Source organism: Plectropomus leopardus, chromosome 23 (genome assembly GCF_026936395.1).
Source record: "Plectropomus leopardus strain MGB_pleo_1.0 chromosome 23, ASM2693639v1, whole genome shotgun sequence".
Classification (NCBI taxonomy): domain Eukaryota; kingdom Metazoa; phylum Chordata; class Actinopteri; order Perciformes; family Serranidae; genus Plectropomus; species Plectropomus leopardus.
The window spans coordinates 23,038,618-23,310,000 of record NC_142198.1 but is presented as its reverse complement, the minus strand read 5'-3'; the positions used below and the strand labels follow the sequence as shown (position 1 = coordinate 23,310,000).

The 271,383-nt window shown below is 38.5% G+C and overlaps 7 protein-coding genes and 2 long non-coding RNA genes across 19 annotated transcripts in view; 6 read left to right on the top strand and 3 right to left on the bottom strand.

Annotated features, from left to right (window-relative positions):
* The window catches only part of rbm46 (RNA binding motif protein 46), a 38,573-nt gene extending 15,519 nt beyond the window's left edge, over positions 1 to 23,054 (top strand). The window contains exons 10-12 of the mRNA XM_088073426.1: positions 1,654 to 1,942; positions 14,680 to 14,776; positions 22,894 to 23,054. Coding sequence (XP_087929552.1) covers positions 1,654 to 1,940 — 287 coding nt within the window. The 3' untranslated portion in view covers positions 1,941 to 1,942; positions 14,680 to 14,776; positions 22,894 to 23,054. The remainder of the gene's footprint in view (positions 1 to 1,653; positions 1,943 to 14,679; positions 14,777 to 22,893) is intronic.
* Positions 23,055 to 27,974: 4,920 nt separating this feature from the next.
* Positions 27,975 to 50,642, top strand: LOC148185786 (uncharacterized). The gene is made up of 4 exons (XR_015775691.1): positions 27,975 to 28,120; positions 29,570 to 29,626; positions 29,782 to 29,941; positions 50,536 to 50,642. It is a non-coding gene; the product is annotated as an uncharacterized LOC148185786 (long non-coding RNA).
* Positions 50,643 to 66,271: 15,629 nt separating this feature from the next.
* Positions 66,272 to 144,256, top strand: npy2rl (neuropeptide Y receptor Y2, like). 8 transcript variants are annotated; one of them, XM_088073467.1, is made up of 10 exons: positions 66,272 to 66,781; positions 66,874 to 66,925; positions 67,028 to 67,156; positions 73,912 to 74,010; positions 88,780 to 88,885; positions 124,823 to 125,075; positions 125,649 to 125,781; positions 135,650 to 135,815; positions 140,099 to 140,252; positions 141,925 to 144,256. In XM_088073467.1, exons 6-10 carry the CDS (start codon positions 124,881 to 124,883, stop codon positions 142,522 to 142,524), a joined length of 1,248 nt encoding a protein of 415 aa, XP_087929593.1. In that variant the 5' UTR covers positions 66,272 to 66,781; positions 66,874 to 66,925; positions 67,028 to 67,156; positions 73,912 to 74,010; positions 88,780 to 88,885; positions 124,823 to 124,880; the 3' UTR covers positions 142,525 to 144,256. The 8 variants fall into 8 exon arrangements, with proteins under 8 accessions (XP_087929593.1, XP_087929595.1, XP_087929592.1 ...); XM_088073469.1 differs by having other exon boundaries at positions 66,874 to 66,937; XM_088073466.1 differs by having other exon boundaries at positions 66,853 to 66,925.
* Positions 144,257 to 187,328: 43,072 nt separating this feature from the next.
* Positions 187,329 to 189,786, top strand: LOC121961916 (uncharacterized). 2 transcript variants are annotated; one of them, XR_006107093.2, is made up of 3 exons: positions 187,329 to 187,584; positions 188,315 to 188,447; positions 189,349 to 189,786. It is a non-coding gene; the product is annotated as an uncharacterized LOC121961916 (long non-coding RNA). The 2 variants fall into 2 exon arrangements; XR_015775685.1 differs by lacking the exon at positions 189,349 to 189,786 and adding an exon at positions 188,514 to 188,863.
* A 3,192-nt stretch (positions 189,787 to 192,978) lies between these two features.
* Positions 192,979 to 205,299, top strand: LOC121962085 (fibrinogen alpha chain). 2 transcript variants are annotated; one of them, XM_088073412.1, is made up of 11 exons: positions 192,979 to 193,139; positions 194,617 to 194,721; positions 194,895 to 195,078; positions 195,563 to 195,708; positions 195,971 to 196,069; positions 196,847 to 196,972; positions 198,163 to 198,763; positions 202,389 to 202,510; positions 203,015 to 203,198; positions 203,270 to 203,415; positions 204,204 to 205,299. In XM_088073412.1, exons 1-11 carry the CDS (start codon positions 193,011 to 193,013, stop codon positions 204,507 to 204,509), a joined length of 2,148 nt encoding a protein of 715 aa, XP_087929538.1. In that variant the 5' UTR covers positions 192,979 to 193,010; the 3' UTR covers positions 204,510 to 205,299. The 2 variants fall into 2 exon arrangements, with proteins under 2 accessions (XP_087929538.1, XP_042368213.2); XM_042512279.2 differs by lacking the exons at positions 202,389 to 202,510; positions 203,015 to 203,198; positions 203,270 to 203,415; positions 204,204 to 205,299 and adding an exon at positions 199,799 to 200,858 and having other exon boundaries at positions 192,981 to 193,139.
* A 714-nt stretch (positions 205,300 to 206,013) lies between these two features.
* On the bottom strand, positions 206,014 to 247,172 carry fgb (fibrinogen beta chain). The gene is made up of 13 exons (XM_088073440.1): positions 247,016 to 247,172; positions 245,988 to 246,020; positions 245,796 to 245,896; positions 245,098 to 245,197; positions 244,520 to 244,588; positions 244,056 to 244,170; positions 243,264 to 243,370; positions 242,350 to 242,464; positions 241,638 to 241,757; positions 241,386 to 241,508; positions 241,190 to 241,284; positions 206,906 to 207,096; positions 206,014 to 206,670 (listed from the first exon to the last, which is right to left on the bottom strand). Exons 1-13 carry the CDS (start codon positions 247,094 to 247,096, stop codon positions 206,439 to 206,441), a joined length of 1,482 nt encoding a protein of 493 aa, XP_087929566.1. The 5' UTR covers positions 247,097 to 247,172; the 3' UTR covers positions 206,014 to 206,438.
* A 2,259-nt stretch (positions 247,173 to 249,431) lies between these two features.
* Positions 249,432 to 257,216, bottom strand: eslec (eosinophil lineage-specific marker). 2 transcript variants are annotated; one of them, XM_042512320.2, is made up of 7 exons: positions 255,982 to 257,203; positions 254,506 to 254,717; positions 253,158 to 253,502; positions 252,769 to 252,860; positions 252,547 to 252,681; positions 251,683 to 251,788; positions 249,432 to 250,340 (listed from the first exon to the last, which is right to left on the bottom strand). In XM_042512320.2, the coding sequence occupies exons 3-7, from the start codon at positions 253,492 to 253,494 to the stop codon at positions 250,273 to 250,275; spliced, it is 738 nt and encodes a 245-aa protein (XP_042368254.2). In that variant the 5' UTR covers positions 253,495 to 253,502; positions 254,506 to 254,717; positions 255,982 to 257,203; the 3' UTR covers positions 249,432 to 250,272. The 2 variants fall into 2 exon arrangements, with proteins under 2 accessions (XP_042368254.2, XP_087929667.1); XM_088073541.1 differs by lacking the exon at positions 254,506 to 254,717 and having other exon boundaries at positions 255,982 to 257,216.
* Positions 257,217 to 264,634: 7,418 nt separating this feature from the next.
* LOC148185784 (uncharacterized) overlaps positions 264,635 to 271,383 on the bottom strand; it is a 9,730-nt gene continuing 2,981 nt past the window's right edge. The window contains exon 2 of the mRNA XM_088073505.1: positions 264,635 to 266,823. Coding sequence (XP_087929631.1) covers positions 265,905 to 266,823 — 919 coding nt within the window. The 3' untranslated portion in view covers positions 264,635 to 265,904. The remainder of the gene's footprint in view (positions 266,824 to 271,383) is intronic.
* Positions 268,389 to 271,232, top strand: LOC148185785 (uncharacterized). Its single transcript, XM_088073514.1, has one exon. It carries the CDS (start codon positions 269,981 to 269,983, stop codon positions 270,863 to 270,865), a length of 885 nt encoding a protein of 294 aa, XP_087929640.1. The 5' UTR covers positions 268,389 to 269,980; the 3' UTR covers positions 270,866 to 271,232.

Genomic DNA, 271,383 nt, shown 5'->3' with positions numbered 1-271,383 from the left:
GGTGGAGGCCACTGAGGTTCATTTTTCAGTGGATGATAAAGTCATATTTTGTAGTTTTTCCAGAGTCTTTGGCCAGAGGCAATATATTTTAACGTTGTCCATCTATTCTTGTGACTATGATATCAAAAGAAAGCCTTCAGGGAATTTCTTCATAACTGGCACAAACGTTCACCTGAAATAACAGATAAATTGATCAGATTTTGGTGGTCAAAGGTCAAGGTGACTCTGAGCTCTTTCCTCATTCTTGTAAATACAATATCTCAGTCATATCTTGTCGCAAACATCCATTTGAACTCAACATTGAACTGTTTAGATTTTGGCGGTCTAAGGTCACTGTGACCCTGCATTCATCTACTTCTCATGAATGTGTTATCTAAAGAACACCTTTAGGGAATTTCTCAAAATTTGGCACTAACGTCCACTATGAGTCTCACATGAACTGATTAGAATTTGATGGCTAAAGGTCATTGTGACCTTGCATTTGTCTCATTTTGTAAATGTGATATCTCAACAACTACTCAAGGGAAATTTCCTCAACTTTGGCACAAATGTCCACTTTGACTCGAAAATAAAGTGATAAGATTTTGGTGGTCATAGGTCAAAGACCACGGCCACTGTGACCTCTTCCGTCTCTTTCTTGTGAATAGGATATTTCAAAAAACCTGTCGAGGGAATTTCTTCAAATTTGGCACAAATGTCCACTTTGACACAACAAGGATTTGACTAGATTTTGTTGGTCAAAGGTGAAGGTCACTGTGAGTTCCTCTGTCTCATTCTCGTTTACATGATATCTTAAAAAAACCCTTTAGGGTATTGATTTCTATTTGGCATAAACGTCCACCTGGACTCAACAATGACCTGACTAGATTTTGATGTTTAAAGGTCACAGGTCACTGTCACCTTGCATCTCATTCATTCTCATCAACGTGATATCTCAAGTGGAAATTTCCTCAAGTTTGGCACAAACATCCACGTGGACTTAATAATGAACTGATCAGAATTTGGTATTCAAAGGTCACTGTGGCATCACAGTTCTAGTTCTTTGTAATTTTCATTATTTTTGAGGAAAATATTGATCGCCTCACTTTTTTTTCCTCCGTCTTCGTCCTGTGTCGTTACTTGGTGTTGTTTGTTGTTTGGATTTTAAAAACCTCTTTTGGCAGATTTGTCATTTGTGATGTTTTATATAACAGGCTTTATAATTAAACGTAGTCACGGTTGGTATTCTTTCTATAGACGATGCAGGAATTGAAGATCTGTAAAAGACAAGACGCCCTTGACCTTAAGAATGTAAAGTTATTTAAAATAAGAAACTCTTTTCACGTTGGAGTTTTAATCTAAAAAAGATGAATCGTTCAGCCTTCACTTGCAGCTGCGTTTGCAAAGAAAAAGAGTCTAAAGTTCAGCCTTTTGCGGTGTTATTTAGTGATTTATTGCAGTGATATTTAAAGTGACCCTGCGGAGTTTTCTGTTTAGAGTCGTGTTTGTGTTCACTTGGTCTCCGTGTGACCTCGAGGCTGAACGAAGGTTGGATGCAGTTTTTCAACACTTTAAACCTGCATTCTTTACGTCAGCTCACTGTTTATTTAGACGAATATTTAGCTACTTTTCTGAAGGGACTGTTTCATTTTTCACTTCCTGTCTCTCCTCCAGACTCGTCCTCGCTGAGCGCAGCTTCCTGTGATTCTCCCAGCAGCGCGTCTCCTCCGCTCCCCGTCCCCCCGGCCGTCTCCAGTCCCGGGTTGCTGACCTGCGGCGGCAGAGCCTTCGCCTCCTGCGTCCCCCCTCCTCCTCCTCCTCCCCCTCCTCCTCCGCCTCGTCCTCCTCCCCTGCCGTCCCCCTTCAGTCTCCCGACTCCCCTCCGATCGCTGTCCACGCTCAGCCCCGCCGCGTCCCAAACGCAGAGGCTCTACATCAGCTCGCCGTCGCCTTTCTACTGACGGTGAGACGCACACATAACACATAACATAAAAAACACCAAACTTTTTACCTCTAACAGCATCAATCACATCTTCACGCTCCGAAAATGTAGGAATTATTTGCTGAACACCCAGAGAGATGATTATGAAGTACGAAAAACAGCTGAAGTGTCGATAAATAAGTAAAACTCTGACCAAAAAATGAATTGTATGAATAAATAAATACATAACTAAATACATTTGATAATAAATTTCGTGTTTAAAAAAAAAATAAAGAAAAAGGAAATAAAGAAAAGTAGGAATAAATATAGGAATAAATATAAATATACAATAAATCAATAAATGTATGAATAAATGCAGGAATAAATAAATAAATATGGGAATTAATAAATAAAGGTATTAAAACGAATATGGAAATAAATAAATGTAAAAATGAATAAATACTTTAGTATATAAATATGAAGTGAAATATGATGTAATCGATTACGTGAATACATCGATTCACGTAATGTGCGTTGACGCGTCACACCGATTCACACAGCGCGCGTCATGAGAGCGCGAGCAGCGGCGATCGTGTTGTTTTCTGTTTCGGTGCTCGTGTATCCGGTTAGAGCGTGCATACTGCTCCCCTGAGCAGCGCCTGTCAGGCGCGTCTGAGCCGCAGAACATCTACAGAAACGGTGGCTCGCCGTTTTTTCACACGTGACGCTCGCGTTTGATGACTCTTTACCACTTTATACTGCAGTTTAAAGTCTCTGTCACAGAGATGAGGAAATACTAAGATGTTTGTTTTACCTCAACTTCTTTGCTTCCCTTTCAAAACAAAAGCCCTCTGACTGTGTCTCTGTGGACAGAATGCCATCAGCTGCTGATACAATGCATTTTATTTTGAAACATCAACAGGATGTGGTTGTCAGCCTTGCAGGAGCTTGTATACCTGCATAAATGAGGAATATGTACTTTATAAATATGAAAATCCAGCGCTCACATCAGCAGGCAGCGGTGTGCCTTAAGGCCCAGTTCAGGCTGGACTGTTGTGATGCAGAAATGATGGACGAGTTATGATTATTTCTGTCAGAGAAAAGTTTTAGTGTTATTCAAACTGCAGTCATTTCACTGTCAGATGATTTGGCTGCTAGATTTGACGTTTGTTACTGTCACAAAGAGGAACTGTTTTGTTACTCCTCCTAAGAGTGAAACAAACTGTTGCATTCATTTTATTTTGGAGAGACTTTACATCAGACTGTCAGACACAGATTAGCAGTGAAGACTGGGCTGTTTTTGGTTGGGGAATAATGCGCTGCAGAGTATGACAAATTTAAAATGTTATGTTCAGTAAATTCGTTGTTATATTTATTGAGTAATAAAAAATAACAGATCGATAAAATAATAATCGATAGATTAATCGAAAACATAATCGATAGATTAATAGATAAAAAAATAATCGTTAGGTGCAGCCCTATAAATAAGTAACTGTATAAATAAATAGATGCGTAAAAAAGTAAAAGTTTGTGACAGAGTAGGAAATTAATGAATATCTAAAAGCCTCGTCTACATTTTTGGGCAACTTCATTTATTTATTTGTGTGTCTGTGTGTTAATGAGATAGGAGGTCATAAACGGCATTTTTTCTGTATTTATTTATTTATTATTTGGTAAATTATTCATTAATTTATTTTTATTAATATTGACGCATCATTTTTTGTCCTCCATAGTGAGCACTTTAAACCGTACAGTGTATATTGTTTGAGTGTGAATTATTCCTTTTATATAATCCAGAAATAATTGATGCAGAAGTCCAATATTTGTTCGTTATCTCAAACTGTGACCCTCGATGTTCAGTTAGCTGGATTTCAGCCGCCTGTGTTTAATATTTTCGGGTTTTAATGCTGCGTATTAACAACAAAAAATCACTTCTGTCCGTGAAACAAACTGTTCGGGGGCGTCGCTACACGCAGCTTTACATTTCTGTCATGTCTGTTTTATGTTTTTTAGATTGGGAGCAGATTTCAGACGGTTTTTTGTCCGTGTGTTTGGATCTCAGCTGTTATCTCGTTTTATTCTGACGTGAGCCGTTTGATCTCAGAGAGGTGAAGCTGTGCCGTGTTGTTTCAGGAGGACTCAGCGGTGAGGATCTGAGGACGAGAAGCAGGAGAGGCAGGACTGTTTTTACTCTGATTACACCTCCACACACACACACACACACACACACACACACACACACACACACACACACACTCACAGAGGGACAGCTCGTGTGTTTGTCTCGGTCTGTTTTAAATGTAATCTCACTTCTCAGACACGAGGGAGGGACACAATCAGCCGCTCGGCGTCTTCTGTCCGTCTCCTCTGATTCACAAACTAAACTCGAACAGAAAAGGACAAATCCAGCTGATAAAACGCGTTTTCTCCACCTCTGTTAAATGTCAGTGTCGGCCTCCTCTCCTCCTCCGGCTCCGTTTTACCTCAAAGAACCACGAGATCACGTGTACATCGAACCTGCCCTCGAATCAAAAACCGAATCTACTTGAACTCTTCCTCAAAATCTGCCGTCAAATCTGCCGTCAAATATGATCAAATCGACATGAAATCTGCCTCCAAATTTACCGCTAAATTTGCCGTTAGATCTACCGTCAAACCAAATTCAGCGTCAAATCTTCCATCAAATCTACCTGCAAATGTTTCAGTTAGTTTTTTATTTTTCCGACAAATTAACCTACGTCCTTAAAATTTACATGAAAGAGACAGAAGAGGAAAGACGGAGAGAGGAAGTAAGGAAGGGAAGGAAAAAAGATGGAAACAAAAAAGACAAAGAAGAAGCAGGTAAGGAAAAGTTCAAAATCATTAAATATGTTGAAATAAGAGTTAAAACAAATTATTGCAGAGGAGTTAATGAGATGTGTCAGTTTTAATAAAAAGAGTGAGATCCTGGGAGTTTTATCAAATGTATCTTCATTAAAAAGCAAATTAATCAAAATACAGTTGACAGAATATACGAAATAAATAGAAAAATAAAATGAATAAATTAAAATACCCTGGGACTTTTATCAACTTTAATTCAATTAGAAAAAATAATTCATTTAAACAAATTTAAAAGAAACCCTTAATCAGGCAGACATGAGTTAATAAATTAAAAATCCTCGGACTTCTGTCAACTTTTTAAACAAAGTGGGTAAAACATACTTAAACAATGAGAAGATCCTGAGAGATTTATTAACTTCCAAATTCAACACTCAAAAATATAAATTCATTATAAAAAATGGAAAAAAAAATCCATAAAACGGAATACCCCAAACATTCATGAATAAATGAAAAATAAATTAATTAAAAGATCCTGGGACTTTTATCAACTTTCCATTTGTTTAAATATTACAGTTAAAAAGTTTAAATTTTACAGTTAAAAATGAATACGTGAAAACATCAACAATCAAAAGAAACATAAAAAACTAAAATAATTTAATCAGAAAATCCTGGGACTTTAGTCAATTTTAAATTCTCAAATAAATTACAAATAACAATAAATCAAACACATTAATAGATAAAAAATAAATTAAAAAAGGAAAGATCCTGGGGCTTACCCATTTTACTTTCAACATGTTTGATTTTATAATTAGAAAATGAATAAATTAAACAAACATGAATAAATAAAAAGATTTTGGCACTTTCATCAGTTTTTCAGAATTTAACAAGTTTAAATCCTTCAATCCACCCAAAAAAGCATAACGAGTGATAAAGATATGAAAAATTCACGCAGGTTAAATCGTTTTGTAGTTTTCTTTGTGTGTTTGAGAGCTGGAGAGGAGGAGGAGGATTTTTTTCTTCATCAGGAGAAAAGACGAGACGCCGAGCGGACGCACTGATGTCGTGTTTATTCTTTTATTTAAACAAACAAACAAACATTATATTCGCAGTCGAGTTGATTTGGACGAAAGTTTGAGGTTCAAGAGAAAAGCGTGTTTGTGTTTGAGCCGTTTCTATCGTCGTGTTTTTTTCGTCGTGTTTGAACTGCGACCGGCGGACGCTTTGATGGTTAACTCCTCGTCTCGTTTATCGATGATTTCGGGCCGACGGCGTTCAGATGTTTGTGTCGGTTCAGAAGCTTTTTAATGTTTCTGCAGATTTTTGTTTGTCGGACTGAAAGTTTGATGATCTTTTGGTTCTGTTTCAGTGCTGATCGACAGTTTCTCAGGTTTGATTTTTTTGACTTTAGAGGAGAAAAAGTTCAAATGTTGTTCAGAAAAAAAAAGATTTTTGTTTGTCGAGTTATTTTTAAGAGTGTAAAAGTGCAACATTTGTCCCTGTTTTTATTCAGTGAACCGTCGAGACTCCGAACCACTCTGATGTATTTGAATCTGTTTTTAATTTAACTCGGTTTACTGATGCAAATTAATCAAAAAAAACACCAAAAAGACCTATTTACTAAAAAAACTTCACCGCGAAATCCAATCAGGAAATCTGCACTAAAAAAATAAATCTGTAAATAAATTTCACCCTATTTATTTTAACGTTAATTTAAAAAAAAACAAGAATGAAGAGTTTGATTTCAAAATAAGAGCTCCGCCGTGTGATAAAAAAAGTTTGTTAAATTTTGTGTCAGTGATGAAATCTGAGGACGATTTTGTTTAAAAGACTCAGAGATTTAGAAATAAATTTAAACTGCCTGAGAGTGTTTGTTTTATTGTTGAGGGAGGGAGGAAACAAGGAGGGAGGGAAGGAAGGATGGAAGGAAGGAAGAGAGAATGGGAGGGAGGAAAGAAACGCGGAGGGAAGGGAGGAAGGAAGGAAGGAAGGAAGCAAGCAAAGGGAGGATGGAAGGAGAGGAGTAAGGAAGGAAGGAAGGAAGGAAAGAAAGAATGGGGGAAGGAATAATTATGTAAAGGAAGGACAGAAGGACGGAGGAAGTCAACTAAAGAGGAAAGGAGGAAGGGAACAAGTAAAGTCAGGTAGGAAGGAGGGGACTAAGGAAGCTTAAGAGGAAAAAAGGAAGGAGTTAAGGAAGGAAAGAAGAAAGAAAAAGAAAAGAAGTAAAATAGGCTGAATAAAGAAAGGATGGAAGAAAAAAATGGACAGAGGAAAGAAAGGACGGAAAAAGAAAGAAAAGAAAGAATAAGAAGAAGAGGCCAAAGAGGTGAAGAAGAAGGAAGAAAATAGAGAAAAGGAGGACAGGAAGGAAAAAGAAAAGGAAAAGAAGATGAAGAGGCAGAATAGGTAGGAAGAGGAAAGAACGGAAGAAACAAAGAGGAGGAAAGAATGAGAGAGGGAAAAAAGAGAAGAGGGAAGAAGAATGTAGGAAAGATGAAAGAATAGAAAAGGAAAGAAGGAGCTAGGAGACAGAAAGGAAGAAGAAGGATGCAAGGAAGATGGAAAAAAGAAAGAAAGGAAGGAAGAAGAGAGGAGGAAGGAATGAGAGAAGGAAAAAGAAAGAAAGATGGAAGAGAGAAGAGGGAGGATGAAAGATGGAAGAGGAAAAGAAGAACTTAGGAGACAATAAGAAAGAGAGGAAGGAAGGAAAGAAGGAAGACAGGTAACTGACTGTGTGTGTGTGTGTCCTTCCTCCTTGTCTCCTTTCCTCTCTGCGCTTCACCTCCTTTTACTTCTCACTTCATTTCCTCTTCTCTGTCTTTTTCATCTCCTCCCATTTCTCCTTTCTCCTCTTTTTTCTCCTCTTTCTCCTTTTTTCTCCTTTCTCCTCTTTTTTCTTCTTTCTCCTCCTCTTTCTCCTCTTTCTCCTCCATCTCCTCCTCTCTCTCCTCATCTCCTCTTTCTCCTCCATCTCCTCTTTTCTCCTCTCTCCTCTTTTTTCTCCTCTTTTTCCTTTGTTTTCTCTCTTTCTCCTCCATCTCCTCCTCTCTCGCCTCCATCTCCTCCTTCCACTTAGTCGTCTCGAGGGTAAAAAACGAGAGAACATAAAATAATAAACGGAGAGAAGAGAAAAGAGGAGGAACTGGAGGGAGGAGAAAGAAAGAAGAGGAGGAGGAGGAGATAAGTTAAATAGACAGATTATGAGAAGGAGACGCAGCGGGAGAGAAGAAGAAGTCTAATATTGATGAAGTGTGTGTGTGTGTGTGTGTGTGTGTGTGTTTTTCTCAGCAGGAGTCGACACACTTCATGTTTAATTTCTCCGTTAGCACCAAAACGGCTCGTTTTTCTTTCCTTTTCTTCTTCTACTCATTTGTTATTTTTTCTCAGCAGAAACAAAAATTCTCAGTTTTTTTTCGGTTTTTTTTCCCTCACTTAGCTCGTCTTCCTCGGTGGTGTTTGTTGCGTCTCGCAGCGCTGGGAGTTCATCCTGCAGTCAGGCTTCTCCCCCGACGCCTCGCCGCCAACTGCCGTTCGCCTCGCTCCCGAAATAAGACAGATTAAAAAATGGAGGAAAATGAAGGAGTTTGATTTTTTTGTTAAAAAAAAAAGTGCTCAGAAACGGGTTAAAAAGACAAAAATGAGCTAATATAACAGGAAAATATGACTTTATAATGTCACATTATTATTATAATATTTAAATACGTTTGAAACGCATTTTCACTTTCAGATGTTTTGGTGATTTTTTTTCAGATTTTGGCTATTGGCTAATTCTTTATTTTATAGAAAAATCGGGGGCATTTTTAAAATTATTTATTTTATTTTTGATAATGTTTTTATTTTTCGAAATTCTTGGCTATTTTTTTCCTTTAATTTTTTTTGCTGATTTTTAAAGAAAAGTTTAACCTCTGGGTTTTTTTTTGTTTAATTATTGAGAGACGTGTTTTCTTTTCAGAGTTTTGCCTTTTTTTTTCTTAATTTTTTTCTCTTTCACTGTTTTTGTGATTTTTATAGAAAAACTTAAAACTTGGGGGATTATTATTATTATTATTATTTTTATTTTTCATTTATTTTAAATTATTCACAGGCATGTTTTCTTTTAAAATAATACCACTTATCAGAGCCTAACAGATGGACACGGACGTGTTTGGCCTTTTGTTCTGTCCAGATTTTTTGTCCTCACTGTTGAAGACATTTTTTCACCTCAGTCAGCTGTAAAGCTAAATACTCGACTCTGTCTCCTGCTGAATCCTCCTCGTGTTTTAGTCCCCGTGGAGCCGATAAATCTCCTCTCTTCCTCTCCGGCTCTTATTTTTTAATTCTTCCTTCTCCGACTCTGAAGGCGGACTTAATAAACGAGTCTGACCTGGAAATAAAAAAGCGGGTTTCTCAGCGCGTTAAGCCGCGCTGCTCTCAGGTCGGCTGTTTTACGGGGACTCGCTGTAATTGCGGCGTATCGTGTCCACATGAGACGTTTAATGAGCCCCGCCGGTACACTGCTCTCATTTCTCTTTAAAGGTCCGAGAAGATTCACAAAAAGTAGGTGAGGCGGAACAAAAAGATCACACGCCAGAGGAGGAAAAGTTACGCCACACGGGGATTAGCGAGCCGTCACGGGAGCGCCGTCTTTCACCAATCTGTGCTTGAGTCCTCGCTGTCTGAGTCAGATGTGGCAGGTCTGCGCGGGATTTAAAATCACGTCCTCTAATTATTCCGAATCCCGCGTGTTCCCGTGAGACGGCGGCCCCGCGGGAGCGAAGCTTCACTCTGATGTTCGGATCGAACTCGAGGCTTTGAAGTGGAGCCGTCTCTTCCTCCGAGCGTTTGTCTCCGAGAGCACGAAGTTTAGCAAAATGTCCTTCAAAGACACATCGATGGACGCATGTCGTCTTAGAGCAGGGACACTCGGCCTGCTTTGCTTTGGGGGACACTTTTATGAGAAACCACATACATGGATAAGATTTTAGGACATTTGTAGGACTGAAGGACGTTTGTAGGACTTGAGGACGTTCATATAATTTTAGAGCTAGAGTAGAGCTAGAGTAGGATTTTAGTATGTTTCTTGGATTTTAGGACATTTTCAGAAGTTTAGGTTGTTTCGAGTATTTTAGGACTTTCAGACATCTATAGAATGTTAGGGCATTTCTTGAATTTTAGGACATTTCTAGGACTTTAGGACATTCATGGAATTTCAGAGCATTTCTCAGATTTTAACACATTTTGGGGATTTTCGGACATTTCTACATTTTTCACATTTCAAGGATTGTAGGATATTTCTTAGAATTTTAGGACACTTCTTGGATTTTAGGATGTTAGTATGTCAATGGTTTTTTGGATATTTTGAGCATTTTAAGACATTTGTATGAACTTTATATAATTTTAGGACATTTCTCTGATGTTAGGACATCAGTGTCTCAGCTGTGTCCTCTGTCGGGGGTGTGGGGGATCCTCCTCTGGCTCTTTTTTGATCAACAAGCTCTATGTTGATGCTGTTTTATGTCTCTGACACTTTATGGAGACTAAAAGGACAAAAACTATTCACAGAGTCAATCACTTTATGTTGACTGTGAATCAGTAAAGTTTTGGGGGCCACCGGGGCCCTGTCAGGGGCCAGATTTGTCCCAGGAGCCGTGAGTTGAGCATCATTGATTAGAGTAGTTGGGGCTGTTTGCGGCTCAGCGGTTCGTGCTCCGTTCGTCTTCGCCGTGAGGCTCACAGTCAGCAGCAGCAGCTTTTCCGTCGTGTGAAACTGATGTGCTCATTATCGGATCCTTTTCTTCCATTTCACGGCCGCCGTTATTCTGTCTGCACAGAAACTCAAAGTAATGTCGCTCCTCGCGCTCATCGTTCAGCTCCAACACGAAAAACAAAACAGCAGCGACCTTCACGAGCTTCGGGAGATATCTCGTCCCCGCCCTGTCCCTGTGGACGGACATAGAGACATTTATATCCCGGAGAGGACGAATCCCCGTGACTTTGCTGATGCCTGAAAAACTGAACTGCTTTAACACTTTTATCGATTATTCTGCTTATTGACTTATTGAACCTGAAAGTTTAGGTTGTAGAGATTTTATGGATGTAAAGTATTTAAATATAAAACACCACTGTAGGCGGTGGAGGACCGTGGCTGTCCCAGGGTTTAAAGGGTTAAAAATGAACCTGCGTCACAGATCGTTCGGACGCAGGCTCTCTGGTTTTACTTCCTGCTGAAAGCACACTTTATTTTGAAGTGGCAGCAGGACGCTGTGTTTCCTGCAGCGGGTGAAACATCGCAGCGGCGCGGCGAATAAATCAAAAATACAAACGACTCTGACAAGAACCGGAGTGCAGCAATATTTCGTGTTTTCAGAGGGCGTTCGTGCGGAGGGACGAGAGCGGGCGACCTCTGCGGAGAGCGAGCGAGGGCGAGCGAGCCCTTCTGTCTGTGTCCCCGACGCATCAACCAGATTCAGAAAGACTGAGACGTCTGTCTGTCTCCTACAGAGACAAAACACAAAGTGAAGACAAAGACGGCCTCCAGGGCCAGAGGACAGCTGCTGACTGCACGAGACAGAGAGACAGAGAGAGAGACATAGTCAGAGAGAGAGAGACAGAGACAGACAGAGAGAGACACAGATCATTGAATATATTTATCAGGGACGGATGACTTTGTCTTTAAAATTTTTAATTATTTTTTTTTTCAGTCTCTAGCTATGGCAATTGGTTGGATTTTAAGACGAGAGGTTTCCAAAAATGTTTTAAGAAAAAAGCAAAACGAAATTAATTTATTTTAATGAAAACAAATCTCCAAAATATTTATCTATTTTCAGCAATGTGTTCTCTTAATTTAAAAAAAAAAAGCCAATGTTTTCCTTGAAAATCACAATCCCCTATTTTTTCTCTTAAAATTGTCAAAAATTTTAAATGGGAAATTAAAAGAATTCACCAGAATGATTTCTTTTTAATTAAAACTTTTTAAATGCAACTTAAAAATCACCAAAATGATTTCTTTGTATCGCACCATTACTGTAAAGAATAAAAAATAAAAAGAAAAAAGTTTAAGGGGGAAAAAAAGCCAAAAAAATTATAAAGAAAAAAAATACCAAAAAATATTTTTTTTAAGAAATCTAAATTTTTGGAGAAAAATAAAAATGTCCAAAATGTTTGCAGCTATTTGATCATAAACCAAAGTCTTGAAGTGTTTGATAAAGCTAAATTTATCAGCACTTATCCTGAACATCTAAAATAAATCTGTCTTTGACTCCAGTGAAGAGACGCTCAGAGTTTGTCCTCAGAAAGTGTCCTCGTCGACCAATCAGCAGCCTCGCCTCGTCTGTCTGTTGTCAGTCTGCCGCTGAGGCTTTTTTCTGACAGAAATCATCAGCAGGGCGAGGCGTCCTCAGCGGGGCCGCGGGGTGGAAACGGCTGCCGGTCGGGGGTCTGACAGAAATCTTGAATGAAATGGGGCCCTCGGGCGTGTTGCCATGGAAACCCCGAGGCTGCCTTGACTCCCTGCCATGATGCTGTGACGGTTATCTGCCGCTGAGCCGGACTCGAGCCCCGCGGGCCGCTCCGCTCATTCGCTTCACTTCCTGCAAGTTTTTCTGCTCAGAGTTTGAAGTTTCAGATAAACCTTATTTTAAATGTCACTATAATTAAAACGGATTAGAAAGTTAGAAAGAGAAAGTTATGTGATAATTGATAAAAGTATTTAAATTGTCATAAAAACAAAAAAAATATACAAAAATCAGAGAAGTTTTTCATTAGATTTTACAAAATATACAAAAAATATCATTATATTTTAGAAGATGTAGAAAGTCAGTCAGTTGTAATAATTGCCTAAATGTATTAAGAAATTTTTTTAAAAAAAATTGTCTTTAAAAACCACCATTTTTTTCCTTCAAAAATCTGTAGTATAATACCAACCATTTAATGCCCCCCCCCAAAGCCAAAGTCAAAACATCGCCCCCATAGTTATTATCCTATCTGTTATCTATAAGACTATCCTATTATCCTATCTGTAAATAACTATTTATGTAAATAATATATATTTTAAAAAGCCAAAGAGTTAATGTATGGTCTTCAAAAGCTGGCTCAAGGTCCTGGAAAAGTCCTGGAAATGTATTTTTAAAATATGTTTAAACCCTGAGCCTTCGCTTTCTGAAAAAGTGGCCTCCCACGGCCGTCCATTAAAGGGTTAAAACTTCATTCAGTTCAGTTCTCTTTGTGTGCGAAGCCCCAAAAACAAGCTGCACAAGTAATCATTTAATCCACCCGTGATTAGATTTTATTTTCCTTTTTTGTGCAGTTTTATCAGATAAAAAAGATAAAAAAAAACAAAACAGGACGACTCAGACTCAGTCAACAGCAATAAAAAACACGCACGTTAAACCACAGCGACGGCTCGGATTATTTTATTAATGCTGCAGATTTATTACGTTTTACAGTCTGTGTACAGAGATGCACACACACACACACACACACACCAAGACAACAAAGTACACACTGACGCAGACAAAGAGAAGCCTTTTATAATGATTGCATGTCACCGAACACAAAAACGTCCCCGTGTCTCCAGAGGACAAAGACTCGCTCTGTTGTTCTGCTCTGAACTCACAGCAGAGACGTTAAACTTTGCTTTTAGATGATCTGCAGAGCGAGACGTCCGTGCGACCTCAGTCGTGACGCTGCCTGACGTTTTTTTTAATCTAAATTGCGTTCGTTTCTTTTCTTCGTGGTCTCGAAACAGATCACACCTCCGTCCGTCAGCTGCGTATATTCAGGACACATTCCTTTTTTTGCAACGATTTGTTTTGTATTAACAGATGCTCGAATTATACTGCAACTAAAGTTCCAAAAATACATCAGATTTACATTTGTGCATTTGAAAAAAAAAAACAACTGAAACAAACCAAAAAAACACAAAATTATAAAAAAATATTACATGGAAATTAGCACAAAAAAACAAAAAGATAAGGAACAGTGCCAAATATATAATTGTAATTGTAATTAAATAACTGTTTAAATGACTATTTAAAAAATATTTAAAATAAATATTTTATGATATTTTTCTCTCTCTTTTCAGTCTATTTTTCTTATTATTTTAAGTTCATTTTCTTGTCACCTACTCCTAATTTCTTGCACTTTTAACGACATTTCTTGCCAAATTAATCAAACCAATAATCTCAGGTTTTAAAAGGGTTCAATCACCAATAAGGAGCGGGATGTTGGTGTAGATTTTCGGGGTCGTCTTGTAAAAACGTGAAATGAGTCAGATGAGGGACGATCAGAGCTGCAGTCCTGAGGCTTTTTCTAAAAATCCATTTATGATAATCTGTGAACTGCAGCGTCACCAGGCCGCCGTCTGCGTTCCTGAACAGCAGCAGGAAGCAGCCGCCACGCTGCATTAAAACTAAAAAAACCATGACGAGTTCATGATGAGTGTTAATGCAGGTTTAACGTCGCAGGATCAGTTCAGCCGAGACGTGACCTCGATACTCTCGGTCCTTTCTCTCAACGCAGAGACAAAATAAATCTTTAATAAACAGACTTCGGCCCGAATCGCATGAGCTGACCCGAGCCCTTCCTCTCTGTCTGTGTCTCTGCTGGCTGTCGTCGGTTTATTCCCTCGCTCCGCTCTGTTTATCAGCTGCAGTTTAAAGTCTGAGTCATCCTGACGCACAACAGCCACACTCTTCAACGTAAAGGAGCATCCTGCAGAGATTTACACCTCCATCCCTCTTCTTTAAAACCAAAATAGGAAAGTCCCCCCAATGCTTAAAAAATATTTAATATGCTTCTCCTTTTTGCACCCCCCCCCACTTTCATAAATAATGAACCGTCCCTGAGTTGTTTTTAAATATTCAGGTCTAATCCTGTTTGGAATTATTTATTTTTTAATTAATACATATTCGTTGAGCTGTTTGAGTTGGTGAATCCAGGCGACTTCGGGACTGTTAGTGATTCTCGCTCTGCCCTGACAGGAAACGGAGAACAACGGCCACAAAACCGGCCGTCTGTCGATGAGTCGAGGTCGTGGAGGAGGCGAAGTGAAACCTCCAGGATTTCCTGAGAGAACAGGTACGTTGATGTATTTGCTTTCAGTTAATTAACCTAATTAAACTCCTTCAGTGTGGCATTACATTATGAATTCATAACGAGCAGAATATTTAATTAAAGACAACACAAACACAAGACCCCCCCCCCAACACACACACACACACACACACACACACACACACACACTTTTTTTTTCCTTTAAAAAAATCAGCCAATTTCTCTAAAGGGATAAAAAGGCGACAAAAAATTCAAAAACTTCAAGTTGAAAAGGACAAAAACATTTAAAAAAAAAATAAAAAAAATTTAATATGAAAACATGCCTTATGTTAAAGGCATTACTTTATAAAAAAGAATAAAACTTTTAAAGAAAATAAAATCAGTAAAAGTCTTCACGTCACTGAGAAGAAGTCAGCGGTTAGCGTTGGTGTTGTAGAGACGTTGTTCTCATGGATCATTGTGGAAGAGTCTCGACTGAAATGATGTATTTGCTTTCCGTTAGTGTTTGATATAAATATATATTTACGGAGGATTACATTAACAGCCGCTCTGCAGGCCATCAGAGTGTGAAAGTGTTTTTGTTTGGCTGATTTTCAGCCCGCTCCTGTTGGGAGAACATAAAGAGACAGATAATGATTCATCGATGAAAAGGTCAGAGATAACGTCTCTTTGACTGAGACAAAAAACATAATTAAACTCCATCGGTGCAACATTACCATCTAAATTCATAACCGGCGGGTTATTTAATTAAATGTAACGCAAAAACAAGACGACGAGCCGTTTATCACACGCACCAGTTTCTAACCAGGTCTGAAACACGAGACACACAGGAAAACGTCCCCTCTGGGAGACAAATGAGGGGTTAAGGAGGACGGACGTGGAGGTGATGATGATATTTATGAAGGTTCGGTTCAGCGAGACGACCTCAACACGTTCATTTATTCCCCAGACGCTCCGTCACAGGAAGATTATGGCCTCAAAAATCAATTGGTTTCCTCGTAGATCTGTGGACTCTGGTGTCCGCTGAGCGTCTCGCTGTCCTTGGATCTCTTTCACATCATCGGTCTCATTGATCAGCAGAGTTCGTACGGTCATGAAAACCCTGGAATATGCAAATAGCAATTTCAGGCCTGAAAAGGTTTTGGAAAATGAAATACATCCGGATCATTTTGGAGAAAATAATTTAACTTTGTTTTATCAACCTGTGTGATAACGGCGATGTGTTCAAGGACACGTTTGAAAATCCAACGATAATTTCTGCTTTTGCAGTTTCTTGCTGTGTCATTTTTGGTGATTTTTATAGCAAACATGCCTTTAAAAATCACAGAAAAGTTTTGGAGAAGAAAAACAACATTTGAAGAAGAAAATATCAATTTTTATCACAATATTTTTAAAAAGAAAAACAAACTTTTAAAGAAAAATTTGTTTTCTGTGAAAATCACTATAACCTAAAAAAAAGCCAAATTGTTGTTTTCATCCACAGACATTTTAAAGAAAAACATTTTTAAAAGAAAATAACCAATAAAAAACAACCAAAAATGGTGGTTTCATAGAATGTGTAAATTTGCCTAAAAATCCTGGAAATTATCGGTAAAACCGTGTATGAACAAAACATTTTTAATTGATTTAAGCACAAACAGTAAATGAGAACGGCTCCTCGTTGCCTGTTTCTGTTCATTGCCCAAAAACATCCGAAAAGTCTCAAAGTAACACAGAAATCTTTATTATCGTGACGCCGGCGATGTTCCTGCTGTGACCTTTAATAAAACACATTATTGCTGCAGCGCCGAGCGTCATCAATCACCCGCCGACAGACCAGATAAAACTCAACAAGTTAGCGTCTCTGTTAATAAAAACACTCACACAGACGCCGCTACTTCCTGTTATGTCTCTTTCAAGTGAGCGTCCGTGTCCACGCTGCAGGGAGACACGGTCTGCGTGTCCTCTGCAGGGACACGACTCACCCCGACACTCGACTAGATGGAGTTTCCGCTCCATTTGCCAAAAGTCACAGTGCCGCCACAATCAGAGCGTTTATGGTGGCATATTCGCCCGTCCGTCCCAAACTCCTCCTCCGGCTGTCCCTGAGATCCACCTGAGCGTCCCCCACATGTCCCCACCTGCAGTCAGTGTCCTCGCCTCACCTCGTCCCTCTTGGGTGTTATTTTGTGTCTCTGCAGACTTGATGCTGAGATGTGACACTCACAGATAACAGGGTGAAGACGTCTTTTGTCTCTGCTCGGGACACTGCTGACATCCTCTGATTGTCTCCGCTGGCGCTGATAAACACCACGACTGAGCAGAGAAAGACAGAAACTTTCACTTCTTTCAGTGCAGAAAAAGTAGCCTCATACCTGGAAATAAAAATACTCCGTCATTTGAAAAAAGAAGAAAAAAGATCACTGATGTTTTTAAGAAAAAAACTAACAAACCAAGAAAACAATATTCGCCAAAACCTTTTCTTTAAAAATCCCCAACGAAATTTTAAAGACAAAAATCTACCAAAATTGTTAATGGAAGAAAATCACCAAAAAATAAAAAAAAGATTTTCTTTTAAAATAGCTGAAAGAAGGGAATAAAAAGAAACACAACTAAACCATAAAATGACCCAAGAAAAGTGCTAAATTAAAATACAAGTAACAAATATTGATAATAATAGTAATAATAGTTAGTAAGTAGTTAGTAGTAGTAGTTAGCAATGCTAAGAGTATTTTTGCTGCAGTCTACTTTCAAGTAAATAATTATTGATACAGTTTTTTTGCCATTTATCTATTAACTATTAGTTATAATTTACACTAATATTTGATGGCTGTTTTTTCTGCGATGCTGGTTTTGAAAACTTGTATTTCTCTCAAATGTTATTCATGAATATAAAGATACGAGGAAAAACAAAAAGCACTGCTGTATATGGCATCAGAGTCGCAACGAATATCACATTTTTCATGGTAGAGCTAAACTGAGATTCTTAATCAGAGAGCTTGTTTTGGTCCAAACTGTAACCTGTGAAGCTCATAAACCGAACGTGACGGGAGAAAGAAAGAAAACGTGAAGATGTCGAGGATATTTTTAGAGCTCTGTGGTTCTTCAGCGTGTTTCCTGCAGCAGAGATTTATCTCACAAATAGACTCTGAAAACCACCCAGAGTCGCTCCGCCGAAAATGAAAATGAACGCTGCGCCAGCTGCTTAACCGCCTCGATAATTTCCGCCGCGCCGCGAGGGACCCGAACCTCCGGATCTGCCGAGTTTGTTCCCCCGCTGGGATCTCCCGGCCCCCCCCGCTGCGTCTCTGCGGCTCCGAGGATTAACTGTCGGTCCTCACGAGACTGTCAGCCAGTCAGTATCCAGTACATCTACTGGTTCATACTGGGGACCAGCGTGAACCACTGCAGGGAGACGCTCATGGAGGTTATAATGTCCAGTTCACCCTCTGATTTTCACAGTACTGCTCCTCTTCAGATCGCACCATCCAGAAAATGTAAAATATTTCATTCAGGATGAAAAGATTTCATCTCACTTTTATGCCTCCGCAGAAAGGTCACGTTTCTCGAAGGTTTACATCCATCGTCTGTAAAACATGAACACTTCACACACAGAAGATCTCTACAATTTTACAGATTAAATCCACAAACATCCTAAATTCCTAAAAATGTCCTAAAATCTGAGATAAGGCCGAATCCCGAGAAACGTCCAAAGATCCTAGAAATGTTTTATAATACTTGAAATGTCTTAAAATCGTAGAAATATCCTAAAATCCTGCAAATTTTCTAAAATACTAGAAATGTCGGAAATTCTAGAAATGTCCTAAAAATCCTAAAGAAGTTCCTAAAATCCTAGAAATGCCACAGCGACCTTTGACGGGATTTCTCAGACTTTAGGACATTTATGTGATTTTAGGGTATTTCTAAGATTTTTGGACTTTTCTGGGATTTTAGGATGGTTTTAGGATTTCAGGTCATTTGACCATGATGTTTGATTGACTGTGATTTTTGGGTCCTCTTCTGTACGTTATAAGTTTCACGGTCAGATGTTTCATATGTTTCCGTGTCACAGTTCAAAGTCTGGGTCCTCAGGTTTATTTTTCTGTCTGAAACAGAAGACGTTTTAGATTTTTGAGTATGAAAATCAGCAGCTCAGCAGAGCAGAAACTGGTGACACAGTATCTGGTCAGTTCAACCCGACTGTTGAAGTATTGATAAATATTCAGGCCTTAACTTCACCTGCAGACCTCCGGGATCAGATTCTCTGAGCCGCAGAGAAACTTTAAGTGGGTTAGTGGTGAGTTTAATCAAAGTGTTACAGCAGTGAATCTCCTGCGACCGCTCTGCTTCAGCTCGAACTAAAAATAACCCGTTAACATCGCCAAACTTCCCTAAAGAGCACCGTCAGGTCGTCTCTGCAGAAAAAAACCCAAAATACAAAAAAACACTGTTCGTGCCTCCGCTCTTTGCTTTTTTGTGTTTTAAAATTCATGATTTAACCTGATCAAACCTGCTGCGCGGCAGATTAACGCTGCAGAAGGCTCTCATTTCACGCCCTGTTTGCTGCTTGGCTGATTTTGCATTTCGAGACTCCTGAAGGCTGATTTAAACTCCCACCAATAAAACCATCGGGCTCCGCCGCTCAACGGCTGCTCATCATAACTGCAATTTAACACCGACGATAAAGTCTGATTTCCTAAATAAACTGAGCGGAATAACAAACGTGATTTGACTTTTTCTCTCAGTCAAACGAGGCGTTAAAGACTTTCCAGTTAAAGCAGAAAATCAGCTTTGATCAGCAGAAATGTGCGAATCAAACAGCGATTAGAGTCAAACATTCGGGCTGAGGTGAGGAGCGTAAAGCAGCTCTTCAGCCCTGAAGTGAGCGGAGTCCGAAAACGGAGAAAATATGAGGTCCTCTCTTAACGTCACTCAGCGTCGTGTCTCAGAGACAGAAGAGCATGTCTCCAGCATTTTAAGACACAAACAGGATTTTAGGACGTTTTTTGGTTTTTAGAACATTTCTGGGATTTAAGGATGTTTTTAAGATTTCAGGACGTTTCTCTGATTTGAGATATTTCTGAAATTTTAGAACATTTCTAGGATTTAAGGAGATTTCTCAGATTTTTCAAAATATTTCTTAGATTTGACATTTCTTTGATTTTAGGACATTTCTAGTATTTTAGGACATTTCTAGTATTTTTGGACATTTCTCGAATATTAGGATGCTTTAAGTGTTTTAGAACATTTCTTGGATTTAGAGACATTTCTTGGATTTAGGGACATTTCTTGGATTTAGGGACATTGCTAGAATTTGAGAACATTTCTCAGATTTTTGGACGTTTTTATGATTTTAGGACATCAGTGTCTCGGCTGTGTCCTCTGTCGGGGGTGTGGGGGATCCTCCTCTGGCTCTTTTTTTCATCAACAAGCTCTATTTTGATGCTGTTTTATGACATGTCTATGTCCTGTGACACTTTATGGAGACTAAAAGGACAAAAACATCCACTCTTTATTTTTATTGTCAATTATAAAATGTTTTGGGGCCACTCGGGGCCCTATCGGGGGCCAGATTTGTGAGTTTAGTATCGGGGTATGTAAAGATCTTCTGTGCTCCGGTGCTAAAGATGTGCGTGAAGCGTCCGTATTTTCAGATGAACTCTGGACACTGGCACACGTCGTGTGCTGTTTCCCCCGTTTGGATGATTTATGGTGTCTCCTGCTCGCGATGACAGCAGGCTTTTCATCACGCGGTCGAGCGTTCGCTGTGAAAACGCAGAAACAAAGCTTGGTCGTTTGTGGTTGGGACGCTGACGATGTGGAGGATGAAACTAAGTCTTTTCCCTCTTGAACTCCATCATGTCACACAGGAGAGTCTGTTAGAGGACGTAAGAGCTGAGCAGCGAGGCGGGAATCATCTTTTAAGATAGCGGAGAGGCTCCGCTTTGTGGCGGCGATAAACGCCTCTGCGGCAGAGACGAGCTCAGACGGCAGAAGAAGAAGATGGAGAGCGTGAGGCGGAGACTCGGGTGGCTGAGCTTTTACAGCTGCTGCTGCCAAAATAACAGATTCCTCCTGACTCCCTTTATGTCCTGAATACATCACCGCCGCCGCTAAAATACAGCGAGGCGGCGCTCCTCAGGGTGACTGTGACCCGCTCTGCCAAAACAACAGACATCAATAAACAGACAAAAACACAACCTGAGATGTTTCGGAGCCGACTGGAACTCCTCGGCACGACTTTACGAGCGCTGACTGACAGGAAGGAAAACTGTTTAGCTTCTAACGTTCACTCGTTGACCCGAATACCTCACACGCCGTCTCTGTGCCGCCGCTTCCCCTGAGTCACTATCGGATGTTCCCAAACCAAACGTCAGTCTCTGCGAATGTTTAGCTTTCATATCGATTTATCAAGCAGGTTTTTAGCCGCATACCTGCTGTATCAGCGCGGCTAAAATAGATCCGCTTTGTCTGTAATCCCGTCGCCGTCTTATCTCCTGTGTGATGTAAATATCTGTCAGGCGCAGATAAAAGTGAGGGTTTGGTACATTTACAGGATTTGAAGCGTGCCAGTGGACAGCAGGGAGTTTACATTCACGAGTGTTTCTGCACTCGGTGGTAAAAACATTCACGTCAGACTCCGGTTTTGTTGTGCGGCCCATAAATACAGCGAAGGCCGAGCTCCTCAGGACCAACGAAACCCAACGAAATCTGAGCAAATCGGCTTGATTTCTTTCAAAAACATGGGAAGAAGGCAAAAAAGAAAGAAGAAAAAAAGCAATAAAATTAGTAAAAAAGTTACAAAGAAGTTGCATGACAATGAGCCCAAAATAAAGAAATGTAAAAAAAAGAATAAAATAAAAGAAACAAAAGTATGAATTTGATAAAGTGCAAAAAAGAAATTAAATGAATTTCCTGTAATGCCATTTTAAATACATCTTTATGGGAATAATAAATAGGTTTGTTTTTGGTTTTTTTTTGCATTTTTCCTTTTTGTTTATTTATTTTTTGTAAAATCTAAAAATCTCCCCACGGCTAATTTTCACGTTATTTTCTCGCCAACTTTTACATAGTTTTTGAGAATAATGAATATGTTTTTCTGGACATTTTTCCTTTGTTTTTTTCAGGTGTAATAATCTCCCCACAGCTCATTTTCCAGTAAAACTCTCGGGACCAGTTGGCTCACAGTGACTTGTTCTTAAATTTGGAGGGTGCGTGCTGTGCAACAAGAGACTGTATGTTACTGGCTTAGCTGCTAACAAGAGTCTGTTGGCTCGCAGCAGTTCCAGAAAGTTTTTGCTGTCCTCTTTCTCTAAAAAAATTAAATTCAGAAACTTGCTCTCGGTGAAGGTGTCCTCGACCGTCAGGTAAACAAGATTCGGCAGCTCCCAGGAGAGAATCTGTCCACCGAAGTTTGGTCGCCTTTTCTCCGATAAATGAAAGTAAACAGAGAGTTTGAATTCCTCTGCAGGTGATAAACTTTCACTGAGTGTTCGGAGGATTCGGTGAAGCCGAATCCTCCACCGTCGCAAAAATAGATCCGGAAAAGACTAATAAGGCGTCGGCGGAAACCTCCCTGACAAGACAACACATCAGTGACAACCATCTCAATTACTGCCGCTATCTTTTTGTTCCTCAAAGTGACACACACACACACACACACACACACACACACACACACACACAAACAAACACAAACAGACTCTTGCTGTGACAAAACAGCTTCTCATTCAATCCCAGGATAGATATAAGCTCTTTATCTTCACCACAAACACACGCCCACACACACACACACACACACACACACACGCACACACACACACCACAAACACACCACAAACAGCCGCCGGTTGAATCTCAAAAAAGTCTGACACTGAACTTCACAAGTACAAAATAATGGGCAGACCTCCCGCTGCAGCCGCTCACATCGCGCGGGCAGAGCGCCAGGAAGCTTTCAAAATAAAGGCATCAAACACTCGTAAATTGAGGGAACGCAGCGTGAAGTTCTCTCACAACAGAGCGGGTCAGTCTGATAATGAGGCGCTTAATCTCCCATCATGCTCTTGTTCTTAGTCAAACATGATCATGTGGAATAACGAGCGATATGTAACTCCTTTATTAGCCATAAAAAATCCCCATTATTCGCCTTTTCTGTGTTTCAGGTGATCTGGAGACTTTGAAGAAAACCAAAACATGACCGATGATATGATGTCATCGCCACATGACGCTCCGGCAGCTGAGGATTTGCAAAAAAAAAAAAGGTGAAATTAAGGTGCATGTAATTTCTTTCTTGTAAAGCATGTTGATCTGCATTTCTTGTGTAAAAGGTGCTACACAAATAAATATTATAAATCATATTTAAAACAGGAGGGAAGGATTAGGGGAAAATAGGAAAATGTCCATAAACTAACTTTATAATTCCAATAATTTTATATTTAAAATTATGTTACAGAAAAAAATACAATAAAATATGCACAATTTTTCAGCACTAATTTTAGGTTGTTTTCTAGGTGTTTTTTTTAATTGTATGTATTTTTTGGGCTTATTTTCAGTTAATTTTTTAAAAAATGTTGCTAATTTTTGGGTGTTTTTTTTTTACTAAAAGTTTTTGGTGAATTTTAAAAACAATGAATTATGTAAATATTAATATTACAGTAATACTTTTAGATCATGTATTTATTGTTACAGCTCTTAGAGTTTATTAAATTAGTTGAGTCAGTAAAAGTGACTTTGGGAAAAGTAACCAGCTCCCTCCAGTTTCTCTTGTTTAACTCAGTTCAGCTCGGGTCAAATACAGCCGGACAATCCTCGAGATCCCAATCAGATAATGACTGATTCCTGCAGCTGAAAATGGGATGTGTATCTGCATGTCTCATCTAGATAACAGGAAGTAAAAACTGCCAGCGAGTCAGAAAGGTGGAAATGTAACCTGGACAGCAGAGTGGGTTAAAGCGTCGTCAGCAGAGGCACAAAAATGGTGATACATCACTGCTGGAGGGAGAAACGACAGTGGAGCATGAACAGTTTCCCCGGCGTGCTTATAAAAGTTATCACTGATGATGGAGTCCGGAAAAAGGCGGCGCTCCAGAGGCCTAAAACAGCAAAATAAATCCCCTCATGTATCAGTCGTTTGGGGCTTTTAGTATCGATGTGCTGACAAATCGGTCAGACTGCAGCTGGGCAGACAGTTTTGTAAAATTTTAAAGCAAAAGGTGTCTGAACCGCTTTGCATCCACTTTTTATGTCCCACAGCCGGGTGTCGTTTAAATAATCATAACACCAGTATCAATAGCACGACCTTTAACCTTTTACGTGCTTTTCATCCCTCCTGTTGTGATAACTGTGTGTGTGTTGATGCACAAACTACGACTTTACTCTCATAGTATTACTTCTTTTTTTCTCAAAATATTATGACTTTGTTCTTGAAGTCTCAGAAAAACCCTCGATGTGGCCCCAAACCTGTGTTGTAAAAAAACAGTCTTTCTGGAGGCTCTTCGTTGACTTGAGTCTCTCCGCTGAGGCGATGCCGTTATAACTGGACGCAGACCGAGTAACTGCGGCGTCATCAGTGTGGACCGATCGTACGGAGACGCGTTCGGTCCGACTAAGCGGCGGTGATCGTTTGCGGCACATGAAATTACTGAGCTCTGCGTGAAGAGCAGTCAGGGACCCCTAAATGCTGATGACCCTCTGTGACAGGAAGTGGTTCTCCCTGCACTCCATTAGAAACGAGTGTGTGAGAATTACCGTAGAAACGGGTGATTTCTGTGATTTGCCACTCAGGAACGCAGTAAGCTGTGTGTGTGGGGGGGTCACGCTGAGCATCCTTCGCCGGCGCCGCAGACTGATGGGACTGAAGGCTGCAGAGAGGCGACGAGGCGGCCGCTGAGAGATGGGATACTGTGCCGTTATTTCACTGTCGTTTTAGACGACGGCAGGCGGAGAGTCAGAAAAAACTCCCACAGACAGAAGAGAAAGCATGATGGGAGCTTTTTCTTCTGTAAACACACTAAGGAGTCACACGTAGAGTGCCGGCACATTTTAGACTTCCCCACCGGAGATTGAAAAAGACTTTTGATCATCATTTGACACAAAAACACAACCACAATAAGCGTTCTTAACGCAGCGAATAATGGGAGCTAAAATGAAAACGCTGTTTTCAGAAAACTGCAGTCAAAGAGACAACTTCTTAAAAAACGAGGGACTGATGGGCTTACAGAGCAGAACTGGAGAAACTTTAAAGCCTCCTTTAAAATTACTGCTCAAGGTGGAAAATTTGCACCGTTATTTCAACACATTTACCTGTTTAAAATTCAAGAGTTTGTTCATTTATTGACATTTTAGCTGTTTTATCATCTCCTTTATTATCTGCTCATATATATTGTTCTTCTTTTACGCCTAATTTTTTAACTAACAAAAAAATGACCCGTTATTGTTTCCAGGGCGTCTGAAAAAAAAATCCACACCATCACAAACTACAAAACTCTCAGGTTCAGTCTCATATTTTTTGTGAAGATTTTGGAGCACTCATTAATGTATCTGAATATTTAACACGGAGATTTTACCGCGGGCAAAAATCCTTGAATTCGTCCTTGACAGGAGAGATTTAAGGCTATATTAGACATGGCAGCAGGAGTCCTTCATAATCTCGACATGGTGGATGTACGGGTGTAATTAAAGGTGTTCTCTCTGGATCCCCCGGAGGTGTAATTTAAAGATGAATAAAGAATCCAAATTAGGACAAAGACGGTCCCTCCCTCCCTCCCCCGCCCACTGAGATCTCCTGGTTTTATCTTTAGACGGATCTGACAACAGTAATTTATCTAATGACTTGTTATACGTATGCCTGAAAACTACACAAATCCGGGGCTCGTATTTTATTTGCTCTGGCGGATGCGTCTGGTCCACGCTGTGTCAGACAGATAGTGGCCTGAGATGTGCAGAGCCAATCACAACACTCACACAAGAAAACAGCCTGTGAAATCCTAAAGGGACTATATAATACTACTGCTACTACTACTATTATTTTTGGTACCTCAAGTGTATTTGATGCCAATACTTTTGTATTCTCAGTTACAGGCTTTCCAAAAAATGTGTTTAATTGTGGCGGCCCGCCACGATAAAAAAATGTACCACCACATAGTGATTTTATATTTTCGGAGCTCATTAGGAGCAATGTTGGAATATGAAAAATGTTCTGTTATTCATTGCACCGCACTCTCGCAGTGCAGAGCGTACTCTGGGCACAGACGGAGCAGCAGAATGCCGGGCGCCATCGCCTTTGCTTTGCTTTTGCTTTTCTAAAATTTGCTTTCACTCGTTTCTGCTGTAGCCGCTCCGTTTTTTTGTACATTGTGGTATTACTACTTTTACTGAAATGAAAGATTTAAGTACCTCTTCAACTGCTGAGAGAAACAATCATCGATTTTATTACAGTTTTAAAACTCGACCTTCAGGATCAACAGAATGTGTTTGTTCAGTTTCCATTTAAAGTTTCTGAGTGTGAACAGAAACAAATGGTGATAAACGGAGAGCGTAACTCCAGGTGAGAGCTTAGTTTGACTCAGCAGTGTGCCAGCACAAGTTCGGCTAACAGTTTGAGGCAGCAGGAGAAATCTGTGGGCCGTGGCGTGTAGAAACAGCAGCGGAGAATAAAGTGGAGTCGAGTAAAACAGCAGCAGGCAGAGAACTTGTGTTAACCCTTCGACCGAACAACATCCTGTCGACTCCGACAAACAGCCGACCTGCAGCTTCAGTTTAATGCCAACAGTCAGCTGCTGCAGATACGACACTTTTGTTGTGAAATATGCAAATCATTCTGCAAAATCACTCACAAAAGGCTCCTCACAATCTCCACAACTTCACAGTCATGAAAACCCTGGAAAAGTCATTGAATTTGCAAATAGCTAAATGTAAGGTCTGAAAAAGTTTTGGAAAATTAAATACACCCTGAAATTTTGGAAAAGTCATGGAATTGTGTTTCACAAACCTCTATAATAACACATGATGTGTTCAAGGACCATTAGAAATGTGAAAATTCAATGTTGATTTCTGTTTTTACAGTTTTTGGTTGTGATAAAAGCTCTTGTTTTTGCTCTCATTTTAAACAAGAAAAACAAAAAGATACAGCCTTTTATATTTATATGCCCCTCCTCTAAATAAAAAAAAGTCCCTCTCTAGGGCTTAAAAAATGATTTGACACGCCTCCCCCTTCTTGCACCCCGCCCTCATAGATATCAACATTCCCTAAATTGTATTAAAATATTTATTTCTAATCCTGAATTCATTATCTTTCAAAATAATACATATTTTATATAGTTGTTATATAGTCATGAAAAAGTGATAAGGAGTATTGATAGTCATTTCAGAGAATGTATAGTCTTTAAAATATGCCTCAAAATCCTGGAAAATCTTGGAAATTTCTTGGTAAAAATGCGTGTGAACCCTGACTTCAGCAAATGAGGGTGAAAAGGAGCCACAAGGTGGAAAAGTTAGAGAGATCTGTGGGCTTAAAAAGACAGAAAAAGGGAAACATAAAGCAATGTCGCATTTTTGGCTCAAGCAGCTTCGGCGCCCCTCGACATAAATTCTTAAAACGTCTTGATGAAAAAAAAACATGCAAGTTCAAATGAGAAATGTCAACTAGTATGAGTGACTGCTTGTGATTAAACAGAAAAACCTCTTTTTCTTTACGTCCCTCAGAGGGTTTTTTAATATTTGATTATAAGTTTGTAAAAGCTTGAAGTCTCACACATCAAACATTGTGTGATTCTGAGATGCGTCAGAAGTGAAGGAGATAAAACGACGTTAAAAAGGCCATAGATTAAACGGCAGAGCTCGCTCTGCGCCGTGCAGCGGGTCACAGACGGGGACACAACCGGGATGTCCTGCATCGGCCGCATTTAAAGACGGGGTAAGCAGCGTAAATCTGGTGTAATTGGGTACAAAATCTCACAGAAATCTTTGATCATATTGTGATTCAAGAGGGAAAACTAGACTTCAGCTTCTCCTCTTGGGTGTTTTCAGAGACTTTGGCCTTTGGAAAAAATGCACGCCTGTACGGCAGCTTAGAGCTCTCGAGCAAAAAAGAGTTAAATTGTGCACACCAAATATTGTTTCCTCCCAGACTCCATAAAACACGTGCAGAAGATTTGAAAACCAAAATAAGTTGATAAGAAACTGCTGACGACCCGGGAACCTTTATCTGACATTACCTTAATGGCATTTCTTCGTTACTAGGCAGAAGATCAACGAGGAGCCCGATGGCAGACTGATGAGGGACGACACATGACAAAGGTTACGTGTCGGACTCGGACCTGTGACTCCGAAGCCGTGGCGGTCCGTCCCTCCGAGTGACCTGACTGCCTGTAAAACACGTGAAGAAGAGAAGTATGTATCACCATTTGTTTTTCTTCTTTCTTCCCTCATCTCCGTGGCAACCCTTTTCGGGTTAACCTTTGTTGGTTAAACCCTCCTGTGATTGGCTGAGGAGATAGCGCTGAAGGAAAATGTCACGGTGTGATAGAGCGATTCAGGGCTCAGCTGTTTGGTATGGATGTGTTTTTGTGTATGTTTTCTTTATGTTTGTCCTTGAGTATTGTTCGCTCCCTCGCCTCCTGCGTGTGTCTTCTGACTATCTGCAGGTCACATCGTCACATTAAACCGTGTTCGCTCAGGAGGAAGCTTTTCTGAGCTCACACACTTACTGTAAGAGGACGATATGTCTTTGGTCTGCTTGAGATCTATTTTTATTCCACGTGTCTCTGCGTAAATATCAGATTTGTTCTGAAGTTGAATCTACGGATGGTCCAAAATAAAAATAACTTTTTTTATTCAGATTGCTTTAATTCCTTCATCCAAACGAATGTGGAGTTTAACCCTTTGAAACCAAAGCAATCTTAATCTGGCTTAATCTTTCCGAAAACATGGTAAGAAGGCAATGGGCATCAAAAGGAGGACCGGTGTAACCTTACATCTGTCTCATTCTGCTGAACGCAATATCTAAAGAAGGCCTTAATGAAATATCTCAAAGTTACCACAAACATCCACATGATGTGACGGATTAACTGATTAGAATTTGGTACTCAAAGGTCAAGGTCATGGTGACCTTGCATTGGCCTCATGCTTGTGAAAGCGAAATCTCAAGAACACCTTGATGGCATTTCTTCAAATTTGGCACAAACATCCACTTAGACTCAGTCGTGAACTGATTACATTTTGGTGGTCAGAAAAGGTCAGTGTGGCCTCTTCTGTCTCATGCTCGTGAATGAGATATTGTCAAGAAAAATTCGAGGGACTTTAATCAAATTTGGCACAAACATCCACTTGGACTGAATGATTAACTGATTAGATTTTGGTGATTACAGATCAAAGGTGTTTGTCACTTTCTCGTCACCATGATATATCAAGAACATATTAAAGAAATTTCCTCAAATGTGGCACAAACGTCCACAGTCGAGAGTTTACTGATAAGAATTTGGTGGTGAAAAGTCAGTTACACTGTGGCTTCCTTTGTCCCGTATTTGTGAAGAGGAAAATTCCTCAAATCTGGCACAAACATCTTGAACAAGCCTTCACTTACAATAAAACGCTGTACAGATTCGGCTGATAGTTCTCCACCAGATCACATGACACAATGTCATTTAAAGCATCACTTTTTACTCACTTTTCATACTTTTTCTTCACTGTGGCGACACTGAAGGCGAACTTCAGCTGTTATTGGTCAAAGTGAATCTACATGATAAATAACGTTTCTTAATAACTGCTGCTGTCTTCCTGCGTCTTATGTCACAAGAATAATGACATCATCAATGATTCAGATGTCCTTGTTTATTTCAGTCATGACGCCTCGTTGCTCTGTGATGGACACAACCGACCAATTAACATCAGTTCCAGGTCAGTGCGTGTGATCGTCCTTCCCTCTTCAAACACTTCATAATAACTTTCCTGTGTGTGTGTGTGTGTGTGTGTGTGTGTGTGTGTGTGTGTGTTTGTGTGTTAATCTGCTGTTTGGTTTGAGTCCTAACGTGTGATCATTGTGTGTGTATCAGGATGTAAATACCCCATCAACCAAAGGTCATCTTAAACCCAACAGCAATTAGCGACGGATTGACGCCAGGGACGACGCTCGAGTGCGGTGGCGACCATGTGTGAGTGAGAGACGTGAACAGACTGTACAACAACGCACACACTCAAAGCTGCTGTGATCAGGTCAGTGTTTGTTTTCCTCTTTGGTTACGTGTTTTGATGCATATTCATTAAAAGCGACATGCTCATGAATATTAATGAAGATGTTTACGATCATGCATATTCATGAAGGTAAGCAGTCGTGCGTAATAGGGTTGAAAATCTTGCTGTGTTACAAGACTGCGATGCACTCGTGTGTGGATTTAAATTTGTGAGGACATGCTGAGGGTTAACTAATCTCTTGTGGGTTAGACAAAAAAAGGAACAACTAACAAAGGTGATGAAATCCAGAGCAACCATCCTGCAGCGTTCCCTACCTGTGTGAAGTTCTCAGCTTTCAGGCTCTGAGTCAAATCTGTTTTTTTAACAGGATCATTTTTATTTATTTTTTATTCATTTCTTTTTTGGATCATTCTCGTGATATCTCAAGAACGGCTTGAGGGAATTTCCTCAGATTTGGCACAAATGTTCACTTAGAATCAAAGATAAATTTATTTGAATTTGCTCATCAGAGGTTAAGGTCACTGTCCCCTTGTGTCCATCCCATTCTTGTGAATGCAGTGTCTCAAAAACGCATGGAGGGAATTTCTTTATATTTGACAAACAGCCACTTAAACTTGAAAGATGAACTGGACAGATTTTAGTTGTCAAAGGTCAAAGGCATCCATCTCTGTCTCATGAACATGGTATATCAAGCACACATTAAGGACATTTCTTCAAACTTGGCACAAACGTCCACTTGAACTTGACTGACGATTAAATATTGACAAAAAAAGGTCAAGCTCACTGTGACTTTGCCTTTGAGTCATTCTCGTGAACACAATATCTCAAGAAGGGCTTGAAAGAATGTCCTCAAATTTAGCACAAATGTCAACTTGGATTCAACAATGAACTGACTGGATTTCGCGGTCACAGGTCAAGGTCACTGTGATCTTGCATTCATCTAATTCTCGTGACTGCAATCCTCCCGGAAAAAAAGAATAAAGAAGCAAAATAGTTCATCTTGTTCAAAGAAATGCAAAATATATGCATGTACATTTAGATTAAGAGTAGACGTAAAATGCTGTTACACCTTGTGTGTTGGTGAGCAGCTGCCTCACTTAGCCAGCGGACACACACGCAGATGGCAGCTGCAAGCTCTGAATTACAATGCAGCTGCATTAATAAAGTATGCTGATACAAGGACAAGATGCTTTCCTTATGGCAAAACACTGAATTACGCCCGGCTGAAACGGTCACACCATGCTGTTCATGCCACTGTACTGCTGCCACAGTAGGAATACAGTACGTCAGCATGCTTTACCACCTGCTGCAAACCTGCTCCATTGTGGTTGTATTTTTTCTTTAAAAGCAATCTTAAGTAGAAAAGTCCTTGCAATAACCTGTACAAATAATGGTTGTAGCATTTGTCAGCACCTGTTGGTGTTTGTTTTTTATGTTAAGAAAACGAAAAGCCAAAAAAGACAACATTTTCACCTTAAAAATCACTGAAAACTTTTAAAAAAAGGCCAAAACATTATCTTTAAAAATCGCCCTAAATTTTTAAAGAATAAAAAGAAGACGTATCCTTCCAGACCCCTTTTTTCTCTTTAAAATACAGTCATTTAAAGTTGCATGCACCTCACCTACAGTCAAAATAATTTTAAAAAATGATGACGTCTTCCCTTTTTTGCACCACCCCCTCCCCTCTCATAAATAACTAACAGTCCCTGAGTTATATTAATATTCAGTTCTTATCCTGTTCTGAATTTTTAATATTGATATTATTATATAGTCACGAAGAAAACACATTGTTTTCATGAATGTATGGACCTTAAAATGTGCCTTTAAAGTCCTGGAAAACTGTTGTTAAAAAATTCTGTGATCTCTGCTCTGCTTTGCTCTTGTGTTGATTGTTGATGAGTTACCGTTAATTAAACTCCTGCACTACACTTCCCGCACAAATGTTTCACATTAAAAGCCCTCCAGTGGCTCAAAAAACACCACAGTTCCTGCACAAGCCTTCCAGCTTAACACTTATCACAAAAAACCTCAGGATCAACTGATTAATGACCGATGGAAACAGCATTAAAATAGAGTTTGAGCCGGGAGGTTACATTTAAAACCCATAAATCTCGGCAGCTGATCACTGCGCTGACACTAAATACCTTCTTGTAGCTTTCAAACGAGGATCAGTGACGGGTTGGTTGATTTTACTGCCAATTCTCAGCCATCAATAACCACCTCACCATATGTAATCAATACTTAAAGCCTGTCATCAGGTGACAAAGGACAGGAATGTCAATGAGACTCGTTGTGTGCCAGCACCCCCACATTTCCCCGTATTGATCGGTAGAAGCTTAGTGAGTATCGGCGCTGTTGAGGAGCAGGAGAGGTTTCCTGATCTGGATTTAAACTTCGTGAAGCATCGACTGAACGTGTGGCAATCTTGGTTTTGTTACTGAGACTTCTCGCTGCTGACCGATGAGATAAAATTGTCCAAAAACGGGATGAAACAAGATAATACTTATTGACCCGGACCTGGAAAATATGTTTCAGTGTAATTGTAGCTGCGGTGCAGTAATGGGTCGGGGCATTTTTAGCGGCAAGCAGTAGACGATTTGGAGGACAATAAACTATTCTGCATCAAAATGTACTTTCTGCATCACATGAGGCTCGAACTCATAACCTCAGACACCAGGTCAGTATCCCAGTGAGCTCCAAGAGAGAAACCAGAGACGCTTCACACTCTGACAGAGCCGACCAGCAGGGGGCAGGATATCAGCTGTCTGTGCATGGAAAGGCAGATTTCAAACTGCCACCAAAAATTCACTCAAGACTAAACTCTGAGAGTTTATAGAAGTCATCCTAACAGCATCGAGATGTCGATAATTTGGTTTTACAAAGATTGATTTGCTCCAGAAGTGAAAAACTGATATTTAAAGATGCCATTTTCCAACAGACTGCAATAGTTCACATGAAGGCAGAATTCAAATGCTACCAAAAATTCAGTACGAGATAAATTCTGAAATTTTACACACAGAAAATCATATTTTTTAGATTTATAATTCTCTTAATTATATATTTAAAATTACATTGCCGATAAAAAAGAGTTTAAGCGCTTTCTTGGCGTCATTTACTTGTATTTTTATATTTGTTTTAGTCTTACTTTTTTTTTTATTTTCAAGTAATTTTATTGTAACTTTATACCAATGTCTTGCTCATTTTTGGGCCGTTTGTGTATTTAGTTAATTGTTGCCAGCGGTTGATGAGGTGCTTTGTACTTGTTGGTCGGTTCGGTCTGTAAACGTCCAGACGGGCGGGTGTTGGCGCTTGGTGCCAGACTTTTGAAACGTCACTGAATCCGCTGTGACGGGCAGTTTGCGGCGGTCCTGATGAGTCCTCTCTCCGTAATGGTATTGGATCGGCTCTGTTTGAGTGAGGATGATGGGACTAAAGACCTCGGCTCCTCCCTGAAGGTTTGCGTTGTGCTGATGGGAAGCCATCTTTATGAGCGGATTTATTGGCTTTTAACCTACAAATTGCCTCTGCTGTTTTTTCAGCATTAATGGCTGATGGGAGGGTTTCTCTCAGTCTGTGGCCCGCTGATGGCAGCTCTAATGAACTCAAATACTCCATTTCACCCACGAGCGGCGGGCGAATATACGGCTCTCTGTAATGTTCCTGAGAAACGCTCTTACCGGTGTCTGCTGCAGTCTGAGCGGCAGTTTCTGTCGGCGGTGTCAGATGTTTGTTTGGATGTAATTGTGCCGTCAGAGGTCTTGCCGCCTGAAGCCTGAATCATTTCAGGTCTGTCTGGAAAACACACTTCATTAAGCTGAAGGCTGCATATCCTCCTCCTCATTTGTTGTTACAGCGTCGCTCCCAGTGTTCTCACGTCTAATTATCTGCAGATATCCACCCGAGGTGACTTTCTGTTTCGGTGAGATCCTGTCTGCTCAACTCTGTCTGCTGATACTAATAATGTTGAGCTTTCACCCCTCGGGGACCAGATCTCAACCTCCTTTTCTTTACAAATGTGATTTCCTCCATCAGCTTCCATTCAAACAATGATTAGTGGGCTTTTAGAAAGCTAAGTTCAATTTCCTTCAACATCACCAGAAGTTCAAGGAAATATTTGAGCCCATTAGCTGAAAACACCAGCAGTTTAAATGGTTTGTGCATCTGTAAAACCTGGTGTTAATGGACTGAAGGTGGAGATGATTAGAAATAATGAGCTCTGTTGCAGCCAAATAATCTGCTGATATCATGTAGACTCACTGAATGAGACGAACAGTCAACAGCTCTGTGAGGCTGATTAGTCACAACAAAGCTTTAAACATAATGCTAACGACAATGACAATATTAGGATCCGCCAGACAGAGTTCTTAGCTAAGCCCATTTGTCCTAAAATCCTAAAATTCAACAAATCTCCTAGAACCCCAAAAACATCCTAAAATCTTAGAAACATCCTAAAATTCAACAAATCTCCTAAAATCCCAGAAATGTCCTAAGATCCAAGATATGTCCTAAAATCTTGGATCTCAGATTTCTCAAATCCCAAACCTCCTCTCAGGTTTTAGGACATTTTTTGGATTTTCATATGTGTCTATGACTTTTGACATTTCTCAAATTTTAGGAATTTAGGGCTTAGCTAGGGAGCTAAGGGGTTGAGAAATCTGTACTAATTTTCCAAGAAAAAAAACTAACAAAAAATGAGCAGAAGCAGAGCATTTGTGACCTTAAATTACAGTAGAAACTTGTAAAAATGAGTGTTGGACTTTGGCAGCTGGTCTGGATCTGCGAAGCAGGGCTGCTGCGATGAACACTGTTCACGCTCGGTCACCTCTCTCGTATAAATAAAGGTGTGATTCGAACGTCCAGCCTGCTGTGGACAGCGGCTCGGCTCTCCGCTCTGATATCAGGCTCCTGCAGCGGGATTAATTTCCAGACTTTGTCCCTGAAGAAATACGAACATGTTCAGACTGCAAATCATGTGGAGGGAGATACGGCGCGTAGAGAAAGTGTGCAGTGACAGAGTGTAAACAGAGACGAGGTGCAGTTTGAATTTTGATGCCAGCAATCTCTCCGAGGAGGCACCTTGGAGTTTTTCAGGGAGATTGATGTTTGTTGACACACAGATCCATATACGACTCCATTTTACATAAAATTCAACCACACCTCCGCTAGCTAATCCCCTGGTTAACGTTATTCCTTTGAAAGGCTCGACTTGGGTGAGAATTGTTGCTTTTTCGTGCGTAGTGAGTGCAGGTATTTCATATAGTGTCATGTTTCAACACAATGCACCGACGCTTGCATCCAAAACCAAACGGAAAGTCGAGTCATTCTTAGTTCAGTCATCGTGCTCGGATAATACAGATCAATATTCATCATGAGTCATCAAATCGCAATTTGGGTAACTAATTATATTTCCTCCATTGATTGCATGATCAATTAAAAAACCAATACAGGACTTTAAACATTTCTTCTTAATAAGCAATTGAAATAAAAAAGGCACTTATTTTAATTCGTCAGTCAACACAAGGCAGTCTTCACACATTCCAGTGATACTCAACTGAAGGCCCGCAGGACAAATCCGGCCCCTGACAGGGCCCCTGACCCCAACCATTTTCTAATTCACAGTAAAAATAAGGTAATGGACACCGTGAATAGTTTTTGTCCTTTTAGTCTCCATAAGGTGCCAGAGGGCATAAAACAGCATCAAAATAGAGCCTGTTGATCAAAATAGAGCCAGAGGAGGATCCCCCACACCCCCGACAGAGGACACAGCTGAGACACTGATGTCCTTAAATCATAAAAACGTCCAAAAACCTGAGAAATGTTCTCACATTTTAGCAATGTACTAGAAATGTCCTAAAATCTGAGAAATGTCCATTAAATCCTGAAAATGTCCTAAAGTCTTGGAAATGTCCTAAAATCGTAAAGCCTTCCTAAATCCTAGTAACGTCCTAAAATCCAAGAAACATCCTTAAAGCCTGAAAATGTCCCAAAATCCGAGTGACTTTCTAAAAGCCTAGAAATGTCCCCAAATCCTACAAACGTCCTGAAATCCTATAAACATCCAAAAATTGCAGAATCGTCCTAAAATCGTAGAAACAGCAAAAAATCATAGAATCGTCCTAAGATCTGAGAAATGTCCCAAAATCCTGTGGGGCTGCTGTGACCGGGCCCTGGCCTTTTCTTTGTCTGTTTCTCTTTTGCTCTATTTTTCTTTTTCTTTTTTCTCGTTCATTTTCAGGTAATTTTTTGTACTTTTGACCGTTATTTTTCACATCTTTGTGACGTTTCTCCTCATTGCCTTTTGAATATATTTTTGAAAGACATCAATTCGCTCAGGTCTCAAAGGGTTAATGACAGTAACTACCATAAATTCAAGGCGTGAAGTGAAAAACAACATTCACACGGACTCTGACACGTAATGTTGGATTTCAGAGAGGAAGTGATGCTGTGCGTGTGCAGATGGACGTCTCAAAGAATTTAAATATTATTCCAAAGATTAATCGTCGGATTTAACGGTTTCATTTTGTTTTCAAAGTTCTCCCTCGAGCAGTCAGACCGAGCCGAGCTTCCCTGTTTTCCCTCTGTGCATTGCATTGTGGGTCTGCAAACAGAGCAAAAGCCGGCTCTGAATGTGTTCGGGAGCTGGAGCTGAGCCAGCACCCGCAGGATAAACCAGACCAGAGTACACAGATCTAAAGCAGGATTTGAATAATCCAGACCCTTCAGCCTCAGACCTCCAACCCTGCGGGACTCCCAGGCCTCCACAACGCCTTGAAAGTTTGTGAATCTGAAAAAAAAGGCCTTGAAGGGTTGTTGCAAGGTGGAGCAGCTTAAATATAGCCGAGTTTTTTTTTCTGAGAGCACTTTCCAGCCTGTGATCTGTTTGATGAGGTCATTTCCATCCCCGCGGGTCGAGGAGCGCGGAGGAGAATCAGAGCCGTTGTCGTGGGAACGAGCGCCAAACTGCATCTGCAGAGAAAAGATGAGCAAACTGACGTCTGCAAACAAGAGCATCTGAACAGCTTCATCTCCTTTCACGTTTAACCACACGTAGTCTTTGCTGCTTTGTCACATTCATATTTGACATTAACCCTTTGAAATATGGAGCGAAAAGGCAATGAACAACTTGCTAAGAAACGTACGAGGAACTACAAAGAGTTAGTAGATTTAAAAAAAAAAAAGCCACGGAAATAAAAGAAAAAAATTAGGGAAAAGCAATAAAATAGTTATGATTATAAATGACATTTTTCTTTTGGCAAATTTTGATTATTATTTTTAATTCATTTGTCATTTAAAAAAAGAATACTAAAATTCAGATTTCAGGTATATTTCTTGTACTTTTTTTCTAATTTCTTGCTAAATTAAGTAATTTCTTTTCAAAGGGTTAACCCTTTGGAACCTGGAGCAACATCACATTTCTAGTCCTTTCAGATGCTTTTCACAAGTATTTAAACCTTTAAAATGTGAGCAAATTGGTGCAATTTCTTTAAAAATATGGGGAAATAGGTGATTAGCAACTTTGTACGAAATATTCCACAAATGGAAAAAAAAATAAAGATTCATTTAAAAAAATTTAAAGTCAGGTGGAGGGAAAACAGAAAAAGCTAGAGAAAAAACTATTTAGAGTTAATTTATTTATTTATGATACAGAATTATTTTATTTAAAGCATTTTTTTGGTTTGTTTGGTTGTTTTTTTTTCTCTTTTTGTCTTTTTTTTTTAATTTACAAGTTTTCAGCTAATTGTCTTCTACTTTTTACTCATTTCTAACATTATTAACATTTAGACTTAAGACTAAAAGTTCACCTCTGACTGAACTCAAGTTAGCCGGCAGAATCTGCATTGATGTTTCTAAAATATAGATATCTGTAAGCCGGCGTTAAAATGTGAGCTCATGGGCGTTTGATAGAGCCGATCACACATTTGTTAGTTTGATCAAACAGAATGACATTTCTGTCAGACCGAGCTTGTTTCGTCTGATCAGAGGTGCTCTTATTCGACTGATCTTTTTTTTCCCGTAATTAGTGAAATTTAAGGCGGCGGCTGTAACTGGAGCGCCATGTTCCCGTGCCGAATGTCCAGCTGCGTTTCAGAGTGGAGGTGCCCCGCCTCGCCCGAAATCAAGAGCGCCTCTGCTGACATCAGAAGAAAATATTCGACTTTTATGACACGTAGTGTTTCGCTGATTAAGCACCACCGCAACCAACATGTTTCCTGTGGGAGAAACCCCGCAGAGCACCGCGGCACACCGTGCACTTTCACATTTATTTACTCCAGACCACGGATCGTGATGCGAGCTACAAACACAGAGCAAGACGGCAATACAAATCGAAAATTAAATTAAATTTTAAAAAAAATTAAAGAGAGGCAGAACATTTGTGCACCTCATTTATCCGTCTGTAGTGATAATAAAATCAGAATTAGCAACGTTTAAATAAACTCTGGAGGCACTGGAAGATAATCACTAAAAAATACAAAACAATGTCATCATGTATTTATTTATTTATTTATTTGCACAGAAACAGAAAATGAATCAAACAGAATACATAAAAAACAGGCGATTCTGGCGACTGGGTTTTATCTTCTTATTAACTGGAGGATAATTTTATCTTCATTTTATTGAAATGAAAAAAGGGTGCTGTGAAATTGCAGAAAAAAAAGATAATGGAAAATCACAAAGCTTAAATGTAAATGCTTATTGACGCGTCTCTTCAAAGACAAATTAAATTGTGAATTGGAAAAACTGGGAGATAAAAAGAATGAAAAGGTAAAAGCAATTATGAGATTTTATTACAAATGTTTCTTTTTAATTTTTTTTCCTTGCACATTTAATTTCGCATCGATTTTTAAATATTTGTCATTTCTATTTTTATGTCCTTGTCCACTTTACTTTTTAAAAAAAAAATTAATTGCGGCCTAGTCATTCTGATATTTTTCCCCCATTTTTTTTACTCTTTTAATTTTCTATTTCCCTTTTAAATTTGAATTCTGGGTCACATTACCATCCGTAGCTCTTTAAAATAATGTTTAATATTTTGAGTTTCCTCTGTCAAGGCTAATTCGCTCGTCTGCTGCATCTTAATTACTCGTCCTCTTTATCCCACCCGCCTCGGCCCTAATTGGCCGATGTACTTCAGCGTCGATAGTTACGATCATTCTCTCCGCCTCGTCGTGGTTTCAGAGCGTCAGCGGGATCGATCGGCTGATCTATGGGATGATCAATACTTGAGCTCGTTGCGGAGGAGCGGACGGGAGGACGGCCGTGTGTCCTTTAATGTCAGAGAGGGACGGACGAACACGCAGCTGTAATTACATATGAGCTGATTCAGAGAGATGAAAGAGGGAGGGACGGACACAGGAAGAGAGGAAGATGAGACGCTCTGCCGGTGGATCTTATAGATCCTGAAACTGGTGCCGATGCATTAAAAAAAAAATCTAGATTTTTAAAATCTATATTCTACATTTGTGCTCCACTTAAAGTCCCTCCAGCCAGTTTACCTCCTTTTCAACAATTAATGTTCTTTCTTAAACAGAGAACGCGGTGTTTAATAGTCAGACGCAACGTTAAATCTGTAACCATAGCAACAAGACTGTAGCTAGGGTAGTTTGGAAAACAGCAAAATAAAACATAATTTAATAAATATACTTTTTTTTTTTATCAGACCACAAATGAGACAACAATGCCGGGACTGGTACGGTCATGAAAGCCTTTTGTCTGTAAAAATTGTCCAAAATGTTTTCTTTAAAAATCACAAAAAATAAAAGAAAAATAAATACTTAAAAAAAATAAATAAATAAGTAAGCCAAAATGTTTCTTTAAAAATTGAAAGAGAAAAAAAATTCCCAAAACTTTTCCTCATAAAATCACCAAAGAAATTCAAAAGAAAAAAACAACACTAAACTGTGGGTCTACGGGTTTTTATTTGAAAATGAGCAGTGAAGTAAAAACAAACAAAATATAAAACAAAATGTGCACAAGACAGGAGACCAGTGGGCTCATACAAAGTCAATCAGTTTGTGCTGCTGAATTAAAATGAACCCACTTTAAGAATTTAATTATTTCTAACATAAAAAAAACATTTTGAGACATAGTCAATGACTTTTAAAAATGTATCTAATTTCTCAAGAGTAGAGTGCATTTTAAGAAATCATAATTTCGTAGTTGTAAATTATTTTATTTAATTGATATTGAATAACAAACTTTAAATGAGCTTGAATTTAAACGTTTATTCTGAGCAGAAGATGAAATGAAATGTGAATTTGAATATGAATATTGAGACACGTCCACACGCAGTCGATATGAGATGGAGCTGATGAGTACACAGCGGGAGGATAATTATGTAATATGATGTATTATGGTGTGTGTGTGTGTGTGTGTGTGTGTGAGATTTAAAGATGAGAAGATGACCTACAGTGTTGGGGAGGTTAGACCGGATTATAATCAGACTCCATTTAATAGGTTTTTAGTTTTCATCTACACACACACACACACACACACACACACACACACACACACACATTACTAAAACTCCCTCACATCTTGTTCATTTGATTTCAGCACAACATCCTCGACTGGAAGCTAAAGCATCGTTAACGTATTCATGATTTAGTTTCCTTTAAAAACACATTGAAGTTAAATTTATAACTCTGGTAAATTCTGTATTTTTTCTTTATTTTCAGACTCAAACCAACAGCAGAAATGTCTTTTGAAAAAGGGGACTTTTTTAGAAAGTGTGGACATTTCGGGTTGTTCCAGTGGGGTTCTTCTTGACTCTGACAACATCTTTTTTTATTTTTAAATTTTCTTATGAAAAGGGATTTAAACAGAAAGTGGAACATTTTAAGAAAGTGTGATTTTTATTTTTACTTTTTTTAAGAAAGTGAGCAGCTTTATGTAAATTTAAGACATTTTTTCTCACTCTTTCAAGAGACATCTGTGAGTGTTGGTGTGTTTTGGGGTTAATGTTGCATTGGTTTTACATTGAGGTTAGAAGCTCTGGAATTCATTATATCTGTCATGGTCCTCACAGACACACAAGTCCCCTCAGTGTGTGTGTGTGTGTGCGTGTGTGTGTGTGTGTGTGTGTGTGTGTGTGTGTGTGTGTGTGTGTGTGTGTGTGTGTGTGTGTGTGTGAGTGAGAGACATTTTTCACCTCCTACAGGCTGAGATACAGTTTGGCTGAATAAATGATTTCTCCAAATGGTCAGAATACATGAATGTTAATGAAGCCGACACACACTATCGCTCTGTGTGTGCTTGTGTGTGTGTGTGTGTGTGTGTGTGTGGAAATAAGTCACAACAATCTGACAGTTCCCAAGATGTTATATCATAATTGATGTTTATTTTACTTCTTCTGTTTGTGGTGCTGCTGCATCAGTCTTCTCTTATATATCTTTATTTTAAATCTCTTTTTTTTAAAAAAAATATCTTTATTTCCATCCCCCACACTCCCGACAGAGGTCCTAGATAAGACACTAATGTATTAAAATCATAGAAAGGTCAAAAAAATCCTAAAAATGTCCTAAAATCCTGGACAGGTCCCAAAGTCCTAGAAATGTCCTAAAATCCGAGAACTGTTTTGAAATTCTAAAAATGTCCTACAACCTGAGGATCTTTGAAAAATCCATGAAATATCTTAATATTGAGAAATTTTAACTAAAATCAAAGATATGTCCTAAAATCTTAGAAATGTCCTAAAATCTTAGAAATGTCCAAAAATCATAGAAATGTCCAAAAATTCTAGAAATGTCCTAAACTCCTTGAAACATTTTAAAATAGTCTTAAAAGTTTTTTTAAAAGTCCTTAAATCAAAGAAAAGTCCTTAAATCCTGTATGTGGCTGCTGTGATTGGCCCCCGTCCCCGTCCCCGTCCCCGTCCCCGTCCCGTCCGCAGCTCTTTTTACTCACATCTGAGGTTGTTTGTGTGTCGATGTCTTCTGTCGATTCAGCCGAGGAATCTTCATAAAGAATATTTACTCAGGGATGGATGACTTTTTACTGCAGTAACGGGAGTAATACTACAGTGCAGAAATATTTGTCTACAAGTTAAGAACGTAAAATCAGACTTATGTTAACCCTTTTAAACCTGAGCGAATGGGCTTGATTTCTTGGCAATGAGCAACTTCAGAAGATAGGACCCACAAATGAGCAAAAAATTATTAAAAAGTCCAAGAAAGTAAAATTTAATAAATGCATTAATAAATAAACAAGGAAATTACCTGAACAAAACCTTTAACATTATAATAATTGCACAAAATAATTTAAAATGTAAAATTATGATACTGATAAAAATATTCTTTTGGACATATTCACTGAACTTTTTTTAAAAAAAAAAAACAGTTTTCTAGAAATTTGGTTTATTTATTTATTTTTTGAAGTGAGAAGAATGCAAGGAGGAACCTGTGCAAAAAATGAGCCCCAAATTAGGAAAAAGCCCACAACCACAAAGAAAGGGAAAATTTAAAACAAACACATAAATAAGCAAATAATATTATAAATATGTATATTTTTAAAAATGACTTTATATATATATATATATATATATATATTTATTGTTAGGACAGATATTGGTTAAAAAAATAAATAAACTCAATGAAAGTAGAAAATAATATTGATGTATAATATTGAGTGATACAAGTATGTGTAATATTGAAGTGGACCCGAAGGGTTAAAGAAACTGTAAATGTAGCATCGAAATATGCAGATATATGTGCAGATTTTAATAGAAAAGGTCACAATAATCCCTCCAACAAGCTGGAAGTGGCTTCTTTCTTCACACGTGTGAACAGGCGCAGGAGGTTAGCCTCATTCATAACTTTATAACAGTCGCGTTTTGGGATGAGAAGTCGTGTCGGAGTACTTTTTTTATTTTTTTGGAAGTGTTGGACGGAGACGAGTCGGGACAACAAGCTGTTTGATGTGAGTTTGAAAGGCAGCGAGCATGTTTTATTCCAGGTGTCTCCTCCGTCTCTCATCCTGCTTTGATGCTCATTCTGTTTCATTTCTGCTGCCGCTCGTTTTTTATTTACCGTCTCGCAGCCTCCAATCCGCAAACTTTAAGTCTTACCAAATTCACAGTCGGCCTGAGAAAACCTCGCTTCTTTAAACTGACAAAAAATAAAGTAGAAAAGTGTGTGAATGTGTATATTTACACTCATATACAGTATATATATTAATAAACCTAATAAATACAGTAAATATAAATATAAATACAATAAAAACTGCAACAAAATAATTAGAAAAACGCCTACATCTCTGGAATATAATAAACTCACCTTTTACCACAATCATGTGACATATTTTCTGTATTTCATTTTTTGCCTTTATTTTGAAAAAGACCACATTCCCGCTGAGCTGTTCACACGACTAATGAAAATAATTATCACACTAATTATAATTCACCAAATTATCTCAACCATCCAAAGCAGCTCTGAACCGGCTCTGCGTGACGTCATCATTTAAATTATGTGATCGAGCTTTTCTTTTTTTTCAAACTTTTTCTAACATTGAAAAGTTTTGTTTTAAAAATCTGTGGTTTGTGAAGTTTTTTTGATCTTGTCAAAGTGCTCTCAGTCGCCCCTAAAATGTTCTCGTTCAACAGAAAAAGTTGCCTTTTCTCTCCAAAAAAAAAAAAGTCACCAAAAAATTACCTTGTTTTTTCTTTAAAAAGTCACCCAAAATTTTTACAGAAAACAAAATCGACATTGTTTGGGCCCAAAATTTGCAGATATTTTTTATCTGCAAATTTTTATTATTATTATGTCTATTTTATATTTTTAAATTAATTTGATTTTTTTTTTTTTTTTATACCTGCGGGTTTGGATGGAATATTTTCTTAAAGGAAAAAGCAGGAAAAATACACAAAATACATCTATTTAAAGTTGTATTTTAAATGAAGCTCATGTAGAGAATTAATTGACTCGAAGTTTCTTCAATTTGGATTTTGGCAGCTGGACAGAAAAAAAAGGAAACTTTTTATAGAGCAATTAAATCCCTTCACCAAAGTAAAAGCGTCCTGAGAGACAGTTAAAGTTGTAGTTTCGTCCAGCTGGACGCCGCGTCACTCCGCGGCTCATCAGAGTCGTTCTGCACAAAGAAATTAACTTTTACAACAGTTCTTCCTTTTTCGCTTTTAATGAGCTTTTTATGGACGCTCAGGTCCTTTTGTTTCTCTGTTTTATTGAGTCGTGAAATAACTCGAGCTCCGCGCCCGTCGGAGAACAAAAAGACACTTTGTACTAATGAGGTTTTATTTTCATCGTAAAAATAATAATCATAATCCGCTTTTGTGTTTCTGCAGCTTCAGGCCATAAAACAGAAGCAGCAGAAAGTGACTTCAGAAAAATAAATATTATTATTTTAATATTTTCTTCCAGAGTTATTTCCTGCTTTTATTTTTGTTTTTTATTCTGGAAATGGAGAATGGCATAACTTCCTGTCATAAAGTAGATGTTTTGGTGCATATTTACTTTCTGGAGAAGTTTGTTTTATTGTTTACCTGCCAGGTCCGAACCTGAGGCATCATTAAGACACGACACACACACACACACACACACACACACACACACACACACACACACACACACACACACACACACACACACACACACACTGCGGTACGTCTGTCTGTCTGAGTGCTTTCGTTAATGACACAGCTGAGTGTCTCCATTTACTGTGTGCTGGTTCACACCAGCACTGAACTGAAAACAGTGCTGAGTCATCTCTCACACACACACACACACACACACACACACACACACACACACACACACACACACACTCTGTTCTCTTTTTAATCTCTGCTGCTCTTGATTGATTTTTTTTCTCTTTTATTGAAGCATCGCGGCTGAAAATACCATTTTCCTGCTCCGAAATAGAAAAAGTGCTGCCCTACATTACGTAATGATGAGTAAGACGATTAAAGATGGTAAATTCTGTCCCAACTTATCGCACTTCGCTCTGTATTACACAGACAGCCGATGATTCATTTAAGGACATCAGAGTAAACAGAGCTGACCTTTTCAGATGCTAATTTTCGGGGGAAGCGGAAGATAAGGAGCAGAAAGGTTGGGTTGCGGAAACAGTGTTGTAATTGTGATAATTATCAGAGTCTTTTCCAAATCGTCATAAAAAATGTCTAACAATGAATATTCTACATCAGCACTCGTACGACAGAAGGCCTTTAATAATTAGTTTTTAATTAGATGTCAAATGCATTTAAACAAGCAGGATGTAATCTGTGGAGAGTCCAGAGCTTCACGCGCCGCCGCAGCACATAATTATTTAAGAGACCACGGAAGAGAAACGAAATAACAACTGAAAAAGACGAAGTAACCATTAAGAGGCACCAAATGACGACATCAAGACGAAAAAACAACCAAAACAGATACAAGTTTTCCTCAAAGATACAAAATGAGCAGAAACCTCAGATATGCAAAATGGCCAAAAAAGACACAAAATTTAAAAAAAAAAGAAAATTATATTAAAAGAGAAAAAAAAAGTCCTCAAAGAGATTTTAAAGACCTGCGTGACACAAAAAGACACAAAAATGACAAAATTATCTCACAGAGAAATAAAATAGACAACTAAACAGGGCTCAACAATCACAGAGACAAAATTACCAAAAAAGACACAAAATAATCTCAAAAGAGAAAAAAATGCCTCAAAGAGATAAAAAATAACTACAAGATATAAAAACCCCAAAAAAGAGACATAAAATTACCTCAAAGAGAAATAAAACTGACAAGGGCTGAAGGAGGAGGAGATCCAAAATGACCAAAAAGACACGAAATTATACTGCGACGTCGAAGACGACACACAAGAAAAAACCAAAAAACCAAAAAACCAAATCGTGTTAATCTGCTTCAGAGCCGCGTTCGCATCACGTCACCCGCCAGTCAGAGTGTTTAGTGGTCTGATACAGTGCAGTGCATTCTGGGAGTCTGTGTGTAAGTATATATTGTGTGTGTGTGTGTGTGTGTGTGTGTGTGTGTGTGTGTGTGTGTGTGTGGTTATATTTCATCCAAAGCCGCCCTGAAGGGGAGGTCAATCCTGCTTTTATTTGTAAGGTCACACACCTATGTAATGAAGCCACACACACACACACACACACACACACACACACACACACACACACACCCCAGTGGGAGGTGTGACATTAAGACAGTAGTGAAGAATGACTTTACCCTCATGAATGCTAACGACTCTTAATCCTGCCTCACGAGAATCAGCTGCTAGCTATACTGTCTGTGTGTGTGTGTGTGTGTGTGTGTGTGTGTGTGTGTGTGTGTGTGTGCTCGAGCACATTTGTCTGTCTTCATGCCAAAGCTACAAAATGAAATGTCTCTTTCTGATGTGATTTTCTCTTAAATGAATGAATGAAACCGACACAGTTTGAGCTAAGTAGAATTTCCCGTGTTTACCGCGTGCACCGCAGCCGAGCAGCGCGCCGCTAACGTTCACGTGTTACGCTGTCACCGACACGTGTCGCTTTATTTGGGTGATCAGGATAAAGTTGCAGTGTTTATTGATGCACTACAAAGTATTTATTTATCATTTAACAGGAAGTATTCATCAGTTGCAGCTGTAACATCCAGTGATTCCCATTCATCGCCCTCAGAGACCGTGTGCTTCGTTTTATGTGCTGTTTTCGGTAATTTTCTAAAAAAAAAAAATTCCAACTAGTTTCTTGCTGATTTGTTTTGGTATTATTTGTGCAGCCCTTTAATCTGCTGACAGACTGACACATGGACGGAGGCAGCGAGCGGCTCCCTCAGCTGATGGAAAGCATCAGAGGTCTCTGCGCCGTCGTTACCTCTCGTGTTTCACCGCCAGTAATCCTGTTACACAATGACGAGAAACCCTAATTTACTCTCCGGTCTCTGTCTCCTCCCCTTTCATTTCTCCTCCACCGCTCATTTCATGCAAAACGAACAGAATCAAACAAAAAGAAAAATGCAGCAATCCTTTACAATCATCTTCCCTCGACCGCGTTTATCTGAAGCTATTTGAGGCGTAATGGAGGAGAAATGATCCCTCGGATACTCTGCGAGCCGCAGTTTACACCACTTATTGATGTTCTTCGGTGATTGTGCTCCTTTTGTGTGAAATTGCCCTGAAATTGTTGCTTCTGGGCTCAAGTGTTCGTTTGGTCGCACGAGCTTCAAAGTGATCTTTGAACAGCCGCTGAACCAGCCGAGCGATGTTCTGAAGCGACGACCTCATTCTCCGAAATACGGGTTAAAAAAGGTTCTCGTCGAGCTATCTCGAAAGGGTTCTCCGTACGACCGAGAGTTTTCTTTGGCGTTCACTTTTGGAAGAAAGAGTTCTTCAGGTTTACAGAGAGCATGGTGGAAACCTAGCAAGCAATTTTTGGTTTTAAAAATGTTCTGAAATCAGTACAATGCAAAGTTTTTAGTAGCATTTTAAGTTTTTATGATTTCTTTTACTTCCCAGAATATTCTTAAAGTTCAGGCAACTCTCTATAAACACAAAAAAGAGCTTTAAAAATGTTTTTTCTTGAAAACCTTGAGCGTCATCACTTTTCTTGTGCTGCTTTCAGACGCGTCTCATGCGTGAATCAACCTTTGAACTCCAGATTTGGGTAGTGTCCTGCAAAATTGCAATTAAAAAAATTAAAATTAGAACTTTTTTTTTAAATCAGGAAAATGTCCAGAAATAATTGTCAGAAATATATATTTTAAAGAATTATTCTATATTTTTAAGCAGTTTTTTAAGTCATTGTCTTGTTTGTTTGATTTTATTTTATCTTTTACTTCCTCCTCTTTTTTTGTCTTGTTTTGTCTTGTGGTCAGTCACCAAAGAGCATCGATAAAAGGTCTCTGCAGTTATTATCCCGAGGAGTCAAAATGATATATGGAAGAACAACCAAAGTAACTCCGGAAAACAAAATGCTGTGTGTCTAAGGAAGTTTCTCTGCTCGGAGGAAAAGTAGAAAAGTCGTCTGTGTTTGTCTGCTTTAAAGCACTAAATTAAAAATATATTCAATGAATAAAACACAGGCAGAACGATAAATATGCAAACAGAGGAGGACAGGATGTAGTCAGCAGGATTTAATATCAGCTTTTCCTTCTGGATGTTACTTGTTGCTGTTTTGTTTATTTTAATCTCATTTTTGTGAAAGACGCTGGTGCACGGGGAATTAAACTTAAACTTGGTCTTTGATTCTGTTTTGTTTTATTTCTGAAAAAAAAAACTTTTCAGTGAGAGAATAAGGGACGTGCAGAACTTTTAGTGTCTCTTATCTGTTTGTATTTTTCTCTATTTTCTTTTTTATCTTTGCATAACTTTGCATTTGTCTCGTTGTTTGGGCTCTTTCTTTATGACGTTAATGCGCTTTGGTCCTGTTGTTTGTGCATCGCTGTGACTGCAATTAACATTTTAGTATTTTGATTTCTGTCAAGCCGTCAGACGTGATACTTGGATTCAGGTCAGACAAGTTTAAGCAATTACGACTTTAGACTTGGACTTGAAGATTAACACAAGTGTAAAGTTTACAGTAGTGATGCTGATCAGGCCTGTGGGACAAATCTGCCCCCTGATAGGCTGCCAGCTGGACCCCCAACCACGCTCATATTCACAATAAAAATAAACTGATCAAACATCCGAAAATCCTAGAAATGTCCTAAATCTCTGGAAACATCCAAAAATTCATTACAGGTCCTAAAATCCTAGAAATGTCCTAATATTTTAAGAAACATCCTTACTTTCTAGAAATGTGCAATTATGAAAAAAAAAAAGTCCTAAAATCCAAGAAACATCCTCAAATCCAAAAAAATGTCTCAGCATCCTTGAAATGTCCAAAATTCCTAGAAATGTCCCAAAAATCCTCAATAGGACCTAAAATCTTAGAACTTTCCTAAATTCCAAAAAACGTCCTAAATTCCTAGAAATGTCTCAAAATCCTGGAAATGTCCCAAAATATTAATAATGACTCAAATCCTGGAAATGTCCTAAAACACTGGAAACATCCTGAAATCCAAGAAACATTCTCAAATTAAATAAATAAATTATATATTTTGTTAAATAAAACTCCTAAATTTTAAAATCCTTGAAATATCGTACAATTGTAGGAACATGCCTGGAGCTGCTGCCGCTGGCCCCTGACCTCTGGTCATTTGGAAAAAGTGGCCCCTGACCAAAGCGTAGGACTCAAGTCAGACTTGAGTCACAAATTGCATGACTTAAAACTCAATTTGACGAAATCCAAAAAAGACTGGAAGACTTTGCATTTGTGCGCTGAGATCTGGTGGAAATAAAATCACCTTGTTTTTGTAAAAAAAAAAATGGATGTGTTCAGGTTTTTTTCTGCATAAACGATGCGCACATCTTCATCTGCTACAGGTCTAATTTATTCATCAAAAAACCCAAAGCCTCATTAAAAACCTGCCGTGGCGATCCTCGGTGGAACAGACGTCATCACTGGACGCCGCCGCCTCCGGCATATTAATGTCTCTAATTAAGAGCCGCAGTCTTTATGGGCGGATCTATGAAGGCGCTCGGCGCTCGGCTCGGCGCCAGTGGTCACGGTGTCATTTATTCATCAGGCGGAGCGACCTGGAGGCTCAGTTCGAGAGCCTCTCCTCACCCCGTATGTATTTAAGGGAGGATAGCGGCAAATAATGTGAGGAGACGCTAATGAGAGTGACCGAGCATTTTGTGCAGTTCACCTTCAGAGTGAGCGCTCGGCGTGCATCGAAATCTGTCCGAATCTGAAGAGCAGCTTCACGAATAAAAGTACTTATTGAAAGTTTAGTGAGTTAAGAGGAAAGTTGAAGTTGGCCAGTAAACTACAATGATTCGATCTTTAACTAGAAGAAGAGAATAAAATAAAAAAAACATAACCAAAACTATATTTCTAAATCTTATAATCAAGATAATTTTAAAGAAAATACATCTTTTAATTCTTTTTTATTTATTTTTTTGTGGTGAAAAACGAGCACCGTGACCTTATTAGACGCTGCGACTGAATTAAAGAAGCTCGATTCCATTAAAGACGTCTTAATCATACTTTGATTAACGTTGTTTAATCACACCTCTGCACCAGATGGCGTTTCACTGCGGCGTGCAAAGTCGCCACACTCGTTACTCTCCATCCAGCTTTATTTACAACCACTTACATCGCAAAACACACGGCTGAAAGAAAGCGAGCGTGTGAGTCCTTTCTCTCCAAGAAAGAGAAAGTGGGGACGTTATTAGGAGTTTGGACATTTTCAGAAAGTGAGAACAATGTGAGACAGTGAGGACAGATTTAAAATGTGAGGACATCGGTGAAAGATTTCAGAGCGAGCGAGAACGTTTTTACAAAAAGAAAGTGGTGACATTTTTAATAAAAAATTGGATATTTTTTATTGTAAGCACGTTTTTTTAGAAGTGTGGTCATTTTTGGAAAGATGGGACATTTAAAAAAACCCAGACTTTTTTAGAAAAATTTGTAGAGTTTCAATTTGAGGACGGCCGACGGTCTTCGTTCTCTCCAAAGACGAAACTATAAAGCTGAGAAACGTGTAGAGGAAGAGAGCAGCGGGTTCAAACAGGCGGCGAAAGTAAACGCGGTCACAACAGCACAAATAGATTTCTCTTTTCTTTTCTCTCTTCAGAGCGGAGGCGAGGAAGCCGGACGACCTGCAGCGGATCCTCGTCCAGACTTTGAGTGAAACTGAGCGGATGATAAACTTCAGACTGAACGTGGACTTCAGGAAGCAGAAAGCAGCAGCTTTCCAGGTAAGCACAAGTTTGGCCTTTTACAGCACAAAAGACGTTCATTAAGCCTCAGCGAGTGTTTGGTGCATTTAAGGCACACAAACAAAAACTCCACAAACAACAACAAAAATAAATAAAAATATAAATATAAAAACAAGAAAATTACCTGGAAAAAAGTGCTAAAAATCGATAGATAGAATTTATAAAATTATTTTAGCTTTATTTTTTAAAATTATTTAATTACATTTATTTATTTTTAAATTATGCAATTATGCTGGAGTATCATTACCCAAAAAATTAAAAAAAGAAAAAAATTAATTTAAATTTAAGAATGTTTGTTGTAAACTCCACATTCAAACGTAAAAAGGAAGAGCTTATCTTATTAATCCCCTCACCCATCACCTGCTGTCATCTGCTTTAAAACACACTTTATCATTTGGATGCAGCTGACAAAACTCACGTCAAACATGTTGCTCAACCATTAAATAAGCATTTTTTTTTCTTATTTCCCTTCAAAACATCTCTGCTATCTAAATGAGCGAGACGCTTATCGTGTAGTCGAGTTAAAAGCGAACATGACAGCAGAAGATCACAGGATGGAGATTTCCTCCTCCAGTCTTTCTCTGATGACATGATAACAGTTTTACACGTTTTTTAATAAAACATGTAACACTAGAAAGCCGGAGGAGGAGGAGAGGCTGTTTTCTGCCAAAGATGAGGCAATAAAAGATGAACAGAGCGAAACTCTGCTGCCGGACCGACGTCTCCGCACGCCGTTTTTTTATTATTCACGTTCTTATGTGGTTCAGGTAATGATTTTTTTCTCTGGGAAACTGATGCATGGCGGTCTGAACACAAAGTTCATCACAATTTGGAGACGTGACGTTGTTTCCGAAACCACACGGATGTTTGTGATTGACGGCGGCGGGTGTGACGGCGCGATCAGCATGCAGGAGACGCTCCGACAGAGAAAAGACGTTCACACTGATGGAGACGCTGGACACTGAACGCTGTCTTTTACATGTAAAAGGCTTCTGTGTGTGTGTGTGTGTGTGTGTGTGTGTGTGAATCTATAAGCTGCTGTTAGAAAACAAGAGGTCATCTATATGATGATGAGACGCCGTCTCTCGGTTTGACATCCGTGGTGAAGGTGGAGTAACGATGGATTTAATATAAAGTTAAGGTTGATTATTAAATCTGCCCAAAAACCTGAAATTACATGACTGTCATGACGTGTTAGATTCCTAGTATTTTAGGAAGTTTTCAGATTTTAGGATATTTCATGGAATTTTGGACATTTTTAGGATGGATTATAGTACATTTCTAGTGTTTTAGGACATTTCTCAGATTTTAGCAGGTTTGTAGGATTTTCGTTCCTCAGATTTTAAGACATTTCTAGAGTTTTGGGTAATTTCTAGGATTTTAAGACGCTTTTAGGATTTTTCATGGATTTTAGTAGGTTTCTAGAAGTTAAGGACATTTCTATGATTTTGGACATTTTTTGAATTCTAGGACATTTCTAGTATTTTAGGACATCAGTGTCTCAGCTGTGTCCTCTGTCGGGGGTGTGGGGGATCCTCCTCTGGCTCTTTTTTTGATCAACAAGCTCTATTTTGATGCTGTTTTATGTCTCTGACACCTGATGGAGAGTAAAAGTGCAAAAACAATTCACAGTGTGAATCACTTTATTTTTAATGTGGATTAAAAAATGGTTTGGGGCCCACCAGGGGCCCCGTCAGGGGCCACATTAGCTCTCATTGACCTGCTGATGCTTGGATGTCTCTTTCTATGGAAGCAGTGCTCAGATTAGTTGATTAATTTCATATTTATCAATTCTACAACCTTTCCTGGATGAAGTCGTGAAGTCTTTTCTAATCAAACACGTTCGAACACACTCTTGAATTTAGAGTCCCGTTGAGGTTGCACACCTTTAAACCATCGTCACAGCAACGCGACTCATCCGATGGTGTCTCTTCCACATTTAAAGACCAGCAGTCTTCCACAAAGCGTTCATCTGGAGACATTGTTGCCCCTCCGACGCTCATTTTCAGTAATCTTTTCACATCCAACGCAAGTGCTGGGAATGGATTTTCTGCCGCATGCACCTGTTAACGTATAAAGAAAATGCAAATGGAAGCAGTGCCACTTTTCTAAAGGCATTTTAGAGGCTGCAGACTGTGTAACACATTGATCCTTATGAGCACAGTAATGTTCGGGGACAACATATTTTTAATATATGTTTGAGGATTGTGTGTGTCTCCGTTCTCTGCCCACGCAGCCGTCTCTGCCCTCGTGTCAGTTTTTGAACTGAATAAACCCAATTTTCTCTCTATAATTGAAATCCGCCCTGTTTAACGCTCCTTCCCTTTCTGCCCTGTTGGCTCTTTATTCCGTCTTATCCTCCTTTTCTCAGCTGTCCTACTTGGTGAGCGTTTTCCCGGGCATGTTTTCTTCATTATTTAACCCTTCAATGCCTGGATCAACATCACTTTTCTCGTGCTGCGCTTACACGGCTATCCCGAGCATTTACACGTCTGAAATTGGAGAAAATTTGTTTGATTTGTCTTAAAAAGAGTATGAAGATCATATAATTCTTTTAATATTTATTTAAAATTATATTACAGGATAAAAGAATATATATATATGTATATACTTTATTTTAAGCACTTTCTTGAGGTCATTGTTTTTTTTTTTAAGTTTTTTTTTACTTGCTTTCTCCTTTTTTTGCTTATTTTTGGGTAATTTATCAGTTTAGTTTTCTTGTGCTGCTTTAAGATGCATTTCTGAAGCATTTACAAAATAAATCTATTTATAATTCTCTTAGTACTACATTTAAATTACGTGACAGAAAAAAAGAAAATTTATATATATATTATATTTTAGCACTTTCTTGAGGCCATTTTCTTGTCTTGTTTTAAAGTCTTTTTTTTCGTTTTGCTTATTTTCAGATAATTTATCACTTTTCTTTTTTAAGTTTTCTTTTTATTCCTCAAAAAATGATGTCATTTTTTTCTCATTTTTTCTTTTCTTTTTCTTTCTTTTTTTATGTGCCTATTTTCAGGTATTTTTCTTGTAACTTTTTTTTTTTTACTAATTTCTTGCTAAATTTGGGGCCATTTCTCTTCACATTTTTGAAAGAAATCAAGCTATTTTGCAGGTTTCAGAGGGTAATTAAATATTGTCAATCCGAACTTCTTTCTGACCATCTCTACTCCTCACCACATTTTTAGCATCTTTTTTGCCAGATTTTTTACCGTTTGTTTCCAGTCTCCCATCGCTCTTCACCTCCTCGTTCTGATCTCACTCTTTTCTCAAAAAGCTTAATGTCTTATCTTTTTTTGTCCTCTTCCTCCGCTTTTTCTTTTTTCCTTCCGCGTCCAACTTTGTCGCCATCCTCCTCCTCATGTTGTTTTATCTTTCTCATCAGAAAAGATCATGTTCATCTCAGAGATAATTCCATTTTCATCTCTGAAAAACATGTTTGTGTGTTCGAGAAATCGTAATAATTTCACTAAAAAAAAAGTGGAGACCTCAATCACCTCAGTCTTTGAGAACTGCTTCACTATCGCAGATTGCAAAATAATTGAGAGGCAAAGATTACACCAAAAATTAATCAGAGGTTTTGTTTTCAGCGGTCATGTCATTTTTGTGAGTCCCTGAGGGAGATTTAGATTCAGTTTTGGAGGAGACTAATGTGACGCAGACGGAAAATGTCCTTTTTAAAAAGCCTCCTCGGTGTTTGTGCGTGTTCCCAGAGGACGGCCGATCCAGCTCATTAACAGGCAGAAACGTACAGTCGCCCAAAATCTGCACAGCCGTATCTCCATTTCGCTGCCCCCCGTGTCACACAGATAATTAACTTGGTTTTGCCACGTCTAATTGAAATGTTAAAAGTCACAATAGTTTCAAAGAGTTAATCAACTCTGAAATGTCTTAACTCTCTCGGAGGGAAAATGTTCCGTGGCCGTTTTCATTTCGAAACATTTTTAGATAACCGTTACACTGAAAAAAATGTCTGTAAAATTAACAGCAAAATGCTGTAAAGTCATGACATTATACATCGAAGAACAACAAAAAAGAGTTAAAAAATGTTACAGTTTAAAAGTTTTGTAATAACAACAGTTTTAAAATGTAACATTGATGGTTGGTTCTTTAATTTGTAGTCAAGACCAAGACAGACTCCTCTGTCCTCTATCTGTCTATCTGTGCTTTTTTAAAACAATTTTTGGATATTATTAGGTGGTATATGGTTTTTGGCTCTGTACATTATTTGATTGATGGTTGGTGTCTTTGTCTCGTGCTCTCCACTTTTAAAAATACCTCCTTCAAACCTCTGAAGATTCGAATAAATCAGTGCAGCAACATTAGAAATGCAGATGCTTCCCTTCAGAGCACACAGGCTCTGAATATTTAACCGAATTTCAAAATAATGTGAATCATGAGCCGTGGCCTTCGCAGTCCACAGATTTCAACCCGACTTAACACCTACGGGAGAGTTTGAAGTGCGGCGTTGGACAGGGCGCCGTGTGCCGCTGCTTTCAAAACACTAAATGAGAGAATATCTTGTTGAAAAATGTTTTTTTATTACGCCTGTTGAGTCCCAGTGACCTTTACGATCACTAATGCAGGAGCACTGCAGCTTTCATGCAGGCTCTCAGGGGACCAATTATTTTAGTAAAGCCAACTCTAAAGTCACTGTAACTTTTTTTTTTTAAATGTTACACATGAAAAATTTTCCATTTAACCCTTTGAAACCTGGACGAGCACCACTTTCAGGTGCCTTTTACATATATTTATACCTTTGAAACCTGGAAATTTTATTTTTTTTTCCAAAACATGGGAAAAAAGCATTTAGTGAATTTCAAGAAATCAATAGATTGCTTTGATAAATTGGTTTTGTTTTTTTCAGAAATATGGTGAAAAGGCAATAAGCAAATGACTAAAAATGAGTAGATTTAGAAAACTATTTTTGAACTATATTTTTTATAATTATCCTAATTATATATTTCAAATGATTCCACAAAATTATTATTATATTTTTTAGCATATCAAGCATTTTTCCTGTTTTTGTTGTTTTGTTGTTGTTGCCTTGTTTTTTTGTGTTGCTTTTTTTCGGGTGATTTTCTTGCATTTTTTCATTATTAAACTATTATTCGTTAGTGTTATTTTTCAGTTGTCATTTCCTTGTATGTAATTCCTTAATCAGCCGATAAGCAGTTATGATCCATAGAAATAATGTGCACAATGAGGCTGCAGCTTAATGTGCAGATCTTTACCGGTGTTGGCCCGACGCTCCGTGTGCCGTCACTGACCCTCGCCTCTGTGTTGATGGCTCTCGGTTGAAGAGGCCGTTAATAACGCTTCAGACGGCGTTGATGTTGTTTTGAGTCCATAAAAAAAGGGCAACTTTCATAACTTTTTTTTTTTTTACGTATGTGGCAAATTTGGTTAATTATACTTTGACACGAATGTTGCTAATTAAGTTTCAACAACACTGAAAAATTACGGCACTTCAGTGTGTGTGTTAATGTGTGTGTGTGTGTGTGTGTGTGTGTGTGTGTGTGTGTGTGTGTGTGTGTGTGTGTGTGTGTGTGTGTGTGTGTGTGTGTGTGTGGTCATGGTACTTAGCTGTGAGTGTAGGATGGGATTATGCGCCTGCAGATAATTGGTCCATCATTGTCAGGGCTTAAAGAGATGGCAGACAGCAGCTGTGCCGTCCTCTCTCCATTATCTCTTTTTTTCATCCCTTCATTATTCATCCTCCTCTGTTTTATTTCTCTTTCCTAACAATCTACACTCACATTTTCACCTGTTGCTATCGTCACCTCTCTTTCTTCCCTCGCCTCTCTCTGTATGTCGGCCTCGTTATGTCCAGTGATTGCGCTCTGCCCACCTCTCTCTCTATCCTCCTTTGTGTCTTCAATTAACCCCACATTTCAGTGCTCCTCCTCGCGTTATTTTCTCCCACTCGTTTCTTCCTCCTCTTTGACATTTCCTTCTTGTTCTTCCATCCTCCCACTCCTCTTCTGTATCTTCTCCTGTTTTCTCTCCTTCCACTTGACCATCTTTTTTCTTCTTTGCTGCATCTGCCGATCAGCTCATCTGTCACACTGAATTTCAGTCTCATGTCCAAGAGAGTTCACTTTTCTCGAGGTTTATGGTTACCAGGCGACGGCGTCATCGGGTGGCCTGATGGAAGTCCAGCAGAGAATCGGCCGTGCGTGAATAAACTGCAAGACAAAAAGCTTTTTAGTGTCTTTAGACGTCTTTAGTAACGCGCCAATGGCATCAGTTATGATGCATTCTTGCAATGTTGGAAGGTCAGAGTTTTTTCACGTTGGGAAGTTGCTCCTTCTGTGTCAAGATCTCCTGATCCATCTATGTCAGGTCCGTTGTCCCCCTTTGTGTCAAGATCTACTGACCCTTTCTGCATCAAGATCCCCTGACCCATCCTTCGTCAAGAACTGCTGTCCCCCTCTGCTTCACAAACCGCCTGCGGCTTCTGTGTAAAGTTTCACCGACCCCCTGTGCGTCCGAATCCACTTAAACCTTGTACGTCCCCTTTGAATCAAGATCCCTGGACCTCTTTCCAGGTAAGACGTGCTGACTCCTCCTGCGTCAAGATCCAGCCGGCCTCACTGCGAAGTTGTCACATGGTTAACGTCGCTCAGTGACCCTCAACGTCAGCCTGTGACGTTTTAGGTATCGTTGCCGTGTCACCGATTAGCGAGTTCAGAGTGAGAATTTGCTGCAACATCCACCGACCGCTTTTACGTCAGTTTCCAATAAACGCTTCTTCATCAAGAACTGTTGTCCCCTAATGCGTCTGGAAGAGGGCTTCTGCCCCGGGGTCAAAGTTTGACGAGTAGAAAGTTTCGTCTTTCTGTTGCTCAAAGGCAGATCAGGACAAACGACCACAGAAATTCCTCTAAACCTGGTGACGGGAAGACAGTGAAACATTTAGCTCCTGGTCTCAGTCTTCGCGGGCTAATTGACTCCTTCAGAGCGTCGTCCATCAGACTGATCGGTGATGAGAGGTCGCCCGCACGCTGCCACCATCACCTCCTTTCAATCCTTTTTTCCATCCATCTTTCCACCTTTCTCCGTGACTCGCTGAGCGTCTTTCTGGCAGTTTGACGGCTGTTCGTGTACTCTGACATGACAGGAAGGCCGGAGACGGAGAAGCAGCAGCTGTAAATGTGAGACAGACACAGAGAGAGAGAGGACAAGAAAAGACACTGAGACAGAGAGAGAGAGAGGACAAGAAAAGACACAGAGACAGACAGACAGAGAGAGAGAGAGAGAGAGAGAGAGAGAGAGAGAGAGAGAGGGAAGACAAGAAAAGACACTGAGACAGAGAGAGAGAGAGAGGACAAGAAAAGACACTGAGACAGAGAGAGAGAGAGAGAGAGAGAGGACAAGAAAAGACAGAGACAGAGAGAGAGAGGACAAGAAAAGACACTGAGACAGAGAGAGAGAGAGAAACACAGTGACATTTTTCATGGTAGGATATAGGGCCTATAGGGACCGTTAATCCACAGCTGAGAGCAGAAACAGCTTCACGGAGGCTACTGGTACCAGTGTGTGTGTGTGTGTGTGTGTGTGTGTGTGTGTGTGTGTGTGTGTGTGTGTGTGTGTGTGTGTGTGTGTGTGAATAACAGAGAGAGGGCTGATGAAACCGCAGAAAACACGACAGCTGTGTTTCCTCTGAAGATCGGCAGCTACTGGACCTAACGGCCCCACCAAATGCCAACAAACGTCTATTTTTACTTTTTATTTTCTGCTGGCATGAAAGCGTCAGATAGCTCAGCGGAGATCACAGCGCCGTCTGACTCTGATATACGTCCATTATACATTTCAGTTTGTCCAAAATGAGCGAAACACTGCATCAGATTTGACAGCATTAATGTTAAACACAAAGATCAGATAGCCGGAGGGGAGGAGGCAGTTTTAGTCGATATCGTGGAAGGCTTTTTGCAGCTTTAGTAACATGAGATATTTATGGGAGAGCAGGGAAACATTTTTAAGTGAGATTCATGGAAAATGTAGAATTGAATTATGAATTACAGGCTGTTTTTACCGCAGGTGTAAGCAGAGCTGCGTCTGTTGGGTATTTTGCTCTCCGTGACCTCATGTGCATTTTGGCACCTAAATGCACAGGTGGGAGGGGCCGAACAGACAGGTGGGAGGAGCCGAACAGGCAGGTGGGAGGTCAGTTTAAATGAAGCCGTGCAAAGCCAGCTGTTTGCATTTTGGTGGAAAATGTGTCTCAGACTGTAAACGGCGTCTGCTGCAACAGCAAATGAAATACGAGGAGTAAATGAAAAGCAATAAGACAATAGATGGATAAATACATAGATATATAAATAAGCAAATAAATGAATGAATAAATAGATAAGTAATTAGATAAATTAATAAATAAGCGGGCCTGTGCACATAATGTGCTTTTCAAAATCTATCATAGTGCCACTATGTTTTTAGATTTAAAAAAAAAAAAGATTATTTTCAATATATTACACGATTATGCGGTTGTTGTTTTTTGTTGTTTTTTTAGCTGCTGACAGTCTGGGATCTGTCAGTGTGTGAGTGTAGCTGCTGAAAGTCTGGGATATGTCAGTGTGTGAGTGTAGCTGCTGACAGTCTGGGATATGTCAGTGTGTGAGTGTAGCTGCTGACAGTCTGGGATATGTCAGTGTGTGAGTGTAGCTGCTGACAGTCTGGGATATGTCAGTGATCAGCAGCTACATTGACTGTGACAGGTCACCTAGTGGAAATAGCATGTATTTCCTCCATATGCCAAATATGGTCAAAATGACCTCATCAGGTGGAAAATAGTCAAAATGACAAATTCAGAGTCAAAAGCCCAGAATGACACCCAGAAATAATACAAGTCCTGTTTTTCTGCTCTGATGGCTGTGGGATCAAAAATGTCAGTTTGAATGGGTTTCAATGGAGCATTTTTGGACCTGAACAGTCTGAATGTAACTATTTAGTTTCCACAGTGTATTTTAGACTTATTGTAGGAGCTGAGCTGCAAATTCACTGATTACACTCAAATACACAATCTGGACTACATTTAGGACACATGCATCAACACAGCCAAACACGGTTCGATTTGTTACATTCATAAGCTTTTATTTTCAATATATCTGAAATGTATTTGCTCTCTGTGTTGCGTTGCGTTTGTGTTGGTTTGTGTGATTTTGGTCAGCGTTTCCTCTCGAGTCATTACTGCTCAGTCTTATCTCGCAGCTGTTGTCCACTCTCGGCGCCTGCAGCTTTATTTTCTGACCACATGTCAGACGTGACCTTTCAACCCAATCAAACCTCACATCATTTATCTCTAAGCTATTTGGGAGTGTGCTCTTATGTGTGTGTGTGTGTGTTTGTGTGTGCACTACAGACTGTCTTATCTAAATGTACTGTATGATGGCGAACGCATGCCTGCAGGATGGTGTTTGTTTGCCCGTCAAACCCTAAATTGCGTTGATCTTTGCTTTGAGGAACATAATGGATTTCATCACTCCGGCCTGTAAAGATGAATTATTTACGATGGAGGAAATATGGAGAAGAGCACGAGCAGATTTGAAAAAAAAAAACTGAGAGAAAAAAGACAAAATAACAGCGTATAAAAACAGAAAATATAAAAGAAAATATAGAAATACCAAATCTGTATTACATTTTAAATACAACATCTCTAAAATGGCAAATATTTTGTGAGAAATGTCATGTTAAGCAAATTATGTTTTTTTGTTAACATAATGAGGAAATGGGGTTAAATAACATACCTGAGAAGTCATTTGTCGCAAAACTAATGATACTTAATGTATGTACAAAAATATTCACTGTAAACATATTTCATCCTTTAAAAAAAAAGAAAAAAAGAAAGTATTTTTAGCAGCTCTGTCTTTCCCGCTGGGATAGTACAAAGAATTATTATTATCATTATTATTATTATTTTTTTTTTTTGTGCTTTTGCTGCTGAGATTGCGCTCCCAGAAACAGGGATTTTAACACTCGGTAATCTTACCGCTCGCTGAGAGCAGCAGCTTCAGGATGTGTGAAGTTTTGAGGCTGGAGCTCTGATGCATCACCTCCATCATCTTTACTGACACAGACGGAGGATTTATGTTCTTGTCACATTCAGGACGATTAAACGGGAAGACGGAGAGACACACAGAGCACTGTGCTCCAGTTTAACTCTGACAGGTCTTTAAGGGGAATCTATGTATATTTATAATTTGTGACCTAAAACACCGACTTTCATCCACTTCTTCTCTCTCATCTTTTCCTCCTCTTCTACTGTGCTTTCTATTCTTGATTTCATCCAAGAAAACTGATGTCAGTCGAGGTTTTAAGGGGTTAAACCACTTTTCTCAGTGTTTCAGAGGTTTAAATGCTAATGAAAGGCGTTTGAATGCTGCACAAGAAAACGGACGTCGATCCAGGTCTCAAAAAGTTAATACAGGACTTAATGTGTAACTGAGCCATCTAAAAGGATTATTACGTGAGTTAATACGCTCCGATCTCGTCACTATCCAAAACAAAGCACCAGGCTCGCCGCAGCAGGAAGTGACGTTGATAACTTCCCCTCCAGGTGATCATAAACTCTACAGGTGGTTGTGGAGGTGGAGTTTTGGCTTTCTGAAATGTTTTGTGTGTTTATCCAGCTGTAGCAGGCAGTGGTAGGGAGGCATTCGGGTGAGCGCATTGATGCAAAAAGCAGCTTAAGAGAACCGCTGTCCTCAAAAGGACGCAGGTCAGAGAATCAACATGTGAAGCCGCCGAGCGTCCCGCGCTGATCCCGACATTAAACTCACTCAGAGCTCACGACTTCCCCAGCGGGCGATCCGCTCACTGCCGACTCAGCTCAATTCATATCCGGCCGTCAGCCCTTTGACATTTCCAGTCGCTAAGCAGATTATGGAGACGAATCCATGTATTCAGAGCCTTATTTAACCGGGCTGAGTGGACTCGCAGAGATTTGCTATTTAGAGCAGAGGAGGACTTCAGTTTACTGAGACTCTCGGTTCAAATGAAACCGAACCAAGAGGACTTTCAAAGAATCATTTACTGAAACTATCACACAATTCATTTTTTGTTAAGCTGACAGATCATTTTAAAAATGAACAGTTTTGCTTTTTGTTTTTTTGTATCATCGTAAAATTACAAAAACACAGAAACAAAATAACTCTTCTTATGAAAGACATTTTCAGGATTTTTTGGACTTTTTTAAGCTTAATAAAATAAGATAAACTAAAAATGAAATGTAATAAATTAAAATAAAGAAATTGAAAAGGAAAAAAGAAATCATCAGTTTTAAAAGTTTGAAAGTTTGATGTCAGTTTCAGCAGCCTTCAAGGAGAACAAAATTACATTTTTGGAACAACCCAATTGCCAGAAAAAAATGTTGGCATTTTACATTTCCGTAAACCACAGATATTTTATATTACTACTCTATTGTGTAGCAAATACATTGAAACTTAATGTTTTAATAACAGTGTGGTTACCATGTGGTTAGGGTTAGGCACAATAACCACTTGCTTTTGGTTAGTTTAGACCATCTTTTGGCTTGAAATCCCACTTTTCATGGTATGCTCCCCTTAGCAAAAACTCTGAGGTTGCTGAAAAAACATCTGCATTTTGTTGCCTAAAAAGCCACGAAAAAAACAATGGGTTGTTAAAAAGTGCCTACTGTATGGTTGGATCCTAAAAATCTGTTTGAAAAATAACACCAGGTATCTGGAATGAACTGTAAAGAAACTGAAGTCTTTGATAAATAAATAAAAAATAAAGATTAAAAAAATGCTGCCTGTGGAGTCCCACAGGGTTTAATGTTGGGGCTCTTAAATTACTATTTTTTGACTATTTGTCTAGTTTGAGGATGATGCTACTGTATAACCGTCTGAGTAGCATTAAAACAAACAAAACAAAAAAATGGAAAAACACACTGATGACCTTTAGTTCAAAGCAAACATCAATATTAGTATTTCCTTGGAGAAATTGTTCTTGGCAGTCTGTCCTCGGAACAAAACGAAGTCTGTAGAGATTCTGTAAAATGCTAACGTTTCTGTCTGGCGATTGGGCTTTTAGGAAAGAAAGCTTACTTGCTGTTACTTGATGAAATTAACATAAAAAGAAAAATACCGCTCTCATGTCTGTACGGTTAAGGTTAGTGAAAGGACACAAACCAGCACCTCTAAATCTCACAAATTAACACTTTGTGTCCAAATTATGATATTTCAGAGATGATTTTTGCAGTGCCATTGGCAACAGACAGTAAGTTGACTTTTTTATGGGTATGATCATATGCCTTGTAGATGGTCAAATTTCCATCCTCATTTTAGGGGGCTCTTGTTCACAATTTACCAAATTCATAGGGTACCTAAACTAACTTTTATTAATTAAGTGTTAGATGAGTTAACTTGATATAGCCATTGAGTTTTGAGATAATTTGGCTTTTTTTTTTTTTTTTACTTTCTCTTGAAACCAACTGGCCTCAACCTGTCGCTCAGTTTTCCAGGAACCGCTGTGAAGACTGATGACGGTAAACAATCCAAAAGATCAAATTGTAAATGTCAAGCTTTGCAGTCAGTCCTGCAGAAAGTCAGGAGTCATTTTAGGTAAACGACAAAAATCCCAGGTGGAGTGAAAGCAGACGAAGCCCATTTCACTCTTTTAGCCTCTAAAACCTTTGAACCCTGAGCAAAAAAAGGGAAAAAGGCAATGATCATCTCAGGAAGTACCATCAATTGCAAGATATTAGTGCATTTAAATAAGATAAAAACAAAAAAATCAAAACAGCATGGGATGAAAAAAAAGCTAAGGGAAAATATTTAAAATGCTCATAAATACATATTTAAATTCATATTTCAGGATTTTAATACTTTTTAAGGCATTTTCCAAATATTATTTGCCATTTTTTTTATTTAATTTAATTTTTTACTTCCTTTATCTTGTTTTAATATATTTTTTTAGGTAATTTTTTTGTCATTTTTACAAATTTCTATCAAATTTTGGGGTCATTTTTTCATTGCTCATTGCCTTCTTCCCATGTTTTTGAAAGAAATCAAGTAATCAATTTATTAATTACTTTTTAATATTTTTGATTTTATTCTCTTTTTTTAATTCATCTGAAGCAGATCTGGTGTTTTAAATGTTTATATCTGCCAGTTTGTGTGCGTCCACAGTGGATACATTTCCACTGTGGAGATCATTTCCACTGTGGATACATTTCCACTGTGGAGATCATTTCTGTCTCTAATCTGTGTCTTCAGGGTGGACTCACTGAGCGTGCTCAGTCAGCACTGCTCTACTTTACACTTCTGTGTGTGTGTGTGTGTGTGTGTGTGTGTGTGTGCACGTGTGTGCATGTGTGTGTGTGAGCGTGCGTGCACGTGCGTGTGTGTGTGGAGAGAAAAGAGAGAGAGCTTCTGTCTCTCTGTGAAGGTCTGCATCAGTGTGTGTTTGAGAGATTATGTCATTGTGTGTATGAGAGTACAGTCTTGTATTAGTATCTTTCTGAGGACCACTGAGTTTTAGACCTTGACAGTGAGGACGCTTTTAAAAGAGAGAGACATTATTTTGAGAAATAAGGACATTTTTACAAGGGGACAGAATTTGCAAAGTGAGGAAATTTTACAGTGTCATGTATACAGGGCATTATTCAAAAATGAGGACATTTTCAAAACTGTTAACATTTTAAGAATCTGGGACACTTTTGCAAAGTGAGGGCATTTTGCCAAAGTAAGGACATTTTTGCATGAACATTACCATTACATCATTAAGTAATAACATTAAAAAAGGCATATCTTTTGCAAACCGATGACATTTTTGGATATGGATGGACAAAGTGAGGACATTTTTGCAAAGTGAGGACATTTTCTTCTGTTTATTTTCATCTCATATAATGGTTGTTATATAAACTTACAGTTTTGACTTTTGTTTTGTTGTCTGTCTGTTGTCTGTTATGGTATCCGTGTGCTGTTTGTATTTTTATATTTCATTGTTTTTGGTTGTTTCATTTATTTCATTATCACATTTTGTCCGGTGCCACCTTTTTTTAAAGGGATTTGATGGATATGGTTAGAAGGCGATTTAGGTTTAATGTTAAGGCAATGGATTGTGACATAACAAATATACAAACATGTTTACGTCTTATTTTTTAAAACCTCTTTCCTATTTTGTGCTTCATGTGCCTTTGAAAAATGTGTGAGAGTGTTTGTTTTATTTGTGTCTGATCTCTATTCATCTTTTTTTCTCCTTCAGGATCTTTCCTCTTCAAAGCCATCAGACGGCAGAGAGATTGCTGTCGCTGCCAAACACCATTAAAGGCTGTTTAGACGGCCGCTGCCGATTGTTCATATCAGTGTGAGTGTCATTTGGGAATGAGCACTTATAGCTGTATGTTTGCTCCCCTTATCTCTCCATTTAAGCGGCCAACGCCATAAAGCTCTGATAAGAAGGCGTATCGAGGAGTGATAGAGTGAAGGAGAGGAGGAATAAAGTCTGGATACAGAAAATTGAGGTAATGGAGGAGGTGTAGGGATGCTTGATTTCCCTCCAATTGTGTTTTTTTTTCTTTTGCAAATCACCACTGTAGCAAATGGAAACGGTAAAATTCAATAAAAACACTCTCCAATGGTCCCAAACCAATTTTCACGCTTGTTAGATCTGAAACTGATTAGATTTAAATGTAAATGGAAACTTGCAAATAAAAAAATAGAAAAGGTGGACTAGAGGCGACACTCTGCGGGTTTAGTAACTGTACTTAATTCAGCCTGAAATTCACCACATGATATTATCCTCACCTGTTTTTTTTACATGTATGAGGGCATGGCCTGTAATGGTGGCATGGCCATTAGCTGCTGTATTAGATGCTCTCAGTTTTTTTTTCTTCCATTTCCCGAGTTTGACACATGGAAAATGTCCATTAGATGAAGAACATCATATACAGTACGTCAGTCATTTAGCCATATTGAAAGCCCATCAGATGAAAATTTCACCTAATGTGCAGAATTAAACAGAGAAAATGAAAGGAAAAAACACTGGGCAGACATAAAATTGCACAAAGGAATAGTGGAGAGGTTAGAGGAAATGTGCAGCCAAAATGATCAAATAAGGTGGACAGAGAGACTGATAACAGGCAGATAACAGTCTTTTTTTCTTAAGTTTATTTCTAGCTTGACCTCAAAAAACTGTGGAAACATAGGAAGCAAATTTTTTGTTTATTTGTTTGTTTGTTTTTTAATTTACAGAAGTTTATCTCAATGTTAGATAGTATTGGCTGTGTTTTTTGCTGTCCAGAGACAGAGATAAACTGTGTTTTTTTGGTATTATTCTTAAAGACAGCAGAAACAGACAATTACTTATATGAGTTAAAAGTGTGCTACATCAGAACTTATTCAGCAAAGGTGTTTTACTATAACTTTTTTAGACAAAGCCAAAAACATTTATTTTTTGCCCTTTCCATTCAGCTTTTCTAATGTACTACTTCAAAATGTACATAAAAGTATTATGTTTATGAAAACACAGCTAGTGTTGACCGCAAACTACTTTATTTAGTAAATGGAAAATAGTTGTAATCCCATAACAGGTGACATCAAACTATGTAGGACAGAAAATATAAATATAAAATACATTATTTCCCCTCCGAGAATCGCCACCTTATCGTGGTGGAGGGGTTTGTGCGCCCCTGTGATCCTGGGAGCTGTGTTGTCGGGGGCAGTAGGTCCTGGTAGGGTCTCCCATGGCAAAGTGGTCCCAGGTGAGGGGCCAGACTAAGAGCGATTCATCTTTAAATAAAATCATGTCAAATGAGAGGTTGAACAGGAGTCACTCCTGAGCCAACCGTCTCCTCAAAATTGTATCTTAAAACTACTAATTTGCAAAAAAAAAAACAAAACAATATCCCATTTCAGAGTCCTGCATTTTGTGAGCTGCTGTCCTGTTCCTGCTGTGGATCACTGTTATAGTGTTGAGAAGCGACTGCAGAGCGGTGCAGACTTTGCTCAGGAGGAGCAACAATGTGGATGTCTTGTTGAGGTCTGGATGTGTGGACGGTTAAATAATCCCCCAACCGGAAACCGTGGATTACCAGAACCATCTGAAAACATGGACAGTTATAAAGCAGCAGCCATCATTGTGAGAAGATGCCAAAAATGACAAGTTAAAGCTCAAGCTAAAGGAGCTGATGGGACCACATTTCACTGCAGTTGCATCTTGTATAATTCCAGGTGACAAATAACAGATGGATTGAGAACCTTGGAGATGTATATAAACACCAAGGTATGAAGACAGGTGATGAATTTTGCTTGAATTTTGTGATGAATTTAAAGCTGTTGGATAAAGTTTTACTCTAACAACTTTCTCCTTTCGTTTCATTTGTAGTAAACTCCACAACAAGCTAAACCTGGCACATGTGACTTTGTAAAGTTGATAGAAGCAAATCTGCCTTCTTCCACATCCAGAAGACACGCAGCAACATGATCGTCTCTCTGGAGTGTCCACATGATGAATGTAAGTTCAGTTTTCGCTCTCTTTTTGCTCAATTTTTGGTCTCCACCACATTTGGAAAGAAATCTGTCTCTTTAGTGGCTAAATGCTCCACTTTATTCACCAGATAGTCTTTAACTGTGTCCGTCTGCAGTTTGCTGTTAAGCAGGTGGAGTAGCAGATTGGCCCGCAGGCCAAATCTGGCCCCTGATAGGGTGCTGGGTGGCCCCCAAACCATTTTTTAATTCACAGTAAAAATAAAGTGATTCAGACAGACAGGCAGTGAATTGTTTTTTGTACTTTTACTGTCTATAAGGTGTCAGAGTGCATAAAACAGCATCAAAATAGAGCTTGTTGATCAAATGATCAAAAAAATTGCCAGTAGAGGATCCCCCACACCCCTGACAGAGGTCCTAGCTAAGACATGTCCTAGCAATGTCCTAAAATCCTAGAAACGTCCCAAAATCTGAGAAATGTCCTAAAATCATAAAAATCACCCTGAAATCCTAGAAATGCCCTCAAGTCCAGGAAATGTCCAAAAATCAGAGAAATGTCCTTAAATCCTACAAATGTCCAAACATCCAAGTAATGTCCCAAAATCCAAGAAATGTCCTAAAATACTACAAACATGTATGGGGCCGCTGCCACTGGCCCCTGGCCTCTTTTCATTTTGCAAAAGTGGCCCTTTAGCAAAGCAGGTATCTCTGCTGTAGAACAAAAAAAGAATAAAAACAATATAAAATGAATTCTTGTTATTTAATTAATGACATTTGTTTCACTCAGTGACACAAAGAGGACGAGCAAACGTCTGCTAGCAGCTCGTTAATTAGCCCTTTTTTCACTCCAGCAGATCAGCCAACAGCACAGAGAGCACTAAGACTTTAGGCTCCGAATGAAAAAACCAACGACACTGGCGAGGCAGCCGGGGTCTCACGTGGCGTTTCCTCTTCGCTGCTTATTAAAAGATACAAAGAATAACAAAAAGGCTTTGTGTCGCGGTGGCTTTGATGCCAGAGCAGTTTACCTGCAGCACGTTAAAGGTCCGTTAATTAGCCACCGGGCTAACACAAGTGTCAGGGAGGAAGAGAGGAGGCATGAGGATGGTAAGAGAGCGGGTGAAGACGTAAACACGACTTAATGAAGGATGCGGGACAGACAGTCAGCGCCGTGATGAAAAAGGAAACTGGCAGTCGTGAAAATAGATGAGCACCGAGGGAGAAAAAAAACAATCCCCGTCATTTTTTTCTCCGTCTTCTGTTTCCAGCTCACACCTGAGGGAAAACACGCTCAGATTATTGTTCCAAAAATAGAAGAATTCATGCACAACCACAAACATTAATACACTTACAGTTTACAAAAGGAGCAAAACAGGCTGGAACAGCCAGATATCCATGACAACATTAACAACACGTCCATAAAAACTGTCCAAATTTCAACTTATTCCAATAATAACTACTGTTAACTCCATCCAGCAAATATGTTTTTATCGTTGTTACGTTGTTCTTAAACATGAAAACTTTGAATCCCCTGCTGCTCTCACATTATTGTAGAAAGCTAACTGTTGCTGTGAGCTATATACTTTAACTATTTAAACACCATTCACAAGCTGTGCTCCTCGAAAATATCGTTATTACCGTATTTATGAGTCAGAAACACACGAACGACCCTTTAGTGTCATAATTATAAGTGAGAAACTTGAGTGATACCTGAGTTGCCGAGTTATGATGTTTGCGTGACTTTTGAGTTTCAACAACTGACAGTCAAAATTACTTTCAGTAGTTGCACATTTTAGTATCTGCATCTATTAGCTGGTGCATGCAAGCAAACTTTAAACTATGAAGCATGCCTGGTGAGTATTTTATAATGATTTGCGCAAAACTTCATCAATATTTTTGAAATGTTGAGACAACAATGTGGAGCTGACTGTTTTTCCACTGAGTGATGCTGTGCGACTTCTCTGGTGATAACATCCCAGTAACCATGGTGACGGATGTCCAAAACACAACACAGCCACCGCACCAGCCGTCATTATTTCCAATCCGAGGCCACGTAGGCGTGTTATGGAGCCATGATGGAAAGGCGAGCCCCTTATACGTGGGAGCGGCCATGTATGAGGGATTTCTGGGAGATGTAGTCCACGATTTCACAGAGGAAAAGATTCAAAACTTTCTCAGAGTTATGTGATGCAATAACAGCTCTTGTAGCTCCTGCTGCATCATGAGGGAGCCAGTTCCTCCTGACAAGCTCATAGACACAGCATCATGTGACCTCACAGCATCATGTGACCTCACAGCATCATGTGACCTCACAGCATCATGTGACCTAGAAAAGACTAAAAAATGTTTCCATTGCAGTTTTGAAAAATGTGGCTTTTTTGAATCACCTGAAATAGCAGCTCATGCGAGCATAAGAACTTGTTTTGAGTTATTTTTAAATTGACGTGTTTCCATTAGGGATATTTTATATTTTCAATTTAAATTTGCGCAATTTGAGGGTTAATCGAGCCCCGCCTACTGACACTTTTTAAAAGCGACCTTCATTTGTGAAAAGGTAGATCTGTGAGTATATTTTCTGTCTGTACTCTCACATATGTACAGTAAGCTTGCTGCTCCTCGTCTGTGGGGAACGCACACAGTTTTTTGGCTGCGAGCCATTCTGTCTTATTTACTTTATAGGAACTCACAGCTCAAACACACGAACCTGCGCTGCCAAAGCGCCTCTCACTCTGAACACTAACTGCACTTACAGAGCGATGTGAGATAATCCGTGTGCCGCAGATAAGTAAATGTGGGTCAGGAAGCGTTCCAGAGGCGCGCTGGATTTCCGCTCCGAGGAGGAGATGCCTCTTTAAACTGCATTTATCTGCTCTGCGGGGTCCGTAGATTTAAAGAGGAGCTCACCTCTTTCTCCTGTGGGCTTCACGCACGGTCAAACAGACTGCATCTGAAAAGCTTCTCTACATTGAATAAGTTCCACGTTCTGCCTGTTAACACGCTCCACAAAGCTTTAGCTCCTTTCTCGTCATGAGCATTTTTCCTCCCCGCGGGATTCACCGAAGAGCGAATCTAACATGATAAGAACTTTCATCCCGTGTATTATTAACTCCCAAGCAGGACAAATCCAACCTAAACACTTTATAATGTCCTCGGATAAACACGCTGTGGACGGTGGGGCAGTTTTTAGAGTAAAATTTAAAGCCTGATTTCTGGATCTGATCCTCGTCTGCGTTACAAATATCAGCCCCGAAATTCAACAAATCAGGGAGGTAAAATTTTAGGGATTCCAAGTCAAACCAGTCAAGTTATTTAATGTAAAGATCTGTAGCAAACCTGTTATTTTGGGATTTTGGGAAGTGCCCACTGTTCTGATGTCTCATAATTCTAGAGCCACGGTCGTCCGAAAACTGTAAGAACTGAACCAAAAGCCCAACTTTGTAAGAAAAACAAACGTACATTGACCCGCAGGGTTGTCTTGTACGCTGCAACAACTGAAGTCTCAGTCAGTGAAAATATCTTAAATCGAGGCAATACTTGTTTTAAGCTGTTTTGTCTTTTTGCAGCATTTTTTGTGTTGCACCAGTTTTAAGATGCAGTTCCCAAACATATAGTCCTGCTTTAAGACAATGGCACTAGCAGACACCCAGTTTTTCTGCGTATTGAGAAAATAACTCTTAAATCTTGTTTCTAGACGGATGTGGATTTTTTTAGGGGTCAGGGTTAGTTTTCAGATATCTGTGGTTCTTTGAGACGAGACATTTTTTACCTGTTACAAATATGTTTAGGAAATGATGTTTTGGAGAGCGTCCTCTTAATGCCGACAGCTCCAATGCAGAAAATTAGTAAGAATATTATTTTAAAAATTCAGAAAATTAGCAATAAAAAAGCCAAAAACAAACAAGAAAATGGCCCAGAAAAAATCCTGAAAATAAACAAAATAATATGTTTATGTATTTATTCGATAAACTGTGTTTTATGTTTTTCTGTGACATGATTTTAAATATGAATTATTATAATTGTAAACAAAAAAAATTCTACTAGTTTTTAAAACAGATTTGTAGGTGAAATTTGTGCGACATTTCTTGACTTTTCCCCTATGTTTTCAAAAGAGATCAAACCAATTAGGTCAGTTTCTAAAGAGTCATAAAGCTTGTGAGAGGCGTCCGAACGCAGCTCAACACAACATAAAATATCCAAAATCACAACAAAACATTTGTTCTTTTGGGAACATGTGTGTGACTTTCTTAGTTAACTTTTGCTGAAACAAAGAAAAGAGGAGAGAGAAGCTCGTCTGTGCTGAGCAGAGACCACTTTGCTGCTTAATTGCCTTGAAAAAATCCTCCTCTCCACACGTGCACACTCACTTTGTCACCGGACCAAGAAATCAACAGATGGACCTGCAGTCACAAACGCGCTCTGCTCGCTCGCCGCACTCGTCTTTAACACTTTACATCTGTGACTGCGTGCCAGTCCTTGAACGTTTCTTCTCATGATACGAAGGCGATGAAAAGGGAACCTTGACCTCCGACCTCCTCGCCGTCAGTTGCCTGGCAGCGTATTCAGGCTGCCCTCGATGGCGCCCATTATTGCTGACTGTAAAAAGCCTCTTCATGCACTCGACACGCAGCAGGCTGGTCAACTCAAGTTCATCAGAGGAATAAATTTAAAGCAGCACCGGCCGTCATTTAATAAATGACATGAATTCATGTTTAAATAATATTCTGCCATTTTACCATGAAGTTACAGTGTCACTGCTTTTTATGATTAAATATTCAGCGTAACTTTATCAGTATATAATTACCCTTTGCTTACCTTTTTTGACGTTGCAAGGCCACTTATTTAGAACTGCTGATCTGACACGCATAGATGTTCAAAACAAAGCCGCCCACGAGCCTAAAACACGCTCTGCACATCAGTCAAAAATGAACTCTTCAGTCAGCATTAAAGTTTGTTTTTCAGTCAAATTTCTAAACTAAAAATGCTGCAAAACCCAATTTAATTTTGTACTGATGTTTTTATCAGACGCAATTTCATATTTTGATTATATTCTAATTCTATTTGATTCTGTTTTTATTATTACATTGTCATTTTTTCACTGTGCTTTTTACACAGATTTAATGATTAGATAAATTAATATTTGTATTTATTTTGATATATCTATTCTCTGAAGTTACTTTTAATTTATTTTTCTATCATATCATATTTTATGCAGATATTATGGCAAGAGTCATTATTATTTGTATTTATTTGGTTTTGTATATTCATATATATTGATTTGGAAAAAGTGCAGTAGTCAATGTAATATAATAGAAACTGGAAAATAACTATAATCTATCATGTTTTTATATGAAAAAACAAATCAGTGATGCTAAAAAAAGAAACCTTAACAATTGCTGGATGTAGCGTTCTCGTATGTGGTCCACAGGTTGCCAAAAAACATCCACATTGTGGCATAAAAGCAGCTGGAAAAGCAGCTACCAGTCGCTAGAAAACAGCTAAAAATCACAATCAGCAACACAAAAGCTGGAGAAAAGGCAGCGACAGGTCGCTAAAAACCACCCGTGCAAAAAAGCCGCTGAAATAGCTGCCACCGGTCGCTTAAAAAACGTATAAATATGGATAAATTGCTTGATTTAAGAAACATTGATATACTGGATGTAAATGTAAAAATATAATGCACATGTAGTTTGCAGAATAGTTGATTTCCAACGTTTTCCTCTGGCGACTGGGCTCTCTGTTGGTTTTAGTCGCTACACGTGTCGGGTGAAGAGCCGCCGCGCCCTGGAGGACGTTCTCTGAGTTTTGGATTTGGGCGCTGACGATGAGCCAACAGCATTTGGCATCCCCTTCTGTTGGTCATCAGTCACGGAGGGAGAGACGCCCGAGAGCTCGCTCTGTGCGCCGTCCCATCAGATGTACAATGTGTCTCTGCAGGAGAAAATCCCGAAAACTCCCAAACTCACTCTGACACAAAAAGGACAAACAAAGGACCTCTGACACGTTACAAACGAACGGGCCTTTTTTGAAATCTGGTTTTATAGACTTTATGCTTAAGTATTGATGTTTTTTCATCTTTAACAACTGATAGTTTTCTTGTGCTGCATTCAGACGCCTTTTACTAGAATTTGAGACTCAAAAACTGTCAATTTTTTTTTTCGACATCATAACCAACTTGGAAATAAATGTCCTGCAAAAAAACATTGAAAAAAAAAACAATTGAAAAAAAGCAAATGGTGAATATGAATTACATTCATAATCTTCTTCTAAAATTCATTTTGTTTGTTTGTTTTTTACTTTTTTTATTTCCAGGTAATTTTCATTTTCATTTTCATTTGACTTTTTCCTATTTATTTATTTAATTGATTCTGTTTTTGGTCGTTTCTCATTAAGTTGCTCGTTACTTTCTTTCCCTGTTTTTTGAGTGAAATCATGCAAATTTGCTCTGGTTCTTCAGAGTAAATATGGATTTAAGGGCAGGTTTTCCTTCAGAAGTGCTTGTTCTACATTTATGAATTTAGACTATATCAATCTAGCAAATTCAATGTTATGACATTAATTATCTGACTTTTTGAAAGATTGAAGAATTTTGCAATGAAGATGCTGAAAAAGTTTTTCTCAATTGTGCTTTATTGTATTTGTATTTTATAAGCAGTGTATATGAGTTTATAATAAGTCTTTTACTGCCTTATCTTTGTTTGATCATCAGTTCAGGTATATTTTAGGAGAATATTCACTGTAGGTGAGACGTATATGAAGTAATATTTTCTTTTTTATTCTCATCAGTGAAATGTTCAGAGGACAGTTTGTCTCACATGGCAGCAGATTCAACCTTCACCAACCAGAGGGGAGGACATCAGTCGAGACTGAGTCTTTTTCCAGAAGGTAAGTGTTTGAATCGACATTTATTTATGTTCTTAATTACATCAACAGTTTTAGATAAAAGATCAACAACAAAGGCAATTACTCCCGAAACAAGACAGTACAGAGAAAACATTTATAGGAGAAAGAAGTGGCCACTAGTTCTTAAAGGACACTCACATTTGGCAAAAAAAAAAGCTGGGTGCTAAAAATCCCGCCCACCTTCAGTGACATAAAAGCTGCTGGAAAAGCAGCCGTCACTCAACAAAAAGACCATCACAAAAGTTGCTGGCAACGCGGCCACAGTTTCACATTCAGGTACACAGACGCTGCTGTCATGGAAAAATATTTAAGTTGCTGAAAAGTTGCTCGACTGGTCTCTGAAAGGCTGGAGGCATAAAAAATGCTGGAAATGCAGGCACGAGTTCCTAAAAATGACCTGCGCTCTGTATCTCAAAAGTGTGTGTGTTAGGAGAAAAGTTGAGTGTTAAATTATTCTGTTCTGTCCTAATTTTTTTAAGCGTGGTCAAAGTGTGTCTGCCTTTTATACAAAGCACAACAATTTTGCTGCTTTTCTCTCCTGTGAATCATCTCTCAGCTCCTTTGGGGTCTAAACCGCCGCCTCATTACAACATGGTGCTGAAATAAAACACATATTGAATGATTTATCAGATTCTTTGCAAATATGGTTATCAGCGTCAAACATCCAGAGCCGCTCGGGCTCCATCTTGTAAGTTAATCAGATGACTTTATTCACAAACAACAGCAACAATCTTGTAAAAACATCCTCTCGCAGACGCTCGATTGCGACATTGTTTTCTCTGAAGCTCAAGGCCAGATTGGAAGTTGCTCTTTTTCAGCACCACAAAGGCTGTTATGTAAGAGACGCAAGTGTGCCAACATGTACAAGTAGGACACACAGCGCTTTCAAATGGAAATTGAAGCCCCCACACATGTCTGAACACACACACACACACACACACACTGACACATGAAAAAAAAGCTGGTGGCATCCGACTAGCTTGTTTACAGTAAAACAGAGAAAACTTCAACATCACACCAGCGTGCTCTGTCTGTGACGATGAAACACGTGAAATAAGTGTGCGGCCTTATATAAATATATGCTGCAGTGTAATGAGAGAGCAGCAGGAAATACACACAGATACACACCTGGCTTGTTTCTCGGCGATGGGTGGCGGAGCGTGTTGTGTCCATACATCGGTCATGAAAGCCTCGTTCGTCCTTTCCTGAGACGCCTTGTTGAGCTGCGTTTCCTTTCATGTCCATAGAGACAACAGCGGCAAAAAGCTCCCCTCGTTAATTTATCATAACAGTCGCATGTTCGACCCTGAAAACTCAGATAGAGAGAAAAAAAGAAAAAAAGGTTTGCTTTTTACAGACGTCAATAGTGAAATTACTACCCCGCGTTTCCTTTTTTTTTTTTTTTAAGCGTGAGCCAAATCAATTTTCCATTTCAGGCCACATCGATCAGCTCAGCAGCCTCAAAGGCCCCTCTGGAGGTCCAACTTTATTTACCCGAGTCATCAACATGTGAAACTTTATAGCCCATCTGATGCTTTAATGTCTCATTTTCTTTCCCGTTAGTTTGATAGAAGCACTTTTCATCCACACAGAAACACAAAGGAAACTTCGTAGACTTCAGGGCCAAGACGCTCTGCTTTTACAGCTGCTTCACCATCTGAAATCACGGAAGAACAGATCGAAAGACATCTTGACATAAAACATTATGAAAAAATAAAAAATGTGCCGCTGGAGGATTCCCCCGTACCCTTTGACGGACGTCCTAGCTAAGACCCTAAGGTCCTAAAATCCTAGAAATATCTCAATCCTGGGAATGTCCTAGAAACCTAGAAATGTCCTAAATTCATAAAATTGTCCTGAAATCCTGGAAAATTACTAAAATCCCAGGAAATGTCCAAAAGATCCTTGACACGTCATTAAATCCTTGAAAAAAAATTAAATCAGTCTTAAATCTGAGAAAACTATCACTACAACTATATGTATACAACTACGAAAAATGTCCTTATGTCCAAAAATGTCCTAAAATCCTGGAAACATCCTAAAATCCAATAAATGTCCTAAAAATCTTAGAAATGCCCGAAACATTTTAGAAATGCCCTAAAATCCAAATAATTTAAAGTTTGATTTGAGTGATTATTTCTTTAAAAACTGATTTTCTGGTAATTTTGGGGGATTTTATCTATTTATTTACTAATTTCTTGCTACTTTTTTGAATTTCTTTTGTTGCTAACTGACCGTGTTTGAAAGAAATCAAGCCGACTTGCCAAAGTTTCAAAGGATTAAAATATTTCATAAAGAGGAAATCTCCTGATACAAACCTTCAGTCCATTTTGCATCTGTCAGTGAAAATAATCTTGGATCTTACCCCACATCCGCTTGACAAGAAACAAAGAAAGAGAGCGAGACATCATCCATCACCGCTCCCAACTAAGCGGCTTTTCTTCTTCTCTCATCTCAACATGAAGCCGTGCGTGCATTCAACCACACATTTACATTTTAATCTACACTTTGGGTTGATGCACGAAAACAAAAAGTCTTTTCATCAGGAGCGTTTCCATCCCTCCGCAGCGGTGACAACTTCCAATCACATGCGATGCCTCATCAGCAGAATCAGCGAGAGAAGCGTGAACTCGTGAAGAAATCTGTGACCCCGCCTTCATATATAAGGCACATGAAAAAGGCTGCATGGTCTGAATGACACCTGGAACGTGTCTTTAGCAGCACCTCATCAGAGACAGACACTCAGAAATATGACTTCTTTCCATCTCGAGTTTTTCTGTCCGATGAACACGGAGCCCGAGCGGTACACGTGCACTGATGGCGAGGCCCTGAGCCGCAGAATCATCCATCCGTACAATCATTCATTACAGACGCTCTCCGTCAGCAGCTGACGCGCTGAAGCGTGAGCCGACAAACACGCAGTATGTGTTTAGGAAGCCGACCAGGTGAAAGCTGTGCAGCCTCTGCCATATGGTTTGTGTTTGTGCAGCCTGCGCGCTGCCGTGTTTAGATATGCATGTCATTACTCCGCTTCTTTGCATAATGTGTTTTTGTCCTTTTAGTATAAATAAGGTGTCAGAGAGCATAAAACAGCATCAAAATAGAGCTTGTTGATCAAAAAAGTTTTAGTGGAGGATCTCCCACACCCCCCAACAGAGGTCCAAACTAAGACACAAATGTCCTTAAAGTATAGAAATGCTCTAAAATCCCAGAAATGTCCTAAAAATCAGAGAAAATCCCTGAAACCCTTGAAACATCATCGGATATTAGAAACCTTCTAAAATCCTGTAAATGTGCTAAATCTGAGCAATGTCATAAAATCCTACAAACCTGCAAAAATCCTAGAAATGTCATAAAATCCTAGACATGTCCTCAAGTCCTAGAAATGTCCTAAATTCCCACAAATGTATTAAAATCCTAGAAACCTCCAAAAATCCAAGAATCGTCCTAAAATTCAAGAAACATCTTATAGTCCAGAAAATGTTATAAAATCCCAGAAACATCTAAAAATCCTAGAAATGTCTTCAAATCCCAGTTTGTCCAAAAATCCAAGAAATATCCTAAACTCATAGAAATGGGCTAAAATTTTAAAAAACGTGTGAGGCTGCTGTGACTGGCCCCTGGCCTCCTGTAATTTTGCAAAAGTGGCCCCTAAACAAATCAAGTGGAGTGTCCTTGATCTGCACCATCATATGTATGTAGATTTATAGCTATTTAGAGGATGGTACAGATGGAAATGTCTGTCATCAAAAGCATTTATGGTCCCCAGAGGATGAATCCCAATGATTTTCGTCAACAAACCTGTCAAAGCATCCATACCCGTAATCATGTGTAACTTTAAGTTTTTAAATGATATATTTTGTTACAGGAATTGTGCCGGCAACCTCTAGAATCTCAGGAGAACCCAAATTGTTGCACAAAAAAGACTTTTAATGAAAAATGTATTTTTTGGGGCACTTAATGCTAAAATTTGAAAGCTGAAGGGAAAGTATTCAGAGGAAAATGGTAAATTTGTGCCGCAGATTGAGGTGAACTTTCGCTGAACTACAGCTTTGCCTCAGACCGCAGAGTATGTCAGTTTTCTGACATCAAAAAGAAACCTGCCGGATCTAAACTAATCATCCTAACAACGGCAATAAGTGTTTGCTTTATGCCTTTTGGGCACCTTTTAAAAGAGGCGTCAGTGTTTGGAGATCAAGTCTGTCTCCCAACCAGCTTCAGATATCTGCGTTTTGCCTTTTATTCTCATAAATGGCATATTTCCTCTCTATTTTTGGTGCTGTGGTATGTATTTATCCGGCTGCATTTATGTGTTACTCCAGAGAGTTTAAGAAGAAACACTCTGACTCTTTAATATAATCCCCCTTCAGAAGCTCTCAGCAGGCAGGTAGAGACGGAGAGGTGTAGCTCGGATCACAGCTGACAGGTGAAAAGGTAACACGCAAACCTCACACGGAGAGGAACAGTCAGCTTCCCAGCGATTAGTGGCAAACGCCTTTTGTGTTTTTGTAGATGCCCACGCGTCAAAATCACCCTCCGCTGGTCTGAAGTGATGAAAAGGCCTCTGGGTTGATGCAGGTTACTCAGCATGAAGAGCAGCATGGAAGAGAGAGGGAATATAACAGACAAAAGGAATCGCAGAAAAACAAACTCGACTATAAAGCAGGTTTACAAGAAACCTATAACACCACCAAGTTAGAACCAGACAAACACTAAATCAGACTCCGCAGGCCAAGAGCATAACAGACGATAGCATGAGACTATGGAAGTGATATTACTCATTCTATTTAAAATAAAACTCATACTTGCATATACTGGATTTGTATATCAGATATCAAAATTATGCGACCTAATATCTGCTGGGTCCTGTATGTCGTTGGTCTTGATATATGATTTATAAAAAATAATGGATAGCCACTGCGACGTCACCCGTCAGTTTATGGACTCCAAATCCTAGAAACGTCCTGAAACTGTAGAAAAGTCTTCAAATCTTAGAAACATCCCAAAACTCTAATAATGTCATAAAATCTTAGAAACTTCCTAAAATCCTAGAAATGTCTTTAAATCCTAGACATATCCCAAAACTCTAACAATGTCATAAAATCTTAGGAATCTCCTAAAATTGTACGGTAATAATGTCCTCAAATCATAGAAATGTTGTAAAATCTTAAAAACGTAATGAAATGCTAATAATGTCTTAAAATCCTAAAGGCATCCGAAAATCCTAGAACCATCCTAAAATCTGTGAAATATCCTAAAATCCTCGAAACATCATAAACATTGTCGAAAAATCCTTAAATCCTAGAAATGTCCTAAAATCCTAGGAACATCCTTAAATCCAAGAAACATACTAAAATCCTTGAAATGTTCTAAAAACTAAAACTGTCCTAAAATCCCAGAAATGTCCCAAAATGCTAGAAATGTCCTAAAATCCTAGAAACATCTTAATATTCTCATAATGTCCTCAAATGTAATGTCATAAATAAGTTATTACACTTCTAAGGTCTGAGGTAAACGAAATACTACTGAACTCTTTACAACAATTCAAGCGGAGTCGGCTGAATTTCTGCTTTGCTGGTGCTCGACTGCAGAGAGTGATGGAGAGAAACAGGACGTGGCGGGCAGGTGTTGCTCCCTCTCACACTCACTGAGGATTTTCGCAGTTTGTAACACTCGTGCTGCTGGTTTTATGTGACACATCAACTGTGAAGAAAGATCTCTTCGCCTGGATGCTGATAATTCCAGCGTGACACAGTTCGTTTCTCTCGCACACTCACAGATTGCCTGCAGATGGGGGTCGTGTAATTTTTTTTTGCATGTCAGTGGTCTTTTCACTGGCATACAGCCCTAAATGGTCGGTACCCGGAGTGATGAATGGATACGTGGATGGGAGTGAGTGTTAGTATTAACATAATGACGGAGGAGGAATGAAGGGAAACATGATGGCTAAATGGATCGACGGGTGCATCTCAACAAGAGGCCGGTAATGAGGGAGGAGGCAGGAAAAAAATGACCAAAAAAATGACAGAGCTGAAAGAGAAATGACAGGAATCGAGGAAGATTGAAAAGCAGAGGAGGGAGATAAAACATGGGGAAATGCTGGGGCGAGGTGGGGGAGGGGGTGACGGGCAGGAAGGTAATGAGAGAGCCGTGGATGAGGTGAATTATGGTGATTATTACAGGAGACAAGAAGAAGAACGAGGCTGGTTTTCAGTGAGAGAGAAGTCATAATTTTCATACAGCTCGCTAACGATTCTGGAAAGATAGTCGAACATGAATATCAGCCGCAAAATCTCCCTTCACTCTGTGTTTTAATGCTGCGAACAGAGCGGGAGATGAAACTTTAATGCTCCCACAGGGAAATCAGCAACCTGAGTCCAACTTCTTGCGTTCATCCCGTATATGGAATTAACATTAGTTATTCCTTCAGCGCTGCAGAGAAGAGCAGATGTACTCTAACACAAAAAAAGTTGCATAAAATGTGTCTTTCTCTTAACCTATTCTTTCTACTTTACTCCTTTAAAACCTGAAACAACCAAAATTAGTACAAGAAAATTACCTGGAAAAAGCAAAAAGAAAAAAATAAATAGGAAAATAAAAGGGAAAAAAGGAATGACAAAAAAACCCCAACCAAACAAAAAAAACCCAACAACATAGAAAATAGTGCATAAAAATCATTAGAATTCTGTAACATTGTTTTAAATGTATAATTATGATAATTATTCTTACATTTTCTGTACATTTTCTTAAAATTGAATTTTCTTAATGCACTGATTGCTTGCAATTTGCGGGACATTTCTTAACACGTTGCTCATCGCGGGTTTTTTGTATGATTTTAAAAGAAATCAAACCAGTTCGCTCAGTGTCCAAACGTTTAAATACTTGAAAAGCATTGCAGTGCAATAAAAGTGATGTCGATCCAGGTTTTTAAGGGTTAACCCTCAGAGCCTGCTTCAATATTTCACACACTCATATCACTCTGCACCAAAAATGCGCTTTTCAAAATCAAGCTTTAAAGAATATTATATATTAACATTATTTTCTATTTTCATTGATTTTTGCTGTTGTAAAAATGATAAAGTTGTAATGTCTTATGATAAAAAGCAATGTTTATCCTTACTTACAAAAGCACTATGAGTGGTCAGAGGCAGGTGTAGATTTTGTAAAGATCAGAACCAAAATGCACATAAATTTGCTTCTGCAAAAACTTTACACACAAAGTCGTTCTGCTCACATTTCATGAATGAGACCCAACGTCCCCATACGAGGACATCTTTTTATTTTGTAGGGGAGATTGAAAATTTATACCACACGAAAGCTGTTCATCTCCTTACTGTCCTACAGCAAATCTATCAAGGGCATCGTCAGAGAGCTTCCTAATGTATGTAAATCAGTTTAAACCAGAGTCAAAGCACAACCACTGTTTCATCCATCACAGGCGGTAAGAACATGATTGGTTTTTACCGAACATAGAGGAGATGAAGATGATTAAGTTCCATTAACACCGTCATTAAACTGCTTTAATATCTGATGAAAACACCAGGGAATTTCCCCAAAAATGAGACTCTACCACTAACAGGAAATATACTTTAACTGAGTGATTAATGGCTCAAACTAATAAAAATGATCACTTATTAAAGGGAGATCTGTATGTAGTCCTTATTAGGTGACAGAATGATTTATAAGTAATCAGATTGTTTTTAATTTTAGGGGAATTAATCATTTGAAACCTGACTGATTTTTTGTGCTTTGTTCTGAGGCCTTTTACAAGCATTTAAACCTTTGAAATGTGGCTAAAATGGTTTGATTTCCTTTCAAAAACATGGGAATAAAAGGCAAACATCAAAAGGACATGTCCCACAAAAAAACCCTACCTGTACGCAATATTTTATATTTTCAGAACAAATTTGTCTTTCTGTCTATCTCCATATATACAGAACCGAGCAGGTGTCAAGAACCATAAAATACTAAATTAGATTACCAAAATAGGAAATTTAAGGGTACAAACTATTAAGAGATGTTCAAAACATTTACAAACAATAAAAAACTATCCCCTCCCCCGCCTTTGAGATTTAATTTATCCCCATATTTCCTGATTAAGTTTTGATTGGAGTGTTTTTTGTTTTCTTTTCAGCCCAACAGTTTTTCACCTCCATTTATTGTCTCATTCTGTGTTTTTGTTACGCAGCTGTTTCGTTCTGTCACTGTGATGAATGGCCAAACAAATAAAATCTGACAGACAGAATTGAGACACCAGTCCAAAGCACTCAGGGGGGAAGAAATAACTTCAACGTCTTACTGTACTTTCTGCAGAAACAAAGCTCTTCATCTAATAACTGAGTGTTGAAGTGTGAATGTAGAGCAGAGCAGGGTTCGGTTCAGTACCAGCTGCTGCGGTGTGATTCATAGTCTGGTGCAGTCTGCGGGGATCAGCCCTGCTGTTGAAGCAGAACCAGACTGATCATATTTAACCTTGTATGAAGGTTGTAAAAGTTCGTATTTGATCCGTTCCTTATTGTGATGCACAAAGGCTCATTGACTGCCTTCACAAACTCACAAGCTCAGGTTTAGTCTGCTGCAGTTTCTCCACAAGTGGCTTTTCATATTCACATATAAGATAGAAAGATGCTGTACATTGTGATAAAGTTTTTTAGAGTGAATAGACTTAGTTTTACATTTATAATTAGGTACAATACAAAAACACATGCGTGTGTTTGAGAGATATGAGTCATTTGTTTTAGCAAAAAGTTTGTTAGTTTGTGTTTAACTAGAAATGTCAGAAATCTCAGTCATCTCAGCCCAGTCGTTAGAAGACGTTATATTTGTATGTTTCATATGTGTCATGTCGACATTCTTACACTGATGTAATACATAAGCTGATTTTGTCATCAAAAAACAACAAAAAAAAGGCATAAAAATAAAAATTAATAATCTAATAAAATTTATTTTATCAGAGACATTGCTTCTTTTCCAGCGGCGTTTTGCCATAAAAATTCATCTTCTTCATGGAGACTTTGCTACATCTCCCGCTCTAATTGTACTGCAGAAACAGTTTTTCTTCTATAGACTTTGTATTTCCAGTGGCGATTATAGCAATAAAAGTTGGTGTTTTTTATTGATACATTGCCTGCATTCAAGTAGCATTTGTGCCACAAAAAAAAAATTGAGACGTTGCATTTCCAGCCCCTGGCCATAAAGTGGGTATTTTTTCTGTTGAGACACCACTGCATTTTGAGCTACAATTGTAGTCAAGCTGATATTTTCTGTGTAGACATTGCTGCTTTTCCCAAGGCAATTACCGCAGTAAAAGTTAGTGGTTTATATGGAGTTGTAGCTGCATTTCCAGCAGCAATGGTAGCCCTAAGAGCAGGGTTTTTAGAGGAGACAGGAGAACTGCTTTTTTTCCCCTTTTTTTCTTTTTAAGGGGCGAAACATGGCAGCATTTTTCAAAACATTTCGAAACATGGCAGCATCGTTAATGTAAAAATCTATATTTTTTATGGAGACTTTATTGCATTTCTAATGACAGTTGTAGCAAACAAGAAGATAATTCTGAATGTCAACAGCTCTTTTTACTTGATAATATGCACACCAAGCGCGGTGTATCATACATCATATTAAATCAAAGTCATATTAATCTTCAGCAGAATAGAGTATAGATATAAATTCTATGTATCTATAGTCATACCTTTGAATTTTTTTGGGAAGTATTGCACCCTGCTGGGGGCAATATGGGAGAGGGGTGTTTCAGGCACACTATTGCCTCTGAAAACACAAACAGTAACCTTGCAGTGTCAGAGAAAATAAGGTTTCCATTTCACAGTTCTGTCAGTTGTGCAGATAGCTTTTATTTCTCCTCCTCTCATTTCTCAGCAGGTCAGAGTTGACATTTCACAGCCAAACTCAACTCCCTGCTGTTGCTGCTGCTGTTTTTTTGGATGATATTCTTAGACCAGCAGGGATATGACGAATACTTACACATAAAAGACTCAATTCTGCTAGAGAAAAGAAATACTCATTAACTTGAGTTAAAGATTAATATTTGTAGGAGAATTATTCTCCGCTTTTCATGATTTCATGGCTCTGAGGGGTGAGGGTAAACTGAAGGACAACCAAAGACTAAAGCCTCGCCTGAGCAACTGCAGCTGTAAAAGTCTATGCATGAGAGAAGAACAACCTGTTGGATGCATGTAAAGCATCTTTTGTACGGTGGCAATTATATGACAATATATGTTAGCATTAAGCTCTGTATGAGCCATGCATGTTAACAAGTTGGCATGTAACACTGCAGACCACTTTTTGAGATTTATAAAACCTCCACAAAAAAAAACGGTTGTTGTTTTTAGCAACCTGTCACAGTTTTTCTAGTGTCTTTGAGAAACCTAACCCTGGCGTTTTACAATGACCCATGACTGTGTTTCTCATGGCATATTAGGCACCAAATGTGGCTGTTTTTTAGGGACCTGGCGTTGTGTTTCCAGCGGCTTCTTTGCCCCCAAAGTTGGTGTTTTTTTTGTTTTTTTTAGCAACCCTCGGCTGTTTCTTCAGAGGCTTTTTGGGCACCAAATGTGGCTTTTTTTTAGTGACCTACAGCTGTGTTTACAGCTGCTTTTTTAGCTCCAAATGTGGCTGTTTTTCAGGGATCCGTAGCTGTGTTTTAAAAGCTTTTTAGGCAAAAAAAAAGTGGCTTTTCATTTTTTTTTTTTTTTTAGAGATCTGTTGATCTGTTTAAGAGGCCTATTGTTGATGGGAACACTTATTAGTTTAACACTATACTAAGAATAACAACACTTCATTTCAGTCAGGACATGTGTGAAACAGTAATGTTAACATCACTAGAGTACTACAGGAATGAGCCCTAAAATATGGAAATAAATTAGCATTTCTGCAATTTGGGTGTCCTCATCTCGAAGTCAGTCCCCAGTGTTGACTCCATGGTTACAGCCTCGATAAAGTGATCATTGTGAAGCTATTGAGCGGGAAAAAAAGAATAAACAAATGACATGTCAAGTGAGAAAGTCATGAGTGCAAACTTGATAATAATCATATAAAATCATAATTTCATTCCACTGTCCGTCAAATTTTATTTATCACATGACAGACTGACTGACAGGTTTGTTAATGAGTTTCAGAGGCTGTTGATTTTAAACTTGTATTTCATTCATCACTGGAGCCACAGAATGAAAAATTGTGATGTGTTTTTATCACTTAATGTAGTCACCTCTACCACCCTCGACACATTCCTTCACATTTGCATTACAAACCGAGTCACATCTCCTCCTTGCCGTCCTTTGTTGTTACAATCAACTCCAATCCTGCACAACCTTCAACCCACATTTCTCTACCTTCCTCAAATATGATGCACACATTCTGCATTTGTCGACTGTCTCTCTCAGTGAGAAATGGGAACTATAAAAGAAATTACCCACCTCAGCCAGGGACATTTCTTTCTGAATATGACACATAATGAGAAAAACATCAACACAGAGAATGCTGCTATAACAAACACTGTTAGAGCTCTGCATTTATATTGGTCAGCTATACTTCCCTCTGCTTGTCTTTTGTTTTTCAAAGAACTTGTGATATAAAAAATGGTCTTACCCATTTTTCAAGGCCATATCTATTAGTTAAATGTTTTACCCTATTTAACAGGAATGTCCACTTAAGATAGAGTTACATAGAGAGCAGAAAACTGCTGGAAAATGTGCAGTTTCTCTTTGGGTTAAAATCTGCTGAGGGAAAAAATCGCTCATGCTGTGGCTGAATCTTAATGAGCTGCAACATCTACTTAACAAGTTTCCAAATTTTTCAGAGACAAAACATCCCCAAATTGGGGACCTTTGACTCTGAAAAGTCAATCCATTAATGTAAGAAATACTAATCAATATTAATGCAAAGGCTGCTGGCCAAGCGGACTAAGCAGCTCCCTCCTGAATAAAAAGTGATTCATACTCTCACAGCGCTGCTGCAGAGAGGCAGTAATGTTGTTGGCAGCAACAGCAACAGCTGTGGTTTAATTTAAAAAAAAGTCTGGTTTTAAAATCAATGTCCTGCAGAGGTTATCAGGGGCAGAATGATGAGCTGAAAGAGCCTCTACTAGTACATTTATTTTGAATAGTATTAATATTAAATTGCACACGAGAAGGTGCTGAATTTGGAAACTGTAACACAAAAGTCTCTCACTTCAAAAAGCAGACAATAAGTTTTTATATAACTAGTTTTAAATGTATTCTGAATTCAAATGCAGCAACATGCTTTCCACTATGCAATTTCTTTATAACTTTATTCAAATTATACTTTATTTAATCAGGTAAAAATCTTGAGATAATATAATCTTTGCAGCATAAAAATAGTGTTACATAAACAAAACAAACAGGCACAGACAACTGCTATAAGCTATAACAGTGAACTATAAAAATATGCAGTTTAGATGCAAACAATCTGCCAGACCAGATTTTATCACTTTATTTCGACCCTGCTGTTTTCAGAAAATCAGTTTTGAGGAAAAGCTATTACACATATAAACACTTTTTTTTTTTTGTCATTTTTGAGATGATTGAATTGAGTTGTATTAATTCCCCTGAGGTGTAGCCTAACATTAATGGTACTTGCTACATGCCTAACCCCAACCTTTATTCTAAATTCAACTTAAAACATTTCACAACAGACATCACACAGAGATCATTGTTTGCATGATACCGTTTCGATAGATCTAAAATCAGAACCATGGCATTGACATTGATATTGTCCTCTAACCTTCTTAAAAACCCAAATAATAGTACTTCCCAAAATGCCTAGAAATGTCAGAAAATCCCAGAAACACTGTAAAATCCTAAAAACATCCGAAAATCCTAGAAATGTTGACATCCTGGAAATGTCCTAAAATGCTAGATATGTCCTGGAATCCCCCAAACATCTTAAAATCTTAAAAATGTCCTAAAATTCTAAAACATCTTAAAATCCTAAAAATATCCAAAAACTCTCTTAAAATTCTGAAAATGTCCTAAAATCCTAGAAATATCCTTAAAATCTAAGAGATGCACTTGAACCTTAGAAATGTCCCTAAATCCTAGAAATGTCCTGAAATCCTAGAAATGTATTAAAATCCCGGACTTGTCCTAAAGTCCGAAAAAAAAAAAGATCTTCAAATCCTAAAATCTCCCAAAATCCTTAAAACGTCCAAGAAATGTTCTAAAATGCAGAAACAAAATCTTAGAAATATCCTAAAATCCTAAAAACAATCTAAAATCATGAAATGTCCTAATATCCTAGAACCATCCAAAAATCCTTGTCATGTTACATGAACTAATAAATTCCCATCAAAACTCTGTTGACCTCCAAACTGACTAACAGTCAGTATAACTGAAATCACCTGTTTGAGTCTTCAGAAGCATTAATCTGCTTTTTGTCCCCAGATGGGAGACGAGTCCCCACAACTCAGTGTGTTGAGAACGTCCCCACAAAGTCTTTAAACCTGTTGGACACACTGTTAACTGTATCTCAGTTGACATTCGTAGTAAAACGTGTAAAAACAGATGATTTACTGTAATGTTGACAGACAGAGCTGCGGGGAAGGAGGCCCTATTCGCCGCCACCATCATTAGGACCGTGATTTACTGTCACTGAACGCGGCACACAACGAGAAACATGACACAATGTGCAACACACCACGGGGAGCTTTGTGGGCCTTCACCAACATCAAGCTAATCCTCCGTGTTTGTGATGTGTCGACGGCAGCAGAGACACATGCAGCAGCTTTTGGATGTTTTGTGTGAATTTAGCTCTGATGGTGATTTTGTGGCACAGATATCGGCTTTAGAAAAGTGTGTAGGCCTTTTTTTAGTCACACATCAAAGTGTAGGCGGCTCCATATGTTTGCCTACATGCTGAGAAACAATATCAACTTTATGCATGGTTATTTTGATGCAATACATTAGGGAGGATAAGTGTTTGTGTGTGTGTGTGTGTGTGTGTGTGTGTGTGTGTGTGTGTGAGCGTAAACTCACGTATCCGATGTGATCAAACACTAGAACAAGACAGCGATGCAGCTTTTCACTGATTTCAGAGAGAAATGGTTTTCGTTAAAGGCTCGCTGCTGCAGCGGAGCTCCAATGATAGCGGAAGTGATGAGTGGGATGTTTGTCCATTTTCATCAGGGACAATAAATTTGCTTTTTGGGGGCCACTAAGGCAAAAATGACAAAAATGCAGCCTTTAGGACTGCAAGAAATGAAGCAGAAAGTAAGACATTAGTAAAAAAGCATACTTTAATGTTTTACTTTAATGTCGTGTGATCCTAGAAATACTCTTAAACACTAGAAATGACCTAAAAACCTACAAATGTTCTAAATCATAGAAACATATGGGGCTGCTGCGACTGGAGGCCGGGGGGGCCTCCTGCTTTAAGGAAAAGTGGCCCCCAAACAAAGCAGGCTGAGTCGTCCCTGTCCAATGTCTCATTACTACTGTAGTCCCTTGTGTCGGTCTCAGCAGCTGAGCGTTGTGTGTCTGCACCGTGCAGCAGGACGGACGGTGTGAAAACCGTTAACGTGAGGCGGTGGAGCATTTTTTTCTTCGTGTTTCTAGAGAACACACTCCTCTCTGCTTACAGTATGTTCAGCTTTATGGAAATGAAAGCTGCCTGTGGGCCATCTGCTTCACACGCATCATTTTAATGGCAAATGTGCTGCTGACAAGCATAATGTTTGATACTGTACAGCTCTCACACGTCCTCCTCTGCTTCCCCTTGCAGACAGAAAAACACCCGGCACACCGAGGAGGAGCGTTCACGCTCAACAAAGCAGCTGCTGGATGAATGACACTTGTTGTGAAATGACGCTCGTTTTATCAGCCTGGAAGTAAGTGATGCAACTCAACTCACTGAAAATGTTCCCGCATAAGAAATTCAGTCTTTTGTTGAAGCAGCTCATTGGAAAATGATCCTCACAATAAAAAACATGATGGAAACAGCATTCACTGAGACAGCTGTCAGCGCGGGACGCTGGGAAATGTTTCTCTACTCCTGGTATGTGCATGAAATGGGGTTAAAATGGAGTTTGTTTACCAAAAAAAGTGCCAGTGGAGGATCCCCTGCAACCCCGACAGAGGTACTACCTAAGGACCTAATGTCTTAAAATCCACAAAATGTCCTAAATTCCTAGAAATATCCTCAAATCTAAAAAATGTCCTAAAATCCTATGAATGTCTTTAAATCCTAAGAATTTTCTTAATTTCTAGAAATGTCTTAAAATCCTAAAAAAAAATTAAAATCTGAAAAAACATCCTAAAATCCTTGATATGTCCTTAAATCCTAGAAACGTCCTTAAATCCTAGGAACGTCCTTAAGTCTGAGAAATGTCCTTAAATCTGAGAAGGGTCCTAAAATCTGAGAAGTGTCCTAAAATCCTAGAAATATCCCAAAATCAAAGAAATGTTCTAAAGTCCTAGAAATGCCCCAAAATATGAAAAACATCCTAAAATCTTAGAAATGTCCCAAAACCCTAGACATTTCTGAAAGTGCTATAACTATCCTAAAATTTTAGGAACTTTCTTAATTTTTTGAGGTATCTTAAAATCCTGGACATTTCCTAAAAACTGAGAAATGTACTGAAATCCTAGAAATGAAATTCAAATATCATATTCCATTTCAGACCATATTCCCTCCTTTAATAAATCATTTGAAGAACAAACTTAGATTTTTTTAAAAACCTGATACACAAACATGATGCAACTTTTTTGGTCCTAGCTTTGCAGAAAGTTTCAGGACATTACGGCGTCCTGAATCCGTCCTGCTGCAGAGCGTCCAGTCAGAAGACAGATTAGTCTTGTCAGGACCTCCAGCAGAGTGTGAACATCAGACTTCAGGCCTCATCTGTCCAACACACACTCTTTTATTATATAACAAAGGTCACACTGGGTCTTACTTCTCATCAGACTGAGAGGTTTTTGAATACTTAAACATCCATCAGTCAGGCTGAGGGAGTTTCAATTCCCACGGTTGTCATAAACCTCACACACACACACACACACACGCACACACACGCACACACGCACACACACACACACACACGCACACGCACTCTGTATCTCCGTCTGCACACACACATTTTAACAGTCACACAGAGAAAACCTCTCTGCCGGTGCTGCTGAAAACTTTGTGATGTGTTCGCGGTCTATATTTGTCACCGCGGCAGCCGATTATTTTCCTCGTCAGCGTTTGAGGCAGGGCTGTAATGAACCTGCCAGTCACACATTCTGGGATTAAAACACGGTGAAGACGCTCCACACATGATGACAGCCGCCTGAGCGCGAAGACACAGAGAGACGAGGAGACTTTTCTTTACAATGTGCAACTTAAAGCCCGCAGGCGGCGAGGTGTAAAGTCCTTCCTCCCACTCAGCCGGGAGAGCGAGGAGTCAGCCGGAGCGCTGAGAGTGAGAGCGTCCTGAGCACAAAACACAGGATATAAAGCAAAATGTGATGTCGTACACTTCTGAACTTCTGCACAGTTCGCTTCTGATACTTTAAGTCGAGTATTTCCATTTTCTACTCAGACACGAATCGATGGACTCAAATCAGGTTTCATCAAGGCATCCTCAGCCTCAGATGGACTCTGAATCTGGTGTTCAGTTACAACACAGAAAAGGGAACAAAAAACTCAGATATTCACATCTCGTCCGGTCGTTGTTGTCGTCCTTGTCGACAGCTGTGGCCAAATGGCATGTTTTCAGGACGTCAGTGTGCCATCCCATTTTCATAAACGCAATATCTCAAGATATATCTTGGATCCCCCACAACCCTTGACAGAGGTCCTAGCTGAGACCCCAATGTCCTAAAATCCTAGATACATTACAAATCCACAAAATGTACCAACATTTCTAGAAAGGTCCTGAAATCCTAAAACATCCTAAAATCCAAGAAGTATTCTAAAATCCTTTAAATGTCCTAAAATCCTTGAGACAATCCTAGATATGCTCAAAAATACAAAATGTTTTTTAAAAATCAGGAAACAACATTAATGCACAAAATGTACCAAATTTCCTAAAAAAAATTTTTCCAAAAATCCTAGAAACATCCTTAAATCCTTGAAATGTCCTAAAATCTTAAAAATGTTCTAAATTCCCAGGAATGTATTAAAATCCCCCCAAAAACTTCTAAAATCCCAGAAACATCCTTAAATCTAAGAAATGTCCCAAATTTGATAAATGTCCTAAAATCATAGAAAAGTCCAAAATCGTAGAGGTATCCTTAAATGTGAAAAATGTCCTAAAATCTGAGAAATACTGCAAAATCATAGAGTTACCCTTATAACCGAGATTTGTCCTAAAATCCTGGAAATGTCCTAAAATCAGAGAAATGTCCAAAAATCCTACAAACCTGTGACTGGCCCTTTGCCTCCTGACGTGCTGTGGCCCCGAAGCAGAGCAGGTTGAGTATCTCAGGGTTTTTTACGGTTTCGTAGGTTATCTTTATACATCTCTCCATTAACGTGCACAATTTAAAGAAGCAGTTATCTGTTAAAACCACACTGTGAATAAATTCTTTTATATACATTTACAAATGAAACCAGAGCGCAGAGACATCGTGTGCGTGAAGACAGCGGAGCAGAATAATAAGTTTCCGCTGAGCTGCAATTTAAATGCTCCATTAGATATTAGGGATTAGTGTGTGTGTGTGTGTGTGTGTGTGTGTGTGTGTGTGTGTGTGTGTGTGTGTGTATATGTGTGTGTGTGTGTGTGTGTGTGTGTGTGTGTGTGTGTGTGTGTGTGTGTGTGTGTGGTGTGTGTGTGTTTGTGTGTTTGTGTGTGTGCATGTGCACATGTTGCACGGCTCCATGATTAATTGAACACGGCGGCTGTTGTGTTCCACTAACCAGCGAGAGGATCGTGCTCTTTAATAGGCCTTTTAATGAGGTCGGCCTACGAGCTGTTGAATAATCTATTACAGAACAAGGTACGTGACGGCGTCCTGCGCCGCCATGTTGCATGCGTGAAGGTGGCAGTACCTACTTTACTTTATTTAAGCAACTTTATTAAACAAAAGGCACTCGATTAAACTTGATTATAACTGTACTTTATTAAACTTTATTGTAATGGTACTTCATTTAACTTCAGTTTTTTTATATAACAGTACCTTCTTTAACTTCATTATAATGGTAACTGTATTTAGCTTTATTGTAACAGTGCATTATTTAACTTTATTTTAACAGTTCTTATTAGATTAACAGTAATTCATTTAATTTAATTGTAACATTACTTCATTAAATGTTATTATAACAGTACTTCTAACTTTATTGTTGCAGTACTTTCATTTTGTCAAAGTTGTATTTTCATCTGTGCCTCAGACACCTCTGAGGCATGATGGGAATCTGAGTCCACGGCGTGATTATTCTGAGCTCCTTTGGGGTTTAAATCCTCAGAGCTGTTTCTTGAAACAGGTGCTCGCACACGTCTGCGGCACGCCAACAACACGCTTTCACACTCTCAGGACGGCTTCACTGTACCGCACTCTTCACGCATCACCGAACATGTCAGCTCTGACACTCCTCATGCGTGCAACATCCTCACAACACGCAAACACATCCACGCGTGCAAACACACAACAAACACACACGTGACAGCACAGATATGAAGCAGGCTTCTTGATGACACTCACACTTGACTGCTTGATGTAAACTGTGACCCTCAGCGGCTGGTGGGACCCAGATTCTTTAAAGTGTCACTTCGACTTTCATCAGAGCGCTCTTCGGGCAATTTTATTGTGAAAGAGCAGCACAGTTCAGCTTTAATCTGCCTCATTAATATACATGACTTGGACTTTGTAGAGTTTTTCCTTTTTTTTAAACATTATGTATTCATGCTGCTTTTATTGGATTTACTTTATCTCATATTTTTTTTAATCTTACTAAATCCTAAACTGTTTTTGTTTTACTTTATTCCAATGTTACTTCTCTTTTTTGTGTTTTTCTCTTTCATTTGAAATTGATAAGGTATAAAGTTTTATTTATTAATATTTCAGCTTGACCTGTGCTTACTGGTGGATTTGTCTGAAAGCAGTTCACTCTGTGCAAAAAAAGAAGTTTAAGAAAATTACCTGAAAAATTATCACAAAATAATAATATTTAAATATATAATGAAATCAAATAATATAACTCTATAAAATGATTTCAAATATATAAATAAAATAATTATAAATGTAGAGTTTTCTGGACATTTTCTGTGAGCTGTGTTTTTTTTTTTTTTTATTTCTAAATCTACAATTTGACTTATTTATTTGCAGTTTGCAAGACAATCTCTTGCCAGGTTGCTCATTGCCGTCTTTTCCAATGTATTTGGGAGAAAGTGCAAACATTTGGAGCTCAAAGGTTCAAGTGCTTGTGAAAGACGTCTATAAGCAGCACGAGAATAGCGAAGGCTTCAAAGTTTAACGTTCATTTACAAATAAACATGCTGCTGATGGAAGTTTACTCAAAGTTCACACAGCTCCGAACTCTCGTCTTCACGGCAAAGTCCGGATTTTTGTTACCCACTCGCCACCCCAACCTGCCACCCTACAGACCACTCAGCATCGCTTTCTTGTTTCTTCCTGTTAGTTCAATGGTCACGTGATTGCATCCTTTAAACATATATGTGATATGTACGAATTTGGGTACATTACTTTTTGTCAGAAAACATTGCGAACAGTTTGTGAGAACAGCCTGAACTTTGTGTGCGAATTGCAGCCTGGCGAGTGAGATGGTGATCTTTGTTTTGAGGCATCCCCAAACTCTTGGCTTCCTCCAACAAAGGTGTCCTCAATATTTCACCTGCTTTTGAAGCCGTTTTGTTCGCCTCCACATTTCACACTTGTTTTTTTTCTTTCATCAGCAAGCAAAATAACTGCATCTTCGACGCTCTGTCTCGTTACGTGAGTTTGACGTCCGTCGCCACTCTTAATATATGCGACATGCAGCAATCACCTCGTTATTTCAAAGAAGACGCCGACACAGATACACGGATGAAAAGAAGAACGTCGTTTGGAATTATCTGAGATGCATGTCTGACACGTCTGGTGACGCGTCTGTGCTGTACATGATACTTTACACATGATGATACTTTAGCCGCAAGTACAAGACGAATGTGACCGTAAAGCCAACAGCCGAGTCTCTCACCAAACCCGAAGACTGCAGGTGTTTCCAGTGCAGCTCCCAGTCAAAGTGACTTGTTAAACATGACTGACAGCTTTTGATTTAACTTGATACTCAGCGTTTTTTGCTCAGTCTGTGATATCTTTATCCGCTGCCGTCTGTGTGAGGAATGAAAAATATTACCTTCATGCATGACTGACTTATTTTACTGCACAGAACAATTTGAGCAGTCAGGCTGAAAATGATTTATTTTGTGTCCGTGAGCTGTATTAACTGGAGTGTGCTGTACTGCACTGCTGCTGAGATACACGGGCAACTGGAGCATAAATGACATAATCATGTTTTTCTTTCTTTTATTATCGTGATTGTGACATTTTATTTGATGCACTCAAAGACACATGAAGTGAACTCTGCTATGTGGTTAGCCGCTTTGATCCAGACTGAAATATCTCGACAGCTCTCGGACGGGTTGGTTTGAACTTTGGTTCAGACCTTCGTGGTTTTTCTCTTCTTGTAGCTCCACCAACAGGTCAACTTTTCTACTTGTCCTATACTTCGGTTCATGTCAGAAAGTCCTGCAAATCAGATTTATCACCTACATCTTATGTTCTGTGGTCATCAACTACTTCATGTTGTGATCACCGTCCTCTTGTCATGATAGTCTACATCCTGTCGTGATGGCCTACATCCTGTCGTGATGGCCTACATCCTGTCGTGATGGCCTACATCCTGTCGTGATGGCCTACATCCTGTTGTGGCCGCCTATATCTTGTCATCATCACTGCGTCTTGTCTCGGTTGTCTAGATCTTGTCGTTATCTTCTACATCCTGTTGTGATGTCATACGTCCTGTTGTTAGTGCCTACATCTTGTCATGCTTGCTTATGCACTGTCATGATTTCGTGCATCCTGCTATGATCACCTTTGTTCTGTTGTGACTGCCTACATCTTTACGTCATTACCTACATCCCGTAGAGATCTCCGATGTCACGTTGTCATCATCTATGTCCTGTTCTGATTTCCTACGTCCTGTCATGACCTCCTACATCTTGCCATGATCCTCTACGTCCCGCTGTGGTTGCCTTCGCCTGTCGTGATCCCCTGTGTCCTGTTCTGATCTCCTACATCCTGTCATAATCAACCACGTCATGTCCTGATTGCCTGGTTCTTGATGTGATCACCTACATCTTGTGCTAATGTTTTCATTACCTGCATCCTATTTATAATAATTATCTTAACGTGATTGCCTTTGTCCTGTCGCGATGCCCTACATCCTGTTGTGACTGCCTTTGTTTCATCATCATCACTGCATCTTCTTGTGATCTCCTACATCCTGTCGTTATCCCCTACCTCCTGTTACCATTACCTATATCTTGTCCCAAACTCCTACGTCCTGTCGTGAATGCCCATGTCCTGTTGTCATCATCTATGTCCTGTTGTGATGGCCTACATCCTGTCTCAATCTCCTACATCCTGTCTCAATCTCCTACGTCCTGTCTTGGTCACCTAGATCTTGTCATAATCACATACATCCTGTTGTCATTTTTCATATCTTATCATAAACACCTACGTCCTGTCGTGATTGCCTCTCTCCTGTTGTTATTACCTACATCTTTTCGTCATTACCTGTATCCTCCTACGTCCTGTTCTTATTTTCCTTCCTTATTTTCCGGTTCGACGTTCTGCCGTCATCCCCTATGTCTTTTTCTAATCTCCTATGTCCTGTCATTATCTCCTACATCCTCTGGTGATTTTATGAATCCAGTCATGATCTCTTAGGTGCTTTTGTGACCAGCTGTGTCTCGTCATCATCACTGCATCCTTTCTCGGTTGCCAACATCTTGTTGTGGTCACCTACATCCTGTCATGATCTCTTCTGTCCTGTTATGAATTCATGCGTCTTGTAACGATTACATTGTGTGATCATCTCCTACGTCTTCTCCTGACCGCTTATGTTCTGTTATGATCACCTACTTCCTGCTGTATGTGTGTTAAAAAGAGGATTTCAGTCTTTATATGCAGTCTGTCAAAATCAACACGGACATTCAGTGTGCAGTGAGAATTTGGCTCGAGGTAACATCAAGCAGTCCACTTTAACCTGATCGGTCGGGAACGCACTGCTGTTAGCGGAGCGTTTTCGTCCGTCCATCAGTGTGTGTGGTGTTTGCGCAGCAGCAGGCTGTCAGCGGGACTCTGGATCCATGTCATGTTTGACAGAAAATTGCTCCATAATTGTTGCAGACACACCTCCTGCTTCACAGCCACAAAAAAACATTGTGACACCAACCGGAGCTCGCAGAGCAGAGTAAACATGTTTACAGATTCATCTCTCTCTCTCACACACACACACACACACACACACACACACACACGCACACAGAGGGAAGGGTTTACAGCAGCTTTACATTAAGTGGACTTTATGTTAAGAAGATATTTTTCACTCGTTCAACATCTCCCTCGTCTGCAGCTGTTATCAAATCCTCCTCCTGCTTATCTCCTCTCTGATGCCTCCTTCTCTGCCACCACACTCTTCCCTAATTTCTTTATCTCCACACTTTCCTCCTTTTCACCTCCCTCCCTTTTCTCCTCTCCTATCACTGCCTCCCCCTCACCTTTCAACAGAAACGTAGAGCTGCCAGACCAGAAAACACCTGATCATCAGTGTCAGATAAAAATATTATATGTTTCATGTTATAACAAGAAACTTATCTTGATATAATGTAAAAAAAACCCCATCATTTTATGACACCAAAACATCTTGTACATTTCTGTATCTTTTATATTTCCTCATTTTTTTTTCTCCCTTGCTTCTTTTCCTTTCGCCTTCAGCTTCATTGCTTTGCAGCTTTGAGTCTTTTCCCTCTTGTGTCCTTCTGTCTTTTTTCCTCCCTCTTTCCATTTTTTTTTTACCTCTCCTGCATCCATCCTTCTCTCTCCTCTGTTCCCAGCCACCAAAAAAAAAAAAAATCTCCCTCTCTAAAACCCACCACCTCCCTTCTCTCTCCCCTCGCCTCCTCCCCCCATAATGTAAACCTCTCCTCCCCTGATCCTCCACTCAGCTTTTACGCGCCGTGCGTAAAGCGCCTCACTCTCGTGTCCGTGTCCAGAGCGCACGGACTGAGAGCAGAGAGGAGAGAAGAGGAGGACACTCGCGCTCAAAACCCCGAACCAAGCGCCTCTCCTTCACTCTTCTTCTTTGGTTTTGAGGGCGGTCGGTGTGTCTGTCGGCGCCGGACAAATGGCCGAATTCACGGGCGGGTTCCGTTGATCCAAAGTGACCGGGATGTGTATGTGAGCGCAACTCCCGAGGCGGGATTGTGTGATTTTTTTCCCTAAAATAACCGTAAAACAAACAGGAGATCTGGCATCCTGCGAGTGTGTTTAATCAGAGGGAGAGGCGCGAGGACAGGAGGACCTGCTGGGACGGACGCGCGAGGATCCAGAGGATGATTGGGATTTAAACTCGGAACCTTGCAGCCACCCTCACGCACGAACTTGAGGCGCGCGTGCGTGTGTGAATTTTTAACATCTCTCTCTTTTTTTTTTTTTATGGACACCGGGAGCCGCGCGGAGGTTTGTGTCCGGGCTGCGGGGGAGCAGCCGGGATCCGCGAGCGCTGCCGGGACCAGAGCTCAGTGCTGACCGAGCCGGAGGCACGCGATTAGACAGGAGAGGTCAGTGTGTCAGTCACCCACGTGCACACACACACGCACGCACACACACACACACACACACACACACACACACACGCACTCTCTCTCTCTCACACACACACACGCGCACATTATAGTATGCATATTTGCACGCACGGAGGTGTGAGACAGACGCGGAGGAGAGCGCACATCAGTGCCAGCATGTCGCACGTTACATGTGCATGCATGGACGCACACGCACATGAGACGGCGGTGATGCGCAGTACTGTGGTGGGCGCGCGTGCATGTGGGGAAACCGCACGTGCACACAGAGAACGAATATACTGGATGTAAGCGCGCAGTGTCGGATGGAAACCACCTATCTCCTGTTGTTTTCTTCAGATTTCTTTTTTTTTTTTTACATTATATTTAATTAATTTTATCATGTTTTCAGATACATATGAGACAGATATACAGAAGCCACTTTACATGAATTAATCACAGTGAGAATTTTTTTGTAAAGTCACACAAAGGGACCACCAGGATACACAAAATAATTTAAATATTAAGTGGAAACTGAATTAACCCTTTGAAACCTCGGCAAATTACCCCAAAATTTAGCAAGAAGTGAAAATAAATCAGTAAAAAATAGTAAAAAGTAAAGTAATAATTATAATAATACATTTTTTTTTTAAAAAAAGGGAATAATAAATAAATAACACATAAGGGTTTTCTACAGAGCCTCTCGTGGGTTCTGGGTGGAACCTTTCACAGATGGTTTTCGGTACTGCCCCTTTTGTTTGGTTCTTGGTGGATTTGTTGAAGAAGTTCCAGTTGGTACCTTCAAAGGTTCTAGAAGGAACCAAAACATAGTGAGAAACAAGAGCTGTCTTCACACTATGACTGAGCCGACCACCAGGGGGCAGGATATCAGCTGCCTGTGCATGGAAAGGCAGATTTCAAACTGCTCCCAAAAAATTCAGTTTTTTAAGAAAAAAAATCTTAAATGTTACACTTGATCTACCATCACAGGACAATTTGTTTTTTTTTTTTTTTATTAACCCTCAAGATTTATTTAGTAAGAAGTTTAAATGAATCCAAAATCTGTGTATTCGGTTTGTGTCGGACAGTCTGAAGACGTCCTGGAGCAAGTTTTTCGTCAGCTTAACAAAAAATGTGTGTTAGTTTTACAGTTTTTGATAAAAACATGAGTGATGGACTTAATTTGTACCAAAGTGAAGTGTGCAAATGTTTCTTCACAGTTCAGCAACATTTTGGTGTAAAAGCACGTATAAATGATTTGTTATGATGTTTCAAACTTTTGAAATAGACGGTCGCTGTAGCGCCACCATCAGGGCTGTTGGCTTGTGTTTGTACCTGAGGAGGTTTGGCATTGGACTGGACCTAATGTGCAAAGTTTGGTGTATTTCTGTGTTTAGGAAGTTGGATTGTCTCGCTATCTGGACCCTAAAATCTTGTAGAAGCAGCAGTAGAGCAGCAGCTCCTGTGTTCAGTGATCTAAAATTACTGTTTTTCTCAATAGAGTCTGGCTTTGAAGAGAGAGACGTAATGGCTACATTTTTCTGTTGGAAATGGCTGTTTGACATTAACCCTTTAGAATCTGGATTGACATGAGTTTCCTGTGCTGCATTCAGACGCTGATTTCTTTGGAAAACAAAGATAATTAGCGACTTAACAAGGACTGTCGCGCATTTCCAGCAGTAATAATCTGTCTGCTCAACTTTTCCTGAAACGATTTGTTCAACAACTGATCCTCAACTTTAAGCCTCACCGTGTGTGCATCTGTGTGTGTGTGTGTGTGTGTGTGTGTGTGTGTGTGTGTGTGTGTGGGCATCATACTGGACGACTCCCTGCAAAGTGTTTATCGAGCAGAGAGAACCTTTAAAATCTGCAGCGTTGTTTGTGTGCCTGTAATGAGGAGCAAACATCAGAGAGCAAAGAGCCTCGATTCAGTTTCAGTTTCGCAGCTCCTCCATCAGATCGGTAACGAGCTGCCGTGTTTCCTCCTGCGAGCCAACAGCTGGTGACCCACTTCTGATAACTTATCACTCGGACCAATTTTTAATATCTTTGAATGCCGCACTTTGTTCCCAGAAATTAAATCTGTGACTCCGAGTGTGGCGGCGATCAGCGGTCGGATGATTCCACAGTTTCTCCAGGAACTCGTCACATCTCACAGCTGTCTGCAGGCTCCAAATAAATACTTTATTTCTACTTTTCTCTCATTTAGAAGCGAGCTGCAGTGGAGGGTTTTTGTCTTGCACTGTGGTCAAAAACATTTTAAAAAGTAATTTTATGCACTGAGTTTGGTGCAAGTCATTTCTTATAAAGCTGCTCTTTAACATTTTGAAAATTGAGCAAAGTGGTGAAAGTTTGTGAACTTTGGCTGCGAGTTGTGTCTCTGTTTCCCACAGTGACGAGAGTTTTCCGCTGACTGTGTGTGTGTGTGTGTGTGTGTGTGTGTGTGTGTGTGTGTGTGTGTGTGTGTGTGTGTGTGTGTGCTTGGAGATGGAAACATGAGTTGATCGAACCTGCAGCTGTGACATGTTCAGTAAGTGGTTGCAGAGGTAAATCTATAAATGTTGTTGTGATTATGAGCATGTGTGTACTCTCCATGGGGGACCGAACCGTCATCCATGGATACAGACTCAAGCTGGTGTGATCAGTTACACGTGGTCGGATCGAGGCAGCACTGTCTACTAAGTGTGGTGTTGTTATGAACCACAAAAGAAGACGATAAAACAGTCAGGTGTTTGTACTGAACTGTACGAACGCTCTGATCGATTGCACCGAGGCCGCCGTCCATGCCTCCACCTGATCGAGCCATCGGTCTCTGTCAGGCGCCGAGCTGGCTGTGACCAATCCTGAACCGAGGCTTCAGTCTGTCAGCGACCTGCAGCCTCCTGATCTCCTCCTGCTCTCCTCCTGCTCTCCTCCTGATCTCCTCCTGATCTCCTCCTGCTCTCCTCCTGCTCTCCTCCTCCTCTCCTCCTGATCTCCTCCTGCTCTCCTCCTCCTCTCCCCCTGCTCTCCTCCTGTCCTCCTCCTCTCCCCCTGCTCTCCTCCTCCTCTCCTCCTGCTCTCCTCCTCCTCTCCTCCTGCTCTCCTCCTCCTCTCCTCCTGCTCTCCTCCTCCTCTCCTCCTCTCCTCCTGCTCTCCTCCTCCTCTCCTCCTGCTCTCCTCCTCCTCTCCTCTTCTCCTCCTGCTCTCCTCCAGCCCGTTTCCATTTGCCTGTTTTGTCGTTTCACGCGAACGCCTGAATAGCTGCTAAAATGGATTTTGAGAAACACATAATGACGCCCAAATTACATTTTTTAATAAACAGAATGAGAAAATGTTTTAAAGCCATTTTAATGAATAAATATAATTAGTTTTTACAAACCATCCACTTACAGCAGCTAAAGTATGATTAATGCTTTTATGTTGGGGCACTCACAGCACTCAGTAAAGGTTTGGGAAAGAACCATTTGTTTTTTAACATTTAACCAAAATGTCCATCTCACTCAAACCAAAGGGCCTTTTTGCCACACACATCTGTTCCTTCAAAATGAAGAATGAAAGACAAAAAAATCACCAAAGTGTTTGGTGATTTTTTTGTTGTTTCTTTTTTAATTGTCCAAATTACAAAAATAATAAGAGGTTCAACATTTTATATGACAAATACATGTGTGCAGATTCTCCAAACCCCTTTAAAAAAAACTATGTTTCACAATGACAAATACGTAAATTCACCTTGTACCTTGTTATACTGATTTGGCTCCAAAATGTGACCAATCAGAGGGCAGCGGAGTGTGAGCAGTGAGCGGACGCCGTGACAGCGAGCAGGACGCCGCCGCTCTCAGCAGAGACCTAAACGCAACAAGTGTATCCGTTTACACGCATCACAAAAGCCTGCAGCTCCCCCGCTGCGCCGAGGCCTCGCCAGCAATCGCCGCTTAATGGCCCCCCACTGCGAGTGTGTGTGCTGGTATGCATCCAACACACACACACACACACACACACACACATCTGCATATTGATGCAAACACAAACACACACACACACATACACACACACAGAGTCAGGCTGATCTAATGGCTGCTGGCAGCTGAGCTTCAACACGCAACTTTTCGCCTCAGGACAGAAAGCGCCCAGTTTTAGCTCCGCCCTTTGTCACGTGTCATCACCTGTCAATCATTCTGATGTCCCGCCTCCTGTCCCCAGGGGGTCAGACGCCGCCGCTGCATGTGTGAAAGAGGCAGGCGGTGACATGATATGAGGGAGAGGAGACGACAGAAGGAGGACAACAAACAGGTCCTAGCTGAGACCCAAATGTCCCAAAATCATAGAAATCCAAAAAATGTCCGAAAACTTTAGAATGTCAAAAGAACTTAGGAATCTCCTAAATTCCAAGAAATGTCCTAAAACCATAGAAATGTCCTTAAATCCAAAAAAAATGTCCTGAAACCCTAGTGATGTCTGAAAATAATAGAAATGTCCCGAAATCGTTGAGATGGCATGAAATCATAGAAATGTCCAAAAACCTTAGAAGCATCTTGAAGTAACTGAAAAGTCCAGAAATGTCAAGAAACTTCTTGATGTTAAAAATCTTAATTTGTAGAAAACCATGGATGGAAAATCAATCACGAAAATTCCTAAAAGCCTCGTAGTTAAGATATTTCAGTTTGGACCAAAGTGACACGACACCAGCTGAAATCTCAGCTCATTTCTTTGACATTTATTTCTGATCTCCTCACCACATTAGCTGTTTTTTCTCTGTGCACTCTCCTTGATTTGTTCTCGGAAACCTAAAAATAGTGCGAGTTTCTGCTGAGAGTCTGACAGGCAGCTCGCTCCCCTCGTTAGTGTCGGCCGCAGGAGGACGATAGCGAGATTAAACTTCCACCTCAGAGAGCAGCCGAGTCTGTTTACGCTGTTTTTATCTGACATTTAAACACTTTGTGTCGAGTCCTGCTTTGTCTACATTAGCAGAGAAACGAGGAGTAAATCTGATCTGAGCGCAGCTGCTTACGCTGGTAAAAGCGCTGCTCGTGTTTACAGTGAACAGATAGAGACGCTCCGGGAAGCCATAAAGAAAAAAGCTCTCGCTCTGAAAGTTTTCACTGCTAAAGTCATTTTTTCACTGGAGAGACGTCTCTCAGGTATGTGGTGTCGTGTCATTAAGAAAAATATCTGCACTTGTGATTCCCGATCTACCATCTCTGATGGAAAAACATGGGGAGAGGGCGACGAGCAATTTCATCCCCCTAAAAAAGCAAGAAATTGGTAAAAAGGTACAAGAAAATTATGTGTAAACAAGCAAAAAAAAAAGTAAGATAAAAAAGTTCCCCCCTATTTTTTTTTATCTTTTTCCATAATAATCTAATAATATCGAAAAGAAAAAAATGCAAAAACAGTGCAAAAAATAACCTATAAAAAGGCAAAGAGAGAGAGAAAAAAAGAAACGTAAAAGACAAAAAGAACAAAAAATCATTTAAAGAAAGATAAAAATGATAAAAATCTTTTTGTTAGATTCTTCTCATTTTTTTATATATATTTGCTATTTGCATTTTTGCTAATATATAATAAAACAAATTGCTCATGAAAGAATCTGGATGATGACAAAATTTTGTAAATATGTTGTAAAAATTGTAAAATGTTGTAAATTTTTTGATATTTGCGATCATGTGTGACAGTGGACGCATTTTAAGAAAAGCAAAGACCTTCTGAGTCCGGACATTTTGGAAAAGTGAGCCATTTGTGAAAAGTGGCGACATTTAGAGGAAGTGGGGAATTATGAGAGAAGTTTGGACGTTTGTGAGGAAACGTTTGGAAAGTGAAGCAGTGCTGGGGTAATGAGGGTGTTATTTTGGGAAAAGTAAGGACAGTCGGGGATAGTGAGGACATTTTAGAAAAGTCTGGACACTTTTTCCACAACAGAGGAGTTGTTTATCAGGAAAATGTGGACATTTATGAAAACGTCTTTTCGTTAACGTCTTCTCATGAACACGTTTTTTTTGTGTTGTATGATCACTTTACGTGACAAGCGTTTTCTGTACGACTTAATGTTTTTATGTTATTTTTATATCCTCCGCCTTTCACTCGTTACACGATGTAGAGTCTCAGTCATGCCGTCTGACGTTGGACGTGATTTGTGTCGGTTCTGCTCGTTGGAGCGAGTCAAGCGTTTGAGTCTGAGGGAGGAGAGCGGGAACAAAAGGGGCCGACAGTCTAATTAAGAGGTCAGGTTTGATATTGTCAGACGTGTCAGCTTGTTATCGGAGAGCGCCGTAACGTTTCTCTCTCTGCTTCACTTCTCCCGCTCATCTCCTCATTTAATCGCTTCTTTCTCACAATCTTTCACTTTATCTGTCATTTTTGTTTCATTTCGCTTTTCTTGTCCTTCATCTAAAACCGTCCGTGAGGTCTAGTGCCGTTGTATCTGTGAGGAGGCGGACGTCTTTACCACAGATGTCTCCAGCTCTCAGCGGCTCACACTAAAGGTTCGGTGCCTAAAAAGCGGCTCGTCAAACAGCAGCTTGTTTCTGTAAAACACAAGGGTGTCCAAATACTTTAGTCCACCTGTGGTACAGTATCTCTGTGTCTGCAGCTTTCCTCCAGTGTGCTCCTCACTCCTCCTCCCTCACTGACCTCCTGCTCCTCCTGCTCCTCCTGCTCCTCATCAGGGGAATTAATTAAAGCTGACATTATTATTGAGGTTACAGCCGCTTGATTCAAACATCCAGCCATTAAATATCATGTTCATCTCCTTATCAAACGCCCATTAACATGCACACACACGCACATACACACACACACACACACACACACAGTCGAGGGATCTACTAGCCATATGTCCACTGGCTTCACTTCGACATTTAATAAGCCCGAATTTACCAACTCATTATGGTGCTTACTGGAAGAGAACACACACACACACACACACACACACACACACACACACACACACACACCATTATTATTTTATATCTATTAAACACACACACACACAGACACACACACACACACACACCACACACACACACCATTATTATTTTATATTTATTAAACACACACACACACAGACACACACACACACACACACACACACACACACCATTATTATTTTATATCTATTAAACACACACACACATATATATATTTTCTGGCAGAGGTCTTAGGTGAAGGCTTAATGAGTTTTGGAGCAGAGACAAGACATCCGTGTGTGTCCACGTCCTCCAAGCAGACGTGTCCCCTCTGCTGTCTCCTCTGTTGTCTTCTCTGCTGTCCCCTCTGCTGTCTCCTCTGTTGTCTCCTCTGCTGTCTCCTCTGTTGTCTTCTCTGCTGTCTCCTCTGTTGTCTTACGTTACCTCCTCTGCTGTCTCCTCTGCTGTCTCCTCTGTTGTCTCCTCTGCTGTCTCCTCTGTTGTCTCCTCTGCTGTTTCCTCTGTTGTCTTCTCTGCTGTCTCCTCTGTTGTCTTACGTTACCTCCTCTGCTGTCTCCTCTGCTGTCTCCTCTGTTGTCTCCTCTGCTGTCTTCTCTGTTGTCTCCTCTGCTGTCTCCTCTGTTGTCTCCTCTGTTGTCTCCGCAGGAGGAGAGAAACAGACAGACGGACGGATAGAGAGACTGATGGACGGATAGATGACAGACACACAGATGGACAGACAGACTGACATACACTTTTATTTTTCTGACAGTTTAATTGTCTTTTTGTCACCATTTCTGTCCCCCGTCTGTCTCCTCCAGTCTTACTGTCTTTCGTCCTCTCTCCTCCTTCCTTTCTTCCTCCTTTTGCCTATTTATTCGTTTTTAATCTTTCGTTCAGGTATCCCTCTTCCTCTTGCTGGTTCCATCACATTTTCGGTTTCGGTTTCAAATTAATGTTTGTTTTGTTTTCACCACTTTAATTAAAATGTGCGTTTTTTTTTCTCGTCTGCTTTGATTTGCGGTTTGAGTGTTTTTCCTCGGAGACGGTGTCTTTTTATTTCCCTTTAAAACCGACAGCTTTTTTCTTTAGGCTGCGTTCAGATGCCTTTTGCAAAAAAATAGTAAAAGGTGACAAAAAAAGCCTGGAAAAAATGTTTGTTTGTTTGTTTTTTTATGTACAAAAAGGGAAATTAAAAAAATATATATATATATTCATAATTGTATATTATAAATTATGCTAAAAGAAAAAAAACTTTACTTTTCCATTTTTAGCACTTTTTTGTATTTTTCTTTTTTCTAATTTTTAGGTCATTTTTTTGTATATTTTTGCAAATCTTTTTTTGACTTTTTGGGTTAGGGCTTGTTCAGTTGCCTGTTGCCTTCTCCCCGTGTTTTTGCAAAAAAAAACCCAAACCAAATTACACAAAAAAGGGGGGAAAAGTTGAAAAAACTATATTCACGATTGACATTTATTTTTCCTATGTTAAATAATTGTTTTGTAATTTAATTAATTTAATTTATTTATTTATTTACATTTTTGTGCCATAGTCTTTTAAGTTACTCATTGCCCTCTCTCCATATTTTTGAAAAATTTATTTTGTTTTTTTAATTTTAGTTTTTTTTAATGAATGTAATAAAACTAATTGTTCAGGTTTCAAATGGTTAACATTTCATGCTTTTATGAACCACCACTGAGACACACAGGTGTCCTCTCTGCACCTGATTACAGCTGAGCTCAGGACACAGCAGCAGCAAAGACGGACAGAGACAGCTCTGCAGCTCAGCCCGATTCAGACCCTCACTCTGACTCCCCAATTAGTTTGTCTCGGAGACGAAGACAGTGAGACAGCTGTTCGCTGTCTGGAAAGCAAACTTTCTCTTTATTGGTCACCGAGGGAGAAAATCACGAGCTGCACAACATCCAGCTCGCTGCGTCTGTGGATTCAGAAGATGAACACAAACCTCAAGGTTATGCAGGACGCGATCCATTAAAACCAAAAATAATTCTATTAAATTACATGCAAAATATACAAGCAGGTTAACCCTTAGAAACCCAAATAATTTGCCTTGATTTCTTTAAAAAAAGAGAAGGCAGTGAGCAACGAAGGGAGAAATTACCCAAAAATTAGCAAGAAATTTGTAAAAAGTACAAGAAAATAACCTTTTTTTAAAAAAATAAAAATAAATCAGCTAACGAATAAATTAAAAAATTAATTAATTAAAAAATTCTTTTCTCTAATATTTCCCCCCAGCTTTTTTTAAAAAATTTCTCAATCTTTTTTTTTTTGGAGCAATTTTTCAATGAGAAACGTGGTAATAAATATTTCAAACACTAAAACATGTATTACCCAGTTTCCCATTGACTTTTTACCCGTGATTTAAAAAGAAAGCCCAATTTGCTCAGGGGTCAAAACGTGTGAAATGCGTCAGGAAGCAGTACAAGAAGAGTGATGTTGCTCCAGGTTTCAAAGGGTTAAAAGTATCCCTTACACGCTGAAAGCAGTGTTGATCTTCTTACGACTCCTAAAATGTCAGACTGTTCCTTTAATATGTGCTTTTTTTTGTAATATTCTACAAAAAACTGGTGTAAGTGGAGCTTTTAGGTTTTGACTGCGTGTTTTTTGGTGTCTCGAGGTCGTCGTAGTACTCAGCAGCTGAACCTGAGCGCAGATTTTGGTAAAGAAGATGACTCTGCTTTTGTATATAAGTGTTTCTCTTTTCATGCATTTTGTAAAAAGCCCAAAAGTGTCTCGGTCAGTTCAGCTCAGTGTCGACTAAATCCCTCAAACGTCTGACACCCTGCGGCGTTTTCTGGCATCCTCTCGTCCACAGTCGCTCTCCTCTCTAATGCATTCTCTCATTCTCTCTCTCCATTTAGCCACGCATCGCCATGCGCTGATTTATTCATCACTCCATTTTCTCACTTCCCTGTCACTTGCAGCACCTCTATTTTTGTCCCGGTCCCAGGGAGCGCCGGCAGAACGAGGCAGAGCTGCTTCACTGAACGCTCGCTCTGTTCGGAGACACCGAGCGCCTCGTCTGCTCTCTCACTCACATCTCAAACTCCTCAGCAGAAAGTCATTTTCTCCTCAAATTACTGGAAATAATCATGACCGTCATCACCGTGTGTGCGCAGAAACCGTCTCCACAAATAAGACGATTGGTATTTTACATTCTAAACTTCATGCAGAGCGCCGTGATGAATCACCTGTTCTGCATCCATCTGCACATTTACATTAAAAAAACACCCTCTGAATACAAAATATGCTCCACACGCCCCCTCAGCGCCGCGTAACCTCACCGCAGAGTCTCCTGAGGAAGAGCAGGTGTGTGCGAAAGCTTCCCAGCATGCATCAGCGCAGATGTTTTCTGGCATACTGTAAGTCTCTTTTTCTGTGTTGGTAGTATTTTGCTTTTTTTTTACATTTCCATACTTGTTGATTTCAAAGTAATCAGTGTGCCTGAGTCTGTACTGTAGGATGTAAACTGTACATGAACTCTGCATACTGTTTGTTTTGAAGCTACGATTACCAAAGTCAAAAACTTTGATTTTTGGGGATGTACCTTTAGCAAAATTTTAACATTTGAGAGAATATGACTTTCACGAAATGCAACAATTTACCAGAAAACACAGTAACAACCACATTTTATAAAACACATTTCAGAAAAATTAACATTTCACAGACGTGATCGGTCACTTCGCTCATTTCGTGGGCAAAGCTATCTTGCTAACTGGCAGTTTTTGTGTTGTTTGTTGCCACAGACCTCTGGGTGATTTTTTTCAGGATGTTGGTTTAATCTACGGGGTGAAGTGTGGTTGGGCTGGACGCTCATGTCGGTTCCCAGTGATCCATCACTGTTGGATGGGATCGTTTATGGCGGCAGATATCATGTAGTCTGATCGCGCTCTCCTGTCACAGTTCGTCATCAGTCAGTTGAGTCCTGCATTTATTTTCGGCACACGTTGAAGGCCAATATAAAGAAGATTGAGCTTGAAAAGCTGCAACTGTAGATCCCTGCTGTTGATGTGGACACACTTTATACTTCAGAGAGTGAAAACAAGAGACGTTTGATAACCAGCTGTTTGAGTGATACGTGTGACTGCCTGGAGTCTTTTTGTTTCCAAACATCACGTTCATTTTTCACGAGTTTGGTTGAAATGAATTTTGTGTGAGACAGAGCAGATAAAAGAAGCTCTGGTACGCCAGACAGCAGCTTGTCTGTCCATCTGTAATCATCAGTCTTACAGTAATCCTCGGACTCTGAGGCTCAGAGGATCTCAGAAGAGTCGGAGCCGCTGGATTTTATTCTCTGGGTCTAATCACAAAGTGATATGCACCTGGATGAAAAGGTGAACCCTGTTGAACTGAAGATATCGTTCAGCCTGTTGAAGAGCTGCTGCTCCCAAATACTGTTTTTCGGTGGCAGTCTGCAGTCTGTGGGTCTAATTTCTTTCTAGTTTGTATCACTGTAGCTCAGAGAGTTTCTGCCTCTGAACACGGCGCTCTTTAGCTGGCTGTCGCTCATTCATGAGGGATTCAAGCCCGAAATGATGAGATTGCATTTTCACCAACAATTGGAAGTCTTGCTGCCCAAGAAAACACTGTATCATCTGCAAACTATATGATCTGCAACAACTGTGCAGTTTAAAAAGTAACATTAACATTCAAAGTGAAGTTTTTAAGGCCTCAATACTGAACCCTTTTGGACTCCAGATTTAGCCTTTCAATTTACTACTAGCAACCTGCACATATTGTCTGTTTTTGAAATAAGTACATTGTAAACTAATCCTCAAGATCCATTTGTTGTATATCAATGCGATTCATATGTTGTTGCTCATTTCTTCTTTCTCTGCTACATAATTCCTGTAAAACACATAACTTTCTTTGTGTTATTTAGGAAAGAGCTGTCAGATACTGGGGGGTTTACAGTCAGCAAATAGGAATGAATTAAGATCAGAAAAATGTTGTATCATCTGCAAACAATAAAATCTGCACCATTTTTGATGTTTAAAATGTAATGTTGAAATATATAGAGTGAATTTTTTTAGGGCCTCAATCCTGACCCCTGTGGGACTCCAGAATTAGTCCTTCAATGTACTACTAGCAACCTGTACAATTTTTTGTCTGTTATCCAATTAAATACTTTGTAAATTATCCCCTGACATTAATATGTCATGAGCTATATTATGAGTTGCAATTTTTTAGGATCAGAAACTACACCTTCCGTAATTTTATGTCTATTTCTTTCGGGATTTCTTCCATCAGTCCCATTTGTTCTTGAAGAGCTGTCAGACACCTGGGCAACAAATTAAGATCAGAAAAAAAGGTTATTTATTCATTGAGATGAAAATGTCAGAGATAATTCCTATAATTTCACCTGTGGCTGTTCAGTTTTTCTCTTGCCCCCCTGAAGCTGCATTCTGACATTTAAACAATGTTGGCATTTTAAATCACAGATTCTTAGAAAATGCTTGCAAATGTTAAAATCGGTTAATCCCAAGCCACTCCTCAGGTTATGAGACAGCAGAAAACCATAAATTAGAAAACAGAAAGTAGTAGAAACAGTAATTAATCTTTGGGCCACACAGTGATTTCTGGATTTTGCCTTTTGGTTGTGAAAGAGATTTTCTAGTTAGACGCTGTTATTCCTGCTGACAAAGTAATGAACAGTGTGAACTCTCATTCACGATCAATTCTTAATCAGCACAGTAAACTGTCACTTTTCAAAGTTTAATGGGCTGCGGGGACTTTGTTGGAAAGCTGACGGCTGCTGCTCCACTTTTTCTGCACTCTGGAAACTCGTGATTTCTTTGTCTTGTTGGTTTTCTATCCCCCTGATTCACCACCTCTTTTCTTTCTTTCCTCTTTCTCATTTCTTTTCTGTTTGTCATCTTTCTTTCTGCTGCTCTGCTCTGTTTAACTGGAGCACAAAAGTTGTGAAAGTAAATCGAACTGGAGGTGTTTGTGGTGTGACTGCACATTTTTAGTAATTGTTCGTTTGACCGTAATTTACCTTCTTTTGTCAAATCAGTGTGAATGCATTTCTCTCTTTATAAAACTTTGTGAAAAAAACACTCTAAATCCAACATTAGCCAGCAGTCTTCTTCATTTGTTAGCCTTTATAACTTATATTTATGCATCCAGAGAAACTGAACATCCTCATCTCATTTGAGTCACGTTTGTGTCAAGTATTTTCAGTCCATCCTCATTTCAAAGTTGTCAAATGCTGCCACTTTTGAATGTTTTCAGTGTAAGATCCCGACACCAACAGCCACCTTTTGATCCACTTAATACACCAGACAGACTCGTTTGCAGTCTTAAGATACTCACTGGATGCACCTGCTGCACCAGCGTGATACCTGTCTGGCCTGTTCTCACTCCAAACTCACATCCGCTGATATGTGATGACTTCATACAAATATGGCTTTTTCCAATCGCCTGAAATACCACCTCATGTGAGTTTAAAAAGCTTTTTTGTGATAAATGTGAGTGCTGTCTAAATTGACGTGTTTCTATTAGGTGTAATTTATATTTGCAGTTTTATTTTGCGCAATTTGAGGGTTCATCAGAATCCGCCTTCTGACAACAAGTGTAGATACAAGGAAGTTTCTGGCCATCCACAGATCAGATTTTTGGTTTTGACAAACACAGAGCTGTTTGATTATTATTCTTTTTGGGCACACAAACTCATTTTTTGACTGACAGGAGCGATTAGAAAAATTCCTCAACTGCAGCGACCCACCTGGCCCCCGAGGATGAACTCCTTGCAGAGTAGTAAATATTTTATCTCTTTTATTCTCTCTGCTCTCTGATTTGTCTTAATAATTAAAACACTGCAGGTGAGAGAGCGGTGAAGCAGGGAAACAACATAGAAAAAAAGAGCGTTTTTAGCCTTTTTTTTCCCCATATCGATTGAACCTTCACCACCTCATCAATCAAGACAAGTGAGGGTTTAGTTAATATTTTGTTCACATCAAATTTGGAGGTTTAAGGTCAGTTTTTTCACAGAGGCCTGCATTTATTATTCCAGTAGAAATATAATTCAGAGACTCTTGGTGTGCTGCCTTCAGGGTCCCCCGCTCTCCTCTCTGATTAAATTCACAGCACCTCCGGCTCTCTGCAGTTACCCGTCTCCCCGATGCACTTTACTCCTCATGAAGGTCACGAAAGATCAGCCAAGATTGCGATTTACCAACATTTAACTTGGGGTCGATGCCGTGGAACTCGTCATTTTTAGTGTCTTGTCGCTGTGAGACAGATTTACAGCGCGGAGCAGTCAGAGGTCCGTGTCCTCAAGGAGAAGGACTGATGTGATTATGTCATCATGTCAGAGTTCGCTGCAGATTCAGTCCGAACGTCCCCGTCAACAAGCACACAATGTTCCGAGTCTCTGACAGGCTTTTTCAAGTCAACACAAATTCTCCAAATTGTTTTCTTTTTTTTTTTAATTGTTCTGTGGGTGAAATTGGTTCTTAATGGAAGTTTTGGTTTTACAAACAGCCCCTGAAGAACCATTTCTTCAAAAAAGATTTGTATGGATAAAAAAAAAAAATGAAGGAAACCCTATGGTCTTACAAAGAACCCTTGAGGAACTTCTTTATTTTTTATTAAGGACTCTTAATGGAATCCTTATTCTTGCAAAAACCCCTGAAGAAAAATTTCTTCAAAAAAGGGCTCTCTCGCCAAAAATGATTCTTAAGGGAACCCCATGGTCTTACAAGGCATATTTGAGAAACCTTTTTTGTCAATGTAATCCTTACAAAGAACTTTTTCTGTGAAACAGAGTTCATTGAGTGAAAAGAGTTCTTAAGGGAACCCTTAATCTCACAAAGAACCCTTGAAGACCTTTTTAAAAAATGTTTCTTTGGATGAAAAAGGCTCATCATTTTTTTTAAAAGATCTTTGCAATGAAAAGGAATCTTAATGGGACCCTCAGTCTTACGAATTACCCTCGGAAAACCTTAATGGAAAAAACTTAAGCGAATCCTTTCTTCAAAAAAAGGGGTCTTTAGATGGGTTCCTAAGGGTTTTTTCGTCTTACAAAAGAACCTTTTTTTTAGAAAGTGGTTCTTCAGAATCACATGGTTCTTGGTAGAACCTCAGACTTTCAAGAAGAACCCTTTCGGTACCCATATTTCTCAATGTATGTACTTTAAACCCAGTGTTACTCAGTGCTCAATATTGACTTATTAGCAGTAAGAAGGAAGGTGTTAATCCTTTTTTTTAAGTATGTGGTCTTACAGAGATCAGATTTTTTTAAAAGACAGACAAGACAAAAAAAATATAAAAAAGAAATGTTAGAGTGACTGTAATCTTCTAATAGAATCTGTAAAGGTGATGAAAGGCCTTTCAGTTCTCCGTTTCTCTGCAGTTTCTTTGACCTCTTTGAGCTCCTTCTTCCATGAACCACTTCAGTGAAGCGGTATCCACTTGAGCGCACTCGCTGACTGAAGCGGACATCTGGCCGCAGAGTGACTCCACAGCGATGCCGTCTCATTACATCCACTCTCCACGAGCAGATCTCAGAGGGCTCGAGTGCTGATTGCGGCTGCAGCAGCGATTGACTCTCAATAAAAATGAAGACGAAAAGTGAATCAGAGACACAGTTTGACTCCCCGGCTCTCACTTACTCGACCTCGGACAGGCTGCTCTGTCCATGATCCGTCCGGAGAGACGTTACGAGGTGTGACCGTGTTTCTCTGCACAAGGTCCGAGCTGCTCAGGCGTCTTTCTCTGGATATACAGAAAAACTGACCTCAAATGTGGTGTCGGCCTGGATTTTCCATTCGACCCGCGCAGTTTCATCTCCCGCTCGGCAGTGAAAGTAAATGGTGTGACTTCCTGTGTTAAAGCGCTACGGGCCGCGGGCTGACCGAGCTGTCGTCGCCTCCGTCTGACTCTTTTCTCCTTGATCCAGTTCCTGTTCCGTCAGGCTGCGGACGGATCAGGCACATTTGATGCGGCGCTGCAGGCTGACACTTCCCGCTGATGTCCAGACCTGAGAGCACGCCGTGGCTATAAACAGCACAGCGGGGGGGGGGGCACTGTTGTTTACATGGTTGAAAAAAAAGGCCATTAACCTTAAAAAGACAACCAGGAGACATCCATTTAAGCATTATCACACTCGAGGGTGTGCTTTAACGTCATTTGTGGCACGACAGTGATGCTGTTAGGACTGAGATGCTTAATTGTCCGTAATAATGCAATTATACAACTATTACCAAGAAAATAGCAAATATTATCAACATTTACTCATGTTTTGGGGCAATTAGTTCTCAAAATAAAAAGCTTTTTGCAGATGTTATTTGCGTTTCCATGGAAATACACAAACTAATAACTGGAAAACTATCAGTCACATCAGTTGAATCCTGTATGTAATGACATAAGTAGGTTAAACCTTAATGACCTGTGGACACGTTTTCTAGTCCCAGTCGAACCTTAGCAATGACTCACATGCACTTTCTTGTCCCTGCTGAACCTTAGTAGTAGACCTGCAGACATGATTTCTAGTCTCTCTTGAATCTTGGTAAAGACCTACAGACATGTTTTCTAGTCACAGTTGAACCTTAGTAATGACAGATTTTCTAGTCCCTATCAAATCTAACTGTTTTCTAGTCCCTGCCAAACTTTGGCAATGACCTGCAGTCACATTTTCTAGTCCCTGTCGAACCGTAGTGAGTTGGCCGTTACTCTGCATATCAGCTGTATCTACTCCTGGAAGATTTTGAACTCTTCAATATTGAGCATCTTATTTCATTTTTACTGTTCTCAGATTACACTTGTCCCCTCTCTGAGACAGTATGATAATCATATTTAATCAAGTGCATTGGTAAAGAAAAGGTGGAGTAGAGAGCAATTGCTAATTTCACACCTACCATTATTGTAATATGACATGCATCTATTTCTATTATTGCTGTGCCCCCCCTCCCCTCTCCCCCACCCTCTCTCCCCCTCTCTCTTTCTCTTTCCTTTTTTGCCATGATTGTATTTCATTTGCTATTTACGACATCTATTGCTCGTCTGTCCGTTCTGGAAGAGGGATCCCTCACTATCCTCTACCGCTCTTCCTGAGGTTTCTTCCTCTTTTTTTTCCCCGTTACAGGGGTTCTTTTTGGGGAGTTTTTCCTCGGGTGATGTGAGGGTCTGAGGGCAGAGGGATGTCGTACACTGTAAAGCCATCTGAGGCAAACCATGTTTTGTGATAATGGGCTCTATAAATAAAACTGACTTGACTTGACTTAATATTTTAATGATGACGAAGCCGTGCTGTCTTTCTAATTTGAGCACATTCTGAATGTCTTGTCAACCAATCAGATTGCTCGGTTGGATCTAATTTTAATCGTAACTTTTCTGAGAAACAACAGGTTACTGTAATAAGAGATCCTATAAAAAGTGGAAAGATTGCAACCCCAGTGCAACAACGAGCACTAAAAACATTTCATGCATGACCTGCTCCACGGTTGACAAGAAGGACTGTGCCCCCCCTGGAGGTTTGAGGTTTGGACCTTTGTGTCCCCAAGAGAAGGGGACTTACTGACTGCTCCACTGGAGAGCTTGTCATGCATTGAGGAAACATTGCGTGCAAAACAGAGGTATTTTTGTCTTTTTAAACTTGAAGAGCTTGTGTAGTGTTGGTGATACAATTCTGAAAAAAACAAACCCCATCGTTCTGCTGGTTTCGGTTGTTTGATCAAACATTTGGCGAGACGCCTCCAGCCACCTCTCTGTCAGCCCTGCTTCATTTGTGCTAAATTTGTCTTATTTTGAAAGTCTTGGTGGTGCTTTTTGTGGTTGGCGTTGGAGGGTTGTTGCATGTGACTGAGTTGCTGATCAGAATGAGGAAGTCAATTCAGTAGTCTGTAAATTTTGTACGAACTCCAATATCAAATGCAAATTTTTTGCATTTGTGGCTCTCCCCCATGGCGTAATATCCCATGACTGCTTAGTGAAGCTCAGTGTATCTGCACATGTGAACCAAGTTTGGTTACAATGACTTAAGCCAATTTTGATTACAATAATATATGTAAAATTTACATTTGAGACACAGATTCGAAAATTGAAAAAGGACTGACTTATTGAAATTTCCTTGATAACTTCAGATCAGCAGAGTCCTGCTGAGATTATTTTGACAAAGTTTTTGCAGATTGGCCAAAAATTTTACATTTTTAAAAACAGATGACTGCTGGAGCAAAGATGCAGATGAAATAAGACAATAAAATGTGTGACAGAATTTGACTAAAATTTTGGCAAGCCAAGCAGTTTTTGAGAATATTGAATTGAGGGTGTATACTTGATTGTTACACCACTCTCTTGAGGTCAATAAGTGTCATATTTTGTGTCTAAGTAGTGTATGGAGTTTGCAACGCACCTGTCAGTTTTGGTGACTTTTCGTTGCATGGTTTTTGCTGCACAAACACCTTTAGAGGAGAAAAATTAGAGGAAAAAATAATGAGAACGAACACAGTTGGGTCCCAGCAGCTGCTTGGGCCCCTATAAAACATTCATTATGTATTCTACTTACTGATTGTCAACCTTGTGCAATTGCAGTAACTTCTCTCCATCTTTTTTTATTTATGACTTTTTGCTCTGTTAAAGTGCCCCCACTTTTTCAAACATGCATCAGTCCAAAGCCATTTAGGATAATTTGAAATTAATGGTGATTTATGAGTCTTAAATCCTGGTCAGTTGGGTTTAAGCTCTATTATGCCTATGAGTACATGCAGCAGCTTGAGCCAATAATCCAGTTAATTGAGCAATCAATTAAATGCTGAATTCATTAGTCACTGGACCAAGCAGCCGTCATGTTTTTTTCCAGCCGTTCAGTCACATTACACCAGAAATTTGGTTATTGTAATTTGGCTGCTGATTTCTCATCATCATGAGTCAACAGCTCCAGCAGCTGTGACTCACCAACCATGGAGCCAATTAAGGTACTTCAAACCGTTAAAACCTGACTGCAGCAGTTTCCACCCAAAGTCAAACCCCTTCAGAGAGCTACAGCTCAGTCAGAGGTGAAGACAGACACACGATGCACATATTTTTAGATTCAGCGCCTCATCAACTTCCTGAGGATGTCATTATGTCTGATGTCAATCACAAACAAACATCGTTAAATCTGCTAAGAAGTCACAGAAAAAAAGCTTCTTTTTTGTATCAAAGTAATTCATTTTAATTTTATATCATTTCTATTTTATTTTATTTTATTTGTCCCCGAGGGGCAATGAAAAGGCACATTGAGTAGCACGCTAGTTCTAATATCACAGCCAAAGCTACCGTCTGGCCACATCATAAATCGCTGGCGTATCATACTGCCGCAAAAGGTGCAGTCCAGCTGCTTTATAAACTCACGACATAAGTTGATGTATCATACTGCTGTGAAAGGTGCCACCCTGCCAGGTCACTGCGTATCATAGTGCCCAGAATGCCCCATGCGGTTGCGTTATAAACTGACGTTTTCTGCTGGCGTATCATACTGCCCCGAAAAGGTGGCTTTTGGCGTTGGCGTCTGACGGCAATATCACTGACCACGCAGCAGTGTTTGATGAGTTTCCAATGAGGACAGCAGTTTTTTGTGTTTTTTTCTTCAGCCAAAAGTCCAAGTTAGAATCATCTGTAGGATCTTTTCTCAAGAAAATATCCAGTCAGAGATGAAAGTTTTCTACTTCATTGTGTTGAGACTTCATCTTTTACTCAGTGCCAGCAGCGCTTACATTGATTCTGAGTCTTGGGGAAAAAAACTTGTTACTTTTCAAACGAGACCATGTATGTGCATGTGCTTCAAATGTTTCAAGAGCAGCTTTCAGTTTCAGTTTCAGTCTTGGATCAGTGTTTGCAGTAATGCTGCATGAGGAAATGGCGCCAGTTTTCCAAAATATATGCAGATATACTTTGAAAGATCCTGTATCAGAGGAAGAGTGAAGAAAAGCCAAGTTATCATAAAATTACACGATCATCCAGAGTTGAAAAGGATTCTTGCTCAGTCTCGACTCGTCTTGTGCGCTCCCGTCACCTCAGCGCTCGGCTCTGAAACCTCTTTGTTCTTAAACATTTAAACTGCAGAGAGCAGGATTTCGACTGCTTGACGGCCTCAAAAGAAAACACTGGGAATCACAGCGGCCGAGTCAGGAGAGCTTTATTAACCTTGTGTTCAATTTGGGTCACTCTGTTTTATGCAAACACCTCTGAGAACCATTGTGGGATTAAATTAAAGAGCACTCTGCACTCGGTTTGTTCTGGAGCGGAAACATCGTCCTGTGTGTCGGGCCCCTTGATGTTCTTTAATGAGCGTGTCTCTTTGATTTGACCCGGCTAATCAGCGGGGCCGGCTCAGAACAAATAAATAATGAACAGTCGTCCTCGGAGAGAGATCAGGCGAGATTTCAGTCGTCCGCTGAATGTCAATGAAGCCACTTGACAAAAATGATCTGGAATCAAAGTGTTCTTTGAGTCTCTGCAGCCAGAAAATAACGCCGCAAGTAGAGTTTGGGAGGTTTGCTCGGTGAGAAATAGTTGATTCTGTCTGTTTTTAGGTTTGAGAAGATAAGAGACGGTGCATTAAATTTGGATTATTAAAGCAAAGTGATTGACAGAGTGGAAGTTAGTCAGACGTGATGTAAACAACCCTGCAAGGTGGAGGCTGGAGATTAGAGAGAGAAACAAATTAAGAGGATTTGTTCAGTTTGTATCAGAACAGGCCCCAAAACAAAGAAAAGATTAATGCAAACAAGGCAATTAAGTGTTACATTTTCAACCTGGAACCACAGGCCGTTTGCTTTAATCTGCTCTGTGTCGGCAGCTTCGGGTTATAATCTCACGGCATAAAAACAACTGCATAGCTGCTCAAAACTAAAGCAGACCAGAGGCGCTTTTGGAACTTTTTCATATTTCTCAGAAACAGGACTCAGCTGAATACTTGGGAGAAAAAAAGAGTATCCTCTATGGATAATTTACTTTTTACAAGCATCATCCAAAGCTGTTCTGGAAAAAGTTTTAAGTTATAAATACAGCAACCTCTGATCAAACCACATGAATTTCAGGCTGCAGGGAAGCGATACTCAGCACAAACTGTAGTGACGTAACCACCAAGAGTTTTTTAAGGAAATAAAATCACAAAAACATTTTAAAGGAGAGAAAAATTCCCAAAAGTTTTTGAAAATGACCAAACATCTTAAAGGAAAAAAATGAACAAAAATTTTAAAAGACAAAAAAAGAAAACCTCACCAAAACAAAACAAACAAAAAAAGTGCCAAAACTTGTACTCAAAGAAAACATAGAAGGCAAAAATCACCATTTGTTTTAATTTGGGAAACATTTATAGAGAAAAAATAAATCCCAAAATATTTTAAAGGAAAACAATTGCTAAGAAGTTTTAAAGAAATAAAAATCCCCACAGTGATTAAAGCAAACAAAACAAAACAAACAAAAAAATGCTAAAAGGAAAAATAAATCATTCATTTTTTAAAAAAGTAAACATGCCTTTCAAACTGCAAGTTCGGATAATCCCATAAACCAAAAGAAAATCCCTCCCCAGTGTTTTAAGAATTAATCTGACACGCCTCCGCCTTTCTGTACCACCCCTCTCATAAAAAACAAACAGTCCCTAATAATGATAAAAAGCCCTGGATCTAACCATCTGTCCGTATACTTGACTAAATGCACTCAGTGTGATTCCTTCACTTTAAACTAAAACACATTTTTCCATCTCTGGTCAGTAAATGTGAAATGAAAGCAGCTGTAAAGTATTCTGTTTCTACTCTGCACTAATTACTAACAACTACTCATATTTTTAACATCGCAGTTTGTAATTAAAGCGTCAAAAAAGTTTTTCACGGTAAATAAGGAGAGTGAGAGTGCATAAAAAAGCATCAAATTAGAGTTTAGGTATCAAAAAAGAGAATCCCCCAAAGTCCTCAAATCCTCGAAGTGCCCCTGGAAAATGCTTAATTACAGTCAAAAATCCGAAACGATGAACGTCATGAAGGATAATCTCATTGCCACGGACTGAACTGGCCTTTTACAGTGAATTACATCCACGAGCGCGCTGTCACCGCGAGAAAGAAGCTGACATTGAGCTCGAACTTCAGCATTGAAAAAAGTCTTTGTGAAGCTGCTCTTTGGTGCAACATTAATGTCTGCAGCTGCAGAACAGACTCTCACTGGTGTTTTCGTGGTGTTTGTACGCCGACTTTAACACGTGAAGTCTGAAGAGGCCACAAATTAGCGTGGTCTAAAAACTGCTGAACCATCTCGGCTCTTAAATTAGTCCCGTTGTTTCAGCGTTTGATACAAACAGAGGATGTTTGTGGCGGCGATGAGGAGGCGTTAATTAGGCGCCGTTTCTTTAAAAAGTGGTCGATGGTTTTTATTTTTAGTGTCTTTTTTCAGCAGTGCTTGTGTGGAGCAGGTGTCAGCCTTTTACACATGCTGCAGCCTGATTGTGGAGGTAAAGATCAGCGGTTTCACAGAGAAGCTGGCAGCAGTGTGACGGCTGCCAGTTTGAAGCTAAATTTCCCCGCTTAATTATTTTGTGTTTTTACTTTGATGCTTAACTTTTCAGCCTCAGCTGGCGCTTCAACGGCGCTTCAACAGCTGCCTCTGCATCTTTGCTGCAAATAAGTTTGATTTTTGTTCGTATAATTGTCAAAAAAGTCCTTTGTGATCATTTGATCCAAAGTTATTGTTGGCTAATTAATTGAATCATTCATCTCCTACGTCAGTCAAATCTGCCAGTCTTCACTCCTTTTTCAGTGCTCTTGCATCTCTCTTTTTGCACGTTTCTCTTTATTTCTGTCACTCGTTGCAGCTCCTTCAGAGGTTAATTTTTTCTTTTAAGTACGTAGAAACGTATACATTTTCTGTGTTTTACATTGAAAAACAGTGGCATTTAAATGGCATTTTGTAAAGAAAATGCTATTTAAAGGGTGGAAGATTAAAGAATATTTTTTAAATATGATCAGGACTAAAGTTACTTGAAAGATTTAACTCAAAAAAGGCAAATAATATTAATTTGCGTTACTTTTATAGCAATTTAGGAAGAGGACTTTTTGTCTTCTTGGAGGACGAGAGGAACTATTTTTAAAAGTCTCATACTGCACAAAAAATCAAATGCACCAAAATCAAATTTACTGTTAGTCAATGGCATATCCCAGAGTCTGATAATCCATCCCAAAAATATCAAATCAGCATTAAGTATGCAGAAACTCATACCTTTACTGTGTTTTTTTAACATTAAAAACCAGTGAAATTTTGTAAAGAAGCTGGCATTTAAAGGGTCAAAACTCTGAAAATTTAAAACTATTTAAGAAATTTAAAGGACATTTTTGTCCTCTAAGCAGACGAGAGGAACTATTTTTAAAAAAACAAAATCAAATTTATTGTTAATCAAACCCCAAAATATGAAACCAGGTTTTAGTATTTGTAAAATAAAAATTCATTTATTTTGTCTTTCAGTAAACAGTGGATAAAAATTCTGAAGATTAACAGATATTTTGTTTTTATTTAAGTATGGAAGTTGGTTTAAAGAAATGGAAATATTATTGTTACATTGTTATTTTTTTGTTAGAGTTTTTTAAAGGCAGTTCCAAACCGCATGTTTTCTTTAAAAATCACAGGTAAAATATATACAATGTCCCGCATCCGCAAAATAACCAACTCCCAAATAAAACAAAAAACCTGTCATATTCTTCTCATTCTTATTATCCCGAACACGTTTGACTCCTGCATGAGCCTGGTGTTGGTGTTCTGAGGGTTTCTGTTTGGGATGTTTGCCGTCTCCTCCGTGTTTGTAGAGATGTAAATGTGGAAAAGATGCTTCAGACCTTCGCTGAGGTGAATCTGAACCTCCTCGCTGCATCTTGTGTTGTTTTCTCTTCTGGTGAGTCGTCACTGATCCTGTCAGCAGCGAGCCCGAGCAGGCGGGAGCTGAACGCCCTCAGGCCACTCGCTCCGTGAATCACTTCACCGCTGTGTGTGTGTGTGTGTGTGTGTGTGTGTGTGTGTGTGTGTGTGTGTGTGTGTGTGTGTGTGTGTGTGTGTGTGTGTGTGTGTGTGTGTGTGTGTTTTCCGCACAGATGTCTGTTTCCCCTGAGGCGGGCAGACTGGCCGACATCAGCTGTGAAACGGAGAGGTCACAGCTGTGTGTTTGTGTGAACGCAGCTGGTGTGACATTCTCCCACCTGTGAACCTCCGAGTTTCACTCCGAGTCTCTGCGCAGCGACCTGCAGCTGGGTTTAGCTTATTTAGACTTTTATTTTGAAGCGTGTGCAGGTTCGCTCTTGTCGTGTTTTGAGGATTTTGTTTTGCCATAATTTCTTGAACTTTTCAGGTCATTTTTAGGAGACAATTCTCAAACTTAAGCGCGTTTCTAGGATTTTAGGACACTTTTAGGATTTCAGGATGTTTCTAGGATTTTAAGACATTTCTCTGATTTTCGGTCATTTATAGGATTTTAGGAAGTTTCTCTGGATTTTTAAGATATTTCTCAGATTTGAGAACATTTCTTGAATTTTGTTTCCAGGACTTTAGGACGGGTCAGTAAAAAACAGTTTACTGCTTGGCAGTACATTCACATTGTCAGAAGCCCAGAGTGGTTACATTGCAGCCTGTTTGCTGGCTGCAGTGTTTTCTCAGTACTGGACCAGTTTCAGCAACTGTTGTTTCCACTTGTAACTTAGACACAAAAACATGGGACAATGAACAATAAAAATGCAGTTTCCCGTTCCAAAAGACAAAGTACAGCAGCATTTTTTTGGCCGCTTTCACCCAAAACTTTGCTGGATCTCAGACTCTGACTTCGCCTACACGGTCTGAAACCATCCGAGCTCTCCAAAGCTTTTCTTTTTGCTTCTGTATGAATATTCACAGCCTGGAGGTTTGATCCCACTGGGAGCTGCCCAGTACAACCACCATCTGCTGCTGTGCATCACCCGCGCTGACGGGTTCACTGGGAGCCGTGAAACATGTCTCTTTATTTAAATCGTTCTTATACTGCTATTTTTTTTTAGATTACTGTGTTAAGTGCAAGTATAAACTGCAATTTTAAAGATTGCTATTATTATCTCACAAGAACAACAACTCAGACTGAAACTTATGTTAACTGGACAAGACGGGGGCCACTCCGGCAAAGTGACAGGAGGCCAGGGGCCACAGCAGCCCCATCCCTGTTTCTAGGTTTTAAAAATGTTTATGAAACTTAAGGACATGTCGAGGATTTTAGGGCTTTTTTCAAATTGTTGGACATTTCTTCGACTTTAGGAGATTTTAAGGACGTTTCTAGAATTTAAGGAAGTTTCTAGATTCTAGGATATATTTGGGGGATTTGGGGCATTTCTCTGATTTTAAGACGTTTCTAGGATGTTAGGATGTTTCGGTGCCATTTCTATGATATTAGGAAATTTCTCGGCTTTTAGGATGTTTCTCAGGTTTTAAGTCTGATGTTTGGAAATTTCTCGGATTTTAAGTTGTTTCTAGGATGGACATTTTGTGGATTTTGGGAAATTTCTTGTATTTTCGAATATTTTTTGCATTTTAGGACATTCCTGGGACATTTCTTGAATTTTAGGACGTTTCTATGATTTTGGGACGTCTCTTGACTTTTGTTTGGTACTTAAAGGCTGCTGGAAAAGCAGTAACAGTCACTTAAAAACAAATACTTTTGTTGCTGTGGGGTCATTACACCCAAATGACAGGTGACATTTTCATTTGACAGGGCTGAGTAATATCAAGTTTAACACTAATGTAATATCTTTATCGATGCCGACTCAGTTGGTCAGTTTTTCTAAAGAGAATTAGGTACATTTTCTCAGAAGTCAGTTTTTTGAAATAACACCAATCATGTGCATTATTATATTTGATTTTATTCATCGAGAAACAAGAAGCATCTGTGATTTTTCCTTTTGAAGAGTTATTCAGTGTGTTTCCTTCAGTGTAGATTATCTGAAGATCTACTTTCAGCAGAAATCTGATCTCATTTTTGCACATAATCCGTGTTTCTGTCCAGGTTAAGGGATTAGGAATAACAGTCACATTCCTGATGAAGTGACCCGGTTCAAATCTTTTGGTACGCCGTGTTTTCGGTGAAACGGGGTGAGACATGTTGGAGGACATGTTGTGCCTGTTGCGGGGGATTATTAACAGCAGAGTCGCTCCTGATTTGTGAGTGATATGATGTTGGTGAAAGCCCAATCTGCTCTGCACGGTGCATCTTTGTTCACAGCCTGGAGGCTTAGTGACGGTGCGAACTGACCAAACGGCGCGTAAACTTTGCTCTCAGAGATAACATCGTGTCCTGCTTAAGCCCGATGACTCACGCTGATCCGCCGTTTGTGTACGAGCTCTGAAACAAGTCAAACTACACAGTTGGCAAGTGCAATCATGTCCTTTCAGGCAAAATGATTCCCTTTTAGACACAGTTAGAGACGAGCTGGAAACATAGTGGAGCATTTAGCAGCTGTGGAGACAAATATGTCTTTCAGGAGTTGGTGGACACCAAAAACAAAGCTGAAAGAGACAAAATGTTATAAGATAAATAAATAAAAATAAATAAATGGATGGATAAATAAATGAATAAAAAATAGAATTTAAAAATAAAATAATAAAATAAAATAAATAGAGAAAATATTAAACCTAACCAGTAACCCTAACCCTAAACTTTGAGGCATTTTTAACTCTTATTTATTCTCTCTATTATTATTATTATTATTATTATTATTATTATTATTTTTTATTTTTTATCAAACTCGTGGCACTTGTTATATTTTAAGCACTTCTTATCAACTTTAAAAGGGATGTATGTATATATGTATTACTTTTATGCTATCTATTTCCTTATAAGATTGTTACTTTTCAGGTATGAACCCTTTCATTATTAGATGTTATTTATTCATTTTTTTTCTTATAATAATTGTCCAGACTTTTTAAACCTCCATTTTTTTCAATTTATAACATTTTTAAAGTGCTGCGTTTTAACCCAAATTCAACCCCAATTATAAGCTGATAACATGTCAGTTTTGTTTTTGCCCTCTAGTGGTCAAAATAGTCATCTGCAGCTTTTACGGAGACGGCCATCAGCTGGTTTTGACCCGTGTGTCCGTCTGTGTCCTTGTCGTCCAGCAGAGACAGGGTGTGTGACAGTAAAATGGCGTTTCAGGCTGGACACATATGATCAGACATGGAGGCCGTCAGCGCTGTCAACGCCACACAGGACGAGCTCCGCCTCCTGCCCCTGCCTGATGACGACCCAGGCAACCTTGGTTACCATGACTACGACCCGAATGCCAGCGGCGCCAACTCCCCAGCGTTGCCTCCGTTGGTGTTTGAGGGAGTGGATTTCCCAGAAGACCCCATTAAACTTCTGAGTGTGCAGGTAGGGGTTTGTTTTTGTTTAACTTAATTTTTTAGAAATATCTCAGAAGTGAATTTCCTCAAATTTAGCACAAACGGCCGCTTGGATATGACAGTTAATTGAAATTTGATTTTTGGTGGTCAAAGGTCGGGTAACTGTGACCTTGCATGCATCTCATTCTCTTGAATGTGATATCTTTAGAGTGACTGACTTGATGGAATTTGTTCAAATTTGGCACAAACATCCTCGGAGACAAAGTGATGAACTGATTAGATTTTGGTGGTCAGTTGTCACTGTGTCTTGGCATCCGTATCCTTCTCTTGAACACAATATCCAAAGAACACATTGAGGGAATTTCTTCCGTTTTGGCACAAACAAACAGAGCTTTAAATTCCATCTTTGGATGTGCAGCGACCAAACGACTGTTTGTTTGATGAATATCAGTCAGAAAATATACAGTAAGTCTCAAAATATGCAGGTATCAGCTGTCGTCTCTTGTTCCTGTGATTTCAGAATAGTTCTTTGAGCTGTTGCATCAAAACAACTCGTTCTGACAGTTGTTGTTGTTGTTGTTGTTGTTGTTGTTTTTTGCAGGTGGTGTTGATCTTGGCCTACAGCACCATCATCGTGCTGGGGGTTCTGGGTAATTCTCTGGTCATCTACGTCATCTACCGCTTCAAGACGCTCCGAACTGTCACCAACTTCTTCATCGCCAACCTGGCTGTCGGTATGTTCACACACACACACACACACACACACACTTACTCAGCGGCTGTGATTCGATGCTGTCAGTCTGATCAGCAACAGGAAATCCTCTCAGACATCCAGACATGACAGCCTGTTTGTTTGTGTGTGTGTGTGTGTGTGTGTGTGTGTGTGTGTTGCCCTCTGCAGGTCGTCTGTGCGTTGATGACTCAAACATCTGTCAGCTGTTATATTCTGTGTGTGTGTGTGTGTGTGTGTGTGTGTGTGTGTGTGTGTGTGTGTGTGTGTGTGTGTGTGTGTGTGTGTGTGTGTGTGTGTGTGTGTGTGTGTGTGATGCCCGGGAGTCTGTCGGCTGCTGCGTGTGTGTGACAGAGAGATGAAATCAAACATCAAATATTTGTGTGTGTGACATTCACACGTCTGCCGAGGACAAACCGGCGTCATTGTTATCGTTATTGTTACATCATGAGCGTGAGGAAGAAGAGTTCGGAGTTTATACACACCTTTTTTTTTTTTAAATCTATTTTTGATTTGATATCCAGCTTGTTACATAATTCTTTGAGAACTATTTTAATTAGAGAACGAGCGCAGAGATCAAGAGACACTTTGACTTGTGATGTTCTTTAAAGTGCTGATCTACTTTTCATAAAACATAAAGTCTTCCACATTTTCTCATCACTTAATAATTTTCTGCTCAGAACTTCCAGCTGAACACTTCATAATGTCATATATGACAAATGCTTGTCCAACCGATGAGACAACACTTGGACAAAAGCTTATCGACCAACTGACCAGGAGGTAATCAACCCTACTAAATGCTGATGTATTAAAAAAAAAATCATAATAATAATTTTATTCATATAACACCTTTAACTGACCAAAGGTTATCAGGGCTAGAAAATAACAAAATATTAATAACAACTAACTAAATAAATAAAAACTGTAATAATAATAATAATAATAATAATAATATTAATAATAATAATAATAATATAATGTAATAATATTTCGATATAAAAAATACAAACAAATAGACTAAAAACAACAAAATATTAAGGCAGTAAAATGGCAAATAAAACGAAATCGAATAAATAAAACATTAATTAATTAAATAAAATAAATATCAATAAACAAATGGAAATAAAATAGATCACATAAAAGCAAGTGTATAAAATGGGTTTTAAAAAGTGATTTTAAAGAAGTCGCTGATTCTGCAATTTTAGTATCTGCTACAAAAATCCAATAACACTTTTTTATTTTTTATTACCATGGAAAGTTTTACATTTAAAATGTGGTTCTACATTTGTCAGTGTCTTAATGAGATTTTAGCATTAGTTATCGTGTGTAGTGGTAAAACCCCCTGAAAAGGTGAGATCAGCCAACACGAGCTGATAAAATCCTCTGATCCGTTTCACTGAGCAGAAACACAGCAGCTGCCAAAAACGGACACAAAGTGAAAGAAACCTCACAAAGGTCTCGTATCATGTGACTCTGAGCCCGTTTTATTTCACTGATATGATGAAAATAAAGATGTGTGTTTGTGACAGCCCGCACAGCTTCACATGGTTTTAATGAGCTGGAGAATATCTCAACTCTGACCAAACATCTGTTCAGCGCTGCAGCATAAATAATGCTCTCTCGGCGTAACGGCCTCCACACACAGCGATTGATGTCACCTCAGCTCTATTTATTTCTAATGAGACGAGTGCGAGGAGGCGACGTTCCCGAGTCCCTCCGCCTGTGAAGTGACACACCAGGCCCAAGTTTCACGTTGTGAAGTATCACGCTGGTGCATGATTAAACCGTCCTTTTACTGCCTGGATCATCTTTGTTTAGAGGCACTGGAGGCGTTCAAAAATAATCATCTCTAGGAAAGATTTTAATCCAGTTTTGAAGGGATTTTTTATGAGAGGACACAGTGAAGACAAAAAACTGAAGAAAAATAGAAATGGAAAAATAAAGCGCAGTCAGAGTGATTGACACTGGGAATTGTTTTTGTCCACTTAGCATCCATAAGGTGTCAGAGACATAAAACAGCAGCAAAATAGAGCTTGTTGATCAAAAAAGAGCCAGAGGAGGATCCCCCAAACCCCCGACAGTGGCCCTAACTAAGACCTGAATGTCCTAAAATCCGAGAAATGTCCTAAAATCTTAGACGTTCTGAAATACTAAAAATGTTCTAAAATCTTAGAAACTTCCTAAAATCTGAAAAATGTCATAAAATCCCATATATGTTTTAAAAACCTAGAAATGTCATAAATCCTCAAAATCCTAGAAACATCCTAAAATCCAAGAAATGCCCTAAAATTGTAGGAATGTCCTAAATCACAGAAACATCCTTAAGTGCTAAACTATTAGAAACGTCTTAAAATCAGAAAAATTTCATAGATATGTCCAAAAATGCTATAGATGTGCTAATATCCTAGAAATGTCCTGAAATGCTTAAAATGTCCTAAAATCTTAGAAATGGCCCCAAATCCCCAAAAAGTCCCACAATCTTAGAAATGTCCTAAAATCCTAAAACATATATGGGGCTGCTGCGACTGGCCCCTGGCCTCCTGTCATTTTACAAAAGTGGCCCTCAGCAAAGCAGGCCGAGTGTCCCTGTTTCACCCGAACTCCCCCTCACTCAGTTCAATCACAAATTGACTAATTCAAACCATTAAAAGCTGAACAACATTAATTAAAGAGTCGACATCGTACAAACACACGAGTGAACACGTTGTAATGAAGGCATGAATTAACATAAAAACAGCTTCACAAACAAACGCGTGAATACATCAGCACACGACGAGTAAATGAAAACGACGCGTAAACCATAAGAGGTAATGGAGTGTGAAGTGCGGGGCCGTGTGAGACGGGAGGGAAAGCACCTCTGCTGTCAGACATGAACAAAAACACGTTTTGTTCAGAGACAGCCGATCAAAGTCAACAGGCTGAATGAGACTGGAGCAGAGAGATTTCAGCACCACGGACAGCGACAGGCTAACAGGCAGACTTCAGCACCACGGACAGTGACAGGACTGAAGCTGGTCCTGTTTGAGGACATTACTGAAGCTGTCTTAACCCTTTAAAACCTGAGCAAATTGTCTTCATTTATTACAAAATGCGACATTTCCAGTAGTGGTTGTTATGACAAAATCAAACTTTTTTTTTGTTTTGTTTTGTTTTTACAACATGTTGGGACATTTCCAGCTGTGTTTGTCGCAGTAAAACCAGGTATCTTTTAACATGTGGGGAAAGTTCCAGTTATAATTGTTTAACAAAACTGAGTAGTTTTTAACATCATCATTTTCATTTGTGCACATTGTGACAAAACCAGGTGTGTCATCGTTGCAACAAAACCAGATTTTTTGACACATTTCCAGTTATGCTAACAAATGTTTTTTTGTTTTTTTTTACAGGAGGTCTGAGCGTTTTCAGCTGTGATTATTTTAAGAAACCAAGATTTTATTTATTTATTTATTTTAATGTTGGGACATTCAAGCTATGATTGTCACATGATCTATTTTGAATCCTAACTGTACCCGCGTGTAATTTAAAAAGCAAATAATTTATAGATGCAATTAATTTAACAGGAACTTGCACACAGCTCTCAGGCTTTCAAACCTAAAAGTTGTAAAAACTTGAAAGGCATAAAAAATAAGTTAATGTTTTTTTTCCAGAACACAGGAAGTCTGTGTGTGTGTGTGTGTGTGTGTGTGTGTGTGTGTGTGAGTGTGTGTGAGTGTGTGTGAGTGTGTGTATTTATTAATGACAGCCAGCAGTTAGGTTTTACTTTGCATCCAATTTTCTTTACACTTTTCAGAGCAAGTGACACTGCAGGCGATGTAATGATGTTAGCACACATCACACACTGCTAAACACACACACACACACACACACTGCTAAACACACACACACACACACGCACACACACACAATCAAAGATGCCCCGCTGTTCACTCCATCAAATTATTTCTTTCTCCTGCTTTATGAACTGATTCATTTCTATGTGTCTTATTTTGTGACAGCTGGAGAGGGTAAATTAACATTTTAATTCCTCCCAGACGGACCGATCACCGCTCCGCTCAGTTTTATTAAACTGTGGGGCGTGCAGGTCGGTAAGTCGAGAATAAAGAGGTTTCTGTTTCTGTCTGCATGAAGGCAAACTCAGAAAACTCGAACTGTTTCGTCCCTGACAAAAACTGAAGCTTCTTCTGTTGATTGTAACAGTTGATTGTAATATTTAAGTTTACATAAGTGGAAAGTAACTTTTCTGAATTATTTTGAGCAGAAGAGGCAGTTATTTGAGAAAATGCTGCAGCACAATCAGAAATGTCCAAAAGTGTTGTTAAAAATACACAGTTTCTCAGAACAATCGTTTCTGGAAGTGTCACAACAAACACAGCTGGAAATGTACCAACCGTTTGTAAAATAAAACACTAAAAAAAAGTTTTGTCTGAACAAACATGGCTGAAAAAAAAGGAAAAAATAATTTTTGTTGCAACAAGCACGACTGGGAATGTCCTGACCTCTTATTAAAAAAACAACAACTTTTCTTTTTTTTTTGTTTGTTTTTGTTTTTCTCGTCCCAGCAGGCACAGCCAACAATTTAAAATGCCCCAAAATGTTATTAAAAATACCCAGTTTCCAGAACAGTCCTAACTGGAAATGTCCCACCACAGCATTTCCCACCACACCCCTCCAAAAATAAAAGTCCCGACGTGTCAGTAAAAAAGTAGCTAGTTTAACCAACATGGATGGAAAATATTATTAAAATAAAATAATAAACAACTGAAAATGTCCTGATAAAAAAATATCCATTTAGGTCTCAAAAAACACCGCTGAAAGTGTCCACGTTACAGACACGTACAGCAGTGACGTCAGTCTTTTCGGCCGCCTCTCTGAAGTCAAGCAGCAGGTTTGGTTGGCTGAACACATGGCGCTCCCTTTGACGGCGAGCTGAAGCTCTCTGCGGAGCTTCAAGTGCGACCATTTTTGGTTTGCAGCGTCTCACAGAGAGCAGATAAGGACATCATTTATAAAGACGTGTAAATACTGCGTGGACGGACGCCACAGACTCCATTAGAAGTAGAGTTTGCTGGTGTCCTGCCAGGCGGGCGAGGGCACGGAGACACTCGTCTCTGTGAAGTCTCGTCATTGTCCTCACTTTGTTTAAAAGGTTTCGTTTTGCTGCTCTGCGTCATGCGGAGACGCCAAACACTCGTGTTTTAAAGCAAAGCGGCAGAAAGTCTCATATTCCAACACAGAAGGCCAAACTGTGAGCCAGAGAGAGAAAATGTCTCCGCATGAAATGAAGCACAAGAGACACGTCGTGTGAATCCGAGCGCCGCTGTCACTGTTTCATAGTTACATTAAAGGTTAAGAGGTTTGCGTTGGAGAACAGAGACTAACAGGAAATGAAAAGTGAAGCAGAAAATAACAACCCGCTCCTTTAGAGACAAACGCTTTGCTTTAATGTATTTATGAGCGGATGACGGAGCCGAGAGACGGAGAGCGCCGCAACATTTAAAGTGAGAGACTCAGAGAAGAAACACCGATAGTGAAATTAATTTCCCGTGAAAGCTCTCTTTACATTCACAGTTTAACTTAAATTGCTCAGACGGAGGAAGTGACAAAGAAGTTTGCATTTCAGTGAAGCCCAGATCCATCAACGGGAAAACAAAAGCTCTCTGATAACTGTGATTTTTCCTTTTTATAATGTTTTAAAAATAATGTTTTATTGTTCTGGTTTCCTGATAAATAAATGAACCAGCTGTACTTTAACTAATTTAAACTTTAACTTTAAACTAATATAAATACAGAGACGGGGAGGAGGTAATATTTCGAGAAAAAAATCTGAATTTCCAAAATTAAAGTAATAAATTTGGGGGAAAACTCTGATATACTCTGACATTAAGGTAGTAAATATCAAAGAGAAAAAAAGGATGTTTCCAGAAATTAAAATGTTAAATGTACAAGAAAGAAACTCAAAAATGTATGCTAATAAAGTTGAATATTCCCGGAAAATTTAATTTTTTAATTTTATTTTTTTATTTTAATTTTATGGGGAAAAAACCCCACAAAGTCACGGTAACGCAATTTGGAAATTCTCTGAGATTAAAGTGGTAAATTTACAAGATATTAACTAAAAGATGTTCGATAACATTGGATGTCTCCTGAGATTCCTCCTATGGATTTTTAATCTCGAGCTATTAATAAAGGGCATGCAGCTCAAAATATGCACATATATAACATTTAACCCTTTAACACCTGGATCAACATCAGTTTTCTTCACCAAAACCTCTAAAACCTGAAAAAGAGGGTTTGATTTCTTTCAAAGGTAAAAGGTACAAAGAAACAATCTGATAGATTTAATCAAAAAATTTGGAAAAAATGTCCAGAAACTGCATTTATTATTCTTTTAATGACGTATTTAAAATGTTGATACAGAATTTATTTTTCATTCTTTTAGGTCATTTTCTTTCCTTATTTCATTTGTGTTTGTTTTTTTTTTTTAAACTTTTTTTTCACTAATTTCTTGCCATTTTTGGGGGGGGCATTTCTTGTAATGTTACTCGTCCATGCCAATTTTCTCAGGTATTAAAGGGTTAATAGACGTGTTGCTTGTGAACTTGAATTAAACGAGCGAGGAGAGCAGCCACGGCGAGCTGAAACACAGAAGCAGGAGAGAGAACAGAGCGGAGGACTGTGACTGATGTGATGTGAAATGTGCAGGAAGGTAGAACGGCGGCAGCCAGAGAGTTGTCGGTTCAACTCCCCCCGAAACCAAAGCGGAGCGGGCAGCAGAGCAGACAGTTCGGGTAAACAAAGAGTGAGCGCCAGGCGAGCGAGCGCCAGGCGAGCGAGCGCTCCTCCCTCTCACCTCCGGGCTCCTCGGCTCGCTCGCTCTTTCATTACCTCCTTCACTCTCTCTTTGCCTTTTTGTCTTAATGTGAGCAGTCGTCTCGTTATTGGACGACACGGCTGATTTGAATGTGCGAGCCGTTTAAAGAACACGACACTGAGCGAAACAATACGAGCCGGTAACACGACGACAGCGGCTCATCGCCTCATTGTTCACGTCTGGCAGCAGCAGCAGAAGAACGAGAACACGTGTTCCTGTGAAAAGATGCTTAGAAGACCACGAAGGTGACTGCAGCCGTTTGCAACGCCGGCTTTGAACGTAATCCAGGGATTTCACCCAAAACTGGGAAAATGACTGTAAAGAGAATTCACAGACGCGGGCCGAGGCTATAAGGCACGATGCTCAACTTACGGCCCGCAGGCCAAATCTGGCCCTCCAAATGTTTTCTAACTCACATGAAAAAAAAGTGATTCACACTGTGAATAGTTTTTGTCCTTTCAGTCTCCATAAGGTGTCAGAGACATAAAACAGCACCAAAATAGAGCTCGCAGATCAAAAAAAGAGCCAGAGGATCCAACGTCCCCCGACAGAGGACACAGCTGAGACACTGATGTCCTAAAATCAAAGACATGTTCCAAAATCCTAAAATCCTATGTCCTGTCATGAGAAATGTCTTAAAATATGAGTCACATCCTAAAATCTTAGAAACACCCTGAAATCCTGAAAACGTCCTAAACTGCTACAAATGTCCCATAAACGTCCTAAAATCTGAGAAATATCCTAAAATGTGAGCAACATCTTAAAATCCTATAAACATCCAAAAACTATAAAACTTCCTAAAATCCAAGAAATGTCCTAAAACTCTAAAAATGATGTCCAAAAGATGTTCAAAAGTCCTAGAAAAGTTTTTCCCAAAGTGTAACTTTTTTGAAAAGTTTTTCTTTTCAAGTTCTTGGAAAAAAAAAAAATCAGCGTTATTTTTCTTGCTTTTTTGGTTTTATTTGTTTTTTATTGTTTGGTTTTTTTTTGCTTATTTTCAGGTTGTTTTCTTGAAACTTTTTACAAACTTCTTGATTTGTTTTTTTTCTTGATTTCTTGAATTTTGGGGCCATTTTTTTGTTAGCTGCTTGTCAAGCTCTTCTCGTGTTTTTGAAGGAAATTAAGACAATTTGTTCGGGTTTCAAACGGTTAATACATTATTGGTCAGGTTATTATTATTGGATGCTACAACTCTTTGCTTTCATTTTTTCTTAATTCCCAGAAAATGAGGCAGATTATTCGAATAACGTGACAGACGTTTATCTCCAGATGTTGACGCTCACACGTACAGAGGTGCACTGTCGGAGCAGATGGTCTGTGTGTGTGTGTGTGTGTGCGTGTGTGTGTGTGTGTGTGTGTGTGTGTGTGTGTGTGTGTGTGTGTGTGTGCGTGTGTGTGTGGATCAGATGCTCACCAGTTGTTTTAACAGCTCTCAGATGATTCAGAGTTAGAGCTGCTTCATCATTTAACCCTTTAGAGCCCACTTTAATATCACACACGCTCGTATCGCTCTGTACACAAAATGCACTTTTCAAAATCAAACTTTGAAAAATATTATGCATTAAAATGATTCAGGCCTAATCATAAATATCAAATATTCATTATTTTCAGAATTTTAATACCTACAGTTTATTCTGCTGAAGCAGAAAAAAGTGCGAAGAAAGCTGTGGTGATTATATAAGCTCATAAATCTGCTGAGATGTGTAGGTGGCGCAGAGATGCTCCTCTGACAGTTTCTATGGTTTCATGACGTATCAGCTCAAATGTCCAGATGCAGATTTGTGAAGCGCTCACCTCCTCCTCCTCCTCTTCATCACCTCCTGCTCGCCACCGACGTCAAAGTGACGTCCCACCCTGAACATCACACAAACCGCTGATGCAGACTCAGCCTGATGCCTTTTCAATTATCTGCGATCCCAAAAACAATAAAGATCCCAGGGAGAGATGTCGGATTTGTTGTTCAAGAATGCAAATCCTCATTCCTCCATGTTTTTTCAACAGCCAATTTTTTGGAGTGGGTTTTGGGAGAGATAATCCCTTAAAAGCCGGCTGAATTGATTGAACGAACAGTAAGAATTAAAAGAGAAAAAAAGGCCAGTAAAAAACAAATGTACACAATAATGTTTCATAGCTTTTTCGAGTTGCACACAGATGCACTTAATGGGACGTGGAAACACCTTTGCCAAATAAATTCTGACGTAACATCTTAATGGATTTTCCCATTACATCAACAGTTAAAAAGCCCAATATTTCTTCTTTAAAAATAGCCAAAACTTTAAAACTAATACCAAAATAAGAAAAAAAGAGAAAAAGTACAAAGTGGCATGCAAAAAAACCCAAAAAAACACTCAAAGTACAAGCCCCTTAAAATTTGTACTTAAGTAAAGTACTAGAGTTAATGTAATCAGTAACATTTCACCAGTCCGCCAAATAGTCGTTTTATAGCTAAAGTATTCTTTTACGATGTTCTGCTTATGTTACTGAATTTTAAAAAATGCACTTTAATTGGATAATTGGACAATATGAATCTAATGACTGCCATTCACTGTAAAAAGTTTTGTTTCAGAGAAAAAATGAAGGAAATTAGACTTGAGCTGCGCTCTGCTGCGGCACGAAACTTCCCTGAAGTATAATTGAACTGTTACGAGATGAAGTGATGGCTGATGCAGTTCGTGTGATTGATGGAAACACAGTTTGGAGACGGCCCGGGGAAATGTTTTCTTTTGGCTGAGATAAAAAAAAAAAAAAAAATGTCGTGGTAAAGAGCAAATGTGATTAAAAGTTTCTTCCTGCTCTCTCCTTTATTCAGACGTAGCATCAGCAGTTTTCAAAGCATGACGCAGCATTCAGACTTCAAATGCAAAAAAGCTGCATTTGGAGGAAATCAGCAGCAAACACCAAAATCATCAAATCCAGAGTGTAAAAGATGCTAAAAGCACACTTTTGTTTAAATTTATCACAGTGATATTTTCAGTAAATGAACTTTCTTCTTCTCCTCCAGCCGACCTGCTGGTCAACACGCTGTGCCTCCCCTTCACCCTCGTCTACACGCTGCAGGGCGAGTGGAAGTTCGGCAGCACCCTCTGCTTCCTGCTGCCCTACGCCCAAGTGCTCGCCGTGCACGTCTCCACGGTGACGCTCAACGTCATCGCCCTTGACCGTCACAGGTGGGTGGGGCTTATAGCCGTGATCAGTGCTTTTTGTGAACCCTTTTAAATCTGAGCAAACTGGCTTGATTTCTTTCAAAAACATGCAAAGAAGGCAATGATCATGTGACTATATAAGAAACTACTCAAATATTTGCAAGAAATTATTAAAAAGTTATAAAAACTTATCTGAAAATTAGGTTTATAAAAAAGGAAGAAAAGATGAAAAAAGTAAGCGGTAAAAAAGGTAAAAAGTGCTCAACATTAATAAGAATTCTGTAATACAAGTATAATTTAGTATAGTATAATTTATAGTATAAATTATAAGTATAAGTATAATTTAGTATAATTTTCTGGACAGTTTTCGCTATTCCTTTAAATATGTTTTCTAGATGTTTTAAATCTCACAATGTGCAAGACTTTTTTTTTTTAAATTCATTTTAGGATGTTTTTAGGATTTGGGGTCATTTATTGGATTTTAGGACATTTCCAGGATTTTATGATATTTTTAGGATTTTATGTCATTTTAGGAGTTTTACATCATTTCTTGGATTTTTAGGACTTTTCCAGGATGTTAGGACATTTTTCAGACTCTTATGATATATATATATATGACTCCCCTTATGATATATATAGCTGTATTTCTTTTTTGTTTTCTTTTTGGATCAACAACCTCTTTTTTTGATGCTCTTTTATGCACTCTGGCACCTTATGGATACTAAAAGTACAAAAACAAACCCCAGTATCAGTCACTTTATATTTATTGTGATTGTGTGGTTGGGGGGGCCACCTGGCACCCTATCAGGGGCCACATTTGGTCTGTGTAGGTTGCCTATCACTGATGTAAAGAAATCCATCAGCTTAAGCCAAAGTAGAAAAAGCACATTGGAAACAGTGTAGTCCGATCAGTCTGAAGCCTTTAGTTTCAAAGTTTTTGTCTCTTTAATGCATCTTGTAATGCAGGAAGGAAATTTGACATTGAAATGATGGAGGGAAAAGTCGAGGGTTTGATCTGTTTCTTCCCACCTGCAGGGCCCTGAAAATGTTCACTCACCTTGTGCTGACGTCCTCTAAATGACAGAAATGTAAAATACAAACATCAATCCAGCTTTAACACGGCTGCTCTCAGAGAAAAGAGCATTAGCATGAAGATTCACATGCAAATGGGGCCCACTCTGCCGGGCTCGCTGCTCCGCCGTGGTTGGCTGCGGCTCCGTCAGTTGGAGTGTAGGTGTTGAGAGCGCCGCTGAGGTGAGCTTTGAGGTGAACAATGGCTCATTTGCATAATTCAAACCTGCGTGACCCCGCAGACCTGATTTTAAAGCTGCCGGACTTGAACGGCTGGTAGACAACTTTTCAGCATTCATGAAGCGAGTTGGCCTCCGAGATTAATCATTAAAACGAATTTCTGACAAACTTGAAACGCCTCTTTTGTAAACAGCTTTGGTCCTCTGGGTTGTTGGTGGAGCTCTCACCAGCGTCCACAATCTGTCCTCACTGTTTGAGTGTTTGGCGTCCACCTGTCCAGGGAGTGCAGATGGAAATCTGCTTCAAAGCGTCTCCACTCGGTGTTTGCATTTGATGTTTTTGGCAGACGGTTCGTGACAAATACATTTAGAGAAGAGGATATATTTTATGATCTGAGCATCTGAGGCCTGTGTTTCTGCTCTGTGTGGCGATGTTAACGTCCATTAGCAGCTCCAGCCAAAAAATGAAGCTAATGCAGTCTGCATACTGATACCTCCATCATCATCATCCTCATCTGATAAACGAGGCATTTTGTTTTCAGGCTGTCCATCCGTCCATATGCGTCCATCTGTCTCATACTTGTAAACACAAAATATCAAGAACGCCTTGAGGGAATTTCTTCAAATTTAGTACAAACATCAACCTGACCTCAAGGATGAACTGAGTCGATTTTGGTGGTTGTAGGTCAAAGGTCAAGGTCACTGTGACCTTCCTCATACATGCGAGCGTGATAACTCAAGAAAGCCTTGAAGGGATTTTTACAAATAAATGGCTAAATAGTAAAACTAACTGTGGCATGTTTCTGGGCTAACTGTGGCATGTTTCTGGGCTAACTGTGACCGGTTGATGGGTTAAGTGTGGCTGATCGTTGTGAAATACACTTCTGTTTTTTTCAAGTGATCTTGTTGAACAGTGAAGTAAGTTATTTCAGATGTCCTTACTTTTTATAAACAAAGCCACGTCAGAGACACTCACCTCCACGTGTTGGGATGGTACAGGAAGTGTTTGGGGGGGCAACACATCCTTATACGTGTAGGCACTGTAATAAAGGCTGTGCAAGAAGAAAAACTCAGATTTTCTGTCAGTACTGATGAATTTATTGCTTCAGTTGGCAGCATTTACCATCAACACTAACTTGATTTCCAAAGAGCAAAGAGAAACGTTCCCTGCCCTTTGCGTCCTCTCAGCATCATAGAAGTAAATTTTGTAAAAGTATAAATGAGAGCAAACAGGATGCATCACCACAGAACATGAACTGGAGATTAATGCACTCGGACACAAATGAAAACAGAAACTTTGTCAGAGACTTGAGAGGAAAGAAACTTTTAAAGAGGTTAGATTTCGGCACAGGTTTCCTCTCAGGTTTTTGCATCAATAAAAGCTAAAAGCATCCTCTGATCCAATCTGCACAACAAACACACGGCTGCCAGAGGACCACAGAGACCCTCTTGGCTGGTTGTTCGTAAGCGGAGCACATTGTGCTGCCTCACAGCTCCGAGGCCGAGTCTAACAGTCGACTTAAATGCTTCCTGGAGGCCAGAACAAGAAACCGAGAGCTGGCCCGTGTAATGAGTTCACTTTTTCTTCTGCTTGTCGACGCTGTTGTTGTGCTGAAAAAGCTGCAGCCAAGACAGAGGAGGTCATTATTGAAGTTTGGTTCTGCTTGTAATGGAAAAAAAGTGGAACGAGTACGACCCTATTTAGAGTTTGCTATGCTCATATTATTTGCAGCGTTAGGGATTGGAAATGAAAGTAATAGTTTGCCCAGAAACAATATAAATCGTATGTAATGCTCACCTCAGGAGTGCCTGGAAAATTAAAGTATATGAGAGCAACCAGACTTTGACAGTCTAAACAAAAAACGCCAAAAAAAGGTTATAAAACATCTGAAAATATTTAAATGTACGTGTAAAATAGTGTCTGGAATACAACAAATTTCCTCTTTTTGTAACATAATTTCTTAAAGCAAAAACTAAAATCCACCAAGTCTTTTTGTCTTCTTTGTGCATCAAGCACTTTGATTGGCTGTAATTGGCTATGATGTCCCCACTAAAGTTAGAAATTGCTCTCTGTCGCAGCTTCAAGGGGAAAAGGTGTTGCACTCATCTCCCATGATTGAAGCAAAGGGTGACCAGGATTCAAACGTTAAAAAAATACATCATAAAACGACAAAATGTCTCCATACTGCTCTGCCAAAGTAATCCAAGTGTCCTGAATTCCCGACGTGCCAAGTTGTTTTGAAAAGCGTCACTGGCGTCATGTTTCTAGACTTCTTGTAGCCTGTAGCTCCTAATGTGGGAGCCGCGTTCACGCATGTGCGCCCGCATGAGACCAATGAGAGCTCGCGGTGTCTGCACGCCAGCGTTTACATGCTACCTGGAGGCTTCCCACACTAGTTTCTTGCATGAAATCAGTGAAATGAGTTTGTTTGTTTTTTAACCAGATATCACTTTGTTTTCTGCAGGGATAGTTGCACAAAAAGGTTTTTTTTGTTTGCTTGTTAATTTTTTTATTTTGACATTTGTTTGTCTGCTATAGGGGTATCAACACAAAAAAGTGGTTGTTTTTTTTACTGAGACATTGCTGTTTCTTGCCAAAAAAGTCCCATGAAAAGCGATGTTTCCTCCTGAGACATCACTGTGCTTCTGCTGAAATTGTTGGATGAAAAGCGAATGTTTTCTGCTGCGATAGTAAAAAATTTTATACATTTTTTTTTTTTTTACACAGACATCGCTTTGTTTCTTAGTACTATGAAAGCGTTTTTATACAGAACCATCTCTATGTTTCTTGGCAGAATAATTTAACAAAGCGGTTCGTCTTAGTCCACTGAGGTGTGAGATCGAAGTGTAGCGTTCTGCACTTCATGTTAACATTTTATCAAAAAAATTGAGGTGGACATACTCACAGATGTGTTCTCTCACTGGTTATTGATCTAAAACAGCCGCCATCTGATCTTTGAAGCATAAACAGATGGACACTAGTGATGTGTGTGTGTGTGTGTGTGTGTGTGTGTGTGTGTGTGTGTGTGTGTGTGTGTGTGTGTGTGTGTGTTTCAGGTGTATCGTGTACCACCTGGAGACCAGGATGCGTAAGGACGTGTGTTTCGGGGTGATAGCTTTGACCTGGGTGCTGAGTGCAGTGCTTGCCAGCCCTATGGCCATCTTCAGAGAGTATGGCTCCTTCACCCTGGAGCCCGGACACACCATACAGGTACACACACACACACACACACACATTTTAGTACTTATGTCTTTGTGGGGACCCTGAAATTCCCAAACCCCTATATATTTAAATATTTTTACATTACGTACTTGTGTTTTATATATTATATTGAACATTTTTTATTTTAGCAATTTTAGGTTGATTTTATTTGGTCTCTGACAATCCACTTTTTTTTTTTTATGGAGCTTTTTAAGATTTCTTCAATATTTCCCTTCCTTGTGAGCCCGTACCTTCAGAGTGCTGTGTATGAACCCAAATCTAACCATCACAACTAAATGCCAAACCCATACCTGACCCCAACTGCAACCTGAAGCCTAAAACCAAGGGTTTCCAAAAATGTTCTCACTCTGCTGCAAAAATACCTTGGTCCTCACTATGTTGCATGTACAAGTCAAACACACGCACACACACCTGTGACATGACATCAGTCCACTTCTTTCCCTCCTCATCTGCCCCTTTGATCTCCACACTCGCTCCCGCCGCCTCGCTCCGTCTCTTTCATCTCTCCCTCCTTCCATCCTGTCCTCCCCTCTCTCCTTTCATCACCTCGCAGAGTCCTCTCCATAATCTCCGTCTTCCCTCCGCTCTTCAATCCACTCCGTCCTCTCTCCTCTCCTCCCTCTTTGAAGCCCTTTTCGCTCTGACTTTATTGCAGTCATCACATTTTTCCTTATTTGTTGCATTTTTCACTTTCATTTCCTCTCATTTTTTTATATTAGCCACATTATCTCGCTCTCCGCTTTCATTTTTCCATTGACATGCTGCTTAAAGCTGAAGGTGGCAGAAATCCTGCAGCTCCTCCTGCAGCTCCCGCTCTTGCTTAAGCCCCTCCCACCAGACGACCACAGACATGCACGAGTTTCTCATATATTGTTTTTTTTTTTTTTTTAAATCTCATTGCATTGTTTTTTATTTATTTTTTTTTATTTTAAAGGGACCAATGACACGCTGATATAAACCAGGTGATATTTGGCCTCATGCAGAAACATTCTCTTAAATTTCTCTTAATTTTCTGCTAAGAAAAATATAAAAGCAGTCGACTCCAGATGCAGCAAACGCTCTGAACCACCCAAATCTGCTCTGATCAGCAGAGCTCAGTGCTGAATCCCACTGATCATAAGTCACCTGTCAGCACAGGTACCGCCCCCTAAACACCATATAAGGGCAGGTAAGGACACAAAAACGAGACTGGAGGCATGACGCCAAAAAAAGGCTAAAGGAGGGAAGAAACTGACGTTCTGTTAAATAAACTTCAGTGTGATTTCAGGGAAAAGTATTAAAAGTAAAAGTACAAAAAGTTTAAATGGATTTAATGAATCAAAAAAATTAAAACAGTTAATAGTTGATTTATTATGATGTGAATATGATGTGGTTGTAATTAGGACATGATCCGAGCACTGAAGCTTATGAAGGTTGTAATTGATAATATTTGATTTATGAAGATTTAAATCTGAATTTTCTCCTTTTCACTGATGGAGTCTCTTTTTTTATTTTTAATTTATTATCTTTATTGGTTCAAAATGAAATAAACTCAACTCATAGATCCAATATTGATTGTCTTTTTGTCCGTAGTTTTTTTTTTTTTTTTTTTTGCAAAATTGATTCTTTCACTTTGTTAGCTCTAATGCTAACAGCCAAGTGATGTTTTCTGGTGTCTCAGGTGTGCACGGAGAAGTGGCCCGGCAAAAACAGGGACGGCACCGTCTACAGCATCTCCATGCTGATCCTGCAGTACTTCCTGCCGCTGTCCATCATCTCCTTCGCCTACGCACGCATCTGGTCCAAGCTGCGCGGCCACGTCAGCCCGGCGGAGGCCAGCGGCGGCAACAAAGCCGGCTCCGAGCGCCACCGCCGGCGCCGCAAAACCACCAAGATGCTGGTGACCATGGTGGTGGTGTTCGCCGTCAGCTGGCTGCCGTTCCACGCCTTCCAGCTGGCCACGGACATCGACAGCACGGTGCTGGACATGCGCGACTTCCGGCTGCTCTACACCATCTTCCACGTGGTCGCCATGTGCTCCACCTTTGCCAACCCGCTGCTGTACGGCTGGATGAACCGCAACTACCGCGCCGCCTTTTTCGCCGTCTTCAAGTGTCGCGGGGGAGGAGAGCGGGGGAGGGGCGGGCGCCTGGACAGCATCCACCCGGTTGGAGGAAAAGGAGGCGGCGGCGGAGGAGGAGGAGGAGGAGGGAGGGCGAAGAAGATCGTTCTTGAGACTCAGGATGTGGTTTCCACCCACTTGGACGCCACGGACGTGTGAAGGCCTCAAGGTCGTCAGATCGGCGAGGGTGACGGAGGAGAGCCGACGAAAAAGAAGAAGAAAAACGGCTGTCAGGGAATCTTTTGTTCCCCAGAAGACAAAAGAAGAAGAGATTCCACACGGAGACGACGGCGAGATAAAGATGAGAGAAAATAGAAACAACGGAGCAGGAGGGAGGCGGCGAGGGGATTGAGGAGTTTTTGGAAGCCCAAAATAGACGAGGAGGCAGAGTCGAGCACGGATTAGAAGAAGAAGAATGACAGGAGAGGAGACGAGGAGCCGCCGAGCGACTCGAGGTCTCCTCAGTCGAAGGACGTGACCTCGAGGTGACGGCGGATTTGTCGGAGTGACGCTGAGCTTCTGCATGAAGGATCTGTGACAAAGAGTTCGTCTGAATGAAAGACGATTTTCTGTCGACAACTTTTCCGACACGTTGGACGGAAAACTTTGTTCCTTCGACGCTGACGAAAAAAAACAACCTTTGACTTTAATCTTGTCAGAATAGGGCTTTACTCCATCTCCATCCCACGTGTGACGCTTCAGCTCGTACGTTAAACCCAGAGTGGCTTACAGCGGGGGGACGAGGACGCCGGTCTGCGGGGACTTCTTTTTAACCCTTTGAAACCTGCAGCGACATCACTTTTCTCTAAGACGCCTTTCACAAGTATTTTATCCTTTGAACCCTCAGAAATTTGATTTCTTTTCTTGAGAAAAATAGAAATGAGCGGCTTAGTAAGAAATAGTAAAAACAATATTTATAATGACCATAATTACATACCTAAAATTGTGTTTTTTAGAATTACTTTTCTTTCTTTTTTCTTTTTTTTACTATGTTTTTTGGGGGGAATTTTCATGTAGTATTTACAACAATATTAAAACCAACATTTATTATTATCATAATTACATTCTTAAAATTGTATTGCAAAAATTAAGAAATTTGAATCTTTTAAAATGTCTTTTTTATTTTTGGGGAGTGTGTTCTGGTCTTTTTTTACAACTAGTATTCAGGATTTTTTGGGTACTTTTTTACTAATTTCTTGTTATTTTGAGGTCTTTTTTTCCTTTTATGGCTCATTGCCGTCTGCCCATGTTTTTAGAGAAATCAAGCCCATTTGTTGAGGTTTCAAAAGGTTAAAGTGAGCGATCCGAGCTGGTTGTCCACGCTCTTTTCTGATGCGCCAGGGGGAAAAATAATTTGTCAGGTGAAAGAAAAAGCCAAAAAAGAAAATCAAACTAAGTAAAAAAACCACAGATTTTGAGGTCCGAGAGGAGGACGAGGGTGCATGATGCAAGCTTTGTGAAATCTGAACGTCGTTTCGTAATGAAAATGTGTTTAATGTGGATTTCCTGCAGAGACGGATGTGGGAGCGTCAAAGACAAAAGACAGAGGGACGAGATATGACGAGGACGGAGAGCGAGAGCGGCCAAAAGTCAAATGATTCGGATTAAAGCTGTTTTTTGTTTTGTTTTTTTAAGTCGCTGAAGGACAGCGAGCACAGAGTGACAGATGGACAGAGGGGACAAAAGGGGACAAAAGGGGAAAAAGAGGGGACAAAGAGGGAACGTGGGATAATGAGGAGAAAATAAGGCGGCAGCAGGAGAGACTTCAAACCAGCAGCAATTTAGAGCGAAACAGAGACAGTCGAAATATGTACGTTTGGTCATTATTTATCAGAGGAGGGGTTGCTGTTTTTAGTTTTTATTTTTTTACCCTTTACTGCAAATATTTTTCCTTTAGTAACTGTAAAATAATATATATATATATATATATATATATATATATATATATATATATATATATATATATATATATATATATATATATATATATATATATATATAATAATGATAATAAATTGGCTAAGGAAGAGAACCAAAAAAAGTTGTTAAAGTAAAAAAAATCAACAAAACTTTTTCTTTTAAAAATATCAAAAAATGCCACGTTTTCGTTAAAAAACGCCCTAAATTTCTTTGAATGACAAAATGAACATTACATTACAAAACATTAAAAAAGGCTTTTTTTCTTTAAAATTAAAACAAACAAACAAAAAAAATCAAGAAAAAATGTCCAAAAAGAAAATGCCCTCTGAAGTTCCTTTTTTTAAAAAAATGGCAATAAAATAAATAGAAAATATAACCGTTTAAAGTTATATGCCCCTATCCTAAAACCAAAAAAAATACATTAGTTCCTCCGTGTGCTTGAAAAAATATTTGACATGCCTCCGTCTTTTTGCCCCCCTCCTCTCATACATAACAAACAGTCCCTAAGTCATATTTTTAAGTAAAGTCTTTTTTGATAAGGTCGTTTCAGTGAATGTTTGGTCTTCAGATTTCCTGGAAGAATCCTGGAAACACACACACACACACACACACACACACACACACACACACACACACACTCGTCTTAATTTACACGCCTCAAATTGAATTCATTGTTCGAAGCGTGATCGCAAAGGTCAATTCATTATGTTCCAACTTTAATTGCCGAAGTGTAATTACGGCGCTCAGTTTCCCTCCGGTGGCGGCGGCGGCGAGATCAGCGTGTTAATTTAGTGTAAACACGGCGGCTGAGAAACGACCTGCAAACACTCAACAAACATGACAGCAACGCTGAGCTCAACAAACACGCTGATGGAGCTCCCTCCGTACTGACGCTCTGAGCCCAAAACACAAAATCCCACAGTCCCTCTGCTCGGTCTCCTCTCTGTGTCCTCACTGCTCCTTGTCCTCTCAGTGTCCTCTCAGCTCTGTCTCCTCTCTGTGTCCTCTCAGCTCTGTCTCCTCGCTGCTCTGTCTTCCTCTGCTGTGTCTCCTCTCTGCTCTGTCTCCTTTCTGTCTCCTCTCTGTGTCCTCTCTGCTCTGTCTCCTTCCTGTCTCCTCTCTGTGTCCTCGCTGCTCTGTGTCCTCACTGCTCTGTCTCCTCTCTGTGTCCTCTCTGCTCTGTCTCCTCTCTGTCTCCTCTCTGTGTCCTCTCTGCTCTGTGTCCCCTCTGTCTCCTCTCTGTCTCCTCTCTGTGTCCTCTCTACTCTGTCTCCTCTCTGTCTCCTCTCTGTCTCCTCTCTGTGTCCTCTCTGCTCTGTGTCCCCTCTGTCTCCTCTCTGTGTCCTCTCTAATCTGTCTCCTCTCTGTCTCCTCTCTGTGTCCTCTCTGCTGTGTCTCTTCTCTGCGTCCTTGCTGCTCTGTGTCCTCTCTGTCTCCTCTCTGTCTGCCTCTGCTGTGTCTCTTCTCTGCGTCCTTGCTGCTCTGTGTCCTCTCTGTCTCCTCTCTGTCTTCCTCTGCTGTGTCTCCTCTCTGCTCTGTGTCCCCTCTGTCTCCTCTCTGTCTCCTCTCTGTGTCCTCTCTGCTGTGTCTCCTCTCTGTCTGCTCTCTGCTATCTGTCCCACGCCGTGAATGCATGCCTCAAAAACAAAAAAAGACGTCTTCCTCTGAGGACGGACAACAGAAAAAGGATGAACTGTTTTATTTTTAAGCTTCCTCGACGTTTTTCGGCTCCAGATTTGAATTAGAATAAATGTAAACCATAACGTGCTTTAGTTTGACGTCAGCAAACATCTGATGTTTTTAACTTTTGGACATCTTTCAGAGAGACTCAGAGACAATTTGACGTCATCCGGTTTGCTCCGGATCCCCAAAGCTGTCCCACAATGCACTGCGTGGATACCTCGTCACCCACTTTTCAGTATTTGGGACTTATGAGGAGTATTTTTAAGACGTTGGTGAAGAGTCTCCGTCGTCCTGCTGATTCCAGGTGGATTTTCTCGAGTGTCTTGAGGATTTTTGGCGTCTTATATCTGAGCGTCTTCTTTGGCTCTTTATTTTTTTTATCTTTTATTTTTATTTTATTTGAACTCCTTGAAGCGGCTCTGGGAAAATGCTTTGTCGCTCATGATGTGTTCAAGGACCATCAGAAGTCTGAAAATCCAAAGATAATTTCTGTTTTTCAGTTTGGTGTCATTCTGGCGGTTTTCATTTTGGTGGGCTGGCGGGTTTAAGCATGTTTAATTTGAAATTTTTTTTTTTTTTAAATACCATAAATGCCAAAAATGTTTGTTTAAATCATCAAAGATAAAAACAAATCAAGGGAAAAAAAATGTTTTATTTTTTGGCATTTTTTTTCTTAAAAAATTGGCAGTAAAATAAATACAAGATACAGCTTTTTAAAGTCATGTGCCCCTCCCCTAGCCCTACATATATATAAACACACACACACACACACACATATATATATATATATATATATATATATATATATATATATATATGTATGTATTTATATGTGTGCCTGGGACCAGCTCAGAGGACCAAAAGTGAACAGGATGACGTCAGTCGTGAAGATTTAATGCTCCTCGTTTGTTTTTCAGAGAAAAAGGACGGATGGGATCTCGTTCTTCGCTGACGATGTTTTTTGGGCGGAGGACCGTGATGCTGCTCGACTTTTATCAAACATGAATGTAAACTGCTTTGTATCACGGCTGTAATGTTGTTTATCGTGTCTGTGTAAATATCGGCTGTGTGAACGACTGTAACCGAGCACAAAGTGTTGGCCTTTTACCTGCGTCCAACAACAGGTGTACTGTTCTCAAGCACACACTCGCCTCTGGGCTCTTTATTACTGTGTGTGTGTGTGTGTGTGTGTGTGCGCGCACCCTTATCTGCATATCACATACCATCAAAATAATACAAATATGACCAAAGATCCAACTTAAAAACTAACAACTCCAGCTCCAGGTGTGATCAGTTCAGCAGAAATATCACAATTCATATAAAAAAATTTAAAAAATTATAAAAATCCCAGAGTTTATAATTATAGGAGAAAAGAGTTCTAATATTGTTATTTACAGCCACATTTTTAACAAGAATATTACCTGAAAATAAGCAAAAATAAGATTTTTTCCCAGTAACATAATTTTAAATAGATAATCAAGAGCATTTTACATATGCATGTTATGTTTTATTTTATTTTATTTTATTTATTTATCTATCTATTGCAGTTTCATTTGTTGCCAAGTAGCTCATTCAGTTGTATAACAACATCTGGCAACTCAGTCGCCAAAAACAACCAAACAAAAATATGCATTGTACAGTTGTCGTGTTTCTCAGTCGTCACAGATACGCAGATACGTTCAACAGTTTAACAGGTTTAGGCACAAAAACCACTTGTTTATGGTTATGAAACAATCATCGTGCATAAGCTTAAAATATTCACGTTTTCAGGAACAAAAGCTGCCAGAAAATTGGCGACTGCCCCAAAAAAACAGAACGTTTGCAGTAAAACATCCAGCTGAAAAAGCAGCAACCAAAAAAATGCATAACGTGAGGACAGAGTGAATACGTTCAGAGTTCGTCCTCACAGACATCGAGATTCAGAGTGTGTGTGTGTGTGTGTGTGTGTGTTTTTCAGGGTGCATTTGCATAGTAGCTGTTACATTTCAGATCTAATTAGTTTATTCTCCACAGATGCTAATGAGCTGTAAGTGAGAGCGTGCAGGTCTGCTGGAGCTCAGAGATCTTTGTGCATTGATATTCTTCGTGCAAACACGAGAGCTCAGGTTCGGGGAAACAGATCTGCCCGTTTGGTTTGCATCTAAAAGACAAATAAACCAGATGTTACATACCGAACGCAGAGCTCATCAGAGTTCAACTCAAATACAGAAAAACAACCCTGAAAAAGTTTCTTTGGCTTTGAAATGTTTTCCAAAACAATTACTGTGGATTTGAGGGTTTTTTTTACTACACTTTACCATGTGCCTCTTTTGTCTATTAACTTAGACAAAAAGTTCATTTAAATAACGATATTTTGAAACTGCCAAGTTAAAGAGCTCATTTAACAGACTTTAAAAAACTGCTTTATATTGAAGCAGCTCTTCTTCCTCTTCCTCTGAACAGGATGCCTGAGAGACGTGATGGTCTGGAAAGCTTTGGAAAACTAAATTTATCCTGAAACGTTAGGAAAAGTCCTGGAAATCTGTTTCACAAACCTGGATAATGATGCATAATCTATTCAAGGACCATGGGAAATTTGAAAATCCAATGAGTAATTCTGTTTCTGCAGTTTCTAACTGCGATCAACGCTGTCAGTTTTGTGATTTTTTTTAAAGAAAAAATGCACAAAATATTATCTTCAAAAATCACCCAAAAAATGAACAAAAACACCCAAATGTTTTATTTAAATATTGCCAAAAAATACATAAAACTACGAAAAACAAATAACCCAAACTTTGTTTTTAAAAATCATCCAAAAATGCTTAAATAATAAAAAACACCAAAATGTTTTTTTAATTGTCAAAAAAACATTCCCTGAATGCTGTCATTAAAAATTGTCCTTAATTTCCTTTTCTGTGTCGAGACAAAAACAAGGGCAAAATGTTTTCTTTAAAAATCATCAAAGCTATCATATTTTTTTCTTAAAAAATCATCAAAAAACAAAAAAATGCCAAAAATAAATAAAACATGAAAAAGCCCAAACCTTGTCCTTAAAAAAATGCCAAAAAGTTTTAGCGTAAAAAAATGCTTCCTTCAAAAAATGTCTTTTTTTCCTAATTTAAAAAAAAAAAAAACGCTTTAAAAATGGCCAAAGATTAAATAAAAAGAAAAGCCAACAATTTTTAAAGAAAACCCTCAGGTTTGGAAGGCATCCCTATTTGGAAAAAAAGGCGGTAAAATACAAACAAATACAGCCATTTCATGTGTAAGCCCCTCCCCTAAAGCCAGAATAAAACAGTCCCTCCCTCGTGCGTTCCCCGTTTTGCAGTTTAAATGACGACGCGTTATCGAGATCTGTAGAGGTCGTTATGAAACTGCCGAGCTTGAAGAGCTAATTCAACAGCTGAGATTCAGCCGTCACGCCCGCAGATTTCTGATGAAGCAGCTTCATTCGTCACATCAGGATCTGCAGAGCGACTTTGCCGCGTACAGATTCGCTCTTCGCTGTAATAAAGGCGGGATGACTCGGTGACTCATCCACACTCAGGGTGACTCATTCGCCAAAAAACCCTTTTCTTAACGCGCCGTCACCCACGAGACTCCCGTGTGAACAACAGTGAACCCGATGAAACCTAAAGGCCTCCTCGTCCCCGCAGAGGAGCTCCGGTCTCCACGCCACACGGGATCGAATTAAGCGAGACGGCGTTCAGGCACGACACAGGAAATGAGATTGGCCCAACAACTCTGTAGGTCTGAACCGCGTCTGAGCGCCGCGTTTGTTCGTCTGACGAGACGGACGGAGAACAGGATTACCGGCTCAGCGGCTGATGTGTTTGATTTAAGAGGAGAAGGTGGGCGAGAAACAAATACAGGAAGCACCGACTTTCCAACGTCTAGGATAAAGAATGAATCCACCCGAAATCTAGCTGCTGGAAGTTAACCCTTTGAAACCAGAGCAAAGTAGCTTTATTAAAAAAAAACCTACATTAACAAGAAATCACCCCAAAATTAGAAATAAATTACCTAAAAATCAGCAAAAAAAAGAAAGAAAAGTAAAACAAAAACAAACATTAAAATGACCTGAAAAGGTGCTTAAATTTAAAAAAAGAAGAAAAAGAAAAAAATAATGCCAAAATGTGTTTTCGCTCAAACATAAAATCTCATTTAAAAAAATGCCAAATTGTTTTCTGTAAAAATTGCCAAAAAATATTTAAAGAAAAAAATATTGACCAAAAATATAATTTTTTTTGAAAACTGACAAAATGTTTTCTTAAAAAAACATAATAATAATAACAATAACAATAATAATAATAATAAAAAGACAAAATGTTTTCTTTAAAAACAGTAAAAGGATTTTTAAAGAAAAAATGTGGCCAACAATTTTTAAAGAAAATATGTCTGTCACATGTTTTCTTTAAAACAAAATACAGCCATTTAAAGTCCCCTAAAGCCAAAATAAAAAAAACATAGTGCATCAAACAACAATTATTGGTAAAAATGTGTACAACCCTGCCTTTGTAACTAGATTTATTTTATTTTATTTTATTTATTTTTCGTTTTCAGGTCAGTTTAACTTCCGAACAGGAAAACAGACATGAAACAAAAGCTTCTGCAGGAGCTTTTTTTAGCAAAATGTCCAAAATCAGGAACCAAATGTCCAGCGCTGGTTGGATCATTTCACCGTTACGCATCATTTTTGACTTCAAGCAAAGCAGATTATTGACTGCAATAAAAAAAAGAAAGAAAGCGAGAGAGACAGCGTTTAATGGAAGACCAAATCAAATAAAGACAAACGCAGCAGGGAGGAGGAAAATAAAGACGAGCTATTGACTGAAGACCGCGGGGAGTAAAGTGGAGACGGACGACAGCGAGAGACGAGGACGGAGCGTAGATGAGGAGAGACGGGGGACCACACCAGGGACACAGAGAGTAATAGCTTACTTCAGGCCGTGGATTCCCAGTCGTCCGGACTTGATGGGATAACGGTCGGTATTAGAGGACAGAGTCAATGGTTTTGACCCCTCCGACCCGACGCTGGATCCAATTTCACTCTGAGATGTAACGACTCAGCCGGCAGGTCGAGGAGAAGAAGAAGCGGAGGAGAAGTCGGTGCACTGAGAGAAGTGGTCATTACGCCAAATTGATGTATTTTAACGAAATCTCCTCAGTTTTGTTTTCCGTGCACGAACTACCGGATTTAATGCATTTAGACGGAGAGAGAACGAGCCGTCTGAGCGTGCTCCAACAAATACAGACGAGGCGATTATCAAACCTCAGGCTGCAGTCGATGCTTTCGTTATTTGCAACTGTCTTTGAGAGACAACATCTGCTGCAGAACAAAACGTTTTTATCCACCGAAGCTAAAATCTTTAAAGAACTCTCCTTCAAATTAAAGGTCAAACTCCACCACAAAAGTGCATCCGAACTCAATGAAAAAAAAACGGCATCCTCGACATGAGTGGTTACGTTTTACTGTGATCGCTATCGTCCAAAAGGTTACGATACCGGTTCCCTTACAGTCGTACAGATAAATATTCGATGTCCGTCTTGTAAATGACAAATTGTGAATCCTTGCACACAGACGTCCGCCAAGAAACACACTGTTACTCCCAACTCATCGAAATACGATGCTTTACGTACCCCTCCAGTGCCCAGGGGCCATTTAAAAAAATGATATAATAATTGATGTAACTTTGGTGATTTTTAGTTTGAATGGCACGTGGATTTTGAAGGCATGTTTTCTTTTAAAAAAATCACAAAAAAATTCAACAGGAAAAAAGAAAAAATGTACAAAAAACCCTTAAAAATAAAAAAGTATTGTAGAAAAAAATGTAGCAAAAACTTTTTTTTAAAAAATCGCCAAAAATTCAAAGAAAATAATTCTGACAAAAAATTCAAAGCCAAAAAACCCACAAAAAAATCACCAAAAATTACACAAATAAAAATAAAAATCACCATTTTACATTTTAAAACATTTTAAAAGAGCCTGTCACGCGTTGCCACTTTGTCAGTGTACTTTCTTGCCTACAAGTGAAACTCTAGGTATCCATCTGCGTCTGCTGACGGCGCCGGGATCTCACCCTAAAATTATTGCAAAATGTTCCAGTATTTAAGGCTGTTGGAAGAAGCTGCCTGGTCTGATGATACAGTGTGATGTTTTCTAGTCGCTGTTAAACAGAGGGACGTTTTCAAAGTCAGAGGTCAAGGAGAAACCGTCCTTCCAAACCTTCGTCCCCTTTTGTTTCTCCTCCTTCACCTCCACCTTCTCCTCAGAGACCTCCCTTCCTCCTCACCCCTCCACCCTCACTTTTTTTGTCCTCATCTTCCAGAATAAGTCTCCAATTTTCCCCTCCAACATGTCCTCGTGTCCTTGTCCTTGACTCTCCATTTTACATTTGTTAGCGGCTTCCTTCTCCTGAAAGCATCATTTGTCTCTGACAGCTTCTGTTTTATTCGCCGGCGCAGAATCCTGTTTCACAAGTTCAAATCAGAAAAGGTTGTTTAAGTGCTATATGCAAAAAAAGAGAGGACGGCGAGGACCACGTCTCTCAGGTATTGTGCCGTAGTCTTTAACGTCAGCACAAAAGTGAAAATGTTCTGTTCTTTGTCGCTGGAGTCTTTTCAGTAATAGTTTGGCCTTCGAAGAGCAAAAATCCATTTAGACGAGATGCCGCCCTCTCAGAGGTGTGTGGATGCTCCCCGGGTGCAGCGGCGGCTCCTCGCAGAGCGCCGCGCTGCTCTCGTGTTCATGTCGTGATCAGAAAGAGAAGAAACATCGGGGAATTTAATGTCATGTAAATGATCTTTACAGCTGAGAAAATGGTTTTTTGCAGCGCTCAGATTTACATCTTTGAAATATCAGCAGCATGATGATGCGTTTGAGCCACGAAAAGCAACATTAACCCTTTGAAACCTGAGCAAATTTGGCTCAGTTTCTCTTAAAAACGTGAAAAGGGCAGAAAGCAGAAGAAATGGCCCACAAATTAGCAAAAAAAAACCGAACAAGAAAAAGAAAAATAAATACCTAAAAATTAGAAGAAAAAAAGAGAAAAAAATCCAGCAAACAATGAAACTAACTGGAAAAGTGCTTAAAAATAATATTAACTTTGTAAAATATTTTTAAATATGTAATGACAATAATTATAAATATAGTTTTTATGACACTTTTCTTTGTCTTTAAGAGAAATAGTTTTGTTTTGTCCCTCTGAAATCTGCTAAATGTCAAGCCTGGTTCTCTTCTGTCCCAAACACTTTGTCCACACTGTCCATTGTCCCAGATCAGCCAGAAATCGTCCTCACTTCCCAAAAATGTACAAAGTGTCCACAAACATCCTCATTTTCTAAAATTAGGTCTTCACTTTGACATAAATGTCTTGACCTTCCAAAAAAATATATTCAGTTTTACAAAATGTCTTTCAAATGCTTTCAGAGGACATCGTCTGTTTCCAAAAAAAAATCTCTTCAGTTTCCAAAACCTTCTTCACATCTGAAAACCCTCCAAAATATTTTCACAAAAATATTTCCATCCACACTTTCAAAAACGCTTTATACGTCTTCTTTCCAAAAATGTTCTTACTTTCCCAAAGTATCCCCCCCTTCAAAACATGTTGCTGTCCCGAAATTCTGAGGATTTTAGGACATTTCTCTGACTTTTAGACATTTTTAGGTTTTTAGGATATTTCTTGGTGGTTTCAATGATTTCAGCACCTTCCTTAGATTTTAGGACATTTCTGTGATTTTAGGACATCAGTGTCTCAGCTGTGTCCTCTGTCGGGGGTGTGAGGGATCCTCCTCTGGCTCTTTTTCTGATCAACAAGCTCTGTTTTATGTCTCTGACACCTTATGGAGACTAAACCTTTATTTTAGGACGGGCGTCATTTATTATTTACAGCAAACTAGACTGAATGAAAATCATTACACTGTCAGAAAAAAAATGCAGAATTGTATTGTCACCATACCTGCTGGTGCCACCATCTCTGCTACCAGTGGTTCAAACCCCCCCCTCCACACACACACACACACACACACACACACACACACACACGCGCACACACACACACCACACACACACACACACACACACACACACACGTCGTGCTGTGCGTTTCCTCTGGCGAGTGTTTTTCTGCTGGTGTGACTCGTCAGATTCGAGGCCTAACAACCGTCCCTTCAGGCTCGGCTCAGCAGGAAACTTGTCAGTCAGTCCCACACCGGCTGAGAGAACATCAATAATTTGTCACAATCACACAGAAACACACACACACACACACACACACACTCCCTGTGACTCATTTCAGCACACTTCATTTGCTCTCTACAAACATAAATCAATAAACACTGATCTTTGTCCATCAGGTTAGTGCTCAAGCCACCGGAGCTGTTTGTGTGTGCGTGTGTGTGTGTGTGTGTGTGTGTGTGTGGTTGGATTTAACAGTAAAACGTAAACATGCTGGGGTCCGTTTCTCATGAGCTCACGTGTTCATTTGGACACGTTTCAGTGATCTGAACAAATGTGACAGTGCTGTAAAATGTAATCTGCATGTAATCAGTGCGCGCAAATTGCTTTTGCACAAGGGGCCCCCCACACGTGGCCCCCCAGGAGCGGTCGCCGCCCGCTCTACCTGCTCGAGGTCGACTCCGTCTCTAATTGATAACTTACAGTCGCTTCCACCTGGTCAAGGACGTTCTCCAGCTCTGCAGCTAACAGCCGTAGAGCTCGCTCACGGCGCTTTGTTAATACAAATATAATTGCATGTTACGGAATAATACGACACGTTTCTTGTTTTCTCCTCTTTTCATTTGCTCCGTGCGTCCCCTGGGTTTAGGAAATCCGACTTTTCTGACATTAAAGAGGCTTTTTGAACAGCGTTCGCTTCACATTAATTCTATATTCAGATTAATCGAGCTCCTCCTCGGTGTCCTCTAAGCTCCGACACTCCCGGCTGAATATCGCTGCTGTTTATTATCATTATTATTATTATTCATGAGCAGTTCTTCTGAAGGCATGACGTCTCCCTGCTGGGTCGGTTAATTCATTTATCCATCCAGACTTTGATGAATAAGCCTGGACTGCTTCTCTTTTTCCGATTGTTTTCCATCACTGTGCTCGCCTCTGATTGGCTGGACCATCAGTATATATCCTAAAATCTGAGAAATGTCTCTAAAATCCTAGAAATGTCTCAGAGTCCTTCAAATATTCTAAAATCTGACAAACACGCCAAAATCCTTAGTCTGAGACACTTCCTAAAATCCTAGAAAAGTCCTTAAATCCTAGAAATGGAGCCAGGTCAAGCCAGCTCTCAAAGGGTTAAAATTTGTGTTTGTGAGGTCTTAGATAATCCATCCACCTCACAAACTCCAAACCTGACTAACACAGATTTTAACTCATTTGTGACCAAAATTTGATTTACATTAGGATTATTATGTACTTATATGAGGATTTCTATGATAATTATTATGTTTATCTTACGATATTATGTCTATGACGGCGTAATTTCTGATTTTATCTTGCTGTGCTGCTCAAAGTTTAACACTTAGGGAGATGATTACGTGTGTGTGTGTGTGTGTGTGTGTGTGTGTGGGTCTGAGAAGCGGTGGGAGGACGGCTGATTGCAGCTGTCACCATTTTCAACGAATTTAGCAAAGTGCAGGAAATTCTGGAAATTACGCGGACAATGATCACACTGATTGGTGGAATTACTGCTCATCGCCTGTAATTACGTTCAATCATTTCCCGTCAAATGCAAATCTTCCTCCATAAAACACTCTTCACCCCTCACACTCTTTGAGCTGCCGCACTTTCGGAGCTCGACTTGTTGCTGCAGAGTTTGTCTGCTCGCTCGCTCGGACTCAAACACGTGATTTCACAAACACCGAGTCCCTCTGCGGCTCGTTGGATCAGTGGAGAGATGTGCCGAGTGTTCGGTCTTAGCTTTGTTCGGTAAAACGTCCTTTTTGAAAGGAGCATATTTAACGTACGGATCTCAAAGTACTTTGACTGCAGAGCAAAGAGAGTTCGCTGTTTGGAGACCTGATGATCAGGGTTCAACTTAAAGACGTTCTTGCTTTATTCTCACAAATATTCCAGAAAAGTCCAGGAATCCTAGAAAAACCCCAATAATGTCCTAAAGTCTAAGAAATGTCCTAAGATCCTAGAAATGTCCTTAAATCCCAAAAACATCCTAAAATCTGAGATACATCCCTAAAATCCTAGAAATGTTCTAAAAACCACAAAACTTCCTAAAATCCACCAAACATCATAAATCCTAGAAATGTCCAAAAATCCTAGAAATGTTTTGTTATAAGTATTCAAAGACCCAAGCAGGAGTTTTGGGTATCAGGTCTCATGTCTCAGAGTTTTAAGTATCTGTCCTCTGCAGGTCTCATGTCTCAGAGTTTTAGGTATCTGTCCTCTGCAGGTCTGATGTCTCAGAGTTTTGGGTGTCTGTCCTCTGCAGGTCTCATGTCTCAGAGTTTTGGGTGTCTGTCCTCTGCAGGTCTCATGTCTCAGAGTTTTAAGTATTTGTCCTCTGCAGGTCTCATGTCTCAGAGTTTTAAGTATCTGTCCTCTGCAGGTCCTCTCGGTTGGAAAGCCGAACTCGACTGTGAGTCGGAGTCGATTTCTGTCGTTTCGTGTTTTCCGTGCACGGAGGGGACATTAGTCAAAGCACAAAAGTCCATCATCCTCAGTTAAAGCAGCTGGAACTGGACGTGTCCTGTCTTTCACTCTAACAGAAGGGGACGGCGTCTCAGTGTCGTCTCTGAGCTCTGCCAAGTCCCGAGTCCCAGTCCCTGCTGTTCAGCTGATTGCTTAACGAGAGGATTTTGTTGGCCGTCGATGCGTTTTGGGACGATCTCTCCCAGGCGACATTTGGCAGTGACATCGCTTTTGAACTCGCTTCAGTGAGCGCCGTCAACACGCTCACTCACACACACACACACACACATGCACACACACACAGACACACACACACACACACATGCACACACACACACGGGGAAAGTGCAGAAAGTGTTCTCACCCACGTGATGTTTTCCAGCATCATTTGAAACCTGATAATAAATTCCTTACGTTAAGTTTTTACAGTTTCTAGCTTTGATACATTGTGTAATTTTGGCAACTTTTATTTTGACGGGCCCGCAAATTTTAAACGAAAAAAAAGAAATTCACCAATGCTTTTTGGAGAGAAAAAATTTTGACATACTCCCCCTCTTTGCACATCCAGCTCTCTTTTCACAAATAACAAACGATAAAAAGTCCTGAATCTCAGATTTTTAAAGTTTTTTTTTAAGTTTTACGGGTAAAAGGTGGAAGAATGCAAAAACAATTCACAGTAGAGCTTGGTTATCAAAAAGGACGTCCAGCCTAAACCGCCTAATGTACTCAAACCCTAAAAACACCCCTGCTGCTGACCATTTCACAAAAGTTTCTTTTTTTTCTGTTTTTATATTCAGCATCCACAATCCTGAGCTTTATTCTCAGACAGGAAATGGTGTTTGTTCGGGTTACGGGGGCAAATTCGAGCGGAGTGACCGGGGCACCGAGCACGTCGAGCGTGTTTGCGCTTGTTTTGACCGAGCTCCAGGTGAGACAGCATGTTGGCTCAGGACACGGAGCCACAGTCCAGGAGTGGGTGCTTCGGATTAGAGGGAAAAATAAAACGCTCAGCGTTCACTCTGCAGCAGCCCACTGTGGAGGCTTTGAATGTCGGCTCAAGCTGCCAAAAAATGGGCTTTGAAAATAGACTGCAGACAAAAACTCGCTGAAATGTTCAGCCGGTATCTTTCGGACATTGTGTAAATTTGATGTTTTATGTGATGTTGTGTGCGAGTGTGTTCGTGCAGGACGGGAGGGGGTCGTCAAAAATGTGGTGAGGTATTCTCTTCTTCTCTGTTTGGATTCAGCACACAGTAAATAACAGAGCTCGTCCTCTGAAATCGCACCTGTTGCCCTCACAACCAGCCAACTGTCGCCTCTGTTCGAGGATGACTTTTTTAACCTGGATCCTATTTTTGTGTCTCTGTGAAACTTTGAAAATACGTCCTCTTAAAGTGTTTGTTTTTGTCAGGCTCAGGTTGTTGTGTCTGAGTATCCGTGTGCTGTATGAGCTGGTCTACGTGTCCCTTTGTGGCCTCGTGTTAACAGCTCAGACCTGCGTGGTCTGAACACCGTTACAGGTACGCTGGCCGTGCTGCGAGCGATGTTACATGATGATATGATCATGACTGCTTCAGCATATCTGACAGGAACTAGTCTCTACGAAGTGTCTTCCAAAAAAAAGGCAAAAGTTTCCGACTGTCCTGAATTCAAAGGAGAGGCAGAAAATCCTGCAGTCATAGCTTCCTCCTGGCCGAATCCCACCGCCGCTCCGAAAAAGTCTCTGAAGTCTGGGAGAGACGAATTGTTCAAATGAGGACGGCGGTGCACATTTTCTCGCGGTCTCTCTTTGAAAGCGTCGGTGGCGTTGCTCGGGTGTTTGCATAAAAAGAGGAAGCAGTTGTGTGAAGAATGAGAAAGTTCAGACTCGTCTTTTTCTAAATTTTCCTCTCGTCTTTGCATTGACTAAATGTCCAACTGTTGTCTGTCATTTCACCTGAACATGTTTCCATGATTATACATCTAAAACATATTTTTACACAGAAAGAAACAGTCTCTGACTGGCTGTCAGGTGTCTTACAATCTGTTATTTTCCAACCAGGACTTCAGAAAATCTAAATCACTCCTGAACTGCAGTCTTCAGAAACGTCCGAAAATCCTTGAAATGTGCTCAAATTCTAAAAATGTCCAAAAATCCTAGAAACGTCTTAAAATTCTAGAAATGTCCTTAAATCCTAGAAGCTTCCAAAAATCCTAGAAATGTTCTCAATTCCTAGAAACACCCTAATGTCCCACACATGTCCTGAAATTCTAGAATCCTGAAATGTCTTAAAATCAGGGTGTCGGGTGGCTCAGTGGATAAAGCGGGCACCCCGTATATGAAGGCGCCGCAGGTTCGGTTCCGGCTTCGGCCCTCTGCTGCCTTTCATCATCTCTCTCCTGTCTTATCTAATAGATAATCTTTAAAAAAGTCCTGAAATCTGGCAGGAAAATGGCATTTATCGTGTTGATCAAACCTCTGTGTTCGACACTGAAACGCTTCATTTGATGTTTCCTTTCGCTGAGTTCATAAAAGAGAATCTAAGAACCTCCTGTGTGAATCTTCACACCTGACGTTTTTCACACAGCTCCCACAGTCCTTTTCCTCCTGCTCAGATTGAGTCGCTGCGGCCTGAAGAGCGTCCGTCTGAGCCGCTCATTACTTGTATTCGCACGTTCTCATCAAACAGAAACGTTGTCGAAGCGAGACGCAATTTTCTCTGTGATGTCAAGTGAGGACAGAATTATCCCCGAATATTTGTGTCTCCTGCCGGCGCAGACGGAAAGACGAATCATTCCTCAGACTGAACGCCGCTACTTTTGTTCAATTACTGTTCGCACGAATGAGCAGCATAAATGTTCAGCAACTTTCCGCTGAATGTTTGATGAAAACACGACAGACTTTCGCTGAGTGCTCTGATTTTGACCTGTTTTGTTATGAAGTAAATGTTGACTACAAAAAAATGAAGCCTCCATTTATGGCACAAAAGAAGCGTGTCGACGACTGAGCAACCAAAGTACGAAGACTGAGGATGGCGCTTTGACAATTGTGACAAGTGACAATTTCGATTATTTTCAGTTACTGTCCCGGGTAATGGAAAATGTCCTAAAATCTGAGAAATGTCTGAAAAAATCCTAGAAAAGTCCTGAAATCCTAGAAACTTGCTCAAAGTCTAATAATTCTCTGAAATTCTAGAAATGTCTTAAATGTTAAAAACGTCCTGAAATCCTAGAAATATCCAATACTCCTGGAGACGCGCTTAAAATTTTAGAAATGCCCTTAAATCCCAGAAACATCCCAATGTCCTTAAATTATTCTAAGTCCTGATTTCCTAGAAATGCCTTAAAATCATATAAACATCCTAATGTCCTTAAGTCAACCTGAAATCCTAAAACATCCTAAAATCGTGGCAGGACGGAGCCGTTTATCATGTTGATCAGACCTCGGCTCTGCAGCTGCGTCTGATCGTTTCAGAGAAAACTGAAATGCAACACGCCGACATGTTTCCATAATTTCCAGAATACATTTCATTAATAACGGGAGAGCAGCTCATAAACAAGAGCTGAAAATATTGCAGAGAAACAGGCGTGCATGAATATTTTCCCCCGGCAGTTTGTTTATATGAAGATGTTATTGGTAAAGGGGAAATGCCATTGTCTCCCTCTCATTTTAAAATGAAATTGTGCTGTTGTACAAAATGAGCGTGTGTGTTTTGACGGCCGCGTCGACCGTCTGAACTGCACAAACATCAGTGTGAAGAAATGTGTCGGACCGGCTGAAAAAAATCCACATTATTCAGCAGCCTGCATTCATCAAAGTGAGAATGAAAGCGCCGCAGAGAAGAAAAGAAAATGGAAAACAGTTTCTGTTTACCATTTCAAGCTCCAGTAAAATGATCCTGAACACAAACTCCTCTGCTGCGATTCATCATTTCTGTCGTCCTGTTAAATCAGGCTCTGTTTCCCTCGTTAAACGCCCAAAATGAAGCTGAGAGCCGCCTAAAAACTTCTGACTCATAACTTCACACCTTAACATGACATGACCGTAGCCATGAACAGCGACATTTGTATATTTAGAAAAATGAGAAAAGAAAAATGCCTATAATCTGAAAAAAAAGACATTTAAAGGACTGAAAATGGAATAAAATAAAATAATAAATAGAAATAATATTTTTTTCTGTGATCAATTTTAAATCTATAATTTTAATCTTTTTTTAAAAATTTGTTGGACAGTTTATGCCATTTTGCTCATTGCCTCTTTTCCTGTTATTTATTTAGTTATTATATTTTTTAATTAATTAATTAATTAATTTTTGTTTATTTTTTATTTATTTAATTTATCTTATAAATAGAACTAAAGTTTAAATGCTTGTGAAAGGCGTCAGTATGCAGGACAAGAAAACCCAACTGTTGTAGCTTTTGGATGTGTTCATGTTATACCTAACAGCCAAAAATTAAACTGAAGTCAACGAGAGATGACCTTGTTTATAGTAATTCTTGACAATATTGATGTCGGTCCAGGTTTCAAAGGGTTAAAGCATAGTTTTTGTTATTTTTTATCAACAGTCACACGATCAGTTTGTGTTTGTTAACGTGGATTAAAACAAAGCACGAAGCCGCGAATGAAACTTATTTGTGTGTTTTCATTGATTTTAAGCTAAAAACAAAAAAGCTGTTTCGGCCGGATGTGAGCTCTTAAAAAACCTCGATGGATTTTCTATCTGCAAATGCTTTTCCTGAACTTAATGGCCTGTCAAAGTCAGTTAGCCTTTTAGATGTTTTTTTAAATGCCCGTGTTTTCGTCTGGCTGCTGCACACGGTTGTTGAGTCGGAGTTTGAGAGCAGATTTGATGTGAAAGCAAATGCGAGTTATTGACTTCCACTCAAATGGAAAACGGCATCTTCCAGGAAGTCAGGACGGTTCACTGAGAGATGTTTTGGCATTTTAAAAGTTTAATCGTCCGGCAGATTAAATGCGCCGATAATCAAACTAAAGAGTGCAGAAGCAGATGGACTGTGTCAGCCTGAAGAGCGCCGACCACACGTGGTGCTGTGCAGCTCGATTTCACGGAGCCTTGCAGGAAATAACAAACCTGATCCGGCGTCACTCATTCCTAATTTCTGCAGGCAGAACGGCGAGGAAATGTCAGGCCGCTGAGTCAAAGCACAACACAAACTGTCAGATAACAACAGATGAAAAGTTGAGTTTACCTTTCGAGAGAAATGGCAGAAGAGATGTGAATCACGGAGGTTAAAAGTCGCAGCGTCATTTTGTGTCATTTGATTGTGAAACAACATTTCAACAAGAAAATGTGGCGTGTTCCTGCTGAGAGGCTCAATGCGGAGCAACACGTTCTCATTCCAGCCGTCGAATATCGACGCCTAACCAGCCTTCACGTATTTACGAAGCGCTGGGTGTCCTCCCGCGTTTGTTGTTGACGCTCCGGGACAGCGTCCTAATCCAAAGTTACATGTGTTGTGTCTTTTAAAAAAATACATTTCTGTTTTTGCAGAAAAAACATTAAGTCTTTTTTCAAAATGAACATAAAACATCGGTAAAACATCTCGTATTTGTGTTTATTTTCTTGTGCGACAAAATTGGGTGGTTAGATTTATCCACGAGCACGGGCAAATTAGCTTGATTTCTTTCAGAAATGGGGGGAAGGCAACAAGAAACGGCCCAAGAATTAAATATTAAAAAACAAGAAAAGGACTTTTAAAAAAATCCTGGAAATATATGTATTTATTCTCTATATATTATTGTTTTATTTCATTCTATATTATTACATGTTAATTGGTAACATAATTTTAAATAAAAAATTGTTATAATTAGATATTTTTTGATTATTTTTCAATAATTCTGCTAAAAAATTATTTTAAGGCAAAATTTGGGCAATTTTTGGGACAAGTTATCTTGCCAAGTTGGTCATTTACCTTTTTTCTCCTTTTTTGAAGAAATCAAATGAATTTGCTCGGTTTTCAAAGGGTGATGCTTGTGGAAAGCTTCTGAATGCAGCACAAGAAAACTGATGTCGATCCAGGTACCAAAGGGTTAACGGACTGATAGATGGACTGGTGAACTGGTTTTTGATGAATCGACAGATTTATGGAGGAGTGTTGGACGATGGGATGATAAAGGAAAAGAGGATGGATGTAAAGATGGCTGTGCGGATGGATGGATGAGTTTTAGAAAGACGGATATTTGGACGGATGTAAAGACGACTGGACGGATGGATAAAGAAGGATGAAGATAAAGAGGTTTTTGGACAAATTCATTATAGATGGATGGATGAATAATAATAATAGAAGAACGGATGAACAGAGAAAAAAGATCAAATAATTGGTGCAAAACAGAAAATGGAAGACATCAATCTCTTTTTCTTCCATTTTTTCTCAATTTCCCTCCAAATGCCCCCAAACTCTTCCATCACTCATCTTTCATCATTTCTTTTTTTTTTTTTTAGTCGTCCCTAAATCTTTCTTTTCTATAATTCGCTCCAGTCTTTCTGCCCCTCTGTTGTCTCCAGCAGATTTTTCCTCCCTCGACGAACGGGTTGAAAAGTTCAGACTTTTTTCTTCCACATCGAGCAGTCTGGCGTTCGGAGTTAAAACAAACCCAGAGACCCACAGAGACGACGCCAGCAGCACTTTATGAAAATTGGCAAATAAATTAATCTTTATTTCGCTTTCTAATCAGTCATGTGGCTGCTTTGCTTTTTCTCTTCATCTCTTTTTTGCCAATGACACATCGGCTGCTCACATATGTGGTTTTTGCTGAAGATTTTTGGATTTGTTGAGGTGATTTTTTTCCTGCTGTTCAGCATTAATGCAGCGTTCAAATCGTTGTTGTAGAATCGATAATAATACTGCCTTCACGTGATGTCGAAAGGTTTCCGAGTTGGGAAGTTGGGAAAAAGGCTGATAACTGTTTTATTTTTGATATATGTTCTATATTAAACTTTTTTAAAGATATGTTTATATTTAATCTAGGTCACCTATCATTAAATTACACTTTACTTGCCATCCAAAATGTATTTTTGATACGTAAAATAATAAAATAATGATAATTTCAAAAAATAATGAATTAGTAATATAGAAAGTCTCTCACCCATGACCATGCTTATGTTAAAAAAAACCCAAAAACGTTCAGCGTGCTGGAGTTAATGGAGTCATATGAAGCATAAATGTCCTGTTTCTCAAAAAAGTCCATTATTTACATGAAATTTCAGTTCATTAATTCACACTCAAAAATTCATTATTTACACAAATGTCCTTATTTTGAATTTCCCTGCTTTCAAAATGTTGTGATTTTCTGATAATATTATTAATTTCCAAAAAACCCAGAAGTTAGTTTACTTTCCAAAAATGTTCCCATTTTTCAACAACATGCTCACTTTGTCTGTTGGAGGATACGTTAAAATATAAACAGTGTATAAAGAATAAATGTTTGTCTTTTTACATAAAATTACACTTTCATTAATTGCACTAAAAAGTCCATTATTTACACAAATGTCCTCATTTTGCAGAAATCATCCTACTTTTGAAATGTTGTGATTTTCTGAAAAAAATCCAAAAAATCGGTTCTTCCCAAAAATCTCCTTATTTCTCACTTTGTACATCTATTTTTTTTTAAAATGTATTTTTAAAGATTATTTTTTGGCATTTTTGCCTTTATTAGATAGGACAGATCGCCAGACACCCCGTTTATCTATCTTTATAGGGACGTGCCACTCATATATGAACAGTATATGAAGCACGGGGAGCAAACAGAAGGATAATAACATAAATTGCGAGAAAAGATGAATAAAAGAAGCATATGAGTGTGTTTTTGTCTGTAATCTTCAGGGTCTCAATTAGCAGAAAAGTGATGCTCCGCGAGCCGCAGCCCCTCTGTGTGATTTACAAAAACACTGTGCTGTTTTGAGGCGACACACTGAGATTGAGATAATCAGGCCGACCCCCTCCTCGTCTTTAAAATCTCGCTAAATGTCCGTGTCCTGCTGGTTAAAACGCCTGTGATCCGCGGAGGCCGACGGGCCGACTGCGAGGCTTCTAATTGGCTGAGGGAAGGTGTGTGTCCGGTCATTGTCTTCGTCTGGCCTTAGACGGTCTGAAGATCGTTTCTACCTCTGGGAGGTAATTAGTTCCACCACGAGACCAGAAGGTCAGCATTTATATTATATGAGACATTAACCGGTGCCACTGATAATGATGTGTGTGTGTGAGATTAACTGTGGTGCAGAATTGAGGTTCCCACTGTGACATAAGGTCACCTTATTAAGGATTAACAGCCACTGCTGTGACACTTAAACTTTGTGTTTTATACATCACAATAAAATCCATCCTGGAGTTTTAATTCATCATTGTACGGTCGCAAAATGCGAGCAGCTATTTCAGGCGCCCCTGATTCCAGTGATAAAAGTCCTGTTCATTCTCCCTGAAGACGATGGTAGGTGACTCACTGATGAAGCACTTCTTCAGCTTTGTTTGGCATGAAACTTTCCTGACTGAATCATCAGAGCCAGCACCTCTCAAATCTCAAAAACACACGGTACGAATGTGTATGTCAGCAGTGCACAAAACAAATTCCTCTTTCTGGCACTCATATACTGCCTGATATCAGACAAAACTGTCAACTTGTTACACTTCATTTCCATCTTCAGTCCGGCATTGCATCCAGTCTCAGATTTCCATTGGTGAGAAGGTTTTGATTTTCACAAATCAATCACAACTCATCTGCCTGAATCAAACATCATTTCAGGTCCACACTGACGCGAAGCCATGTCAGCATACTGGTTATATCTCGGTATTTAAGCTTTGAGCAAACGTAAAGAAGTGCCCTCTAATGGAGAAAAAGTAATGAAGAGCTTTCAAGATTGCACTTACAGTGGAGAAAACTAAATGAAATGCCCTCAATGGTGTCCCTTTAGTGGAGGAACATGATGAGCCTTTTATGGTTCCCAAATAGTGGGAAACTGTGATGAAGTGCTGTCTAGATCGCCTTTCCATTGGGGAAAATGTGATAAATGCCCTCTGTGGTGTACCTCTCTGGAGAAAACATGGTAGAGTGCCTTTTAGGGTGCCCTTTCAGTGGAGAAAACACAATGAAGCTCCCTCCAAGGTGTCCTTCCAGTCGAGGAAATGTGAAGAAGTGCCCTCTGGGGGGGCCCTACAGTGGAGAAAACATGATGAAATAACATCTAAAGTGCCGCTCCTTCTCAGCAGAGAAAAACTGGGGAGCCTTTTAGACTGCCCTGATAGGGGAGAAAACATGATGAAGAGCCTTTTTGGGGGCCTTCCTAATGAAGAAAACGTTATAAGATGCTCTCTAGCATGCCTTTCCAGTGGAGAAACCATGATGAAGTACCCTCTCAAGTGCCAATCTAGTGGAAAAAAACAAGATGAAGTACCTTCTAGGGGGCCTTTCTTGTGGAGAAAACGTGGAGAACCTTTTATGTTGCCCTAATAATGGAGAAAACGTGATGAAATGCCATCTCGAATGCCCTTACAGTGGAGAAAACATGAGAAAGTACCCTTCCTTTTCACTGGAGAAAAGTTGAAGAGCCTTTTATAGTGCCCTTATAGCAGAGAAAACATGATGAGGAGTCTTTTAGGGGTCCTTCTAGTGGAGAAAATGTGATGCAGTGCCTTCAAAGATGCCCCTCTTGTGGAGAAAGGTGAACCTTTACGAGCCCTTTTTTAAAAAAATAAAATCTAAGGAGACACTGCAGTGCCATACAGGCGTACTTGCTAGAAAACAACCAAATTCAAACTTGGCCTCTGTTGCCAACACTTTGGTCTAAGCTTCCTGGAGACAATGACTGTGTCACTGAAAGGGTGTATCAACCAAGACAGTCCAACAACATCCAGAGCCTCCAGCATCTCAGGACAACTCTTCGCTGAGTGCTTTTGACGACCTCGTTTATCTCTGCCAGACGGTTCCCCCAAGTGATCGAGCGCGTCTCCAGGTGACACATGGCTCGGATGTCAGACAGCAGAGCAAGGTGTGTAATTTCGAAGAGAAGGTTGACGAAAGTTGTTATTCAAAGGAACAAAGGTCAGCGTTAAGAGACGAGAAAAGTCTGAACTTATTAATTTCGGGGGTGGAAACATCAGCATCTGACTCTAAACGGTGAGTCACATCCGAGGGAGGAGAGACTCCGACAGAGATAAATGTCAGATGGAACAGAAGGCTGACAGGAAGACGGAAAGATGATTTGTGTTTGCAGACGGATGATAGAAAGATGTTCGATAGAAAAAAAAGAGAAAAAGGAGAGAAAGGCGTGGAGGAGGAGAACAAGAAGAGGTGAAAAGAGACAGAGTGACTAAAGTATGTCTATTTTCGACTGCACTGTCTCAGTCTCTCTGTAAACGGTGTGTTATTGTTCTCTTTGAGAGTCGGAGGGTTTCGTCTTGTGTCTGTGATCTCGTCTAAAGTGTGCACATCACCAAACACAAACACTGTAACTTTAAATCTTTGAAGACGACAGTTTTCAGAAGAAAATGTTGGCACTTTACTTTTCTGCAAACCACAAAAAAGCAAGTTTCATATAAATCATATCAATGTTTCTAAAGTGAGGAAGTAAAGAGGTGACTGTCATCTGGAGGTGGATGCCGGGATAGTGCCTCAAAAAGTGATTGTTTTTTTGTGGGGACATCCCTGCATTTCATTTTTTTATTTACATGACATTGCTGTGTTTCCTTCAGAGATAATGGCACAAAAAAATTGCAATTTTTTGTAAAAAGGACTTTGGACAAGCAGCACAAAGTGCAGTTGTTTTTCTGAGACATTGCTGTGTTTCTTGCAGAGATAATGACAAAAATGGCTTTTTTAATAACGACATCTCTGTATTTCTTGCAGGTATAAAAAGTGGATGTTTTTTGTTTTCCGAGACATCGCTGCTTTAACAAGAGGTTGCTGTGATTCGTGCAGAGATAATAGAATAAAAAGTTGCATTTTTTGTGAAAAGGTCTCTGTATTTTTTGCCAGGTTAGTGGCACATTCCTTTAAAATTGTTTTGGTTTACAAAAAATAAGTGACTACAAGTGTGGCTGTACTCTTGTTGTACAACATGCATTGATTTGGTGATTAGCAGGTCAAAAAAAACATGTCGGACAAGCGGACAGCATGTTTTGAAGACGTCAAAGTTAAATGTAACTGGTGTTTTTAGCGACGATACTCCTACATGGAGTTAGGACCTGCTTCACACTGCATAAAGTGATTAGCCGAGTTTGTAACTGAGCTGTTTTCTGACCTACATCGGGTGCTCTGCCACTTTGCCAGAGAAGAAATTTATTAAAATAATTAAAAACGATAAATTTTACAGCAGTAACTTCCTGGAGTCTCCGTTGGTTGCCTGGCGACTGCTCAGAGCTGAGAGATAATTTGGCACATAACCGGACAAACAGAAACTGGATCGACTGCCTTTTTTTTTTTTAAAGAAATTGGAATATTTTAGCAATATAGATTTAAAAGCTTTATGTTTCGTCCTTTTGGATTAGCAAATGTGAAGTGAAAGCTATGAAGGAAGCACACACGCAGGCAGGCGGAGGAATAAAAGAGAGGGCATCTGTTTTAGCAGCCGCACATGCCAGATCCGGTTTGTGCCAGAGTCGCCGATAAAATGTCAAATTCTCCCACGAGCGAGCAGGTTAAGACTCACTAATGAAAAATTCAGCTGTTCTACACCAAATGATGTGATTATATGCCATGTGGTCATGTACACGGCATCGTGTTTGGCTTTTCACACTAAACTCAAAACACACGGCAAAAGTACACTTTGAGTTCTGGACTCACGCAGACATAGAAAAAACTTTAATTTACTTAAAAACAATAGAAAACTCAGACGAACTTAAAGTTTGGATTTGGGTTAGGATAAAAAATAGAAAGAAAATAACACTTCCAAAAAACTCACAATTATTAAAAACAAACTAAGAAACCGGACAAACTGAAATTGGAAGAAACTCAAAATTATTATTATTATTATTTTTTTTTTAAATCCAAAACTCTAAATTGATTTAAAAAATTGAAATTGTTTATCAGAATAGTTGGCAATTATTTTTCTGATAATTAGCTATTTGATTAATCAACTAATAATTGTATCTGTACTTGTATAAACTGTTTGCTAATTTAATTTATCACAAAACATTATCTTTTATGAACTCCCCTTATGTTTTTTATGCAGAAATCTTAATCTGCAAAGAAACTAAGGCGTTCAGATAAATGTGAAAAGTACGATATTTCCCTCTCAAATGGTTGTGGAGTAAAAGTATGAAGTGGGATAGAAAGAAATACTTATGTAAAGTACAAGTACCTAAAATGTGTACTTTAGAGCAGTACTTGAGCAAATGTAGTTACATTTCACCGCGCGCACACACACACACACACACACACACACACACACACACACACACACACAATAATTTACTAAATTTGATAAAAAATTCACTAAGTGCCAAACATACTCAGGCAGGAGGCGGCCGATACACACTCTCTCATCACTGCATGAATAATTAACAGCACATTTCCACTCGTTCCTCCTCATTTGGCACATTAGCTGCACACACACACACACACACACACACACACACACACACACACTTACAGTTCAAACCAGGTTGTGAGCTGAAGTGTTTTACAGCTGCTGTCGTGCAGCGCTGAGGCTCATTAATCCTGACTGCAGGCTGTGTGTGTGTGTGTGTGTGTGTTGGGAGTTCACACCTGCACTCAGGTGAGTCTCCGCTCCGGCTTCCATTAAAGGATAAGCCTCGTGTTGCTCAGTATTTGTCCTGCTGTGGACAAATCCCACGAAAAGATGGCAATCAACAGTGTCTAAGTCCGTCTCCAAATACTGTCTGACTTCCTCGATGAGGCTCGAGACTGAAACCAGTCACCAGAATAAATGTTGGCACATTTCTGCAAAGTCTGGATTTGTTACGTTTGCCCACAAATCTGTGGAAATATGTTGAAACTTTATGTTTTAGCAACACTTAGTTAACACGTGGTTAGGTTTAGGCACAAAAAACACTCGGTAATGGTTAGGAACAGATCATGTTAGGGCTTAAAAAAAATCAGTTTTAGGGCACAATCCCAGCAGGATATGTAGTAACGTCTCCGTAAAAAGAAAGTCGCTTTTTGTGGCACAATCCCCGGTGAAAAACAGCGACAGGTTGCTAAATATCACCGAAATCTGGCGGCTAAAAAAAACTGCAACCATTTGTCAAAAAAAATGCTGGACATGTTGACCAGAAAGCCGCTGGGAAAACAGATGGGTTACTAAAAAAAAAAAAAAAAAAGGAAAGAAATTTGTGGCAATTTGTTGGCCGGATATGCCGCAATGTATCAGTAAAAAACAACTTCTTTTTGTGGCGTTTGTCGGCTAAAAAGCTGCTGGAATCACTCACCGATTCTAGTTTGATATTAAACATCCAGAGCGGAGAGTAGACCCATCAGTCTTCATTTTGTTTCCCAAAGAAACTTAATTCACACTGAGGTGATTGAACTTGAAATGACTGTAAATGTAACAGTTTTCTTTTACACAAACTAAATCCCATTCACCTCCATTCTATTTTATCTGAAGAAAGTCTCATAACGTGACACATGAAATCCAGACTCTGCATGGACAGACCGCACTGGAGGTGAGAAAATGTTTCTGCAAGTTGGCTGACCTGTTACCCAGAATAAAAAAAATTAAATATTAAAAGCGTGGCATCAGATTTGCTCCCTGATGACGTTATTAACATCAAACTCGTGTCTTCCCGACAGGCTGGAGGCCCGGCCCCCCGCCGCGCTGCACGCTGAGTTTTCCAAACCATGAAGGCACCAAACTGAAACGCAAAGAAACCTACTGTTCGTCTTCAAACGGCTTTCAGCAGCCGAACGCGGCGAGCTTCTCAGTTATTCAAACACGGTTTAACAGCGAGACGGGGGAGCTCACAGGGTAAGTAGGACGGGTCAAGCTTCCTTTGTTGCTGCCTTTTTTTATGTCTTATCTCATTAATTTGCTTCTTCTTCTTCTTTGTTTGCTTTTTATGCTATTTCCAGCCTCGGGAACGGTACACATGCACAGATCACAACTGTCCCGTTTTCCTCCGTCTGCGTTTGTTCACTCATGAGACGAGCTGAAGAAACGGCTGTTCAGCATTTTCTTTAACCCCCTCAGATCCCAAATACGCTCCAATGGACACAACTTTTCTAGGCTTTCTAGATCTATAGTTAGTGTCCTCTGACTTCACCAAAATGCAGAGACCTGTTTGGTTGGATGTTGATAAGCCAATCACAGTGTTCAGCATCATCTAAAGTGGACTGCAGCGGCGAGATGAAGCACAAGACACGTTTCACGTTGTTTAAGTTCATAATTTGTGTTAAAATTGTGTTTAAAGTAAAAATGAGATGTTACATAACTTATATTTGTCCAAAGAATCACATGAAAAAGTTTTCAAAACTATCCGTCCATTGGAGTGGACTATGAAACTGATCGTCGCAGTAAAATGAACAGAGGAAATACAGTTTAAACAGCTTTTAATGCATGTTATCAGCGATGATAACTACTACTACTATAACAACAACCTTATATGTATATGTATATATACAATTTTATGTTCAATATTCATCTCAGGAGGTTTTCAACACAGTTTTTTCAGGAGATACTTAAAAAAAGCAATAAAGAAATGTATGTTATGTGTTTTAAAATATCACTTCATTCGCTGATATGAGTTAATTTGTCAAAAAAAGAAACCCTCACAAAACAAAAAAGTCTGTTAAGAACATCTGTCGTCATTATTAGGACGATTTCTGCATTAAGATTATTTGGCTATTGTAAGGAAAAACACAGCATAAAGTATCCTAATCAATAAAAATGTCTCAGTGCATTTAGAGTAGAAAACCATCATTCTGCTATTTTTTGTCTGTTTTGGAAATACTTGGGTTCAGAACTGGTTACATCACCAAAACTGCCACAACTCTTGAATTTAACATGCATTTGCAGCTCAGTTTGGGTTTCTTGTGCTCATGTGAACATCCAAAAACTGTGTGACATTTGATGGAGTTTTTGCAACTTAAAGTAACTATATGGTCATCAGGTGACTGCTTATGTTTCAGACAGCTCAGCCAGGCCTCCGGGAACTCAGCTGTGATTTGAAGCCAGTTTTTTTCGTGGCTGAATAGTAGAAATACAGCTCCTGGGTCCGACATGTGATCCCACTGGGCCCAAAAACACCTTTTTCAAATTGACTTCCATTGGAAAAGAGACATCTCTAAATCATTTGATACTTTTTTTGAGTGTTAAAATCCTGCAAAATGACCTGCTTCACTATCAGTATTTGATCCAATCCACGTGGAAATTAAGAGTGACTGCAGTGGTGCCTGGAGCGTCGCAGTTTGAAGCGAGGGGCCACTGCCGGCTGTTGGGAGTGAGAACGCGTTGATGATAAACTGTGTAATTATGACTTTTATTGGACTGTACAGTGAAAGGGGAGTTGTGTCTGGTTACATTTGACTGTCGAGTTTTCATTTGTTTTGATGCATGTGAAGTTCGGTTCAGGGGTGCAGGCCGACGTCCCGCAGTGAGATCATTAACATTCTCTTCATCTCTTCATCCTGCCTTTATTTCCCAGCAGCTACTGCTGTTTGTTTCTCTAAATTACTTTGAGATGTTGGGAGAGCCGACTGTGTGTGTGTGTGTGTGTTTGTGTGTGTGTGTTGGGCTGTTTTGATCTCAGATTAGCGAGTACTTAGAGCCGCTTCAGGTGGGTGAGGCGGACTTCCTGTCCCAACACTATCTGATCTGACTGTCAACAGACTGTAAAAATCATTAAAAGTTTCTTTATGTTGTTGTTTTCTTTCAGTTGTGGACTCGATCCAAAGCTATTTGTTCGTACCTGCTGAGAAAAGGAGGAAACAGGGTGCCGACAAACATCGCCAGAACAAGATTTTGGAATTTAATTTTTCTGCAAACCACAAATATCTTGCATTTGCTCATTTCAAATTTATCCGGTCAATGTTTATAGAGTGACGTGTTCTGGTGCTTCATTCGTGTGATGTTGGAAGGTCGGAGACTGCCGAGAGCGTTTAAACAAAAGGCTGATAGTGTTGTCTCATTTTTAGATATTATTTTCTTTTTATTTATTCTATATATTATATACATATATATATATTTATATCTTCTATATTTAAGTCACTCTACATGGACAGCAGTTAACATTAATATATTATTTTATTTTTTTTATAGATTTTATATTTTTTCTTATTTAGATATTTTTATATTTAATTTAGGTCACACTACATGAACAACAGTTAGAATTATTACCAAATTTCACATAACGTGATCTAAATTGATATTTAAAACCTACATTAACATCCTAAATGTTGACTTTTGTCTTCCATGTTTATGTATTTATGATGTCAAGTCAGGTCACTGTTTTTCCAGTGTTTTTTTGCCTCCAAACGTGGGTGTCGTTCAGCCATCCATTTTCCAGAAGCGTTTTAGCTCCCAGATTTGGGTGTTTTTTAGCACTCCATCACTATTTTTCCAGTGACTTTTCAGCCAATAAACATGGGTGTTGTGTAACAACCCATAATTCATTTTCTAGCTGCTTTTAGCCACCAAACGTGGATGCTGTTAGAAACTTGCAGAGGTGGGACCACATCGTTGTTCTGCAAGTCCCAAGTAAGTCTTGCCACAGCTATCACGGGTTCAATCTCTCTAATAAAGGGGTAAAAAACTCTGGCTTTAGACTCAAAACACCTCGCTAACACACTAATCTCAGTTTGTGGTACAGACCTTGGATCTCAGGTCAGCTTGATTTTTAATATTTTTACCCTTAGAGGCCAAAAATCAATCAATGCATCTTTAAAGACGAGATCGTAGTTTGCCTTTATATCTCAGTATTGGTTAAACTATCACACTGGTCCGTAGAGTTACACATTTCAACAGGCCACAGTCCTGAAACAGAGGCTTGACAAGGCAGAAAATAAGCTGAGTGAAGCAGAGGGGAGCTGAAGATGGAGCCGGGGCCACGGCCTGGTTGAACCTCTCAGCGCCGGGATAATGTAAAGTGACAGGCTGTGTTGTTCCCGCTGAACTCTGCTGTCCTTCGGGAAGCTCTTCTACTTACCAAACACACAACATCAAAACAACCGAGTCACCGCACTGAGAAACTAAGACGCTCTGTGAAATGAAAAATATATGTTGTAATCTTGAGTCCCACGGTTGTTGCACACTGTTACACCATCTAGCACAATGTTCGAAATGATGTTTTTGTACGTTTTTACATCAGAAATGTGTCATTTTCTTTTCTTGCACATGTCGGTGTGTCTATCAGTTTACCACTCTGATCCAGAGCAAAACTTTTCAACAATTAGATCATGGATTACTGTGAAATTTAGTGAAAACATTCACAGTCCCCACAGGATACCCTGACTTATCCTCTGGCGGCGCAGTGAGGCTGACTTTTGTGGTTTTTGAATGACAGCCGTTTGGTGGATTGCTATGAAATTTGGAACAGACATTCATGGTCCACAGAGGATAAAGCCTAATAATTTTGGTAATCCTCTGACTTTTTCACTGGCAGTATAATGATGTTGGCTTTTGTGGTTTTTGATTGGCAACCGTTGGGCTGATTGCCATGAAATTTGCTTCAGACATTCATGATCCCCAGAGGATAAAGCTTGCGACTTTGGCGATCCTTTGGGTTTTGTGGTTTTGACTGATAACTGCTGCAGGGATTAATATGAAATTTGGTTCTGACATCCCACTCCTGATGAAGGATAAAGTCTGATAACTTTGGCGATCCTTTGACTGTTTTGCTGGTACCAAGATGAGGTTGACTTTTTTTGGCTTTGAGAGACAGCTGCTGGGTGCATTGCTCTGAAATTTGGTGCAAGCTTTCATGATTTGAAGAGGATAAAGCCATAATAACTTTGGGGATGCTCTAACATTTCCTCTGGCGGCATGATGAGGCTGACTTTGTATGGTTTTTTGAGAAAAAAACTGTTGGGTGGATGCTATGAAATTTGGTTCAGTCTTTAAACATCCCCAGAGGATAAAGTTTTATAACTTTGGTGATCCACTGACTAATTTTTTGCCATCATCAGATAAACCTCTCAGCTTGTCCAATATTTTGGATCACTACCAAATTCATTCTTAACTAATGAAATCCCCATCAGCCTCGACTACACTGTGTTTTGTGCTAATTAGTTTTTTTGTATGCTGACACATTAATTGGAGGGAAGATGTTCGGGAACTTTAAGAATTTATTGATTTGTTTTTCATAAACTTGTTTTAGCAAAGCTCTTTCTAACATTACATTTTAAACACGCTGTTTTTGAGCAAATAAATCGTGAACGAGAACCGTCCTCAGGGAGAAGACATGATGTCGAAAGTTATGTTCCATCTGCAAGCATTACTCTTCACACCAATTCATTATTAATAAGCACAGCAAATTCTGAGACTGCATCCAACTCCCATGATGCCTTCTGAAATCATTAAATCCTCCCCCGTGTCACAACAATGTAGGAGACAGTGTTTTTGTTTTGTGATGAACTCTCGACCTCAGCACTGAGGGGAATCAGCTCCTCTCTCAGGATGAATGTTCAGGCTCGGTGCTTTATTAAAGTAAAGTCGGTTTAAAGTAAAAAACAATAAATGCTGATAGAGTATTCAGGAGCAGTCTTTCAACTCTGACTCTCTCACGGCTGCTCACTTTGTGTTTGAAAAGATGTTTCTGTGAGTGAGAACATGTCTGGAAACTGTGGACGGCAGGATGCTTTTAGATAGTGGTGACATGTTTTTGGAAAATTTTTGCGGTATGTGAGGAGAAAATGTGACTAGTTTTAGAAAATGAGAACATTTATTAAACACTGGGACATTTTTAGTGAGTGAGGATTTTTTTTTTTTAAGAAAGTGAATGCATTTTGGCAAATTAAGGACATTTGTGGAAAGTACAAGCCAATTTTGTAAATTGGGGACATTTTGTGAAGTGAGGACATTTTGTCCTGCTTTGATCTCTTCAAAGGGCTTTGGAGAACGGCTCTTCTTCCAAGTGCTTCAGACTGTTTAAAGAAAAAACAGTCCAGCCACCTAATGAAAATGTTGGTAATGCGTGTTTCTGCATACCACCAATATGTCACATTTGTGCATTTCATACGAATCATATCAACGTTTCTAAGGCGTCCAACAAACAACAAAACTGGTTGTTTCTAGCAACCTAGGTCTGTTTTTCCAGCGACTATTTAGCCTCTAAATGTAGATGTTGTCTCATTTACTTCCTGCAGCTTTTAAGCAACCAAATGCAGGTGTTGTTCAATTGGTTTTTAGTGACCTGTCATATTTTTCAACTGCTTTTATGTGACGAACATGGGTGTTTGGGTTTTTTGGCAAGAAATGTGGGTGTCTTTAAGTATTTTTTCAATGATTTCCTTTTTTCCAGCTGCTTTTTAGGTGACAAAAACAAAAAATCTGCAACCTGCGGTTTTTCCAGTTGCTTTGTTGCCAACAAATGTGGGTGTTTTTAAGCAACATGTCATTGTTTTTCTGGCAGCTTTTCAGCTGCAATTCTTGCCTAAGCCAGACAAAGCAACATACAGATGTAATGTATCCATGATATGCAAAATTATACAATGCCAACATTCATTTTTTGGCAGCCAGGCTGAGAAAAACTCACACTAGGGTCCTCACAACTACAGATGTTTGTGAGAGAGTTGCTTTTTGATGTGTGAAGCTGGGGAAAATTACTGCAAACATAAAATACAAAAACCTGCTCAATCAGCGTGGTTATTTCGGGAATCGTTAATCTCTTTAAACACACACACACAAGAGCAGACACACAGGAATATAAAACCTTAGTCATGCAGAAAAACAGGAAAAATATTTCTGAAAAGCCTCCAGGAAAGAAATACACACACACACACACACACACACACACACACACACACAATGTAAGAAAATTAAATCCATCCTTCTATTCGTATTGTATTAACTGTTAAATGTACCTGTCTATCTCAATTCTTGTTTCGTTCTAACCCGTCTTCATGCACAGACTTCAGTCGGGCATTAGTGACAGATTCTTGCTTCTGCACAGCAGGAGATGGGTCCATCCTCATCTCTTGCGTAATGATGCTCGCAAACTTGTCACTTTGAGACCAAACGATTAACATGATAATGAGCCAGTTCCTTTATTACCTGTCACATCTGTTTTCTGTTGGCAGGTGGTACCTCATTAACTGCATTTTCTTAGGTTTTTTTTTTTTTGATTTACAGCATATTTATTAATTTCATCACCAGAGGGATCTGGGTGCTGTTTATTATTTTCCTAACTTTGACAACTGGATTATGGTCACATGTCGAGTAACTACACAAATTTTCTTGCCAGTAGTATTCTGTTAATGTGGAGCTATACACAAAATGTCATGCCTTTTACTGCATAAGACTTACTCAGCTTCTTCTCTGGAGCATTTGTGCTACCTTGTTCCGTAGATTTCCCGGATCATGGCTGCTCCTGGATCGTGGTGATGGTTGTGCTGATGCTGTGATCCTGCCTTTGGCTGCGCTTGTGTTGTGGCTGCACTGATGCTGTGTTCCTACCTCTGGTTCAGCCTGGATCGTGGTCATGTTTGTGCTGCTGCTGTGATCCTGTCTGTGGCTGTGTCTGTGATGTGGGTCTTGGTTGCACTGATGCCGTGATCCTGCTGGATGTGAATATCTACTGCCATTATTATTACCCATGACCGTTATCGCCACAGACATAAACTGCAGTATTTGTGTGTAACATTACATGCTATCATCAATTATATTTATTATTTTTCATGTCTGTTACTATTGTAATATTTTATGTTATTGTTACCATTATTGTTGCTGTGCATCTCTCCCCCTCTCTCCCTCTCTCTTCCTCCCTCTCTTTCTCTTTCCTATATCATTTTGTCATCTACTGTAATTTAATTGTTTTTTACAACATCTGTTGCAGGTCTGTCCGTCCTGGAAGAGGGATCCCTCCTCAGTTGCTCCTCTACTTGTTGCTGGAAAGGATGGTAATTTCGTTTTGAGGTGAGTGATTAAGTGACTTGCTCGTCCGAGGCACTGCAAGACAGCTGATTAGGATCACAGCCATGAAACTTTTTCTGCCTTCATCATATCTCACCACAGTTCCACATGCAGAGGTATGTGGACAGTAAAAGAAAGCCGATAGAGAGCTCTTGGCTGTGAGCACGGACCCTGCCGACCTCCTGCCCTCTGTCTGCTTCTCTAGCAGTGGAGCACAGCACAACCTGGGTCTATGGGGCTCGCTGAAGGCTGCTCAGAGGCTATGAGATAGAGCCAGGCGGCTGAGAGCCGAGCCAGGGCCTGCAGAGCATGTTGGAGAACCAGAGGAAGGGCACGAGGTCCTCAGAGTCCAAGTCCACGGCTGAGCGCCCGCTGGCTGTCCTCTAGTGTCCACACGACCCTGAATGTGGAGCTCCCAACACGCTCTGCGGGCCGTGACTCGACCCTCAGCCGCTAACTTGATCTCATCTCAGACTGTGCTCATTCCAGGTCGTCAAATATTGGCGTTTTTGCAGTGATTTCAGTGCAAGATCCCACCACTAAAAGCCACTTTTTGCAGCTGAATGATATACCGGCAGCATCACCTAAGAAGGCATATCACTATCAACAATCACAAACAGAATATCTCTGCTGGCGTGCACAAATATGATACAAGCAAGCAGATCTATTCTTGCATGCAGATCATCTCAAATGTTTGTTTTTTTTTTCAAGTTAATTTTTGCAAATATTCTAGTCACGCAAAAAAATAGATAATAAAATGACAAAAATTGTCATAGTATGGTACGTAAAAATTCCATAGTATAAATCTCCCCAAAAACACGGCATTCTATATTTGGCCAAAAAGGTTTGGAAGGTTGGTATCCCAAAAAATGTCATAGTATCTTATATACAAAATTGGTAAAGTTGCCAAAAATGCTGTAATAAAGTATATAGGATAGTTTGCCAAAAAATGCCATAATTTATCATGCGAAAAAAAATTACGAGTGTATCATATGCCAAAAAAATGTCAGTTTAGTATTTTGTCATCAAGGCAGCTGGACAGAACCATTCACAGTGTTATGATACACCATCGGATGGCCGGACAGCACCTGCCGCAGCAGCATGTTGAGCGTCATGTGACAACACGGCAGCTGGAACTTTTACATCAAATAGTCTTTATGGGTGACGCATCAGGAGGCAGTAACATTTACACTCACATGCATTGCAGACCACCTCGGAAAGCGGCGTAAGTGATCGGATCAGTTTGTCTTGGTGATTATTCACTCTTGTATTAAGTCCTCTTGTAATCAGATCACTCAAGACAACTGTTACCACCAGCTGTAAACAGACTCACAATGTGAAAACAACACCGGCCCCTTTGAATCAATGTCTTCTATTACATAAATCACCAGAGAGACACCCAATGCAGTTATGTGTGAAAATGAGTAGCTGTTGTAATTTATCTCCTTCTTTCTTCATCACACACTCACAGAAATCACTGATGTCTTAAAAATATTCAAGAATAATTCATGGAAACTTCGTCCTGGCTCATTCATCATCTCACTGACATACACACAGTCTGAACACCACTTAATTACCTCTGGGTACTGGTGACAGCTATTGTGTTTCCAAGGTTTTCTCAATATTCACACATCCGCACTTTATTAATGAGCCGTGGAGCCTCCTCAAGTATTCACACGTAAGTGCTCACATATACACTTGTATAATTAGGACTCATGTACAGAACATCCTTTATGAGCTGATACTCATCTCGGCTTGATTTAATTGTGTTGTTGAAGCAAGACAAGAGTCTACAGTCGTGCTCGAGGCTCTGTGAGACAGCACTTGTAAGTCCTCTTAAACCATCAAGAGTCGGGGTCGGGCATTTTTAGCAGCAAACAGCAGATGAATTGGGATTGAGCTTCAAACGATGACTGAGCCGACCAGCAGGGGGCAGGATATCAGCTGTCTGTGCATGGAAAGGCAGATCACTCATCAAGACAAAATCCTGAGAATTTTCAGACTTGTTCTAGACAGCAACGAGATGTTGATCATTTGATTTTAGAAACACTGATTTGAAAAACTGATGTCTAAAGGTGCCATTTTCCCCTCAGACTGCAATAGTTTACATGAGGGCAGAATTCAAAATGCTGCCAAAAATTTCGATTTTGAGATGAAATTCTGAAATGTTACACACTTCATCTTTCATGACAGCAAAATTTTGTCTTTTTTTCATGAACCTTCAAGATTTATTTCACAAGAATTTGTATGTGTGTGTTTAGAGCAGCATTTAAGCGCTCAAGTTTTGATAAATCAAAAATCTGTGTAGATGGTTTGTGTAGGAGGTGTAGAGATGTCCTAAAGCCCTAGAAACATCCTAAATCCTAGAAACGTCCTAAAATCCTGGATATGTCCTAAAATCCTGAAACATCTTAAAATCCTAGAAATGTCCTAATCTCTGAAAAATGTCTTAAAATTTGAAAAATGTCCTAAAACCCCCGAAACTTCCTAAATACTAGAAATGTCCTAAAATCCAAGATATGCCCTAAAATTATAGAAATGTCCTAAAATCTAAGAAATTTCCTAAATCCTAGAAATTTCTTAAAATCCAAGAAATCTCCTAAAATCCTGAAATTGCCCTACAGGAACTTCTTTTGGGGCTACATTTTTTGGGGCTATAAGTGCTGATGTGTGGCGTTAGTGGGGCAGGTGGAGCTTTTTTTGGGGGGGGCTATGCTTTGTTTATGAGACATAATTTCTGTCCCTCATGTCTTTGTGTCTCTGTGCATGTTTTCTGTCCTTCCTCCTCTTCAATTCTTCCTTAGTTGCTCCTCTCTTTCTTTCTTTCTTTCTCTCTTTGTCTTTTTTTCTTGACTTGTTTTTCTCTTCTTTCTCTGTTTCCCTCACAGAGCCAGTGCTAATTGGCTTCTGATGCATTTTTAATGTTCAGCCACCCAACCACTCCGCCTGCATGTGTGTGTGTGTGTGTGTGTGTGTGTGTGTGACAGTTACATTGTGTAATGTCCCTGTGTGTGTGTGTGTGTGTGTGTGTGTGTGCTCATGTAGTTCACGCTGTTATTTGCGCAGCCGTCTGAAGTAAATGCGGTGTGTGAATGTGCATCTGCGTACATGTTTTGGTGTGTAATCTGGTGACAGGAAGTCAATTTGTACTCATCTCTTCGTGCTTCAATCCGGACTCCCGGCGGACGCCTTAATGGCGGGCGGAGAGCAACAGGAAGTCAGACAGGAGAGTTTCTCCTCCTGCTGCCGCTGCTGGAAGTTTGCAGCTAACAGCTTTTCCTCAAACTATTTGACGCTTCATTAAATGAACTTGCAGTGTCCTGCAAACTGGGTCACTGGAGTGTAAGTGAGCATGAGTGTGGGGTCTTTAACTCTTTGTAACCTGGATGATGTCACTGTTTTTGTGCTGCGTTCAGAAACCTCTCACAAGAGGTTTGATTTCTCTCCAAAACATGGAGAAAAGGGCAATAAATGAAATGAATAATTTAAAGAGGTATTTTCAAAAAGCTTGGGAAACTATTCTAAAACTAACCTATATTTATAATTATCATAATTGTAATAATTCAAATAATTTTAGAGAATTGTTATAAATTTTATGTACTTTTTTTTTTTTGTTTTTTACTAATTTCTCACTGATTTTTTGGGTAATTTCTCCTTAAGTTGTCATTGCCTTTTTTTTCCATGTTTTTCTAAGAAATCAAGCCTAATTGTTTTATACATTTGTACATGTTTATTTATTCAGCTGGCCTTGTGCTTGCTTCTGTTCGTCTCCTTGTTTTAATTGCTGTAATGATGTTTTATGCTGCCCTCTCGGCCAGTTCACTCTTGCAAACTACACACAGAATAAAAGTGCACAGGCACATGGGTAAAAAGCAAGACTTTGTAATTAATATGAGAACCAAAATAAGAGTACTCATTAAAACGAGGAACTGAGGAAACGCTGACATAAGGGAGGAAAGACCAGAGGCAGGATAAAACCTATAGATAAAAGATAAAAATAGGTAACTAAATATAATATTAATTATAAGTGAAAAAATGGATGAATGAATAAATAAATATTCTTAATCATCCATAACATGGTAGATAAAATCTTTAAAAATAATTACATAATACAGCACATCTAGTTAAGCAGACTAAAATGTTTAAGTAAGTAGTCAATAAAAAAATAGGTACAATAATTAGGTACGCATGTATAGATAGATATAGATATATGTATAGACAGATACATATTTGTATTAGCTATAGGTATATGTCATTATATTTAATTTATCCAATTTCAAGGTTTCATATAATGTTTTTACAAGTACATATATGTTTTTACTTCATCTGTACATGTAGTTAATATATGGAAATTCAATATATGCACACATATTACATTTCCGTATGGATAACGTGGCATCTATAGGTGTGAAAATGGGCACAAACTCACCAAAACGCCTTTAATACTGAGCGCACATTTAGAGGTGTTTATTATACTGGCTGTGAAATTGCAACTGCGTGAAAAAACTGAAATGAATACAGTTCGAGTGTTAAAGTATTGACGTTTGAATGTGCTCATCCCTCCACATCTCTGCTCTCTGTTTACAGTGAGAGAAACATGAAAGCAGGTCAGGTGGAGGAGGGACCCTTTGAGCTCCTCACATGATCTGAGCGCTGAAGAGGTTTCCTGCTGGGACTTCCCTGCATATATGTCGCTGTCTCTCATAATGGAGAAGACTGAAATCCTGCGGGGTTTCACCAAAACACACAAACCTCCGCCAGGCAATGTGTGTGTGTACCTGAGGTATTAACTTGTAAAAGTGTTTTGGTGATGGAGGGGGAGGAGGATGTAAATCTCTGTAATCTTGCAGGGCACCGGGGGCGGAGAGAGTTTGTGTGTTTGTGTGTGCTAAATGTTCAGCTGGGAGTGTGTGAAGCCAAGGTCAAAACATTGAGCAACTCCACACTCAGACTGAATACTAATAACCGAGTTTAAACAACTCCAGTCTGAGGCGTTGTTGACATAGTGACTGTAAAATAAAGTAAGAAAATTGTAGACATCAGGTGCACCGTGACTGATGCAGCAACACAGTTAATATATACGCCTACCATCTGCCACAATCATAAAAACGTTTCTTCTCTGTATGCAGGGGGAGTGTTTTTAACCCACTTCTCATTAAAACTTTTATTGCATCAGTTAGATTTTGTTGTAATCAAAATGTAATCCTTGTCAAATCAAAATCTGAATCTTTCAGCCTGCTAGGTCTAGGCAAATTTAATTTATTTGCACATAAGGTGTATTAAAAAAAAAAAAGCAGTAAGGACATGCAGCTACTACCTGTATCAGTATGTGAGGGTGTATTACCAAATATACTAACAAAACAAAATACTAATTACGCAAAAAAGCTAAACAAAATAATAATAATAATAACTAACAAATAAAAACATGATAAAAATCTAATCTAAATAACACAAACATGTAAAATAATCAAAACAATATTACTTATGATCAGAAAAAAAACAATTAAATACTGAGAACAAATAGCTCCAACACAGAAATGTACATATTCATTGTTTGCAGAAACTCTTGTACAAGTGAAATTCTTGTGGAGACTGGGATATTTCCAGCAACTGGGCTATTTCTGATGACTGGGCTAAATCCGCCAGCTGGGCCAGTGACTGGGCTGTTTCTGGTGACTGGGCTATTTCCACCGATTTACTGGTTGCGTGTAACATACTCATAATGTGCAGAAAAGTGCATTACCAGCATTTTTCCCAATTACTCAGCTATTTCTGGCATCTGGGCTACTTCCAGTGACTGGACTATTTCTGGTGACTGGGCTATTTCCACCAATGTATTGGTTGTATGTAACATTTTCTTAATATTTTTCTGGCAACTGGAATACTTCCGATGAGTAGGCTATATTGCTGACTGGGCAATTTTTGTTGATGTAGTGGTTGTATGCAACTTGTTCATGGTTTGCAGAAACGTACAATGTCAAGATTTTTTTTCCGGTGAATGGGTTATTTCTGGAAACCAGGCTATTTCCGATGACTGGGCTATATCTGCCAACTGGGCTATTTTTGCAGACATAGTGATTGTATGTATGTACATTGCCATTTTTCTTCCCAGTGACTGGGCTATATCCGCCAATGTAGTTGTTGTATGTGGAAAGGTATATAGAAAATATAATTGCATTTACAGTACCTCAAATTTGTACCCAAGTAATTTAGTTCGGTAAATGTACTCAGTTACTTTTCGCTACTGCACTTTTAATTCCAACCAAGTTTGGAAACAAGCCAACGCTCTGATAACGATGACCTTGTTCTTTGCAATCATTAAAACACAGATTAATCAAGAAATCAGTCTTGTTTTTATTCAGCAAGTTTGTGAGATCTCAGTAAAAGTTTGATGTGAAGGACTTTAATAACTGCTGCACCAGTGCCACCGAACACGGGGAATACACAGACCCTCTGCAGCGTTTGTGCCGCAGCCAGCTGGCAGAGCGAATCTGTCCATCAGTTTGTTTAAAGTGTAAGAAGGGAGGCGAAGTGAAGCTTCCTTGTGTCTAAAATCAACATGTTTTCTGTTCAAACGTGAACTCACAAACTGGAGCGGTGACTAAAACATCCTCTTCTAATTGAGACGCAGGAGATTTGCTCGGTGTTTGGTGTTGACACCGCTGGGGAATGTTTTCCACACAGGAAGTAATCAATCCAGATTTTAGAGTGAGATACAGAAATGCAGAAGCATCCATCAGAGGGGGAGTTACAGAGCGTTTACTCATGCTCCCAAAGACGTCCACTGGTGTTTTTTGTCTGGTGGCTGCAGAGAGAGGAGAAATAAATGCAGTTTTACTTCTTTTATTCGGCTGTAAACTGAAATTTTTTGACAGTTTGGACTGTGGGTCAAACAAAAGAAGACGTTGTAAGACTTATATGGGTTTTTGACACCTGAGATTAGTGTCACTAATTCAGTAAAGTCACAATGACGTTGACCTTCGGGATTTAAAAATGTCACCACGTCATCATTTTATCCAATTAATTATTGTGTGAAAATGTGCATAATTAGCATAAGCATTCTTGAGTTATGGCCAGAAACGTGTTTTAAATAAATTATTCCGAGGTGTTCTCGAGATATCGAGATGAGACGGATGCAAAGTCAAAGTGACCTTTAATCACCAAAATCTAATGAGTCCAAGTGGATGTTTGTGACAGATTTGAAAAAGAAAAATTCCCTCAAGCCATTCTCAGCGTTTCACCTTCACAAGAATAAGTTTAGGTTTTACTTTTGGGGTCTATTTTTTGCATTGAAATGAATGAAATCCAGGTTTTCTTATGATATTTAAAATAAATATCACATGAATTTTGTGAAAACCAGGTGCTTGTTGAAGGTGGAAAAAAACAAATAATGATAATAATGCCTCTCTCATCCGTGTGAACCCGATATCTCAAGAACACCTTGTAGGAATTCCTTCAGATTTGGCACAAACGTCCACTTAGACTCAATGATGGACTGGTTAGCTTTTGGTGGTCAAAGGTCAAAGTCACTGTGACCTCTTCTGGTTATTCTTAATGTGATATCTCAAGAACATCTTGAGTGAATTCCCTAAACGTTTGGCACAAACGTCCACGAGGACTCGAGAATGAACGGATTACAGTTTGGTGGTTGAAGCTCAAAGGTCACTGTGACCTCACACGACATGTTTTTGGCCATAACTCAAGAATTCATATGTAATTATGAAAAAATTGCACTCAAATACCTCACAGGATAAAAATATTGAAATGAAATTTTATATCCTAAAAGTCGGCAGTCAACTTCACTGTGACATCATCATGCTTTTTGTCCATTTTTCGACATCATATCTCAGGAACAGAACAGAAACATTTGATCAGATACTGAATCTGTGACAGTAATCAGTAAACTGAGCTGATTATAGAGATTTTCTCTGTGTTTTAACAGATATGGGTGAAATCTGAAACTGCAGCTGAACTTAACTGGTTCGTGGAGGCGCGCAGCTACAAGGCTTATTTCTCTTTTTTTCTCATTTAATTGTATTTTTTAAGCCAGCAGCCAGAAAATCAGAAACACGCACACATGTGACTGCAGTGTGAGTCCTGCAGCAGCTGGAGGGGATAACTTGGATGAGGCTCTGTGCGTGCCCTGCCCAGCCCGCTCCTGCTATTCTGCATTACACAGCAATCAATTATGCATGAGAAAAGAAGTCTTTGAGTTTGGAATGATTAAGTCAATTTAATTGAGGCTCGCAAACCAACAACATCAGTAAAAGTCGCTTCAAAGGGACTTCAAATCTGTCCATCTTCAAAAGAGCGACTTATCAAAGCGTCCAGCCTGTGGCTCTGCGTGTGTGTGTGTGTGTGTGTGTGTGTTCTGCCTTGTACAATCAATTGTTAAATTCTTTATCTGCTATCAGCCTGAGGACCCTCAGGGTGTCTTTTCTTTCAGAGGCTCAGAGTCTATTTCAGGCGTTTCTATCTCATAACAGAAATATTTGTGTCACAGATGTTTCATTTAAACATGTTTGTGTGTTGATGCTTCACCTCAACTCATTCCTGTAAAATTACAAATCCAAACTGACCTCCCTCACTCACATCGGATTGCTATGATTTTTTTCAAAAAATATTTATGTATTTCTTTTGCCTCTTGAAGCCAAACTCATATTGTTTTTTAATCTTGTGAAACCTAAGCAAATTAATTTCTTTGGAAAATAAAAATGTTGAAAAAAAAAATGTTGGAAGAAGGCAATGTGCAACAAAAGAAGAAATGACCCAAAATTTGGCAAGAAATTCCTAAAAAGGACAAAAAAATTACCAGAAAATAAGTTTAAAAAAATAATAAATAAATTTAAAGAAAAACAAAGAATGGCATGAAAAAAATATTGCCTAATTTTAAATATGTAACTATGAATTGTAAATATAGTTTTCTCCTAGCTTTTTCCCCTAGACTAGAAGGTTTAAACTCTTGTGAAAAGTGTTTGAAAGCAGCACAAGGAAAGTGATGGTGCTTGAGGTTTTATCATTTAAGGGTGAAACTATTGATTTGAATCAAACCTGCTGTTAAGAGACACACACTGATCACGGGGCTCCATCTTGTGGTGTTTAGAGAAGCCATGACTTTTAAAGGTTTTCTTCTTTTTCTGTGGTGTGTTTCAATTTTATACAAATTATCTGTTTTGTGCAGCTTGTGTAATTTAATGGTGTTGTTCTGTCTTGTCTTTGCATGTCTGTCGTCCACATATGGACAAGATTCTTAAGTTTATGTTATTTTTTTGACAGAATAAAACCATAAAAGAGCAAACCAAAGATAATAATAATAGAAAAAAAATCTATTTATGCTATACTATATATGGTGTTAGAAAATAAACTACAAAATTTAAAAATAAATAAATACAGATGATCATTTCTTCTTCTTATCGTTATTGTTATTATTATTATTATTATTATTATTATCATTATTATTATTATTATTAAGCTACAAAATTTCGGAAATAATTTTACACTTTCTTGCTATTTGAACTGGTATGACTGATTGTTTTATATTCCCGCGATAAAACATTAAAAATTAAAAATTAAAATTAAACTTTAAAAACGCGTATTGAATTATTTTTGTCCTAAACGGGTCGCCGTTGTCCTGTTTACAGGCGACTCAATGATTGGCGCCAGATCTCTGGAAAAAACCCGCCTCCTTTTCGCCTCCTCGTCTCCCATTGGTCGAAAACCCGGAAGAAAACACACGCTTCCCTTTTTGAAAAATCAGTCGTCCAGCGCTCCTCTGTCGTGCGTTTTCTTCGGTTTTAATCACTTTTTAAGCATTTCACCCTCGGCATGAAAAGTCCGGTAACAAATTTAACAACTAGAGAGTCAAACGGAAGTTTATTTGTGTCGATACGAAGCGGAGATTTGTTTTTAGCAGCGGTTTAACGCGAACGTTAGCCCGGGAGAGACCGACTTTACCTCCGTTTGGTGAGTTTTTGGGATGTTTTTCTCTTTTTATTGTCACAGCAAAGAGTTAACAAAGTAACAGAAACCGGAGGCAGCTAAAAGTTAGCTCCGGTTTGAAGCTTGAACGCAATGCTAACACGAGAGGCTCAAACTGATGCTAAGCTAAAGTTCGCCTCAGATAACAAACACAGCTCCGCTCAGATATGCACAGAAACCTGTTTCTGTACTATTTATCTGAACAGAGCAAATACTACTACTACTGCTACAACCTCTGCCACCACTACTGTTACTACTACTACTACTACTGCTACTACTACGGCCACTACGACTCCTACTACTACTTCTACTCCTTCACTTACTACTACTACAACTTCAACCACTGCTACTCCTTCTCCTACTACTACTACCTACTACAACCACTAGGTAGTAGTGGGAGTAGTAGTTGAAGTAACAGTGGTTGTAGCAGTAATAGTAGTAGTACTACCATTCCTTCTCTTACTACTACAACTACTACTTCTTCAGCATCCTCTGCTACTACTACTTCTATGTCTGCTACAACATTTTGTTGGTAACAGACCACGTGTTTTTTGTTTTGTTGTTGTTTTGTTGTTGTTTTGTTGTTGTTTTGTTGTTGTTTTGAAGACGTGCCTCTACCAAACGGTTAATGTGTCACTAAATGGTGTAAAGAAAGTTTCAAAATTACAGTGAGCTGATGTTTTTATGTCTTGCTTTCGGATCTGTTGGACGTCAGACGGACTGCGGGGGACATGCTGGAGTCCGCCTGCGCTCTGTCTCTGCTGGACTTCAAGCAGCTGTCCGTCTGCTGGAGGACTGCGCGAGGACACCAGCAGACCTGAGACCAGCTGAGAGTCTGCAGCTGGACGGTGAGCAGCTCACGTGTTGAGTTCACTTATTAGTTCATTACCTTTTATTGTGTGATCTTTGTACAGGGTTCATACTGTCATGGAAAACCTGGAAAATTCATGGAATTTACAAACAGCAATTTCAAGGCCTGGAATGTTTTGGAAAAGTCATGGGACCGACTTCTTCTCGTCGGCCTTTGACGAGCCGTTCATCACTCATGTTGTATTTGGTTAATTGTTTTGGTATGTTTGTTTTTACTTGATCACTTTCTGTGCTTTTATTGGCTATTTATGTTGTCCAGTACTTTTGTACAGTAACCTTTGTTGTTTTTAAATGTGCTATATAAATAAATTTTGTTTCATGAACCTGAAATTTCTGTTTTTACATCTGTGGTCATGATAAATGATGTCATTTTCGGTGACTTAAAGAAATCTTAAAACATGGCTTTCAAACCAAAAATTTGGCCTTTTTTTCTTTAAAAATAACTAATTAATTAATTAATTACTGTTTAAAATTGCCTGTTTTTCTGAAAATATCGCCATAAAAACACGCAGCGTCTTAAAAAATCAACTAAAAGAGAATTTCAAAATACAGCCACATAAAGTTTCTGTGATTACTGCAGAAACCTTTTAAGGAAAAAAATAGCCATTTTTAAGATATCAAGCCCCCCAAAAAAAAAAAAAAAATTTAAATAAAAAAGGTTGACATTTTCTTCAAAATTTACCAACATTTTTAAAGAAAGAACATCTACAAAACTTCCCAAAATATACCGTTTTTTTTTTTTGTTTTTTTTTAAAATCTTGGTAGAATAAAAAATTGCAGCCATGTAGAGCAATGTGCTCCTCCCTTAAAGCCCAAATCAAAAACGTCAGGCTCTTTGAATGTGGCTCATTGTGTTTTTTGTGGTTTGTGAATCCGCAGACCACCTGCCGGTCCTCGCTCTGAGGCCGCCGTCTGTCTGCCTGGTGGACTGCATGAAAACGCCGGAACTGAACCTGCAGCTTTTCCACCCGACAGACGACCGGCGATCAGCAGGCGGACACCGGAGACTCTTTGGACCCCGACATCAGAGCCGAGGGAGATCTGTTTAGAGGAGAAGGACGGGAGTCAGAGTGCGACGACAACGACCGCAACTGGGAGGAGGAGGGCGGCGGCTCAGGCGGGGTGTGGGCGCCTCAGCGGACCAACGAGAAGCCGAAGATGTCTGGGCCTCTGATCCAGGAGATGGAGGTAAATATTTCTGTCCATGAATTAATCTCCTGTTGAAGCTTTATTTTGAAAAATATTAATATTATAGATTGTAGAGTCTGTGGTCATAAGTTATAAAACATGCATAAAATAAATAATGATTTTATGATTCTCTGGCTCATCATATCTGTGGCTGAAAGCCTTGGACTGAATGTGATATCTCAACAACGCCTTGAGGATATTTCTTCACATTTTGCAATTTTGGACGGCAGAAGTTTGGTTTGAGCCTCTCCTGTATTTCGATTTTTATTTTTGTGATCCCGGGGTTTGGAGTTCAGGTTTTCTTTCAACTCACCAAAAATTAAGGAAAAAAAGCCAAGATATTTGAAAAATCACTTAAAAAAATCAAAACACCTGCAAAAAGTGAAAAATCAATCCCCAAAAAGTCATCACCACCAACTACTGGCCTGACACGGGAGAGAAACCGTACCAGTGCAAGCTGGGTCCGAAGCGGTTCAGGGTGCGGGACGCAAACCCTGCAGGTGCAGCGTGTGCCCCAAAGCCTTCAGCCTCAGGAACAACCTGAAGAAGCACAAAATGATCCACACCGGAGAAACCGCACAGCCGCTCGCACTGCGGGAAAAGCTTCCGGCTGCTGCAGCACCTCATCGTTCACGAGCGCGGCCACACAGGAGAGAGACGGTACCGGTGCGACAAGTGCGGGAAAGGTTACACGCACCCGTCCACGCGGAAGAAACACCTGTCCAGGCACGAGGAGAAACCGTCCCGCTGCTCCCAGTGCGGCAAGAGCTTCACCCAGGCCGTGACCCTGAGGACTCACGGCCTGATCCACGCGGGCGTGAAACCGCACGACTGCAACGAGTGCGGGAAGAAATTCAACCACACAAGGGCAACCTCAACAAACACGTGCGCATTCACACAGGAGAGAAGCCGTTTGAGTGTGAACGGTGTCAGCAGGCCTTCAGGCTCCTGCAGCACTTCAACAGCCACCGACTCACGCACAACAAGAAACCGTAGGGACTCCGGAATTCAGATTTTAGGATTTTTTCCCATCAGGAGGTAGAGTTGGTTGTTGGTGTGGTCCTCCCGAGTGTTGTTGGGCTAAACACTGAATGCCAAAACCTTTCGAAAGAAAACAAAATGGTTCATTTGAAAATAAAAAAAAGGACAACAGCCCTTTCAAATCAAGTTTTATTTACAGAAAAAACAATTGCCATTTTGTTTCTTTAAAAATCACCAAACTTTGGGAAGAAATAAATAATCTCATATTTTAAAAAAATCGCCAAAAATTGTTTAAAGACAAAAAATAAAATGCCAACATTTTAAAATTAACAAAAAACCATGCTATGTATTGTTTAACAAATATTTCTTGAAAAAACATGTGAAGAGGGAAATAAAATATAATAATAATAATAATATATTATTTATGTATTTTTCATATGTCTTTCTTTTTAAACTATATTTCTAGGTCATTTTCTACCTTTTTTCCCCCTAATTTCTTGCAGTTCGCAGGACATTTCTTTCCAAATTCCTTGCTGCCTTTTTAACCACGTTTTAAAGAAATATCAGAACATATTTCCTCGGCTGCAGCACGAGAAATGAATGTTGAATTGAATTATTTTAAGTGTAGAAATGCTAGATATTCACAAAGACTTTCACAGGTAGAAGTTTTGGGGAATTTTCCGTCATTGACGCTGGAGATCGACAGGAAACAATGGGGGGAGAGTTTTAACTCTTTTATGACTTTAAATTTTAAACAGGCCTTTTCTGTCATCATGCATGAGTTAAAAAGACAAATTTTTTCTCAGCTTTATTTTATTATTCTCGTATGTTTACATAGTTTGTTCTATTGGTTTCTATTGTCACGAAATAAATAACCAAATACCCCAAAATACAATTACATAACAATAAGTGCATTATTGTATTATTATTTTTAAACAGATTCCCATAATAATGTGTAACAAACTGCATCTCAGTATCAGAGAAATCCAAAAATAATGTTATAAAAATAATAATAAAAAGGCTTATGGTGCAGTACTACTTTGGCTGATAATTGTTAAAGTCAATTAAATGTAGGATGGTTTGTCCAAAATTCAGTCTTAAATTTGGTTAAAATTTATTTACCAAAGGTGATAATTTATAGAAAAAAAGTAGGTGATACTTGTGGACACCGTGTGGGAACACGATGAAACCAGGAGGTGGCGCCGCCGCTGCTCTCCTCTCTGCAGCCTCCAGCTCGCCACATCTGAACCTCTGATGCACAAAGTCTGAGACCAAAGTCCACAAATCCTCATAAAGTCAGTATGATTTCCTAAAAATGACTTGGACGGATGATTAGATGTTTTTTTCTGCAAGAAAACAAAAGATGACATTGACTCTTAAAACAACCTCAGCAAACTGATTTGATTTTTTTTTCAACAAGAAAATGATCTGGAATAACGTTGAAGAAGGAAGGTAGAGGTTTTTAATAAAACAAAAACACACATTTGCTGAACTATTTTGAGGTCATTTTCTTGTTTGTTTTTTTTTTTACTTTTCTTTTTTCGTTATTTTATTTATTATTTATTTATATTATTTATATTTAAATAAATATTTATTTATTTATTTATTTATTTATACATAACTTAAAATGTTTTTTTATCTTTAAAGGTTTTTGTATTTTTATTTTTTAAAAAGTATCTGTTTTTAAAAAATAATTTTCATGTTTTATATTTATATATTTTCTATTTAAATGTTTTTCAATCTTATATTATGTTTCTACATTTATATTTTCTCTGTTCTTTCAAAGTTTGTTTTATATTTACATATTTATTTTTTTATGTTTATAGTTCTCTATTTTTATTAATATTTTCCTTTTTTTTATAAGGAATTTTTTATATAATATTTTATTTTTCAAGTCATACTGCATTTTTCTCTGTTATTTTTTCTTTTTTTTCAACAATTATGTTAAATCTCTATTTCTTTATATTTTTATATATTTTTTTGTGTATTCTGTATTTGAATATTTTATATTCCAATGGCATCCCACACTTTATATTACAGTATTTCCAGCACATTTTATCGGAATGCTTTGTATGTCAGTACACAGAAAATGTACAAAATGGGTAACGTATCTCTCTCACTCCGGTGAGCCGTCCTTACTTTGGACTGATCACCGGCTCGTGTTTGTCACCGTTTGCTCAGAGAAAACATTGTGCATCAAATGCCAGTAAGTTAACGGAGCAGAGTGGGCGACGTGTTTGTGTTCAGTGTGTGTTTGCAGCTGCAAAGAACAACAAACAGCATCGATCGACAGCAGATGTTACTCAACTCTGATGTGACCTGACGGACGTTTCCTGCTGAGTCACGAGTCTGACCCGAGCAGGAGGCTTCAAATGAGCCGAGGGCGACGTTTCAGAAACATTCAGCAGCAGGTGTCCACGCAGAGGAAGACGACAGAGACGAAGATGGTGCGACTCCACTTACCCGTCTGCCTCAGTCTGATTTTTGTGGCTTCAGCTCTGGTGAGTCTCGCGTCACAGTGACAGTTTTAATAAAGACTCTACAAACTGAAGCGGTGACACAAAATTATGTTTCAAAAAGTATTTTTTAAAACATAAAAAAAGACCAAAAAATAATATTTGAATATCTGACATATCATGTTGTTGTATAAATTATATGGAAAAAATCATTTTAATAATGACTAAGGAAACTATCTTGTACCTTTATCAGAAGTTATATATTATAATATCATGTAAATTATGACAGTTTTAATAAATATTTTACAAACTGAAACAGTAACAAAAACTTTTTTCAAAAACTAGTTAAAAAAGACATTTTTTTATTTTATATAATGTTATTGTATATAATGTATTTTACATATTTAATAATAATTTTAATAATGACCTATCTACCCTAATTTTATCGGCAGCTTTTAATTTTTTTGGCAAGGAATTTTCTATTATCATAATTGTGACAAATGTTTTCAGCAAAAAAAATTTTTAAATAAAAATGAATAAATAATATTTTATTATATATAATGTATTTTATGTAATAACCTTGAATCTTTTCACAAAAAATGCAGTTTTAACTTTTTTCTTCGTGTTTATGTTTTAGAATTTTATATTATGACCTGCTACACTTACTTTAATGTTTTTCACACTTTTAGATTTATTTATTAAAGGGGACGCGGCAGATGAAAAGAGTAAAAATGTAACTCATAGATATCCGCATGAAAATTCCTGCTGACTTAATACACTAGAATAAAAATTTTTTGAGTTATATTACAAGTTTTTTTTTTTTTAAACAATGAATTTTTCGATATGTAAGTGAGGTAATATCTAATTAAAGGTGTGCTTTTTGGCTACATTTCCAGAGCAGAAATTTGAACTTCGACATTTTTTTCAATAATCTAAGCAGTACATGGGGAGAAAAAAAAGAAAAACTTTTATAAGATGAGATGACACAATATTTTTAAAAAAAGATGATAATAAGAAGCTAAAAAAGGTAATTTGATTTCATTTTCTCCAACTCAACTTTATTCATATAGCACCTTTTATATAATCATGCAGGCCAGAGTGACCCAAAAAAATTAACAATAATTACAATTCAACAAGCTAAAAAATACATTAAAATGTTAGATTAAAGTCCCAGAAGAAAATACAAAACAATAAACAGATGATTAAAACTAGTTAAGTCATAACATTATTCCAAACTAAAAGTCAAATTAAAAAGCTGGATATTTTCGATTTCCTTGAAAAATTATCAAAAAAAAAAGTTTCATATTAATTATTTGTCAGATGTTTTTAAATGCAGGAATTCCCACCTCTAACTCACGCAATAAAAATGTTATTGTTTCAGTCAAACAATTCAAATTTATAATTCATGATGGTACTCATAACACAATGTTTGGTTTAACATATTTATTTTGTTCTTGTGCCTGAAACTAAATTTAAAATGTTGAACGAGGCGCTGAACATCTGCGCTTGTTTCTCTCTCTAGGCCAGTGAACTCAGCCCGAGAGGAGCCCGCCCGGTGGAGCACGGCACCAGAGGCGATAAATGTGCCACTCAGAGGGACTGGCCTTTCTGCACCAGCGATAACTGGGTACAGCTCGCTCCCTGCTCTATTAGTACATCGCAGATTTTTATTGATTTCGTCAGCAGGCGAAAACACAAATTATTAGGATTCTTTTACCTTATCATGCGCGTGTTTTTAATCCAGTGTGAGGGGTTTGAAGTTGGTTAAAACGAGCCAGTGTCCACTACGTCTGCTTTCAGGGCCCCAAATGCCCGTCAGGCTGCAGGATCCTGGGTCTGATGGATAAATTCGACCACGGCTTGCTGAAAAATGTCGAGAAGATCCGCAGCCTCCTGGACTCTAAAAAGAAAGCCTTTGACAACACTAACGTGGTGTCCAAACAGACATACGACTACGTGAAGGAACAACTCATCGACGAGGCTGGTTAGTGTGTGTGTGTGTGTGTGTGTGTTTTGTTTTTGTTGAATTTTTTTTTTTAACTAAGTTTGTCAAACTGTTTTTTTCTTCTATGTCTTCAGTGTTTCCCAGAATTGTTTTTTAACCTTATGAATCCTGAGCAAACTGGCTTGAGAAAAAAAGGCAATGGACAAGAAAAAAAAACGGATTGAAAAATAAAGGAAAAAAAGAGGAATTTTAATTTTTTTAATCTTAAAAAAAAAATCTTCACAGAAAAAAATGCCAAAAACAAATCAAAGGAAAAAAAGATGGTGTAAAGTAAAGGATTGCCAAAACTTTTTTGAGCCAGCTCTAAATAAAATCTCTGTCAAAGAGGAGATTCATAAGTCTACCCTTAAATGTGGAGGCAGCTTTCTCCGCCTGCAAAGTCTAATTGTTCTTTAGTTGTTATTCGGTCTGCCTGCACTTCATCGTGTCCATCATCAGAATGCGTCCTCCGTTTCTCCGCCAGGTAACAGCAGAAAATTCTCCAACCTGGCCCATGAAGTGCGTCAGAAAATCATAAATATGAAGGTGGTCATTGACAGACAAAGGAAACTCCTGGACTCCCTGAGGGATCGCGTCAAAGATCAAGTGGCCGAGATGCAAAAGCTGGAGGTACGGAGGCACAGCAGGGACAAAAATACATGTCACTTGTTTACTCGTCGATGACCAAGAATTCTGTGCCTTTTTTTTCCCATAAAAATGTGATTGCATTACAACCAACATGATACCCAAAAAAATGCAGATACTGGTTCATAAGTCGTTGTGAGAAAGTTTCTCATTATTTCGATAAACTATGTCATTATTTCTGCAGACCGGCTCATCAGTTTGTTAACATTCAGAGTCGGTGCATGTAACTCTCTGTGTCCTTTGTCAGGTCGATATAGATATTAAGCTTCGTGCCTGCAAAGGATCCTGCCAAGCCTACACCCTGCACCAGGTGGACCACGACAGCTACGTGGAGCTGGACAAACAGGTGAGGACTGAAGTTATGTGGCTCCCCCTCGACCCCCACCCCGATATAAGACAGTTCGTACGTTCATAAAAACCTGGAAAAGTCATGGAATTTGCAAATAGCAATTTCCAGGCCTGAAAAACTTTTGGAAAAGTCATGAAATTTTGCGTCAGAGTGCCAAATGATTTGTTCAAGGACTGTTGGAAAATTCAAAATACCATGATGACTTCTGTTTTTAAAGTTTCTCGGTGATGAATGTCATAAATTGTATAGTTGTTGTCGAAAGATTTTTAAAGAAAAAAAAGCCAACATTTCTTACAAAACAAAATCAACAAGAAGTTTTCTTAAAAATCACCAGAAAATTTGAAAGTAAAATGACTTTTACAAAATGAAAAATCTTTACAGAAAAGGGGAAAAATGACTTCCTTATGTAAAAATAATCAATCATTTTTAAAGAAAAAAATCACCAAAACCTTTTAAAGAAAGCAAAAGCCAAAACTTCCTTCCAAAGTGCCATGAAATTTTAAAGAAAAGAAAATTGCCAATAAGGAGTATTGATGGTTGTTTCAGAGAGTTTTGAAAATTTGCCTGAAAATCATAGATTTTTTTTTTTTTTATAAAAAAAGTGTGTGAACCCCGACAGTAGTCTCCAGTCGTTTTTGTGTGAAGAACCCCCGCAGCTCATTGTCCCCTTATTGTTGACAATCTCCTGAAATTCTCACCCACTTTTAATGTCACTCCTGTTTTGCAATATTCAGTTTGGTAAGAAGTTGCTTTCTCTTCATGTCCGTTTCTCAGGTTAAACAGCTGGACGCCATGTCAGGCCAGAGCCACGGGCCCGGGGGGCAGTTCTACGTGATCCAGAGCCAGCCGTTCTCTGTGTACTCTAGCATTCACAAGACAACGCAGCAGGCATTTGATGAGGTGAGTGACTCACACCAGAATAATCCTGCTGACCGTTACCTCATGAAAGATACTCGATGAATTACCGCTCAGTATGCTAATGCAAAGCTCACTTAGCTTGTCGCTGCTATCGGAAAACCACTTCTCCAGGTCGTGTTGACGGTATGACAGGTTGTATTCGCACATCATTTATTTCCCAAAAAGTCTCTGATGTTGGTTCAATGAAGTTTATAAGTGGGGCTCGATTTGCACAAAACACACAATGGTGATACTCAACTTATAGTCCGTGGGCTGAATCTGGGCCCCTGTAGGGTGCCGAGTGGCTCCCCCAACCATTTACCCCAATTTTGTTACCAAAAAAGTGATTCATATTGGGAATTTTTTAGTACTTTTAGTCTCCATAAGGTGTCAGATTACATAAAACAGCATCAACATTGAGCTTGTTGATCAAAAAAGAGCCAGTGGAGGATCCCCCAAACCCCCTACAGAGGTCCTAGCTGAGAGCCTAATATCCTAAAATCTCCAAAATGTCCCAAAATACTTGAAACATCACAAAATCCCTAAAATGAGATAAAGTCCTAGAAACATCCTTAAATCCTTGAAATAACCTAAAAATGTTTTTAAATCCTGGTAATATCCCGAAATTCCCAAATTATCCTAATATCCCCAAAATCCCTAAAATGTGCTAAAATCTTAAGAACACCCTGAAATCCTTGAAATGAAACCCTAGCAATGTTCTGAAATCCTGAAAATGTCCTAAATTCTGAGACACCTCCTAATGTCCAAACATCTTAGAAACGTCCAAAAACCTACAAATGTCCTAAAATCTTAGCAATGTCGTAAAATCCTAGGAATGTGCTGAAATCCCCAAAAAACCTGTCAGATGTTCTGAAGTGTGCTAAAATCCTAGGAAATCCTTAAATCCTTAAAATGTCTTAAAATCATAGACAACTCCTAAAATCCTAGAAACGTGCTGAAATGTTTTTTAAAAAAGCCCTAACACTGTCCTACATTCTGAGAAATCTTGTTAAATCGTAGTAATGTCCCAAAATCCCCCAAATATCCTAAAAAATCCTAGAAATGTCCGATAATCCCAGAGACGTGTACGTATGTAGTAGGTGCTGCGACGGGCCCCTGGCCTCCTGTTATTTTGGGATCATGGCCCCTAAGATAAGAAAGTTGAGGAAGTTATTCTTGGTTTTCTCTCGCAGGTGCAGACCCTTAAGTTGGTCGAGGTGATAGACGGCTCCAGCTCATCCCCGGCAAATGTCTCCAAGGGCCAAGGTACTTCCATGTCTTCATCTTCATCCTCATCATCCACCTCTTCTTCCTCCTCCTCCTCCTCCTCCTCCTCCTCCTCCACCTCCTCTTCCATCACTGAGCTAGGAGGAGGTGGTTCGCTTGGTACAGGTTTCGGCCATACCAGCCATTCCAGTACAACCTTCACCTGCACCAAGAGCACCAAGAAGACCATCGTCCACACCAAGGACGGGCCGGTGGAGAAAGTTGAGGAGGTGATTGAAGGAGGCCCTCACTGCCAGGGCTTGACAGACAGCACCATGGGAACTTTAGACTTCCCTGATGTTTTCCACACATCCTCCTCCTCCTCCTCCTCTTCTTCTGTTTCCAAAACCGTCCACAGTAACACCAAGGGAAGCCTCTTAGGAGACTCCAAAACCGGCTTCGACGATCCGTTTGGCCTGGACTTCGGCGTTTTCGCAACAGACGATGCGGAGGACGATCATCCCGATTTCCAGGCCCGGAGTGTGAAGAGCGCGCGTGTTGAGCGGCACGCCGATTATGTAGGAAAAGGTACCAAAACATCAGACCAGGAGTAAAACCGTCGCGGCGCAAAACAGCGCAGTCAGCTAGACTTTAGCATCAGCTAGCTAGCCTTATGTACCGAAATATAAAGTGAGCATTAATCGTTATTGTTTGTTGCTCGAGCTTCTTTCAGTCAGTGCCTTGTATTTGTTATTTGGGATATCTTGGCTCATTGTGTCATCCAAAAAACGAGTATTTCAAACAGATTGCCAAAATTTATTGAGTTTATTGGGACGAGCGTAGGTTAAAGTTTCTGTCAGCGCGCTTAAAACTGAAGCGAGTTTAGCGAGTTTAGGGACTCTCAGCGACCCTTTCTCTTTGAAATAAATGTTTTTTTGTGCAGATAAATTGAATAAAGTTAACTTTTAACCCTTTGAAACCTGAGCAAATTGGCCTGATTTCTACTAAAATGTGTGAAGAAGGTAATGAGCAACTTGAGAAGAAAAGACCCAAAAAATAACAAGAGATTATTAAAAAGTACAACAAAATTTACAGAAAATTAGTTTTAAAAAAACCCTGAAAAATACTAATAAGTGAATGACCGAGTCATTGACAGAAAGCGTGAGAATAATATTAAATCTTAAAATTTGTAATTGTGATTATTGCAAAAATAAATTGTGATTATTACAAATATATATATGTGGTCTCACAAAAATACAACTTAATTCTCGCAAAATTCAGACTTTTTTCTTTCTTTTTTTTAAAACTTTTTTCTGGTAAAACTACAACTTTGTTCTCGTCATATTACAACTTTTTTTTTTGTAATATTACGAAATAATTCTCAAAGTCTCAAAAAAATTCTCCTCAATGTGGCCCTAAAGCTCCGTTGTAGAAAGCAGCACAAGAAAAGCTATCCAGGTTTCAAAGGGTTAAACAAGTCGAAATTCCCGGGCAGAACCCCGTTCACCCAAAAAAAAAAACGTAAAAGCAACAATAGGTTGGGAAGCCATTTTGGAGGGGAAATGACCGTTTTTTTGGTCAGTTCAGTAAATCGGTCTGCGGTCTGCCCCTCTCTGTTTGCAGATTGTGTCGACGCCCACCAGAAGCACCTGAAAGGGGAAACGAACGGCCTGTTTAAGATCAAACCCGGCGGCGCGGACTCCACACAGGTAGTAGAGGCGTACTGCCAGCAGGAGGGGCTGATGGGCGGGTGGTTGTTAGTCCAGCAGAGAGACAGCGGGGCGCTCAGTTTCAACCGCACCTGGGCCGAATATCGCGACGGATTCGGCTCGGTGGACGCGAAGGGAAGGGGGGAGTTTTGGCTAGGCAACCAGAACCTCCACCTGCTGACCAATCAGGGCGAGACCATGCTGAAGGTGGAGCTGGAGGATTGGGAGGGGGGCGTGGCCAGCGCCGAATACTCGATCAGGGTGGGCTCGGAGGCGGAGGGGTACCCGCTGCACGTGTCCGCGTACATGGGGGACGCGGGGGACGCTTTTTTGGTGCCTAACTCTGACATGGCGTCTTACTTGTCCCACAATGGGATGAAATTCAGCACCTTTGACAAAGACAACGATAAGTGGGAGGAGAATTGCGCGGAGATGTTCGGGGGCGGGTGGTGGTACAACAACTGCCAGTCGGCCAACTTGAACGGGATTTATTATAAAGGCGCGTACGACCCGGAGAAAAACACGCCGTACGAGGTCGAAAACGGAGTCGTGTGGACGACGTACAAACCAGCAAACTACAGCCTGAAAGCTGTTCGCATGTTTATTCGAGCGGCTGCTTTTTAATCCGACAAAATAACATTTTATACACTTTTGTGCCAAAACCTGAAAAAAAAGCATAAAATAGATATTTAAAACTAAATCCATTTGAGGCCAAACATCAAAGTTGCTTTCAGACCTTCAGACTGTTGATCTTTTTGGAAATCATTCCGACATTACAAAAGTCACCGTGAGTCACCTTGTCTATTTGACTTGATGTCTTGTCAGCACTTTGTGCAAATATCATTGACCCGTTTATGTAAGCGGTGTCCCTGGAACAACCTGATGTTTCCAAAGTGTTCCCAATTTGTTGCTCAACTTTGTACGAAGCCTCGACTGAACTCTGCTCAATCAATAAAAACTCAATGTTCACTGCAGCCGCTGTGCTTTGTGGTGTTATTTAAGTCCAAATAACAAATCACCAAAAAAAAAATGGTTTTTTTCATTTTTCATGTTGGAAATGTTTGTACGACAAAACAATTTAAATCTTTCCAACAAAACCAATGAAGGAAATATTCATTTAATCAGTAACAGGACATACAAATAATTAGTTGTAGCCAAAGGGGCTTCACACTGTAACACAATTACAAATATATCTTTTTTTAAAAATTGTACGCATGTACAGTTTTGCTGCTTTGAAGTAATTTACAGTGCTTTTTACTTTGTAATCTTTTCGTTTTGTTTGTCAAATTTTAGTTTGGGTTCTAAAACTACAACTAAAAATTGAAATTTGAATTGACATTTACCATCTGTTTCTTCTTCCTGCACCATTATGCTGTTTTCTGATTGTAGTGTTTTAAACTATGTATTTATTTAATGGAAATACAAATAGACTGTTAGCAATGAATCTCAGAGCCCCGTTATAAACACTGTCCATCATATACAACACATCACCATAATCAGCAACCATTCAAAAGACACGCCACCATTTTCTATTGCACACAAAAAAGAAGAAGCCATGAAAAAATACCCAAGGTACTATAAAAAAGGTTTCCAGCTCAGTTTGTTGATCACTTTTGCAAACAACTTTTCAGACAAAGTTAAAATAATGTTTTTATTTTCTGCATTTCGGACAAGTTGTAGCTGAAAAAGCTGTTTATATATCAAATAGATACTGAAGCAGTCATAAGCCTTAGAAAGAGTGGGTGCAAAGCAAAAAAGGACAGTGTCCTCAGCATAGAAATGACCAGCAAAGTTTTGTTTATTCTGCACTATCGTGTATCGTGTATATGCACTGTAAACAATAAAGGGCCCAGAACGGACCCTTGTGGCCTGCATTTTGCCCTTTTGAATGTTCTCTTTTTTTTTCATTGAAAAAAAGAGAATTTTTGGGATTTTTGCTCAACAAAAAGTCACTTAAATATCAAAGTAAAACAATCTTTAAAAGGTCTTTCAAACTGTCTTTAAAAGGTAATCCTGGAAAGGTCAATTTTTTCTTTTTTTTAGTTCATCTGTATGTTTGTAGCTTTTATGTATTTGTTTTTTATTGTGAACAATGTGAAATTTGGTGCCATATAATTTAACTTCCAATATGACATTCTGTCTTGATTAAAACGTTTGAGGAACTCTTGTTTGATTGAAGTTGTGAATGATCTGGTGTGTAAGTCACTGTATTTCATGTATCATAATTAAAATAAAGCCAAAGATCAAGTTTTTAACAATACATAGATATGAATACATAGACGTTTACATTTGTTAAAGTTCACCAAATTTGCATGAAAAAGTAGTTTGAGTCCTGTTCATTCTGCAAGACTTTTACTCTGTTAGTCTGTTTTACTGCCACTGCAGTGGAATCACTTTCATTGTTCGCTTCCATTTGCACTCACGTCCTAAAAAACAAAGTCGTGTTTGATTCAGAGCTCAGTCGATCGTGAACTGACCACACTCCTGTTTTTTTTTGTCTGTAGTTTGTATGAGGCTGAAGCAGCAGAATCAAGATGGCCAACAGCTCTTCAGTCCCACCCGGACATACGGGAGGCGACACTGTCGCAGGACATCGGGCGTCGCTCTGTGTTCAGACGATGACTGGGTGAGAAAGTAGTTTCGAGCTACAACTGGAAATTAATTTATACAAAACATGACATGAAACAATGATTTAAAGAGTCAGAACATCACGTTTGTACCCATGAAGGTACATGGATACAAACGTGATGAAAAACAGGTTGCTCTTTTTGATAAAAAAAAATGCTCTTGACTTGTATACAAAAAAACAGCTCTTTAAAAATTGCCAAAAAATGTAAAAAGAAAAGAAGAGTAAAACAAAAATGGACCAAATTTTGTGTGTATGGGGACCGGCTCGCTCTTGGAGTCAGCCTCAAGTGGCCATTGGAGGAGCTGCAGTTTTTGGCACTTCCACATCGGCTTAACTGTTCAGTCTTGATTTTTATTCTTCCAGTTTTGGTGTTTTTCTACTGCCAAGACCAACTTCGAAGATGTGGCGGACATTTAGTGCGGAGTTATGGCTGTAAACTGGTCTCCTCACCAGGAGCACGCCCTCAGACGGATTATTAAACCCTCCTGTTCTTCTTTGAAGGGATCTAAATGCCCGTCTGGCTGCCGGCTCCAGGGTCTGATCTCACAAATGGAGAGCAAGGTGGAGAGGAAACTGCAGGCGGTGTGCAAGAGAGCAACGCTGTACGAAGACGCGGCTGAGAAGTCCGTGACGGTGATGAAACGCGTCTACGGCGCCACCAGGAGAGTCTTCATCAACAGACACGGTGAGACTGTTTGTTTTGGTGAGCAAAATGAAGACAAAGTAACGGCTGCTGATTGACACGTTTGTTTCCAGAGTCGGAACTGAAGTTCGTGGAACTCGCCGAGAGATTGGCCAGGAACCTGACGTCGCTACGGAAACGGTCGTCAAGACTGTCGCTGCAACTGGGGGAACTGCGCGGAAATGTCCAGACACAACTGGAGGACTTGTATCGGATGGAGGTGAGGCGTGACGAGATGTTTCCCCTTCAGCTCCACGGAGCGTTTGGCGTGTTTCAGCTCGTTTCAGATTTTCCTCGGGAGCTGGTGGAGACCAAAAACTGAGTCGAAAGAGAGAAAAACACGAAAGTGACATTCATCAGGTGACAAAAACACAAAAACTAAAAAATTGTGTCCACATGTAACTGACGAATAAAAAAATAACCAACGATAGTATGAGGAACTATAGTGATACCACTAAAGAAGTGCAGCAATACAGCAAAAATACTACAACAATGGTGCCGTGATAGTACTGAGGTACAGCAGTAACATAACCTAAAAATGCAGTAATACTATTGAGGAACTACAGTAACTGAGGTACTACACTTATACGACTGAGAAATTACAATAATTCTCAAAAAAACTTTTAGTTTAATATTTTAGTAATACTGCTGGGAAACTACAGTAATGTTTCAGTAATACTACTATAATACCAGGGAAATACTACTACAGAACTACTGTACAGAAATATTATAGTAATACGACTCAGAAACTACAGTAATATAATATGAATACTACTGAGAAACTACAGTCATACTACAATAATACTACCAAAGAATAACAGTAATACTGCCAAAAAACTACAGTAATGCCACAATAATACGACTGAAAAACCACAGTAATACTGCAGTAATACTCCCCAAGAACTATAGCACTGTGTGAATGAGAATGTTTTGTGTGGTCCGGTCCTAAAAAGCACACGTTCTCCACGTCACCTGTACATGTAAATAATAACGTGATGTTGTCGACAGGTGGACATCGACATCAAGCTGCGAGCGTGCTCCGGCTCGTGTCGGGTGGCGTTACCGTTCGGCGTCGATCATCTCGGCTACCGAACGCTCCACGCCGACACGGAGCGGATGGAAACGAAAAGGAAGGCGGCTGCGCCTCCTGAAGACATCCCACGTGTCACGCTGCAGCCTGTGGACGTGGAGCCGGTGCTGTCCTCAGAGTATCAGACCATCCCTACGGTCCAGAGAGAAGCGCTGACCCAGTTCGAGGACATCGTCCAGAACCGGGTGGTCTTGGAGCCCGTGGGTCCTGCAGAGCTGGACTGAAGCAGGTTTGACCGCTCACAGTGGAAGTGAAGGACGGTGTTGTAACGTGGTTTAGAGGGAACGTTCAAATAAACGCTGTGAAAGTTTGGACGGTATACCACTGTTTTTGTCAAATTTTGGACGACATGCTACACTATGACTTTATCCTAAAATTTTGGACAACATGCAATATCATGACTGTTATCGTAAGATTTTGGAAGACATGCTGTACTGTGACTATTTTCGGGAAGTTTTGGACGGCATTTTTCCGTGGCATTTTTTGTAAAAATTTTGGACAACATGCTATAATATGACTTTGTTATGCTTTGTTGGATACTATGATACTATGATACATGATACTATTCCATGACGGTTTGATGGTATTTTGGACGACATGCTATACTATGACTACAAAGTTATTAATTTTAATATAATTTGCCTTTACTGTGCTGTAACTAACTCACTTTTGAACTTCAGACCAAAAATAATAATGCTTGAAAGACCTCAAACTCTATTTACCCCCTTTTTGGATGACTTTGAAGACTGTAAATATAATAATCTATACATTCATCATTTTCTGGAATTGTTGGTTCTGCATGTTGTTAAAAAGTTCTTATCACTTGTATTCAATATCTAGACATATTTAATAATGATGATGTGTGGCAAACACACTCCCATTTTTTCTTTTCTTTTTCTTATTTATGTCACAGAAGAATGATTTTAAGCACCATGCACAGCCATTTGTGTAAATATTTAACTCACTGCATGTTCTCTCATATTTTGTCATTTTAATAAAGAAACATTTGCTCAAGTTTGTTTGATTTGATTTGATTTGATCTCATTTATTTTTCTATTGGCTCGATTTCTCTCAAAAACACGGGAAGAAACCAATGCGCAACAAAAGAAAAAATTAGCAAAAAAACCCAACAACTTAAAAGCATAAAATAATTACCTGAAAATTTGTAAAACATAAAAATAAAAAAATTAATCAGTTTAAATGTAAAAAAAAATCCATGCACATAAGGAGTTTAAAGGAGAAGTTTAAACATAAAAAGGTTTAGCTAGAGTTTAAACATATTTCTGTACAAAAAGTATTTCTGTATTATAAAATTAATTATAATTCTATTTTTTCCTGTAGATTTTTTTTTCTTTAAATCGAATTTTAATTTCTCCTAGCTTTCTTAAAACAAATTTCGATATCTAATGATGTTCTTGCAGTTTTTTTTTTTCAAGGGGTTAAATCCATATTTTCTTCAACAAAACTTTGAAATTGTTGATTTCACTTGGATTCATCAGCACAACTATGGTAAGTTTTGAAACCATGTCTTGAAACCAAATTCACTTCTTTGCATTTTTCTCCATGTTTACTTTTTTTCTGTTTTATTTTGACAGGCTGGAGCAGAAAGGATTCAGTTTCCTGTTCAGAGGCATTTCAGCAGGGACGTGAAAAATAAAAATGATGTTGGTGAGTAAATTTTCTTTTCTTTAGCACTCAAAGTGAAATAAGAACCAGACAGACAGATAGTAGGTTCCTCAATGTGTTTATTGAGTAGCGGAGGACGGTTGGCATCAACTCGTCCTTGTCGTTCACACTGAAGACGTCACACATAACAAGAAAAGACAGATCACATAATTCACAACCAGTACCAGGTTTGTCTTTATCTGCAGACGTGACATTTATCTGACGTTTATTATTTGACTTTACTTTTAAGTTTCAGGCTCCATGTTATTTTTTTTTAAAATAGACTTTTTCAGCTCTTTTCACTTCAACAGCAGATATTATTTCATCACATTTTAGTTGCGTGTAAACGTGTCCGTCCATCAACATAAAGGTTACCTTCAAAATAAAGGACGCACTATATTGAGTGTTGCAAAGACGCGCCACACTCTGCTGTCTTTTATTTTGGCGGCTTCCTTGTATGCGTTATGTGTCGACGCTCTCAAACGTGATTAACTGGAGGCGAAGAACGGCCTGATCTTCATGCTGATGCTCTTCAGCGAATACCAGCTGCCCTTCCAGTTCATCCACACCACGCCGTCGTCCGTGCCGTGCTTGGCCATTTGACGCGTGTAGGCTCCGCCCCAGTAGTATCGGCCATTTGGATTGGCTGAGTGGCAGCGGTTGTACCACCAGCCCCCTCCGTCCTCGCGGGCGCACTGTTTGGTGGGATCCCCGGGGGTCCTGGGGAACAGGGAAAAGAGTTCACAATTTATCGCAGCTAGAAACCATAAATAAATAAATTACTGCCAGAAAACAGATTTCTATTACTTTTCCAAAATTTTCAGGGTATATTAAGATTTCAAAACATTTTCCAGGCCTGGTAATTGCTATTTTCAAATATCATGACTTCACCAGCTTATTAATGACTGTACAAACCCAGATTAGAATGTGTCTTTTTACAGCAGGACACACTTACCAGTTGTCGTTGTCTCTGTCGTAGGTGCTGAACATCATGCCATTGTGAATAGTCATTGTGCGGTTTTCTCCAAACAATTCTATGGATCCCTCCAGGAAACCATTTCCAGCATTACCGCTGTAACCGTCAACCGCCAGTACATAGTTTGACGTCTCAGACTGGACGGTAAACTGTCTATACTGGGCGTTTACCTAAAGGAAAATGAAAAAGAGAAGAGTTTTACTTTTATTTGAAACATGAACTTTGAACTTTTTTGTTCAACAAAAATAAATAACAACATAATATGACATGTCAAAAAAATTACTAATAAGGCAAGGCCATAGTATGGCAAAAAAGTCAAAAAATGACACATCCTAAAAACAGCTAAAAACTACTTTAAACCTCATTAAATAGGGTTCCGAAACACGCCATAGCATAGAAAGCAAAACATTGAAAAACAACATAAAATAGCATATCGAAAAAAAGGCCCAAAAAGCAAGGCTATACTATGGCAAAAATGTCAAAAAATGGCACTTCCCAAAAAAAGCTAAAAAATAGCTTAAAACTGCATTAAATAGCGTGCCTAAAGACGATATAGCATAGAAAAATGCAAAAACTGCCAAAAACACCAAAAATTAGCATGTTGAAAAAAATGACCCAAAGAGCAAGGCTATACTATGGCAAAAATGGCATGTCCCAAAAACAGCTAAAAATAGCTTAAAACTGCATGAAATAGTGTGCCTAAACACGCTGTAGCATAGAAAGCTGCAAAAACGTTAAAACACAACAAAAATTAGCATGTTGAAAAAAATGAACCAGCGAGCAAGGCTATACTATGGCAAAAATGTCAAAAAATGGCACCTCCCAAAAGAAGCTAAAAATACATTAAAACTGCATTAAATAGCGTGCCTAAACATGGTATAGCACAGGAGGTTGCAAAAACTGCAAAAAACACCAAAAATTAGCATGTTGAAAAAAATGAACCAAAGAGCAAGGCTATACTATGGCAAAAATGTCGAAAAATGGCACCTCCCAAAAACAGCTCAAAATAGCTTAAAACAGCATTAAATACCGTGCCGAGACATGCCATAGCATAGAAAGTTATAAAAACTGCCAAAAACACCAAAAATTAGCATGTTGAAAAAAATGACCCAACGAGCAAGGCTATACTATGGCAAAAGTCTCAAAAATGACACCTCCCAAAAACAGCTCAAAATAGTTTAAAACAGCATTAAATAGCGCGTCTAAACACGCTACAGCATAGAAAGCTGCAAAAACGGCTAAAAACACCAAAAATTAGCATGTTGAAAAAAATGACCAAAACAGCAAGGCTATACTATGGCAAAAATGTCAAAAAATGGCACCTCCCAAAAACAGCTCCAAATAGCTTAAAACTGAATTAAATAGCGTGCCTAAACACGCCATAGCATAGAAAGTTGCAAAAATGTTAAAATACAACAAAAATTAGCATGTTGAAAAAACTGACCAAAAGAGCAAGGCTATACTATGGCAAAAATGTCAAAAAATGGCACCTCCCAAAAACAACTAAAAATAGCTTAAAACCGAATTAAATTGCGTGCCTAATCACGCTATAGCATAGAAAGTTGCAAAAATGTTAAAACACAACAAAAATTAGCATGTTGAAAAAATTGACCAAAAGAGCAAGGCTATACTATGGCAAAAATGTCAAAAAATGGCACCTCCCAAAAACAGCTAAAAATAGCTTAAAACCGAATTAAATAGCGTGCCTAATCACGCTATAGCATAGAAAGTTGCAAAAATGTTAAAACACAACAAAAATTAGCATGTTGAAAAAATTGACCAAAACAGCAAGGCTATACTATGGCAAAAATGTCAAAAAATGGCACCTCCCGAAAACAGCTCCAAATAGCTTAAAACTGAATTAAACAGCGTGCCTAAACACGCCATAGCATAGAAAGTTGCAACAACGACCAAAAACACCAAAAATTAGCATGTTGAAAAAACTGACCAAAAGAGCAAGGCTATACTATGGCAAAAATGTCAAAAAATGGCACCTCCCAAAAACAGCTAAAAATAGCTTAAAACTGAATTAAATAGCGTGCCTAAACACGCCATAGCATAGAAAGTTGCAACAACAGCCAAAAACACCAAAAATTAGCATGTTGAAAAAATTGACCAAAACAGCAAGGCTATACTATGGCAAAAATGTCAAAAAATGGCACCTCCCAAAAACAGCTAAAAATAGCTTAAAACTGAATTAAATAGCGTGCCTAATCACGTTATTGCATAGAAAGTTGCAAAATGTTAAAACACAACAAAAATTAGCATGTTGAAAAACTGACCAAAAGAGCAAGGCTATACTATGGCAAAATGTCAAAAATGGCACCTCCCAAAAACAGCTAAAAATAGCTTAAAACTGAATTAAACAGCGTGCCTAAACACGCTATAGCATAGAAAGTTGCAACAACGACCAAAAACACCAAAAATTAGCATGTTGAAAAAATTGACCAAAACAGCAAGGCTATACTATGGCAAAAATGTCAAAAAATGGCACCTCCCAAAAACAGCTAAAAATAGCTTAAAACCGAATTAAATTGCGTGCCTAATCACGCTTATAGCATAGAAAGTTGCAAAAACGTCAAAACACAACAAAAATTAGCATGTTGAAAAAACTGACCAAAACAGCAAGGCTATACTATGGCAAAAATGTCAAAAAATGGCACCTCCCAAAAACAGCTAAAATAGCTTAAAACTGAATTAAATTAGCGTGCCTAATCACGCTATAGCATAGAAAGTTGCAAAAATGTTAAAACACAACAAAAATTAGCATGTTGAAAAAATTGACCAAAACAGCAAGGCTATACTATGGCAAAAATGTCAAAAAATGGCACCTCCCAAAAACAGCTAAAAATAGCTTAAAACCGAATTAAATAGCGTGCCTAATCACGCTATAGCATAGAAAGTTGCAAAAATGTTAAAATACAACAAAAATTAGCATGTTGAAAAAACTGACCAAAACAGCAAGGCTATACTATGGCAAAAATGTCAAAAAATGGCACCTCCCAAAAACAGCTAAAAATAGCTTAAAACTGAATTAAACAGCGTGCCTAAACACGCCATAGCATAGAAAGTTGCAACAACGGCCAAAAACACCAAAAATTAGCATGTTGAAAAAATTGACCAAAACAGCAAGGCTATACTATGGCAAAAATGTCAAAAAAATGGAACCTCCCAAAAACAGCTAAAATAGCTTAAAACCGAATTAAATAGCGTGCCTAATCACGCTATAGCATAGAAAGTTGCAAAAATGTTAAAACACAACAAAAATTAGCATGTTGAAAAATTGACCAAAAGAGCAAGGCTATACTATGGCAAAAATGTCAAAAATGGCACCTCCCAAAAACAGCTAAAAATAGCTTAAAACTGAATTAAATAGCGTGCCTAATCACGCTATAGCATAGAAAGTTGCAAAAATGTTAAAACACAACAAAAATTAGCATGTTGAAAAAATTGACCAAAAGAGCAAGGCTATACTATGGCAAAAATGTCAAAAAATGGCACCTCCCAAAAACAGCTAAAAATAGCTTAAAACTGAATTAAATAGCGTGCCTAATCACGCTATAGCATAGAAAGTTGCAAAAATGTTAAAATACAACAAAAATTAGCATGTTGAAAAAATTGACCAAAAGAGCAAGGCTATACTATGGCAAAAATGTCAAAAAATGGCACCTCCCAAAAACAGCTAAAAATAGCTTAAAACTGAATTAAATAGCGTGCCTAAACACGTTATTGCATAGAAAGTTGCAAAAACGACCAAAAACACCAAAAATTAGCATGTTGAAAAAATTGACCAAAACAGCAAGGCTATACTATGGCAAAAATGTCAAAAATGGCACCTCCCAAAAACAGCTAAAATAGCTTAAAACTGAATTAAATAGCGTGCCTAATCACGCTATAGCATAGAAAGTTGCAAAAATGTTAAAATACAACAAAAATTAGCATGTTGAAAAAACTGACCAAAAGAGCAAGGCTATACTATGGCAAAATGTCAAAAATGGCACCTCCCAAAAACAGCTAAAAATAGCTTAAAACCGAATTAAATAGCGTGCCTAAACACGCCATAGCATAGAAAGTTGCAACAACGGCCAAAAACACCAAAAATTAGCATGTTGAAAAAATTGACCAAAACAGCAAGGCTATACTATGGCAAAAATGTCAAAAAATGGCACCTCCCAAAAACAGCTAAAAATAGCTTAAAACCGAATTAAATAGCGTGCCTAATCACGCTATAGCATAGAAAGTTGCAAAAATGTTAAAATACAACAAAAATTAGCATGTTGAAAAAACTGACCAAAACAGCAAGGCTATACTATGGCAAAAATGTCAAAAAATGGCACCTCCCAAAAACAGCTAAAAATAGCTTAAAACTGAATTAAATAGCGTGCCTAAACACGCCATAGCATAGAAAGTTGCAACAACGGCCAAAAACACCAAAAATTAGCATGTTGAAAAAATTGACCAAAACAGCAAGGCTATACTATGGCAAAAATGTCAAAAAATGGCACCTCCCAAAAACAGCTAAAAATAGCTTAAAACCGAATTAAATAGCGTGCCTAATCACGCTATAGCATAGAAAGTTGCAAAAATGTTAAAACACAACAAAAATTAGCATGTTGAAAAATTGACCAAAACAGCAAGGCTATACTATGGCAAAAATGTCAAAAAATGGCACCTCCCAAAAACAGCTAAAAATAGCTTAAAACCGAATTAAATAGCGTGCCTAATCACGTTATTGCATAGAAAGTTGCAACAACGGCCAAAAACACCAAAAATTAGCATGTTGAAAAAATTGACCAAAAGAGCAAGGCTATACTATGGCAAAAATGTCAAAAAATGGCACCTCCCAAAAACAGCTAAAAATAGCTTAAAACCGAATTAAATAGCGTGCCTAAACACGCTATAGCATAGAAAGTTGCAACAACGGCCAAAAACACCAAAAATTAGCATGTTGAAAAAACTGACCAAAACAGCAAGGCTATACTATGGCAAAAATGTCAAAAAATGGCACCTCCCAAAAACAGCTAAAAATAGCTTAAAACCGAATTAAATAGCGTGCCTAATCACGTTATTGCATAGAAAGTTGCAACAACGGCCAAAAACACCAAAAATTAGCATGTTGAAAAAATTGACCAAAACAGCAAGGCTATACTATGGCAAAAATGTCAAAAAATGGCACCTCCCAAAAACAGCTAAAAATAGCTTAAAACCGAATTAAATAGCGTGCCTAATCACGCTATAGCATAGAAAGTTGCAAAAATGTTAAAACACAACAAAAATTAGCATGTTGAAAAAATTGACCAAAACAGCAAGGCTATACTATGGCAAAAATGTCAAAAAATGGCACCTCCCAAAAACAGCTAAAAATAGCTTAAAACCGAATTAAATAGCGTGACTAAACACGCTATAGCATAGAAAGTTGCAACAACGGCCAAAAACACCAAAAATTAGCATGTTGAAAAAACTGACCAAAACAGCAAGGCTATACTATGGCAAAAATGTCAAAAAATGGCACCTCCCAAAAACAGCTAAAAATAGCTTAAAACCGAATTAAATAGCGTGCCTAATCACGCTATAGCATAGAAAGTTGCAAAAATGTTAAAACACAACAAAAATTAGCATGTTGAAAAAATTGACCAAAAGAGCAAGGCTATACTATGGCAAAAATGTCAAAAAATGGCACCTCCCAAAAACAGCTAAAAATAGCTTAAAACCGAATTAAATAGCGTGCCTAATCACGCTATAGCATAGAAAGTTGCAAAAATGTTAAAATACAACAAAAATTAGCATGTTGAAAAAACTGACCAAAAGAGCAAGGCTATACTATGGCAAAAATGTCAAAAAATGGCACCTCCCAAAAACAGCTAAAAATAGCTTAAAACTGAATTAAATAGCGTGCCTAAACACGCCATAGCATAGAAAGTTGCAAAAACGACCAAAAACACCAAAAATCAGCATGTTGAAAAAAATGACCAAAAGAGCAAGGCTATACTATGGCAAAAATGTCAAAAAATGGCACCTCCCAAAAACAGCTAAAAATAGCTTAAAACTGAATTAAATAGCGTGCCTAAACACGCCATAGCATAGAAAGTTGCATAAATGTTAAAATACAACAAAAATTAGCATGTTGAAAAAACTGACCAAAAGAGCAAGGCTATACTATGGCAAAAATGTCAAAAAATGGCACCTCCCAAAAACAGCTAAAAATAGCTTAAAACCGAATTAAATAGCGTGCCTAATCACGCTATAGCATAGAAAGTTGCAAAAATGTTAAAACACAACAAAAATTAGCATGTTGAAAAAATTGACCAAAACAGCAAGGCTATACTATGGCAAAAATGTCAAAAAATGGCACCTCCCAAAAACAGCTAAAAATAGCTTAAAACCGAATTAAATAGCGTGCCTAATCACGCTATAGCATAGAAAGTTGCAAAAATGTTAAAATACAACAAAAATTAGCATGTTGAAAAAACTGACCAAAACAGCAAGGCTATACTATGGCAAAAATGTCAAAAAATGGCACCTCCCAAAAACAGCTAAAAATAGCTTAAAACTGAATTAAACAGCGTGCCTAAACACGCCATAGCATAGAAAGTTGCAACAACGGCCAAAAACACCAAAAATTAGCATGTTGAAAAAATTGACCAAAACAGCAAGGCTATACTATGGCAAAAATGTCAAAAAATGGCACCTCCCAAAAACAGCTAAAAATAGCTTAAAACTGAATTGAATAGCGTGCCTAAACACGCCATAGCATAGAAAGTTGCAACAACGGCCAAAAACACCAAAAATTAGCATGTTGAAAAAATTGACCAAAACAGCAAGGCTATACTATGGCAAAAATGTCAAAAAATGGCACCTCCCAAAAACAGCTAAAAATAGCTTAAAACCGAATTAAATAGCGTGCCTAATCACGCTATAGCATAGAAAGTTGCAAAAATGTTAAAATACAACAAAAATTAGCATGTTGAAAAAACTGACCAAAACAGCAAGGCTATACTATGGCAAAAATGTCAAAAAATGGCACCTCCCAAAAACAGCTAAAAATAGCTTAAAACTGAATTAAATAGCGTGCCTAAACACGCCATAGCATAGAAAGTTGCAACAACGGCCAAAAACACCAAAAATTAGCATGTTGAAAAAATTGACCAAAACAGCAAGGCTATACTATGGCAAAAATGTCAAAAAATGGCACCTCCCAAAAACAGCTAAAAATAGCTTAAAACCGAATTAAATAGCGTGCCTAATCACGCTATAGCATAGAAAGTTGCAAAAATGTTAAAACACAACAAAAATTAGCATGTTGAAAAATTGACCAAAACAGCAAGGCTATACTATGGCAAAATGTCAAAAATGGCACCTCCCAAAAACAGCTAAAAATAGCTTAAAACCGAATTAAATAGCGTGCCTAAACACGCTATAGCATAGAAAGTTGCAAAATGTTAAAACACAACAAAATTAGCATGTTGAAAAAATTGACCAAAACAGCAAGGCTATACTATGGCAAAATGTCAAAAATGGCACCTCCCAAAAACAGCTAAAATAGCTTAAAACTGAATTAAATAGCGTGCCTAATCACGCTATAGCATAGAAAGTTGCAACAATGTTAAAACACAACAAAAATTAGCATGTTGAAAAATTGACCAAAACAGCAAGGCTATACTATGGCAAAAATGTCAAAAAATGGCACCTCCCAAAAACAGCTAAAAATAGCTTAAAACTGAATTAAATAGCGTGCCTAAACACGCCATAGAATAGAAAGTTGCAAAAATGTTAAAATACAACAAAAATTAGCATGTTGAAAAAACTGACCAAAACAGCAAGGCTATACTATGGCAAAAATGTCAAAAAATGGCACCTCCCAAAAACAGCTAAAAATAGCTTAAAACCGAATTAAATAGCGTGCCTAATCACGCTTATAGCATAGAAAGTTGCAAAATGTTAAAACACAACAAAAATTAGCATGTTGAAAAATTGACCAAAAGAGCAAGGCTATACTATGGCAAAATGTCAAAAAATGGCACCTCCCAAAAACAGCTAAAAATAGCTTAAAACCGAATTAAATAGCGTGCCTAATCACGCTATAGCATAGAAAGTTGCAACAATGATAAAATACAACAAAATTAGCATGTTGAAAAACTGACCAAAACAGCAAGGCTATACTATGGCAAAAATGTCAAAAATGGCACCTCCCAAAAACAGCTAAAATAGCTTAAAACTGAATTAAATAGCGTGCCTAAACACGCCATAGCATAGAAAGTTGCAACAACGGCCAAAAACACCAAAAATTAGCATGTTGAAAAACTGACCAAAAGAGCAAGGCTATACTATGGCAAAAATGTTAAAAAATGGCACCTCCCAAAAACAGCTAAAAATAGCTTAAAACCGAATTAAATAGCGTGCCTAATCACGTTATTGCATAGAAAGTTGCAAAAATGTTAAAACACAACAAAAATTAGCATGTTGAAAAAATTGACCAAAACAGCAAGGCTATACTATGGCAAAAATGTCAAAAAATGGCACCTCCCAAAAACAGCTAAAAATAGCTTAAAACCGAATTAAATAGCGTGCCTAATCACGCTATAGCATAGAAAGTTGCAAAAATGTTAAAACACAACAAAAATTAGCATGTTGAAAAAATTGACCAAAACAGCAAGGCTATACTATGGCAAAAATGTCAAAAAATGGCACCTCCCAAAAACAGCTAAAAATAGCTTAAAACTGAATTAAATAGCGTGCCTAATCACGCTATAGCATAGAAAGTTGCAACAATGGCCAAAAACACCAAAAATTAGCATGTTGAAAAAATTGACCAAAACAGCAAGGCTATACTATGGCAAAAATGTCAAAAAATGGCACCTCCCAAAAAAAACTAAAAATAGCATAAAACTGAATTAAATAGCGTGCCTAATCACGCTATAGCATAGAAAGTTGCAAAATGTTAAAACACAACAAAAATTAGCATGTTGAAAAATTGACCAAAAGAGCAAGGCTATACTATGGCAAAATGTCAAAAATGGCACCTCCCAAAAACAGCTCAAAATAGCTTAAAACTGAATTAAATAGCGTGCCTAATCACGCTATAGCATAGAAAGTTGCAAAAATGTTAAAACACAACAAAAATTAGCATGTTGAAAAAATTGACCAAAACAGCAAGGCTATACTATGGCAAAAATGTCAAAAAATGGCACCTCCCAAAAACAGCTAAAAATAGCTTAAAACTGAATTAAATAGCGTGCCTAAACACGCCATAGCATAGAAAGTTGCAACAACGGCCAAAAACACCAAAAATTAGCATGTTGAAAAAATTGACCAAAACAGCAAGGCTATACTATGGCAAAAATGTCAAAAAATGGCACCTCCCAAAAACAGCTAAAAATAGCTTAAAACCGAATTAAATAGCGTGCCTAAACACGCCATAGCATAGAAAGTTGCAACAACGGCCAAAAACACCAAAAATTAGCATGTTGAAAAAACTGACCAAAAGAGCAAGGCTATACTATGGCAAAAATGTCAAAAAATGGCACCTCCCAAAAACAGCTAAAAATAGCTTAAAACCGAATTAAATAGCGTGCCTAATCACGCTTATAGCATAGAAAGTTGCAAAATGTTAAAACACAACAAAAATTAGCATGTTGAAAAAATTGACCAAAAGAGCAAGGCTATACTATGGCAAAAATGTCAAAAATGGCACCTCCCAAAAACAGCTAAAATAGCTTAAAACTGAATTAAATAGCGTGCCTAAACACGCCATAGCATAGAAAGTTGCAAAATGTTAAAACACAACAAAAATTAGCATGTTGAAAAACTGACCAAAACAGCAAGGCTATACTATGGCAAAATGTCAAAAATGGCACCTCCCAAAAACAGCTAAAATAGCTTAAAACTGAATTAAATAGCGTGCCTAAACACGCTTATAGCATAGAAAGTTGCAACAACGGCCAAAAACACCAAAAATTAGCATGTTGAAAAAATTGACCAAAACAGCAAGGCTATACTATGGCAAAAATGTCAAAAAATGGCACCTCCCAAAAACAACTAAAAATAGCTTAAAACCGAATTAAATAGCGTGCCTAATCACGCTATAGCATAGAAAGTTGCATAAATGTTAAAACACAACAAAAATTAGCATGTTGAAAAAATTGACCAAAAGAGCAAGGCTATACTATGGCAAAAATGTCAAACAATGGCACCTCCCAAAAACAGCTAAAAATAGCTTAAAATCGAATTAAATAGCGTGCCTAATCACGCTATAGCATAGAAAGTTGCAAAAATGTTAAAACACAACAAAAATTAGCATGTTGAAAAATTGACCAAAACAGCAAGGCTATACTATGGCAAAAATGTCAAAAAATGGCACCTCCCAAAAACAGCTAAAAATAGCTTAAAACTGAATTAAATAGCGTGCCTAAACACGCCATAGCATAGAAAGTTGCAACAACGGCCAAAAACACCAAAAATTAGCATGTTGAAAAATTGACCAAAAGAGCAAGGCTATACTATGGCAAAAATGTCAAAAATGGCACCTCCCAAAAACAGCTAAAATAGCTTAAAACTGAATTAAATAGCGTGCCTAATCACGCTATAGCATAGAAAGTTGCAAAAATGTTAAAACACAACAAAAATTAGCATGTTGAAAAAACTGACCAAAAGAGCAAGGCTATACTATGGCAAAAATGTCAAAAAATGGCACCTCCCGAAAACAGCTAAAATAGCTTAAAACCGAATTAAATAGCGTGCCTAAACACGCCATAGCATAGAAAGTTGCAACAATGGCCAAAAACACCAAAAATTAGCATGTTGAAAAAACTGACCAAAACAGCAAGGCTATACTATGGCAAAAATGTCAAAAAATGGCACCTCCCAAAAACAGCTAAAAATAGCTTAAAACTGAATTAAATAGCGTGCCTAAACACGCCATAGCATAGAAAGTTGCAACAACGGCCAAAAACACCAAAAATTAGCATGTTGAAAAAATTGACCAAAACAGCAAGGCTATACTATGGCAAAAATGTCAAAAAATGGCACCTCCCAAAAACAGCTAAAAATAGCTTAAAACCGAATTAAATAGCGTGCCTAATCACGCTATAGCATAGAAAGTTGCAAAAATGTTAAAACACAACAAAAATTAGCATGTTGAAAAAATTGACCAAAACAGCAAGGCTATACTATGGCAAAAATGTCAAAAATGGCACCTCCCAAAACAGCTAAAATAGCTTAAACCCGAATTAAATAGCGTGCCTAATCACGTTATAGCATAGAAAGTTGCAACAACGGCCAAAAACACCAAAAATTAGCATGTTGAAAAAATTGACCAAAACAGCAAGGCTATACTATGGCAAAAATGTCAAAAAATGGCACCTCCCAAAAACAGCTAAAAATAGCTTAAAACCGAATTAAATAGCGTGCCTAATCACGCTATAGCATAGAAAGTTGCAAAAATGTTAAAACACAACAAAAATTAGCATGTTGAAAAAATTGACCAAAACAGCAAGGCTATACTATGGCAAAAATGTCAAAAAATGGCACCTCCCAAAAACAGCTAAAAATAGCTTAAAACTGAATTAAATAGCGTGCCTAAACACGCCATAGCATAGAAAGTTGCAACAACGGCCAAAAACACCAAAAATTAGCATGTTGAAAAAATTGACCAAAACAGCAAGGCTATACTATGGCAAAAATGTCAAAAAATGGCACCTCCCAAAAACAGCTAAAAATAGCTTAAAACCGAATTAAATAGCGTGCCTAATCACGCTATAGCATAGAAAGTTGCAAAAATGTTAAAACACAACAAAAATTAGCATGTTGAAAAAATTGACCAAAAGAGCAAGGCTATACTATGGCAAAAATGTCAAAAATGGCACCTCCCAAAACAGCTAAAATAGCTTAAAACTGAATTAAATAGCGTGCCTAATCACGCTTATAGCATAGAAAGTTGCAAAAATGTTAAAACACAACAAAAATTAGCATGTTGAAAAAATTGACCAAAACAGCAAGGCTATACTATGGCAAAAATGTCAAAAAATGGCACCTCCCAAAAACAGCTAAAAATAGCTTAAAACTGAATTAAATAGCGTGCCTAAACACGCTATAGCATAGAAAGTTGCAACAACGGCCAAAAACACCAAAAATTAGCATGTTGAAAAAATTGACCAAAACAGCAAGGCTATACTATGGCAAAAATGTCAAAAATGGCACCTCCCAAAAACAGCTAAAATAGCTTAAAATGAATTAAATAGCGTGCCTAATCACGCTATAGCATAGAAAGTTGCAAAAATGTTAAAACACAACAAAAATTAGCATGTTGAAAAAATTGACCAAAAGAGCAAGGCTATACTATGGCAAAAATGTCAAAAATGGCACCTCCCAAAACAGCTAAAAATAGCTTAAAACCGAATTAAATAGCGTGCCTAAACACGCTATAGCATAGAAAGTTGCAAAAATGTTAAAACACAACAAAAATTAGCATGTTGAAAAAATTGACCAAAACAGCAAGGCTATACTATGGCAAAAATGTCAAAAAATGGCACCTCCCAAAAACAGCTAAAAATAGCTTAAAACTGAATTAAATAGCGTGCCTAAACACGCCATAGCATAGAAAGTTGCAACAACGGCCAAAAACACCAAAAATTAGCATGTTGAAAAAATTGACCAAAACAGCAAGGCTATACTATGGCAAAAATGTCAAAAAATGGCACCTCCCAAAAACAGCTAAAAATAGCTTAAAACCGAATTAAATAGCGTGCCTAAACACGCCATAGCATAGAAAGTTGCAACAACGGCCAAAAACACCAAAAATTAGCATGTTGAAAAAACTGACCAAAAGAGCAAGGCTATACTATGGCAAAAATGTCAAAAATGGCACCTCCCAAAACAGCTAAAAATAGCTTAAAACCGAATTAAATAGCGTGCCTAATCACGCTATAGCATAGAAAGTTGCAAAAATGTTAAAACACAACAAAAATTAGCATGTTGAAAAATTGACCAAAAGAGCAAGGCTATACTATGGCAAAAATGTCAAAAATGGCACCTCCCAAAAACAGCTAAAAATAGCTTAAAACTGAATTAAATAGCGTGCCTAAACACGCCATAGCATAGAAAGTTGCAACAATGGCCAAAAACACCAAAAATTAGCATGTTGAAAAAATTGACCAAAACAGCAAGGCTATACTATGGCAAAAATGTCAAAAATGGCACCTCCAAAACAGCTAAAATAGCTTAAAACCGAATTAAATAGCGTGCCTAAACACGCTATAGCATAGAAAGTTGCAAAATGTTAAAACACAACAAAAATTAGCATGTTGAAAAATTGACCAAAACAGCAAGGCTATACTATGGCAAAATGTCAAAAATGGCACCTCCCAAAAACAGCTAAAAATAGCTTAAAACTGAATTAAATAGCGTGCCTAAACACGCCATAGCATAGAAAGTTGCAACAACGGCCAAAAACACCAAAAATTAGCATGTTGAAAAAATTGACCAAAACAGCAAGGCTATACTATGGCAAAATGTCAAAAAATGGCACCTCCCAAAAACAGCTAAAAATAGCTTAAAACTGAATTAAACAGCGTGCCTAAACACGCCATAGCATAGAAAGTTGCAACAACGGACCAAAAACACCAAAAATTAGCATGTTGAAAAATTGACCAAAACAGCAAGGCTATACTATGGCAAAAATGTCAAAAAATGGCACCTCCCAAAAACAGCTAAAAATAGCTTAAAACTGAATTAAATAGCGTGCCTAAACACGCTATAGCATAGAAAGTTGCAACAATGGCCAAAAACACCAAAATTAGCATGTTGAAAAAATTGACCAAAACAGCAAGGCTATACTATGGCAAAAATGTCAAAAAATGGCACCTCCCAAAACAGCTAAAAATAGCTTAAAACCGAATTAAATAGCGTGCCTAATCACGCTATAGCATAGAAAGTTGCAAAAATGTTAAAATACAACAAAAATTAGCATGTTGAAAAAATTGACCAAAAGAGCAAGGCTATACTATGGCAAAAATGTCAAAAAATGGCACCTCCCAAAAACAGCTAAAAATAGCTTAAAACCGAATTAAATAGCGTGCCTAATCACGCTATAGCATAGAAAGTTGCAAAAATGTTAAAACACAACAAAAATTAGCATGTTGAAAAAATTGACCAAAACAGCAAGGCTATACTATGGCAAAAATGTCAAAAAATGGCACCTCCCAAAAACAGCTAAAAATAGCTTAAAACTGAATTAAATAGCGTGCCTAAACACGCCATAGCATAGAAAGTTGCAACAACGGCCAAAAACACCAAAATTAGCATGTTGAAAAAATTGACCAAAACAGCAAGGCTATACTATGGCAAAAATGTCAAAAATGGCACCTCCCAAAACAGCTAAAATAGCTTAAAACTGAATTAAATAGCGTGCCTAAACACGCTATAGCATAGAAAGTTGCAAAAACGGCCAAAAACACCAAAAATTAGCATGTTGAAAAAATTGACCAAAACGGCAAGGCTATACTATGGCAAAAATGTCAAAAAATGGCACCTCCCAAAAACAGCTAAAAATAGCTTAAAACTGAATTAAATAGCGTGCCTAATCACGCTATAGCATAGAAAGTTGCAAAAATGTTAAAATACAACAAAAATTAGCATGTTGAAAAAATTGACCAAAAGAGCAAGGCTATACTATGGCAAAAATGTCAAAAAATGGCACCTCCCAAAAACAGCTAAAAATAGCTTAAAACTGAATTAAATAGCGTGCCTAAACACGCCATAGCATAGAAAGTTGCAACAACGGCCAAAAACACCAAAAATTAGCATGTTGAAAAAATTGACCAAAACAGCAAGGCTATACTATGGCAAAATGTCAAAAATGGCACCTCCAAAAACAGCTAAAAATAGCTTAAAACTGAATTAAATAGCGTGCCTAAACACGCCATAGCATAGAAAGTTGCAACAACGGCCAAAACCCAAAAACTAGCATGTTGAAAAAATCGACCAAAAGAGCAAGGCTATACTATGGCAAAAATGTCAAAAAATGGCACCTCCCAAAAACAGCTAAAAAATAGCTTAAAAACACGTTAAATAGCGTGCCTAAACACGCTATAGCATAGAAAGTTGCAAAAACGGCCAAAAACACCAAAAATTAGCATGTTGAAAAAATTGACCAAAAGAGCAAGGCTATACTATGGCAAAATGTCAAAAATGGCACCTCCAAAAACAGCTAAAAATAGCTTAAAACTGAATTAAATAGCGTGCCTAATCACGCTATAGCATAGAAAGTTGCAAAATGTTAAAATACAACAAAAATTAGCATGTTGAAAAATTGACCAAAAGAGCAAGGCTATACTATGGCAAAAATGTCAAAAATGGCACCTCCCAAAAACAGCTAAAATAGCTTAAAACTGAATTAAATAGCGTGCCTAAACACGCCATAGCATAGAAAGTTGCAACAACGGCCAAAAACACCAAAAATTAGCATGTTGAAAAATTGACCAAAACAGCAAGGCTATACTATGGCAAAAATGTCAAAAAATGGCACCTCCCAAAAACAGCTAAAAATAGCTTAAAACTGAATTAAATAGCGTGCCTAAACACGCCATAGCATAGAAAGTTGCAACAACGGCCAAAAACACCAAAAATTAGCATGTTGAAAAAATTGACCAAAACAGCAAGGCTATACTATGGCAAAATGTCAAAAAATGGCACCTCCCAAAAACAGCTAAAATAGCTTAAAACTGAATTAAATAGCGTGCCTAAACACGCCATAGCACAGAAAGTTGCAACAACGGCCAAAAAACCCAAAAATTAGCATTTTGAAAAATTGACCAAAACAGCAAGGCTATACTATGGCAAAAATGTCAAAAATGGCACCTCCCAAAAACAGCTAAAAATAGCTTAAAACCGAATTAAATAGCGTGCCTAAACACGCCATAGCATAGAAAGTTGCAACAATGGCCAAAAACACCAAAAATTAGCATGTTGAAAAAACTGACCAAAACAGCAAGGCTATACTATGGCAAAAATGTCAAAAATGGCACCTCCCAAAAACAGCTAAAAATAGCTTAAAACTGAATTAAATAGCGTGCCTAAACACGCCATAGCATAGAAAGTTGCAACAACGGCCAAAAACACCAAAAATTAGCATGTTGAAAAAATTGACCAAAACAGCAAGGCTATACTATGGCAAAAATGTCAAAAAATGGCACCTCCCAAAAACAGCTAAAAATAGCTTAAAACTGAATTAAATAGCGTGCCTAATCACGCTATAGCATAGAAAGTTGCAAAAATGTTAAAACACAACAAAAATTAGCATGTTGAAAAATTGACCAAAACAGCAAGGCTATACTATGGCAAAAATGTCAAAAAATGGCACCTCCAAAAACAGCTAAAAATAGCTTAAAACTGAATTAAATAGCGTGCCTAATCACGCTATAGCATAGAAAGTTGCAAAATGTTAAAACACAACAAAATTAGCATGTTGAAAAAACTGACCAAAAGAGCAAGGCTATACTATGGCAAAAATGTCAAAAAATGGCACCTCCCAAAAACAGCTAAAAATAGCTTAAAACTGAATTAAATAGCGTGCCTAATCACGCTATAGCATAGAAAGTTGCAAAAATGTTAAAACACAACAAAAATTAGCATGTTGAAAAAATTGACCAAAACAGCAAGGCTATACTATGGCAAAAATGTCAAAAAATGGCACCTCCCAAAAACAGCTAAAAATAGCTTAAAACTGAATTAAATAGCGTGCCTAAACACGCCATAGCATAGAAAGTTGCAACAACGGCCAAAAACACCAAAAATTAGCATGTTGAAAAAATTGACCAAAACAGCAAGGCTATACTATGGCAAAAATGTCAAAAAATGGCACCTCCCAAAAACAGCTAAAAATAGCTTAAAACTGAATTAAATAAGCGTGCCTAAACACGCCATAGCATAGAAAGTTGCAACAACGGCCAAAAACACCAAAAATTAGCATGTTGAAAAAATTGACCAAAACAGCAAGGCTATACTATGGCAAAAATGTCAAAAATGGCACCTCCCAAAAACAGCTAAAAATTGCTTAAAACTGAATTAAATAGCGTGCCTAATCACGCTATAGCATAGAAAGTTGCAAAAATGTTAAAACACAACAAAAATTAGCATGTTGAAAAAATTGACCAAAACAGCAAGGCTATACTATGGCAAAAATGTCAAAAAATGGCACCTCCCAAAAACAGCTAAAAATAGCTTAAAACTGAATTAAATAGCATGCCTAAACACGTTATTGCATAGAAAGTTGCAAAAATGTTAAAACACAACAAAAATTAGCATGTTGAAAAAAATTACCCAACGAGCAAGGCTATACTATGGTAAAAATGTCAAAAAATGGCACCTCCCAAAAATAGCTAAAAATAGCTTAAAACTGAATTAAATAGCGTGCCTAATCACGTTATTGCATAGAAAGTTGCAAAAACGACCAAAAACACCAAAAATTAGCATGTTGAAAAAATTGACCAAAACAGCAAGGCTATACTATGGCAAAAATGTCAAAAATGGCACCTCCCAAAAACAGCTAAAATAGCTTAAAACCGAATTAAATAAGCGTGCCTAATCACGCTATAGCATAGAAAGTTGCAACAATGTTAAAAAACACCAAAAATTAGCATGTTGAAAAATTGACCAAAACAGCAAGGCTATACTATGGCAAAATGTCAAAAATGGCACCTCCCAAAACAGCTAAAAATAGCTTAAAACCGAATTAAATAGCGTGCCTAATCACGCTATAGCATAGAAAGTTGCAAAAATGTTAAAACACAACAAAAATTAGCATGTTGAAAAAATTGACCAAAACAGCAAGGCTATACTATGGCAAAATGTCAAAAAATGGCACCTCCAAAAACAGCTAAAAATAGCTTAAAACTGAATTAAATAGCGTGCCTAAACACGCTATAGCATAGAAAGTTGCAACAACGGCCAAAACACAACAAAATTAGCATGTTGAAAAAATTGACCAAAACAGCAAGGCTATACTATGGCAAAATGTCAAAAATGGCACCTCCCAAAAACAGCTAAAAATAGCTTAAAACTGAATTAAATAGCGTGCCTAAACACGCTTATAGCATAGAAAGTTGCAACAATGTTAAAACACCAAAAATTAGCATGTTGAAAAAATTGACCAAAACAGCAAGGCTATACTATGGCAAAAATGTCAAAAAATGGCACCTCCCAAAAACAGCTAAAAATAGCTTAAAACCGAATTAAATAGCGTGCCTAATCACGCTATAGCATAGAAAGTTGCAAAAATGTTAAAACACAACAAAAATTAGCATGTTGAAAAATTGACCAAAACAGCAAGGCTATACTATGGCAAAAATGTCAAAAAATGGCACCTCCCAAAACAGCTAAAATAGCTTAAAACTGAATTAAATAAGCGTGCCTAATCACGCTATAGCATAGAAAGTTGCAAAATGTTAAAACACAACAAAAATTAGCATGTTGAAAAAATTGACCAAAACAGCAAGGCTATACTATGGCAAAAATGTCAAAAATGGCACCTCCCAAAAACAGCTAAAAATAGCTTAAAACTGAATTAAATAGCGTGCCTAAACACGCTATAGCATAGAAAGTTGCAACAACGGCCAAAAACACCAAAATTAGCATGTTGAAAAAATTGACCAAAACAGCAAGGCTATACTATGGCAAAATGTCAAAAATGGCACCTCCCAAAAACAGCTAAAATAGCTTAAAACTGAATTAAATAAGCGTGCCTAATCACGCTATAGCATAGAAAGTTGCAAAAATGTTAAAACACAACAAAAATTAGCATGTTGAAAAAATTGACCAAAAGAGCAAGGCTATACTATGGCAAAAATGTCAAAAAATGGCACCTCCCAAAAACAGCTAAAAATAGCTTAAAACCGAATTAAATAGCGTGCCTAAACACGCTATAGCATAGAAAGTTGCAAAATGTTAAAACACAACAAAATTAGCATGTTGAAAAATTGACCAAAACAGCAAGGCTATACTATGGCAAAATGTCAAAAATGGCACCTCCAAAACAGCTAAAAATAGCTTAAAACTGAATTAAATAGCGTGCCTAAACACGCCATAGCATAGAAAGTATCAACAACGGCCAAAAACACCAAAAATTAGCATGTTGAAAAAATTGACCAAAACAGCAAGGCTATACTATGGCAAAATGTCAAAAATGGCACCTCCCAAAAACAGCTAAAATAGCTTAAAACCGAATTAAATAAGCGTGCCTAATCACGCTATAGCATAGAAAGTTGCAAAAATGTTAAAAACACCAAAAATTAGCATGTTGAAAAAATTGACCAAAAGAGCAAGGCTATACTATGGCAAAAATGTCAAAAATGGCACCTCCCAAAAACAGCTAAAATAGCTTAAAACTGAATTAAATAGCGTGCCTAATCACGCTTATAGCATAGAAAGTTGCAAAAATGTTAAAACACAACAAAAATTAGCATGTTGAAAAATTGACCAAAACAGCAAGGCTATACTATGGCAAAAATGTCAAAAATGGCACCTCCCAAAAACAGCTAAAAATAGCTTAAAACTGAATTAAATAAGCGTGCCTAAACACGCTATAGCATAGAAAGTTGCAACAACGGCCAAAAACACCAAAAATTAGCATGTTGAAAAATTGACCAAAACAGCAAGGCTATACTATGGCAAAAATGTCAAAAAAATGGCACCTCCCAAAAACAGCTAAAAATAGCTTAAAACTGAATTAAATAGCGTGCCTAATCACGTTATTGCATAGAAAGTTGCAAAAATGTTAAAACACCAAAAAATTAGCATGTTGAAAAATTGACCAAAAGAGCAAGGCTATACTATGGCAAAAATGTCAAAAATGGCACCTCCAAAAACAGCTAAAAATAGCTTAAAACTGAATTAAATAGCGTGCCTAATCACGCTATAGCATAGAAAGTTGCAAAATGTTAAAACACAACAAAAATTAGCATGTTGAAAAATTGACCAAAAGAGCAAGGCTATACTATGGCAAAAATGTCAAAAATGGCACCTCCCAAAAACAGCTAAAAATAGCTTAAAACTGAATTAAATAGCGTGCCTAATCACGCTATAGCATAGAAAGTTGCAAAAATGTTAAAACACAACAAAAATTAGCATGTTGAAAAATTGACCAAAAGAGCAAGGCTATACTATGGCAAAAATGTCAAAAATGGCACCTCCCAAAAACAGCTAAAATAGCTTAAAACTGAATTAAATAAGCGTGCCTAATCACGCTATAGCATAGAAAGTTGCAAAATGTTAAAATACACCAAAAATTAGCATGTTGAAAAAATTGACCAAAACAGCAAGGCTATACTATGGCAAAAATGTCAAAAAATGGCACCTCCCAAAAACAGCTAAAAATAGCTTAAAACTGAATTAAATAGCGTGCCTAAACACGCCATAGCATAGAAAGTTGCAACAACGGCCAAAAACACCAAAAATTAGCATGTTGAAAAAACTGACCAAAAGAGCAAGGCTATACTATGGCAAAATGTCAAAAAATGGCACCTCCCAAAAACAGCTAAAAATAGCTTAAAACTGAATTAAATTGCGTGCCTAATCACGCTATAGCATAGAAAGTTGCATAAATGTTAAAACACAACAAAAATTAGCATGTTGAAAAAATTGACCAAAAGAGCAAGGCTATACTATGGCAAAAATGTCAAAAAATGGCACCTCCCAAAAACAGCTAAAAATAGCTTAAAACCGAATTAAATAGCGTGCCTAATCACGCTATAGCATAGAAAGTTGCAAAAATGTTAAAACACAACAAAAATTAGCATGTTGAAAAATTGACCAAAAGAGCAAGGCTATACTATGGCAAAATGTCAAAAATGGCACCTCCCAAAAACAGCTCCAAATAGCTTAAAACTGAATTAAACAGCGTGCCTAAACACGCCATAGCATAGAAAGTTGCAACAACGACCAAAAACACCAAAAATTAGCATGTTGAAAAAAATGACCAAAACAGCAAGGCTATACTATGGCAAAAATGTCAAAAAATGGCACCTCCCAAAAACAGCTAAAAATAGCTTAAAACTGAATTAAATAGCGTGCCTAATCACGCTATAGCATAGAAAGTTGCAAAAATGTTAAAACACAACAAAAATTAGCATGTTGAAAAAATTGACCAAAAGAGCAAGGCTATACTATGGCAAAAATGTCAAAACATGGCACCTCCCAAAAACAGCTAAAAATAGCTTAAAACCGAATTAAATAGCGTGCCTAATCACGCTATAGCATAGAAAGTTGCAAAAATGTTAAAATACAACAAAAATTAGCATGTTGAAAAAATTGACCAAAAGAGCAAGGCTATACTATGGCAAAAATGTCAAAAAATGGCACCTCCCAAAAACAGCTAAAAATAGCTTAAAACTGAATTAAATAGCGTGCCTAAACACGCCATAGCATAGAAAGTTGCAACAACGGCCAAAAACACCAAAAATTAGCATGTTGAAAAATTGACCAAAACAGCAAGGCTATACTATGGCAAAAATGTCAAAAATGGCACCTCCCAAAAACAGCTAAAAATAGCTTAAAACTGAATTAAATAAGCGTGCCTAAACACGCTATAGCATAGAAAGTTGCAACAACGGCCAAAAACACCAAAAATTAGCATGTTGAAAAAATTGACCAAAAGAGCAAGGCTATACTATGGCAAAAATGTCAAAAATGGCACCTCCCAAAAACAGCTAAAATAGCTTAAAACTGAATTAAATAGCGTGCCTAATCACGCTTATAGCATAGAAAGTTGCAAAATGTTAAAACAACAAAAATTAGCATGTTGAAAAAATTGACCAAAAGAGCAAGGCTATACTATGGCAAAAATGTCAAAAAATGGCACCTCCCAAAAACAGCTAAAAATAGCTTAAAACTGAATTAAATAGCGTGCCTAAACACGCCATAGCATAGAAAGTTGCAACAATGGCCAAAAACACCAAAAATTAGCATGTTGAAAAAACTGACCAAAAGAGCAAGGCTATACTATGGCAAAAATGTCAAAAAATGGCACCTCCCAAAAACAGCTAAAATAGCTTAAAACTGAATTAAATAGCGTGCCTAAACACGCTATAGCATAGAAAGTTGCAACAACGACCAAAACACCAAAAATTAGCATGTTGAAAAATTGACCAAAACAGCAAGGCTATACTATGGCAAAATGTCAAAAATGGCACCTCCCAAAAACAGCTAAAAATAGCTTAAAACCGAATTAAATAGCGTGCCTAAACATGCCATAGTATAGAAAGTTGCAAAAATGTTAAAACACAACAAAAATTAGCATGTTGAAAAAAATGACCAAAAAACAGCAAGGCTATACTATGGCAAAAATGTCAAAAAATGGCACCTCCCAAAAACAGCTAAAAATAGCTTAAAACTGAATTAAATAGCGTGCCTAAACACGCCATAGCATAGAAAGTTGCAACAACGGCCAAAAACACCAAAAATTAGCATGTTGAAAAAATTGACCAAAACAGCAAGGCTATACTATGGCAAAATGTCAAAAATGGCACCTCCCAAAAACAGCTAAAATAGCTTAAAACTGAATTAAATAGCGTGCCTAAACACGCTATAGCATAGAAAGTTGCAACAATGTTAAAAACACCAAAAATTAGCATGTTGAAAAAATTGACCAAAACAGCAAGGCTATACTATGGCAAAATGTCAAAAAATGGCACCTCCCAAAAACAGCTAAAAATAGCTTAAAACTGAATTAAATAGCGTGCCTAAACACGCTTATAGCATAGAAAGTTGCAAAACGGCCAAAAACACCAAAAATTAGCATGTTGAAAAATTGACCAAAACAGCAAGGCTATACTATGGCAAAATGTCAAAAATGGCACCTCCCAAAAACAGCTAAAAATAGCTTAAAACCGAATTAAATAGCGTGCCTAATCACGCTATAGCATAGAAAGTTGCAAAAATGTTAAAACACAACAAAAATTAGCATGTTGAAAAAATTGACCAAAAGAGCAAGGCTATACTATGGCAAAAATGTCAAAAAATGGCACCTCCCAAAAACAGCTAAAAATAGCTTAAAACTGAATTAAATAGCGTGCCTAAACACGCCATAGCATAGAAAGTTGCAACAACGGCCAAAAACACCAAAAATTAGCATGTTGAAAAATTGACCAAAACAGCAAGGCTATACTATGGCAAAAATGTCAAAAATGGCACCTCCAAAAACAGCTAAAATAGCTTAAAACCGAATTAAATAGCGTGCCTAATCACGCTATAGCATAGAAAGTTGCAAAAATGTTAAAACACAACAAAAATTAGCATGTTGAAAAAATTGACCAAAACAGCAAGGCTATACTATGGCAAAATGTCAAAAATGGCACCTCCCAAAAACAGCTAAAATAGCTTAAAACTGAATTAAATAGCGTGCCTAAACACGCTATAGCATAGAAAGTTGCAAACAACGCCAAAAACACCAAAAATTAGCATGTTGAAAAAATTGACCAAAACAGCAAGGCTATACTATGGCAAAATGTCAAAAATGGCACCTCCCAAAAACAGCTAAAAATAGCTTAAAACTGAATTAAATAAGCGTGCCTAAACACGCCATAGCATAGAAAGTTGCAAAAATGCTAAAACACACCAAAAATTAGCATGTTGAAAAAATTGACCAAAACAGCAAGGCTATACTATGGCAAAAATGTCAAAAAATGGCACCTCCCAAAAACAGCTCCAAATAGCTTAAAACTGAATTAAATAAGCGTGCCTAAACACGCTATAGCATAGAAAGTTGCAAAAACGACCAAAAACACCAAAAATTAGCATGTTGAAAAAATTGACCAAAACAGCAAGGCTATACTATGGCAAAAATGTCAAAAAATGGCACCTCCCAAAAACAGCTAAAAATAGCTTAAAACTGAATTAAATAGCATGCCTAAACACGTTATTGCATAGAAAGTTGCAAAAATGTTAAAACACAACAAAAATTAGCATGTTGAAAAAATTGACCAAAAGAGCAAGGCTATACTATGGCAAAAATGTCAAAAAATGGCACCTCCCAAAAACAGCTAAAAATAGCTTAAAACTGAATTAAATAGCGTGCCTAAACACGCCATAGCATAGAAAGTTGCAACAACGGCCAAAAACACCAAAAATTAGCATGTTGAAAAATTGACCAAAACAGCAAGGCTATACTATGGCAAAAATGTCAAAAAATGGCACCTCCCAAAAACAGCTAAAAATAGCTTAAAACTGAATTAAACAGCGTGCCTAAACACGCCATAGCATAGAAAGTTGCAACAATGTTAAAAACACCAAAAATTAGCATGTTGAAAAAATTGACCAAAACAGCAAGGCTATACTATGGCAAAATGTCAAAAATGGCACCTCCCAAAAACAGCTAAAATAGCTTAAAACTGAATTAAATAGCGTGCCTAAACACGCCATAGCATAGAAAGTTGCAACAACGGCCAAAAACACCAAAAATTAGCATGTTGAAAAAATTGACCAAAACAGCAAGGCTATACTATGGCAAAAATGTCAAAAAATGGCACCTCCCAAAAACAGCTAAAAATAGCTTAAAACTGAATTAAATAGCGTGCCTAATCACGCTATAGCATAGAAAGTTGCAAAAATGTTAAAACACAACAAAAATTAGCATGTTGAAAAAATTGACCAAAACAGCAAGGCTATACTATGGCAAAAATGTCAAAAAATGGCACCTCCCAAAAACAGCTAAAAATAGCTTAAAACTGAATTAAATAGCGTGCCTAATCACGCTATAGCATAGAAAGTTGCAAAAATGTTAAAACACAACAAAAATTAGCATGTTGAAAAAATTGACCAAAACAGCAAGGCTATACTATGGCAAAAATGTCAAAAAATGGCACCTCCCAAAAACAGCTAAAAATAGCTTAAAACTGAATTAAATAGCGTGCCTAATCACGCTATAGCATAGAAAGTTGCAAAATGAAAAACACAAAAAATTAGCATGTTGAAAAATTGACCAAAACAGCAAGGCTATACTATGGCAAAATGTCAAAAATGGCACCTCCCAAAAACAGCTAAAAATAGCTTAAAACCGAATTAAATAGCGTGCCTAATCACGCTATAGCATAGAAAGTTGCAAAAATGTTAAAACACAACAAAAATTAGCATGTTGAAAAAATTGACCAAAACAGCAAGGCTATACTATGGCAAAAATGTCAAAAAATGGCACCTCCCAAAAACAGCTAAAAATAGCTTAAAACTGAATTAAATAGCGTGCCTAAACACGCCATAGCATAGAAAGTTGCAACAACGGCCAAAAACACCAAAAATTAGCATGTTGAAAAAATTGACCAAAACAGCAAGGCTATACTATGGCAAAAATGTCAAAAAATGGCACCTCCCAAAAACAGCTAAAAATAGCTTAAAACTGAATTAAATAGCGTGCCTAATCACGCTATAGCATAGAAAGTTGCAAAAATGTTAAAATACAACAAAAATTAGCATGTTGAAAAAATTGACCAAAAGAGCAAGGCTATACTATGGCAAAAATGTCAAAAAATGGCACCTCCCAAAAACAGCTAAAAATAGCTTAAAACCGAATTAAATAGCGTGCCTAATCACGCTATAGCATAGAAAGTTGCAAAATGTTAAAACACAAAAAATTAGCATGTTGAAAAATTGACCAAAACAGCAAGGCTATACTATGGCAAAAATGTCAAAAAATGGCACCTCCCAAAAACAGCTAAAAATAGCTTAAAACTGAATTAAATAGCGTGCCTAAACACGCCATAGCATAGAAAGTTGCAAAAACGACCAAAAACACCAAAAATCAGCATGTTGAAAAAAATGACCAAAAGAGCAAGGCTATACTATGGCAAAAATGTCAAAAAAATGGCACCTCCCAAAAACAGCTAAAAATAGCTTAAAACCGAATTAAATAGCGTGCCTAATCACACCATAGCATAGAAAGTTGCAACAACGGCCAAAAACACCAAAAATTAGCATGTTGAAAAAATTGACCAAAACAGCAAGGCTATACTATGGCAAAAATGTCAAAAAATGGCACCTCCCAAAAACAGCTAAAAATAGCTTAAAACCGAATTAAATAGCGTGCCTAAACACGCCATAGCATAGAAAGTTGCAAAAATGTTAAAATACAACAAAAATTAGCATGTTGAAAAAAATGACCAAAAGAGCAAGGCTATACTATGGCAAAAATGTCAAAAAATGGCACCTCCCGAAAACAGCTCCAAATAGCTTAAAACTGAATTAAATAGCGTGCCTAAACACGCCATAGCATAGAAAGTTGCAAAAACGACCAAAAACACCAAAAATCAGCATGTTGAAAAAAATGACCAAAAGAGCAAGGCTATACTATGGCAAAAATGTCAAAAAATGGCACCTCCCAAAAACAGCTAAAAATAGCTTAAAACTGAATTAAATAGCGTGCCTAAACACGCTATAGCATAGAAAGTTGCAACAACGGCCAAAAACACCAAAAATTAGCATGTTGAAAAAAATGACCAAAACAGCAAGGCTATACTATGGCAAAAATGTCAAAAAATGGCACCTCCCAAAAACAGCTAAAAATAGCTTAAAACCGAATTAAATAGCGTGCCTAAACACGCTATAGTATAGAAGCTGCAAAAACGGCCACAAACACCAAAAATTAGCATGTTGAAAAAATTGACCAAAACAGCAAGGCTATACTATGGCAAAAATGTCAAAAAATGGCACCTCCCAAAAACAGCTAAAAATAGCTTAAAACCGAATTAAATAGCGTGCCTAATCACGCTATAGCATAGAAAGTTGCAAAAATGTAAAAACACAATAAAAATTAGCATGTTGAAAAAATTGACCAAAACAGCAAGGCTATACTATGGCAAAAATGTCAAAAAATGGCACCTCCCAAAAACAGCTAAAAATAGCTTAAAACCAAATTAAATTGCGTGCCTAATCACGCTATAGCATAGAAAGTTGCAAAAATGTTAAAATACAACAAAAATTAGCATGTTGAAAAAATTGACCAAAACAGCAAGGCTATACTATGGCAAAAATGTCAAAAAATGGCACCTCCCAAAAACAGCTAAAAATAGCTTAAAACCGAATTAAATAGCGTGCCTAATCACGCTATAGCATAGAAAGTTGCAAAAATGTTAAAACACAACAAAAATTAGCATGTTGAAAAAATTGACCAAAAGAGCAAGGCTATACTATGGCAAAAATGTCAAAAAATGGCACCTCCCAAAAACAGCTAAAAATAGCTTAAAACTGAATTAAATAGCGTGCCTAAACACGCCATAGCATAGAAAGTTGCAAAAACGACCAAAAACACCAAAAATCAGCATGTTGAAAAAAATGACCAAAAGAGCAAGGCTATACTATGGCAAAAATGTCAAAAAATGGCACCTCCCAAAAACAGCTAAAAATAGCTTAAAACTGAATTAAATAGCGTGCCTAAACACGCTATAGCATAGAAAGTTGCAACAACGGCCAAAAACACCAAAAATTAGCATGTTGAAAAAAATGACCAAAACAGCAAGGCTATACTATGGCAAAAATGTCAAAAAATGGCACCTCCCAAAAACAGCTAAAAATAGCTTAAAACCGAATTAAATAGCGTGCCTAAACACGCTATAGTATAGAAGCTGCAAAAACGGCCACAAACACCAAAAATTAGCATGTTGAAAAAATTGACCAAAACAGCAAGGCTATACTATGGCAAAAATGTCAAAAAATGGCACCTCCCAAAAACAGCTAAAAATAGCTTAAAACCGAATTAAATAGCGTGCCTAAACACGCTATAGCATAGAAAGTTGCAAAAATGTTAAAACACAACAAAAATTAGCATGTTGAAAAAATTGACCAAAACAGCAAGGCTATACTATGGCAAAAATGTCAAAAAATGGCACCTCCCAAAAACAGCTAAAAATAGCTTAAAACCGAATTAAATAGCGTGCCTAATCACGCTACAGCATAGAAAGTTGCAACAACGGCCAAAAACACCAAAAATTATCATGTTGAAAAAATTGACCAAAACAGCAAGGCTATACTATGGCAAAAATGTCAAAAAATGGCACCTCCCAAAAACAGCTAAAAATAGCTTAAAACTGAATTAAATAGCGTGCCTAAACACGCTATAGCATAGAAAGTTGCAACAACAGCCAAAAACACCAAAAATTAGCATGTTGAAAAAATTGACCAAAACAGCAAGGCTATACTGTGGCAAAAATGTCAAAAAATGGCACCTCCCGAAAACAGCTAAAAATAGCTTAAAACTGAATTAAATAGCGTGCCTAATCACGCTATAGCATAGAAAGTTGCAAAAATGTTAAAATACAACAAAAATTAGCATGTTGAAAAAACTGACCAAAAGAGCAAGGCTATACTATGGCAAAAATGTCAAAAAATGGCACCTCCCAAAAACAGCTAAAAATAGCTTAAAACTGAATTAAACAGCGTGCCTAAACACGCCATAGCATAGAAAGTTGCAACAACGGCCAAAAACACCAAAAATTAGCATGTTGAAAAAATTGACCAAAACAGCAAGGCTATACTATGGCAAAAATGTCAAAAAATGGCACCTCCCAAAAACAGCTAAAAATAGCTTAAAACCGAATTAAATAGCGTGCCTAATCACGCTATAGCATAGAAAGTTGCAAAAATGTTAAAACACAACAAAAATTAGCATGTTGAAAAAATTGACCAAAACAGCAAGGCTATACTATGGCAAAAATGTCAAAAAATGGCACCTCCCAAAAACAGCTAAAAATAGCTTAAAAACGCATTAAATAGCGTGCCTAAACACGCCATAGCATAGAAAGTTGCAAAAACGACCAAAAACACCAAAAATCAGCATGTTGAAAAAAATGACCAAAGAGCAAGGCTATACTATGGCAAAAATGTCAAAAAAATGGCACCTCCCAAAAACAGCTAAAAATAGCTTAAAACCGAATTAAATAGCGTGCCTAATCACACCATAGCATAGAAAGTTGCAACAACGGCCAAAAACACCAAAAATTAGGATGTTGAAAAAAATGACCAAAACAGCAAGGCCATACTATGGCAAAAATGTCAAAAAATGGCACCTCCCAAAAACAGCTAAAAATAGCTTAAAACCGAATTAAATAGCGTGCCTAAACACGCCATAGCATAGAAAGTTGCAAAAATGTTAAAATACAACAAAAATTAGCATGTTGAAAAAACTGACCAAAAGAGCAAGGCTATACTATGGCAAAAATGTCAAAAAATGGCACCTCCCGAAAACAGCTCCAAATAGGTTAAAAACGCGTTAAATTGCGTGCCTAAACACGCTATAGCATAGAAAGTTGCAAAAACGACCAAAAACACCAAAAATCAGCATGTTAAAAAAAATTGACCAAAAGAGCAAGGCTATACTATGGCAAAAATGTCAAAAAATGGCACCTCCCAAAAACAGCTAAAAATAGCTTAAAACCGAATTAAATAGCGTGCCTAATCACGCTATAGCATAGAAAGTTGCAAAAATGTTAAAACACAACAAAAATCAGCATGTTGAAAAAATTGACCAAAACAGCAAGGCTATACTATGGCAAAAATGTCAAAAAATGGCACCTCCCGAAAACAGCTCCAAATAGGTTAAAAACGCGTTAAATAGCGTGCCTAAACACGGTATAGCATAGAAAGTTGCAAAAATGTTAAAACACAACAAAAATTAGCATGTTGAAAAAATTGACCAAAACAGCAAGGCTATACTATGGCAAAAATGTCAAAAAATGGCACCTCCCAAAAACAGCTAAAAATAGCTTAAAACCGAATTAAATAGCGTGCCTAAACACGCCATAGCATAGAAAGTTGCAACAACGGCCAAAAACACCAAAAATTAGCATGTTGAAAAAATTGACCAAAACAGCAAGGCTATACTATGGCAAAAATGTCAAAAAATGGCACCTCCCAAAAACAGCTAAAAATAGCTTAAAACCGAATTAAATAGCGTGCCTAAACACGCCATAGCATAGAAAGTTGCAAAAATGTTAAAACACAACAAAAATTAGCATGTTGAAAAAATTGACCAAAAGAGCAAGGCTATACTATGGCAAAAATGTCAAAAATGGCACCTCCCAAAAACAGCTAAAATAGCTTAAAACTGAATTAAATAAGCGTGCCTAAACACGCCATAGCATAGAAAGTTGCAAAAACGTCCAAAAACACCAAAAATCAGCATGTTGAAAAAAATGACCAAAAGAGCAAGGCTATACTATGGCAAAAATGTCAAAAAATGGCACCTCCCAAAAACAGCTAAAAATAGCTTAAAACTGAATTAAATAGCGTGCCTAAACACGCTATAGCATAGAAAGTTGCAACAACGGCCAAAAACACCAAAAATTAGCATGTTGAAAAAAATGACCAAAACAGCAAGGCTATACTATGGCAAAAATGTCAAAAAATGGCACCTCCCAAAAACAGCTAAAAATAGCTTAAAACCGAATTAAATAGCGTGCCTAAACACGCTATAGTATAGAAGCTGCAAAAACGGCCACAAACACCAAAAATTAGCATGTTGAAAAAATTGACCAAAACAGCAAGGCTATACTATGGCAAAAATGTCAAAAAATGGCACCTCCCAAAAACAGCTAAAAATAGCTTAAAACCGAATTAAATTATGCGTGTAATCACGCTATAGCATAGAAAGTTGCAAAAATGTTAAAACACAACAAAAATTAGCATGTTGAAAAAATTGACCAAAACAGCAAGGCTATACTATGGCAAAAATGTCAAAAAATGGCACCTCCCAAAAACAGCTAAAAATAGCTTAAAACTGAATTAAATAGCGTGCCTAAACACGCCATAGCATAGAAAGTTGCAAAAACGACCAAAAACACCAAAAATCAGCATGTTGAAAAAAATGACCAAAAGAGCAAGGCTATACTATGGCAAAAATGTCAAAAAATGGCACCTCCCAAAAACAGCTAAAAATAGCTTAAAACTGAATTAAATAGCGTGCCTAAACACGCTATAGCATAGAAAGTTGCAACAACGGCCAAAAACACCAAAAATTAGCATGTTGAAAAAAATGACCAAAACAGCAAGGCTATACTATGGCAAAATGTCAAAAATGGCACCTCCCAAAAACAGCTAAAAATAGCTTAAAACTGAATTAAATTGCGTGCCTAATCACGCTATAGCATAGAAAGTTGCAAAAATGTTAAAATACAACAAAAATTAGCATGTTGAAAAAATTGACCAAAACAGCAAGGCTATACTATGGCAAAAATGTCAAAAATGGCACCTCCCAAAAACAGCTAAAAATAGCTTAAAACTGAATTAAATAGCGTGCCTAAACACGCCATAGCATAGAAAGTTGCAAAAACGACCAAAAACACCAAAAATCAGCATGTTGAAAAAAATGACCAAAAGAGCAAGGCTATACTATGGCAAAAATGTCAAAAAATGGCACCTCCCAAAAACAGCTAAAAATAGCTAAAAACTGAATTAAATAGCGTAACTAAACACGCCATAGCATAGAAAGTTGCAAAAACGACCAAAAACACCAAAAATCAGCATGTTGAAAAAATGACCAAAAGAGCAAGGCTATACTATGGCAAAATGTCAAAAAATGGCACCTCCCAAAAACAGCTAAAATAGCTTAAAACTGAATTAAATAAGCGTGCCTAAACACGCTATAGCATAGAAAGTTGCAACAACGACCAAAAACACCAAAAATTAGCATGTTGAAAAATTGACCAAAACAGCAAGGCTATACTATGGCAAAATGTCAAAAATGGCACCTCCCAAAACAGCTAAAATAGCTTAAAACTGAATTAAATAGCGTGCCTAAACACGCTATAGTATAGAAAGCTGCAAAACGGCCACAAACACCAAAAATTAGCATGTTGAAAAATTGACCAAAAGAGCAAGGCTATACTATGGCAAAAATGTCAAAAAATGGCACCTCCCAAAAACAGCTAAAAATAGCTTAAAACTGAATTAAATAGCGTGCCTAAACACGCCATAGCATAGAAAGTTGCAAAAACGACCAAAAACACCAAAAATCAGCATGTTGAAAAAAATGACCAAAAGAGCAAGGCTATACTATGGCAAAAATGTCAAAAAATGGCACCTCCCAAAACAGCTAAAAATAGCTTAAAACTGAATTAAATAGCGTGCCTAAACACGCTATAGCATAGAAAGTTGCAACAACGGCCAAAAACACCAAAAATTAGCATGTTGAAAAAAATGACCAAAACAGCAAGGCTATACTATGGCAAAAATGTCAAAAATGGCACCTCCCAAAAACAGCTAAAAATAGCTTAAAACTGAATTAAATTAGTGCCTAATCACGCTATAGCATAGAAAGTTGCAAAAATGTTAAAACACAACAAAAATTAGCATGTTGAAAAAATTGACCAAAACAGCAAGGCTATACTATGGCAAAAATGTCAAAAAATGGCACCTCCCAAAAACAGCTAAAATAGCTTAAAACTGAATTAAATAGCGTGCCTAAACACGCCATAGCATAGAAAGTTGCAAAAACGACCAAAAACACCAAAAATCAGCATGTTGAAAAAACTGACCAAAAGAGCAAGGCTATACTATGGCAAAAATGTCAAAAAATGGCACCTCCCAAAAACAGCTCCAAATAGCTTAAAACTGAATTAAATAGCGTGCCTAAACAAGCCATAGCATAGAAAGTTGCAAAAACGACCAAAAACACCAAAAATTAGCATGTTGAAAAAACTGACCAAAAGAGCAAGGCTATACTATGGCAAAAATGTCAAAAAATGGCACCTCCCAAAAACAGCTAAAAATAGCTTAAAACTGAATTAAATAGCGTGCCTAAACACGCTATAGCATAGAAAGTTGCAACAACGGCCAAAAACACCAAAAATTAGCATGTTGAAAAAAATGACCAAAACAGCAAGGCTATACTATGGCAAAAATGTCAAAAAATGGCACCTCCCAAAAACAGCTCCAAATAGCTTAAAACCGAATTAAATAGCGTGCCTAAACATGCCATAGTATAGAAGCTGCAAAAACGGCCACAAACACCAAAAATTAGCATGTTGAAAAAATTGACCAAAACAGCAAGGCTATACTATGGCAAAAAGGTCAAAAATGGCACCTCCCAAAAACAGCTAAAAATAGCTTAAAACCGAATTAAATAGCGTGCCTAATCACGCTATAGCATAGAAAGTTGCAAAAATGTAAAAACACAATAAAAATTAGCATGTTGAAAAAATTGACCAAAACAGCAAGGCTATACTATGGCAAAATGTCAAAAATGGCACCTCCCAAAAACAGCTAAAATAGCTTGAAACCGCATTAAATAGCGTGCCTAAACACGCCATAGCATAGAAAGTTGCAACAACGGCCAAAAACACCAAAAATTAGCATGTTGAAAAAATTGACCAAAACAGCAAGGCTATACTATGGCAAAAATGTCAAAAAATGGCACCTCCCAAAAACAGCTAAAAATAGCTTAAAACCGAATTAAATTGCGTGCCTAATCACGCTATAGCATAGAAAGTTGCAAAAATGTTAAAATACAACAAAAATTAGCATGTTGAAAAAATTGACCAAAACAGCAAGGCTATACTATGGCAAAAATGTCAAAAAATGGCACCTCCCAAAAACAGCTAAAAATAGCTTAAAACCGAATTAAATAGCGTGCCTAAACACGCTATAGTATAGAAGCTGCAAAAACGGCCACAAACACCAAAAATTAGCATGTTGATAAAAATGACCAAAACAGCAAGGCTATACTATGGTAAAAATGTCAAAAAATGGCACCTCCCAAAAATAGCTCAAAATAGCTTAAAACTGAATTAAATAGCGTGTCTAATCACGCCATAGCATAGAAAGTTGCAACAACGGCCAAAATCACCAAAAATTAGCGTTTTGAAAAAATTGACCAAAAGACCAAGGCTATACTATGGCAAAAATGTCAAAAAATCGCATGTCCCAAAAACAGCTCAAAATAGCTTAAAACAGCATTAAATAGCGTGTCTAATCACGTTATTGCATAGAAAGTTGCAAAAACACTGAAAACAACATAATATGTCCCCAAAACAGCTGGGAAATTCACTATGTACCATATCAAGACACACCATCGTATAGAATGAGGAAAAACGGCCAAAAACGTCAAAATATAGTTTGAGTTTTTGGTACGATTTTGGGTGACACGGCATAATATGACATTTTAATGGTATTTTGTTCAGAATTCAAAAGTTTTAGTGCAAAGTGATCCAAAGCAGCACATAGTCAAAACAGTTACATGTTTATTTTCTTTCGATGAAATATATATTTGTGCTGTAAATACAAAGGTGTCTGACTCACCTTGGCTCCTGTCCAGTCCTCCATCTCAATGAGAACCTCCGTGGGGCCCAACTTGCTCACCTGACTAATGCGGTCATTGCCCAGCCAGTATTCACCTGTCACGGGACGAAGGGCACAGGTTCCCCCGTCGATGAAAAGCTAAAGGAATATGGGTGGACATGAATACACAGGTAACTTCATCATTTGAAAACCTTACCTGGAGTCTCACAGTGACCCTTGCCAACATCGAATGCAATGTTGCCGAAACCGCTGCGATATTCGTCCCAACGCCGGCCAAAGTCGACACTACCATCAAGCCTGTTCTGGATGAGGAGCCATCCTGGGAAAATAAAAGAAACCTCTTGAAAACTCAGATTCCCCTGCCAACTTATCCAAAGTATAAATATTAAAAACAAACTCCAGAATCAAAAATCTTAAATGTATCGACACTGACTGAGTTAGTCCTCACCTCCGTTCTGGGTGGTCTGATCACAGAAGACCTTGTACGCAGGGCTGAAGACATCAGGCTGGATCAGGTACATCTGGGAGTCTGTTCCTCCACGACGGTAGATGTCCTCACACTCCTTACCTGAATCACATCGGAAAAACGTTAAATCTAGAAAAGGTCTGTACATATAGAGACATAAACATCGTTGTATCAGGAATAGACCCAGACAGATCCTCGTTTAAATGTCTGATATCTCCCAAATGTTTTAATCATGTCAGAAAAGTAAAGACGTACTTAGTTACTTTTGTGTTCTACCAAAAATCTATTCTACGTCCGCTGATCTGTACCTCCACATCTGGCTCTTAGAGTTTTCTGTTGGACCCGGTTAATTTTTAACAAACATCAACACTAACTTCTACTCGTAAAACCGGATTCTGATTCTGAGACGGTTGGACTTTCCAATACTTTGGTCTAAAACAATCCAACAATCGCCAGACCTCCGGAAGATTTGGCTCGAACAGTCATGACCAACACAGGACGAATTTGAACCGATTTGGTAACCCCGCCTTGACCTTGTTTTTTTTAGCGCCAGCATCAGATCAAAATGATGACTTTTGAAGTTATCTCTTAGCTGTCGGACACATTTCTCAACATTTTTGCTCCCTGGGGAATCGTGTTGTTCTTCCAACACTTTCATATTGCTGCGAATATTGAAAAATGCAGGAGCACCAACCAGACACCACCGGTATGGGACATTTGGTCTTGCATGGTTCCTTGCAGTCCTCCTTCTGGCTCAGGATGGCCTTCTCCAGCTTCTGGATTTTTTGCTTGAGCTTGTCCAGGATCCCCTGAAGCCAAACACAGTGTACGTTAAATGCTGAATGAAACTCTTTCTGACTGAGACATCTCTGCCATTCGGATTATGTTAAAAAAATCCACTCGACGTCACTGTGTCTTTGAACAGGCTGCTTCATGAGTTAGCGACAATGATTTTCTATTTCCACTGAGTTTTTTTTAACCAACATCAGTCCTCATCATACATGTTTATTAATTTTCATTGTTTGTTTGTTTTTGTCTGTAACCGTGTACCTCGTGAAAATAGCACGTATTTTCTCCATATGCCAAATATGGTAAAAATGATGTCATCAGGTGGAAAAAACACTTGTCCTTTTATGGTAAAGGTAGCGATGCCAAGATAATAAATGTACATTTCTTCTGATAAAAAGATCAATAGTCATTGTTTTTATTATATAGTAATAATAGTAATTTTTTAAAAAAGCATCAGTTTGATCTTTCACAATTTCTGAGATGTTACTGAAGTACTGTAATGGTAAATATCAAGAATAAGTACGTGGAAATACACACTGGTAGTACAACTAGTTACATGGTTAAAAAGATATATGTGATATATGATAAACTATTACATATTACAAGCATTATAATGGTATTTGATTTTGATTTTTCATTGTTTTTTCTCTTGAAAGGGTTTGAGGTATTTCCATTCTTTAAATGGGAAGCATCTGACTTTGGGATCTGTTTTGTTTGTATGTTTTATTACTTAATAAAACACAAACAACAGTTAAAATAATAATGATAAGCAGGTTTCAGTGCTGCTTTTTGGACTTCCATGTTAATGTTTTCACTCGCCTGCAGCACTCTGACGTTGGACGGGATGAAAGTGTCCACCATCTCCTTGATGTAGGCGTGTTGTTCCTCCAGCTGACTGGTGAAATGATTCTCCACCCTGTTGTTGTCTGATGGACAAGCAGAGAAAAAAAAAAAAACGTATTTACGAAGAACTTTTGTTTCAAAATTTCAAAACGCCACCAACAACAAGTTTGAGCTAAACTGCTACGCACATTTGGAACCAGGGCTGGGGGACGGTATTTGGGGGACGGTATTTTTTGTTTTGTTTTTTGAGTGGACGGTGGTTAAATAAACATTTTGGCGTTATTATTATTTCTTTCTTTCTTTCTTTCTTTCTTTCTGTCTTTCTTATTTATTTATGCAATATTTTAAAAAAACATTTGGGTGATTTTCTTTTTCATTAAAAAATTAAAAATTAAAATTGAAAACATTGCCTTCCAAATTTGGCCATGTGTTTGAAAGGTGTGTTTTCTTTAAAAAAATTTAAATTAAAAACTTCCAGAAAATTTAATAACAAAAATGATCGCTTAGTTGTCGGATTTCCGACGGGCCTATGAAATCATGTACTTGCAACACAGGATTGGGAAACAAAATTCAATTACTTTTCCAAAAATTACAGGGTGTATTTGGTTTTCCAAAACATTTCCAGGTTTTTTAATGACCGTTACAACTCTAATATTGGTGTGAAGTATTAAAAAAGAGGAAGAGAAGGCGTCCTGATTTCCCTGTTGGAAGTAGCATAGCGGTATTTTGATCGCCGCCACAAACAAAACGTAATGAGGTGTTTCTCACTGTCGCCGACTTCCAGCCTTTCCCTCACAGTGTTGGACATGCTCTTGACGTGGTTGTAGATGTCGTTGGAGGAGTGGGACAACTTTTCCACTTCTGGCTTCAGTACACTGATGCTCTGTGAGAAATATATGCACAAAAAAAGTCAGTTCCAATCAAGACATTATGTCGAGAAAGCTAAATCTAAATTTAGTTTTATATCAATTTTTATGCAGTAAAATTAAATTAAATTAAATTAAAATATTGGTTTAAACTCATTCCCATTTTAAAATCTGCTCAGAAAAACAGAAATAAAAGGAAATAAAAAACAAAAATGATCATAGCAATTTTTACACAATAAAATAAAATAGAATGAAATAAACATAAATAATAAATAAATAAAATAAAATAAAATATTGGTTCAAACTCATTTCCATTTTTAAAATTTCTCACAAAAACAAATAAAAATCTTTTTTTTCTCTCTTCACCGTTTTCACGTTCTTCTCTTGCTTCAGCAGTGTGGTCTTCAGCTCGCAGCCATTAGGACACAACACACCCTGATGGACGGGAAAATCACAGGTTAGTTAGTCCGTTCTGCAGCGGTTAAAAGAACGGAGAACCGCTCTCGGCTGCCGTTAATTTCCTTTAATTTATGATGAATCTTTGAAAATCAATTGTCAAATTAAACGTTCTCCAGACATTCTTTGTTTGGTTTCTTTCCGGTTTCTTTCTAACTTTCAGGTCATTTCTTCTGTCATTGCTGCCAAGTTTTTGTTTTTGTTTTTTTAAGAATTCAAGGGGTTAATAACACAACTAAAGAGAGTTACAAACATACAATATTAACCTTTAACCAAAAGTAATGATGGTCTTAATACCAAAAATGGTTTTCTGCCAAAATGTCTCAATGTTGATTTTCATCGCATCCAGAAAAGAACTGAATAAGTCTGTGAATTTGTGCTCACACTTTCTGAAAATCACAAGTAAAGCACATCTGCAGTTTCTGAGCTGAAAAAATGTCAAATCAACGGTTCGGTCCGTTGGCGACGGCGTGCTGGAGTCGTCCTACCATCTCCTCCGAGGCGTGTGTGCATCCTCCCGCCTCCGGCTGCACCTCCTTCTCCTGCACCTGATGTCCTCCCGTTACAGTGGTGGGACGGCCGCGGTACCTGGAGGCGGAGACGCCGACATGTCAGACGTATGACGTCGAAACAACCGCACGGACTGCACAAAAAGGTTTGTCAAAACAAGTCGTTTCGTCGGGATGAATTAGACGCCTCATGTCCGAGGAAATACTTTAATTTTCCTCAGAATCGGCATAAATTATCCCATTATCAAGACAAAACCAGCTTTGTTAAGCTACGATAATAAAAAAAACCCCACTTCTGATCTTGAGATAACGGCATTTTAAAAAACATATAATAAATGCAAGCGTGGCCCTTTTTGGCCTCCATATATATTTACTCCTCCATTAAAATGCTTCTTATGCATCAGAAATAAAGATCCATTCTGCCACCAATGGAGTATTTGTACTTTTGATACTTAACCCTTCAGAGCCCGCTTTAACATCACACACACTCGTATCGCTCTGCGCACAAAATGAGCTTTTAAAAATCAGGCTGTAAAAAAATATAATACAATAATATTATTTTCTTCTTTCATTGAGTTTACTTTACTAACCAACATCAGTCCTCATCAAAAATATCAAATATTTATTCATTTAAGACTTGTGTGTGTGTGTGTGTGTGTGTGTGTGTTTAAATGTACCTGTTGCCGCCACTGATAGGGGGCGGGGAATAGCGGTTAGGGTTGTAGCGGTCCCAACCCGAAGTGGTCGGTCGGTGACCACGAGCATCTACTGGTTTGGCCTGCGAGAGAAAATGAGACATTAAGAATGAAAAACGAAATAACTCAATAAATGTGCTAAAGATCAGATTCGTTGAAGCGTTTTGGACTTACTGTCGCACCCTGAGCCGGCGGGCTCTTAGTGGCCTGTGGAGGGAAAAAAAGGACATTATTGTTAATTTATTTAAACATTTAAATGAATTCTTTTCTTCAATGCTTCTGTCTATAACAGTTGTTTCTGAAATATGAGTCCAGGTACTTTTGGTGCTGCGACTTGTCAGAATGGTGCAAATTGTCCAAAATAAAAATCACACAAAAACATGGATAAAAATACTTTAATTACAAACTAACAATATGTAATCTAATGTGGGCAATATAGAAAAAAATAACAAAACTATAGAATATAGAAATTTGACAAAAAATAGAAAAATATAAATGCAGGAAAAAGTTTAGAATTCAGACAAAAATAAAATTGAAATATAAAGAAAACTACATACTAAAAACAAATAAAATTATGAAATATGAAACAGACATTTTAAAAAACAAATAAAACAAAAAACAATTTCACAGGAAACATTTAAGAATGAAAATCCATCTAAAAAAAATGTTTTGGGTTGTTTTTTTAAAAAGTCAGATTTGGAAGGTATGTTTTCTTAAAATGTTGGCAAATTTCTTTTCTTTAAAAATGTTTGCTGATTTCTTTTTCCTTTCAGTAATTTTTTATATTGTTTAACGATTTTTTTTGGGGGGGACATTTTTTTCTTCATTCATTTTTAAAGAATACATGCCTTCGAAATTGCAAGTGTGCCAAAAATAATCGCTCTACACAGCTGCATCACTCCATCGAATGTTGGTATTTAAGCATTTTTTGCATTTAACTATCCTCAAATTTAATTTAACTTTTTTGACTTTAACCCATATTTAACCAGGTTAGTTGAGATCAACAGTCTCTTTATAACGGGAGAGCTAAATGAGACAGCAGAGTCAGAACAAATGAATAAAACCACAATAAAAGCACAAAAATATGCACATTAACATGCAAAAAAACATCCGCGCAATGACAACTGATTCATTCACCATTTCCTCGACCTCACAGAAACTTTGGGATTTTTATAATTTCACTTGAGTGAACACGAACTCACTGAGTCGTAGTCGTCATATTCCAGATTGTCCTGAGCCCAGGCGACGGCCACAAACACACACAGCAGCAGCAGCGTCCTCATCCCTCACTGTCGATAAAGTTCCCTTCACTCAGATGTCTTCAGTGTGCCGTTAGTCCTCTCTCTGTCCCCGAAATCTGATCTCAACGCTCATTTATCCTCAGTGGGACTGACCGTGTGTGTGTGTGTGTGTGTGTGTGTGTGTGTGTGTGTGTGTGTGTGTGTGTGTGTGTGGGCGGCCCTCCGCCCCCAACTTTCATCGATCTGCTGAAAAAAACTGGTCAATAACTTTCGGGACAGTTTACCCAGCCTGAGTCACCGCTGCGTCCGCGCAGCCTGCACTTTGTGGAGGAACAAAAGGGCAAAATGGCCAAAGAGTTTACTGATAAGTCTGAATTTATTGATCCAAGTTTCCACTTCGTAAGTCAAAATGTGCAACGTTATTAATATATATAATTTAACGTTCTGAATTTGTATAATTTGTTTTAAGTAATTATTTGTTTTAAGTAATTATTTGTTTTAAGTGTATAGTTTCCTATATATATATATATTTTAATTTCTTTCTATATTTATATTTTCATGTTTTTTTAAATGCTTTCTACATTTCTATATTTTTGTAAATAACGTGCATTCACAGAGAGCCTCCTGAATATCTTTAAAAACAGTGTACAAGAATATTCTCCTGCATTTCAAATCTAAATATTTCTTTTTCACACATTTATGACTCAAGAATACATCTTTCTTGTGTTTTTTGTCTGGATCATTCTTCCAAGTTACTTTCATCAATAACAGTTTTTTTGTTTTTGTTTTTTTTAAACATTTTTACTGATTAAGGTTTTTTTCATCCATGAAAACCAGTTAAAACGGTTTAAGAGGTGTTTTTTTTCTCTCCATGATCACTTTTCTAATTAACTCTTTTAAGGAAGTTTAGAATTTTTTTTCATTGCTAGAATTAGTTTTTTCACCTAAGTAAAAACAGATGATAAAAAAATGATACTAATAATTAAAAAAAAAACCCACTTTGCCCAGTGACTTTTCTTTGTTTCTCCCCCGTTCTTAGGTCACTTATTTTTAAATCAATAAAACCTGCAAAAAAAAATTAAATCAATAAAATATATATATATTATTAAAATCCTCCTGCTGCTGGAATTTTGTGAATTTTGTTCCCTATTTTTAAGTTTTCTTGTAATACTCATTTTTGCCACAAGAGGCTGAAGCATTAATTCTCTTAACTCTCTTTTAGCGATGCTTTCAGTCGTGTGCAAACTTCCTTTCTTTCCGCCAGTGCGTTTAAATCACACGCTCTCATGTCGAAAAGCTCGTGTCGGCTGAAAAAGTGTTAGTTACTTTTTAACGGGACAGCTGAGGACACGTCCTCTGTGTTTGTTCTGGAGTTCATAGTTTAAAGTTTAGAAAAACAAACATGTAAAGATGATACTGCAGTATTTTAAGACCACGTGTACTATTACAACTTTGAGAAAATAAAAGAAATAAAAGGGTTCAGTGTTTGTCATTCGGAAGTTAATTCCTGGCTGTTTGGAGGAAGCCGTCATGTTTGGAAATGACCCAAACCTCGACTGACCCGTGACCGAGGAATGAGTCATTAAAAAGTTCACCATTTTTGGAATCTGGGGATTAACCCTTTGACACCTGAGCAAATTGGTTTAATTTATTTTAAAAAAAAAAACATTAGGAGAAAAAGCAAGAACTTTGCAAAAAGCAAGAAGTTAGCAAAACATAAATGAAAAAAATAGTAAAAATGTTTCAAGAAAATTTTCTAAAACAATGAAAAAAGAGTTCAAAATTAAAATTCTAATAAAATTTAAAATATTAAGTTTTAAATACAAATTAATTAAATAATCATAACTAGTAATAATTTAGCTTTCGGGCATTTTCCTAATTTTTTGGATTATTTTCTAAATATCCTCCCCTCTTTTTAAACTTTAGAAATATATACATGTAATTTTCCTGTTACGTTTGACAGACGTCTTGCACTTTGTGGGACATTTCTTGCCAAGTCAGTAATTCCCTTTTTTTTTCCGTGTTTGAGATTTAAACTTGGCTCATGTGGTGAAGGACGCTGTTGAAATATCAACCCACCGAAATGATCTTTGTCAAAGTTAAAACCAACAAAACTATTTTAGATATAATGGCATTTTTGGCTTCATTTATTTAAATGACATTTTTATTATCAAAGTTATATTTTCTCTATAAAGATCCAAAGAATAAAGACTTTTTTCTTTTTTGTGGGTGAAAAATCATCTCACAGCCGGAGCCGTTCTTGTGAATGTTGCAGCGTCAGTTTCGGGAAATTGGGACGATTGAGAAACTGGTGTTTGTTTGAGTCCAAAAGGGAACATTGTGCTGAAATCACAAACCTGAGCACACAAACACAAACTTTAACCGCACAGACATTTTATTTACTTCCTGTAAACATGATGATATTATCGTGTCGTTTCTTAAATTTAAAAATATCCACCATTTGCCAAACCAGAACTCCAACAATGACTTTAAACTTTAAGATCTTTAGACAAGAAATTCAACTTTAAACCCTAAAACAACTTTTAATCCAGTTTTAGACAGAAATAAGTAGAGAAAACAGAAAAAATAAGTAAAAATAAAAAATAATCGTGAAATTGTACGCCCCTCCCCTAAGTAAAAATAAAAAAACATAAGTCGCTCCCCAGTGCTTCAAAAAATATTAGACATGCCTTAGATTTTTTTTTTTTTACTTTTTGGTGATTTTTAAAGAAAAAAAGTGATTTGTTTTCTATTTCTTAAAAAAATCACCAAGAATAACATTTATCGTAGCCAGAAACAACAAAGAAAAAGAAAAAATATTATCATTGCATTTTTAAATTCCTGACGGTCCTTGAAAACATTGTGTGTTATTATACAGATTTGACGAAATTCTACAACTTTCAGGAAAACTTTTCCAGGCCTGGAAATTTCTACTTGCAAAATCCAGGTTTTCCAGGTTTTTCATGACCATGCTAACGCTGGTGATTTGGGAGCACACTGACAGGCTCAGCACATTCAGATTCTTCATGTTCATCATTCATGTTGGGTTTTTTTTTAACAATTTTGCAATAAATCTTTAACAGAAATATGAATCCATAACTGTCCTTTATATTTTTTGTGATTTTTGTTTTGGAGGAAAATTACTGCAGATGCTGGAGCGGGCTGTGGAGGCTCTGACCTCGTCAGACGTGACGTTTTTTCGGCTGTCAGGTCCGAGTTCAGATCCTCTTGGCACAAACGAAAGGCAAAGCGTCATCGCAGAAGCCGTAATTCCACTTCCTGTCAACTGCAAACACAAGGTGGACAGAGACACTTTAATTTAACGATCTCAAACTGACCACAAAGAGATGCAAAGCAAGTGCAGAAAGACAAAAACAAACTCAAAAAAATTAGAAAAATAACCACAACGAGACACCTTGACCTTTGACCACCAAATTCCAATCAGTTCAAAAATAAGCCCAAGTGGACGTTTGTGCCAAATTTGAAGAAATTCCCTCAAGGAGTTCCTCAAATATATTGTTCAAAATAGTGAGACAGCCGAGGTCATGGTGACCTTGACCTTTGACCTATGACCACCAAAATCTAATCAGTGCATTCCAAGTAAACATTTGTATCAAAGTTTAAAAAAAGAAATCCCTGAGATCTTGCGTACACAAGAAAAGGACTGATGACATCACACTGACCTTGACTTTTGACCTATGACCACCAAAATGTAATTAGTTCATCACTGAGACCAAGTCAACTTTTGTTACAAATAAAAATCAAACAAAAAAAATCCTATAGGTGTTCTTGAGAGAACACATTCACAAGAATGAGACAGAGTGAAACAGATGAGGTCGTGCTGACCTTGACCTTTGACTAACAAAATCTGATCAGTTCAATGTTGAGTCCTAATAGATGCTTTTGTCAAATTTAAAAAAACAAAAAGGCATTCCTGAGATTTTGCATTCATGACAAAAAGAGAGATGACTTCACAGTGACCTCGACTTTTGACCTATGACCTTCAAAATCTAAGCAGTTCATCCTTGAGACCAAGTCAACGTTTGTGTGGAATTAAATAAAAAGAAATCCCTTGAGGTGTTCTAAGATACCATGTTGGCAAGAATGAGATGGATGAGGTCATAGTCACCTTGGCCTTTGACCAATGACTACAAAAATCTTAGCAGTTCATCTTGAGATTGAGTCAACGTCTGTCCAGATTGAAAATAATCCCTCAAGGTTTTATTTTTTATTCACAAGAATTAGAGAGACAAGGTCACGGTGACCTTTGACCACCAAACTCTAATCACTTGAAATACCCTGTTGACAAAAAATGGGAAGGTTGGACATAACAGAGAGAAAACCCGAAAACACAATGCCTCCGGCCTCGGCTATCGTATGCACGGAGGCATGAAAAGTATCAGTTCAGTCTTTGTTTGTCACAGATACCATAACAGTATCGTTTTCGTACAGGTAATGGAAAAAACCCAAATGGTACCCAACCCTACTTATACTTATAGAGGAGCATTAGTAAACAATAATGCATAAACTTGAGGAGTGGAGTTAGGAGGAGATTTTCCAGTTTCAAATATTGAAATAGGGTCTGTGTGTGTGTGTGTGTGTGTGTGTGTGTGTGTGTGGTTTATTACATTCATAATTCATCTTCAGACAGTGCTCAGTTCTCTCCACTCTGTAGTCCGAATGCCAGTTTTCGTATCGAAACTTGGAGCCGTCGCTCCACATCCAAAAAGAGAACTGTGGAGAGAAAGACAAACATTTATACGTATTTAAATACAAAAACACATTTGAGGCTTCACAGTTATTTTACTTCATCTCAGTAAAACGATTAAGTAATTACTGTTGGTCACATTCACAGTTTGAAGGCGCACTCCTTTGTTGTTTTGAACCTAAAATAAAGTTTGACTTGAGGAGTTTTTTTACATCTAAAACTGAGAGACCCAACCTGCTTTATCAGGGGCCACTTTGTGAAATGACAGGAGGCCAGGGGCCACTCCCATTTCTTGAATTTTAGGAAATTCTCGGATTTGAGAATGTTTCTCGAATTTAAGGACACGTCTCAGATTTTGGGACATTTCTTTTCGTTTTTTAGGGATTTTCTCGGAATTTAGGACATCTGTTGGATGTTAGGACATTCCTAGGATTTTCGGGCACTTTCTGATTTTAGGAAGTTTCTAGGATTCTAGATTTTTTCTTGAATTTTAGGACATTTCTTGGATTTTAAGTGTTCTTTTAGGATTTTAGGACATTTCTAGGATTTGTGCACAATTCTAGGATTTTAGGACAATACGTTTTAGCTAGGACCTGAAATCCTTCACTTCCACTTTTGAAAAAAAATAAACAAGCTGTATTTTGAAGCTGTTTTATTCACTCTGGCATCTTATGTTAACTGAACGTACAAAATAATTCCCAGTGTCAATCACATTATTTTTATTGTAAATTAGAAAAAACAACAAAACAATTTTGGCATCGACTAAAGCAGAGGAGTCCCGTACGTGTATGGCGTCGTGGCCACCAATCCAGGCGTGCGGGAAGTCGTGGCCGTCTCCTCTGGTCAGAGACTGGATGAAGTAATCCTCCTCGTAGCTGTGGACTGACGCCAGGTTGGCCCCTTCGAACAGACAGTAACCCTGGAAGAGACGACGGCAGACAGAGTTTCACCGCGTTTGAGTCTTCGCAGCTCGGCTGAATGTGTGAGCAGCTTCGTAGGTCCTCACCTCGGCTTCAGCCCAAGTCTTCGGGCTGTCGATGAAGACGAAACACTGTCTTCCGAAGCGAGACCAGCCATGCGGGCAGTAGAACTCGCTGTCTATTAAAAAAACATATTTTTTTAAAAGGTTACTGACCTGCAATTTGGGTGCAGTTTTCATTCACATTTTTACCAACAAATTGTCATGACTTTGAAACCAAACATTTCTGAAATGACCATCCACACCCCTAATTGGTTCTTGGACACAAAAAGTGAAGTAAAAGTACAATTTTAGTAAAAGTACAAAGTAACAAAGTTCACAGAACATGAAAACACTGTTAAAACTTTAAAATTGTACCCAAAAAAATCCAGCATAATGAAGCATCGTGTGACTCCCGATCACACGTCGTCACTCACCACAGTTAACGGCTGTGGCGCCCAGCAGTGTCCTCGTGTTCGGGATCTCCTCTCCGGTGATGACGTTGACGCACCAGCAGTTGGAGGTCGAGCACTGCTGCGGCATGAAGTTCCCGTAAGAGTCGCACTGCGGGACGAACGCCCCGCTGATGTGCATGCTCTGCTCTATCACGTACTCGCACAGGCCCGAGTTCCTGGTGGAGAGGCTGCTGCTGTTGTTGTTGTTGTTGTTGTTGTTGTTGTTGTTGTTGTTGTTGTTGTTGTTGTTGTTGAACGGGACCGCTCGGCTCAGGGCCAGAAAAACAGCGAGTGTTAGAGACACGCTGAGCGCCTTCATGATGTGTCCTGTCATAACAGAAACTCAATAATACTCAAAAATACAAGTAAAAGTGCAGAACAAGAAGTGTACAACAATAATCTAACCAAGCATTTCAGAAAATACGCTGAAAATAAATTCAAATGAGATCAGAAGAGATGAAAATCATTTAAAAGAGCTGCAGACTGACAGAATTATTGGTGACGACGCTGAATAATGGACGGAAAAAATTATTACGTCACAGCAAAACTGACCTTTTGGATATTTAATGTCAGCACATTATTATTTTTCCTATTTGACATTTTTGTGAAAATCTGTCAAAATTAGCAAATAATTATTGACCTTTGACCTTTAAATTCTAATCAGTGTATTTTTTGAGGCCATTTGTACCAAATTTGAACAAAGTTCCTCAAGGTGTTCCTGAGATATCAATGTCACAGGAATGAGACAGATGCAAGGTCACGGTGACCTTGACCTTTGACTACCAAATTTTAATCAGTTCATCTGTGGCTTTAAGTGGATTTTCGTGCCGAATTTGAAGGTCAGAGTGACCTTTCAAAGTGGACGTTTGTGCCAAACTTAAAGAAATCCCTCATGGTGTTCCCTGAGACACCGCATTCACAAGAAAACTTACAAGGTCACAATGACCTTAACCTTAAACCACATATTTCCAATCAGTTCATCATAAAGTCCAAGTGGACGTTTGCGCCAAATTTGAAGAAATTCCCTTGAAATGTCCTGAGATATTGCGCTTACATGAATGCAATGGAAAAGGTCAAATTGACCATCAAATTTTGATCAATTTAATCTTGACTCAAAGTGGATGTTTTTGCACGCTTATAAGATACCGTTTTTATTAAAGTATGAGAGAAGTTATTATTGTACACTTAAGCAAAAAATAAAAAATAAATAAAACTGGACACTAAAAATGTTTTTGTCTACACAAATTATTCTTTGCATCGTGATAACGTCTCTATAAAATATAAAATGAACCTGTATTATACATGTAATGAGTAATGATAGCAAACTCACCCGTTTGAGGATCAGCTGATGTGCAGAGCTGCCTCTGCGGCTCTGCTTTTTATCGCTCATGCTCCTCCCGGGTCATTATTTTAATTTCCCACGACTTCGCTGACACTTTGAGGGCAGAAGTGACTCCGGCACTGAGACGGATACGGCTTTGTCTTTCCCTTATTTATCGCATGTGGTTTTCCCTGGAGGATACAGGTATTCTCTCTCGGGCTCTGCGAGTTTTGGGTTACATCATTTTGAAATCAGCCTTTCATTTCATTGATCTCAGTGTCTCGGTGTCTCGGCCTCCCAGACGGTCTCGTCTGGTTTTCTGTTCTTATCTCATCCAAAGCTGCTCTTATTTTCCCGACCTCGCATTGTGCAGATCTGGGTTATGGACTATTTTTGACAGTGAGCACCGACACCACTTTAGACTTGGCTGGATTATATTATATTGTATTGTACTGTACTGTACTGTATTGTATTATACTATATTATATCATATTATCAAGAACTTGGAACATCATTGATCATCCAACAACATAAGCTGTAAAATCTCACGTCCATATTTATGTGACTTTTTGTCCAACTATCGAAACATTACTACTATTTTTAAAGCATTTCTTAAGGTCATTTCCTTGTCTTTTGTTCTGTTTTGTACTTTATTTTTCGGTGGGGGGGATGTTGGAATTTTAGGCAGTTTTCTTGTTTTTTGTTTATTTTATTTTCTTGCACTGCATTGCTAATTTAAAGGCCATTTCCCCCTTAATTGCTCCTTGCCTTTTTCTTTGTTTGTAAAATACATCAATCCATTTTGTTAGGGTCCTAAATAGTTAACAAGTAAATAAATAAATAAAATCCCATTGGAACATAATGTAAATATTTAGGAATAATATTGTTAGTTGTTAATAACTTTTAGTCACTGGATCATTAAAGTTAACGACAAATTCATCTTCTAAAAAATGTATTTTAGTAAAAGCACTAAATCCCATATACACTTTGGGTCACATTACATGGAGACTATTTGAAAAAAACATACATTTTGAAATAAAAAAAATATATTATTTATATAAAATATAGGATATTTTGGTAATAAATCTGAGTTTTCTCCTTAAATATTTATGTAAATTAAATTAATTAGGAAACAAATTAGTGCTACATGAGACCAATTTAGTCTATTCCTTAATTATCATTTTCATTAATATTGGTGAGTCATCATGCAGGTATTGGGAAAACACTGGTTTGGGGGCATTTTATACAGTAATATTTTGACGATCCCTCAGTCTGCTCCTCCAGCAGTCACACCGGGGGCTGGGAGGTGAGCACGCCGCCCTCCTGCTGCCAAAACCGGGTTACAGTGAGCGGAAGCCACCGCTGAGTCCGGAGCTCTACCTTCACCGCGGTGTTTGGCGCCATCGGATGGCAAACTGTAATCATCACCGGAGGAGACTGCAACTTTACACACAAGATACACACAGTTTTAGAGATTTGACTCACACTTTACGAAGATGTCCTTAACTGCAAAGTCCATCGCGGAAAAAACGTCCACAGAAGCGCGTGGAAGTGACAGAAAAGGGACGGCGCTTCTGGCTGCAGAACACGCCTGAGAATTATCGTATTTTTATGTTTTCTTCGTTATCAAAGTAATTCGTTTATAGTTGTCTGTACTCTCGTGATTACACCGCAAAAAGGAGCTGTTTGTGGATAATTCGGCGCATTTTTATGGCGCTAAATTGGCAAAACGTGAATAAATATCGGTTTTAAACACGGAGCAGAAGCTGTTGCTCCATGGCGATCTGTCGCTCCTGCTCACGGAAACGGAAGTGACAAAATCCGTGTTGTGCGACAATTTAATTTAATTTAATTTTTCTTTTTTGTTTTGTTTCTAATTTTCCAATGCTTAAAATGACGTTTTAATCTTTCCAGTCAAAAACATATATTTCTGGTTTAAACTTTTATACAAAGACCTAAAACTCCTAAAATACAGTAAAATAAACTGCTGTTTTATGTGTGTGAACCTTTAAAATTGACAATATAGTTTCATATTCAGAGGTGTTACAGGCCCAAAAGTTATAACCATACAGCCATAAAGCTCAAACTATCAAAACACGCCACCACAACATCAACGACAACCAGCGTCATTAACCCTTAGAGACCACTTAAATATCACAGATACATACTGTATATTTACTGCACAAAACGACACCGCAGTGAAGTTAGGTTAAGGCTGGAAATTCGATAGACATTAACTTGTTATCCAGCAGCGTCGCTTTAAACGACTGTTGGCAGTACAGGGCGGCGAGCTCTCCGCCATAAGGCAGGGTTTTCACTCAGGGACCATCAACAAACTACTCTGACACAAGGTCCATGTTATTTTCAATGTTTTGACAGCTTCCAGGTCATGTGACCAAGAGTTTTTGTAGATCATCTGGCTGAAAACTGCAATCAAGTAATTTAAAAAAAAATGCTGTCTGTGTTTCAGCTCTGCAATGCAAACTGCTCATATCTATAAAGTATTATGTGGAGGATATTACAAACTCAAAGAAATGATCTACAGCTAAACAGTACGCTAAAATATGTCTCTAAAAACATTTAAGGCGAGAAACAGCCAGTAACATATTTAATCTGTTCTGCTTAGTATCAGGGTTCATATCAATTTTTACCGAGACATTTCCAGGACCTTTCCATGAGTTTAAGGCAAAGTTTTAAGTCCATACACTCTGAAACAACCACAAACACTCCTGATTGGCTCTTTTTCTTTAACTCGCTTTATAGTATATACTTTTATTTTTTAAAAATTATTTCAGAAGAGGATGTAGCGGTTTAAATAGGGGATTTATTAATTAATTAGCAATTAATTAAAATAATTAATTAATTAATTAATCAAAACCAAAATACATAACTATAACTCATAATGCAAAATTATGACTCAGAAACATGAATTGGTATAAAGATGAAGTGGAGTATTGGGACTCAACTTCGGCTATCAGGAACAGAAAGTTTATATTGAAAATCAGAGTTTAAAAACCTCGGAGCACCACCCATTAAAATAGAAAGGCTGATAACCCATTTTACCTTATACATTCATCTCGTGTCATAATTTGAAGTTTGCTTTTAAGTTATTTTTCCAGGTGTACAGGGACCTGACATTATACACACACACATCACAAGACCAAGTGTCTTTATAAATGAAAGCTTTATTAAACTACTCACTACACAGCAAAACTACTCCTAAAACTACAAATGAGTGAGTTTAAGAATCACTGTGGATGAATGATGAAACAGTGAATACAGCAAAGACACAAAGTGAATAAAATGACTAAATAAACAAAAAATGAAGCAAAAATAAAAGCGAGTTGATAAAAACCAGTGAGGAACTGAATTAGGTGTGACATCTGGACTCGATCAGGTGCGCTGAAATAGTGCACGATGATCAAGCAGATGAAAAGATTAAAGAAAAGTCAATGTCAAGCATCGATCAACAGCAGAGAGGAAACCTATCCCATAAAACGCTGAAGGAAAAGATAAAGACGAGGCCTGATCAGAGAATGACCCAGAACTGTATTAATGGGAGATCCTGATCGAGGTCTAACACTTCCTCCGTGTCCCGATCATTTAAGAGCATCAACCCCATAACAGCACAGGAAAGATCGTTTCACCTTCCTCAGAGGTCTCGATGCCAGGGAAACGGTTCGCTCTGGAAAGTTGCAGTGTGTCCCTTGTGAGGACACTGGACGGGCAGCTCGGTTATGCTCGTGCGGTTCTGGTGGCTGGCCTCGGTCGGTTTGAACGTTGCAAACTCGGCTTGAGTTTGATTTGTCCATCTCTCTGTCTCCATGAACGGCTGGATCATCTTCTGACACCTCATGTGGCTGAGATGAGATCACGATGTCAGCTGATCAGGATTCGTCTCATTCGAAGTCTCTCTTTGTCTCACAGTCTCTCCCAGGCAAAGTCCTCTGCTTCTAAGTCGTCATTGTGAACAAGTGTAGCACGGGCTGTTTCCAGCGTTATCTCTTTCAAAGTGGACAAACAGCAGCTCACAGCATCTCAGGGCCGCAGCTAAATACACTCCTCCCCTCTGTCACTTCTACTGTTTTAACTGTCTTGATCTAACTTCTTCCTAAAGTGCTGATAAAGTTCACTACAGGCCTTCGAATCTTATACTTGAAACCATGACGCTCTCCTCTGCTGATCGATACCAAACACTTATGAGAAAACACTTCAAACTACGTTTGACTTTGAATACAAAAATCAGTTAACGTGGTCAGTAGGGACTGTTTATCATTATTGAGATGGGAGGGGGGGGGGGCATATCAAGTCTTGTTTTAAGAACTGGGGAGGGACTTAGGATTTCTATTTTGGCTTAGGAGAGGGGCATACAACTTTGAATGGATGGCTGTATTTTTTAGGTATTTTACATTTTCTTGTCTATTTTAAAAAGTAAAACATTTTTCAGATTTTTTTTCCCAAGGATTTTGCAATTTTTTCTTTTATTTTTTTCTTGTTAATTTTTGTTAATATTTAAGGAAAACATTTTGGAGATATTATTATCTTATTTAAAAAAATAAAAAATCCCGCCGAGGGTTGATGCTCAGGCTCTCGTAATCATTCTTTCAATTTTAATAGTGGTGCTCAGTGCTGATCATTTTAGCAATTTCAAGACGGCCTTTGCTTCGCCGGCCGAGAAAAAAAACAACCTTCTGCGTAAAAGCCAGTACCGTGAGGATGTGCTTTTGTCGTCCATCATCTGAACACTGTAGTTTGATCACAGCAGACCCTCATCCATAACAGCAGCCATCCCATCATCACAGAGCCGAGGACAGGTGCAGTCGTCTTTTCCTACGTCTTGATGAAGTCTCCCTCACATCTTTCCTGGACCTCATGATATTTTCTGTGGAGAAGAAGGAAAAGTGGAAAAGAGATTATTTGAAAGTTTTGACCGCAGCCGAACACTCTCTACCAAGTCAATTTTATTTTTAAAGCCCATTAAGACAAAACATGGTTTGCCTCAGAGGGCTTTACAGCATACAACATCCCTCTGTCCTCAGACCCTCACATCACCTGAGGAAAAACTCCCAAAAAGAACCCCTTTAACGGGGGTAGAAGTGGGCCATGGACCCACTGGGTGGTGACAAAATGTTATTCGGGGTAAGCCCAACTGGGCCGTATGGCCAAAGACCGGCCCTAGAAACACTTGCCTACAAGCTCCACCCCCTCCCGGTCTAGCTCCGGTGGGGAGACCCAGTGTCTCCGTACTGGGGTAGGTACGCTCAGTACTAACTGGCTGAGTCATCACGGTCTTATCAGATCCAGATCAAATGAAACAAAAGCTAGTCGAGGGCTAGAGACTCTCCCCTAGAGGGTAGATAGATAGATTGATGGATTGATTCTTTATTGTCTGTCTCCAGTAAAAACAGAAATTCATCTTTAAAACAAATGAATTTCTGTAACCTGTGCCATTTACTGCCTTTTATTCAAGGTTGGATCACAGGGACAACAGGTGGAGCAGAGCAGACCTCCCTCTCCCCAGCAACACTTTCCTCCTTCATGGCCTCCCGAACACCCGAGTTTTTGCTTTGGCGACTGCCTCAGCTGCAGCCCTTCAGGCCAACCAGTGCAGTCTCAGAAAACACCTCTCTGTTGGGTTTCCACCAGCAGGTGTGTAGGTTGCTGTCTGACGCCTGAAAGCTTCACACACCCCACTGGTATATACCCGCAGTACCTAAAACAAAGTATTTGTTTTGGTATGCGAGGCTGCTTGCAAAGACAGGCACCGGCGACCTGCGGACCACAGCTTTTAGCAGCCACTTCCACAATGGAGGTACTGAACGTGGACCACTTGGATTCCATGTCCACATCCTCCCCCAGGATGCACGGGATATAGCCCCTCAGGAGTAATCGATGGTGCCAGGGGTCAGCACGCCCAGGGCACCCTCCCCCTCATGCTGCCCGGCTGCCCAGCCCTGATTCCGACCCTGCGGGCCACTAGCTTTCAACCTACCTTTGAAGCTGATGCTGCGGATTTAAGTGAGCAGTTTCCTCCCTCCTGTCAGGTCCATCTCAGGGCAGATGCTGGAGTTTTTGGGACACAGGTCCCTCTGCATGTTGTGGAGAGCGTGGGCCATGGCGCACACCACGTCTATCACAAACTGGACCTTCTCCTCCTGCTCGTACTGGGAATTGTTGCGGATATGCTCCTGACCTGAGAGACACACACAGAGAGGACAGACAGAGGTATTACAACCCCCAGATAAAATGGTGACAAAAAGTTGATACTGAAAGAGGAGTGGAAATAAACTGTCATATAAAATAAATAAATAAATAAATAATCGTGACATGAAGATTGTCATTGACTTCTGGAAAAGCTCCCGCTCAGCCTCTCAGGCTCTAAGGGCTCACGTGTTGAGACGGTAAGGTGCTACAACTACCTGAGAACAGCGACCGACACCCTGAGCTTTTACTGTGAATATAATTTAATTATAACTTAAGTAAACAAGTATCTAAACAACTGGCGGCCATGTGTTTACCGAAACAAAAGACGACAGTGCGCTCAAGGAGTTTTACATGAAGAGTTTGGATCTCGGTCAGAGGTTTGATTTAAAGGCAGTCTTGTAATTCTAACATGAGGGTTGTGCTTTTTGTTTCTCAGTCAATTTTCTTTTGGAAAAATATCGCAAAATTTGTCATCAACTCCCAAGAAACTTCAGAAAATGTCAATTGTTCAACAATTTTTCCCGCTCAGTTCATAGGACACATCATGCTTCATCAACATCGACGGGTCATGCATTCACACACATTTCTTTCTTTTTTTTCCCAGTATTTTGTTCGTATTGCGAAGAACGTTTGATATCAAAGTGATAGTCAACAGGCTGCGGAAACAGTTTTTATCGTTCAACTTTTGAGCATGTACAGTAAGGTTATAATCATTTCCCCCTCTACTGCAAAACACTGGCATACAGACAAACAGTAAAAGTTTTGCGCTTAGATATTTACTGTTTCAGTGACGCTAATGTCATTTTGACAATAACAGGCATTTTAAATTGTTAAATGAAAAAAAAAAATCCTACCCCCATTATATATTCAGAATAAGAAATACTTTACTGATCCCCGGGGTTGTGGTTTGTTACAGTTGCTCTAATGCCAGCATAGAGAACAATAGCAAGAAGAAATATGTAAATGCACAAGCATGTAAAAATAGAAATACAGTAGTATCCAGTTGGTACAATATGTAAATATTTACAAAATGACGTATGCATAATATGCCGAGTATGTTAGGTGTAAAAATAAAAATGCCAAGAAATACAGTAGTAGACAATTAGCAAAATATTAATATTTCAATTACAATATGGATAACATGCAGTGTGTAAAAAGTGTATAAATTATAAAAAGTGTGTACAATATAAAACTGTTACGTGACAACACAATGTATAAAACTAATATGTAGGTTTAAAATATAAAAAATGTAAATGTAAAATGTATAAATATTGTGTGTTTTGAGTAGTTTTTCTCAGCAGCACAATTTGTGAAAGGCTATTTTTGAATCGTGGCAGGTGTTTTGGCACCTAGCAGGGCTTGCAACCAAGGACAGAAGGCAAATAAGTATACATTTTCATATTTTTATATTATTATAACCATACAGCCATAAATCTCAAACAATCAAAACACACAACAACAACATCAACAACAAACAGCTGTGAAAGCAACAGCATTAACCCTTAGGGACCACTTGAATATCACACACACTTACATCACTCTGACCACAAAAAGGCGCTTTTCAAAATCAAGCCTTAAAAATATTACATTAATATTATTTTCTACTTTCATCGAGTTTATTATTTTTTTCAGTCCTAATCATAAATATCAAATATTCATTACCTTTCATAATTTTAACCCTTTAAATGCCAGGTTTTTGTCACTATTGTTTTATAAGAAAAAAACAAACACAAAAACTGAATTATTTTTAAATGTCCTATATGCAAAGTAGCTTTTTTGTTGTTTTTCTTTTTAGCACAGCCTGGAATATGTCTATGATTTACAGCAACATTTATTCTGACAGTAGACAGAAACAGCATGTATTTTCTCCATGTGCAAAATATGGTTAATAAGACATCATCAGGTGGAAAATAGTAAAACAGACAAATTTAAAGGCAAAAGCCCAAAATGACACCCAGAAATAAAACAATGCAATGTTTTAATGCTTTAATGGCTGTGGGATCAAAAATTGCAGATTGCATGGGTTTCAATTATTTGTTTATTTTGCACTTAACCGTATAAATTTAACTATTTTGTATTTTAGACTTATTGTTTGGAGCTGGAAATACCAAGATTATACAAACGTACATAATCTTCCCAAAATGCATAAACACAGCCAATATTATTAAAAAATGAAGGATGAAAAGCGTATTAAATGCACCGAGCAGTCCCTAAGGGGTTAACACAATAACCAAGCAGACACTGCGGTCTGAAACACAAACACCAACAAACAACTGCATTTCTGACAGCAGATAGCCAGCATCTATAACATGTAGCACAGCATCTATAACATGTAGCACAGCATCTATAACATGTAGCACGGCATCTATAACATGTAGCACGGCATCTATAACATGTAGCACAGCATCTATAACCTGTAGCACAGCATCTATAACATGTAACACAGCATCTATAACATGTAGCACGGCATCTATAACCTGTAGCACAGCATCTATAACATGTAACACAGCATCTATAACATGTAGCACGGCATCTATAACCTGTAACACAGCATCTACAACATGTAACACAGCATCTATAACATGTAGCACGGCATCTATAACCTGTAACACAGCATCTATAACATGTAACACAGCATCTATAACATGTAGCACAGCATCTATAACATGTAGCACGGCATCTATAACCTGTAACACAGCATCTATAACATGTAACACAGCATCTATAACATGTAGCACAGCATCTATAACATCTATAACAGCCTCTATGAGACAAATAATCAACACAAACATCTTACCGACGGTGTTTTCATCCGGCGGCTGTTAGCTTCAGTCCAATCCAGCAAAAACCACACCGAGTCCACCGGAGCATGTGAAATGTCCACAGTGTCCAATGTTTGGACACGAAAACTCCAGATATCCACACCTGTCCCCGGATGTCCTCTCCTCTCTGCTTTAGCGCACTTTAAAGCTCCGACTTGAACTTTTTCCATCATGTTAGCTAACACGGCTAACTTTAGCTAGCTTAGCCGCTACATAACACACATCCAACCGCGCTCCAAGTTCCGCGGACACGATCCGGACTGACGGCGGGGACGATCACTCTGCCTCCGTTTGATTTTAAATCGACTTTGGACGTTATTTTTGGCGTTTTTACCGAGTAGCAGCAGCGAAGCAAACGGACAAACAGAGTCAGCTCCTGTTTGAGATTTGAAAACTTCCGCTGGTCGCGTCGTTACGTCACAGAGGGGCGGCCCCTCTTTAAGGGGGTACTCCCGCGCTGGAATCAACGACAACACAAACAGGCTGCGGCGCCCCGCTGCTGCTGCTGAGGAGGGGAACCCCCTCGACAGTTAAGGGAGCCCCTCACTGCGGAGAGCTTTCTTTATTTTTTAAAATCAAGACTCAAACTTTAAGATATTTAACTAAACAGCAAACACGTGTTCAGTCCAGAGACCCGGAGAGACTCGGAAAAAATGCATCAAGTGTTCCTCCCACATCATATGTTCAAGGACCGTCGGAAATTTAGAAATTCAACCACAATTTTTTGTTTTTACAGTCTGGCTTTTATAATTGGTATAATTTTAGGGAATTAAAAAAATTTGGCGGTCCGCAGGTGTGGAAAGCAGGTAAGAAAAAAAAAAAATCACTAAAATTGTGATGGAAATAAAATTGCTATTTTTTAAATGACACAAAAAGAAAGAAAAAATTAAAAGAGAAAGAAATTCATATATATGTATATATATATATATATATATATATATATATATATATATATATATATAGGTTTAAAGAAAAAAATATCCAAAGGTTTTCAAGAAAAAAGATTGGCAGTTTCTTTTTTTTAATCCAAATCACTAAACAGGAAAAAAAAAACTTGACTCAAATTTTAAAATAAATATTAACTGCCAAAAATAATAAAATAAAATGTCTTCCAAACCCACAGGCATGTTTATTTATGTTAATTTATTTATTTGTTTGTTTTTTAGTCAAAATTGCAATTTAGGAGAATCTGAGTTATTATCAGATAATGCAGCTGATTACATCTTGTCTGACAAACAGACAAACATAACAAAACATAACTTTCTGTCAATTTTTCCATAAATTATCCGTATCTGTTCAACCAATTAAATGATCTGTATCCAGAAAGAACACTGAAAGTGGAGGTTTATCCTGGAAGTCGCATTAACTCGGGCAAATGTTGTATTTTTTTACTCTATTAATCATAGTAATTAAATATATGTACTAAGGCTAAATACTGAGAAAAATTCTAATTTAGAAAATTTTAACCATTTGAAATCTGAGCAAATTGATTGGATTTCTTTTATATACATGCGAAGAAGGCAATGTGGTGACTTTTTAAGTATGTTAAGGCCCTCAAAAATGGGTCTTACTAGTTCAAAAAAAGCATCCTTCAGTGCTCGGGACCTAATTAAAAATTACACTAGAAAGTCAGAAATAGTTTGTAGAAAAAAGAGGATCCATCATGTGTTGCAACATCACAGAGGAACAGGTCTGAACTGAAACTGGATGCATATTCTACCACTTCTCTTATTTTTATATGAACCAATTCATTTTTAAAATGGTTTTCATAGTGGTTTATGGAAAATGCTTTATTTCTTGAGTGTTGCGTGTTGCTCTTGCCTGTATAAATCCTCTTTAGTCTCTTTAATAGAGACGTCCATGCATTTTATTGTAGAAGTTTGTACTTTAAAATCTAAAAAAGTTTTTTTTGTTGTCTCGATGGCGCTCTGCATCGTTTCTTAGGAGCTGCCGTCGCAGAGATGGACTAATATTTACCAATATTTTGGCTGTCGAAATGTTTTTGGAGCCAGAAGCGACCATATTTGGAGGAGTGAGGGGTGGACGTCATGTTTTCTTTTAAAAGTTTTGGCTTTTTTTTCTTTTAAATTTTTTGATGATTTTTGCTTTTACATTAAAAAAAAATCATTTTTCTTTCTTAAAAAATACTTTGCCTTTTTTAAGTCTTTAAAACATTTTGTTATTTTCTTTTAAATTTGAATTTAATTTCTTGTTTGTAAAAAAAAAAACTTAATAAAATAGTTGCATAAAGTTTTGTTATAATTACATAAATCAAAGAGCTGTGCTTTTATTTTAAACCAATAGTGTTGTTAATGTTATTATATTCCAGTACTGTTCATTTACTCTATCTCATATAATCTAAAGTCTGATGTGGCGCCGTGCTCACCCTGACTCAGCGCCGTGTTTGCAGCCGGGCAGATTTCCTGTTTTGTGTAAAAACAGCAGCGGTAACACCAGACTGCTGGGAAGATTGAACCACCCCAGAGACATAGTGATCGCACACTGAGCGCTCGGGGCTATTGTTGTTAGGGAGCCCATCACATTGCAAAAGAGATTCCCTCCAAACTTCAGCAACAGCACTCCCATTATGAGCAGGATGGTATGAAAAGCCCTTCGCTTTGACTGGTGAACTCGCGCCCCGTCCCCGGCCGCCTCCCCCGGGCGTGGACGAATCAGAGTGCAGAGAACAGAGAGGCTGCAGTAAGACATAGCAATCAAATATATCACCATTTGGCAAGCGCTCGGGATAAAGATGTACTGAAGGTGGTCCATCATCAGAGTAGCAAAACACGGCCCCGCAAAGCACTGCAGCCAAACACACACGGTGAAGATATTTCTGATGCGGACCCCGGACCCCTTTTTCAGGCTCAGGTAGGTGATGGGGTGAACAACAGCCATGTAGCGCTCCACACAGGTCAGCATGGGGAAGAGCGTCTGTCCAGACCAGGGGAAACTCCCAATCAGCATCCCCTGCCATATCAACTCAGGGAGACACGCCAAGTTACCACAAAGGAAGACGGCACACCCTGAAACTCCAATCAGCTCCATGACAGCCATGTTGTAGGTGACGAACTCGGACAGACTCGTGGCTGCTGCCGAGGAGCGCTGATGCTTCCTTTGTTGGAATCCAAGATAGAGGATGGAGACGGAGAGAGGCAGGAGGAGGACGATGTTGATAAAGTCAAAGACAAGGTAAATGTACCAGCCGATGGTGCAGCTGTAGAAACCAAAGAGGGCATGGTACATCTGAGAGCCATTGATGGAGGATGAACAGCTCAATGACATTTTCAAACACAGAGTCCTGTAAAGGCGGGTAAAGACAGAAATGGAGGGAACATTAGTTTACACAGAAGGGAAGAAAATAGAAAATATAGTTGCAATTCTGGGATTCAAGCCAGCATGGACTTTTAAGACTAGAAATCTGAGACTTTTTATGACTTTTTTTAGGTTTTATGACACAGTCAAATGTTCAGTCATTTACTCTACTGTCTATTTTAACTTATTTTCACTCTTATCTATTTAAATCTTTTTATTTAATCTATATTAGTATGTATTTTATCTTATGTTTTCATTTATTTTTTTATTCTGCCCTGATCCGTGTTTATTTCTATTTTTAGTAGTTATTTCTGTGTTTATGGCTAATATCCTTTGAACAGCATTTACTCTTATTAGATTGGGTTGCTGTTGTTATTTTTGTTTTGTAATTATTTTTCTCTTTGTTATTTGCCTCTGCTTTGCCCTGTTTGTCACAGCAGGTTGTAAGCCCTTTTTTAAAGGTGCTATATAAATAAAATTATTATTATTATTATTACTGGTTCGATGTCATGCTTGTTTTATGGGTCAATTGAAGAGAAAATCTGGAGACATGCTTTAATGGCTTAAAAAAGAAAAAAAATACCCACCAAGTTTGTTGTTTGAACACACATTCATTGATATATGGCCAAAATATATAAATGCATTTGTTTTGATCTGTGCTGCCCCCTCGACTGATTTCAAAATCATTTTAAACACATAGTTCTACGTTATTATGCAATAGATGTTATGGATGTATTACGGATGTTTTTTATCTTGCCTTTTGTAAAAATATTCATAATCTACTGATTTCTTGCAGTCAGTCTTGCAGCCAGTTCCTACAGACAACCATGAGTTTTCAAGGCCAAAAAAACGTTTTCCATTTCAGTTTGGCCAAATATGGCTTTTTTAAAAGAGTGTTACATTTTTTTGGTGATTTATGGCTGTTTTTTTTCTAAATTGACGTGTTTCGTTAGGCGTATTTTATATTCAAAATTTAAATTTTTCGCATTTATAAGGTTAGTAGAAACCTGCAAAGTGAATCACTAAATTACAACAGGTTTTGTTGGACAGTTTTCTGCAACCAGCCGATGACCAGTTCAGCTCATATACTTCATTTTAAAAACATGAACGTTTTCCATCTTCACACAGCTACTGCTCTTGGGCTTAATTCACAAACTGATAAAACCCTGATAATTAAATCTACTAAAATGATTAAAAATCTCCCATCTCACCAAAGGCATGAGCGGCTCTTTTCCGGTCTTCAGATGACTGCTGCGTGACCATTTGTGAGTGTGCATCTGTGTTTCCTGTGGTTATATTTGTAAAGTATCCAAAGAGGCAGGACTGTTTCCTTCCATGTGGAAAAACTATTAATCACTGCTCTTTTACAGCATGGAAATGCAAGAAAATTTACACGCTTAGACACCGTGTCATCTGTTCTTTAACCCGTAGAGACGGGAGTATTTTACATTCTTTTCATTCTTCATTTTTTGATAATGTTGGCTGTGTTCATGCATTTAGCATAAAAATGCATTTTTCAAATTGCATTTTTAGTTGAATCTGTGAATTTCCAGCTCAAAAACAAACAAACAAAAAAATGACTTAGCACCTTGTATGTTGAAAATAATGGATTTTTTTTGTTCATAAGAAAGAGTGGTACGAGAATGAGAATTTGATCGGTGAATATTAGGCCTTTGAAACATAAGCACTTTGGATAAATTTCTTTCAAAAATGTAAGAGAGTGTAAAGCAACTTAACAAAAAATGGTCCAAAGTTTGCAAGAATTTAATAAAAATAAAATAATAAAAACAATAAAATTCCCTGAAAGCAAGCAAAATAATAATAATAATAATAATAAGTGCTAACATAATGCCATGTAATTTAAAAACATGATGTTATTGTAAAAATGTAGATAATTATGAACAGTTTTCTGGACATTTTCTCTTTTTTGATAAAATCTCATAAATCTCATGTTTTTGAATGAGGTATTCAGGTTTAAATGCTTGTAAAAGGGAAAATTAGTTTAAAATAAACTAAATAAAACTACAATGTAAAGTGGAAAGTAAAAATAAAAAAAATAGAAAAAAACAGGAAATTTCTAAAATATTAGCATTATTCAGTAAAATAAATTTTATCATAAAATTATTCCAATTTGAAAAATGTTTTCTAGATTTCCTTTTCTCAGCAATTCAATTATCAATTAAATCTTATTTTATCAAACTGGGGAAAATGCCAAACCAATTAGCTCAGAGATCACGTGAAGGACATCTATACAGAGAAGACGGTTTAGTAATATTCCCCGAAATGACAGAACGCACAAGCTGAACGCATTCATGTGGCTTAGTGTCACTGTGCTGATCGTGCATCATATCGATGTTGTCTCGATGTTTGACAGAATTCAAATGACCTGTTCACCCGAAGAGCTGCAGATTCAAATCACAACAGCTGTGTTTTCTCAGTGTGGCTGCGTTTACATGCTGCTGTCATTTAGACAGATGACACCTTCTGTTCAGCATAAATGTAACTATACATACATACATACATATATATACTGACACACAAATACAAATATATACACGTATATATATAAATATAGAGACGCAGTGCTCATACATACAACTATATATATATATATATACACACATACATACATATATACAGTATATATATACATAGAGAGAGAGAAAGACTACAAACAAACGTCGATATCTGTGGATTCTGAATATGCAGAGATCGGTTTATAGAGATAACGTGCTACGTGCTGAGTTCACAGATGGGGCGAGCACTGGGTCAAACAGCACATTTTTTATTCACACAAAATAACTTAGTGGTTTTGCAACATGCAAAGTCCAGCTACATGTCACTTGATATGAGTGAGGAGCAGCTGGTGAGGGATGAAACGCAGGAGAAGAACGATCAGAAAACATCGCCCACAAGGTGAGTGGCATTTAATAACGTCAGCGTTTATTAAAATACATTTTTAAGGTAATAATTGGATAATACCTGCTGTTACATCAATTAATTACCCAATACTTGGTAAAATAATTTCTTCACTGGTGACGCTGCCCAAAAACTACGGATGTTTAAGTCTCTCTCTTTACCCTTTCGTCTTAATTTCCGTCTTAAACTATTTCTCTTTCGGACAACAGCCACGCACAGAAGATATGGCGGACAACTCCTCTTCCATCTCCAGCAACATCCTACCCTACAACTGCATCAACTCCACAGCTGTCAGCCACATCAACTGTGCCACCGTCGTCATAAGAACCATCGTCACCTTGCCTCTCTGCACTCTCGTCCTCTACCTGGGTCACCAACGATGGCGGCAGCAGCGAGCCTTCAAAACAACAAGCCACTCTGACGTCTTCACCTACCACATGGCTGCCATAAATCTGATTTGGGGCTTTGTGTGCTTCTGCTACATATATGGCACGTATGCTCACGTCCTAAATCTTATAGTCGCAGGTATGAGCGCTGCGTCTCTTGTTTTCTATGGAGAGACTTTGCTTCACGTGCTGACCTGCGTGGACCGTTACCTGGCTGTGGTTCACCCCATCACCTACATGGGCTTAAAAAATGAACGTGGGGTCAAGATCAGAAACATCAGCGTTGTTTGCGTTTGGCTGCTGAGCTTTGTAATGCTGACTGTAACAACTCTATATCTGCCCGAGCTGCCCATCGTCCCGTCGCTGGTCATTGTTTGCTTCACCTTAATAGTCGTGTCTTTTTGCAGCCTTTCTGTTCTCTGGGTTCTGAATCGCCCGGGGCCAGGGGAGGGAGGCGGGGAAAAGCCGCGAGTCGACCGGTCAAAACAGAGGGCTTTTCACACCATCACAGCCATACTGGGAGTGCTGGCCTCCTGGTTTGTGGGGCTCATTGTTTCCACGGCCCTCACCACCTCTCCCCAGCTGAGCAGCAGTGTCAGCTGTGCCGTGCTGGCGTCTATGGCCTGTTTTAATCTGCCCAGCAATCTGATGATACCGCTGCTTTATCTACACAGGGCAGGAAAACTATCATGCTGCTGTTGTAACATAAGTAAAGACATTTAAGAATTGACTCAGGTGGTTAGTATGTATTTGTGTGTTTGTCAGCTTATGGCTCCGGGGTCACGGGGAAGCCAAAATGACCTGGCCCAGAACTCGGCATTCTGACAAAAAAGAGTCTGAGAGCTGAGAATTGGCAGTGATGATGCCCCAGAAGTGGGCCAAATAAACCGGCCCGATTCTGCTGCTGACACTGCCATCTTGGGATCATTATCAAAAATGACCCGGCCGAACATCTGCCCAAACTCGGCACCCTAAAAATAATTAGTCGGGCTGCATCCGGATGTCTGATGCGGCTGAGAATCAGCATGAATGACGAGAGTCTGAATGAACAAACAGTCAAATATTCAGGTGTGGAAAGTGACTTCTTTAGACTCTACAGATGACTTTGTGTTAGTTTCAGGTTTAATCAGACTTTGGATGAATTATTTAGAAACACCAGGACACATCGCTCCGTGTCTAATCGAGCTGCGCACGCTGTATTGAGCATTTTACTTATTTTCTGATTATTATTATCATTTTAT

What these genes read in the sequence shown, in the direction of transcription:
- npy2rl (XM_088073467.1), top strand. Translation starts at nt 124,881, where the DNA reads ATGGAGGCCGTCAGCGCTGTCAACGCCACACAGGACGAGCTCCGCCTC. An exon ending in TTAAACTTCTGAGTGTGCAG is followed by an intron (nt 125,076 to 125,648) that starts GTAGGGGTTTGT and finishes TGTTTTTTGCAG; the next exon opens with GTGGTGTTGATCTTGGCCTA. An exon ending in ATCGCCCTTGACCGTCACAG is followed by an intron (nt 135,816 to 140,098) that starts GTGGGTGGGGCT and finishes TGTGTGTTTCAG; the next exon opens with GTGTATCGTGTACCACCTGG.
- LOC121962085 (XM_088073412.1), top strand. Translation starts at nt 193,011, where the DNA reads ATGAGCCGAGGGCGACGTTTCAGAAACATTCAGCAGCAGGTGTCCACG. An exon ending in CCGAGATGCAAAAGCTGGAG is followed by an intron (nt 195,709 to 195,970) that starts GTACGGAGGCAC and finishes GTCCTTTGTCAG; the next exon opens with GTCGATATAGATATTAAGCT. An exon ending in TGTGTTCAGACGATGACTGG is followed by an intron (nt 202,511 to 203,014) that starts GTGAGAAAGTAG and finishes TCTTCTTTGAAG; the next exon opens with GGATCTAAATGCCCGTCTGG.
- fgb (XM_088073440.1), bottom strand. Translation starts at nt 247,096, where the DNA reads ATGAGGACGCTGCTGCTGCTGTGTGTGTTTGTGGCCGTCGCCTGGGCT. An exon ending in AAGAGAAGAACGTGAAAACG is followed by an intron (nt 244,171 to 244,519) that starts GTGAAGAGAGAA and finishes TATTTCTCACAG; the next exon opens with AGCATCAGTGTACTGAAGCC. An exon ending in GGGTCACTGTGAGACTCCAG is followed by an intron (nt 241,285 to 241,385) that starts GTAAGGTTTTCA and finishes GTCCCGTGACAG; the next exon opens with GTGAATACTGGCTGGGCAAT.
- eslec (XM_088073541.1), bottom strand. Translation starts at nt 253,494, where the DNA reads ATGAAGGCGCTCAGCGTGTCTCTAACACTCGCTGTTTTTCTGGCCCTG. An exon ending in CGCCACAGCCGTTAACTGTG is followed by an intron (nt 252,861 to 253,157) that starts GTGAGTGACGAC and finishes TTTTTTTAATAG; the next exon opens with ACAGCGAGTTCTACTGCCCG. An exon ending in AGACTTGGGCTGAAGCCGAG is followed by an intron (nt 252,682 to 252,768) that starts GTGAGGACCTAC and finishes CGTCTCTTCCAG; the next exon opens with GGTTACTGTCTGTTCGAAGG.
- LOC148185785 (XM_088073514.1), top strand. Translation starts at nt 269,981, where the DNA reads ATGGCGGACAACTCCTCTTCCATCTCCAGCAACATCCTACCCTACAAC.